Source organism: Carassius carassius, chromosome 15 (genome assembly GCF_963082965.1).
Source record: "Carassius carassius chromosome 15, fCarCar2.1, whole genome shotgun sequence".
Lineage (NCBI taxonomy): Eukaryota > Metazoa > Chordata > Actinopteri > Cypriniformes > Cyprinidae > Carassius > Carassius carassius.
In genome coordinates, this window is record NC_081769.1 from 20,522,599 (window position 1) to 20,759,385 (window position 236,787).

General features: G+C 37.5%; 9 protein-coding genes and 2 non-coding genes across 12 annotated transcripts; 5 read left to right on the top strand and 6 right to left on the bottom strand.

The window, feature by feature from the left end:
- Window positions 1–260: 260 nt before the first annotated feature.
- Window positions 261–11,305, top strand: LOC132158484 (cadherin-17-like). Its single transcript, XM_059567917.1, has 19 exons — window positions 261–349; window positions 2,502–2,564; window positions 3,144–3,239; window positions 3,397–3,531; window positions 3,988–4,126; window positions 4,222–4,380; window positions 4,510–4,668; window positions 6,545–6,744; window positions 6,871–6,999; window positions 7,152–7,296; window positions 8,006–8,215; window positions 8,319–8,395; window positions 8,503–8,694; window positions 8,792–9,036; window positions 10,027–10,157; window positions 10,256–10,474; window positions 10,581–10,691; window positions 10,782–10,898; window positions 10,988–11,305. Exons 2-19 carry the CDS (start codon window positions 2,520–2,522, stop codon window positions 11,074–11,076), a joined length of 2,598 nt encoding a protein of 865 aa, XP_059423900.1. The 5' UTR covers window positions 261–349; window positions 2,502–2,519; the 3' UTR covers window positions 11,077–11,305.
- A 9,213-nt stretch (window positions 11,306–20,518) lies between these two features.
- On the bottom strand, window positions 20,519–22,232 carry LOC132158485 (pyruvate dehydrogenase [acetyl-transferring]-phosphatase 1, mitochondrial-like). Its single transcript, XM_059567918.1, has one exon. The coding sequence runs from the start codon at window positions 22,191–22,193 to the stop codon at window positions 20,634–20,636; it is 1,560 nt and encodes a 519-aa protein (XP_059423901.1). The 5' UTR covers window positions 22,194–22,232; the 3' UTR covers window positions 20,519–20,633.
- Window positions 22,233–28,440: 6,208 nt separating this feature from the next.
- On the top strand, window positions 28,441–28,513 carry trnat-ugu (transfer RNA threonine (anticodon UGU)). The gene has a single exon. It is a non-coding gene; the product is annotated as a tRNA-Thr (tRNA).
- A 2,347-nt stretch (window positions 28,514–30,860) lies between these two features.
- trnat-ugu (transfer RNA threonine (anticodon UGU)) lies at window positions 30,861–30,933 on the top strand. The gene has a single exon. It is a non-coding gene; the product is annotated as a tRNA-Thr (tRNA).
- Window positions 30,934–45,591: 14,658 nt separating this feature from the next.
- Window positions 45,592–52,070, bottom strand: LOC132158487 (uncharacterized). Its single transcript, XM_059567920.1, has 11 exons — window positions 51,728–52,070; window positions 51,112–51,229; window positions 50,644–50,890; window positions 50,264–50,537; window positions 50,007–50,184; window positions 49,798–49,874; window positions 47,897–48,077; window positions 47,509–47,757; window positions 47,227–47,398; window positions 46,107–46,240; window positions 45,592–46,023 (listed from the first exon to the last, which is right to left on the bottom strand). The coding sequence occupies exons 1-11, from the start codon at window positions 52,001–52,003 to the stop codon at window positions 45,731–45,733; spliced, it is 2,199 nt and encodes a 732-aa protein (XP_059423903.1). The 5' UTR covers window positions 52,004–52,070; the 3' UTR covers window positions 45,592–45,730.
- Window positions 52,071–52,291: 221 nt separating this feature from the next.
- LOC132158488 (INO80 complex subunit C-like) lies at window positions 52,292–55,718 on the bottom strand. Its single transcript, XM_059567921.1, has 5 exons — window positions 55,374–55,718; window positions 55,174–55,284; window positions 54,978–55,089; window positions 52,698–52,765; window positions 52,292–52,585 (listed from the first exon to the last, which is right to left on the bottom strand). Exons 1-5 carry the CDS (start codon window positions 55,587–55,589, stop codon window positions 52,454–52,456), a joined length of 639 nt encoding a protein of 212 aa, XP_059423904.1. The 5' UTR covers window positions 55,590–55,718; the 3' UTR covers window positions 52,292–52,453.
- A 9,645-nt stretch (window positions 55,719–65,363) lies between these two features.
- On the top strand, window positions 65,364–157,276 carry LOC132158489 (polypeptide N-acetylgalactosaminyltransferase 1). Its single transcript, XM_059567922.1, has 13 exons — window positions 65,364–65,717; window positions 102,727–102,845; window positions 118,061–118,207; window positions 122,769–122,937; window positions 134,178–134,344; window positions 142,886–143,093; window positions 144,003–144,173; window positions 146,279–146,396; window positions 146,521–146,701; window positions 148,479–148,618; window positions 149,783–149,881; window positions 149,984–150,118; window positions 155,174–157,276. The coding sequence occupies exons 3-13, from the start codon at window positions 118,069–118,071 to the stop codon at window positions 155,318–155,320; spliced, it is 1,674 nt and encodes a 557-aa protein (XP_059423905.1). The 5' UTR covers window positions 65,364–65,717; window positions 102,727–102,845; window positions 118,061–118,068; the 3' UTR covers window positions 155,321–157,276.
- A 1,964-nt stretch (window positions 157,277–159,240) lies between these two features.
- On the bottom strand, window positions 159,241–179,466 carry LOC132158490 (transmembrane protein 245-like). Of its 2 annotated transcripts, XM_059567923.1 has the most exons (18): window positions 178,827–179,466; window positions 177,195–177,312; window positions 176,996–177,091; window positions 176,798–176,920; window positions 174,321–174,512; window positions 174,075–174,244; window positions 172,498–172,521; window positions 168,480–168,584; window positions 168,277–168,359; window positions 168,094–168,184; window positions 166,374–166,472; window positions 166,161–166,292; window positions 165,961–166,083; window positions 165,732–165,877; window positions 162,676–162,776; window positions 161,295–161,469; window positions 160,881–161,075; window positions 159,241–160,782 (listed from the first exon to the last, which is right to left on the bottom strand). In XM_059567923.1, exons 1-18 carry the CDS (start codon window positions 179,418–179,420, stop codon window positions 160,737–160,739), a joined length of 2,613 nt encoding a protein of 870 aa, XP_059423906.1. In that variant the 5' UTR covers window positions 179,421–179,466; the 3' UTR covers window positions 159,241–160,736. The 2 variants fall into 2 exon arrangements, with proteins under 2 accessions (XP_059423906.1, XP_059423907.1); XM_059567924.1 differs by lacking the exon at window positions 172,498–172,521.
- A 572-nt stretch (window positions 179,467–180,038) lies between these two features.
- On the bottom strand, window positions 180,039–187,567 carry LOC132158491 (DOMON domain-containing protein FRRS1L-like). Its single transcript, XM_059567925.1, has 5 exons — window positions 187,191–187,567; window positions 186,003–186,087; window positions 185,614–185,752; window positions 182,738–182,984; window positions 180,039–181,843 (listed from the first exon to the last, which is right to left on the bottom strand). Exons 1-5 carry the CDS (start codon window positions 187,378–187,380, stop codon window positions 181,671–181,673), a joined length of 834 nt encoding a protein of 277 aa, XP_059423908.1. The 5' UTR covers window positions 187,381–187,567; the 3' UTR covers window positions 180,039–181,670.
- A 17,827-nt stretch (window positions 187,568–205,394) lies between these two features.
- Window positions 205,395–209,005, bottom strand: LOC132158492 (alpha-1,3/1,6-mannosyltransferase ALG2-like). The gene is made up of 3 exons (XM_059567926.1): window positions 208,816–209,005; window positions 207,691–208,005; window positions 205,395–206,865 (listed from the first exon to the last, which is right to left on the bottom strand). Exons 2-3 carry the CDS (start codon window positions 207,997–207,999, stop codon window positions 205,966–205,968), a joined length of 1,209 nt encoding a protein of 402 aa, XP_059423909.1. The 5' UTR covers window positions 208,000–208,005; window positions 208,816–209,005; the 3' UTR covers window positions 205,395–205,965.
- Window positions 209,006–209,168: 163 nt separating this feature from the next.
- On the top strand, window positions 209,169–213,499 carry LOC132158494 (protein transport protein Sec61 subunit beta-like). The gene is made up of 4 exons (XM_059567927.1): window positions 209,169–209,312; window positions 209,900–209,997; window positions 210,290–210,394; window positions 213,284–213,499. Exons 1-4 carry the CDS (start codon window positions 209,310–209,312, stop codon window positions 213,369–213,371), a joined length of 294 nt encoding a protein of 97 aa, XP_059423910.1. The 5' UTR covers window positions 209,169–209,309; the 3' UTR covers window positions 213,372–213,499.
- The last annotated feature ends 23,288 nt before the right edge of the window (window positions 213,500–236,787 follow it).

The following is a 236,787-nucleotide window of genomic DNA, read 5'->3' on the forward strand; positions in this document are numbered from 1 at the left end:
TTCTCTTTTTGTCCAAGCTTGTCCTCAGAATTGTGCTTTGTCCTTATCATCTTGCATAGAAATTACTGAAGTATGGCCCTTAAATACAGAGGGAGATTTTTGATGCATTTTTTGTTTTGTGTCCTTTTAATTAAACGCTTAATGTTTATACATGAACACATCCACCAATCCAGAACACTATTCGCCAAACGGTACCATAAAATAGCTTCAATTTGCAGTCCACTCCCCTGAGCGGTGAATCAGTAGATAATGATTAGGCTCAATAAAGCAGAGTTAAACTTTGACTTAAGCAGGAAGCACTTCGAGACTGAAACGCTCAGTCTTTTGAGGAGAGGAGCTCTGCTGACAGGTCTGTCTCTTTTGAAGTTTGCATTTATCGAGTTTCAGCTGATTTTAAAAGTATCTTATTAGTTACTGATATGTCATTTACATTGAAATGTTGCTTTCGAGGCCTGTGTTGAGTTATGATCGTGTTTGCCTTTGGTCAGTGTGTTCAGAAGGGTGTTCACAAGCTTATGTGGAAGGGCATTTAAAGATATCGAAACTTGCTGAAGCATCGTAGGTGCGAACATATTTCTGAGCACATTTGCTAGATGAATGTGTATCTATGATGTTTTTTGATCTTTTACTGTCAGAATGTCATCAGAGGTCACAAGTCTGGGCCTCCTGTCCCTTGATACTAGAAACCTCACAGTAGTTAGAGCCATCTAGACTAATGTTAATGAATTATTGTTGCATTTTTATTTCTTGTTAGAATTTTGATTTAAATCACTTTGAGTATAAAAAGTCAAAAACTTATGAAAGAAATTGTTCACAATTGCTTTATTCTAATTCTTATGACTCCTACTGCTTGAGCTGATATCTATAGCAGAACATGAGTATTGATTTCAGCTTATGCACCAGAACGTCCCGATTTATTAAATATGTTGACACGAGGATATAAAAAAGAAATTATTGTGTAGATCAAAGGTTTTAAGCAAAAGAACTAAAGTAGCTTATCAGAGGTCACATTAACTTCAATGTCACCTTGTGTCACATCTGTCGCAAGGTGTGTCTGTCTTTCACAATAGATCTGACCGATATCACCGAAAAACAAATTCCAGTAACAGTAAACCAGTAAACCATATTCTTATTTCAATACATTATTTCATTAAAACTGCCGACACTGCTTAATTTACTCTTGAACCCAAACTGCGACTTACACAGTCAGATTAATTTAGAGATCTTTATCTCTTTACACACATTATGTGTGTGATCAGTGATACAGTTCTAGATAAATCTGTTTATTGTTTATCTAGATAAATATGTTTATTGAGGGCTGAAGTATGGAACCACACCTGTAAACAACTTCCATTATTGATCCATGGTCTGCAGCTTACTTTCAGTTACTAAGTGTTTAATAATTGTCCCATGTTTACTTGAATGATGTGACTGTTAAACTGAGAAACCAGTATTTTGTTTGCCTTTACCAACAAAGTTAATGTTCAATTTTAATTATAAAATGAATTGATATTGTATTGGTGATCTGAATCCTGAAAAGACCCTGAAAAATCACTGTACTGTTTCACTGAATGTATATCAATTGCTAGGTACAAAATGTCAGACACTTTAAAGGCTATCTATTATCTATCTATCTATCTATCTATCTATCTATCTATCTATCTATCTATCTATCTATCTATCTATCTATCTATCTATCTATCTATAATATATATACTGTATAGATGTATACATATACACATTCATATACACACATTTCTTTCTTGAACATTTATTTGAGTGTTTTGCCCCTTCCTTTTTCCAGATGTGTGGATCTACAATATTTCATATTTAAAAGTCTTGGCTTTGCAATATATCTGTCAATACAGACATTGTAAAATCTGATAAACTGTGATACAGCAGTGACACACAAAAACACACATGCACACATTATCAGCGCTGTCTGGCACAGGAGGCACCGCCCACGCTTGAATGCCAAGTGACCTTTAAATAACCTTTTTATGGACTGGGATACACACACACACACAGCGCCACATGACGAGATTCATGAAGTCACCATCAAATGCCACTCCTGCACTATTTTTATGCATATGATATGATGCACAGAGGGTCTGACAAAATATGCACAGATTAGTCATAACAGAGGAAAAATAACAGACAATTTCTGTGCACACACATAGTAAAGAAAATCATCTTTTATATTGTTGAAATGTTACTCAGGACTGGTTGAATTGTATGTTTTGTTAATAATCATTGACTGAAGTTTAACATTAAAGAAGCAGATGGGTAACTTGTAATTAGGCTTTTGTCACACCATGTGGCTTCACTTCATTGCTCAGTTTGCACAGCAGGGGCCATCATGTCAGGAAATAGTCATCTGTTAAAGTTATTTGGCAAATAAATGTCACTGCTGTAAATTATAATGGCTTTTGCAGTAACCATGATAAAGGTCCTTTTAATTAAAGGCACTGTTTCACATGTTGTCATTCCTTTTCCACCAGGTTTTGTTGCCTGGGACCATGAGAGGTGCACATTTGCTACACTTGACCCTTCTCGTCAGCATTGTGAGTGTGTGTGCGAGTAGGATTTTAACTTGGTGACCTTGTAGTGTCCTCACAAACTTTTATTCAGTCCATAAATGAGTAACTATGCTGAAGTCCATTTCTCTGCCCACACTCCATTAATCAGTCAAAGACACAGAGACACAATCTGGATTCATTCGGAAAGTTAAATGATTTGTTCTACATAAATAATCCACAGACATGGGCAAATATTCAGCAACCTTCAAAGCACAGATAGGTTTAATGGATAATTGACTTGATATTGAATAAATAACTTTATATTGCAGTAAGACAACAAATTAGTAATAAAACATCTTTATACAGTTATATATTAAGAAGCGTGTTCAAATGTTTTTATTAATATGCAGGGAAATCGCATTCTCAGAAAGAATATTGGCCACTAATGTTGTTCATGATCTAGATGTAGATCATGATCTAGATTGATAACAGACAATATAGCAGTTGACAATATGCTTATCTATAATGATGATTTTTGCAAAAAGTCATTTTAAATTCAGTGACTTGGGGTGTTATTTTTCATATGGCTTCATAATTCTCTCTCGCTCTCTCTCCCTCTCTCAGGCTCATGGGATTGGTTTGGAGGACATAAAGGGGCCATTAGAAAATCTAGTTTTAAGTGTGCCAGAGGCTACACCTGTGCCCTATCCCATTTACCAGGTACCATAGGCTCTGTTTTTGTTTCTACGGTTCATTTTCACAGACGGGTTAGTTATGAAGACAGACATAATGCTTACATTTTTATTAGAACATCTGTTGTCAGTAGTATTTAGAATTTATTGTTTGAAAATATACAAGAAATGCGTTCTTTGTTCAGTTTACATCAACAGAGGAAGCGGAGACATACCATGTAAGCGGAGAGACTGAAGGAAAGATCAGTATTTCTTCAGACGGCTGGCTATTCCTGGAGCAACCTCTGGAATGGAGCCATGATAAAAGCCACCGTCTAGATGTAATTTATTATTGTTGTATTATGATATATCACACATAACATGCAAGCACCTGGGTCTTTAAGAAGATACAAAATCCCTACATTGTACTTTTCTAGTATGCACAAAGCACACCGTTGAAGTACGACATGGCCATGGGTTATATTTAGCTACATGGTTTTACATTTAAAATTTTGTATATGGAAAGTCTATATTTTAAATCCTCCTCACTATATATTTTTCACTATTTTAAATCACTGTATTACATTTAGTAGTTCATTGTAAATGGTTCTGTTGTATGAAAATTATTTTGAAATGTACAGATATTCCATTGTAGTCTATTAGTTAACATGATTATATTAATATATTACATTATTTTATATAATTATAATTGTATAAATTAATAAAAACTGACATGTGTTTATATTTAAATGTAAATTCCAGTACAAACATTTTTAAATATGTGTGTTTTTCTTCAGATTGAAGCACGGTCAGCAGATGGTGAAACTGTTGATGGGCCTTACTCAGTTGTATTGCAAGTTGAGGATGTCAACAACAATCACCCTGTCTTTAGTGAGAATCAGTACAGTGGTCATGTTAGAGAGCATTCACCTGCAGGTGAGAGACATAAACAAATGGACATTGAAACTTTAAACTCTTCAAATTAGAATATACACACCTTTAATTCTCTTTTTAATCTTGTGTGCGTGCAGAAGTTCCATTCTTGCAGGTGTTTGCTACCGATGCAGACGATCCCGACACATTAAATGCCGAACTTAGATTCAGCATCGTAAACCAAATCCCAAATCCTGGAAATGGTTTTTACTTTGGCATTAACCCGGATAGTGGAGATATCTTTCTAACAGAGGAAGGTATGTCAACACATTTAGAACAAAAAGATACACAGAAAAACCCATATGTTGTGCATATGTTTTGTTGAGTGCCAAACCAGTATTTCTCTTTAAAAGAAGATGAACGTGTGTATTTCTGTTGTTTTGCAGGAGCACAGTTTCTGAGGGCCAGGCCCGCTGTAACTTACAGCCGCGGAGAGGTCCGTGGCAGTCCTGATGTCCTGAAAAAGAAGTTTGAGGACTACTGTGTTCCAAGGAACAACATACCTCTGGAGAACAATCCCTTTTACACATGCATTGAACGTGCTGGTGAGAACAGAAAAACATGTGATCATGTTTCTAACGTAACTGTATGTAGTTTTGTTTATTTTTGTAACATAGGAAATTGTATTTACAGAGCATTAAGCAATCCACCATTTTCACAGAATTTTTTACCCATTCACCAAACTTACCATCAGAATGATTTTAAAATTGAAATTTAACAACAAACAAGCAAAAACACCCATACAGTTACAGTGCAATTGCAAGTCTGATTTATGGGATAAAAAGCCCCATTTGTTATTCTGTGATAAAAAAAAATAGTAGGTGATGTAAATTTTGAGGAAAAAAAAAAACAGAATTGCATGATGTAAACTTGGAATTCTAAGAAAAACTGTGAGATATTAATTCAAAACTGCAGGACATAAAATCTTTATATATCACAATTCAGAAATTTTTAATTTGGTAATTTGGATGTGTATATATCTTCCTATTTATATTTATATGAATTTATACATATAAGTAATCCACCATTTTCACAGAATGTTTTACCCATTCACCAAACTTACCATCAGAATGATTTTAAAATGTATATTTAACAACAAACAAATAAGCAAAAAAAAACATACATTTACAGTGCAATTGTGAGTTTGAATTATGGGATAAAAAGCTAAAAAGCCCCATTTGTTATTCTGTGGTAAAAAAAAAAAAAAAAAAAAAAAAAAACAGAATTGCATGATGTAAACTTGTAATTCTAAGAAAAACTGTGAGATATTAATTCATAAACTATTTTTTCTGTGGTGAAAACAAGCTTCCATAGTTTCCGTGGTATTTTGAAAAGCAGTTTATGTTGTATACATAATCATGCCAGACTCAGAGACTTGTTTACTGGCATTTTGCTATGAATAACAGAACTTTGATTAAGAAATGTATAAATGGGCCAAATGAAAGTAGTATATGGCTCTGTCCCCTCTGTTTGTGATCCTCTTTGAGCAAATGAGAGCATGAGGGAGGACAGAACATGTCATTCAGAATGAGGCTGAGATGAACGCTACTGATTACAGTGCTCTCACAGATCATGATCACACCATCTCACATCATCTCACACTCCGATTAAACTGGTGTGTTAATGTCTATGAATGACCACTTCTGTAATTACATTCACTCTGGTGTGTGGAACGTACCACATGCTGTAAATAAAAACACAGTCATTAACTGAGCTCAAGCAGTTCAGCCCTCATCAGTGCAGATTACTGTGGTCTCAGAAACGAGGCTGGATTTAATCCAGATTACTTCACCATTCAGCATCCACATTACCAGCTCAAATCATTGAACATCACGTGACCAACAGAAATGTGCAGGCCTTTCACTTCATTAGATTGCATCAAGCTGTGGAATAATAATTTAATGACTGAACCTCACCACTTAAAGGTGAGCACCACAGTAACCCGTCAAATAAATAAATGGACATGAAATACTCCTGAACTGACATTATTTTATTATGAGAGAATCACAGCTATGTTGATACTCAGATCAAAAATGAAGGGCGCTTTCAAAACAAAGCTTTTACGAATCTTTTATTTTTAATCAGTAGTTCATTTAATAGACAACTATTTCATGCAAACAGTTGCAACTGAAATGTAAAAGGTATACGTTTTTGTTTCATTTACACCTTGCAGCCTACAGGTGATGATGGCCTCTGGTTTTTCAAGATCTCTGAAACTGTGAATCATTTTGAAAGCAATTGGATCAACTGATTCAGAGTTAAAGCACAACTGCGAGTTTGATAAACAGTTCAATAAATAATAGTTTCATATTGATAACTTACATTGAGTAAGTTAAACGGCTCAAAATAATGAATCATTAATCATTGTTTTATTATTTCAGAATCAGTAAAAATGAATGAGTGTTTATTTTGTATGAGCAGAAAGAAGAGGAGCGAATCTTCTTCAAGATCCAGACTATGCGCTGATTGTTCGTGCCGAGGATTTAGGAGGCGGAGCTCCAAACGCTTTGAGCAGCACGACACGGGTCAACATAGCTGTCATTCAAGACCTCTGGGTCAGCCCTGGACCAATCACCATCAGAGAAAATATGGAAGGGGAATACCCTATGTATCTTACCACAGTAAGTCTGGATCTAAAAACAATAATGTTATTTTTTATTCTTTATTCATTATTATGATTTGAATGATGAATTACATTATTTTTATTTATTTTTTATTTAATTATTTATTGTATGTTTGTTTTTTAGGTGCGTGCAAATGATCCCACCGCATTGTACAGGCTGGTACAGAAAGAAAGGCTTTCCTTCCCCTTCACCATCAATGAAGATGGAGAAATTTATGTTACCGCTCCTCTAGATAGAGAAGAGAAAGAAATGGTAAATGCTTGAGAAACTGATCTGAAAGAGAAAAATAATTGATATCAGTCTGTAAACTACATTGGGGCTTCAACATATTTCACTCCTTATTACTTCTTGTATAAAACTGCGTGTTGCATTTTAAACTTGACATGTATGTGTGTGTGTTTTAGTACACTTTAGTGGTCTTGGCAGAAGATGGACAGGGTGTTGAGTTGGAAAAACCCATGGAGATTCATGTGGAGGTGGAGGATGTGAATGATAACCGTCCTGTGTGTGATGAAGCTGTGTTTGAGGTGCAAGAGAATGAGCCCATAGGTAATAATGTGAGACCCTTTATAAACACACATACACACATATGGCGTTGTGTCTTTTTTTATAGGGACTTTGCATAGACGTAATGATTGTTATACTGTATATTCTATCCACTAACCCTACAGAAAACATTCTGCTTTTTGTATAATGTATAAGCTTGTTTCCTCATGGTAAAAAAAAATAAAATATAAAAAGTGGTTGTGGGGACCAAACGTCCCCAACATTTGATCCCCACAACATCGGGTTTACCTGGATCACACACACACTCACATTACATCAATTCAAACCAGGTGCATGTGATAGCACAATTTGACCAAATACATAGAGAGGGGTCAAAAAGTCTGAGGCCTCTGGTGAAAAGGCTACTTTTTATACATTTTTTTGATTAATTATATATATTTTAACAGTAATAAATAAATAAATCTGCATAAGTCAAACAATTAACAAAGATTCTAAATTCTTAACATGGCATTTTTGTTTGTCCTTTTCAAAATGTAAATGAGATTACATTATCACTGTAAAGAGAACAAAAATCTCTAACATGCATGTATTTTATGTGATAATGTTTGTTTAAAATGAATTCTTACAAGATTTGAAATATATTTTGAATCTCAGAATTTTGGATCCCACTTTCTCTTTTAGTATTTTATTAACTGTTTTATCATTGTCCTTCAATATTGATCTTGAAATGTTTAATTATATGATTGTTTAGGTAACCAAATTGGGGTTCTGCCTGCTCATGATAGTGATAAGGAGGACACACTGAACTCATTTTTAGTTTACACACTCCTCAGACAGAAGCCTGCCAAGCCTTTTGACAGAATGTTCACCATCGACAATGGTGAAATCAAGCTGGCAAATAAAAACTTACAAAGGAAAGTGGTGTCTCAGTATGAGCTCACCATTAATGTGACTGATGGAGGTAAACACAGCCTGAACTCAAATGAAATAAAAATTAAGATTTTTATCTTTTTTATTATTTTTTTAAGAAGAATGTGCTCTTTAACTTTTGCACTTGTTTGCAGTTTACACCACGGAATGTAAAGCAATCATCAAGGTCATCGACATTAATAACGAGATCCCTGTCTTCGAGAAAAAAAATGTATATATTTTATTTTACTCCTTACATTAATTACATTCTTTCTCCCTGTTGGTTATTGAATAATTAATCTCTGCTCTGATTCATAACCACCTTCTTCCCTATTGAAGTATGGGACCCACAGTGCTCCTGAACTAGCTGAAGTGGGAACCACTTTGCTCACCATCAAAGCCACAGATGCAGATGACCCAGGAACAGGAAGCTCTAGGGTGGAGTATCACATCACTGCTGGAGACCCACACAACCTCTTAGCCATTGAGGTTGATGAAGATACTGGAGAGGGCAGAGTCTACATTGCTCGGGTAACAAGACGTCACTCGTGTTGAAATGCAAAAACTGTTTACATTTCTGTTTTATGCTTTTTGCATTTCTTTATTTTTTGATATTCTCAATCTGCAGCCACTGGATTACGAGCTCCAGAGCATCTTCAACCTTCAGATCGATGCCCGTAATCCTGAGCCCCTGATCAAAGGAGTGGAGTATAATGAAAATGCCACCACATTTGTTGTCATTCAGCTGGTGGATGTGGACGAGCCTCCACAGTTTGACGTTGAAACTCTTAACGTCAACGTTCCAGAAAACATCACGGTTGGAACCGTAATAATGACAGCTGAAGCCAAGGATCCAGAGGGAAAGACTATCAAGTAACGCTTCGCATTATGTCTCCTACATAATCAGATCATATATGAGATGAAATTGTTTGTTCAAAGGGCTTTGATACATCTACTTCTGAAGTTTAATGAAGATCTCTGTTCCAGCTCTTATATGTTGAAACTGACGAAAGAAACAATATTTCAATTTAATTCTGTATACGCTTGTAACATTTTATACAATCCCACCTTGGTTACTTAGAACTATGAAACAAACATTTTTATTAGGGGTGAATGATATATATCAGCCGATGATTAATGTGCATCTAGTCAGTAAAGCCGGTTATGATGCGCATTAATAATCGGCCGATATATATCGTGCACCCCTATTTTTTATATTGAGCAAAAAAAAAAAATATTTTTTTTGTGCTAAAGAAGCAATTTATGAAATAATTGTTGTCAGGTTTATTGGTGCTTTGACATACAGTGGGGTAAAAATGTTACAGACCGCTACTGAAGCAACTATTTTACAGTAATAATTCAATACATAGATTCCAATTTTATGTGAAAAGTTTAACCTTCAAAATGTACATAGAAATGTTAGAATGTTTTAGGGACAGCAGCACTCGAGCTGCATGAAATCCGAGTTTGTGTAAAATGTGATGTCCTCCAAATTATTTGAGATGATCCAAAGAGCATCTTATGCTTCAATGGAGCATCTGGAACATCTGGACTTTTGATTGAAGTTCAATAGTCAACATAATCAGTGTCACAACTTTGCATATTTAATTATTGACCAATCTTTCTACTTTTTACAGCAGTTTTTGTTTAAATCTTTAATTTTTGGGGGGTATATTTACTTTAAATTCAGGTGTTTAGGTTTAAATGGAACAACAAATACTATTTTTTTTTTCGAAGTGGTCTAAGACATTTTAACTCCACTGTAGGTTATTTAAAATATCTCTGGGAGCCAGTAAAACTTAGCATTTTAATAGCAGTCTTAAATGCCTTTTATGTAATTCCTGCATATGTTCTTTTTGTCAGGTTTAAGATGGAAGGTGATGAACATAACTGGTTGGAGCTGGACGCTGACTCTGGAGAGCTGAAGACTAAAGCTGCTCTGGACAGAGAGAAGGTGGAGCAGATCTCTCTCACACTGATCGCTTATGAGACAGGTGAGAAATCAGGTGATCATCGCTTATGAGACAGGTGAGGAGTCACTCCAGGTGAGTGTCATTTGGTAAATACTACAGTCTTTTTCTGTTCCTCTCAGAGGGGGACAAGCAGGAGGCTGAGATGAAGGTTGATATTCATCTGCTGGATGTGAATGACAACTACCCTATACTGCAGAAGACACAGGGCTTCATCTGCGTCCAGGATATGACCCCTTTGACACTCACTGCTGTAGATAAGGATGCCGACCCCTATGGAGAGCCTTTCACCTTCTCCCTTAACCGCAAGTCACCAAACTTTGAGATCAAACCTCTGGATGGTGAGTGAAATATATATATTTTTTAAATAAACGGCTTAAACACAGTATGACTTGTATTTACTTAATTTACTGCTGCAACTATGTAAACCTGTTTATGCATCTGCAGGAACCTCAGCGCGGCTGATTTTGAAGAAGAAGCCCTCAACTGATATGAATGCCACTGTTCCCATCAACATCAAAGACAACGCTGGGATGGGTATCACTCAAAAGTTTGATGGTAAACTGTTTCTTTCCTCTTTATTTTTTATTTAACATTCTAACATCTAGCATGATGGTCTAACAACTCTGAGGTTTCTTTCTTTTTTAGTGCGTATATGTAACTGCACTAAACTGGGCTACTGTTACATCGAGCCAGCAGCTCACAGCTGGAAGCTGGGCATGAGCGGCACCATCGGCATCCTGGCAGGAACATTCGGCTTCATCGGTAAGACTGATACGTTGCATTTTGCTCTATTCATATTTAAGACTAAAAAGAAGCAAACTGAGAAAATGTTATTGTTTTTTTTCTTCCAGGTCTGTTCCTGATCATTGTCATCTACCGAATAAAGAAGAAGGATCAGCACGGAGCAGCAACTTCTGGAGAGACTAAAGCAATGCTCTAGAGTCAGGATAACATGTCAACTGTAAACATAACTCAGTGCACAACCCAGGCAAACTTACATCCATGACCCTCCACATACACACACCTTTGCTTAGTAAAGTTAAAGCTTGGAATTTAAAACATGTTGTGTACAGTATGTTGTCATATTTCAAATGGATTAAACCTATAAAAATGTAAATCTTATATTTATTCTCCATTGTCCAAGAATCAACTAAAATGTGTAAAAATCTGTCCGTGATGTTTTTTGTTTTTGACTTTACTCCTAGAAAATGTCTCGTGCAGGTCAAAGGTCAGGTTCTATTAAATGCTGCAGTGTAAGAAGGCATAAAAATCACAGAATGACAACAACATTTTTGCCTGTTTGACTTGTAGAAAACCAAAATTATTCATTCTGTAAATAAAGTTCTACTTTGACCCAGATAATGTTTATATATATATATATATATATATATATATATATGTGTGTGTGTGTGTGTGTGTGTGTGTTTATCTATCTATCTATCTATCTATCTATCTATCTATCTATATATATATATATATATATATATATATATATGTATATATAGGAATAAACCCACATTTCCCACAACTTCTCACATTTAAACATGTTAGTACGTAAACTATATTACTATTAACAATATTATATAAAATTATAAATAAACTAGCTTACAAGATAGCACAAGAAATAGCTTTTAAAGCATTATTATATTTTTTCAAAAGAAATAACTTTACTGAGTAAAGACTTGTTTATTGCTTCTTCCATAATTCTTATATAACTGTATGTTTTGTGTTTCTATAAAGTTTTATCATAGATTGCAGATCTTGAAAGAGACAAGAAGAGAATATGAAACACCAGAGACAAATCAAACGAACTAGAGATGGTGAAAACTCACTCTCATAAATTCTCAGTCTGTATCACTAGTCTGTGAGTCTTCATGCTGATCTATTACTTTCATATTCTTCAGTTTCTAAGCAACGTTCCATAACAAACAAGAGGAGAGATGTGGTGGAGCATGTGTAATAGTAAAAAACATGGTTACACCTTTTGGTTGATATTAGCCAGATCTCATCCGATGGGGGTTCTATGTCCATTTTTGGAGTCAGACGCACACACAGTGCTACTTGTTTTCTTGCACACTGATGTCAGGGGTGACAATTAGTTGAAAGAGTAGAGTTGTGCGTTTACATTATCAACTTGGGGAACTGAGAAAACAGTGTGATAAAATGTAAAAATACCTAAAAAAATTTAAGATTTAGGATTAAATAAAAAAGTATAGGTATTTTTAATCTTTAGCATGGCATAATATTTATAAAATGTAGAGCTTCATCTATAAACACATGTCCAGGTATTATACCAGACGGAAGTTGGATTTTGTTGGAAAATGTACATTTTACTGAGACTCTAGAATACTTAAATCTGATTGGTCACTTGCGGCATTTTTTTTCCCCCTTCACGGCATTCAGCAGTATTTGCCATTGTCCATGAAAAATATATTTGAATAATAAATTAAATGTTATCGTTTCAAACAAATGCAACTGCTGCCATGTGTTATCGACTGTAGTGAAAATGACTTTGTGGCACTTGCTGTAATATCACTGCAAACCGTGGTGTTCGGTTTGTTTGCTACAGGTGATTTTAGTACATTCTTCTATTTTCACTTAGTGGATACTTCAAATCAGTATTTAATTCCCACGTACTTATATAATTGAGGAGTAACCCTGTAATGAGCAGGATAATGTAATGTGGTGAACGTGATTTCAAAGAGTGCAATGTTCCTAGATCAACATTCCAATCAACCAATCAGAACTGAGGCATAAGTCAGCAGGAAATGTCAATTTTAGTCAATGTTTCTACACCTTTGTTATTCAATTATCTTTCCTTCTAATTTTAGGGATACATTTTTAGGGATTATTCAGTTTACAACAACAGCACAATTCAGTTTAATAGAACTTTAGCCTACTTTTACATGCTCACAGCACCATTTGGTTTGCTGTTATCAAGCTAGACTATAGACTCAGAAGATCTTTATTCCTTCACTGAATTTTCCACAAGCTAACAGAGAAAAAGTTGATCAGATGGATTGACAGATGAGCATTGCTCCTCTCTTGACCTTGCCCGTGGCTGAAAAATGGACGGATGGATGAAAGAGTGAGTGGTTGTAAGATAGATGTCTGTCTAGTTGCCCTGGTCTTTTTGTCTAACCATCTGATCATTCCTCAACGTCTGACTGTCTCTCCCACACAACATGTGTTGTCATGGTAACAGCCAGAATCCCAGAAACAGGAACATGGGAGTTGATTCCTTTTCTTGTACCACATGAGTGCATCTTTTAGGCAGGTTAGACCTTCTGCCAAAACGTGAACCAAACAAACTGTTATGAGATGCAGAACCAAACTGAGAATAAATTAAAATCCAGGACCATATAATAGCTGTGCCCCAAATTTTCCTACTCCAACTGAACTACAATCCAGGTCACGCTTGGGTTTTATCCATGTTAACATTCGTAGTTTGTTACCTAAATTGGATATGGTCCATATCTGGGCAAGAAACAAAAATGCAGATGTTATAGTACTATCTGAATCTTGGCTCAACAAAACTATTTTAGACAAAGAGATTAGCATCATTGGTTACAATGTTTTTTAGAGCGGACAGACTAAAAAGGATGGGGGGGGGGTTGTAATTTATGTTAAAGAATGCTTTGAGACTATCACGCTATTTTCTGAATCTGTAGCTAAACAGCATGACATCGACAGTTTCAAAGTCATGTCAGCTTACTATAGTAGGTTGTTAAAGACCTCATTTAGCTACCAGTGATACTTTGACCCTATTTGATGAATTCCTTGAAATATAAAGAATTGATATTAATGGGTGATTTTAACTTAAATTGGATGCATCCAGCATCTGATGGTTTTAAAGTTTTTTGTGATACTTATAATATTTTTCAAATGGTAGATTCACCTAAAAGACTGAACTTGAAATTTCCAGAAAAATCCAAATGATTAGATCTTGTTCTCACAAATGCACCTAATAAACATTCTCTAGCTTCTGTATTTGCAAATGATATTAGTGATCATTGTGTTGTTGCGGTACCTAGAGATATAAAATTATCCAAGCAGAAACCACTAATTATCACCAAGCGCTGTATGAAACACTTTAATAAGTAAATTTGACTGGGACAAAATTACATTAATCCCAGCAGTGAAAGTGCTTGGAATTTTTTTTATGACAGTTTTATTCTGATTATCAACAAATATGCACCTTTTAAAAAATAAAAGGTGCATACTTAAGAGTTCAATGTCAAGATAATCCGTGGTTCTCAACTGCATTGTCTGACCTAATTCATGAGCGGGATGCTTCATGGGCTAAGGCCAGACAAACCAACTTAAATCCTGATTGGTTGTATTTTAAACAGCTTCGTAACAAATGTACAGTTATGATTAGAAAAGCAAAAGCAATGTATTTTCTTGATAAAACCAAAAAAATTAAGCAAATGCTAGTAAGTTCTGGAAAAAAGTTTTGCACTGGTAATAGATCTTCTTCAGGTCTTTCCCATTGCTTAACAAAAGATGGTATTAAAACAGTGGATAAATCACAAAAGCTCAATTGTTTTAACAGCCATTTTACTGCATCTGGGTCATTGTTTCAGACTAATAATTATATACCACAGTAACTTCTGAATTTCTTAATGCAGAGTGGCATCTATGGACAACAAAGTTTGTTTTTAGTCTCATTACTACTTTTGATATATGCTCTGCATTACAAGCCCTAGATGTGAATAAATAGTCAGGTCCTGATTTTATTGAACCATTGTTTGTAAAATTAGCGGCTAATATTATTTCACTACCATTGACACATCTGTTTAATCTGATTTATTGCTCCTGTGTTGAAAGGGGGCAACCCTAATTTATTAGATAACTACAGACCTATTTCGAAGCTATGTATCTTGTCAAAACTTTTTAAACATTTTATCAGTGAACAACTGACACAGTATTTACACACTCAAACTTCTGTCTATCAACCAATCAGGATTTCGTAAAAAACACAGCACCATTACAGCTGTTTTAAAAGTGTTGTGGTGTCCCTAGATGGAAAACAGCACTGTGCTTGTCTTTTTATTGATTCAACTAAAGCATTTGATACCATAAGATTTTGTTAAATAGGCTTAGTGTTAGTCTATCAGACAATGTAGTCTCGTGGTTTAATGCTTATTTAAAGGGAAGAATTCAATGTGTGCAAGTGGAAGGAATCAAATCAGACTTAATGGAAGTGGGTACGGGAGTCCCCCAAGGATCTGTATTGGGGCCATTATTATTTACTATATATATATATATATATATATATATATAAATTGTCTAGAAGTTAATATTGAAAATGCAAGGTTCCACTTTTATGCAGACGACACTGTTATCTTTTGTTCTGCTCTGGATGATTTACAGTCAGCATTTGATATTATTCAAGCAAGGTTTTTCACTTTAAAGTTGGTCTTAACTGTTGAAAAAACTACATTTATGTTGTTATCAAATTCTAGAATTTTTTTAGATAGTTCTGTTGTTCTCCAACCTCTGGAAGGGAAACTGATAGCATTAGTGTCAGAGTATAAGTACCTTGTCATCATAATTGATGACAAACTAATTTTAATTCACATATTAATTATTTGAGACAAAAGTTAAAGAATCAGCTAGGATTTAATTTGAGAAATAAGTCTTGCTTTTCATTCAACACAAAGAAGAAGCTTGTGTTTGGAACTTTTTACCGATTCTTGACTACGAGGCTGTAGTACATCAGCATATCTCTTCTTATCTTCTTGCCACCCTGGAAGCTGTGTATCACGGTGCCTTCAGATTTATTATGGATTGTAAATTTTCTACACATCACTGTTCATTATATAATAGAGTTGCCTGGTCTTCACTTGCTGTTCGAAGGAAAATGCATTGGTACTTATCGATTTACAAAACAATTATGTTTTTTGCCATCCTATCTCTGTTGTTTGATTCAACAAAAAGTAGTTGGCAACTATTAATTGCATTATCAGTCTTATTATAATCTTCATGTACCTTCAGCTCAAAGTAATCTAGCTAAAACTGCTTTTGAATATGCTGCACCGTCAGACTGGAACTCTCTTCAAACGAAACTGCGGCTAAATCAGTTTGTGTCTTTTAGTAATTTCGAAACACTTTGTGTGCAGTGGAAAAAGATTTGCAAATGCTTCTAGTGCTGTATTTTATTGATATCTTATTGTTGTGACGTATTGTTGTTTGTTATGTGTATATGGGCCGCCTATCTTGGCCAGGACACTCCTGTAAAAAGAAATGTTTCATCTCATTGAGGTTCTCTCCTGGTTAAATAAAGGCAAATATATGAGAATGTTATTTATTTATTTATTGCACAAGACGAACCTTGTATAATTTACAATATGGAAAAGGCAAGCAGATTGTTGCCAATGTATTTATATGAGCTCCATTTTAATTTATTTAATAAACAGTTTCAGTTTTTACTCTTATAATGATAAAGCAACAAACCAAAACATAACCAAACTATCTTACTTAACTATCTATATCTGCCAAAGGTAATTTTTGATTGACCTAATCCTTTAACTGTCTTGTGTTGTAAAGATAACATCCATCAAATATGCAGTTGCTAAATCCTCCCTAACATTTACTTGGGATCTGTTTTCCAACAGTTGTAGAGATAACATTCATAATTTCAACAGCTATATCACTTTAACCACACATCTTAACTGTTAGATTAATTACAGAGAATTCTAGAGGGAATGATTAGCATATGGATTATGATCATCAGTTGAGTGTTTAGTGTACTAATTATGGTGGAAGCATCTTTGAACTTAAAACTATTACAATAAAGTGATAATCTATCCAAAAGAAGACCAGAGTATGGTGGCCTATTACCACCATGTATATGATCTAAAATGTATACCTTGACTATGTACTTTTAGATTGTCCTATTTAAACTCTATGATGGATGCATAGATGTTTATGTACTTATCTTTCAATACAGTCTACTCCAGTTAACTGATAACTATGGAACAGGAACAGAACTGTGATGTAGAAAATATCACTGCGTTTAAATAGCTAAATGTCCAATTTAAATGACCAGTTCTGATTGACAGGATGAGTCAGTGGAACTGCTGAGTTTTTCTGGCTAGTGAGTGGATGAAGATGTCTGGTGTGGGAATGAATCATCATGCTTACAGTAATATCACTCTCACTCCAGTCAATCTGGCCACTGTCCTGAAAAAAAAAAAGAATAATTTTAAAATAAAATAAAATCTGCTGTTACAGCTCTACTTGCTGCAAAAATTAAGTAACACCCAGGAAAATAAAAAAATCAGAGCCTATTTCTATTTGACCAGAATTAGCATTCTATATGTGAGGACGTGCATAAACCCAGAGCAAGATTGAGATCAAAATGGCATATTGGATATGCCATCATGGCATATTGGAGTTCGTTCAAAGTCCTTTTATACTGTTTCTGGTTTGTTGTGCTGCAGATAAAATCAATATTTATACAGTAAAATAAGCGAGACAGATTTACGTCAACGTCATTATTTACCGTCAATCGGTCAACTTTCCACGTAGATCAGTCAATCATCTCAGGCGCCTCACAGTATGTACAGATAATTAACACACACATTAGGCAACTATACATCACATGCATTATGTTACAGATATAATAAGTTTATGATTGTCTTTCAAGCTGTGGTGTATTTCATGTGTACATTTTAAGTGGGTTCGAAAGGCTACTTTATAGCCGTTTGTTGAAGATTAGCGCCCCCAGGAGGAGAATTGAATTTCATACAAATGGCGCAATTAAAACCTAGTTTCTTTATTTACTTTTGTACTGAATTAATTCCCACGATTTCTAATGTTGTGAGGACTCAGGTTGTGTCTGCAAACTTCTCGGATGACTTCATTAGTTTTGTAAATTAAAACAAACCTTCTCCAGGATCAGATAATCTGTCAGAGTGACAGAATTATTGTTTAGGGGTTTGGGTTTTTTTTTTTTGGGCCATCTTGGTGGATGAAGAATATTGCATATTAAGCCTCATCTAAAATAACGTATATAGTACCATACTAATAATACACTCGTTTTTTATTCATTAAAAGTACTTTCATTAAGGCTGCATTTTACTGGTCAAAAGTTAAAACTGACCTTTCTATTTTTACAAAAGATGTTTCTTTCATTTCATTATTTTAAACTTGAAATTTTCACAAAAATGTTAAGGAGTTTTCAAAATTGTTAATAAGAAATGTTTCTTGAGCAGCACATTAGAATGATTTCTCAAGAAGCACGTGACACTGAAGAATTCTAATTCTTTTCACTAACATCAGTTAAATATCACTTCTATGAACGTACACCAGAGTAATGGCTGCTAAAACTTCAGTAGTCTTGGTGAGCATAAGAGGCTTCTTCCTTCCAGTCCTTCCAGACTTTTAAAAGGTATTGTCAGTCAGAAAACTGAAAAACCTGGCTGTGGGCGTTTGGCAAGAACATTACACGTCTAAGTCAGGGCCATAGGCCACATAACAATCTTTACTTTGAAACTGCAGATATGCATGTCCTGAACCCACTGAACGGAATTGCCATGTCATGATAGAGGCTTCTGATAGACAGTTTGCCAAATCAGAGACTGTCATCTGACACCATGATGATTTGACCCCTGTCCCTGACCCTACTGCTCTGTTTGGGCAGCATTCCAAACACATGAAGTTGTTTTTCTTACAAATAAATGTGCATTCCTAGAATAAAATCCAGCTTCTGGCAACAAGTGTCACCTTGACCTGTTAAGGTCTGCTAGACTGGATTGCTCAGTTTAAAAACCTTTACTCTGCATGCATTCCTTTCAACAATATACAAAAATTGGACAATATTTACTTGGTTACATTTTTATTAAAACATTTAAAATACAAAAGGCAAGAGTATTTGTAGAAGTCATGCCCATGCACCAGCACAGTAATATTGTTAAATATACTAAACATTTCAAATGTAACAAGCTGCAGCATACATTTACTTCAAGTATAAAGCAGTCAGTATTTACACTTCATCAAGCATATAAGTTTATTACAGTTTTACATTAATAACACTGTTTGCTGATTGACTATCATTCGAAACATTTCATGTGGTAATCAGCTGTGTTCTTGTGCAAGAGTTGAGAACATAATGTACAGGCAAGAAAGCACAATCAGAGTTGTTTTTAAACTTGTTCAATAACCCTCGGACCAAAAAAAAAAAAGAAAAGACATTGAACTCAAATTCTAATCTTTACCTTGTGGCCGGTAATCACTTGAAAAATGTTGTGACACCTGGAAAAATACTTACTACCAAATGAATTACAAAAAATGCTCATATGAAAAATATTGCTAAAAATATGCCCCAGTGACTTGAGACTGGTTTTGTGGTCCAGTGTCACAAATGCTCAACTTCTGATTCCACATACAGGTTAAAACAAAAATAACACAGACCTCTTCATCAGGACTTTTACAGTAATGAGAAGATAATTTGGTTGTGCAAACCACGTTTTGATGACCCATGAACTCCAAGACATGCTTCATGAAAAACTGTATCTACTAAGTAATGCTGTACAAAAAGAAGAACTTACCAGTCTAATAAAGATAGAATACAAATGGTACTAAAGTAGAATATGAATTCTGAAAAACACATAAGCAACTTTTTTTTTTGGTTCATATGAACCTAAATAAAACATTAAAGGGATAGTTAACGTAAAAATAAAAATCCTGTCATCAGTTACTCACCTTTATGTCATTCTGAAACCTGCAGGACACAAAAAGGCATTATGAGTAACAGTTTATGTCCATGTAATGAAAGCCAGTGGGGTCCAAAATAAGATGGGGCCCCACTAACTTTTACATTTTCAAATATCTTGTTTTCGAACGTACACAGTCGTACAGGCTTAGAATTACATGAAGGTGACTGAACGACAAAAATGTAGTTTTTGAGTGTACTGTCCCTTTAAGATAACTTCTCATTTGACATATTCCAGTTAAAGAGCACTCCAATTTAAAAGAACATATCTGGACCTATTTTGCTTTCTATTCTCATTCTTTCTCACTCACTTACTCAACTTTTAAAAATGACCTTTGCTTTACTTTCCATTTATTCAAAAATTAAAAGCATATAACATAAAAGAAAATTTTGGAACAACACAAGCACTATATAAACTCCTAATTGCAAAATCTGCTTAACCTACATTAGTACATTTCCAGTCTTGATTTATGGTTTTGTGTTGCATTTTGATGGTTTAATTGTGATAGTAGGTCTGCAGTGAGCTTAGCATATTTTTTTCTGTTTGGCTCAATTCCATATATAACACTAAACACCGCTCACCTACTGAATATCAGAATTCCTTTCCAAGTCAGCTGTCATGAATATGTGAAAAAAAAAAGAACATAAAAATACACTCAAGGGTAATACATTCCACTGTTAGAGATAGGTAACATTTTGCTGTGCTGATATTACTGATAATGCAGTGTGATGAGCTGTATGTAACGGAACATGTGAAAGAAAGAGTGTGTCCGCTTCTACTGTCCGCCAATGACGTGTGGGTTAAACTGCACTATAATGATTGTGATATCATCCCTATACATGCGGGCTAATTCCTCTGGCAAGCTTAACATCTTTGACAACCTCTCATGGTCCACCATTCCAAACTCATTATTCCCCACCGCGTGCCGAATCAGGTGCGTAGCCGCATTCTGGTCTTCGAAGGTGGAGGAGATGCGAGCCTTCCTCTCCTGCAACAATCCCTGCATCTGACCCAGGGTCACTTTATAGCCACCAACACTGACTGGGTGCTGCTGGTGCACTCCAGTGAGATGTTCACCCACAATCCTCACCACCTCCTGCCTGTGTAGTGTTTCCCACAGCCCGTCCGAACCCAGCACCAGGAAACGATCCTGTGGACGAAGGTGGTGTCGCGTCACCTCTGGTTCTGCCGTAAGGTAGGGTGGTGTGTGATAGTTGGGTGGGATGAACTTGGCGTGCTCGTTTTCATGGAGCTGGTCCGGTCCAGACTCAAGAACACGGTGCTGTAGTTCAATGCTCCACTTGAATTTAACATCTCCAAAGGCTCGAAATGGCATGAGTAACCCCAACAGTCGATCCTGCTTCACCACACTCTTGGCCTCAGAAAGTGGATGCTCAGACAGCACACGCTTCATCTCAGATTCATTCTGCGCATTGTGGTCACTGGTGAGCGTGAGGGCAGAAAAAGAGCCATCAGGTTCTTGTACGCCCAGGACTGCACGACAATCTCCAGTGTTGGCAATATGCAGCTCATTACCATCAATGTGGGCGACACATGCAGTAGCACCTGAGAATGCAACACGGAGCACCAAGTAGTGCAAGAATGCATTCGGGTCGCCAACCTGTGCTTCAAGGGACATGTCATTGTCCAACCGTTTAAAGGCACTCACAAGAGCTTCAGCAACATCCGGTTGCTCCCCAGGAGCGCTCAGATCCAGCAGTTCCTGCCAGTACGTGCGCAAACTGGAGAAGTAGAGCTGTGAAGCTTCCTTGCTGAAGTAGTCATTGGGGTGCTTGTGCCACTGCAATATCGGGTGAAGAGGTCTTCCGCTCTCCACTGCATCCTCCAGCTCCATCAATGTCTCATGTGGCAGTAATGAGATAGCAATGTAATAGAAGAGGCGCTCGGTGAGTGCCTGAGCACATGCGCAGCCTGCATGGCCATCAAATACGCCATAAAGCATGCCACGGGTCTGCAAGCATGTTGCTGCACTTCGGCGATCCTCAATGGGTGCATTTGCTGGTAGCTGGTTGCTGTCAAAGCCCATGACCGAACTGAGGTTCTTACCATCAAACTCAGGAACTTTGAAGCTGTACTCGTTAGCTTTTAGAATACTGTTAACCTGAGGTGGGGTCAAGTAGTGGGTGTGCCATACAGGTGAGGTCCTGTATCCCCGCACCTGGTGCTGCCATCTTTGTTCAAAGCCGTGTGGCTGAGTTGCATTGATGCATGGATGAGGAGGACGGCTGGAGTTTTGGCATGTCATGGCTGGCACCAGTATCTGACCAAACCTCCTGCCACGGATGACCCTGAACACCTGGGAGGTTGCAGCCATGATATACCCTCAAAGGACCTGCAGGAAAACCATAGCTCGATTAGAAAGATTAAACAAGACTTTTTTCATAGTTGTCTAGATTTCAAACAGAGCTATACAAGTAAATCAGTAGTCAGGTTTACAGTTTTGACACCTTGATTAACATATTCTTGAGTCTTGATGTAGAAGTAACTTCAAATGACTGTAGGTTATACATTTTAAATCATCAGAAGATTACTACAAGTATTAGGTCAAGACAAGGAAAAGCCATTCCATTCAGGATGGGAGAGTGTCCCGAGGCTATTTAGTCCCATGCTGCCACATTCTTGGCATTCGACACAATGAGTGTCCCACTGGCCTATTACTGTCCCCTGTAACATTTACCCATGACATAAAGCAAAACTGCTGCAACCCAATATAAACTGCAATTATTCCCTCCCCTTCAGGTCAGTGTCATTTTTAAAGGAATTTCTGTCAGTGATTATCTCTGCCCAACCCAAAATCTATTTTGGCATCTGTCGTCATAGGTCATGGAGCTACCACTATAACCACGAAATAACCACTATATCAGTTTTAAGAACGATTTTAAATTATAATTTCAAAATAAAACGACAGTTGCAAAAAAACGGGAAAGGCTCAGTTGAGTACCACGCCCCGTTCACATCATCAGCATGCATACTCGCTACTTAGTTGCCATATTGTTTACATTTGGGCTTGGCAACTTAATTTAGAAGATATCATCGCAGAGAAACGCAATCGGATAAATGTCCCAGTATTTCAAGAGGAAAAAAAGTGATTCGGATAGCACACAATCCAAACCCCTGCTTTACTGCGTGACTGTACCGTGGACAAATATCAAACGCTAATGCATCTAAAATACGCTATTTTATTGCACACTATCGTCGCTCGAACTGCATGCGCAACTCATTACAGCCAAAAACAAAAAACAAAGATGAATATTCTTACCTGAGGTTATTCGTGGGGTAGCGGAGTTCGTGGTCGATGTTTGAGCAGGCTACATTAGTTCATATGCACTCGCTCCGCCCGCATCCTGCGAGCCTAGTTCGCCTCCACTGCCACTGGACAAATTTTTTTTTTTTTTTTTTTTTGCCACTGGACAAAATGATTGGTTCACGTACACAACTGCTACGTCATCAGAGTTGTAGCTCCGCTTAACCTTCTTCTTCTTCTTCTTCTTCTTCTTCTTCCTTGGGTTTTTAAGGCAGTTGGTATCCAATATGTTACATTACTGCCATCTGTTGTCTATTATCATGTCACTTTTTTATTATATTCTTTTTTCCAGTCCAGTCCTCTTTAAAAAATAAAACAAATATTTCTTTCCTTGCTCACTCTTTCCACATCCTAATATACTTTTTAAATTGTACTGTCCTATACCAATTTCTTGTAAGCTATATTTCAACTCTTGTCTTTCTTTTATAAATTTCCTGCATGACATAAAAATGTGACTAACTGTTTCTTCCTCTTGGCATTCATCGCATTGGCCTGTGGGATGTTTTCCTAACATATGAAGAGTTCCACTTAACTTACAATGCCCAATCCTAAGTCTTGCTATTACCACTTGTTCTGTCCTTCTATTTGACATCTCTCTTATACTGCCTACTTTATTTTGAATCATGTATAGTTGTCTTCCTTTACTTTCATGATCCCATTGATGTTGCCATATTTCCATTATCTTTTTCCACACTAGACTCTTCCCTTCTGATTTTGACAATTTAATTTCCATGTCAACATGTTCTTTTTTTGTTGCCTTTTTTGCCAATTTATCAACTTTCTCATTTCCCTGTATGCCCACATGTGCTGGTATCCACATATATGTTATATTTTTCCCTTGTCTACATACCCTTGAATTTAAAAACAAGATTTCATATAATATTTCTTGATGACTACTAGCTTTTCCAGTCTTCATACTCATAAGAGCTGATACTGAGTCACTGCATACTAGAATGTTAATATCCCTGCATTGTTCAATCCATTCTAATGCAACAAGTATAGCACATAATTCAACTGCATAAACATTTATGCTGCCAGATGTTCTTTTGCTAATTCCTATCTCATATTTAGGGATGTATACCGCAGACCCTGTCGCATCTGTTTGTAGGTCCTTTGACCCATCTGTATAAATCTCCGTATTGTCCTTATACTTGTTCTTATATTTAAAATATTCATTGATTCCGCTTAACCTTTCCTTTTCCGGTAGGTATAATTATAATAAATAAATAAATAAATAAATAAATAAATACACGCATACGTAAATAAACACACAATTAATATATTGAAACAAACAAACAAACAAATAAATGCCTAAATAAATCTACGAAGAAATACAAAAATGTTCTACTTATATTTTCCCACGTGTATTTTTTTCACATTTATTTATTTCAACATTGCTTTGAAATGTTAAATTTATTTTAAAAATACATATAAAAAATGTGGGAAAATTACAGTTATACATAAATAAGGAAATATACGTAGAAATACTCGTTATTTACTTATTTATTTATTTATAGTATTTCTTTGTATATTTATTTATGCATCTATATTCTCTATATTTATACATATATATCTAATTTGGCATTCCACAGAGAAGCAACTACCACACAATCTTTTTTCTTTTCTTTTTTTTTATGTATGTGAATATATGTTAAACACATGGAAATTCTAACCACTAAAATGCTTTTTCATTTCAGTGTGATATGCTTGCATTGCACACTTGATATTACCTCTCATAGTATTTAATTGTCCTTCAGGAAATGCTTTAATGCACAAATAAAAAAGAGTGTTTGTAAGAGTCTAATGACAGGTAAAGCTTATCTGCACTCAAAAGCTCAATATTCGAGCACTCCACCCTTTACAAATCCCAAATCCCACCAGTAAGTGTTACAGACAAAATCCATAAGGCATCAAAAAAAAAAAAAGTCTGCTAAAGAGGGTCCTCAAGAGATGAACCTCCGTGTCCGAGGAGTTCTGCAGTCTCCACAATGAGAAACTCAAACTCTTCTGCTTGGATAATGAACAGCCCGTGTGTGTTGTGTGCAGAGATTCAGAAAAAACTTGTCAGTCACATGCAGATTCCACCCCGTCAGTGGAGTTGTTTCATTCAGGTTTTTTATTAATTTCATATTCTTAGAATAGAATCTTTCTATAAACATTTAATAAACAATATACAATAAATATAAGATATGTATGTACATTATATATATATCTATATATCTATATATCTATATATATATATATATATATACGTATAGACTGGTCCTTTGTGACAGACACACACACACACATATGTATTTAAAACTACACACAAACAGGAGACTTTAAATTATCCTGTTAACAGGCATTTTACACATTTCCACATCGCTTATTCTTGGAGAAGCTCAAAACAGCAATAAAGACCTTACAAGAGAAACTGGAATACACAAAAGAAATTAAAGCAGAACATGATAATAAAGTTCACCAGATCAAGTCAGAAGACAATATTAATATTGAATGATTTGCATCATTATTAAAGACAAACGTATGTAATACTTTTACTGTGTACACTTTCAAAAATGTTCCTTTTTTTTTTTTGAACAAACTTTTTTTTGTGTACATAATTGACACAAATTGTGTAACTATAACACATTATCGTGTAGAAATTAGCAGAAATAACACATTGGTTGAGTTAAAATGAACACAAAATGTGTTGTCCTTAACTAGACACAGAGGTACATTAAGAAACAACTCAGGTGATGTTGTTTTTAACAAATCATTTTAATGAGCGAAGATATAGATTTCTCTGTTGTTTGTTTTATGTTCTGACTCAATCTCAGCTCAGTGAGTTGCAGATTAGGAAAGAATTTAATAAGCTTAATCATTTGCTGCAAACTGAAGAAAAAATTACAATCATTGCACTTAGAAAGGAGGAAGAGCAGATGAGTCAGATTATGAACGAGTAGCTTGAGCACATGAGCAGACAGATCTTATATATATACATATTATATGTTTAATTATTTACAACATTTTTCATTAACGACCTCAAACTGTTCTTGACATTTCTGACCGCATATTAAATGATTAGAGTTGGCTGGAACTATTAAACTCTGAAAATAACAAATAAATATGAATCATAAAAATACATCACTAAAGAGGGTCCGACCAAAAACAAAAAAAACATTGACCATGCCTGAAACCATGCCTGAAAGTGTTTATATTGATACACTTGTGTCAAATTAACATCAGTATAATAAAGCAGCTACTTATTTATTTTCCATAGCTTAAACGTCATCATGGAAAGGTACTGTAAGTGAGCCGTGTTGTTTGTTATTGTGAACTCAAACTCATTGCAGTTCTGACTAGTGAATGTTAATTCTAGAGCCCAGAGTTCACAGCAGGATCCACAGATGCTTTCAGGAGCTTTGATTAATGTGGCCGATCACCTGAGAAACCTGACCTTCAGAGTCTGGAAGAAGATGCAGGAACTTGTTCAAAACAGTGAGTGAAAACACTGATCTCAGATCATACAAATAAAGCAGCAATGACACAGAAGAGCAATTTTAGGTTCCCCAACGAACCTTTGAGTGATAATCCTAAGAAACACTATAATGAACCTTCTGTGCATTGGAATCCCATAGATGTTAAAGGTTCTTTGTGGAACCATTGATGCCAATAAAGAATTTTTAAGAGTCTAAGTGAATACACAGTGACCACAAGAGTATACTAAGACACATGGGGCCCTATAGTTCTACAGAGAATGTTCAATGAAGTAACCCTGTTGTTTGTATCTCTTATCAGCTCTTGTGACTCTGGACCCAAACACTGCAAATACACATCTCATTCTGTCTGATGATCTGACCAGTCTGAGACATACCAAGACACAACAACTGGTTCCCAAAAATCTAGAGAGGTTTTACCCATTTGCCTGTTCTGGGTTCAGAGGGCTTTAACTCAGGTACACGCTTCTGGGTTTTGGAAGTTAGAGTCAATCCAAAGGAAGGGAACAGCTTTCTTTGACACCAATGTCTGGTGTGTGTAGTATGAAGATATGATAAATATTTCTCACAATCCACAGAGAAACCCAGCAGCACATTTCCAGTTAAAGAAAAGCTTCAGAGGGTGAGACTGGAGCTGGACTGGGACAGAGCAAAACTGTGATTCTGTGATCCTGTAAAACTAACACAACACTCCACACACTGACAACAACCTTCACAGAGAGAGTCTTCCCATTGTTTTATAGTTTTGTATCAATTCACTCTGGTAAAGATTACCAGCTGAGTTTTATATGCAAAAGGAGGCTACACATTTATGAGACGCTTTTATTCATACCGTCTTACAGTGCATTCAGGGTATACATTTTTTTTTAATTGAGCAGTATGTGTGTTCTTTGGAAATTGAACCCACAACCTTTTTGCATTGCTAACACAATGCTCTACCACTGAGCCAGAGATACAGCTGTTAATTTACATATATGTGTTAATATACACATATATTTACTGAACTAAATGTATTAAATAAAGAATCAAATATATAAATATAAAACAAATAATCAGAATAAAATGCCTAATAGTGGTGCAGAAATAGGTTGATAAATGTTTACTAAAATTATGCTTATTGTTAATTCCTTATTTCTGACTGATGTGTTATTGAAAGCAGATGATGTTTAGACATTTTATTATTAATGTTTTATTAATCTTTAAAATTAAATGTTCAATCTGTAACTATTTTATTCAGTAAAGTTTTTTTTTCTTCATTTTTGCAAACTAACCGAAATGTGGCATGTTTATTCTGCTTTAAGAATAAGGAATGCTGGTGGCGAATCTTCTTTATATGAAACATTTAAGCAGATGCAGTCAATTCTATTTTGTTTGCATCTGACCTTTAGTCTTTAACTCCTAAATGAACTTATTACAGACATATAAATCTGATTCTATTGCACTCTCATGTTTTTTATTCTGACTGTAATATGAAAGTGGCCAGACTGATCAGACCATCACAGCATAAAAGAGTGTTGACTGATATTTGTGTTTTCTGATAAGAATATGCATTAATGTTCAGGGATTCTGTATTACAATTATTAGTAAGTCCATATCAACTTCTCAAACCCTTCCCCAAGAGATCCACACCCTAAGCTTTGCCTTTTCTTTTCAAACAATTGCTGAATCTCTTACGACATCTCAGACTGTCTGCCAAGTCCTATAGGTGTGTCTTTGTTATGCTAGCTAACAGTGAGTTATTATTTATGTCACTTACATGAGTGACGGTCATCAGGTTAGGCTCCATAGCTCAGTGGTTAGAGCACTGGTCTTGTAAACCAGGGGTCGCGAGTTCAATCCTCGCTGGGGCCTGGGTAGAAAACCTTTTGAAAAGTGACCGGTTCTGAAAATGACCCTGAATTTGGGCTACTGAGGACAAAATAGCACATGACATACTGTGGTCATTTGGATGAACATGAACCTTCATAGAAGAGGGAAAACTGGGACACGCAGGTCCTGTTCTTCCATAACGGTACAGTACAGTCATCCATGAAGATACCCAATATCAGACAGATCAACATCATTACAATAAAACCAGAACATTTATTTACAACATTGTGAGCTGTTCCAACCAAGGGCTTTCAGGAGAAAAAAATTATTAACTAATTAATGTAATTTTTATTTCTCTAGAGAGTAAACCCTATTTCTATTTATTACATACTGTCCTGTAACTCCACAATTCTGTTTTTCCTCAATGTGCCACTGTAATACCTTGCTTGATGCTGGTAAATGACAGCAAAATAAAAAGTTTCTATGAATTATAAGCTACGACAATGTGCCAAGTAATGTTTCTGGTTCACATACAGACACAAATACAGGTGACATTTTGTCAATTATACAGCATATGAATAATAGTAGTTCTAATAGGGTTAATGTTAATACTTAATACCAAAGTAGTTGTCCATGAGTCTTTTGTGACATCCTGGATGAGTCAAGAGCTGTGCTCAACCGCTTCTGGAAACAATCTTTACGGTTCCCAGAGTTGTTACACTTTATTTCAGCTACATGTAAACTAACTCTCAATATAGTGTTAGGGTTAGTTGATATGTACTTGCAAAGTTACTTTTAGTAAGTAAATTGAATGTTGAGGGACCATAAACATAAAGTTTTAGCAGATGTTAATCAGACATTTACTACTATGACTGGCAGCTGACAGTTCTTTGGAGTCCCAGCTGTTGAAATAGCTTTGTATGCCTTTCAAGACTAATGCATTTCAGTCACCTTTTTCTCATAATTTCTGGAAATTCTTTCACTTTGGCATCGTGTGCTATTGAGGAAGACCTTTAACCAACTTCATGCTGAAAAAGTTATATTTAAGTGTTGATTTGAACTGAGTATAGGGCTGGCAGGAATCAGGTTTGGTCCCATTAGTTTAGCTGATCCGCATTATTAATGATGTTTCATAGAACTACGGGGACAAGTACATTTTCACAAAGGGTTATTTGATATTGGATCTTTTTTTTTTTTTGCCTCAATAAGTGACATTATCATGTTAGAACTATATTTTGTGTTTACTCAGTTTGTCTTTGCTTCATGTTAAATTTTGCTTTTATTTCTGAAATCAGGCAAATACACCTTCAGAAACTCCTCCCTCTTCATACCAGGAAGTGATTCTTGTTTTTCTCTGTTGTACCATTATCTACACACAAAAAAATAACAATAATTATAAATAAAAAATAAAAAAGTCATTGACGTGAAGAAAACGCTTCTGCTGATTATAATGGCTGTTTGGAAAATGAAAATGAAACGTGCTGTGAAATCTTCAGTTTTTCCTGTTATTCTGTCATGTTTAATTTTGCTCAGACTACTTACAGTGGCCTTGAACATATTTGGACATTCAAGTCACTTTTTCAATTATTTGGATATTAATTCAATTATAAGGATATTCTGTATAATCAGTTCCCCTCAAGTTCATATACAACAGGTGTAAACTATTAACATGAACTTCAAAATTTGACAACCAGAAAGTCTCCTAGTTAGGCATTTTTAATAGTAATATTTTGTCATATTCTGTCAACTAACAAAACCTTATTTTGTTTAATGTTTTTATTGGAAGTACTTTTTAAAAGCACTGTATAGAAACAGATTAATGTCATGTTTAAATTGAACAGATTTTAATCTTACATTTGAGGATCAGCTCAGCAGAGCACTTTAATCTTTAGAAGACAAGATGAACACACAGAAAGAAAGAAAGAAAGAAAGAAAGAAGAGTGTGATGAAGTTCTACACATAAAGGTGAGGATTTATTGATAGTGATCAAATACTCAACAAGTTCAACACATCTGATCTGTTTGATTTGAAACAATCTGACTGGCTCATATAGAGACCTGCACTCAACCCCAACGAACACCTTTGGGATGAACTGGAACAGAGATTGCAATCCAGGCCTTCAAGTTCAACATCAGTGCTTGACTTCACAAATTCTCTATTGGATGAATGGGCAAAATTCCCACGGAAGCTTTCCAAAATCCTATAGAAAGCCTTCACAGAAGATTTGTATTGCTGCATAAGGGGGATCAACTCCAATACACAATGGTCAGGAGTCCCAACACTTTTGTCCATATAGTGTATCTTAGGCTTTCTGCCAAGTCTGATAGGTGTGGCTTTGTCACGCTAATTCAATGTTATATGACTTACATGAGTGACAGCCATCAGGTGAGGCTCCATAGCTCAGTGGTTAGAGCACTGGTCTTGTAAACCAGGGGTCGTGAGTTCAATCCTCACTGGGGCCTGATTGGAAACTTTTTAAAATGTGACCTGAACGTGGGTTAAAAAGCACTGAATACTGCATGACCTACTATGGTCATCTGGATGAACATGAATCTTTACAGAAGGGAAAACATGGACTTCTGAATACCAGGTGCTGTTTGTATTTACAGGTTCCTGTTGGCATGAAAAAAAAGTTCAATAAATAAGTTCATCATATCAAGGTGAGAATCAGGAGTCAAATTCTCAATATTTTCAACATAGAATTTATCATGGAAAATCACAACAATTAATTTGTTATATGGAAATGCAGAGTTGAATCTGATTTTATTCCGTCTCAGCTCACAGAGCAGCGGTTTATTATTCAGCACAGCCAGACTCATACCCTATAATGAGAAGCTTATTTAACACAATTAATTTATGCAAATAATGTTTGAGGAGATATTGAAGTCTTTTGGATCTAATTTGTAAGTGACTTTGGGTAAAAATGTCTGCTAAATAACTAAAAGCTATGGAAATAAATAATATCCGGAAATGTAATGCCACAATAAAAAATGTGGGCCATTGCGTCAATTGTGTTCTGAAAATTACTCTGGGCTAAAACAAATAAATTCAGTCTAAATAAAATGTAGTTTGCACTGTAGATGCATATACTGAAACTGATCAAACAGATTTTCCCAGTTTCACTGTTAAATTCAAGGAGCGGCTCATAACAGGACTGATATCGTTTCAAGAGAAGCTTAAAAACACAGAAACATTAAAAGTGAGTATAATAAAAGAGTTCTGCAAATCAGGGTGACTTAAGTCAAATTCAGTTTTTTAACACCATTTATGAACAAAACATTTAACCTATACAGTATAATAACTCAGAGGTAAACCCCTGTTTTTATATTAAGATTCAGCTCACAGAGCGGCAGATTAAAGAGGAGTTTAAGAAGCTTCTTCAGTTTCTGCGAGATGAAGAAGCTTCAATCACTGAGGAAGAGCAGAAGATGAAGGAGAAGCTTGAGATGAACAGACAGAACACAGCTCTATAGCTGATATATCAGACACAATAAAAGACAGAGAAGATGAAGGCTAGTGACATCTCAATTCTACAAGAACTGAATATTTGTTCTTGTGCTCAAAACAACTTGCTCATTGTCCAGCAGTCAAACTCTCTCCCTGTACTGAGAAGCATCTTTAACACAATTATTTGAAATAATGATTGTTAGGGGAGATAACTATGAAGGACTAAAACTGACAGAAGGAAAAATGAATAAATAAAAGTAGAAATAAATAAACAAATGCAGAAATAATAGTGAAAATAAATACATTTTGGTAATATAAATGGCTATTTCTGTAATTTTACATGTATTTATTTATTTATGCATTTCTATATATATTTATTTATGTATTTATACATTTATTCATATATTTATGTATTAATATATGTATTTATTTCTACATTTATTTATTTCTGTATTTCCACATTTCTACATTTATTTTTCCCTGCGCCTGTATGCTAATTGAGAGGGGGTGCCAACATCCCGATCAGATCTAATGACTCCTATGACTCAGTTTGCCGAGTCGAGTCAGTGGGTAAGATGCAACATCTGGGTGTAAAATGACCACCTGACAAATAAAATAAATAACAATATAACAATATTAATTTAATAATTTCCTCTTATAAACAGTCATATTTCTTTTCATAAAGTTACTTTTAACAACATGAAACCAACCAAATGAGGTTTACATTTCAATATTTATTTTTTGCATTTCTGAAACAATATGCTGAACACCAAAGTTGGAAAAGTTGGAAGGATATATCTGTTTATAATGTGAAAAGCATTTTCTGGTTCTTATCAGAGAATTTGGTGCACTTGTAAACTGTCCCTAATCAAATAAACTACAAATAATATGTATATATGATAAACTAAACCAGTAATATCACATTAAAACATCAGTTTATAATTCAGAGCCTTAACTTAACTACAGTGCCTTATGCTGGGGTAAGTTAAAATGCTGACTCAATTTATCCCACAACATTTGGCTCACTTTTCCCCATATCTGCCATTTTTTGGAAAAGAAAAATTGCTACTGTAGCTTACCAGTTCAGGCTAATATTTATGGAATTACATTTGTTTCAATAATAATGAACGAAACCTTATAAAACTGAACATAACTTTTTCAGAAAATATAAAAAATATGCCATTACAAAAGAAGAAGAAAAACAATGAAAACGAAAAAAAAAATGAACTCAAGTCACACAAATTTCTTCAAATATACTTCATTCTTTGTTAATGTTTTTCAAAGATTCATTTTCTCTAATCGTGGACTCTGAATGCAATGCCACAGATTTCGCTTACGTTTCGCAGTTTTTCGTTTGGTGTTTTGACACAAACCTCTCGTGGGGGCTGGGTTAACAGTGATCTACTCTGATTGGATAGTGAGCTTTTGATGGACAGGTGCTCTCTGATCGTGAAGAACAGACGCCACCCAATGGCGCGCGTATTGGAAAGCTCTCGTGATGATTAAATCTGGTCTCTACCGCAAAAAAAAAACTTTTTCACAGTCAAAGTGAAAGACATTTATTTTAAGCTCATACACAGGTTCTACCCTGTAGAGAACTGTATACAAAGATTTAAATCTGAAAAATTGATCTTACTAACTCTTTTTGTTCGAGTTCTGAAGAAACATACACTTATTTTGGTCATGTCACTACACTCAGAAACTTTGGGATGATATTGGAGTGTTTGTCAAGTGTAAGATTTTGCAAGGCTTCTCAGTACATATGAAAAACATTATATTTGGGTATTATGACTCTGACCCCACAAACAAAAATAACAGTTTTGTAATTAATTTAAAAAAAATCCTAAACAAATTTCACATTCACAAATGCAAATTCTCCAACTATAAACCTGTCTACAGGGGCGTCACTAGGCCCTTTTTAGGGGGGCTTCAGTCCAAAATTTTTTATCGCTTCAGTCCCCTTTAAAAAAACTCATTTGAAAAGGCGGCAAGCTGCGTCAAGTTTCGGCTCCTCCCCTTATCTGAGTCTGCTTGGAGTTAGCGCATTTTTCAATCTTCAGTGGCGCCGAGCAGTAGTGATGGGATTTATGGCTCTTTGAGGGGATCCGGATCTTCGCGATCCGTTCCTTTCAAAGAGCCGTTCAAAAGAACGGCTCTTTTGGCTCTTTAAAATATTTTGTCAGTTTTAAGAAGCCAGCTTGGAGCCATCTCAGTTTATCCTGGAAATAATCACTGGGAAGAATGATGAGGTGAGATTTGTAGTCAAATAATTAAAACTCAGATATCACACACCAATATCTGAGTTTGAATTATTCTGAAATATTGATTATTACCTCATTTGTCATGTGTGGACTATATTCCATAGGGTTGCACAAATCCCTCTGCTTAGACAGTGACATCACTATTTTGGATTTACCTTTAGTACAAAGTGTGTGTGTGTAAAGCTACGTTGACTTATGTTATTCATACAATACCTACTCAAATAAACATCAAAAACAAAGCCGGCTGCAATGAATTTCTGTGCAAAACAGCTTTTACTACAAACACTTCCACACAAGAACATTGTTATCACACAAGAACATTTTGATAGAAAACAAAAAATATTTAAAGTTAGAATAAATAAAATGGAAATGTCTACATACAATTACTACTGTAAACTTTGCAAACATCAGCCCCTTCAAGTCAATGAACAATAACAAAGTGGGCTGCAATAAATGTCTGTGCAAAACAGCTTTTTTTTCAACGCTCCTACCCAATGACAGAGGCACGCAGGATGTGAAGGACGTGAAGGATGCGTGCACAACTAATAACTAATATCATCACGCTATAAAGGGTTGGCCTGCGCTGGGTGCGCCCCTCCCCCTACAACTGTTCTGTCTCGCGGAGGAGCTCATTTGTGTGCATCTGTGTGAAACACGCATAGGATAAAAGAACGACAGAAAGAACGGCTCCCCTCCAGCCGCGACTCGGCTCCCATCGTTCATGTTTATGAGCCGTTCAAAAGAATCGGTTCGTTCGCGAACGTCACAACTCTACCGAGCAGAGCGAACATCAGAGAGTACAAGGTTTGTCGTGAGTGCATTTATTGATAGATTGCTATGATATCACATCTGCATCGGTGCAGTTCTTTGTCATAAATGCATTGCAGTTTACATAATGTAATGTTACTGGAGCATTGGGAGCACACGGGACGGCTCGGTTTCTCATCCAATACCAATACGTTTTGCTGCGTTCACCTTCAGCCCTATCACACAGTGTGATAGTTGTTTTTTATTCCTACAAAAATGAAGCGATTAACACCCATGAAAACATACTTTAGAAAACGATCATGATTTATTTTATTTATTTACTTTTTAAACTTTAAAACATATTATTTTGTATTTTGGCATTACATTATGCTGCCATGCACAGAAATGATTAAAGACACACATCATTATCTGAAAGAACTAGATGGCCCAGAGAGAGAACATCATTATTATTTTGGAGTTTTTTTTTGTTTTGTATTAATAAATATAGTTTTGTATTAAGTAATAATGAATCAGGAGGAGTGTACATACATATATTAGAGTAAGAGTAAAAGGGATTTGTGATTTTCTTTTAAGTACTTGATTTATAGAAGTGGCAAATTGATAATTCATGTTGTTATTTTTAATAAATAGAAATAAATATAGAACAGATTAATCATATTGCCAATAGACAGTTACATTAATACACGTTTAGCTGGTTAGTTAAATGATTTGAAATTAAACAGATTTTCACGGGGTGACTTGGTGAATAACCAACCGTATTGTTGATTACAAAGGCTAAATAGGCTTAAAAAATAAAATAATTAATATTTCATTGTTGATGGACTTAGTTACCTAGCTTTCCTGGTAGCTTTGTCTGAGAAAATGATTCATAAATCAACCTATCAGTTGAACCTATGTTTACTTTCTTCACTGACAGACAAAAATAAAAAGCCTATATCAGTCAAAGCTCAGCTTTACGAGGGAAAAGACAGAGCAAGATAAAAACCAAGAGAAAAAGAGTGTGATGCTGATGAAGTGAGAAAAAAACAGCTGCCCGCACATGGTTTTAAAGCTATTGTCATCCAATTTTTTGGCCTTCAAAACATCTTAAAATGCACATATGTAGATCAGAGAAATCAAAATTTTCTCGGGGGAGCATGCCCCCGAACCCCCATAAATACCTGGCATTCGGTACCTCAGTGATTATAAAACTGTGCCATATGCATGTCACTGGATGAATAATTGAAACAAGTTAATAATTTTTTTTTTTTTTACATCATACCCTCTGTAATAGAATGATTAGTTATGTCTGAGTATGTGACGTGACTGATGACGTGGGGGGAAACGGGAAAAAAAGTAAGTAAAGTGTGTGTATAGCGTGGCTGCTGAATAGTTGTAAACGAGTTCATTAATAGTCTCAGTAAAAGTTCAAAGAACATATTCCAGACTGGACATTGAATTCTTTTGCAACACATCAAGGGATTATTACATGGTGTCAGAGTGCCGATTGTCGGGATGGCGAAGTTTAACCCGCCTGAAAGCTTTTGCTTCGAGAGACCAGCGGAATGGACTGACTGGAAAAAGCGGTTCACGCGTTACAGAACAGCGACTAAACTGGATTTAGAGGACGGCAGTGTACAAGTAAGCACCCTTATCTATGCCCTGGGAGGCGAAGCTGAGAATATTTTCAGTTCATTCACCTTCGAAGAGGAGGGAGATGACGAAGATTACGAATTAGTGCTCGGCAAGTTTGATTCGTATTTCATACCAAAGCGCAACGTAATACACGAAAGAGCATGCTTCTATCAGCGCGTTCAACGTCCTGGAGAGAGAGCGGAATCTTTTATCCGCTCCCTTTACGAACTGTCAGAGCATTGCGAGTTCGGGCCCACTCGTGACGAACACATTAGGGACCGAATCGTGGTTGGAATTCAGGACAAGGAGCTGTCGCGCAAGTTACAGCTAATTTCAAATCTCACACTCGAGATGACGGTGCAAGAAACCCGCCAATTGGAGGAAGTGAAAGCACAAGTTAGCGCGCAAGGAGAAGCTGCTGCGTGTGCTGTACAAGAGGTAGCACATAAACGATACACACATCGGAAGCAACACGCTCCACTGCAAAAATTTAAACAACATGCCAGAGAAAATGGAAGAGAGAAAATATGCGGCAGATGTGGAAAAGGGATGCACACAAAATCTGACTGTCCAACGTTGAAATCCTCATGCAACAGATGCAGGAAAATGGGACACTGGGAAAAGATGTGCAAGAGCAAAGTGGTGAGTGAAGTAAGAGACTGTGAAGAGTATAGTTACCACTTTCTGGGTTCAGTTAATAGCACAACTTCATGCAATGAATGGACTGTACAATTAGAGATTGGCAGTACACCGGTTAACTTTAAAGTAGACACCGGGGCTGATGTGTGCATTATGACTGAAAAAGCATTCAGAATGCTCAAGCCTGAGAAAACACTGCTCACTGCTAAGACTGTACTGAATAGCCCAGGTGGCCGTCTAGACTGCATTGGTCAGTTTACAGCACATACAGAGTTAAAGAATAACCGGTACTCATTTAAAGTGTATGTTATCAGAGGAGAGACCCCTAGTAACCTACTTAGTCGAGCAGTAGCTGAACAGATGGGGCTGGTGAAGAGAATTCTGGAGGTGAACAGTCCTGTAAAGGAGGTTGGCTTACTAAAAACACAGCCAGTGAAGATTGCGTTACAAGAAAATGCACAGCCCTATGCAGTATATGCGGCGCGCAGGATCCCAATCCCCCTCATGACACCTGTAAAGGAGGAACTGAACAGGATGGAAGCCGAAGGTGTCATAGAGAAAGTAACAGAGCCCACAGAGTGGTGTGCACCGATAGTGCCAGCTCCTAAAAAGTCTGGACAGGTGCGTATATGTGTCGACCTCAGGAAGCTAAATAAAGCTGTCAAAAGGGAGAGGTTTGTCTTACCTACAGCAGAGGAGATCACGGCTAAACTGAATGGGGCAAGGGTGTTCTCCACACTGGATGCAGCTGCAGGGTTCTGGCAAATACCACTGGATAAAGATAGCCAGAGACTGACAACCTTTATTACTCCATTCGCCAGGTACTGTTTCAAACGTCTTCTCTTTGGAATTTCCAGCGCTCCGGAAATTTTCCAAAGGAAAATGATGGAAACTCTAGAAGGCCTGGAGGGAGTGGATGTTTACATGGATGACATTATCATCCACGGAAGGGACGTGGCGGAGCATGACCAACGACTACAGTTGGTGATGGAACGACTACAATCAGCTGGCCTGAGGTTAAACATGGGGAAATGTAGGATGAGGCAAGAGAAGCTACACTTCCTGGGCCATGAAATCAGTGCGGAGGGGGTACGGGCGGACCCGGCAAAGGTATCGGCTATTAACAAACTGCCTCCACCTGATAACGCCCAGGGGTTAAAAAGAGTTCTCGGAATGATCAATTACCTTGGAAAGTACATCCCCAACCTAGCAGATGTGGGACGGCCACTCTACGATTTGTTTAAAGTCAAATCAACATGGACATGGGGTCCAGCCCAACAAGCAGCTTTGCAGGAGATTAAAGGACTCCTCATGTCCTCACCTACCTTAGCATTTTATGATGCGAGAAAACCAACCATGGTGTCAGCAGATGCAAGCAGCTATGGAATCGGTGGTGTACTGATGCAGCAACATGACAAGGACTGGAAACCAGTGGCTTATTGCTCCAGACGACTGAGCGAGGCTGAAACCAGATACGCTCAAATAGAAAAAGAGTGTCTGGCCGCTGTCTGGTCGTGCGAAAGATTTGAAAAATACTTGTATGGTCTAAATGAGTTCAAGCTGATCAGTGATTACAAGCCATTGGTGCCACTAATAAATGCCAAAGACTTAGATGTGGTTCCACTTCGTTGCCAGAGGCTGCTGATGCGATTGATGAGATTCAACCCTACTGCAGAATATGCACCCGGGAAAACTCTCATAGTGGCCGATGCTCTGTCCAGGAGCCCTTCAGATGATTTACAGGACTGTAGTGACACCCACTCAGATGTGGAGTGCTATGTGGCGTCCATTATTGACAGCATGCCGGCTTCAAAGCAAAAGATGGACATCATCCGGTCTAGCACTGCCGAAGATGAAAGCCTGAAACAGGTAATCCCATATATTCGGTCAGGTTGGCCTGAACACATAGCCAGGGTGCATCCAGTGGCCAGAGACTTTTTCCCCGTGAGAAATGAACTTTCAACCCTAGAGGGAAACCAGGGGCAACAGAATGATCATACCTGAAAAACTGAGGGCGGAGATCTTAGATCGCATACACGATGGGCACCAAGGTCTGAGCAAATGCCGTGAAAGAGCAAACACATCAGTGTGGTGGCCCGGTATATCGTCCCAAATTAAGCTTAAAGTCTCGTCATGCCAGTCCTGCCAAGAAATGAGAAGAGCTCAGCCCAGAGAACCACTAATTTCCACGCTACTTCCCGAAAGGCCATGGAAGAGGATCGGAATTGATCTGTGTGAACACAACAAACAGAGCTACCTTGTCATTTCAGACTACTACTCACGGTTTCTAGAGGTACTACACATGCCAACAACTACCAGTACACAGGTAGTGAGAAAACTAAAAGCCACCTTTGCCCACTATGGTATAGCTGAAGAGGTGGTCAGTGACAATGGGCCACAATTCACCAGTGCGGAGTTCAGAGAACTGGCTTGTGAGCTAGATTTCAAACACATAACCTCCAGCCCACATCACCCACAAGGAAATAGGCATGCTGAAAGAGCCGTACAAGTAGCCAAAAGAATTCTAAAGCAAAAAGACCCCCTCCTGGCGCTTATGTGTTACAGATCCACTCCATGCAGTAGTACAGGTGCCAGTCCAGCAGAACTCTTGATGGGTCGGAAAATTCGGACCACCTTACCCACTCTTGATAGTAATCTGTTACCCAAATGGCCAAACAAAAAAGTCATTGAGAGAAATGATACAGCCAAGAAAAGGGAACAAGCTTACTACTACAACCGACGTCATGGTGTGAAAACCCTACCTGTCTTATATCCAGGGAATCAGGTCCTTACCAAAGTGGACACCCAAAAATCCTGGCTGACAAAGGCAACTGTGTTGAAGGGGAGTGTCACACCAAGATCATATCTGTTGGAGACAGAGCAAGGCGGTATGTTACGTCGAAACAGGCGCCACCTACAGGAAGTGCCAGTGGGGAAAGCACCAATAACAACATCTGTAAATACCCCACAGCATGAGACCACAATAAAAACATCACTGAGTGCTGTCAAAACACCAAATGTTCCAGAACAATATGGAACAAATCCATCTCCTGACGGACTGATACGAACCAGGTCTAGCCGGATTAGCAGACCACCACAAGTCCTGGACCTATAAGTGAGGAAAGAAAGATAAGACAAAACACATAGCATAGCTATAGCACAAATACTTTGAGAAATGTTATGAGAAAAGGGTTACAGTAAACCCAAGTTAATATGGGTTCATTTGAGACTGTATGTTCTACATATGTTAATATGGGTTCATTTGAGACTGTATGTTCTACATATGGAAAGAAATGTTTTGCCTAATGTTACATGTATGTTTGAAGTAACAATGAAGCATTTGTTTTGTTATAAGGCAAACCATAGACTGAAAGGGGGAGATGTAATAGAATGATTAGTTATGTCTGAGTATGTGACGTGACTGATGACGTGGGGGGAAACGGGAAAAAAAGGAAGTAAAGTGTGTGTATAGCGTGGCTGCTGAATAGTTGTAAACGAGTTCATTAATAGTCTCAGTAAAAGTTCAAAGAACATATTCCAGACTGGACATTGAATTCTTTTGCAACACATCAAGGGATTATTACACCCTCATTGGGGGGCTGAGCCCCCCTAAAATGAAAATCCTAGAATCACCCCTGCCTGTCTTCTCTGTTTTCCTAAAAGAAATGGAAAACTATTTTAATGTAATCTCAGTGTCTAATAAGAAAGCTATAAGGACTGTTAGATTTGCTCTGCCTTTGATCTCCTTGTTTCATTTTGTTTAGATTTTGTCCCTCTTTTTATTCATCGATTCGTTGCTAAATAACTTTTATTTGCCGTAAGCGGCTCATTTCGTGCATATTTCAAATCTGCGGTGACCAAAGTGTGGCAGTAATGAGCCACCGGAGGTTTTACTCAGCCAGTACAACAGGAGAAGTAGCGAATAGCCAATAGCTGGCCTTGTTTTATGTCACGTGCTTCCTGAACAGCGTCTCTGCAGCCAGAGACATGATGTCTGCAGCATTTAGCGGGATGTGGGAGTACTTTACATTGAGCCTTTAAAAAAGAAGAGTAACCTGTAAACTCTGCACTACTGCACTGTTTAAGGGGACGTTCACATATCGCGTCTTTTGCGCGCTCAAGTTCGTTATTTCCAACACCGCACCGCATCGAGTTAAAAACATTTAAACTTTTCCGAATGCCGCAACCGCACCGCGGGTCATGTGACAAGAACTAACCAATCAGCTTCATCGTTTCCCGTAACAACGTTAAAAGCTCAGTCAAGATGAAAGGAACAGCTGATCATAGTTGTATATGGATTTTCATTTTGAAATAAATTTAGTAGCACATTTTAGTAGCACATTTTTTGAGCTGCAAATCCATTTATCCTTTGCTGAAATTTCCGCGTCTTCAAGGAGAGAGCACGTCATGGTTGCTTAGCAAAGGCAGACGCCTCAGGGGCGCTTCTGCCCGAGCGCTTTGGAAAGGAGAAAGCGGTGCGCCTAGCGTTTTCCACGCGTTTTTAGGCGCGATTTGCGATGCAGCCTAATTATGAATGAATGAGAGAGGTAAATGTAGATATTTGAAATGCACTTTTTTTTCTAAGTATTATTCACTGCTCTTTTTCACACAGCAGGTTTTTTGTGTGTGTCCTTTTTTTTTTTTCTGGTTGGATTTTACTTTAAATTGTGAGTTCCATTCAGGTTTCATCCCATTGGCACTTTTTTTGAAGGATTGTTTACAATTTCACAGCAAAAGCTATAAAGCTTTTTCCCAGTAAATAATAAAATACAATGCACTGCAATTGTATTCTGTTTTATCCTTATTCTTCGTGAAAATATGTTCTGAAAGATTCCTTAATAAGCTTTGTTCAGGATGTTAAACTACTTTAGGAGGTCTAAGGACTGCCATGGTGAAAACATTATTTGAAATCTCCTTGTGAAATTTGCTAGAGTATGGGTCAGTGTTCTGATTGCATAAGAGTTCGACAAAGGATTACTAACACAATAAAACAACTCCAGGTATATTTTTGATGAGGATATGACAGTGCAGAATGGTTAAAATCTCTTAAATCTATCTATGATAAAGACCATTTATTAATAATTTACTTGGGGAAAAAATGGAAAAAACTAAAATATAAGTACACAAACCGATTAATCGATTAATCGTAAAAATAATCGACAGATTAATCGATTATCAAAATAATCGTTAGTTGCAGCCCTAATGCGCGCCACTGGGTGGCGTCTCTACTTCCCGTTCAGAGAGCACCTGTCCATCAAAAGCTCACTATCCAATCAGAGTAGATCACTGCATATTTTTGATATTTTCTGAAAAAGTTACGTTCAGTTTTATAAGGTTTCGTTCATTATTATTGAAACAAATGTAATTCCATAAATATTTAGCTAAATGATTGGCATGATTTTATTGCTAAATCACCTATTTTTGCTTTGATGTAACAACCATTACATTTGTTACAACTTTATCACAGTCTTGCAGAAAGGTGGGTTACAAAATAAATGGTCACATGACAGTAAAGTTGTACAGTTGCCAAGAAACTTTTTTCTGATAAATATTCCTGTGCTCTTGGTTCTGAGAGCTTTAACTCAGGAAAACAGATTAGAGGTTGGAGACAGTTCATGGTGGATATTTGGTGTATCCACATTAATTAAACCAAAGGAATGGAGCATATATATATATATATATATATATATATATATATATATATAAAACATAAAAATCCACAAATAACTGAATTTGATCTGATGCAAGTATGTTCTTCATATCCTGCATTCAGTCAGCATGTGCATGTGTGTTTACGGGGGAGTTTTCAGAATGCAGGTGGCTTTACGGAGAGCCAGGTATCCGGTTACTACATCTGTAGGTAACTGATGGAAGGAAAACTACAGTTTAGTCTGCAGTTTGCATAGGACACATATTCAAACATGTGGTTATAGATATCAAATTTAGTGTCACAACTTCAAAATATTCAAATAATATATATTTTTCTACATTATTAACATAACACAATTAGTGGGTTTTTAGCAGGTTTCATATAATACATCTATGCTGAAGAAAAGACAGAAGGGATTTGTACATTGTCAAATTAAATCAACACACTGACACTCTGACATGGCACTTTAGATATAAATATATCCATTTACTTACATGGTCTGGCATTATTCTTCTAATCATGTTAAAAATATTATTTAGACAACACTAGTCTGATTCATATGTTTGTTACTTTTGTAAGTCAGAGACACAGTTAGGATCAGTGATTTTTCCAGGGCGAAATATGACATAATATTTAAATATTAATTAAAGGTGAGGCTCCATATCTGAGTGGTTACATTTCATAATATGTCCTATGAAGTTCTGAAAATGACTGGGAATTTGGCCTAAAAATGACTAAAAATGTCATGACTCTCTGTATTGACTTGGATGAATCTGAACCTTTACAAAGGACAATTGTTACAAGCTCTTGTCACTGTGGAAAAAAAACTATCAACCAGGCCCAGTCAACCAAATCAGTTAAGTCTTTATTTATAGGCAAAAATGTAAAAAATTAATGACTTATTTCAAACTGTATGACAGCATATCTGAGAAGGAATATGAGACTGAACTTTTCAGTTCAATTCAACATGGTCCAATAGAGCAAATCTGTGACTTTGCATTGTGAATTTCAGTGAATCAATAAACTATTACTATAAACTGCATGTCTGTCCACAGAACAGTTTAAGCTAAGCTCATCAAAATTTAGCTTTCTTAAATGGATAGTTCACCCAAAAATGAAAATGTGATGTTTATCTGCTTACCCCCAGGGCATCCAAGATGTAGGTGACTTTGTTTCTTCAGTAGAAGTAAACCAAGATTTTAAGTCAAACCATTGCAGTCTATCTGTTTTCATGTAAGTGGATGGGAATCATGGTTAAAACATACAATAAAAAAAAACCATACACAGACAAAACCAAATAAAACCCTGCTGCTCATTACGATACATTGATGTGTAAAGATCATAATAAAAAATCATGATTGGTTAAAAGAGGCAAGTTAAAGCAGATTTAGGTTTGCTGGTTTATTTTTCCAGCGTATCATTGTAATACCTTAAAATGATGGTAGATGGCAGCAAAATAAAATACATCCAGCAATCAGGGCTGAAGTTTGTATTGCTTGTGCATTATCATTATTGGTTCATTTAGAATTACAAATATAGGTGATATCACTATATTTTTTCAAATAAACAGCATAAGAATGAAAGTAGTTCATGCTAAACAATAAGTTGTCTATGAATGGAAAAAGGAGTCAGTTCACTTTATTTTGGGGTAACATAAAATCACAATGATATTATGATTGATAAACCATTGATATACTCAACAATCAGAACTGATCTGCATAATTTATTCCAGAGAGTCATTAGGAGTAATAAGAACATGTAACAACAAGCAAATGTATGACCTGTTCTGTTACACTTTGTTGAAATCAAGGAGAAGCTCAAAACAGCACTGAATTCTTTAGAAGAGAAGGTTAAACACACAGAAAACTATAAAAGTATCAGGAGGTAAATCATCAATACTTTTAAAACTGCATTTATCATGAAAATATGTAATCTGTTATATGAAAATGCAGAGGTGAATTTCTTTATTTTTTATATTCCCACTGCTCCTGGTGTGTGTTCACGGTGTGTGTGCACTTTCGATGGGTTTAATGCAGAGCACGAATTCTGAGTATGGGTCACCATACTTGGCTGTATGTCACTTTCACTTTCACTTCACTTCACTAATATTAGCATAGAGAAGGCTACATTTTAACAATGAAACAATGGAAAGACTCTCTGTGAAGGTGGTTGTTATTGTGCATAGATGTGTGTTAGTTACAGGATCAAACAATGACAGTTTTGCTCTGTCCCAGTCCAGCTCCAATCTCACCTTCTGAAGCTTCTCTTTGACTGGAAATGGACAGTTGAGTTTCTCTGGGGATTGTGAGAAATATTCATCATCTTTGTGCCAAACACACCAGACACCAGTGTTAAAAATACTTCTCCCTTCCTTTTATTTGACACTGTGGTTATTCCAATAACCAACAATGAATTGTCTCCAACCTCTACATCCCAGAAGTGTGTTCTTGAGTTAAAGCCCTCTGAACCCAGAACACAAGAATTCAAGTGCTGTACGTTAAATCCGGCTGACAGGACTCTGAACATATATTCTTTGCAAAATGCATTGAATGTATACAGAGCTGACCATGGGCGTTTGAGACCCAGAGGGATGGGAAGGTAAGGCCAATCTAACACAGTTGTTACATGTCAAGTAGAATTTGCCTCTGTCATATCCATATTACATGATGAGTTCAGTGCATTGCACAGCCATACTATCTGATCTATGTTAGAAATGAAGAAACATGCACTAATAACAGATACTTATTGAAATAACACTTTTATTGTGCCTCAGCATCATACAAACTTCACCCAATAAAACCTGTTAACAAATTAAATAATAAATCAAAGAATATGTGCTTTCCTCTCCGTCTGTTCCTGCAGGCAGTTCAGACATTTGGCCTACAGGTGGTTTGTCAGCTGGTGCTGGGGTTTCCTTGGAGGAAGTGTTTGTGTCGTCATCCCTACATGTGTGGTGCTGCGCATATGAAGGGAGTTTTCTGATGCTGCAGGGCAATAGTTCGGATTCAGACTGAAACATGACACATGCTCAGCAATGGCTTTCTCTGTGTAAGGTCTGTCATGCTGAGCAGACAGGTAATAAGACACAGGAATCTGCTGTATGGCATCCAGATATGGAAGGGGATCACGGAAAACCTCTTCAAAAACACAGTCCATCAAGTTGATGACATAGCCTGTGAAGTAAGGTAAGCTAATTTTATTTATTTGCACATTTGTAAGTATTGTTTAAAATAAATATTTTTGGGATAAAACTTACAAAATGTTGACTCTGTCTTTACTGGTTTGATGTTTTGTCCTCCCTTTTTGGCCTTTGGAAAGAGAAGCTTGTATACAAGTTTCCCTTGTGGCTGGACAACATTCTCATTGAAGTGCATTGCTGCAAGATACAGCCTAAAGCACAAGACAAACAAATTTTTTTTAATCATATTGCCATTTTCAGTACGTCAACGTTGATATTTAACACCAAGTATGTAAATATTCAAAATACAGTCAAGCTATACCATTATGTAAAATGTAACTGAAAGGCACTTCACGGCTTTTAGTTAGAACAGCCCTGAACTGAATTGTTCTGTTCGCGATTCACAACCAGTCCCCCTAGACAGAAAACATCAGTGTGCTCCCTTTCACACATACTATGTGTTGGGCAATGATTAATTTTATTTTAGCGTGATTAATCACATTAATGTCTGTGATTAATCGCATCGTTATGCACAAAACTAATAATGCATTCAAAAGGAGTGTATTGTGTGTTTGACCCCCCAAAGCCTGGTTTGTTTGACTAGTGTGATCGTTCCATTTAGCAGTTCCTGTCTCAGTTGGAAGAGGTGGGCAAGAGTGCGGTTCAGTTATATATAGATCAGTAAGTGTGAGCGCTAACTGCGCCAGATACGTGCGGCATGATTGCGTGAATATTTCTGTGCAGCAAAAGCGATAAATTTGTAAAGCAATATATTGTGAGAGGGACATGTGTCACCGCATCCCATACGACTCAACATAATAAACCACAAAGTTAGCAAATCGATTCACTCCACTGTGTTGAGCGAGTGTGCTTATCTGCTGTCTTCACGTGTGCTATCGGAAACATCCAATTTCCAACTTATACTTTCAAGATTACGAGCTTGTTGCATTCTTTTCTGTTAAAAATAACAGTGGTTTGTGAATGTTGATGCTTAGCCTAAATAATTTGATCAGGAGCATCTCCTCCTGTGACCCATGATTTGTCTGTATGTGTATTCAGAGCCAGTGAGCAACAGACTTTCATGATAATAAAAAAAAAACTTAACGCACAATAAAATAATTGTCAGCATTAATCAATTAATGCGTTAACGTGAGAATAACGTATGACCTATGTTTAAGTTGGGAGGGAGAAGACATACCTGCATAGCATTCCAATGAAGGGGAAGACAATATTTTTGGGTGCAAAGTGCAAGATGACCTTGTGAAATGACTCCACAATTGATGTCTGGTAATGTGGGCTCAGCTTCTCCACATCTGAAAGGACTCTCTTGTTTATCAAGACCTTATGCAGCCTTTTCAGTGCTCTCGAACCTTGGGGGTAATCAGTGTAATATTATTGTTACAACACATGAAAATTTTAGTATTTACATAACATGCCCCTTATGGTTGTTTTAGGCAAATAACACATTCAGGTTACAAACCTGGTTGAAACCACTTGTTACGGTCCTTAGACAACTTTTGTTCATGTTGACACTTAGGGAACGCTGGGTCAGTATGTGAGTGAATGTCTTGAATGTGGTTTATGATAGAGGTCCATTTGGCTAACTTCTCTGGTCCTGATTCAGAGCTAGTGGCAGACCAGTACAGGTGGTTGATGATGCTCTTATGCCACTTCTTCACCAAACTACAGTCTTTCTCTCTGGAAAGTTTCTCCACCTTCTTTGACAATCCTAATGAAGTAAAATGTACAGGCAAAACATATCACAGATTGAAAAAGGTTGATGCAGTTAGCTTCCTTAGAAGTATGGAGAGGTACTTCAAACCATGAATATCTGAAATGTATTTTGTCAACCAAGATATAAGCACTACCTTTTGCCATGTGCCAGACATCATAAAAGTGGATGATTTTACGATCCTTTAGGAACTTTTGTATCTGGGGGTGACGGTCAGTGACAATGCAGTCCAACTTCACACCGCTTTCCTCCAGGCGATCCAAGCTTCTTCTAAGGCCCTCCTTCTCCATGTGGTAGCTTCCCCCTAGCTCGCTGCTCTGTGTACAATCGTGGCCAAAAGTTTTGAGAATTACATAAATATTGGAAATTGGAAAAGTTGCTGCTTAGGTTTTTATAATAGCAATTTGCATATACTCCAGAATGTTATGAAGAGTGATCAGATGAATTGCATTGTCCTTCTTTGCCATGAAAATTAACTTAATCCCAAAAAAACCCTTCCACTGCATTTCATTGCTGTCATTAAAGGACCTGCTGAGATCATTTCAATCATTGAAATCATTGTTCTTCCATTGTTAACCATGGTGACCTGCAAAGAAACGCGTGCAGCCATCATTGCGTTGCATAAAAATGGCTTCACAGGCAAGGATATTGTGGCTACTAAGATTGCACCTAAATCAACAATTTATAGGATCATCAAGAACTTCAAGGAAAGAGGTTCAATTCTTGTAAAGGTGGCTTCAGTGCGTCCAAGAAAGTCCAGCAAGCGCCAGGATCGTCCTCCTAAAGAGGATTCAGCTGCGGGATCGGAGTGCCACCAGTGCAGAGCTTGCTCAGGAATGACAGCAGGCAGGTGTGAGCGCATCTCCACGCACAGTGAGGCCAAGACTTTTGGAAGATGGCCTGGTGTCAAGAAGGGCAGCAAAGAAGCCACTTCTCTCCAAAAGAAACATCAGGGACAGATTGATCTTCTGCAGAAAGTATAGTGAATGGACTGCTGAGGACTGGGGCAAAGTCATATTCTCCGATGAAGCCCCTTTCCGATTGTTTGGGGCATCTGGAAAAAGGCTTGTCCGGAGAAGAAAAGGTGAGCGCTACCATCAGTCCTGTGTCATGCCAACAGTAAAGCATCCTGACACCATTCATGTGTGGGGTTGCTTCTCATCCAAGGGAGTGGGCTCACTCACAATTCTGCCCAAAAACACAGCCATGAATAAAGAATGGTACCGAAACACCCTCCAACAGCAACTTCTTCCAACAATCCAACAACAGTTTGGTGAAGAACAATGCATTTTCCAGCACGATGGAGCACCGTGCCATAAGGCAAAAGTGATAACTAAGTGGCTCGGGGACCAGAATGTTGAAATTTTGTGTCCATGGCCTGGAAACTCCCCAGATCTTAATCCCATTGAGAACTTGTGGTCAATCCTCAAGAGGCGGGTGGACAAACAAAAACCCACTAATTCTGACAAACTCCAAGAAGTGATTATGAAAGAATGGGTTGCTATCAGTCAGGATTTGGCCCAGAATTGGCCCAGCCGAATGCAGAGGTCTTGAAAAAGAAGGGCCAACACTGCAAATACTGACTCTTTGCATAAATGTCATGTAATTGTCGATAAAAGCCTTTGAAACGTATGAAGTGCTTGTAATTATATTTCAGTACATCACAGAAACATCTGAAACAAAGATCTAAAAGCAGTTTAGCAGCAAACTTTTTGAAAACTAATATTTATGTAATTCTCAAAACCTTTGGCCACGACTGTACAAACACACAAACATAAAATGTAAATGTGATATATCCATGAATTATATATGTGTTATCAATTGTATAAAAAGTAGAATTCTCTTCCACTCCATGTAAAAATTGGTGATAAGGTTATGTATGCGGTATTGTCTATCTGAAATGTGAACAGATTTGTTACAAATTTATACTACTAACAAAGGTGTCAACTGCTGACATGACATTCAATTAGTATACATGCAATTTTTTAGTAGTTGTACATAACAGTCTGCTCTTGAAGTCCACGTATTCTAAAATACCTGCAGCAGCTGTATGTCTACAATGTTGTTGGTCTGCAAGTCCATCATGGTGTAGCACCCATACTTTGCAGAATGTCCTGTAATCAAAAAAACAAACAGAGTTCCTAATCATTTTGAAATACAGCCCAGTTATGTATAACACAGAAACACACAACCATATGTATATTTACACAGACTTGTGCAATGCATAATTAAGTAAAAATGTTCACCTGGCGAGTCTGCTCGCATGCCACCACCAAGAATGAGATTCTTGTTCTGGCTCAGGTAACGCAGTTGCAAATTTTGATCCTCATTCCACTTGTGGATGATAGCAGGTTCAAGGTATGTCCTGGCATGCCTTCTAAAAGCATCATATGTATGCGTTTTCAGGTACATCGCCCTGAACACCTTTTTAAAATAATTGGGGGAAAAAATTAGATGTCTTGTCTAGCTTTGACTAATTAGGTGTTTACAAAGAGCACAATACCTTTTGCATCTTCGGAAAGGAAGCTCCACTGAAATAGATGGCAGCAGACAACTGAAGGTTGCCCACAGGGGTGCTGCCAATGACAGGCTGACTCCTCCACTGTCTAAAGAAGTCACAGTGGGGGCACTTTTGGTCAATGGCCACGAAGGTCCCTCTTCTGCGTGGGTGCACATTACAAGCCCTGGTGCAAACAGGACAACTCTCAAACAGGCTAAGGAGGCATTTTTCAAAAACTATGAACTTAGCATCCTTATGGAATGGCAATGATGTGGCACTGAAAGAAAAAACCCCAAAGAAACAACATTATGCCTGTTAGTGAAAACAAAGTCACAGTTTGTGTAAAAACATTTCTGGATTGTTGGAGACATAATTGTTCTTACGAAACCCATGATGATTCTGTCTCAGTTGTAACAGACTGTGCAGGATCATAAATGGAATCTTGTGGATCAGTGGCTAAAGAGGAAACATTCCCGATTTTCATGTCCTCCTCCAATTCAACACGGGCTCTTTTGGCTGGTCTTCCAGCCTTCACTGGTGTCGATGTAAATGGCTGTATTGTGGGCCATGGCATTGCAGTATTTGTGGTAGCTACCGAAACACTTTGAGACGACACTGTCACCTGCACACCTAACAGTTAAAAAAAGGGAAATGGTAACCCAAACAATATTTCAATAAGTGTGCAAAAGCCATCTTCTCTGTCCATCAGCGCAGACTGATCTTGATGTCTATGAATAGAACTGCAAATTGCAGCTGACTAACCCACTACACAAGCTTTCAATGAATAATGGTATGCAATTAATTAGTCCTTATAACACGTCACAAATGCACTTAATGATAAGTAATATTACCTTTGCTTTGATGGTGGGACCTCATTGTATTCAAGGACAGTTGTGTTGCCTTAGATAAAACAATAGGACCATCTGTTTGGCAACCTACATCTTTTGTATGCAGGAGCAGTGATGTACTCTGAAATACAAAAACAACCGTACTTCAGTTCTCAAACATAAAATGTTTTTAAAAAATTGAGTAGATACCTTGTCAAATGACAATCGTTTCAACTTGGTGGATAAGGTCACGTTAGCTAAAAGGAGCGAGTGAGCTACATGTAAGCAGCCAAAGTAACCTAGTGACCTCCTCAGTTATGTGTTGTTGATGAAATATAGTCTAAATTAATTATGCCCAAGTAAAGTGATTGGCATAGATGTATCTAGTTGTATTTTGTATATGACAACACAGGAAGAAATGAATATTAACCTCCTCATAAATAGGTTATATTATGCTAGTATCTATGCTAGTTATTTGGAGTTAGCTAGTAAGATAAGATTAACGTTACTCTAGTAGCATCTTGCCTCCGTTCTCAACAACAAAGATGGTAAATTATCGTTAATGTTAACTCAATACGAAACTTTCAGTTTAAATAGAAATGGCATCCACAGTTAAGAAGTGGATAAAATAAATACTTACTGCTTGTGGAAGCAGTTGTAAGGGCAATTTAGTTGGAATTGCACCCTTCTTCAGTATCAAACGCTGAGCGAAGCCTGCTTGATATTGTCCCAGGTTTGAAAAAGTGGTGAAATGGGCAGAGCAAACTAACAACTTCGAATTGAATTGCTTCGGTATGCGGTTATAGATAAACATCAACCATGCCTGTTGACAGTTCTCTTCTGTGGGAAGGGTATGGAAAGTGCTCACATCCCCTGAACAGCCTGGAACATAACATTTATATCCATGATCTGCCATTTTCAGTATTATCCTCACTTGTTTCTACAATAGCTGCAGGACTTCTGATGATGCACAGGTCCTGCAGGCCTAGAACTTGGGCGGGTATATGCAAATAATGGGGGCATACATATACAGTAAAATGATCCCGACTGTAACGTCACAGTTGGGGTTATGTTCTGGATTCACCTATTTTTCAGTGGTATTTTACATGCATGAGATTTACATAAAAAGGAAGAAACATTGGTGTTCGAGGATCACGGTGTCATTTTAAAGTACAGACCCTCTTATTATTCAACAATGCATTGGTAAATACAATTTTCCACCTTTAATTGTTTTGTGCTAAAATTGATAAAGGCAGCAACTATAAACATACACAAGGAACAGAACAGGATATAACTATGTTAGTCCTTTATATCCATTGGACAGTCAGCATGTAAAAGTACATTTAGGAAAGATTTATATTCTCTCTCATGGCACAATGTAGGTGGCTTTACGGAGAGCCAGGTATCCAGTCACCACATCTGTGGGCAACTGACGGATGTAAGAAAACTCTTCTGTTGATGCAAAGCGCAGTTTAGTCTGAGGGTCAGTGTAGTTTGCCTGGGAAACAAAGATACAAACATCATTAAGCATAGTTAAATAATACCCCTGCTCTCATAAAATGGTGACTGCTTCCAAATTATTAACAGACAACATTCTCCAAGAGACTCACCAGCAGTCCTGATATGTCAGAGTACTTTTTAGCAGGTTTCATAGAAGGAGGCGCATCTATGCTGCAGTCTGACACACAAAAACAACAAAAGACTTTTAAATGTTGTCAAATTAAATCAACACATACAACAACATTTAAATATATAAATGCATTGGCTAACTGAAATGATTCGACAATTAGATTAGATGTTTGTATAATTTTCTTATATCTTCTAGGCAGTGTTGGGAAGGTTACTTTGGAAATGTAATAGGTTACAGATTACAAGTTACCCTGTTTAAAATGTAATAGTAGTGTAACTTTTTCAATTACTTTATTAAAGTAATGTAACTAATTACTTTTGAGTACTTTTTGATTACTTTTCTAAATTTGTGAAATTAAAGAATAATAAATAAAAGCATATACATCAACTTAAATACAGTTATCTAATAAGCATGTGACGTATTCTGTGTAATAAACTCCTGAAACATTGGTGTTTTTTTGAAACTGCTGTCTCTGTATATGATGATAGTTTTCTCAAAATAAGTAAACTGCACATGAAGTGACACAGAGCAGTTCTAGAAATTATGTTTATGTGCTCGTGTACTCCTATATTGAGGCAGCAGAGGTTGAAAACACTGCGAGCTTCAGTAGGCCTGTGTGTAGTAAATGAAACCATGTCTTTGCCATTAATTTACAGGAGGGGCGGACTGGGAAAAAAAATTCAGACTGAAAAATTCAAACTCATACAAACAAATTCATGGACAAAACTATTTTTTGTATGGACCTGACATAAAAAAGGTTTAAATCTTTAATTTGGGGACATGTAAAATACTTAAAAGTTAGGCAAATTCCTGAACGGCAAATTCACTTCCATTTTTCTCTTCAGTCTCTTTATTTTGCCCTGTTATCCATCTCTCTCATGACTTTAATACTCAATATTGAACAAAACTATACTTTACAATACAATACTCTACAATACTACAATATCTTTATAGAAAAATCCTAATACTGTACACGAGTCATGTTTTTCCCTTACAAAAAATTACCATGCTTTTATTAGCCTATATAAAAGTAAAATAACCTTGTTTTTTTTGCAAATGGATTTGTATTTATTTTTAATTAAATACACTCGTAAAATAATTTTACATTTTTGGTTATCACATTTAAACAATAGTAACCAGTAACCTGGATTTATAGTTAAATATTAAAATGTTAATTTTCATAAGGGTTGTGTTGTTGTCTGTCGTAGCTCCCCCTAAACCTATAAAAAAAATCTGATTTTTTTTCAGCTAAATTACTACTGTAATATTACAACAGATAATAATGATGTCCTTTATATAGTATTTTGAGTGATGACTGATGAGCAACGTGCTGCTGCTTGATTAAATAAATAAAAAAACAAAGACATAAAAGCATCTTTACAGATGAAACTGACCTGAAACCCTGAACAGTAGTTCTGCTTCTCTGCTTCAGCAGTCCACTGTATTCTCTCTCTCTCTCTCTCTCTCTCTCTCTCTCTCTCGCATTGATTACTCTGAGTCTGATCCAAACCGTTTGGCGGAGGCGCGGAGAGCGCGCGAGTCATAACTAAAAATTCATGACTTATTAGAGATTTAATTATCAAATGGCTGATTCGCAAATGATCGCTTTAGTACATTCGGCAGGCAATTATACAATAATGATATTAAATAGTGGGGCAAAATCGGCTGCCAGGCCACCGGGTATTGTCCCGGTTCTCCCGGTGTCCAGTCCGCGCCTGATTTCCACAGACACGCAGAATGTGCAAGTCATATATGTTGCATTTTTGGGGCTTTATATTCACAGACACTAGTCGATGTCATGTTTTGATTCAAGTGTACTGACCTACTTTTGATTTAGTCATCTAAAATGTGGCATATTCCATCCGCGTTAGGCATTTCGTTTTTATGACTGTATTCTACGAACCAGACTGTATTTCCGCATCCCGGAAATTATTAGGGCGGTATGTCTCAGAATAGTCAGTGCAATTTGGGAAAGAAATCAGTTAAATCTGTATGTGGATGTGTGTAAATATTCAAATGTAATCCCCTTTGTAATCGTTAAAAATTTCATAAGTAACTGTAATTTAATTACTCATTTTTTCTTAGTAACTGTAACTAATTACAGTTACAGTAATTTTGTAATTAAATTACGTAACGCCGTTACATGTAACTAGTTACTCCCCAACACTGCTTCTAGGATCTTTATAGTGATCTTCATTGGTGTGAACAGGCATTTTAGTCTGACTTAGAAGTGTTTTTTTATTTTCTAAGTCAGACTCACAGTTAGGATCAGTGATCTTCCAGGGCAGTGCTTTCTCCGCTGCTAAAATTTGCTTCAGATTTTTCCACGTCCGATTTTTCTTCCCTGCTGCTGCTCCACCAATACCTGAGTGCTAGTGAAGGAGGAAGAACTTATGAATGTCTTGAACTAGAACAGAGAACATTTTAGACTTTATTCTAATCTAGAACAATCTTACCACAAAGTTGGGGTTTTTAAAAGGAAGACATTTGGCAGAAGTCTCTACATCAACAGCTCCAACTGGTTTCCCTTCAGAAGTCGACTCCACTGGAGCAGCCAGTGACAAATTCTGCACCATCGATGAGAAACATAATGAAGCAAAAAACACTAAACTAAGCGGTAGATCGGTCATGTATAGGGCTAGAGTTAGTTCTTTACCGGAGCCTGAGTAGTTGAAAACGCAGGTTGTGTTTTCTTCTTTTTGCCGCTGTTGTTATTAGGCTGCGGGGTTGTGTGGGTCACAGCACTGACGAGTCGTTTCTTGCTCCGGGCCTGAGCAACTAACGCCGCCGCTGTCTGAGCTTTACCCGCCGACAGCGTCGCTGGATTTAAATCCCTTGCTTTTGATGCTCCCTGTTCAGCAGAGGCAGACATTGGTCTTCACTGACTTTTAACAACCATAACCTGAAATGTGGTATACACGTTAGCATGCAGCTCGTCACAACATCCCGTTAACCCGGAAGTAACGAGAAAGTGTCAGACGTCTGTATTCCGTTACTACACACCCGATTTCCCCCGAAGGTTCCGCCGGGCTGGTTGGACAACAAACATAAAGCAACATGAAAGATCATTGCCATTTATATATTTACACTAAAATGAATAATCTTCCAGTTTGTTTTATGTGTTCTACTTCTTAGTTAGATACGGCTAAGACTTGTTGATATCTGAACTGAAAACAATACGTGTCCTATAAAGGGACTGAGCCTAATATCTCTTTATATCAAGTTTAATTTGAAATAGGGTTAACACATTGCCTAATCCCTTCTTTTCACAGCAGTTAGTGCTGAAGTTAAGTTTGATTTATGCTCTTTGACAGACTCGTTATAGAATACAAGAGTGTGAAGGCATTTATATTTCAATCACATGTGTTGCTGGGGGAAATAAATGACTAATTAACTTTGTTAAAACAGATGTCAGGTAATTATTTCTCCTCTCTCTGTAGAGTTTGATACAACATCCAACACAGTGGCATTGTCCTTCATGTCTCCCTTCTCATCTGTCTTTCACTGAGAACTGTAATGAAAATTTACACAGCATCAAAAACAGTTATTTCCATTTGAGCCATTATCAGTGTAGTTTTTAATGTGTGATTTTATCTGGTGTACAGAACAAACCACAATAAGACTTCATATGAAAACATTTATATTTCTTCTCGTTAAGGCTGTCTAAGTTGAGTTTATTTTCATATAATATATAGTTATGGATATATTAGAGATATAACTTTCTTCATATTTTACCTATTTTACATCATATCCACAGAGAGGAGGCTTCAAAGGGCTGAGTGTTACCTTTTTGTCATTTCATTCTTTCTGTTCTTGTCCTTTCTTTGAATGCCATTACTTGTCATTTCACCTTTTCTGCCATCTCAAATGTCAACTTCAGAGTTCACTTCGTTCTCTTTCATATGGACCCCTCTGAATGTTTTGAAGTGAAATATTGTTGGAGACATAAAGAGAAAAATGTGAGAGAGGAATCACTCCATGCAGAGCTACATGCTCAGTAGAATATTATGTTGTCCTTGAGTTTATTCAGTGCTTCCAGTACTTTTATCATTCGGGCTTATATTCAAAACTAACATATCTAAACACAAATGGTCCAACATCAACTCATTCTTTCTCTTTTCTACAACAGTAGTTCTTTGCCTTTTTCAGCCAATATTCAAAGATTCCCTCATATTGTCTAAGATATTTCCTCTGGCACTTCTGCTGTTTTACAGTGAATACAACTTTCCCACAGTTTTTCCTGGTATCCTGTTGACATTGCTCGATAATTATCACTATTACCCCCCCCCCCCATCCCCCACCCCCACACACACACACACTCACTCCTCTTCCTTGAAGAAAACAACTAAGATGTTGCAGGCGGCCGCTGATAAGAAGGGACAGAGCTCCTCCTTCCTGCTATAGTGCTGGGTCTGCATCCTCTCTTGGAAGTTGACCTGAATACATCTGTTTGATTCACCTCAGTTTAGTCGTGCTGTAGTGTTTTGGCTGTACTATAGCTGAGTTACTGTTTTTATAAAAGGTTGAGAGAGGAATGAGGCAAAGAACACACTGAAAACACTTGACGTCTCATTTATATTTCATCAAGACGATGCTGCTACAAGTGGCTGCATGCAATACATAAACTATAGATGGAGATTCTGTGTTGAGGTTCAGTTGCAAACAACCATGAATATTTTATGAGTCAAACTTAAAATGCAATAAATGAAAGATTGGGCTTTTTCCTGGGTCATTGTTTGGAAAGTCACTCTATCTCAACAAACCTCAAATACACAACTGAATACTGAGAGATGTCAGCTCTTTCTGTGTGTGTGTGTGTGTGTGTGTGTGTGTACTTGTTTATGCTACATTGTGGAGACCAAATGTCCCCACAAGGATAGTAAAACCTAAAAATTTTGACATTGTGGGGACTGGCCTGCAGTCCCTACTAGGGGGAAAAATATTAAAATAGTAAATGATGTTTATCTGAAAGTGTAACAATGCAAACAGATTTTCTGTAAGGGGTGGGTTTAGGCTCAGGGTTGGGTTAGGGGATAGAAAATATTGTTTGGACAGTATAAAAGTAATAGAAGTCTTTAGAAAGTCCCTCTGAAGTCTCTGAAACAAATGCACAAAAAGCAGAGAAAAGAAAGAAATATAAAAGGAAGAAAAAAAGAGACAAATATAAAGTGTCAGGCAAGTTTTGACAAATAATATTATGCTTTTAATAGAACTTGATATGGCACTGTTATTTTCCACAGATACTTTATTGTATTACTAAAGCATAAGCAAAGTCAAACAAGCGCAATTAAAATATATTCCTTTTAATTTATATTTGTTTATGTTTTAACGACTTAAAAAATAATAATATAATTAACATAAAATAGAGTGAAGAACCTGAATTTTATTGTAGAAAAACATTAACACTAAGAATTATGATGAATCAAATCATTCTGTGGAAGATGTTTACAGCTGCCAAGCACATAGGGCAAGGGTCATGTTGATGTTGCCATTTAGTATTTTTCTCAAACCAGGAAATGAGTGTGTGTTTTTTCCAAGGTACAGAAATAATCTCACTACAGGATGTCAACATTATGGAGCAGTTTATATCTTAGTGAAGCAAAACAAAGTGGTAAAGGGAGGATGATGGGTGACATTATGTAAAGTTATATAAACAATAAAAAGTAAGCTAATCACTTTAACAAAAGGGTAAACATATTGACCAAAATTTTCCAATAGCTGACCCACATCACAACATGAAACTAGCCTTAACTGTAATAATTACCAGTGGTATCAAATGGTTCTTAAATGCACCAAAAAACACAGGTCTAGTCTGATGGGGTACGCAGGAAGGCAATAACAATGCTATAAAAAAATACAATGGTCATATACTTACATAGTTAGGAAAGCAAAATTAAGATTTTAAAATGCTTTTTTAATTGATGTCAAGGGCTGTGCATATGATCAACACAATTTTTTTGCAAATTGACCTATAACTTGATAATATACCGAATACAGTATTCGGACCAGTGTTTGATTGATGTGTTATCACACTTCTGGTGTTGGTAATGCAAAATATAAAACAACACAGTTGACAAGGATTAACACAATTGACAATGTTGGCAATTTAGTGTCAATTTATCCTCCCACGGAGTGTTGTTGATAAAAATAAATAATAAATATAAATAAATAATTGTCATTACAAAGAAATGACATAGGAATTGCCTAAAATCATGGAAAACTATTTATAAACTTAACTGATCTAATCACAGCCACACTTTCTATGAACTTCGTATCCATAATATTATATTCACATTTGTCAAGTGTTAAAAAGCATTCAAAATTCCTCATGATTGACATAAACCTATATAATATTATAAATATATAATATTATAATTTGGCATACATCTATTTCTGTTTAGTCATGACTGGTAAAGTATTATGATGTTATTGTATAAGTCCTTACAACTTGAAGTGTCATGATGCATTATAAAACTTCATTTACTATTATAATAATATAAATATTATTATTAAATATTTTAATGCAAAGCTTCCGTGAACACAGCAGTTGCAAGCGGCACGTTCAAACTAGATGGACATTTAAGGGAAACGGTGCAGTCAAAATACTTATTACACATTTCACCACATAAATAAGTAAAGCAATAAAAGATTTAAGATGAAAATGTTTTAAAATCTTACCAGTTTGTTAGTTATCTTCTAATCCATTACATCATACAAAACAATCATAGCAAAATGGCAACAGCTGTGTTTTTTATGAAACGAGAGCGAGTGACTGACCAATCAGAATCACGTACTCCCATTATAAAGCCCCAAATTCATATTTTCAAATCTGTAACAGATAACCTCAAAAACTAATTTAGCACATTAAGGGGATATATATTAACCACCTAATTTATTTATCAAAAAAAAAGAATACTTCTGACTTCTGACTTTTTGGCTGACATGAAATGTGGCCCTAAATATAGAATGACTCTTATGGAAAACGAAAGTGTTGAGTTTCCTCATTGGCCTAGGGCTAGGTCATTTGAGTCATTTTGCATTTTGTTGGGCCAATGCAGTTCATAAATCAGAATTATATCATGAATATATCATGAATAAAGCTGGATAACCATCATATACAGGTGCATCTCAATGAATTAGAATGCCATGCAAAAGTTCATTTATTTCAGTAATTCAACTCAAATTGTGAAACTCATGTATTAAATAAATTCAATACACACAGACTGAAGTAGTTTAAGTCTTTGGTTCTTTTCATTGTGATGATTTTAGCTCACATTTAACAAAAACCCACCAACAAATTAGAATATGGTGACATGCCAATCAGCTAATCAACTCAAAACAGCTGCAAAGGTTTCCTGAGTCTTCAAAATGGTCTCTCAGTTTGGTTCATTGGGCTACACAATCATGGGGAAGACTGCTGATCTGACAGTTGTCCAGAAGACAATCATTGACACACTTCACAACGAGGGTAAGCCACAAACATTCATTGCCAAAGAAGCTGACTGTTCACAGAGTGCTGTATCCAAGCATGTTAACAGAAAGTTGAGTGGAAGAAAAAAGTGTGGAAGAAAAAGTTGCAGAACCAACCGAGAGAAACGCATCTTTATGAGGACTGTCAAGCAAAATTGATTCAAGAATTTGAGTGAACTTCACAAGGAATGAACTGAGGCTGGGGTCAAGGCATCAAGAGCCACCACACACAGACGTGTCAAGGAATTTGCTGAACCACAGACAATGTCAGAGGCGTCTTATATGGGCTAAGGAGAAGGAGAACTGGACTGTTGCCCAGTGGTCCAAAGTCCTCTTTTCAGATGAGAGCAAGTTTTGTATTTCATTTGGAAACCAAGGTCCCAGAGTCTGGAGGAAGGGTCGAGAAGCTCATAGCACAAGTTGCTTGAAGTCCAGTGTTTCCACAGTCTGTGATGATTTGGGGTGCAATGTCATCTGCTGGTGTTTGTGTTTTTTTTTTTTTTTTAAACCAAAGTCGCTGCACCCATTTAACAAGAAATTTTGGAGCACTTCAGTATCTTCAAAAAGCTGGTCATCAGAAGGAAGCATGATTTAATTTTCCAGCAGGATTTGCCACCTGCCCACACTGCCAAAAGCACCAAAAGTTTGTTAAATGACCATGGTGTTGATGTGCTTGACTGGCCAGCAAACTCACCAGACCTGAATCCCACAGAGAATCTATGGTGTATTGTCAAGAGGAAGATGAGAAACAAGAGACCAAAAAATGCAGATGAGCTGAAGGCCACTGTCAAAGAAACCTGGGCTTCCATACAACCTCTGTCACGATCGGTGTTACAAAGAACCACGGGAGAGGGAACCAATTGCAGGTAAGTCTTTTATTAAAGGGTAATCCAAATAGAGTAAACAGTCCAGGCAGGGGTCGAGACCAAAACATCCATCCAAACATAAACAAGACACGAACACAAGGCAAGGACAAGAGCTGACGGACATGAATTAAACAATCAACAAGGACTCCGTGACACATACACAGACAGACCGGGTATAAATACACAGAAGGTGAATGAGGGAACTGGAGACAGGTGGGGAATAATCAATTAACTCAACAAGGAGGAAGGTGACCAAATAAGGGAACAGACAGTTAATAAGGTGACAGACACCGTGGGAAAGGAGGACATCTAGTGGAAACCCAGGGACACAACCCAGACAATGTGACAGTACCCCCCCTCTACGGAGCGGCTCCCAGACGCTCCACGACAGACACAAAACAGAGACCAGGAGGGAGGCGGACAGGTGGAGGCTCAGGGGGAGGGACGGAGGGCCAGAAAAGAAAAACATGGGGAACAGACACCAGAAGTGTGAACACCAAACAGGGAGACCAGGAGGGAGGAGGACTGGAGGAGGTTCAGGGGGAGGGACGGAGGACCAGACTGACAGAGAGGAACAGGGACAGGAGTGAACACAAAAACAAAAAACAACATGAAGCCCCTCCAGGGCGGGGCAGAAGACCACCACGTCCGTGTGGTGGAGACTGGAGTCCCCCAGGGCGGAGCAGAGGACCACCACAACCGTGTGGTCAGGGCGGAAGCCCCCCAGGGCGGAAGCCCCCCAGGGCGGAGCAGAAGACCACCACAACCATGTGGTCAGGACGGAAGCCCCCCAGGGCGGAGCAGAAGACCACCACATCCTTGTGGAAGAAGCCAGAGTCCTCCAGGGCGGAGCGGAAGACCCCCACAGCCGTGTGGTCAGGGCGGAAGGCCCCCAGGGCGGAGCAGAAGACCACCACAGCCATGTGGTCAGGACCAGAGCCCCCCAAGGCGGAGCATACCTCCGTGCGGCTGGACCAACGGGACGACGAAACTCTGGTAATTCCCTGGTGTCCTTACTGGACTCCAGAAGATTGGTGCTTGCCTGACACTGCTCATGAAGATCATTGGTGACTTGCATTTGCTCATGAAGATCATTGGTGACTTGCATTTGCTCATGAAGATCAGAGGTGACTTGCCTTTGTTCATGAAGATCAGAGGTGACTTGCCTTTGTTCATGAAGATCAGAGGTGACTTGCCTTTGTTCATGAAGATCAGAGGTGACTTGCCTTTGTTCATGAAGATCCGAGGTGACTTGACTCAGTCCCTGAAGATCCGAGGTGACTTGACTCAGTCCCTGAAGATCCGAGGTGACTTGACTCAGTCCCTGAAGATCACCGGTGACTTGACTCAGTCCCTGAAGATCACCGGTGACTTGACTCAGTCCCTGAAGATCACCGGTGACTTGACTCAGTCCCTGAAGATCACCGGTGACTTGACTCAGTCCCTGAAGATCAGCGGTGACTTGACTCAGTCCCTGAGGATCAGCGGTGACTAGCCCTGACTCTGGAGGATCAGCGGTGACTAGCCCTGACTCTGGAGGATCAGCGGTGACTAGCCCTGACTCTGGAGGATCAGCGGTGACTAGCCCTGACTCTGGAGGATCAGCGGTGACTGGCACCTGACTCGACTCTGGAGGATCAGCGGTGACTGGCACCTGACTCGACTCTGGAGGATCAGCGGTGACTGGCACCTGACTCGACTCTGGAGGATCGGCGGTGACTGGCACCTGACTCGACTCTGGAGGATCAGCGGTGACTGGCACCTGACTCGACTCTGGAGGATCAGCGGTGACTGGCACCTGACTCGACTCTGGAGGATCAGCGGTGACTGGCACCTGACTCGACTCTGGAGGATCAGCGGTGACTGGCACCTGACTCGACTCTGGAGGATCAGCGGTGACTGGCACCTGACTCGACTCTGGAGGATCTGCGGTGACTGGCACCTGACTCGACTCTGGAGGATCAGCGGTGACTGGCACCTGACTCGACTCTGGAGGATCAGCGGTGACTGGCACCTGACTCGACTCTGGAGGATCAGCGGTGACTGGCACCTGACTCGACTCTGGAGGATCAGCGGTGACTGGCACCTGACTCGACTCTGGAGGATCAGCGGTGACTGGCACCTGACTCGACTCTGGAGGGTCCACTGGCACCTGACTCGACTCTGGAGGGTCCACTGGCACCTGACTCGACTCTGGAGGGTCCACTGGCACCTGACTCGACTCTGGAGGGTCCACTGGCACCTGACTCGTCTCTGGAGGGTCAGCTGAGACTCTCATCCTGTGCAGCGGCGCTGGGCAAGCAGCCATCTTGGGCCATGACTCTGGACAGGCGGCCATCTTGTACTGTGGTGCTGGGCTGGCGGCCATCTTGTACTGTGGTGCTGGGCTGGCGGCCATCTGGGGTTGTGGTGCTGGACTGGCGGCCATCTTGTACTGTGGCGCTGGACCGGTGGCCAATTTGGGCATTGGCGCTGGGTTAGCGGCCATCTTGTGCTGTGGCGCTAGGCTGACGGCCATCTTGGGCTGTGGCGCTGAACCGGTGGCCAAAGTGGGCATTGGCGCTGGGCTGGCGGCCATCTTGTACTGTGACGCTGGACTGGTGGCCAATTTGGGCATTGGCGCTGGGTTGGCGGCCATCTTGGGCAGTGGCGCTGGAACGGTGGCCAATTTGGGCATTGGCGCTGGGTTAGTGGCCATCTTGTGCTGTGGCGCTTGGCTGGTAGCCATCCTGGGCAGTGATGCTGGAATGGCGGCCATCTTGGGTTGTGGCGCTTGGCTGGTAGCCATCCTGGGCAGTGGTGCTGGACTGGCGGCCATCTTGGGTTGTGGCGCTTGGCTGGTAGCCATCCTGGGCAGTGGTGCTGGACTGGCGGCCATCTTGGGTTGTGGCGCTTGGCTGGTTGCCATCCTGGGCAGTGGTGCTGGGCTGACGACCACCCTGCCGGAAGAGACAGAAGTGGCTGGGGCATCCCACCGAGGCCGATGCTGCAGGTAGCGCACGAATTCCCAGAATTCCAGTGTCTCTAACTGCGCCATCTCCTCCTGAGACACTGGATCATCCAGCCCGCCATTAAAATAGTCTTTAAGGGCTGCGTCATTGTATCCCATGCCCTCGGCCAGGGACCAGAATACCCGTGCCAGGGCACCCACCTCATTGCCCTCTTGGCGGAGGGCGATCAACTTCAGATACTTCGCCCTCCGCTCCGCCATCCTGGCTGGGGAGCGGGAAAAAGACATACCGCTGGTTCCTTGCATGACGGAGTCCTTCTGTCACGATCGGTGTTACAAAGAACCACGGGAGAGGGAACCAATTGCAGGTAAGTCTTTTATTAAAGGGTAATCCAAATAGAGTAAACAGTCCAGGCAGGGGTCGAGACCAAAACATCCATCCAAACATAAACAAGACACGAACACAAGGCAAGGACAAGAGCTGACGGACATGAATTAAACAATCAACAAGGACTCCGTGACACATACACAGACAGACCGGGTATAAATACACAGAAGGTGAATGAGGGAACTGGAGACAGGTGGGGAATAATCAATTAACTCAACAAGGAGGAAGGTGACCAAATAAGGGAACAGACAGTTAATAAGGTGACAGACACCGTGGGAAAGGAGGACATCTAGTGGAAACCCAGGGACACAACCCAGACAATGTGACAACCTCAGCAGTGCCACAAACTGATCACCTCCATACCAAGCCGAATTGAGGCAGTAATTAAAGCAAAAGGAGCCCCTACCAAGTATTGAGTACATGTACAGTGAATGAACATACTTTCCAGAAGGCCAACAATTCACTAAATTTTTCTTCTTCTAAGTATTCTTATTTGTTGAGATTAGTGGGTTTTTGTTAAATGTGAGTCAAAATCATCACAATAAAAAGAACAAAAGACTTAAAATACTTCAGTCTGTGTGCACTGAATTTATTTAATACACAAGTTTCACAATTTTAGTTGAATTACTGAAATAAATAAACTTTTCCACGACATTCTAATTTATTGAGATGCACCTGTATTTAATATAAAAACTGAAAAAAAAAAAAAAAACTAAGAACAACAGCATTTGGAGGTGTGCATTGGTTTGGTTAGCAAATAAATAAAGCTCTCTCACTTTCAGAAGAGAAGATATTTGATATTTATAAATATTTGTTTAATCAGACAGTTAGATGTCTGAGAATAATATTTCCACTGTCCACCCATGGCTCTCCCACTTTTGTGCAACTGAAGCTATTAATGCTATTGCATTGACAGTTCTCTTCCGGGTTCACAGAGTGGGCTGGTCTCTTCAGATGCTCCGTCTCCGTTAGACCGAGTAGCGGCGCTCACTCAGTGCTTTCAGGCGGAGCGCTGCGCTCATCCCGCGGACAGACTGTTCTCGATCTTCGGCCAATTTACCCCAGAATTACCAGCGAAAAGGCCTCCCCGCGCCCACTAAACTAACGGGTTAACATCCCCCTTCTGAGCGAGACAGCAGAATTAGAGAAAAGCGCCATATTTCAGGCCAGCTCTCCGCTCGATCATGTTTGGGATTAATATCTGAGGTACTACGATCTGAAGATCACATAATTTCCAGCGCGTGGAGCCTTAGATCTGCACCGGGACGAAGAGAAAGGACTCAGCGGTTTCTCCTATCGTCCAGTGCGCTGTCGAAACGAGAGAAGGTAAAATCATTTAAATCCTACAGCTAACATATAACCCGCATAATTATCATCGACGCCCGGTTACTTGGGCTCTTCTGTAGCAGACTGCTTTTCTGGTCTCACTGCTAAGCAGAAAGACACACAAGAGGTTAAACATGAGCAATGTTTCAATACAGGAATTTATTTAATGTAACTTAATTAGTAGTGAAATGTCTGCTTTATAGGTACAACAAAATATGACTAACGTTACTAGTTAAAAATGTTACGATAGTTGGACTAACGTTATATATTACTGTCTAATAAACAGGTACTAATATTCAGTTGTCATTAAGAAAACTGGAACTGATATTAGTAACCCTTAAAAACAGTCAGTAGTAACTAAGACATTAGTACTAAACATTTAGAATTTAGAATTCTTGTCAGAAATAAATGGCTTATATCTGAACGTCAAATTCCCATAGAATTCAGTCGCTATGTTTTGTTCCAATTTGTTACAGGAAAGATTGGAATAAGTTACTTTCTTCATTTTGAGATAGTGACTAGTAACAAATTAATAAGTACTGATAAATAATTAACATGCACTAGTAGTGATTTATTCATACTAGTCATCAATGGAATAAGTAGCTGGATCAAGTATGTAATGACTAGCTACTAGTGAAGTAAATAAATATTTGCAATAAAATAAAATAAAAATTCCATTACAATGAAAAATCCAACTTTCACTGTTGGATTTCTTGAAATGGCTTAAATTGCTTTAAGTACTTCACTGTTCAGATTGACATTTCTGTTCAGACATTTGCTCATTTGAGGGCTGCTCCAGTGTGTAGGAAGAGTCAAAGAAGTAGGCTGACTTTAAAAAGAGTTGATCTCGGAGCTGATCCTCAGTGAGCTGCTTCAATGCTACTGCCGTCGATTTCAGTAATGGGAAACTTTGACTCCCAGATCCCTTGTTTTTGTGTTTGAATTATAATTCTGCTGTGCTTATTACTGAATAGCACTTGTCTGGTAAAAGAGCTGTTTTATGGTTCAATGGCTCTGAGGAGCCCATTGATGACATGAAAGGCGAAATCGAGCATGCTTTTGTTAAACGCCCCATGTTGTCATCATCACGTATTGTGTTGCATGCTGCTGAAGCACTACTAAATAAGTTGTCAGTCATGCTTACAGCCAACGACACCCCTCAAACTGCTGGCTGATCGGTCAGCGTCCACTCCTTTAAATCTGATTACATTTGGAGCTCTGTGGTGTGGCCGACGTTATAGATCCAGCAGATGATTGATCATCAAGACAGACGGTGCACTTATGTCTCAGTAATCACTGGAAGGACCATTAGAAGATGAGAGCTTAGAGATGGCAGGCGGCGAGCCCCTAGAGTCAAAAATGAAGCTGTACAAGCAGAGGGTGCAGGAACGGATCTGTCATGTTTTCTCACAGAGGAGAGAATGAGCTATCCATTATTTATCTGCTGCTGCTTTCACTGGCCTTCCTCTTGGCTCTAAACAGCACACGGGCTATGTGGATTTTGGACAGACCCCCGGCTACATGTGTGCTTCAGTTGGGGGAATTGATAGTCCCAGTGTGTGAGGGGGTAAAGCGTAGCCTGAGGGCATCGAATGGTAGCTGAGTTTAGAGAATACGTTAAACTAAAAAGAGTAGAAGCAAAGCGTCGTTTTGAGATTGCAGTATATCTCTAGCTTGTGCAGTATTGTTTTGATATTTCTTTGGTAAATTATTCATAGCATCAACATTTTGTGTGTCAGGCAGATTTTTATTTAAATATATATATATATATATATATATATATATATATATATATATATATATATATATATATATATATATATATATAAATTTTACAGTTACTGTAACACCAAAAGCTCAACTGACAGTAACATTACAAAACAATATTATAGAAAAACATAAAAAAAGTAGCAAAATAAAATGAAAAAAGACCCGAGATGTAAATTTGAAATGGTTGTAGAGTGATATAAACTATAGTGGAAAAGATATAAAAAGAAAATGCAAAAAAGTAATAAAGAACCATTTAAATAAAAATAAAAAACCCAGTTAAAATAATAACACTAGCTTTTACTAAAAGGAGGATATTTTCATGGAGTTGAAAAAAATAATAAAAAAAGCTTTTACAAAAAAATAATAGTAAAAGCTTTTGGAATTACAGTAACTGTAAAATTAATATATAATGAATGGATAACATAATGAGCGATTTTAATGGTGAAAAAAAATTATGATAATAATAGAGGTATTTTCTAATAGGAAACAGAAAATTCATTCAGTTGTTATAAACTGATGAACAGACACCATATTTTGCTAAATTGCGCTAGGCAGTGTTTTGATGCTGCAGTCTTTTTTCATAGCCTCTACAGACGTATTGGTAAATTTAATTAAGTAGTCGATCTAATCAATGATTAATGCTCAGGTTGGCATGATATAAAAATTCACACTATTTAATAAATGTATGTTAAAGATCATATTGTGAATGGTTTATTCATGTTTGTTTCATATTTTTTTTTATTGACATCATAATAATGTCATAACTTGATCTTCCAGTGAAAATGACTCTCTGGTGATGTATACCAGAAATCTCCAATAATTTTGTCTGCTTAAACTCCGCCCCTGTAAAATCACCTACATCTCAAAATCCAATCAACAACCACTACATGAAGCAGACTCCCACCCCACACTTTTTCCCTTTTGGATAATCTGTTACACTCAGATTTACGCATAGCCACGGGAACATATTTTATCTGGGGGGTGGGGCTTGATGTTGCAGGGCATGGTGGGGGATTTTTGACAAAATCCTAATATTTTGCCCAAACTCTAATAGATTGACATACAAATGAAGACAGTTATATGCAAACCAATATATATTTGTGTTTTGTGATTTTAGCTAAATTGTTTTTTCTTTAATATTTCTATTATTTTAGGAGATTTTACTAAATATTATCATCGCCTATACGCAGAAGTTTTGGTCAGTGCGCTTTGGCAAATTCTTTCATCAGAAACATCATAATGCAGATGTATGAGATGTAAATAAGAGATTAATCCATTATACACTGCAGGCAACATCACTGATTATATAGCTTTTTTAGAGTGCTTACACTCACGCTAGACTGAATTCAGTGATATTCTTTTGATAATCTAAATGTTCTTTGCTAGCTACATGGTTTGTTCGTTGTTTGAATAATCATTGACATGTGGCGTTATAATTAAACTTAAAATGTCTCTTTATTAAATGTGATCTGGTTAAATACAAATTCAGACTTATTGAAATATTTTGTTATATTTACTTGTGTAAAACGTTATGATGTTATGATCTTGGGGGTGATCAAGGAAAATCTGCTGCACCCTCGGCACCCCTAGTTCCCACGGCCAGGGATTTACGTCACAGTATGAAAAAAAAAATCCACTGCTGCTTCCATTTCATCATGATTAACTTGAAAATCCAGAAAGTCATTAATAACATAATGGTCATGGCATTAGAAAAAGATAAGGTCTGGCAGATGTGGAAGTAGCTCAGTGCTGAGAAATCTTGGACAGGAGAGGCTGCATTTATAGGAAATGAATCATATTCCACGGGACTTGGCTGTGCAGCGCAGCATGCTGTTTCCCCTCTCAGCAAGACTTCAGCAGAACTGCAGATGTGCATCCTCTAGGCGTACAGTACTCGGCACGCTCGATTGCGCGAGTGAGCCGCATGTTGTTGGACTGACAGTGGGATCGGCTCTGTGTTTGACAGGTTACTGTGTGCTTACCTTTAGTTTCTTGATGTGCGAGTTTATGCTGGTGTGCATTCGTCGATGTTTGTGTTGGAGAAGGGGGGGGGGGGGTGTTTAGTGTGTTCCTCCAAGAGGCTTTGGAACAATAGTCCCATTCTGTGACTCTCCCTAGCTGCTGCCCGAGCCTGGCTGAGTGCTTGCCAGAACAGACAGACAGATGGAAGGGACTGTGTTCCTGCTGGCACCTGGCATCACAGAGCACAGGAATGCCATTGTTCCTCAGTAACCCAGCGTCCGACTCACTTTCCTGGACAGGCAATGTCGAAGAGAGGTTGGAACTGAATTATGAGTTGCATGACGCAATGAATAACTGTTAAAGTGCTGTTGACCATCATTGGCAACATCTGACATGAGAGCTTGGGAGAGCAAAAGCTTATGAAGTAAAGCCTAGGACTGTTGTACAGGATCATCGGTAATGGATTAGATTAAGACCCTTCGTTAGCACTTGTGAAGCGCTTTGATATTGACATTCGGGTTAATGGGGATCTCGAGAGGAATGGCGGCTGCTAGACGAGACGGGACCTTTGAGGCCATATTTTACTACATAGGCCTAACCTTTCGACTGTTCCACTGTTTGCTCAAGTTTCATATCTAACCTCAATCTTTTGGTTTGGTTTAAAGTTTGCCCAGCCTGATATCGTCAAGATTGCAGATCTAAGTTTTTAGAAATAGTGCAAATGTTGTAGATGGTTTAAATGTTTATCCTAAAATATGGTTTGCTCATTGTGAGAGTTCTTGTATGCAAGTCAACACCTGTATTCCATACATCAACATCCGTGAATGCATAGTGGAAACTTATTGGGCCCTATAATAGTGCAAGTGTGTTTGCTAGTTTCAGACCGGCGCCGTTCGCATTTTCCCATCCAGTGCCACGTCGTTTAATTAGCAAATGCATTTTCACTCATTTTTGCGCCCATGGGCGGCGTGCTGGTCTAAAAAAGAGGTGTGTTCAGGCGCATTAAATTATATATTTATATATCAAATATATATATATATATATATATATATATATATATTTATTTAATTAGCTTACAAAAAAGCCTCAGGTTTCTCGATGAAAACATGAGAGAAGTAAGAAAAAAAAACTTTTTTGAACATTATCAGAACATTTTCCTTGATGCGAGTGGCAGGATGTGTGGAGCATGATGATATTTGGTCTCAGTGGGGCTTTTTTTTTTTTTTACCAAAATGGTGTATTTACCAACATTCTTTAAAAATATCTTCAATGTTCTAGAAAAGATGGCATAAAGCTGAATAAATGCTAAGAGAATTTTTACTTTTGGGTGCACAATCTCTTGAAGTTCCAGCCATATGTTTGTCTAACGGAGGCAGCTGGGCTGTCATTAGATTCGCTCCAGACTCTTATTGCTGTGGAGATGCAGATCTCCAGCTCATGGTCCACCAGCTAACAAGATTTTTCATTCGATTAGGGGAAATATCTGTAGGAAATGTTGACAGGCTTTTTTTAGCCAATGTTGCACTGTTCAATGCTGATCTGAAATGAAATAAGGGCTCATTAGGACTGATTTGATCTGTGGCCCATCGGCCGACGTCACATGTTCTTTAAGTTAAGCTGTCTAACAGATAGCGCGACATCATCTTCAAGCTGCCATTTTGAATCCCCACATCTTGAAATGCATTTGGAGCATATTTGGCATCGTTGACATTAACAAGATTATTTCTTCTCCTAGCGGGCTGGAGGACGATTAATCACAGGAGATCCCCTTCTCCACGTATCGGGATCCTACTTTGATTTCCCTTGCTATCATATATTCTCTCTCTTTCTCTTTCCCTCCTCCTCTGTTTCGTTCAGCTCTGAGATTCTTTCTCTTGCCTTAGTCATATTTAGCAATGAATCATTTTGCCTTAGAGGCATATAAGGACCTAAATGCAATATCATAATTTTCTGATCCGTGTCAGTTGAGAGACCATGATCTTAACTGATGTTCTGTGATGACCAAAATATTATAGGCAAGTATTGTGGTAGTAAAACTCATTTGAACCTCCTTCAGTAGCAAAACGAAATATATATCTGTAAATGGTTCAATAAAGCATCTGGCAGAAAATCGGGATTAGACTGGAGTAATGAGTTAGTTATCCACTTGTTTCCGTCTCCTAATGAAGTCAGAGACATTAAACTATATTAAGTGGCGGATGGTATAATGGCTCAGGATGTAAAGTGACTGGCTTTAGATCGGATAACAGAGGCACAAAGGAAACAGGCAGATTACATCGTGATAAAGAGACATGTGCTGAACAGTACTATAGAAACTGGGAGGTTGGTTGAGTTTCAGACGCGTGCAACGAGGAGAAAAGAAACTGGGATGGAGGTTGGGTTACACCGTTGAAGAGAGAGCTGCGTTGTGTGAATGTGAGTGGAGGTAAAGAGGGGATGTAACACTGAGATGGGGGCGATTCTTGGATTTCAGTTTTACAAGAGCTTAGCTTCTCGCTTGAGCTGATGTGAAAAAGTCTGAGAGGTTGCGATTTTGAATCTTACTTGACATTTAAAAAAAGATGAATCCGAAAATACAGTAAAAATGTTAGGGATGCACAACGTATCAGCACCATATTGCTATTTTTAAAACAATGAAATATATTGGTATCGCACCATATTGAATATACATTATGGTTGATCAAAAGTCACTTTTGCTTATAAAGGATGCATTGATTATATTATTTGTTTAAAAAATGCAGTAAATCACTGGATTATTTGGCCTATGACCCAGTCCACTACTGAGGGAAGGATAGTTCTACGTTAAAAACTTGAAAGTTTCACAGGTTTTTATGGTGCTGAGTTTGAGCATGCTGCAGTTATGAAGGGTTAGACAGTGAGATGACAGGTGACCTCATTCTGTGCCTTATGACATCATTGAAATGTCTTCTGGCATGCAGATTTGGAGGAAAAACTGCAAGTGGGTGTGAATGTGCTGGATGCCCTGCTGTTAGCGTGTGGTTTGACACTGCTTGTGGCCTTCTCCAAGTACAGATAGTGTTTTATGGAAATAGGTCATCTTTAGCCAAAAGGGATCAGAGACAGACTTGTCTAAAGGAACAGCGGTGAGTTGAACCTGTTAACATCAATGCAAAACAGTAGCACTAATGGACAGGCCAGCTCAAGTTTGTTATGCTCCAGTATTTAGAAAAAGTCTTTCAGGGCTAATTAAATCTCTCCCATTAGCGGTGCAGAGGTCTTGTCATGACTAGCCGTACCTTTTATGCTAGCAATATGTTTCTCATTTTGCAATAATTGGGTGGTCACAACAGAGTTATTATTGTTAACTAAAACTAAAGCCATAAAAACATTTTTGCTACTTGAAATAAAATAAACATTAACTGAAATATATTAACAAAAAAATGTAACTAATAATAAAAGATGAAAATGCATTTTGCCCCCTATATCCTCAGTAATAGAAACTATTTTGTCAGCCCAGGCCTGCTATATATATATATATATATATATATATATATATATATATATATATATATATATATATATATATATATATATATATATATATATATATATATATTTTTTTTTTTTTTGTATGTTCTAGGGATATGCCAGTATCAAATTTTCCTGTTGCGGTTAATTGATAATGCTTTTTATCACGGTATACGGTATTATCACTGTATTGAAATTTTGTTTTAAAAAAGTGGTCATAATACAGTATAACAGGTTAAATAACTTTTTTCTTATAACAAAAATAACTAAACATTTAAAACAATAAAGCAATACAGAAAAATATATAAAAGTTAAAGTGCAAAAGAACTATAAAGACCAATAGGTATCACTTTACAATAAGACCTCATTAGTTAACCTTAGTTAATGCATTAACATTCAAGGCAAGGCAAGGCAAGTTTATTTATATAGCACATTTCGTACACAATGGTAATTCAAAGTGCTTTACATAAAAGAAAGTAAAAAAAAAAAAGTCATGAAGAAAAATAATCACAAAAATAAAACAATTTAAGAACTTGAAAATGAAAATTATTTAAAATGAACTTAAAATGAATTAAAGACTTTAGATAAAATACAGTGCAATACATAAAATATAGTGTAATCAGTTCGGTCATCGCATAGCGCTCATTCAATAAATGCACAGCTAAACAATGAGCAATAGCTACATTTACTATAGTAGTTATTAATCTTTGTTAAAAAATACAAGTCTTAGTTCATGTTAGCTTATTAAATAACACAGTTGCAACTTTCAATTTTAACAATGTGTTATTAAATATTGGAATACCTAAGATTAATGAATGTTCAGAATAATGTTTTCATTGGCAGTTTATGTTAACTAATGAAGTCATAATGTAAAGTGTGAATGAACAATAAAAGATCAAAACAATTTCAAACAATATCTAGGGCATTTGTAGTCCAGATTAAAAAAAAAGAAAAAGAAAATGAAAATGTTTGAAGATAAATAGTCTATTAAGTCTAAATATTTCAGTAGTTGGCTCTGTAATAAACACCATAGGGAAAACACAAATCTGAATGGTTATTTAAAATTATATAAATATGGTTTAGAAAGTAACAGCTGCTTTATTTACTGTGTTTACAGGGTAAGGGCTGCATTTTAGCGCCATCTGCTGTCAGAGAGTGAATGTGCTTTCATTCAGCGTGTCTCTCACGTGTTCCTCCATGTGCTTCTCATGTGTGCTTGTTTACATCAGAGCGCATGCACTCTTTCAAGCAGCATACAGCGATGTTGTGCATTTTAAGCAGCTGATGGGAATACTATTTTTAAAATGCATTCCAAATTCTGAATAATTTGTAATGTATATTTATTCAAGGTATTTAGAAGTGCCCACGATAACAATATTGTGCATATTAATCACCGCAATATAACGCATTACCGAATACCGGCACAAGTCTAGTATGTTCTGCTTAGGGCTGCCCAGTTAATTGAATAATAGTAAAGTGTCCATTACAGAGGCTTTTCATTCATTAAAAAAAAAAAAACTAGTTCAAAGGTGTGGGGCAGAAACAATAACATTTGTTTGCCGATGCACAATATATTGGTACCATGTCTGTTTTGACCAATATTTTAGGTAATTAAATGTACATTTCATTTTGTCTATTTTTATAGGGATGCACGATCATACCGATTTTTTTACAAGCAAACTGGCCGATTCCAATACCGATTTCCGATTTTTTAAAATCTTTTAAGCAACAAACAAAAAAGAAGGAAAGTATGCATAAACAAGATGTTTATTTGGTATTTAATAGGCCAAACTGGCTTTTGGCTATTGAAAACAATAACTGTAACCATCTGAAATTAACAGCAGTATCTGCACAGTAAGTAGCCTACATTCAATACAAACATAGATGGTACAGACATCAGGCTTTAGCTTTTGTTTTTGAATTGGGTTGAAACTAAATAGAACTGGCCTTAAATTAAAAGATTAACTGTAACCATGTGAAATTAAAGGCAATAACTGCATAGTTCTACAATCCAAACACCACAATCAACACACATTCTATAAGAGGTTTCTTAATCAGCATTCAGTATTTGTTTTAGTTTTTAAATTTGGTTTTAAATAAAAAAACTGGTCTTTACCAGTGAGACTAAATAAAAGTATGCTATATGAATACATTATTCCAAAATGTTAAAATCAAATAATGTTGGTGCGAATAAAACAAAGATGCAAAGTGTTTCATTCATCTAATTAAAAAAAATAAAAATTAGGGTAACGATTCACATCTATATTTTTTTACTTGAGCCAATGAAAAATAAATAACTTATTGTCTCAAGTAAAAAAATATAAATGTGAATCATTACCTTAAAAATTTTTAATTGGATGAATGAAACCTTTTTTCAGTGTGCTACAGCAGGTGATTTTTAAATCAAATTAAGTCTATGTAATTTTAAGGTAAAATAAAAAATAATCATCCTAATGCAGAATTGACGTTTACTTATGGCTTTTCAAATGTGTATGCAAGTTCTAATTTACAAAAAAAAAAAAAGAAAACATTTCAGTTTTGTCACAGTTTAGTCCGTTTCGTTTCTCATCCAACACGTGAGAAGTTGAGCTGAACATCTCTTCACAGTTACCACGAGAAAACAACAAAAGGTGCTAATATACACTCACAATGTGATATAATACTACCAAAAAAAAAATTATAATCCTAACCTTTAACTCCATACCGAAATCCTAGATAGCCAGACAATGAAAATATCAATTTAAATAAATAAATATAAAAAATATTTGAGTTTGGGATGCTGTGAGCATGGAGACTGTAGTGTACACTGTAAGTTTGAAAATGTTTAGCATAAATATTTAATATGAATAAACAGTGCTCATAAAGGGCTGCTGAGTTAGTATTCTCAAGTGAAGCGAATTGAGGCTTGGACCCGGAAATAGTGCTTATTACGTTACCACTTAACACCCAAATAAAATCCCCACTGAAACGTAATCTTTAAAAATATTATTTAATAAAATTTTTAGCGGATCTCGGAATTACTATACATTATTTATACTATACATTATAATGTTGTAATGCCTAAATTAACTTAGTTTTTTATGTTTAATTTAGACAAATAGTAATTTTAATATATGCCTATTATCTGTAATTTTGTATCAAAGTGAAAAGCATAGGTTGGCAATCTATAGTGTTTGCTAGATGTTGCTCTCCTTGCTAATGTAGACATTGTAACAGCCAGTGGGTATTCACTTGAACTCTCACATTGTAAACAACTGAACTCAATGTAAATAAGTGATTCATTCTGTGGACAGAGTCCATAAATCCTGGACCTTCGATGCGCTTATACTGACCTGTGATGCTCAGGGCCATAGTATTTTCAGTTGCCAGTCACCACCAACATTTTTTATCATATTTTGTTACATGAATATGTAAACAATGAATATATAAAAAGAAAGAAGAGGACCTCTGTTGTTTTTTTACATGCTGCTGAATGTTTAGTGATCATATTAGCTTTCTTGTTCATAAGCAACAAACATGAATTACTGGAATAACTTCTCAGTGGAGGATAAACGTAATCAGTGACAGAAAATGTTGTCAGTGGGGAGGAAGGAGTTCTTATTAAAGGTCCCATGACGTGGATTATTTTCTTTTTTAAATGCTTTTTTTAATGTTTCCTGAGGTGTACTTATATTGTTAGTATGATTTTTACAATTAAAATTTAGAAATAAAAGGCATTTTTATATCCTGATTGTAGCTTGAATGCTCTGTTTGAAGGGGCGTGTCTGCTGTGAGACTCAAGAGTAAACGCCAGCTGTTGTGATTGGCTGACATTCGAAATGCGTATTACATGTGGAACCCCTCTCAAATTACTTAAAAATTTTTTTTTTACTATTACAGCTGTCGAGATGAACGAATCGAGGAAGTGTTGATTATAGCATTTTTTTTCGATCTTTTCAAATCAAATGAAAGGCTGCAGTGACGATTATTGAGTAGACAGAGTCTGTTTATTGCGTGAATGCAGTGATTTCGTCATTGCAACGGGTTTTCTCTCACAAAATGCTTTCACCGCAACTAACAGCAAACACAATATCGACATGAATACAGTAAGAGCATAACAGCGTAATTCATTATAACGGCAGTTTGCAGATATACTCGCGGTGTGTGATTGACAGCTCTGAACAATATAAAGGGAGCGTTCTTTGATCGCTCTCTGTAGTTTAATCACAATTTAAATAATAGATTTGTTTAATGCTACTAAGAGAAACAACGTGAAGTTGTTCGTTTAGTCACTGGCTTGATTCATGATGCATAAACAGTATTATACAATTAAGAAAGAAAGTCAGAAATCACTGATCACAGATCAGGCATTAATGAACACTGTTACTCACTGTTTGTGGCGGTGCTGTCGAATCTATATCGTAAAAGTCTGTTTGTAACGTCTGTGCTGACATTGTGACTGAATTAAATGTAAATGTTTGGGAGGGCAAAGTTTTTTTTCTCAAAAGCAGCCACCCAGAGCTTGGTTTACACCTATCGAAATTTCTAGCCAATCGGGGACCATAGGCAGGCTAGGGGAACTCATATTAATGTTAAAAAAAGTGAAAATTGAATGTCATGGGACTTTTAAGGAATTTTGTTAATTGATGTTAATAACTGCGAATGTCGAGAAATAATCAACACTTCTGATTTGTCATAATTAGAGCAGTCTCTCGTAAATTCACCCACATTGTCTCTCCTTCGCTGTTTTTGCTTGGAGCTGGAGTGAAGACATCTTGTACCTTTCTTAGAGAAGATACATTCTCTCGTTTCGCAACACATTTGGTTGCGTGTGTGTGTCTCGCTGCTTTGGTGCTGGCAGACGTGACTTGTCCATAGCGCTCGCATCTGTGGCTGTGCCACCCTGAAGTGTTTACTCACACTGTGCTCTTGATTGATTTTTCTCTCTCTCTCTCTGTCCTCATGCAGTCGCCCTCTGTGTCTCAAAAAGAGAGAGAAGGCCTGTGTAGTGATATCATCAGGGTTTTGCAGGGTGCTTTCTTCAAATGGCTTCAGATAAATCGTTTTTATGTTCCCTCATTTTCTGCTGCTTTGTCTAATGACGACACTGTAATGTAGTTCAGTTCAATCAAGCACATTAAAACTCTCACAGACATTAAACTGTGTTATCTTTGCTTTGTGTATTTTGTTACATTAGTGCACTAGTCTGTTTGAGCAAACTGCCCAGCTAGCAGAGAGCGGGGGGAAATGCGTCACCTCCTAAATCTAGCACACCAAAAGTACAAAGCATTTTTAGACACATGATCATATAGTTTCAGGAATCATCATATATTTTTAGAAAGAATTTTTATGTTTTTGTTTTCTATCGCAACATCTAATTTCTGTGTGGCGTTTATGTCAAAGAAAAATATTTTAAAATAATTAATTTGAAAAATAAATGAGCTATAAAAGGAAGTATTTTGCCTAAAATATTAGCAGCTTAACTTGTAGTGATGCTAAGCTTTGCCTGCAAATGCAGAGAGAATATTATTAAAAATATCATTACTATTTTTAAATGTTGAAAATTGTGACCTTAGATTAAAATATTTTGATTATTAAAAAAAATTCTTGCTGGTTTATGGAAATGTGAATGAGATAATGCTTTGGTAAATCATTAAAAATTTTAATTGCTTCAAATATTCTGCAAAGATTTTGTCTGTGGACTTTTTTCTTATTTCGGTTGGAAGCAGAAACTCCTGAAAATATATTCAGGCATATTAGTTTTACCACTATCTCATTTCTCCTTGCCCAGAGGATAATGTTTAAAGAAGAGGCAAAGCTTACCCACTCCCCGGCTTAATTTATTAGCACAGCTTCTCCTCTCCTGTGTTATCATCATGCTTCAGACTGTGCTGCATGTTTGCACTATGCTCTCACAGTAAACTTTACGCTCCATCCCTCCGTCCAGACCTCAGCCAGCCACAGATGAAGAGCTCCCCACAGACCTGTGATAAAGGGATGGGCCTCAGCGGTGCAGAGCTGTGGGTGTGCTGCTGTTTGTGTGGATCTCTCACTTCAGCTTTTTGTGTCTGCAGTGGAGCAGGTTCATGCGAAATCTCAAGCAGGCAATTCCAACAGCTGAACATGAATAGTGAATGAAAACTGAAAAAAGAGAAGTTTTGCCCCCCAAGTAAATATGTCATCCTTACTTAAGAATTTCTTTCAGACTATTCATCTTGAATGTAAATGTTTCGTCTCATTCCGTTGGCATTTTTTACTTGCCACCATGAAATAAAAATGGACTCTGTTTACTTTCTTCAAGGAAAATCCTTTTTTTTGCAGGATTAATCAGCGCATGTTGTTTAAAAAAATATTCGTCTGCATAATTTTTCATCAAAATGTAATAACATGCTCCACTTCTGAAATGACTTTGGCTGGTGTCCCAAATCCCTCTTACTTTTTCAGTAACTATACACTGACAATTCAGATGCTGATAAGCCAATATTAAAATTCTATTAGGGCACGTTCACACAGCAGCAGAATACGGTTGTCAGTCTTGTATTTGAGTCTTTAATATGGTTCTGTTCACTTACAGTTCATTTATTTTTGAGAGTGACAACCGCATATTGTAACTAAAATCACAGCCGTACGTTTTCAGGACTTGCAACCACTTTCTCAGAAAACGGAACTGGTGTTTATTATATGTTGCAGGTTTTCATGTGTGGTTTTAGTAATTTACAGAGATACAGATGTCATCTGAAGGTTTTAGTTTTCGCCATCGTCGGCTTTGTGTTATATGCATGATTTAGATACTCCGCTCTCTACGCAGATTTAAATCAGCTGTTGATTATTTAAGATTTGATAAGTGAACACATGGCTCGATTTGGACTCTGGTCGTGACTTTTCAGTTTTATGAATGTCGTTATCTTTGATATTACTTTGGTCACTATCACTCTGGTTTCTGGTAAGGAATTCAATCTTGACTCCAGTTGCACGTTAAACAGACACTTTTCGAGATGCTACTAGGAGCTGCTGTGGGAACAGAATATTTTGAAAAACACTTTAGATAAATGCTGTTGTCAATTCCAAAAATTGACAGTGTGAGCATAGCCTTATTTTGTCTAAATTAATGAAATATAAGCTCTAAAAAAACGAAACATCAACTGTTTTGAATGCTGCCTGTCAATTTAGGCATCACAACATTAAGTAAGGAAAATGGATATTTCTTTTTAGAATGTCTAAAGATTACATTATGTTATTAAATTGCTAGTGTTGTTAAATAAAGACAAGAGTAATAACAGGTAAAACAGAATAAATTAGCATGAACAGTCACCTTCTATTAAGCAACTATACTTTCAGATTCTTTTATGGAATTTTAAAAGCCACGTTCCACAATGTAATAATTTCTTTTGATCAAATCAAAATCAAGTCCATTTTTTTGTTAAATATTTTCTTTTCAGAAATACGGAAGTTATTCGGGCTGTTCATGTTGACCTCAAACATAATCTTCGCTAAATGTATTGTTTATATGTATCTTCATATTTTCAAGGAGTTTTTTTGCAATGGCAACATGATTGCATGGTATTGCTTTTAACTGGGTATTAGCAGCGCCCATCAGTCTAACTAGAGCAGGTATAAAGTCATAATGCTTGAGGGCTGATAGAAGAACAATCTTTGAGCAGACACTGCTGTTGCTGTTTGTTGCTTTGACTCATCCCAATGATGGCTGCTCAAATCCCGAGCCCACTTCTGTAACATTGAGTCACATGGTGTCAGGGGTTTAGCAAAACACTTTGAAGTGCATGCTAGATAGAGTCAGGGATAGGTCTGACCTTTGGATCTGTGCAGAGGTAATTTCCCTCCTACTTTGTCTCCATAGCAACTCACCTCCTGATGAGGTCATCTCATGCCCTTATGCACATGCTTGTTCATGTCTCTCCCCTGAGTCTCATCTTACAGTGAGTCGAGAGAATTATTCCAAATGCCAGGCGAGATTTGTTTTGGAGTGCTTGCTTTCTTGTTAACATTTTGCACATGTCTCAGTGCAGAAACACAAACTGGCCATGAAGGCCGAGTGTCTCTGCTGTTGCACAGACAGTGAGTCCGCCTCTTCTCCAAGTACTCTCATCAGTTTGACTCTTTGGTGATATGCCTGTGTTTAGTCAACGGTTTAAAGCACCAAACTAGTCAACGGTCTAAAGTACCTAACTAGTTTTAAGCTCTTTGGAGTGGCTTTTTTTGAGATTTCTCATCTCCCTGTGTTAAAGAGTTAAAGACTAATCCAGTCATCACTGGCAATTCATTCATCCAAATGTGGCTTTGTCAGATATCATTATCAATGTTTCAGCGTTTCCTGCACGCAAAAACAAACACAGTGCATATTATGAACAGGATCTTTTTAATAATTCAGTCAGAAAGATTCCCAAAACATCCTCATACTAGCTTGAGGCTTAAATTCGACAACTTGTTCAGCGATATGACCAAAGTTTTATATCACGATATCAGTCATTTTATTTAAGGGTAACAATATATGTCACAATATAGTTATGAATAAGAAATGCTATATACATTGTATAAAGTAATCAAATGTATAAAAAGATATGCACATTCTTCAATGTGTAAATTAAAATTCATCTTATTAAAGTTACAAAAGTGATTCAGTCAAGAGCAGTTAGGTTTTTGGACCTGGGTACATTGCAGTTGCATTGCTGTCTATGGAGGGTCAGAAAGCTCTCCGATTTTATCAAAAGTATTTTAATTTGTGTTTTGAAGATGAACAATTAGGGTGAGTAATTAATGACAGAATTAAAATTTTTGGGTGAACTATTCCTTTAACCTGTGAGAACAAACTATTGCTTGTTGTGCAAGTTTGAACATGCTTCCATGAGAAGTAAAAACAAGCCTAATTAGTTCTCCTGCGTTAAGCAAACTTCAGTTTTCCATATTCGGTAAACTGTGTGTGTGTTCGGTATGTGTGTTGATTAATGTTTATATGTGAATAAAAGCCAAAATCACTAGTCACTATCTGTTCATTGTATAAAGCAACCTTGATTTAACAGCTCAATTCATACTGATTTTGTTTACATTATCTTTTATTAACTTTCTGATGCTTTAATTTTGGAGAAATTAACTTTGAATGGAGCGAAAGAAACCTCGGTAACACTTTATTTTAAGGTGTCCTTGTTAAATTACATTAAATGTCAGTTAAATATCAGTAAATTATGCATAATTACATGCAAGTAACCCTTAGCCAAACCCTAAGCCTAACCCTAACCATGTAGTTAATTAATATTATCCAGTACCTAAATGTATAAAAAGACTATAACAGGGACACCTTAAAGGTCCAGTTCTTCGTGATCCCATGTTTCAAACTTTATTTAGTTTGTAATGTTATTGTTAGAGTATATTTAGTATTTAGTAGATTATGTTTTTTTTGTTTTTTTTATTCTATCTGTTTTCTTTATATTATATTATTTAAAATCCCATGCTAGGTGTACTGTGTTAACCTAACTGAGACTTGTTATAGCACTTAAATATCATTGCTCTTTTTGTTGTTTTTGATTGCTTCCACTGTCCTCATCTTTAAGTCGCTAAATGAATAAATTTAAATGTAATGTAAATGTATAAATAATATCTGTAAAATTCTAAAGCTCAAAGTTCAATGCCAAGCAAGATATTTTATTTAACAGAATTCGCCTACATTGAACGACCAGTTTGGACTACATCCCTCTACTTTCTGCAGTAATGACGTCACTAGAACCATTTTTTGACTAACCTCCGCCCACATGAATACACAAAAAGGGGGCGTGGTCTTGTTGCGCTCAGACGGAGAAGAGGAAGAGCTGCGTTTGTGTTTGTTGCCATGTCGTCGAAACGCTGGTTTTTTTCATCTCGGAGTCCAATCACCTTTGTTTGGCCTTCCTAGGGACGCTGTACTTGGAGATTATTGGTTACAATTTATGTTTAACTCTGTTCCCGAAAATTATAATCCACATGTAAGACTATGTGCAGCACAATTTGCTGAGGCCAGCTTCCTCAATCTCTATCAGTTTAATGCCGGATTCGCACAAAGATTATTATAGATGGAGCAGTTCCCTCTTTGTCTGGAGAAAGCGTTGTTTATGGACCACAACCGGTAAGTGTTTTTTATTATTTAAGTTGGTGCGTTTAACAGTTTCTGTAACTTATTACACAAAGGGCAACGCTGTTTAGATTTGTTAACTAGATGGTAGCGCTGTGCAAAAAATCGAATGCGATTTTCATGCACAGGAACCGCTGGCACAATCAGAACTCATTACGTATTTCTGAAGCAGGGACTTTATAGAACAAGGAAGTCATCAGCCCATTTTTATGACAGTGAAAACAGCGGTATACAGATAAGTTAATTGTATGAAAAATACTGTGTTTTTTTACACGCGAAACATGAACACATGTTATATTGCACACTGTAAACACAATCAAAGCTTCAAAAAACCACGAAAAATGTGACCTTTAAAATAAAGTGTAACCGAAACATGTCTCAATAAAAATATCTTAATCTGTGTTTTGAAGATGAAAGAAAGTCTTATGGGTTTGGAACAACATAAGGGTAGGCAATTGATGATAGAACTATTATTTTTAAGTATTTTCTATCCATTTAAAAATAAGAAGCTGTGAATGTAGGAGCTTCATTGTAAAAAATGTAAAAAATGTATTAATGTTTTGTTGTAGGAGCCAAATGGCTCCCTAGTAATTTTCTTTTTGCCTGGAGCGCTGGTGTGAGGTTTTTGCTCAGAATTAAGTAATTATGTTTATTAAAAATAAAGTCTCAGCGAGCATTAATTATGAAAGCTCAGCAGCATGCTTTGAAAATGGATTGTATTGTGTGGGATACTTTTGGTCTAAAGAGAAATGAACATGTCTGCTATTAAGGAATCATTAAGAAGCCACTACACTCATCTTCATTTGTGGACGGACATGCCACGGACATACACACATTCTGCATGAGATTATGAAGTTATCTCAGGATCAGTTGAGATGAACTTGCGGTGATGTGAGGCTCAAAGAGGATTAGTGAAAGACACAGACACCTAAAAGAGAGATATTGTGTGTGTATGTGTGTGCTATACACACTCGGCCGATTGGTCGCAGCCTGGTCACAAAAGCCACAGGAGATCCAGCAAGGATTTACGGGAGTCCAGTGGATCAACCCGCAACATCTCTGCAAAATTCCCTCTCTCATCCCGCACTCATCTCTCCATCACTCTCTTCATCCTCCCTCCCATCGATCATCTCATCCAGTGCACAGGCCCACAGGATTAGACTGGATTTAAGAACACACTGTATGAGGAGATGACTCTGAACCGGCCTGGTGTGCCACAGATGGTGGGAGATTGCCACATCTCGTCTCTATGGGTGCTGCTCAGTTCAGTTCTGTTCTGTCAGACTGGTTCTGCTTCCTTGAGCCCATTAGTTTTACAGTTTAAGCTCTAAAGCTAATGGTATTAGCGTGGATCTGCCCGGCAGTCAGTTAGTCGTTCATTTATCACCATATCTGGCAGGTTTGTCTCTTGATGTCTGGAAAATTTGTTTAATTTTTTTATTAAATCATTAAATTAAAGTGAGTTTGAGTTTTTTTTTTTAATTGTGAGTAGCCTCTAAGGTATTAAATTAAAGAAATATATAATATTTTGTTCTGCTGTACAACATAAATTTTAAATATTAAAGGTTGCAATTAAATATAAGTTATATATCGGTAATTGGCTAATCACTTTTTTTATTTTATCGGTATCGTCTGATATTGTATATTTAATAATGCATGCTCATTTCCTTACTTTTTTACTTTTAGATCACCTTTGCCCATTATATAATAATAGCTTAAAGTTAATATTTAAAAACACTAATAATTGAATAACCACTAAATCTTATCTTTAGCAAATCTCAATGAATATTTCTTTTTTATATTTTACATTGTAATGTAAAAATGCTTAAATTTACTGCATGCTTGATGTTTTATTTAGACATTTTACTTTCCATCGATTTTCCAAATATTTTGTTTCATATATTATTACAGAATAGTAAAAACTGATAATTTAGCTGTTAATTATTGACTTAAATATGTTTGTTCAGTTGAATAAAAAATACAATACAACAAGATGAATAACAGTTTTCACCTTTTTAAAAAAATTTTAATAAAAAAAAAAAAAAAATAAATAAAAAATCTTGCTCACTCCCTTCAGAGGTCCAAAACAAACAAAAAAACTGGAGGAAGACCTTTGACAGTTGTTTACTACTGGTCACGATGACATCACATCCTGTGCACCAGCTGTGTTTCCTGGGCAGATAGCAGTAGTATCTGTCAGTCGAGAGTTAGGAATACACATAAGGCATTAAATATGTCTGTTTTGTGCATGTGCCAATAATACCAATTGGTGAGTTGAGAAAGATAAAACCAAAAAGTGTTAAATGTTGTTTACAGAGACATTTCGTCATCTTGTGGATGAATAATTTATAAAGGAGGATGTTTTTACTTGTGCGTGCATGACAATAGACCATATGGGGATTTCCATATCAGACAGGATGCACTGGGACAGTAAGGAAGCTCTCCAAAAAAGCTCATCAAATGCACAGTTGGGGGATATCACCTCAGCAGTCAGCAGACGTAATCACAGCTTAGTGAGATAACTGCAGTGTCAGAAATGCAACGGCATTCTGTATGTGTGTTCAAAGCCTCTGTTTTCTCTCAATGGCTTTATCTTCAGCCTCTTGATAGCCAGTATCAGCTCCTTACAGCTGTATACACACAGTATAAGCATTGTGTTTGAGAGAGACATTGAGCAGAAGAATGGTCTTGTTGGTGTGCGTCTGTGCTCCAATGAGTTTACATATTAACGTTATGAATCATGTCTAATATATCTTTGAGTTCACCACCGCGTCAGCTCATTTTATTGCTGCGGTCACGCATACATTAAGGAGACGGGATATATTTACATGTATTTGCGTGCATGTGTGCGCTTGTGCCAACTTTAAGCCGGTAGAAATCGCTGTCTGCCTTTGGCTTGAGTGGCCTGAGCTCCACAGACTTAATCTGCCAGACGCAGAGAACTAGGTCAGCTGCCGGGCACTGTGTGCACGTCAGTTACCGCACAATAAATAGAATATTGATGAAGCTCTAAATCATAATTGAGAGGCCTTTATAACAAGTGAGCTGGAATGATTGCTAACCGGCTGATTCGATCTGAAGCCAATAGCTTAATTAGTTTCATTCTTATGGCCTGACTGTTCCACTTTCCCCATTAAGGTCATCTGATTTGTCCGGCTCAACTTGGAGAACGTGTGTAGCTGCTGGGTTTTAGCATGTTTTTTTGAATCACAGATGTTAAAACATAAGAGTGTCCACAATGAAGAAAAGGAAAAATCTTTAGCGAAATCTTATTTAAAGCACATTTAGGGTACCTAGACATGCAATGATAGAATGGTTTCATGTTTTTTTTTTAAAAACATTTCCAAGAAAAGATTCCATTTAATGACTTTTAAAATGATGTTGTGTAATCATAAGTTAAAAGTAATTGTATATTTTCCTTAAACCAATAAAGTTAGTGTACACATCTTAATCATTATTTTTAATCTTTTAAATATTATTATTCCTAAATATATTAATAAAATATAATATTTAAAAAACGTGTATTAAATATATTGTGTTTTCCAAGGTAAAAATCACTGCCTATATCATGCATTATTAAATCATATCATTTACATTTCTGAAGAGTCACACCGCATAACATTTTAGAACCTAAACTAAACTTTTCTTGTTATAAAGGTCAAATTATTTGACATTTTAAGTGACTTGTTGACCTTCATGAGTGTTTGTGGTGCTCCCCCTATGATATCAATTTCTGATTTTTCCCCCCTTTTTTTTCTTGATGCGTTTCTGCATGTGCAATGGACAACATGACTTGTTGGTCGCACACATTACTTGATGATTTGGTGGAGGTTTTTTTTTTTTTACTAAAAGTTTGAACCAAACCCTTCTTATAATGATTTTTTCTTCTCTTTATTTTGAATTAAAAAGAATTGTTGCATTACCTTGACATTTTTTACTTAATTCTTGCTTTAAAAAATAGCAGAGGTGTATGCAAGTTACTGTATTCAGTGTGTATTCATTGTATGTATTTTTGAATAAATAAATAGTTTTAGACAAAAAATTAGTGCCAAGTCACTGACCCGTCTCTCTTTGTGTTTAACAGAGAAACATTCTGGTTTGAAATGACATGATGAGAATGCTAATGCACTTTTTAAAACAATCAGACATTTAATGAACACAGTGTTTAATTAGAACTTACATCAGTTTTTGGGGATTTTTTTCTCAACTGATGTCTGCATGTGGAGTGAGAGAATTTGTGTTAATTCTGATCATTCAGTCTCTCTCTCTCTCTCTCTCTCTCTCTCTCTCTCTCTGGGCTCTGATTTGCATGATTGGTTGGTCTTCTCGGCTCAACGGCTTTGCTGCATTCCTTAGTCTGACCCCCTGAGAGCCAGGCTCAGGAAAAAGGGATGTAATTTCTCTGTTGTGTCCCTCTATTTTGCCTAGCTGTCTTTGTTTCCTGTTTTATTTCTACAATAAATGTAGACATTATGGTAATTCATGAGAACAAGTAGTTGTTGGCTGAATGCAGGTTGTCTAAATTCCCATATTACTCTAGTTCTGTTTTTAGTAGGCCAGTTCCTCTCATAGTTGGACTGTGTTTTTGTGCAAGTTTTGTTTATGAGTGAAAGTACTTCTTGAATTGGAAAAATTAGGTGAAGTAGACTAGATGAGGTCATTCACATGTCCTTTATGCTTTAAAGAGAGACTGAAATAAATGTAGCGTTTTGAGACAGCAGAATGCTCAGTAAGCAGCAAAAGTGCATTGTGGACATTAATCTAACTGGCTGTTATAGACTTTACAGCCTTTGGATGACCCCTAGTTTTTAGATATATTTTTTTATGGATGCATACAAGTCTGATTTGGCAGAGTGACTCAGCAAAGCAAATGTTGTCGGTAATTGAAGCCGCAGGGTCGTGTGGTGAAATGGCAGTGGAATTGAGACATGCCCCTCATTCCTGTAATTCTCATTAAGAGTACTGAGGCCAAGAGGAAGTCTGTTAAGCGTGTGCTGGGGACGGAGGGGGGTCTATTGATGTGCTACAGGTGCGCGGCATAAGCTCGGATGCTAATTATAACTGGTGGTGACGTTGGCAGTGAGTTGCTATGAATACAGCAGGGTGTGCCTGTCTTATTCCTCACCAAAGGGATCCGGTGTGTGTACTACAGATGGAGGAACTCTTTAGAGGAAAAGAGCTGTTTGGACTGTAATGAAAGACCTGTTTAACTGCATGAAATGCAGTCATTTAGCAATCATTATTGAGTAGGTTTGAATTAAATTACATTTTGATAGATTAAAAAAGTGAATGTGACCTTTGTTTGATGTGACTTTTTTTTTATATTAGTAAGCAGTGATACAGTTTGTTGTTTTTTTGTGTGGTTATGAATGAATCAAACTAACCACAAATAAATGCATGCATCGATAATTGTTGAGAAAAGCTCCAAAATTTAAAGACAAGCATTCTGGTAAACTGGTAAAAAAGGAATATATATACATATTGTGTTTTCTTTCCATGCCATTGAACTTAATATCATTGACTTACAATAATCCCTTTCGGGTAACACTTTAGAATAGATAACACCTATTAGTTGCTTACTAGCATGCATATACTAGAATATTAGCCATGTATTAGTGTTAATTAAGAACATGTTAATGCCTTATTCTACTTGACCTTATTCTACATCCTTAATCTTACCCAATACCTAAACCTAACAACTACCTTACTAACTATTAATAAGCAGCAAATTAAGCATTTATTAAGAGAAATGTTGTATTAAATAGTTAGCAAGTGTTACCTATTCTAAAGTGTTACCCAATCTTGCAATCAAATTTGATCGGTTGTTCACACTGAATGTGTTTGAGCATTCCTTCTGAGATTTTTTGTAGTTGTTGATCTTCAATACATGTGTCAGTTTAGGCAGTTACATTGTGTCTTGTGTAAGGACTGCCACTTTGACAAATTTGTTCTGTTTTATTATGTTTCGTTCTTTGTGAAAATCCTTGTGTCTGTATTGGTCAGGGAGTACGAATAAATACTTTTTAACACTTTATTTTAGTACATTTTTAAATCATTGAGTGTACTAAATTTAGATGAACATGTTAATCTGACAGCCCTACAGTTTAAATTGTAATGGTTTTATCAGTTTGGGATTACAAGGCAGCAGAAAGTCTGATGTTTTAGAAAGGCTTTATAGTACTTCAGTTTTTTTCCATTGCACTGAGAGCTTTTGGAGCACATCGTTCATCAGTGCTCCGGTTCGGCTTCTGTGCTTTAGGAAGTTCTTTTAGGAGTGCTTCAGTCAAGTGAACGAGTTTATTTTAGGTCACAATTGTCTCTCTCTTCTGTGTCAGTCCCATTCAAAATGCTGTGTTGACATGGCATGAATTAAGCACACTGCCAAAGTATTCAAGTGGAAAAAAAAGAAACTAACATTAAAAATAATAATAATTCTTCCTCAGTGCTGTGGACTAAGAGGAACTGACTGTGGTAGCATACATTATGTTTGTGTTTATGGTGTGAGGTTTAAAATGGAGAAAAACTTTCACAGTGACAAAATTAGATGTGATTATCACTCGCTAATACTTCCACATTCATCCACAGGAAATTGTGTGTGTATGTGCATTTAAACAGGCTTATGTGTTTATCGGAGGGAATGCAGGAACCCTCCAGTTGGTCTTGTGACTGTGTGAATGTCTAGAATCACTGATTTGCTGGTTTCCCGTGCAAACAGATAGATGCAAACATATTCTGTGTTTATTTGAATTACTCGTAAAGTTTGGATCTTGCAGGGTCAGCACTCATTCATATTTGTGTGCGAATCAATGCCTGTGTGTGTGTCACAGATGGAAAGGGACAGAGAAGTCACCTGACCATGAATCTCTTTGATGGCAGGACACCGATCTGTTCATTTATTTGTCTGACATTATAAACAAGTGTGCTGTGTTTCAGCAGTGCGTGCATGAAGCTGGGTCTCTAGTGCGTGACCAGCAATTATAGGCAGGAAATAGCATGCATAGATGACAGTAATTTTAGGGTTTTGATGTGAGTTTGAAGGTGAGAGTATTTCCATGCCAACTCTTATGTAAGAGTAAATCCTAGCTCACCTTGGCACGATCAGGTTGCTTTCGTTCTTAGTCGAGAGCAACTGTCGTGAAAGCTGATTCAGGGAGTCATTTTTAAATATTGATTTATATATAATTGTTGGTTGGTTGGTTATTTTTTTCCCCAAGGTGTTTATTCCTGTGATGGAAAAGCTGAATTTTCCAGCAGTGATTACTCCAGTGTCAAATGATCCTTGTAATATTGTGATTTGGTGCTCAAAAATCATTTCTTATTATTATCAATGTTCAAAGATAATTGTTCTGCTTAATGTTTTGTGTAAACGTGATACATTTTTCAGGAATCTGTGCTGAAAAGAAAGGTCAAAATAACAGCACTTATTTAAAATATAAATCTTTTGGAACGATAAATGTCAATTGTCACTTTTGATCAACTTAATGCATCATTGCTAGATAAAAATATGAATTTCTTAAAAATAAAAAAGCCTTACTGACCACAAGCTTTGAAGGTTAGTGAAAATCAAATATACTATCTGTAATATAATATTAATATAATATAATACAATGCAAAAGCTTCTAAGTGCAGTTTTCTTCTAAAATTCTTCTAAAATTAAAATTCTCAGGCTCCTATGTTTATGTTCAGTTCATTGTAATTGCAATGAAAAGAACCTATTTATTGCCATTAAGAAAAATTTTTCAAACAGCACTTTGAAGCTTTTGCATCTGAACTCTTCAATTCTTAAAATGAAAATACATATTTCACTGATTATTTAGCATGTTTTGTGACATTTTGTGAATCGAAATTTTCTCTGAGCTCTTCCTTAACCACATGTTCTCTCAAAACATTCTTAATGTCTGTGAGTTGGACGTGAAGAGTGTCTTCCTTGTTCCTTGTCTTCCTTGTTCTGCCGCAAAATCCCTAAAAAGAAACCGAGAGACAGACCATAAAGAAGACAGATTGGTTGTTAAAGATATGAAAGCAGTCAGTCGCTTCAATGAACCAAAATAATCCTCTTCTTTTCCTCATATACTGTAGAGTTCTCTGGGCCATTCTGTCGTGGTGTCTGCCTTATGCCCTGTGGCTCTTGTATGAGCTTGTCCGCCCACCCTGGACATGTCTGGAAGCTCTCTTCACTTTCTTTTTCCTCTTTCTCCTGAACTTTATGACTGGAGTAGTGTTAAGATGGAGGAGGGGAGTCCTGCCAGGGAAAAAGCACAGAGAACAGGGAGAGAGAGACTGAAAAAAGTTGAAAGCGAAGAAGCTGTGCATGATGTTGTACAGATTTACGTAAGTCTTTCTCTCACTCTCAGCCTTTTTTTTTTTGTAACATTTTCGTCTTGCCGATCTCATGGTGGAATGTTCTACCAAAAAGAGAAAGAAAGTGGGTCAGAGAGTGTGAGGAAAAAAGAGGGTTGAAGATGAGAGAGTGTGTGTGTGTGTTAGGGTTTGGGTGGGGTGTTGGCTATAATATGGCTGAGATCACTGTGGGCTGCACTGAAGAGAATCACATTTCACTCACCACAACTAAACACATGTACGCCTACACTACAGCATTACATGTGATGGATCAGGTCTGGAGACTGCATGTGGTGTGTTTCCATCATATTTAAAAGAAATACCACAGTTATTACTGTAAAACGTGTTTTTTATATCTCATCTTATGTCATAGCATCTTTGTTTCCATTCATCTTACTTAATAATGTCTGCAGTTATTTTCTAGTTTCAGTTTTCTTCTTCGGTAATCAAATTCAAAGTGGTTGTAAAAGTGCAAGGACTATCACAGCAGGTTGTGACTTTAAAATTTAAGGCAGCAATTACAGGTAAGTTTTATTTTAGTGAATAAAGTCCTGAGTACATCAGTGTGTAACTTATCCTGCACCGCATGTGTCTTAGATCGTGCTGCTTTTAATACTACTTTTCTATGTCTACCTGGTGGGTGATAAAAGGGGCAAAGAACCTCCCATAGATTTAAAAAAGGGACCTTAAACTTTTACATTTGGCAGATGCTTTTATCCAATGTGACTTACAGTGAGTGCATTCAAACCAATTAATTTGCTGATATTATCAATTAGCAGAAATCTTTTTTTCCCCTCAATAAATCAACTTGCTATATTCAGGTTTGTTTTCACCAACTTTACCAGCTCAGTGACACTAGCAAGTAGCCTTGAAAACTCCTGCACTTCTTTTCTTTGCTCTTGACCCTTGTATGTATCTGTCACACAATAGTCTGTACTTGACCCGTGTGCGAGGACACGTTGGTCTCTTTCATTCACTAGGCATTTTGAAAGCCTTTATATGTAGCAGAGCTAAGACTGTGTGATTGAACTAAAACTACTTAAATTTTGTACTTGACTTGTTGGAGTCGTCGAATGACATTGAATTGATTCAACTTCAAGGTAATTCGTATGCTGGATGAATTGGAAAATTAATCTAAATCCAGACCTCCTGCATGTCAGTCATAATCCCAATCTCAATCCCAGTGAATCTCTTTCATGCTTTAATCCTGTTTGTATCTGGCTGTTGTCCCTTAAAGGAGCAGCTCTTTGATTGCATGGCATACTGGCATAGAGGTTGTGAGAATACTTGGCAAGTGACAGACCTTAATGTTAAGAATTAATATTTAATGTAATGTAAATCATATTTAATGCATATAAAGAATTATATATCTATATCATTATGCATTTAACATTCCAATTCCATTTTAATTTCATTCCAGTGTGTTGAGTAGGTTTGTCACAGATGGGTATTTTGGCTGATGTCTGTTCCGGATATGTACACATACTGCATTGCAGTCATTTCCCATAATGTCATTTGTGTGGAAATAAAAGTGTGTAAACATGAACAGATACGGGACACGCTGAAGACAGATGTAATGAGGAAAGAAGAGCTTAGGCACGCAGCAGAGAAAATATTGCACCAAACATAGAAGCTATGTGTTTGCAATGTCAAAAATATAGGAAAAAAATATCAATAATGAATTAGGGGTGGTGTTTATATGAATGTATTTCTAAGCAGGGATGCACGATCATGATTTTTCATGGCCGATACCGATTTTTTACAAGCAAAACTGGCCGATTCCGATACCGATTTCCGTTTTTTTTTTCTTTAAGCAACAAACAAGAAAGAAGGAAAGTATGCATAAACAAAATGTTTATTTGGTATTTAATAGGCCAAACTGGCTTTTGGCTATTGAAAACAATAACTGTAACCATCTGAAATTAACGGCAGTAACTGCACAGTAAGTAGCCTACATTCAATACAAACATAGATGGTACAGACATCAGGCTTTAGCTTTTGTTTTTGAATTGGGTTGAAACTAAATAGAACTGGCCTTAAATTAAAAGATTAACTGTAACCATGTGAAATTAAAGGCAATAACTGCATAGTTCTACAATCCAAACACCACAATCAAAACACATTCTATAAGAGGTTTCTTAATCAGCATTCAGTATTTGTTTTAGTTTTTATTTATTTTATTTTTTTTAAAAAAGGTCTTTACCAGTGAGACTAAATAAAAGTATGCTATATGAATAAATTATTCCAAAATGTTAAAATCAGATAATGTTGGTGCAAATAAAACAAAGATGCAAAGTATTTCATTCATCCAATAAAAAAATAGGGTATTGATTCACATCTATATTTTTTTTTTTACTTGAACCAAAGAAAAATAAATAACTATTGGCTCAAGTAAAAAAAAAAAATATAGATGTGAATCATTACCCTAATTTATTTAATTGGATGAATGAAACACTTCAGTGTGCTACAGCAGGTGATTTTTAAATCAAATTAAGTTGATGTAATTTGAAGGTAAATAAAAATAATCATCCTATAAAGAACTGACTTTTACTTCTGGCTTATCAAGTTCTACTTTACAAAAAAAGTAGAACTTTTTTCTACTTGTGCGCGCAGCTTCAATGAGAACAAGAAAAGGACTCTTATTTTGTGCAGTCGGTCGGCTGTTAGCTTCCTGCTATCTGTGACTGTGACTGTGACATGATGGCGAATGATTACAATGTAGTCTGTGCACGCGGGTGCACTTCCGGTAAAATCGGCCGAAAAAAGACCAAAAACCGGGCGATCGACGATCGCGTATTTTAAGCAAAAACCGTCCGGTTCCGATTTATGGCTGGTCAACTTCATAAAAGTTTCAATTTCATTTTTTATTCTTACCTCTGAATAAAGTAGGGTTGTAATGGTACACAAACAGGATGGTTTGGTACGTACCTCAATTTTAACGTCATGGTTTTGGTATAGCAGGGGGAAAAAACTGAACATAAAATATCTTTTTTTTTTTTTTTTTTTCTCAATTAAACAGTGGTTTACTGAACATTAAATTGCTCTTTCTTTAAATAAATTAAATTATAATTACCAATTTCTTAGGGATAAAAATCTACCTCAGTTTATGCCCTTGGGATTCCTTTTACGTTACTGTAAGGTTACAAAGGTTAACAATAGAGCCCAAACCTCAATTCAAGTACTACTTATTTTTAAATATGATAATCAACACTGAATGTGGTTTTGCATAGTTTGTCAGTGTACTACGGCTAAATAAGTAAGTTCACTAAAAGCTACACAAAACTGCATCCATAATCGCAAACAATATTCTCACGACAATGAAATCAAACATATCATTCTGCAATTATGAAAGCTGTTTGCATAGCTTGTAACTATGGGTCTGTGGGGTAAATGCCTCTCCATCTGAAAGCATGTGAAAATACCATATTTAATAACATGTTTTTACTCCAAACATAACATCAGTCGAGTGTTTTAAATAAATCCTTCAGTTAGATGATTTGCCTTCTTTCACAGAATAAGGCACGCAATATTTCATAGTATTCTAAGCAATGATAAAGGCTGTGTTCATTAGCATTGCATTATTATATAATTTTTTATAATAAAAATTATAACAAGAGGAACTCAGATAAACCATAAATTGTCATAATCCTGTATTTATTAGTCATGTTGAATCAATTAAAGCAGTTAAATCTTCTGTTTAGTAAGCAACCACTTTGGGGATTTCCTGGATTTCTTCTGCGGGATGTATTTGGAGTTTCAGCGCGAGGGCGCCCTCTGGGCTGCAGATGGAGATTTACTATACACATGACAATCGCATCTTCTGCCTAATCAGCATTGCGATTTAATTTGGATTAATTGTGCAGCCCTAACCGCAATCTGTCACACCACATCACAGAGTGCCAAAATGGCATATATTTTTTTAATTTCTTGAAAAAATCGACATAATTTGAAAGAGGAGATTTTGTTTCTTATTAGAAGTACCGGTAATAATAATATATAATACTGGAATTTCATTAAGAAGTTTCACTCGTACAGTGGTTAAAACAATTCTATATTTGTTTGGTACACATGCATCACCATACAAATACAGTGGCATTACCAATATAAGTATCACAATACTACCGAAGTTCTGAAAAACCCTAGTTCTGGGAGGCTCTGAAAGGCTCCATGAAAAAAATATATGGAAAAATACAAATGACATTTTCTTGGCTAGAAGGCATATTTATATATCCGGTAACTTTTTTCAATTTCATTGGCCATTAGCTGGTGTAGCAAAAAGTTAATTTTACACCTTGGCTAGACGGTTCTTGAGGTGAATATAGAGGCTCTTTATCTCATTCAATAATGAATAGATGATGAAACATGTTTTATCTGTTGCCATTTTGTGATGCTTCTGAAATTTGGCCATTTTATAGCAGTAAGAAAGAGGTATGTCGTCGGGTTTATGATGGATTTTGTGTGCAAATTTTATTACAGCGGTTGAGGTTGTGGCTTGCGTGCCTTGCATTTTAATGAGGAGGGACATTTTGTTGGTTTTCTCTCAGTTTTACACACACACACACACACACACACACACACACACACACACACACACACACACAGAGTTTCTCCACCCATGGACACAGATGCATGTTTTAGCAGTCTGTGTTGGGTTGAGTGCCACATGTGTCGTTTGAAGCTGAGCTCTCAGACGTTTCTCATGCTCTCTTAGGCGTGGTGTGGAGCCAGATGGACAGAGTCACTCTTGCTCCCTCATTGCCTCAACTGACGTACCCAATGTTCCAGTGCTGTTTTAAACACACACTCTTCATAGTAGGAAAGGCCCCAGGGGGTGTGTGCGGTTTCACATGCTCAACTGTGAAACGCAGCACACTATGGTCTCTGTAACACTTCTGTAAGCAAACCAAGCAAGCTTCGAAAATAACACTTGGCTGAGTGCCAGTATTTTACACATTACTGGTATTGCACGGCATGTGCGTCCATACGCTCCATAAAACCCTTGTAAATTCCTCAGTCTTGGTCACATTAGAGCCAGCACTTATGATATGCCACATTGTGGGCTGTGATTTCCTTCAAGATCCTGTCATGTTGCCCTTTCTGATGTGCAGTCAGATGAAATACACAAGTTTGAAGATTAAAGGATGTTGCTGTCATTTATTTCCCCTCACGTCGTTCCAAACCAATATGGCTTACTTTATTCTGTGGAACAACGTAACAAATAATGTGATATTTTGAAGACTGTGTTGGTTGCTTTTTTCCATATAATAACATTGAACGGCACTGGACCTTTCAAGCTTAAAAAAGGAGACAAAAGTGCCAAAAAAGTATCATAAAAGTCCATACAATTTACCTAAAGCCATATCATAGTTCTGTGGAACAGACAGACTGAAGCTATTCAGTGAAAATGATTAAATTCTTCAGAGTAGTAGTGATTTCTTATTCATATATAAAGCGTTCTTTTGAGTTGGATGTTTGCTAGGTTATACTGTTCACAAAATAGATCGAAATGATTTGTTCAAGATTCAAACATGGCTGCTCTTCATATGGACCACTCTTATGATCTTTTCATGCTATTTTGCATTATTTTCTAGGCTTGACAGAAAAAGTTTGAATTTTTTTTGGAAATATCCCACACATGACTTGATCTCTCAACATAGGTTTAATAAATGATTTGCCATTTTATTAACGTGTGAGCTAGTGACCCTGACATGTTACCGTGGTAAGCAGTGAGGGTTTCTGTCCTCCTCTGTATGTGTTTTCTGTAGGGTATTGATTGACAGGTGTCATTGTGAATGATTTCCTGTCTGGGTTCATTTCCTTTCTGAAACTTTGGCAGCACTGTGGTTGCTGATATCATAAAGAAAGTATCACTGGGAGTGAGAAAGCACATATTTTCTGGTGTGCGTGTGAAAGAAAAAAAAATTCCTGAATAGCGTGCAATCCATTTCCTTATGGTTTGGGATGATGATGATTGCACCGATGATCGGATCTATTAGCAGGAAGTCCGTAACAGGCTGTGTATTGGAACAGAGGCTGCATCCTGTCACGGTGCCCTGATGCCATAAAAATCTGAACATATGACGATGTGTCAGAGAGACACGGAGTGGAAAAAATATTGCCCAGAAATACTGTGTTTTTGTCGTTTTTTTCTTTTGCATGCATGAAAGGTGTATTGACAGAGCAGAGTAATTTATGTTCCTCCAAGCAGTGATTTATTTGAAAACATCACGTCTCATAATTATCAAAGCTATTGAGTAGATTAATCACTGAATTGCTCTGTTGACATCAGCTCTAGAAAAACAGTGTGAAAATACTATCGCAAACATGACTCAATGTCAATATTAATGTCCTGTTTGTACACTAGACTGAACTGAATAGAAATTGTGGTGTTCATTTTCAAAATAGCTTTTGCAAATATTGATAGTACAGATAGTATATGTACTTTTTTCATGATTATTTGATAAATAAATGAAAGAAACAGCATTTAGTGTTGACATTAAAAACAATGATGTTACTTTTTACTGTCACTTTGATCAATTTAATATGTCCTTGCTGGATAGGATTAATTTTTTATTTTTTATTTTTTATGTATGTATAATTGTAAAATGTTATTTTGTATGCCCAGTGCAAAGGATGCACAGCATACAGGACATATATTCATTGATATTGGATATTTAATTGTGCTTTCTTATTTCACCTGATTTGTATTTCGATTGCCTCTGTTGTCTAATTCAGAAGAGCAGTGCTTCAGACATCTGTGTCAATCACAGGTTTTGCTTCCTGTATGTGATTATGTGTGTTTATAGGACAGCAAGTCAGCTGACCTGAGGGGTGCAGCTCTTTGAGGGTGATATTCAAGAGGGAAGAACAGGATTTTTTTTTGCAGAAATACTAAGACAGAGAGCTAGCATGTTTTAGCATGTCCGTGTGTTGTTTTGTGGCTGTAAGTTTGCCCTCTTCCTTTTATTCCAGGTGTTCTCACAGCGTTTTTTCATAAATACGGTTTTATTTTTTCTAGTAGTTCATTGGAAAGAGAGATTTGCTCATCATTTGGGAGGGAAGAGGATAAGGCCATAGAGAGAGGAGGATTTGTTGTATTAGTGGAGCTGTTAGCCTTATTACTTGTGAATCATATCAGCTCTTTTGAGCTTATGAAATTGTTTTTGTTTAGGAAAGAAATACAGGAGACACTTAAATATATTTTTAGAAGAGACATACCTCTAGAAATCAAATTGTTGTATTTTGGCTGCGTATATCCAGATATAGTAACAGCAGATAATAAATACCTGATGGGTGAGCTTTTGGCAGCCAGTAAGAAAGCAATCACATGTAAATGGTTAAAAGAAGAGGGACTACTTTAGATAATGGGATAGATGTGACCATAGAGATTTATACGATGATCACTTTTTTGGTAAATTTAAAAAAGGATGATTTTCTGGGAAAAAGGAGGAAATGGGTTGAATATATATCAGAAAGAAGGTCTGATATTTCTGTTATTAATTAATAAAAGATGATAATTATATAGATATATGTAAAATAATATATGCTTGTGTGTGTATATGTAGCTGTGACGAGTGGGGCGGGGCCGAGAGCCGTGGGAACAGGAGCGAGGCCGGTGAAGTGATTGGAGATGAGTGACACCTGTTCGACCCACCGGTCTCGAGTCCTAAGGAGGAGATGGAAGGATATAAAACAGGAGCGACGACAGTGAAGGACGAGAGAGAACCAGGCCTGGACTTTATTTTGTATCTGGTTATAATTTGTGCGCGTCAGCCCCTCACGGACGACTGACGCGCACAAATAAAAACCAAATACAAAATAAAGTCCAGGCCTGGTCCTCTCTCGTCCGTTCTGTTTTGTCTTTATTTTGTAATTAAAGTTAGATTTGATTGTCTGCCGGTTCCCGCCTCCTTCTTCCCGATGATTATGAAGTTTGTACATTGTTACAGTAGCCTACATGTTTGCGAATATGCATGCACTCTGTTTAATATCTATATACATAATGAAGGTCATCTGAGGTTATTCTGGATTGAATTGAAGTAGGAAACATGTTCTCTCCCTGGATGTGTAGAACGTAGTTACCCCCCCCCCTCCCTTAATTTTTTTTTTTATACATGTTATTTTAACTTTACCTTTCTTCGTAAAAACGAAAACAGGTTACAGTTATACTTGGAAACAATTTAATGAAGGCTGGGTATAATTTAAAGTTAAAACATTCTAGCCAATTGTACATAATTTGTTTCACTGAGCATCGTATGAATGTTGAAATATACTGCATGATTGTACTCAAATTAATGTTCACAACAAACACAAATAAAATAGAAAATAAAATATTTTTGTTTAAAGCAACATCCTGAAATCATGATTTCTATTGCTTTTGTAAATTAAAATAGTGTCATCTACCAGTGTAGCAGACGTTCACAGAAAAAAACTCCACCCCAATCAACAATTTCTAGACCATTTATGAAAATGATTATGCAAACAAGTCATGGTAGTTATCAGCATATTCAAATATTCTGTATTTGAATATGTCAATTTAGTATTCATCAGCTGGACATGCCAGGACAGATGGGCCATTATGTCAAATCAACCAAATTTTAGAATCATCGCCATCTCAAATGTTTTTTTTTTGTTTGTTTGTTTTTTATTTTAAAAAACATCTTATAATTCAGATAATTAATAAAAAAATTATATATTTTTTGGATTAATTTATTTCATTTTTGATACATTAATTTTCGCCATTATTGTAAAAGAAGATTTTTTTCCTTTTCTTTTTAAGAAATTGTCCAGAAATCATGTTATCATATGTGTTCCTGTAGCTCAAGTGGTAAAGCATTGCAGTATCAAGCGCAAGGTTGGGGGTTCGATTCCCCGGGAACACATGATAGGTAAAAATTGCTAGCCTGAATGCACTGGAAGTCGCTTTGGATAAAAGCATCTACTAAATGCATACATTTAATTTAATCATGTTTACACATGGTCGTGTAAAACAAAATTTTGACAAACAAGTGTACTAAAACCTAAAGTTGTTGCTGAGTTGTTTATACTTATATAAACATGATTCGTATGATACTTATCCCAACACAGAGGCCACAATACTATACGTATCAGAATACAGGAATGCACTGAATTTCACCTCAGAAGAATTTATTAAAACAGCTGACTATAGACAGTTGACCTCTGCATTATGAAGGGCCTCCATAACTCTACCACAGTACAGTAATGGCAAATGATTCATGTTAACATTGTGTACCCCCCACCAGGTACAATATTCTGATTGTTTGCATCTTGTTTTTAAGCCCATAAACAATAATATACTCATTTTAATACATTTATATGGTAATGTACTCATATTAATATATAAAACAAATCATCTTAACATTGCTGGTAGGATATCATTGCACAAATTAATGCACTCTCTACGTAAAAAAAAAAATCTCATAAAAGAACACTGGATGAATTACATTTTTCCGAGATTAGAATATTGAAGTGTAGATGGCTAAACTGCAATCTTACCGGTGTATTCAGAAAGAAAGTGTGTTTATTTTAAACGTTGTTCTTGTATTCATACTGCTGCGCATGTGCCACAATATGGATACAGGGCCAGCTGTATCTGTGCTCGTAGCGTCAAATATCTGTGACGATACATCGGCGTACATTAAGTTCTGAATAATGTTAAGTGACAATCATTTAGTATGATAGCTTGTATTTGCATTTATTGTGGAAAATGGTTATATAAAACTAAAGAAAAATTCAAGAATGTATGAAAAATGTTTGTATGTGTGTATTTGGTGTGTTTGGGTGTCTTGTGAAGGTTAGAAAGGCTGTTTGTTGCTGTAGTGACCTGCCCACAGTAGATGAGAGACTTTAATTGGGCCTTTGTTCACCTAGCAGCCGTTGCCATGGTTCCTGGGAAAGGCTCTAGCACTAGCAATGTCAAACACCTCAGAAACACAATCGGGTTTCTGGAAGTTCGTCTAACATACACAATCATTGCGCTGTGTGTGTGTGTTGTGCGGTGGACTGTGGAAAGGTCTGTACAGTGTGTAAGGGATTAGAAAAGTGCTCTTGATGAAGCGGAGCGACTCAGTGACCAGCACCTCGCTCAAGACCTCGCTGCTGCTGTGTGTGTGTGTGTGTGTGTGTGTGTGTGTGCGCCTGTCACTCTCTGTCTGATAGAGATGTCGTGGTGCATGCTGATCTTATATTCATCTGAGCCGCGTGTAGGAGAGTAACCCGGAATAACTGATTCGGACTCCATCATAGCTACAAACTCGCACGCGATGCATGAACATTAGAGTTGAGATGCAGGAGAGGGAGGTAATGAAGGAAAGGAAGAGAATATATTAGGCTGGAAAGAGGAGGAGGAGAAGCAGGCTGAAATAATCGAATAGTCGTTTTCGATCATGACTTTGCTGTTCATTTGATAGATTTGTGCTGCATGCGGCTGATTCCTTTTCATAGTGATTTCTGATTTCCCACGAGTCTGAACCTTAATCGCCAGTTATAGTGGCCGTTCTGCTGCAGTTCTCCTGAAACCTTTTGAAGGGGAACATGTGGGATGTGTGATAAACAGGGTTTAGAGATTATTTTTTTTTAGATGACAGAAAGACATCAGTTTTTGTTTTTCTCAGACTTTGTCCATTACGTCATTTTGGGATTCACAAGGATGCCATTGATTGTGTGATGGTGGTGGCACAGGGGTGCACATTGAATTGATTTGCCAATAACTGGCTTACTTATAGGTCCTTTCTTGTTTCAAGTCATTGCAACTTCATTTTGATTTGGATGTGACTAAAAGTGACGAGTTTTGAGTGTCCGAGTTGTTTACTTACATTTACGTTTCCATTTCCATTTAGTCATTTAGCAAGCGCTTTTATCCAAAGTTACTTACATTGCTTTGAAAATGGATTAGGGCCTACATCCATTACAACGTACATTACTTTCTGAGTAAAACTGACAAACAAATTTTAGAGTTTATAAATAACAAGTTTATATTAATTTAAACTTCATTTTAATTGACATTTATAATATATTTGAATACAAATTTTATTTATAAATGCCATTAAATTACAAAAATAGCATTTTCACACTTGGATTTAAGATTGCACACTAGGATTTTGAACCCCAGTGTACTTGCATAAATAACAGATAAATTAAGATGAATTATTTTTTTATGATTTTTTCTCAACACTTAAAAATATGCATCATTCACTGACAAAGCTGTAGATTTATGATAATTCACAAGAATTGATGTGATAGCCTATGTATAGTAGCCTGTCATCATTGAATGCTCTTACTGTAGTGTTACTGTCTAATCACTCTAACGCTGGTTTTTGTATGTTACAGGGAGCATGTGTGAGTAACAGGTTTCTGTGGTGGGACCTCAAGCTCCTCCCCTCATCTGGAGCCCCTGCGCTGTAGGATACGCGACCGTCTTCCTTCACACACTCAGCTCAGCTCAACAGGTGTGCACTGACAGCAGACAATTTTGTCATTATGTGATTATGGGTAGTCTCTTTATTATACAACGTGTGAATTATTGTCAGCTTGGTTTTACTCACAATGCATGATTAATTTAGCGTGACAATGAAGGAGTTTGCATACTTGCAGTGCCTGGAAGCGAAGGTGGATTTTGTTTTTTTAGTTTACGATTTACTTAATTGGAAACATTATTTTTCCAGTTTTAAATCATCAAAATTTCCAATGCATTCTCATTTTTATCTCAAGTGATGTTGTGTTTATAGGCTTACTAAGGTTAACTTTTAAACGGCTAAACTTTTATGTATAAAAAATCCACACAATTACAAAATATTTTTTGTTATACATTTTTTTTTTTTTTTTTAAATTTAGCAAATTTTCAGCTTAATTTTAAATAACATGCCATCTTATTTTGTGTTATGGAAGTTATGCCTCAATGTGGGTCAGTCATCTGTAGGAAGTAATTCTTTACACTTTTGAATGGATTTTTATGTTTTTAGATTTAAAGTTGAGCAAGAGCCAAACAACTATAACCCCAAGCCCCAAGAAACCGTGATTTACAGTAAATTTATAACAGCTAAGGGGAGTTATAAATTCAGTGTAAACCACAACTTCTTGGGGCTTTCATTAAACAGTTATTCCATATACGTAGTGAGGTTTCACAAAATAAAATGGCAAATAAAGTCTTACCATATTACTAAAAAAAAACCCATTATTCTTCCACCAAATGTTCTTCTTCAGAAACGGTTGTGGTTTCAACATAGTGGTTGCCGAGCAACACACAAATGAAAACAAAATCTATGTTTGTAGAATAATTTACAACAGCGTCGAGCGCGGCTCGACCAATCAAAATCAAGGACCGAAATATCCGTTTCATAAAATGTATTTGAATAAGGCATTCAAAGTAGCAAAATATAATAATAAGGGAATGATAAAAAAGGTTTCAGGTCTGTTTTAATGTGATCTTTACCTAACAAAAAGAAGCAAATGAAATCAAAAGGTTCCCTGAGTTGAATAAACACCAAAATGAAAAGTGTCTTTTTATTTTCAGCAGTTTGTTTATAATGTGAGTGTGTGTGTATAGCACTCTAAACTTTAAACAGACAGTAATGCATATTGATCTGGGTTACACCACAGAATGGCTGAATGATTGCAAATTGAAGTATTTAATTGTACTTGCTGTTGCTGCCAGGCTTTGCACTGATAATCAATTTGTGTTTGTTTTCTGCATTGGGTGCAGTTTTTGCATCACAGCTCCCTCCATCTCCGTCACCCCGTTTCTCGTTCTTTTGTGAGTCTTTGTGTGTGTAGCTTGTTAGCTGTGCTGGTTTAAAAGAGCCTGTGCTCGAGGCATGTAATCGTCTGTGAGAGGAAGAGGAAGTTGCAAACACAGGCTTGGGGGAAGAGCAGTCGTACCTCTTTCTGATTTCTACACCAAATTTGCCATTACAGTGTGTGGATGTTCTGCATCAAAATGAACCTCCCTCAGTTTCTTTGAGCAGTCATTATTTCCCGTCAATCTTCAATTTTTTCATGAGATTTTTTTTTTTTTTGTAAAGTTTTTTTTTAGCAGTTTTGAGAATAGGACCATGAAGCCTTAAGACATTCCTGTTCATTATATCCCTCAATTTTCAGCCCTTAGAGGCACACACACACACACACCTTCAGCACGTGGCTCAAATGGTGAAATCGCCACTCACTGCCAGTTTCTGAAATTAGACTGGTACGTTATGCACTTTTGTTGCATTTTGGGTAATACTGCAGATCTGTTGACTTATTAAAATATGGGAGCTGTTACAGTGTTATATGGTTGGCCCATCTCTATAAACACACATGAGATTCTTGGGAATCTCTTTAGTTACATCCTTCTCCTTTTTTTACTTTCTCTCTGTCCGTCTTTACTCAAGTGCCGACTTGGGATGTGTGTTTATTTAAGGACATTAGATTTTCATATGTCAGGACAGAGGGGAATTTTTTATACTGCATATATATCACATTTGGTTATGGTTTTACACACACACACACACACACCAGTGGTTGGTTAGCTTGGAGTCTGAAATGAATGTGTAAAGAAACTGTGCTGCTAAAATAACGGCAAGAAACACGTCTTTCTATTGAGCTGCACGCAAATAAACAAAACATACATAGCAACCGGTATCACCCAAACTGTGTTTGGTTAATGAATCATTCAGAAAGTCACACAAACTCATGAGCTATCGATTTGAATCAGTACGACAAGTCCGCCAGAAGACTTACGTAACTGCAAGATATGATCACTGTTCATTTCGAAATCAAACAAGGTTTGTGAGACTTAAATCATCTTGATTCTTTCAAAAAAGTCAAGTAGAAGGTATGTACTTACATTTCATATCTCCAAATGCACCAGTTCTTTACACAGAAAACAGAGTGTTTGATTATTGCCTGAGCTCACTGACACATAGCTACATACTGTAGACAATACAATAAAACACAAGTAGCGCTGTAGTGTTTTGTCGTGCTACAGCACTTGTAAAAGCTACAATATTTTTAAAAGCAGCTGAGCTACTGTCACACATTTATGCCCTGTCATTGTATGCAATAGCTGACCCGCAAAAAGCAAATATGAATAGCCGAGACAGATGCTTCAGACAGAAATGACTCCCACACACGGCTGATAGCAGAAGTTTTACACTGGCTTGAATGTCTCTATAGAGCAGGAGCTGGACGTGCTCTGCAGGAGTCATTAGGACACAGAAGCTCGCCATGATAACTGGTTTGGGTCTGGTTTAAACAGCCGCGATTCTTCTGCTGTCATTCACGGAGAGTTCATTATGCAGGAGCGTATCTCGCTTGTGTGTTAATTATGAAACTAATTCTGGCAGCTCCATCTTGCTAGAAGTTGGATTTTTTTCTTCTATGTTTTATGACACACACACATTGCATTGGGATAAACCTCCAAATCTTAAACATTTTTCAACACCTCTTCTGAATGCATGATGAATTGTCATTACAGGAAACAAACATTTCTCGCTTCTCTCTCACTCTCTCTCACTCTCTCTCTCTCTCTTTCTCTCAAATGTGGAGTCCATATCAGTCTTTTTTTTTGACTGTGAACTCTGTGAACTGTTGATAATTTGGGTTTATGTTAGCCAAAAAATAAAATGTCACCTTTCAAGTGTTTTTGCTGATTCAGATGTTTGGATTCAGTCTCTTATGCTCACCAAGGTTGCATTTATTTGATAAAAAAACAAACAAACAAACAGTAAAACAGTAATATTATAAAATATATTATTACAATTTAAAATAATTGTATATTTTAAAATGTAATTTATTTACATTTAGCAGACACTTTTATCCAAAGCGACTTACAGTGCATTCAGGGTTTACATTTTTTTCCAGTATGTGTGTTCCCTGGGAATCGAACCCACAACCTTTTGCACTGCTAACACAATGCTCTACCACTAAGCCATAGGATCAACGGTTATACTCTTGTTTAGGGCTGAAATGATTCCTCGAGTAACTTGATTACAAAAAATGATCAAGGCAAATTCCTCTGCCTCGGAGCCTCTTTTAATTTATTTTAAATCTCACGTCAGGTTCTTTCTCAATTATTTTTTTTAATGTGACACAACGCGTTTACGTCACCCACAAAGCGGAAGGAGACACAAGCGGTGCTTCCGAAATCGCATACTGCAAGGAGTCAGCAGTGTTTTGATTTGAGGGCGCGGGCCAGTGTTGCCAGACGTACGATAATTATTGTATTTGTACGATAATTTTTACCTCTGTACAATGTACGATCAATAATGAAAAAAATCCCGTAATGTACGGTAATTTCAGAATTTTATGAAAATGTAAATGATGGTAGTTGCAGTCATAGGGCTTCTTTACTCATACAAGAAATCGGCTCATTACAGACACTCTAAATGCGTTCGTGTGCACCTCAGGGTGTTAAGAATGCAGGAGAGTGCCCTGCTTTAAAGCCAACGAGCACTAGTTGCGGTCCATGACCATCAACATCTGGCAACACGCAGGATTCCGATGACAGCGGCTCAAATGTGGAGTTAACTGCACCACGCAGCAACAGCTAAATTCCTTCTTCACTGGAGGCGACAAAGCAAGTGTAAAAATCATTTTAATATGATTTAATATGCGCCGCGACACAGACAGTCACTGAAAATAATATGGGATAGTATTTTGTCTCACTGCTTCCGTCCAACAATACGCCTTGTTATCTATTGTGGTAATTTGCAGGTCGTGTCAAAATGTTGTTGGTTTAGAATAGATAAATAACTCTTTTGACTCGTGTATGATAATTTTCTTCCAAATACGATAATTTTGAACTTCTGGTACGATACTTGGACATTTCCAATCTGGCAACACTGGCGCGGGCAAACGTAAAGAGAATGTCGTGGCGTGTGTTCATTGCAAGACAGAGCTGGCATACCACAACTAGGGCCCTATGATTTCCGTGATGCAGAAAACGCGGAGGGAATCACAGAATCCAGTCATAAAAACGGAATTTACAGTTTAACGCGGAGTGGCACGGAATTTGCCAAATTTTGAATTAATTAATCAAAAATAGGTCATTGCACTTACATCAAATCACGATATGGACTAATATCTGTAAATATTAAGCCGGAACAGACTATTTAAATATGAATCCTGCATGTTCTGCATGTCTGTGTTAATGAATGGAGCAGAAGCGCGACTTCCTTTATTTACACACACCGAAGTGCGCGTGATGCTCGGCGGTGATTTCAGTCTGTCAACTTTCTTGTCATTGTTCACAGTACAAGTACAGACAGAGAAACAATGGGTAATAATTTAATGTTTATTTTTGATGTATGCATTTAAAAAATACAAATATTTTTTTTCTAAAAAAGGAAACTTAGTTGTTCATTTTAAGAGGCCTGTGACGGTTACGGAGGGACCGCACATTCAACATGGACGTTAATACGCACAAACACACACCGAGACTGTTTGGTGATACAAGAGTTTATTGTTATTATTGATCAGAGAGTGAATAAAATACCTGCAACCATCAGGCCACACTCTCCACTGCAGAAACAAACACTGACTACCTTCCATTACAAAGACATTCACATTTATACTGGTGGCCAGCACCATTACCACATGGAGAGGGACAAACTCACAGAAAACACTTTACACATGTTCCCTTAAATATACAGAGTCTGAAAGAAACATATTGGCATGATGTTCTACTTAATAAATCTACTTTGATGTTATTAATTCGTTCACATGGTTTTCATAAAAAAAGCGACTAGATTAAGGAATTGAATTAATTGTGTTTGATTAGATAATCTTGACAACTTTACTTTTTTATCAAGTGTTGAATGAATGCATGAAATTGAATGAATCAGTTGTGTCTTACTTGAGACACATACCAAATGTAATTCCTCAATCTTCAATATTGATGTTTCTAGAAAAAAAAAAACACTGAAATTAGGTGCTGGCAGGGACTCAATTGATCAACACTAGCTTTTCACAATAAGCTTTTGTATTTATTTCAAATCCTGTTAAAGTCAGTTAACCATGTGACACAATCAGCATGTTCTGATGTCCCTGACCTTCCCCTACCAGACTGCCTTTGTTCCTCTGAAAGATACCGAAAAGGAAGTGAAATGCACCAGTTGTGTGTGTCATGTACCCTTTGACAGTCTGCCACTGCACTGCTACAAGCAAACCCACAAACAATGAAGTGTTAGCTGTGAGTTTTTAAACCCTAAATTCGAAAAATCCCCCAGTGCAAACTATGATGTGCGAAGTGCGCACTTTGCAGCAGGAAAGGTCCTTTTGAGTGTTAGCGCTAATTGTATTTAGTGTGTTAAATGCCAAGGTATTTAGTACAGGATTGATACTGAGGGAGTTTCCTGCCAAGGCTGTGTGTATGAATAAGAAAGATAGTTTAATGATTTTCTATCCAGTTAAAAGAACATTTAACATTTCAATAAAACTTGATACACAATTTCAAAAACACATCTGTATGTGAACATCAACGAACATTTATAAAATTGCCAAGACTAAATCCAAGAATACACAGCCCTTCAATAGACAGGCTAAATATGTACACTATTTTCATAGACCTGCAGATTATGCAAAATAGCAGAATCATTGCTCACAGCAGGCGATTCTAACTCACTATTATTGCCTTGGAATTTATTGTTATGATTGACGCAACTTCTCAGAGAGAGTTTACCACACTGGAAGTCTAAACACACTAAAGCACAACACACAGTCGGCATGTTAAAATCCTCTCTGAGAAGAAGCATGTCTGAAGAAATATTAAAGCTAAAGTAACAATTTGGAACAAATCAAGGAACAAACAAACAAACTAGTCCTTCATCTCTACCCTTTTTATTGAAACAGCATTGTAATCATGTGATCTTGTGATATGATCCCTCAGTGTGCATGATGCATATTTAACCTGAACTGACAAGCAAACCAATTGAAAAAGACGTGAATCACATCACACATGGATCATATGCACACTTCAGTCAGACAAAAATAGAGCTGCTTCTAATGTCTGCCCAGAGCGTTTGGCCACTGCATGCACGCTGTTCTTCAGTGCGGCGTGGATGTGCGCTCCTGCGGTTTGCACGCATGTTAGTTGAGCTGAAATCTGATAAAGCACAGCTCGTTCGATTTTTATGACCCATCCGTACTGTAATGCCATCAGCCTTGTAATTCATTTATCTAGCTGCTGTTTGGGATGGACTAATCTAATATGCATAATTCAATGTCATACTGAAGTCAAGACCTGCACGAATGTGCAAATGGACTCTTGACTGTAGTAAGCGTAGATGCCATATTGAATTTTTTTGCAAATGAAAGAATATGTGGTTGTGATGGACAGATGTGCAGTCCATTCAATAGGTTGTCATTTCTGTCAGGACCACTATTGTCAAAGATGACTGACAGTATGGATTGGCGGTATGGTTCCGTTCTTGGCAACAACTCCCTGCACATCCATGCAGCCTGGAGAGCAGCAGTAAACCCCAGGATAAACAGAACAGAACCAACATGAATGTATTGCAGATACCATAAAGGTTACAAATTTTATGTAACATTTAAGAAATTATTCTGATTCGAAGAGCAACAGAAGGCTGAATCCTGACTGACGAGAGGAGGAGTTGGGGATGGAGGTGGCTAATTAGCAACTGAGCAACACAAAAGCTACTGATAATACTGAAGGACCTTATATAGGAGAACTGTGATAGATGTCGCTAGGGCTGTGACGGTTGCCGTGACAACCCCGTCACTGCGGTGGTCGGTTGCTACCGCGGTTGTCTACTGCCACCGGCGGTAGTGCACGTGATGTCACAAACTCTATAGCAAGCATAATACAAAGTTTTTTATATAAGTGTAATAACTGTAATAGTTGCAAATTCTAAGTCTATTGTAATTAACAAATTACCTCAAACACAGCGTTTCCTTTAGATTGGCAGATTTGAGCGCAGGAAAATACAGTTTATGCATTCAGCAAATTAATTTAGTGTTGGGCGATGGATCTTGTTGGGAAAGCAAATACCACCTCACCGATCTGGAGTCATCTGCATTCATGTCACCCATCAGCGTTTGCACAAGTTCTCGTGATCGCAAACGCTGGCTGGTCAGGTTTGGTGAGGCTTTCTCCAAACTGGCCAAATACAAACGAGACAGCGATAAATAAAAGATGGTAACAAGAAATATTGCAACGATTCCTTTTTTCAAAGAGAGCGCGTGCAGATGTGGAGTTATTGAGCTTGCTTGGTGGCGGAAAACCGCGTTGCGACAGGTTTAGTCTGTCTAATGTCTATACAGGACATATGAACTCAGTGTCAGTACCTCACAGACCGGACGGGGATTTATCATGTCGTGTTGTGCTGCATCCAGTGTAGCATCACTGATTATAATGAGTATTTTGTTGTGCTGCGTCGCTCGCGTCCGTTAGACACGGTGTATTTAACTTTCTTATTTAGGCTACTTTCTTGTAGCCTAAATAAGCATTATTTCTTTGATATTTATTTTAGTGTTTTGCAGGCGGCGTTCACTGACAGAAGTGCTCAAATAAACACGAACTGACGAGTTAAATAGGATGTGTTAGATGAGTGAGACAGTGCTGGGCTGATTTCTAGACGTGCATACATATAAATATATCCTGTATATAATATATATAAGATATATTAAATGCATGCACAGTTTAAGTCAGCTTTAATCACCTTTTTTGGTAATTCCATGAATTAACTGACCACGACACTGCTTGCATATAGTTTATTTCGCAGTTTGATATGATATCATCATCTCAATTATCATAATCTCAACTGACATCTTCTCTTCTAATGTGCTAGTTTGTGTCTGAAATAAGATAACTTTACTGAAACATTTTGAATGGGAGATAACGGAGGTGGAGGCGTAGAGAGAAAGATGGAGGGACTGTGAATAGGAAGAAGGAGAGGCTGTAGGGGTTTAATTTGCTTTTCTCTAACAGACGGCAACAGCCAAAGAAAGTTAATTACCCTCCCATCTCACATCTCGACATTTGTGTGTGTGATGCGACCAGGGGTGCATGCGGGTTTCTGCGCCCATCTGTTTTCCTGCCAGCCAGAGCTGTTAAGAGGCTCTCTGCTTTAGCATGTGACTGTTCTTGCTTTTTCACTCGTTCTCTTCCTGTGTCCCTTTCTTTCCCCCACATGTCTGTCTGTTTCTCTCATGTTTCATGTTGTGGATTTGTTTGTGTGACCGTAGGCTAACTCATATTCCTGTTTGTGTGTGGTATGTTGTATGTGTCTCTGTATGTGACACACAGGTGGTGTGCCTGTCCATATGTCTCAGTATCAGATAACAGCATGAATATTACATGACGTGAAAACACAGTAAGAATCCCTTGCAGGAAGTAACACAGGAAGTGAAACTCAGAAACTTAAAAGAACAATCACAGACCCGCTCTGGTATTTGCTGAGTGTGTTGTATGTGTGTATACCTTGCAGGTGCAATACTTGCATTAAACAAGTAATGTTATACTCTTTAGCCCTAATCAAATAATTGCTTTACATAGGGACATACCGTCATGTCAGCAGTAAAAAAGATTTTATTACCGTCTGAATCGATAATGTGATCCTTTGCTGAATTTAATTTTTTTTTAATTTTAGAAAGACCAGTGTCATGTGGTTCTTTTAATTCCTGTCCGAATTGTCATTTGTTAAAGGTGCAGTAAGCGATTTCTGAGAAATTCTGCTGATATTTATAATCACCAAAACAAACACTCCCTTACCCAAAAGAATCACACCCCTATCTTGATAGCTCCGCCCCGCAATTCACAAAAAATGCTATGCAACACAGGCAACTCCCCTATCATGAGTGGACATGCTCCTTACTGGTGATTGGCTGAAAGTGTTTTTGGTGCTCGGTCAGATCCACTTACAACAGTATTTCTCAGAAATCACTTACTGCACCTTAAATTTACATTAAAGGGATAGTTCACCCAAGGTGACCCAACTATCACCACAGGTAATTGCCTGGCAATAAAGCTGATTCTGATTCTGATTCCAAAAATGAACATTCTGTCATTATTTACTCATACTCATGTCTTCCCAAACCCATATGAAATACGAGAGCTATCTGTATAGACAGCGATGGCAACGTAATAAGGACATTGATAAAATAGTCCATGTGACATCAGTGGTTCAGCCATAGTTTATAAAGCTACAAGATAACTTTTTGAGCGCAAAGAAAAGAAATATAATGACTTTATTCAGCAATTTCTTCTCTTCCCAGTCAGTCTCCCAGAACCACTGATGTCACATGGACTATTTTAACAATGTTCTTTACTACCTTTCTGGGATTTTAACGTGTCAGTTGCGTCGTTGTCTTTGCGGATTCAGAAAGCTCTCAGATTTAATAAAAAATATCTTAATTTGTGTTTCGTAAGGTCTTACGGGTTTGGAACGTAGTCATTAGTCATTAGTGACGGAATTTCCCTTTTCGAGTGAGCGATCCCTTTAAGGAATTGGTCTGAAAGTTCATTTAAAAATATGTTTTGACCATTGGTAAGGGGGGATACCAACTTTATTTGGTTTTTGATTTTGATTATTATTACACAATATTAATATTGCATATTTTTTTAATAATAATGCTTTTAATTATTAATGTCAAAATAATAAAAATAATAGGCCTACTAATAATAATAATTACAGAAAAAATGTATATTTGTCTATTTATAATACTAAGTGTTGTATTTTTGGAAACTAATGTCATTTTTGGGAATAAGTATTGAACAGGGTTGTCACTCCCACAAAACAGCCAAACTCTTCTGTGTATGTTACTGGATGAAACACAAACTGACAGTTGTATTTAGCTGCAGTGTGTGTGTTGTGTGATAGAACTGCATTACTATATCCTCACATGACACAGTGTCCAGTCACATAGGCTATGACACAATGCTAAGTCATGCTAAGGTTATTTTTTTTACATGCTTCATGCTGGGAAACAATTAACGTCAATGCTTAAAAGACAATGGTATTTATCCAAGGAAGTGTGTTTTGCACATATGGGGGAACTGGACAACAAGACTGTGCGTAAGAGATGGTGAAGAGAGAGGTTTTATTCAAACTGTTTTGTACAGTTTATAAAGTAGAGTATGTTGTTTGTTTTTTTGTGTGTGCATAGAGTGACATTTTGTAATGCCTGGTATTTTTTTTTTTTATCTAGGCTTTTTGTTTGCTCGCACAATGTGAAAAACATTAGGCATTGCTACCGTGATCCAGGCACACAATTTAATGAACAATTTCCCATGAATTATTCCATTGGAATTACTAATTTCTCTCTCCAAATCCTCATGTGTGTCTTTCCCACAGTCTGTTTTTGTGGGTTGCTTTAAAATTACATTTTCTCCCCTGTTCTTCCTTTATAATCCTTATTAGCATCCTTTGGTGTGTTCGATGTTTCTAAACTGGAGAAACCCCATTAGACCAGTATTTTACTCATTTATTTTATTCTTAATTTTTTTTTTTCGTCTTTTATTTATACATCAGAGAGCAGACAGAAAAGTATGTGTGTGTGTGTGTGTGTGCATGTGAGACAATTATTCTTGTATGTCCTGAACATGTGCACAGCTGCTTCATTTTTTAACCTGTCATAGTGCACTTTGAATTATTAATGTTTATAAAATCTGCAAATGGCAGAAAATTCTCATTTAACGCAGCCTCTTGTTGCTGTAACCTTATGCATTGTTTGACGCATTGGCGAAAAGTCTGAAACACATCACAACTTTTTCTAGCTAAGAACTAACCACTTTCAAAGGAATTATCATATCCATCATATACAGTGCATACGCTGAAAAAAAGGTGTAGGATTTCTCTCAAAAATTGCTTGTAAATTTTACAATTACAAAGAAACTGCAAGTAATATTTTAAAGTAGAAAGACTGAAATAAAATGTCTAGCCAAATGTCCTCTATTAATCTTAACTTAGAAAAAAAAATGACACTCCTTCATTTCCTTTATCGAATACTGTAACCTCATAGGGCTTCTGCTGAGCATTACACACTGCACACACCCATACCTCCACCAAAGGAGAGTGTATATCTGTCATATCTATAATCCAAGTCACTCACATAAACAGCATTCATATTTTCATCCTGTTGTGTAACCCGTCCTGTCCTCTTAGGTTTCTAGATGACATAAACACTCCCATTCAGACTATGTTTGTATTTGTGATGTCAGACTTCTGCCATTTTGAGCCGATGCACAAGGGATATGTGTGTATGTTTTCATCTCTCAGGCTTGTGCTCACTCAGGTGTGTGTGTGTGTGTGTGTGTTGTCACGGCGATGAATGCCTGGCACAGCTGGCGTGGGTAGGGCCTTTAGTGATGCCACTTTGATGGACGAGGGCCACCAGAACAGTGGCATAACCGCTGTGCCAGTCATAACCTTGAGCCCAACACACACACTCTCTGTGACTGCTGGTTAGACCTCCTCAGAGACATCAGATGCCAGAGGTTTTTGGCAAGCTTTTCACTACTTTTGCACCATACTGCGCCGTTCTGTTTGACATTCAGTTTTATGTCATTTAAATATCTCTTAATAATCGCACCTGCATATATTCATCCATCATAAAAAAAAATGTGGATCTTGTAAATTTTTTTCATTTTTTCGCATCCGTAGCAAGCATTTTGAGAGGTGTTTTGACAGTTCAGAGCCACCGTACAAGCGAACGCCAAAATCTAGAATGCCAATTTGTCAAGTTCATCCACTCGCAGCACAAAGCTCTGTAGATCCTTGCACACTGGGTTCACAGAAATTGGTAGTCTTTCTTTTTAATATGTGGCTCTAGTATCGCTAGCAAAAGCATCAAACTGAGCCACTGTCATCCTGAAGTAAACTTTGAATCGCCGGGATAATCCCGCTGCTCCTGAGGGAGAACTCTCTGTCCTCTCTTTAGCTCAGGATTAGATGGACCAAATATTTCCTTTTTTCTTCTTTTAAAAAGCGAGAGACAACTGATTGGAAACATTGTAAAAAATAAGAAATGGTTCTAAAGTGCCATATCAGCATATTAAAATGATTTATGAAGGACGTGCAGTTTTGCCATCACAAGACTAGATTACTTTTACAAACATGTTAAAATAGACAATCATAATTTATATTGTAATGAATGATATTTCACAATAAAAGGCAGCCTTGGTGAGCATAAGAGACACACATATAAAAAATAATATATATATATTTCGCCAGTATTTTTATAGCCTTTTAAATTAGCAATAGTAACTTCTTGTTAAGAAATGTTTGGTTGTATTAAACATTTTTTTATTGTTTATTGCTTATTATAAATGTAATGTTAAAAAAGGAGTGATGCAAATTGAATAATATTCCAATGAAAAAGTAAAAAGTCTTTTAATATATTTATTTATATTATTCATTTTGATGTATTATTCATCTTAAATCTAAAAAACATGAAGTTCACTATGCTGTTAATTATATCATGGTCATAATTAAGTCATGGGGACACACATACTACACAAATGGTGCTGCTTCCTAAAGATGTTTTTGAAATATGGTGAATCATATAAAAGTGTGTTACTCTAGCATTGATGTCTGGGTCGCTCAGAAAGTAAAAAAGAGTGACAGGATGACTGTGGCCTGTGTTTCTTTTCGTCTTTTGATGCTATTCCCTTCCAAAAGGGCTGTTTAAGCAGATTCCCTTCTTTCCCTTATGCTAAGCACAAAGAGACAAACACAAACACACTTCAAAGAACTCTATAGGTACAGTTGAACAGGGACAGTGACAGAAGGCTTTCTAGAAAAAGAGACACAGAGGATAGGCTTCAGGTTTGTTTTTGTCAACTGTAGCGTGCTGGGCAGCCTCCTGCTCAAAGAGCCTGTTATGGACTGGAATACAGAAACTTTTTTCCAAACCTGCAAGACGTTCATTCTCCTGGGGATGACAAAAGAAGATATTTCGAAAATGCCAGTGGTTTTTCTGTCCATTCAATGTTCAGTGTAATTTTAAAGCAAGATGACGTTCATTTTATGGACAAAAACATCTGAAACCTTCTTCAAAGTATACAGATTTGGAATGACATTCATTTTTGGGGGAACTATCCCTTAATGGAACCATAGGATGCCACATAAAGAAATGTTTTCCTGTGTCTGCTTTAATACTTTTGGACTTATAGTTTATATCACCTACTTTACCCAACACATTTACTCTCTGGGCTCTGGGTGAATGAAGTATTTGTAGTGAAGGATTATGTTCTACAAATTGAGTTTGAATTTTTAGGGCTTGTCTGATTTCATAGCGATTCACTGGAGCCTCAGCGTGTGATCCTTGATGCAGTGTAATTACGTTATAATGACCTCTCCTTTATCAAAGCGTATTACGCGCTGCTCACCTCCCATAGGAACATCATCCTTCCTTCCCTTTCATGTCTTCCTCATCTCTCCTCTTTTCTCATTGCATTCCTAGTTGGCTAATAAAAGATTCATTTCCAGTTCATTAATGAAGGCAGATGGCTGGATTAAAGAAAGCCTGTTAAAGAATGGAATTTTCACCCTCCGTTAGGTCAGTGGTCAAATCTGAGGATCTGTTTGAGCAGTTTTTGGAATAATCACTTCAAATCATCTGCTAATGTGGTATAGTGAGACTCCCAGAGTTAAGTGTCCTATTAGTATTCACCTTTCATTGCTTGAGATGTTTGCCCTTAACAGAGGTCAGGGAAAATCACGGAAAATTCGATTTGATATAAAAAAAACGTAATGTACTATGGAGAAATACTCGTTTTCACAATGCAGAGCTTATCAGTCAGTCCGCCAAGACCTTTTATGGAAATTAAACATCGCAAAACTGAAGTTGAGCCACTGATGTCACATGGACTGTTTTACCGATGTATTTACTACGTTTCTGGACCTGGGAACATTATAGTTACGTTACTGTCTATGAAGGTTCAGATAGCTCTCCGATTTCATCAAAAATATCTTAATTTGCGTTCCAAAGATGAATGAAGGTCTTACAGGTTTGGAATGACATGAGGGTGAGTAATTAATGACAGAATTTTCATTTTGGGGTGAACGATCCCTTTAAGCTGCAAGGATAGGTCATTTATGATTATGTTACCATTAATACATTAACATATGTTTATGTGTTATATGTGCTCATGATTACAATGAAGTCTGTTTAGTGTTTAGTAATTTGTCTGTGATGTTGATTCTTGTTTCACGTGCAAAGAGTTTAGCCAATCATAACAGAGAACATTTAAATATGTCATAAAGATATGGTAGCAAAACTGTTTCTTAAAGCTGTTCTGCAAGATTTATTTCCAAGGGGCAGAGAAGCTTTTTTGGTGCAAGAAACCATTACTTTATCTCTGGACTTCAGGGGAAAGGATGTGAGAATATGTCCACTCTAAGGTCTTAGAGAAAAGCTGTAGTACTTTATTTTGGTGTGAAGAAGATAAAGTTTAAGTGTTTATAACTTTTTCAGGTAGTGGGCATGTTTACTGTAAGATATTACTCACAACTTCAAGGCTTTTATAGAATTAATAAAGGAGTTGCTTTAGTATGGTGTTTAAAACTATAACTGGCATACAGTAAGATGTAACTGACTTCTGTATGGTCTAACCCACGGTGTCTGGCTGCTGGTTGTAGGTGTACAATATTTTTGGCAGCTTCTGAAGTGTTTGCTTGTACCTGTGTGTGTAACACCCTGCATGTGTTTGTGTGTGTTTCAGGAGTGAAGATGCGGAAGTTTGCCTACTGTAAGGTGGTGCTGGCCACCTCTCTGGTGTGGGTGATGCTAGACATGTTCATCCTCCTCTACTTCAGCGAATGCAACAAATGTGATGACAAAAAAGAGAGAGGATTGCCCGGGAGAGACAGTGAGTACACGCATGCACACAGTTTTGTCGTATGACATAGTTATCCTGTAGTTTTTAATAATAAAAATGTCCTAGCACTTCTATTTCTATTTTAAACACATTTTGTGATTTTTACTTTCAAAATGTTTTCCTGATTAAATATTGTCCACAGTTAATAAATCCCATAATAAATAATGAATAAATCTCTTTCTAAAAAATTAAGATAAAATATATCTGTTATTTTTGTTATTTCTTATAGTTTTAACTAAAGCTGGGCAATTTAGCAAAACATTTGAATCTCGATTTTTAACTAGTCAACTTGAAAATGTAGCTACAACGATTCTTTATTAACCCTCTAGTTAAAGAAAATTGTATTCCAAGTGCAGCACACATGAAGTTGTTGACATGATGTAAATGTTAAACAAATTACTTGTTAAATATCTTTGCAGAAAAGATGCAAAAACTACAACTACATATTGTACAAACTTGTATTATACATATTATGTGTTCAGGAATTATAAGAGGAAGATTATTTTAGAAAATCTCAAGTCGAAACATGAAGAAGTTAATGTTCTTTAAAAACAACAGCAGCTTTCAGCCTGACGCTTAACGCTTAATTTATGCTCGTTCACAGAGCGTGTCACACTCAAGCGGTTAATCACGTGCGCCGAAATGTGGTTGGATCGTCCTTTCCTCTTTACTCTTATCACCGGCATATTGTCAAAGTGTCTAATTCTAACATTTGGCAATGTTTCTATTCAAAATCTGATTCGATAAAATCTGGAAAATCACCCAGCCCCTACTTGTAACAATAATTATAATAATTTTACAAAAGTCAAGAGTGACCATGGTCAATAATTTTTTTACTTACTATAAAAAAGTTTTTGTATATGTTACTACTTCTAAAGTAATGTTTTCGAATTGCTAGTTGAAGCTTGATCTCAGCTGATAAACTGTCAACTTGAGATTTGAATCTGTGGTGGAAGTAAGTAGTTCGCACAAAAAAAAAAAAGGCTTTTAAAGACACTCCATTGTTGTTTCTTATGTATTTATACACCCATGGGGTCAAACTGTTATATAAATAAATATATATATATATATATATATATATATATATATTTATATATATATATATATATATTAGGGGTTAGGGGTGTAATGATACACGTATTCATATTGAACCATTCGGTATGCATTACAAACTGAATGTGTCGTTGGACTAATCCTATTACATTTTTTAAATAATTGACTGAGATGAATACATTTACCAGCATAAGCAAAGTCTGGGTGCTTCTTGTGTGATATCCATTGGCTTAAAACAGAAATATTTCCAACATTGTGACATAGCGACCCCTCCCTCCATCGAAAACGTACTGAACCGTGATACCATTGTGTCGCATTAAACCGAAACATGAATTTTGCCAACCGCTACACCCCTAATATATGTATATATGCCGCTGTATTGCTATTTTTCATACTACTCTTTAAAGTATAATTTTTTTATATAAAATTATGTGCTTAATGTGTATCTTTAACTACTCATTACATTGTGTTACACATTATGAGTCACTAATTATACCAATTCAAGTAGCATGAAGCCTTAGTAGCTGCATCATAACACAGTAACAGATCCTTATCTTTATTTTAAGGCAATATGAGCAGTATTCTTCTCTGGTTATTGTGGAAAAAATGAAAATGTCTCTAAAGCGGTTTCTTGATTCCCAGCCCTATTATTTACTGTATGTACTGAGAAAGTTTTTTCCAATTTGAAGACATCCCTGGGTGCACCCAAAAGAGGTTTTGTCAGATTTATCTTACCTCTGGGGAGAGTTTTGTCCCCTAAGTATACTGTAGCTAAATAACTCCAAACACACATACGGCTAAAACAGGAAGCACTCACGAACACACACACATGTGAGAAGACTATTTCCTTTGGATGTGTGTCTGATGGTGTTATATTGTGAAATATGGGCAGGTATTGAACTGTGTGTATTTCTGTGAGAGAAGAAAAGAGTACCGAAATATAATCTCTCATAGTTTTAGAGCTGTATCGACTGAAGGATGCAACCACATTCCACCTGTGCAGCTTATTTTATAGGAAGCAAAATAAAATTTTAAGGACATTTTTTGTTTCCCTTTATATGTTAAACAGTTTTAAGACTGTGAGTAGGCTCAATATAAAGGTAAAATATGAATTTAAAAGCAAAAGAAGAAGATCTTGGATTTCAAGGGAACAGTCACAGAGAAAAAAGTATGTGGATGGTGATGCAGTGTGAAAGCATACTGTTTCACAAAGCTTTCTTTGTCACTAACTGACCTTTCTACTCCCCTGATCAGGTCACTTTGGTTAGGTCACTGGAGAGCTGCTTTACTTTGGCCATCCTCTCATAGAACAATAACCCTAAAATAATCTGCTCACCATATTAATAAAGCACATTTTCTGCTGCTTGTGTCCTTAGTGATGATTATACCATTTTTACCCCCAGAATCCCTGAGGAAAGTCATTGGATTTTGCTGAGCAGGGAAACAGGACAAAGTTGCCTTGTAATGCGCTCAGTCCGAACAGCTAAATCCTGCCCACTTGACAAGCATGCGGGTCAGCCGTACATACACACAGCGTGCACAAGGCTTAAAAACAGGCAGTTTGCCTCTTAGAGCAGATGTAATCTCTCACACTTTTGCAAATCTGACCTTAATCTCACCAAAGCATGCTTTTTGAGTTATTAATGATCAAAGCTCAGTGCTTATCTACCCACACAAAATCCACAAAAACACACTTCACACACACATGGCACAATGAACAAATGTGCATAGACATCTAGGCCACACATTTTTTTTTGTGGGCAGAATGTACAGTGCCTTGTGGAAGTATTCATACCCCTTCTTTTTTTTACATTTTGTTATGAAGCAAACTTATTTTAAACTGCTTTAAATTACTTTTTTTAAATATTTAGCTGAAGAACCTCAACAGCCTCAAGTCTTTTTGGGAATGATGTGACAAGCATTGCACATCAGCATTTGGCAGTTATCTGTCATTCTTCTCCTCGCCTCTTCTCCTTTCCTGCTCTGTCAGGTTGGATAGGAGCCGATGCACATTTTCAGGTTTCTCCAGAAATATTTGACTGGGTTCATGCCCAGGCTCTGGTCGGGCCAATCAAGGACTTTCACAGAGTTGTCTATAAGCTACTCTTGGGTCATTGTCCTGTTGGAAGATGAACCTTCTTCTCAGTCTGAGCTTCTGAATGCTCTGGACTGGGTTTTCATTAAGGCTATCTCTATATTTTGCTGCACTGAGTGTTCCTTCTACCCTGACGAGTACCTCAGTCCCTGTTGCTGAAAAACAGCCCCACAGCATGAGACTACTACCAGCACACTTTACTTATGGGATGCTACTTTGCAGGTGATGAGCAGAGCTGGTTTCCTTCAAAAATGATGCTTAGAATTGAGATTCATCAGACCAGATAATCTTGTTTCTCAGAGTCTGTGGGTACGTTTTTGTAAATTCCAAGTGTGTTTTCATGTGTCTTAACGAAAGAGAGGATTGAGTCTTGCCACACCGCCATAAAGCCCAGATTGGTGGAGTGTTGCAGAGATTTCGTCCTTCTGTAGATTTCTCCTATCTCCAAATATGATCATGGAGTTCAACTAGAGTGACCACCAGGTTCTTGGTCACCACACTAACCATAACCAAAGCCCTTCTCCATCAGTTGCTCAGTTTGGCCAGAAGGCCAGTTCTAGGAAGAGTCCTGGTTGTTTCAGACTTCTTCCATTAAGGGTAACAGAGACTACATGCTTCTGTGACCCTTCAGTGAAGCAGACTTTTTTCCGAAACTCTTCCGCCGATGTGTGGCTTGACACCAACCTGTTTCTGAGCTGTACAGGCAGTTCTTTTGACCTCAAGGGTTGAGTTTTGCTCTGATATGCATTATCAGCTGTTAGACCTTATATTAAGGCATGTGTGCCTTTCCACATAATGCCCATTCAATTGTATTTGCAACATGTTAACTTCACTTGAAGTGTGGTAACTTCTATAAGCAAATGGTCTCATGAATCATTTTTAATTTTTATTTTTAATAAATTTGCAAAGATGTTAAAAAACTTTTTTTTTTGCTTTACCATTATGGTGTATGGAGTTCAGATTGATGTGGGGAAAAAAGTCATTTAAAGCAGTTTAACATAAGGTAGAAACATAACAAAATGTGAAAAAAATGAAGGGGTATGAATACTTTCGCAAGGCACTGTATATAAAGGTTTTTATGGTATTTCACACATTTGTGTTGCATAAAATGTTAGTTGTGTAAATTAGCCTTAGAAAGAATTCATTCTCATCACAGAATACATCATTTGAGATGTGATGGAAATGCTACTGTGGTGTTGTTTTTTCATTTAAAAATGCCAAATGTAACAGAATTCAGATGTGTGTATCCACTTTTGGACAGATTAAATAAACTAGTGAGAGCATGATGGGTTTATTTTCTAAACGTCCAAAGAGCCCAAAGTGGCCATAGTTGGAGAAACGCCCATATGTACTCAATCAAAAGGCAAGGGAACAATCTTGACTCCATGTGTGTTTGTGTTCCAGCTGTGGTTCAAAGGCCTCATGACGGCCCAGGGGAGATGGGAAAACCAGTGGTCATCGCTAAAGACCAACAGGAGAGGATGAAGGAGATGTTCAAGATTAACCAGTTTAACCTGATGGCCAGCGAGATGATTGCACTCAACCGATCTTTACCGGATGTGCGTCTCGAGGGGTGAGTGTCTGAGTTTATTTTTTAAATAAAACAGATAGTTCTGGTACTTGATTCTGATTGGTTGAGTTGTGTTCGAAGCAGTTGTAAATTACACATATTTTTTATTTATATCATTAAACATTATTTGCTCTGTTATTCGGTGAAACCTTACTACGTATATGGAATAACTGTTTTATAAAAGCAATAAGCTCTGCGAAGCCATGGTTTACAATGAATATATAACAGCTAAGGGGGTGTTATACTGTAAATTTACGGTAAACCATGGCTTCTTGGGACTTATTGCTATATGCCTGTAACTGTCCAATTGAACATTTTGGAATGGAGGTTATGTTATGAACTGTGAGGTTTGGTGTTTGGCTGTTTGACTTTAGAGTAACTGACAGTCCTATCGTGACATGTGTGCGTGCTTTTGTGAAATGTAAACATTGATCTGTGAAATGTGTTTATTTTCTGCCCCTCATATTAATTACCGAAGAGGTCTTTTTTCTTAACTATGTTTGAAGCAAACCAATAGAATCAACATTTTCAATTAAAAGATAAGAGTGTGTCAATTACAGAATAACAGTCATGACCTAACTTCACACACACACACACACACATACACACATCGTCAGACTCACAACTATCACCTACACAAGAATGCGATCTAACTCATAACTGAGAACATATGTTACTACATATGTATGGGGGAAGTCGTGGCCTAATGGTTAGAGAGTCGGACTCCCAATCGAAAGGTCGTGAGTTCGAGTCCCGGGCCGGCAGGAATTGTGGGTGGGGGGAGTGCATGTACAGTTCTCTCTCCACCTTCAATACCACGACTTAGGTGCCCTTGAGCAAGGCATCGAACCCCCAACTGCTCCCCGGGCGCCGCAGCATAAATGGCTGCCCACTGCTCCGGGTGTGTGCTCACAGTGTGTGTGTGTGTGTTCACTGCTCTGTGTGTGTGCATTTCGGATGGGTTAAATGCAGAGCACAAATTCTGAGTATGGGTCACCATACTTGGCTGAATGTCACGCCACTTTGTAAATGCACAAACTTGTTAAACTGAAGAGTTGAGGGGAAACTGGTTGAAATATGAGTCAGAATGAAAGAGCTGAACTCTTCTTCTTAAAGCAGGATGTGGTCTGCTCTCTTTTTAGCTGTTTTCCTTCTTTGGTTTTGTAAATGTGAAGATTAAACAGCGTTTGGTCACACTGTACTAACGTACACTAGCAGTCAAATGTTTGGACACACCTATTCGTTCTGTTTTTCACATTGTAGCACAATCTATCTATCTATCTCTATGAGTGTGTGTGTGTGTGTGTTTATATTTTAGTTTTGTTGAGAAATACATGCATAGGCTGACATAACTTACAGTATATTAGTCTAAAAACTATTTTCAATAAAACGCTTTTAGATCAAAAAGTAATTAAGAAACACATTTAGGCAGTCAGGTATATCATTCTGACAACACTCAAACAGGAAGTGACCATCTGTTCGACACATAAGCAACATTATTTTTTACAACAGTTTGTCCTTTTTTCTTTCTTTCTTTTTTTTTTGTAAAACACCAGAGTTTGTATTGTTTGTTGTTTTGCAGACTTATGTGATAAGAATTTCTGCCCATCCAAATGTGATTAAATACACATAATTGTGCTAACGTGTTCAAAAGTTTGGGGTCAGTATGATTCTATATTACATAAAATATGTATTTTTTTTTTTATTCAACAAGGATGCAATAAATGGATCAAAAGAGAGAGATAACTCCATTTATAATGTTACAAAATATTTATATTTCAAATAACTTTCTATGAAAAAGTTAACTAAATATAAACTACTTTTTAAATCTATTAAAACAAAAAGTGTAATTTTTAATTGTAATTAATTATATGTTAAAATTGTACTATATTTTTTGCATTTTTGATCAAATTAATGGAGCCTTGGTGAGCATAAGAGACTTTCAGAAACATAAAAAAAATCGTACTGACCCATAACCTTTGAATGGTAGTGTACAATATATAATTAATTATAGTAATATGTGCAACAAGATCACTGAAATTAAAAAAGTATTACAGAACATTTCAGTAAAATTTACATGTTCTTCCAGGCTTTTTCGCAAAAACGTGTCCAAACTCATAGTTCCATTTACATAAGACACTGGACTGTAAATTACGTAGTGTGTGATGAATTGTTTGATATGTCGCAATCATCCACCCTAAGTGTTATTTAAACACCTTTTATCCTGTAAAGGAATAATACATATTAACTGCTATTATTTGTGTTGTAGAGGTCAGATTACTGTGTGTGGATTGTGGTTGTGGGTGTGTGTGTATTTTCACACTACGTAATATATCTTCTATTTCTGTTACACTCTGCAGTAGTAAGTTCACTGAGGTGCGACAGAGAAAAGAGAAAATGTCACATTCGTCCTTGAGAAAGCAAAGAAAAAGACGTTTGTGTCCGTGTGTATTTGTGACGCTTCTTTTGTTCTGTTTGATATCGCTCCAAACAGTTCCCCCTCTGTGGAGTTTGTTCTTCTGCAATGGACACACGCTTTCAAAAGGCCTTGCTTTAAATATTTACGGTTTTAATAAGTCCCTGGATGTTCTCTCTTTCAAGGCGCGACCATGGAAACTATTCCACCATGACAGTAATGTCACCCGAGGTCTCGGAGCCAAGTAAAGCAGAAGCACGTCTGTGAGGCGGACGCAATATTCACACACTCGCATACAGCTGCACGTCAAGCATTACGTCAAGTGTGTTTAATGAACTAAATCGTTTGCATATGCATCCTGGCATTGCCTGGCAGGGTGATAAATCACTGGGTCACTGGAGGGAACTGCAGGTCTGATAAAATGCCAGGATAATTGTTGTTTAATGAGTTTTGTAATTATGTAGTACCATCTCTTTCCATCTGTGTGTGTGTATACAGTACTGTGTGTGTATGTATATATATATATATATAGAGAGAGAGAGAGAGAGAGAGAGATTTTGGTGCAACAATACAGTTAGCCAATGTTTCAATTCATACCTCAGTTTTTTAACCACAGAATATGGTTGGTTCTGTTGGCTTGGCAATATTTTTTGCGATTTGTGATTTATAATGCAGTATTTAAAACAATAGATATATGTAATAAACACCATGTTTGTTGTGCAAATTTGTAGGGCCGCATGATTTGGCTCGAAATTCCAGTTTGCATTCCAGTATTTGTTTTAAACTATCTGATATTTTCAGATGCATCGTCAAACTGTGACTCTCTCTTTGTGTGTTTGTGTGTGTGTGTGTGTGTGTGTGGGCTTGGCGGTGTCTGTAGTTTCTCTTCCTGACAGAAAGTATTTAATAACAGTGTGTATTTTAGAGTGTATTTAAAGTTAGATGTTAAAATGTAATTTGTTCCTGTGATGGCAAGCTGAATATTAAGCATCCATTTCTCTAGTCTTCAGTGTCACATGATCCTTCAGAAATGATTCTTATTCTAATATGCTGATTAGCCTGATTAATCTTTGAAGAATAAATAGGTCAGATGAACAGCGTTCATTTTAAGAGATCGAAATCAAAGGTTTTGAAAAATATAAAAAGAAACATTAGGATTTAAAATGAATAAACATGTTACCAATCTACTGTTTACATTTTCACTAAAATGGTTTTACACAGTTTTACAACATCTTACAAAAAAAAAAATGCAGATTGTTTTTTAACCCTATTATTTTTTTATTTTTTTTTAAATAATATTATTTTTTAACCATATCATTTTATTCCATTTGTGTTTGATTCCACCATGCAAACGGGTCAAATAACAGTTTGCCCATGGTTTTCCATGTTGATGTGACAGAATTTAAGCGATTGGGGATGCGCAGTGTGGGGTGTGTATGCTGCAGCTGGAAAAGAGTGAGTAAGTGAGCCCGTGAGAGTCTGCCTCTGATTTTCTCTGCAAATATGACCTCATATTTGCTGAGAGCACATGGTCTGATGTGTTTTGTTGACTCCACAGCTCAAAAACATGTATGGGAAGAAGAAGGATCCATCATCTCATCTCTCTCTCTCTCTCTCCCCCTCGTTCATTCTCCTCACACACAAACTGATAAATCTGCAGTAAATCTGCTTGATGCGATCATGTCAACATGCACCAAGAAGGTTCCCGGCATCTTGTGAAATCCATGTCATGAAGGGTCTGGGCTGTTCTGGGGTCCACTGAGTGTGTATAGAAAATCCATGTACTCAAAATCAGCTTGTCATAAGTATAGTCTACTGAATACATAATTTCTATCAAAATATGAAGCAGACTTCCCAGAAAAAGTAATCTGAACCTTAAAAAAAGCATCTTTCTACATTGCCAGACATTGAAAATTAGCTGTGTATTCTGATAAAATGATTCACAAGCGAGATTGGTGATTTATTCTTGTTGTCTCTGCATATATAAGCTGGGGAAGGAAAACTGAAGCACTTCAGCTTTAAGGATCGTTTTTCGTCTGGTTCGAGGATCAGATTCTGATTGGACTGATTTGACAGTATCTTAGCAACGCTCTTCAAACACGTCATATTATGCTTTACTGTGCATCAGCAGATAAACCTTTTCCCAGTTACCTCTCTGTTTTCCCTGACCTCCTGCTCTTTTCCTTGTCTTGCACACACACACACACACACAAACACACTCTTATCGCCTAAGTGCTGTGTGTGATGTGTACTAAATTACTGGTTTGCTGCTCTGAATGGAGTAAAATGGAATACATTAATCTGTTTCTCTAAATTACATATCAAAGGAGGACGAGTGAGAGCTAGAGAGAGAGATCTGATATCAAAGATGTAAGATATCTCAATCTTTACAGAAGGAAGGAAGTGGAATAACTAGTCAAGAAAAAAAGGAAAGTGGAGATGAAAGCTACTGAAAATGTATCTGCCAAAGGGGAAAGTAAGTGTGTGTGTGTGTGTGTGTGTGTGTGTGGGCAAGCATCTTCATGTATTGGTGCCTGTTTCTTCCCAAACACACCCCTGCATGAACTGTGCCAATACTGTGTCATCTAGATGATCCTTGAAACCTTGGCAAAACAGGAAACTGAAAATGAGTAATTGAATGCAATAAATGAGTTTCGTGTTTGTGCTTTTTCACATTTTGTCAGTGAAACTGTGGCATTCTGAAATCAGACATGGAAAACATCTGATGTGATGAGTGGATATAATTTGGTTACACTTTTTGTATATGGAAAAAATATAATACATTTAGGTACTGGGTAATATTAATTACCTACATGTACTTAATATTGTTACATATCTGGACTTTTTTAGTGTGTCTTTGCCCCTGTGACCCAGTTTCTGTCTTCCGTGTTTAGTTTGATTAGTTCCCAGGTGTGTTCATTCTATTCCCCATGTGTTCCATGTCCCTGTTGATTTAGTGATTCCATCCACCTGTGTTTCCCCATCATCCCATGTATTTAAACCGTGTCCTTTGAGTTCAGTGTTATCGGGTCTACTTACTACTTACTAACCAGTGACTACCAACTTACGTGTGTCTACCTCTGTGCTCCATGTGTTGGATTTAATAAAAACCTTATTTCGTGTATCTTCGGCTCCGTGTTCCTTCCGGCAGCGTAAACGGTAACAAATATATGGTTAGAGTTAAGATTAGGGTTTGGGTTAGGGTTACTTGCATGCAATTATGCATAATTATTGTTGTTACAATAGTAAGTAAACGTAACGTGTAACAAGGACACCTTAAAATAAGGTGTTACCTAATTTAAACCAGGGTTTAAAAACAGTTCAGCAAATAAAAACAAACAATTTTTGTAAAATTATAAAGTTTATTGTAGCTAACTAAAACTGAATTGAAAACATATATTCATTCCATATCAACTGAAAAAAGCAAACTTATTTTATTTCAGTTAGATGCCAAGGCAACATTTCTTATTTTCATTTAGTTTGACTTGATGTACTAATGAGGACAACTAAAACTATTAATAAGTAAACTATGACTGAAATAGAATAACTATATAAAAATAAAAAATAAATAAAAATGACAGACACCACTAAAACTTCAACTAAAAGGAAAATGGAAAATATATCAATAAAAATAAAAAGCAAATTCACAGTGTGAATAAAGACTTGAATGAAACTAAATATTAGACCAGTTTGATCTGGTCTGGTTCAAGTTGCGCGAGACAACAGTTAATTAAAACATAAGTGACATTAAACAATATGTCAAAATGACAGAGCTCACTGAAAAAAAAAATGATTCACTGAATTTACTAAAACAAATTTAACGTAAGTGGTTGCAATCAATTTATTTTAGCTACATTTAAATAAATTTAGTTGACTAACTTTCAACATTTATATATATTTTTAATTAAATGTAGCTAAAATAAATTGTTTGCAACCACTTACCTTAAAAAAAAATGTATCATTTTATCATAGTATCATTTTTCTTTTCAGTGTTGTACACATCACAAGTGCTCAGTGTTGTTTGTGGTAATGAAGGCTGCTGTCTCTTCTAATATTTTTAGCTCTATTTTTAACTCTTTCCGCTACATTCGCATTATTTCTCTCCCCGCTGAAGACGTAAAGCACCCTGTTGCTGATTTAAAAGAGCTTCAGTCAGATAAACAACAGTAGCGCAGAAATGGCAATGAGAGATTGATACTTTTGTTAGAACGCCACTGAAAATGAGAATGCAGCAAGGGGATTCGAAAACAATAGACATCTGATTAAACAACTGATCCTAACTTAATATTTATATCCACTTTGCATGAACTGATGAAATATTTTAATATGATTTTGTAGAAATATTCTCAGACGCCGTTTTTTGGCCACATTTTGACAAGTACTTTTACTTTTGCAAAGTTCTACTGTTGTCCACAAGGAACTTAATAACTGTTTGAGGACCTTCGTTGGGAAGGCTGGACCTTTTTGATCATTAATTGAACATCTCTGCTGTAGAATATGATCCCCTTTACAAGATTTGTTGTTGTTTTGACCTTCATAACATGATTAGCTGTTCAAAGGTGTGCTTGATGGCCTGATTGGATGTTCGGCGTACTGTTTAACGATTTCATTAACATAATCACTGGGCGATTCGTCAGCTAAATGATGCATTGCTTGATTTCTCCTTTTGCCTTTTTCATTCTTGGTTTTGGTTTGCCTCCACAGTGTGGCGAGCAAAACGTTTTTGGCTTGTATTTTTGTAATTAGCAAGTTGTGCAGAACCATTAAAAGCATATGGTCAAGACTGTAAACTCGCAGTCAGCTTGGATTCACACAACCACACCAAAACACACGCTGTTTTTACAGTTGTGTGTCGTGTAGAGAGAACAGCTCACAGCTGGGAACAATACTGACCTTTTCTCCTTCACTACATTCCTGCTGTCTGGGAGGGAACTGTGTGTGTGTGTGTGTGTGTGTGTGTTTGATGCTGAGAACTGTACTGTGGTAAGGTAACACAATATTTCCTTTACAGTTTGACAGTCTTTTGTGTTTATATGTCTTTTTTACTTTCTCTTAGATTTGGGAAGCTTTTATTGGCATTGTTTTTCCGAGAAGAAAAAAAAGAGTTTCTGAGGAGTTGAGAGAGGCATGTCTACAAAAAACATGAGAAAATAATTCCACAGATTGAATAAATAAATTAATGTATATATATATTTTTAAATGATTAGTGTTTAAATGATTTTCACTAAGATACTAAAGTTTTGGAGTCAATGAGGGGATGTGAGAAGAGGCAGTGTTTCCACATTGTAATCAATATCAATTATTTAAAAATAATTCATAGACTAAATCATTCAAAAGTTTGTTGTTGGAAAAAGAAAATTATATTTTGAAAGAAGACTCTTATGCTCACTGTAGGCTGTATTTAATCCATCCAGTAAAAACTACTATATTGTAAAATATTATTTAAATTTTTAAATAGCTTTCTTTTTTATTTTAGTAATTTAATATTTCAAAAGCTGAATTTTCAACATCATTAATCGAACATTTCAGTGTCACATCATCCTTCAGAAATCATGCTTCTGTAATATGCTGATTTGATGCTAAAGTAAAATGTATTAATATTATTATCAATGTTGAAAACTGCTCAAATTTTTATTCGAAAATTATTTGTGTATTAATTTTTTCCGGGATTCTTTGGTAAATAAAAAGTTAAAAAGAACAACATATATTTAAATACATTTATATCCATACCTGTATACATTTATTTCAATGTTAACAGAAAGGAGATGTCTGAGTGGGTATAAGAGTGGCTTGACAACCAGTTGAAAGTTTATTTCAACTGCTTTACACATGTACACAAAGGTTTGACCAAATAAAAACTTTAAAATTAGTCAAATGTGGCCTTCAGTCCACAGTTGCCATTTGTAGTCTGTGTTTTGGACTATGAAGCCAGCCTTGGCACCAGCTGGTTGTTTTTGTATTTTCATTTTCTGTTTTGATTCTGTTCTTTGATATGGTGAAAGCACTGGTCAGAGAGATTTGGATTTATAATGTGTGTGTTTGAGATTACGGTGACTTTGAGAACTGATGACTAACCGATCCTCTGTGTCCTCTGGCTGTTATCTCTGATTTAGAGGGAGAGCAAAAGTAAAAAAGAAAGGCTGTCCTCAATTACTCCTCCCAAACACACACACACACACAGTGTAAAATGTGTGTAAAATCACAGTGAGCTGCATCATTGGACTAACTCAATCAAGAAGGATGTCCTGTAAATGACTGAATAACTACAGCTCACATTCTTCTTCCACTGCATCTCTCTTTCTCTCTCTCTTTCTCTGTGCTGAAGTTAAGCAAGATTTGGCCTGGGGAGTGTGTTAAAAAAAATCCTGTATAATATTATGCGTATGTGTGTGTGTGTGTGTGTGTGTGTGAGAGAGAGAGAGAGAGAGTAATGGAAGAGTTCTACAGACCTACGGCTGTTTTGGTCTCTCTCTGATTGCACCAAATATATCCAATTATTCCCAGGGCCTGAGAAATGTGATTGAGCATGTGTGTGTTTCATCTTTGATTCCTTCCATCTTTTGATCAGCCATTCATTTCCACGTTGTCGCAGCTATTTTAGGCTGATTTAGCCTTTGCTCTTAGACACACACACACACACACATGCGCAAATATAATTCATGTCCAGACATATGCTACCTCACCCACTCAACTCACTCACACTTTAATGGTGGTGTCTGTGCTGAATGGAGGGAAGGGATGCATGATCTCCCTGCTTTACAAAATGGATTTTTATAGAGAGACAGAAAATCTAGGAGAACGGACACCAAGGAATGAGAGCTAAATCTGTACTCCATTTTAATCAAGCAGGTGGAAGGGCTGACCAATGAGATGCCTCGGCTGCAAATTAAACCATTGTCTGGGGTCCTGAGATTCAACATCAGGTTAATGAATCTAAAAAGATCAGCCTGTGTGTTTCCAGATGATGAGTTTAAGAAAGATGGGGCCAAGAGGGTTTGTGTTACCGCAGTGATGGGACATGATGGGTTACAACCCATCACCTTCATTTAATTAATTCTGTGTGTGATGGCAAGTAGGTTGGAAGGTGTTTTTTCTCTTTTGTCTCTCTTTAAATGTTTTAGTGTTGTTGTTTTTCGTGTAAGTTATTAATCATTTGGATCATTGTAGGAATGTTTACTGCTGAATGTGGGTGATCACAGGCCAAAATCCCCCAGCTGTGCTAGGGCAAACAGGAAATGGGGCAGGAAGTGGAAGTGTGTGTCCCACTTTAGCTCTCCAGATACAACAAACACTGGCTTTCCTCTTCCTACAACAGCATAGACTGGCACAGTGACCTGCAGTTACATAATCGACAAACAATCAACACATTCTCTGAACCTGCCCACAGACCCTTAAACGACCAATCAGAGCCTATGCTCTGGATGACTGGTTGATATTTAGACCAACGAGGAAGTTGAGGAATGGAATGTTTATGGAAACATTTATTGGAATTTTTAGACCATATTCTGGAATCCGAGAAAGATTGGAATCTCACTTTCTCCCTCTTCAAATAAATTCATTGTGTGTTAAAGAACGTTCTTATTGCCAGAACATTCTCATTTCCAGAATAACTGGCTACAATGAGAATTGATGTAAAATAAAAGTAACAATAAACATTACTGTAGAAATTTTATTTGTACAAGGAAATTACCAAAATTGGCAAATTAAGTAACCTTAATTTAACAGAACTTAAAGTAATAGTTCTATGGTCCTCTTAAAGGGACATAGTGATGATAAAAAAATGATATATTTTTTGTTCCCCAGAAAAACTTTGCCTGAAATTTTTGTGAGCGAATACAACGTTTCCTGGTAGGAACTCAGAGGTTTTTCATGCAAACGCAAATTTTTTATGAGAGGATGCAAAGTTTCTTGAAGCACAAATGCAGTTTCATGGGGAAATGCAAAACTTTTGTGGGTGAATGTAAAACCGGTCTATGCTTTTATACTAATATACAATAAGAAATGAGGCGGGAATGCTAATATGCATTTTATGCTAATATACAAAAACATATTATTATTTTCTCCCCTCTCGTATTTTTTTCTATCACCATGTCCCTTTAGGGGCTCCATATACCCCAAAACCAACTGAAATTTGAAGTCCTAAATCATTAACTGACTATGTCATCTTTTTTATTTGTGAAACTTAAAAATGCTCATATTCAAATTTGATGTGTCATGATAGTTTATAATACAGAAGAACCAATCACATAGCCATCACTGACATCATATGGCCCATTTATTTTCATTGTATGAAAGCGTCAGCATTTCTCTAAACTTCTATTGTTTTTACACAGATATTTTTAGATGAACTGTGCCTTTAAGAAGCTTGAGCTAAAGATACAGACTAGATGAAAGTGCTAATAACAGTAATAATAAATCTCTTAATTGTTTCTGCTGGTTAATGCTGATTGTTAACTCATTTTACACTGAATATTACACCTTACCGTAAGGTGTGACCAAACCTGCCAAAGTTACAAGCATTCATTCATACTCTCTGTCATCATTTATTCCAGTGTCATCTGTTTTTAGAGCTCCTCACACTAAATGAGATGTATTCACAGTCTCTCCAGCGGCTCTCCACTCACCGTTTCTCCATAACGGCCTGTGTGTTTCTGATAAATGCTAATCTCAACTCATCTCAAACAGAACTCTCCAGACCCTGTGCAGTCTGTTCATTTCTGTGCTCAGGAGGGAAGGGAGTTGAGGAGAATTTAGCTTCTTTCAATATCTTGAACTCGATTGTCTGCAAGTTTTGTCCGTTCTCATTACCAAGTTTTATATTTTGCAGGTGTAAAACGAAGGTGTATCCAGACGATCTCCCACGCACCAGTGTGGTGATTGTGTTCCATAATGAAGCATGGACCACTCTGCTCCGAACGGTCCAGAGCGTCATCGACAGGTCACCGAGACCCCTGCTGGAGGAAATCGTGCTGGTGGATGACGCCAGTGAGAGAGGTGAGTTTGCGCACACTAGATTTTGCCAATGTTTTGGAGACCAGATGTTTCCACAAGGATAATAAAACCTGAAATCTCCTACATTGTGGAGATCCAAGGGTCATAAGTTTAACAACTATGAAAACATGTCTTAAAGAGTCATCTTCTGGAATGCCACTCTCTTGTGTATGTGCCTACAACATTTAGTGGAAACTAGAGATTGCGCTTTATAAAGTTTTAAATATGGATATTTTTCAAAAATCATGGGGTAATTGACATTTTTGTGCAAACTATCCCTTTATTTTATGGTTAGTTCCCATCATTTAAGGAAAACAAACGTGCCTAAGTATGTGTGTGTTTGATAAAGCGTTTTCTTGTTTGTTAAAGTGACAGTTCACCCCAAAATTCTGTCATCATTTACTCATGTAACATTACTCATGTTACTCATGTAACAACCTGTTGGATGGAGGCAGATCTGAATGAGATACTGAAGAAAGGGGCTTGGTTTAAGCAGACTACTGGAAGATCAAGTTATGACATTTTGATTATGAATCTTGGATGAATTGTCTAGTTAGATCAGTAACATACCCGTCATTTTGACAGATGTATGTGGTGCTAAATGCTAAGAGGAAGAATGATAGCACAGAAATCTCTTGCATACACAAATTAATGCTCTCACATGGATCTCTAAATTGAGATCAGGACATTGTACTGCAGCACTCCAGAAGTAATGACATGGTTTTGTTTCCACTCTTTGGAAATGCCTGTATCATGTCAGCTCTGCTTTCACTGTGTGTATTTTGTGTGCAGTGAAAGGGAACAGAACACAGGAGGAAAAAGATGGCCGGTGACCTTGTTGCGTATTAACGTCAATGATAAAATGTGATTTACGCACTGGAAATCGAGCGTGTTTGTTAAGACAGATTTATACAGATAGAGAGTGTGTGTGTGTGTTCAGCCTGACGTCTCTGGCTAGCTCTATTGTGTGTCTGCTGTTGTGTGGGTTTGCAGCTCTAGTGTCTTTGTCGTTATCTGATGCACTAACCTGTAATTTGGCTAGATTATGGGATAAGTGGATTAGTAGGTGTAATGAATACATACCTGGAATTATATTATCATTAGCCCACACACACTCTCACATATACAGTACAGTCATGATAAAAGTGGGGGTCCTGTGAAAACCACCAGTATTTTTAGCATAGAGACCCACTATACATATCCCATATTGATTATCAGCCAAAATAAGGTTTTCTTTTCTTTCTTTTTTTTCAATTGATTTTGGATACATATTGGCTGATATTGGAAATTAAATTGTACATGCTCTTCTTCTTTGTTTTTACATTTATGTTACCTTTGATATAATCTAATGCTCACTTATACTGTACATTATAGTTTAGTATTTAAATTTGTATGTTTTTTTAAGTTTTTTAGACTTTTATGTTATATTATACAAAATAGAATTTATTATCTGCGATTTATCAGTTTTTGGCCACAATATGAATCTGAAGATTTATTGCCTTGCTTGTATTGGCCAGAGCTTTTAGAACCTGTCGAGAGTTAACAATTAATAAATAATTGTGATAACAAAGATTTTTTTATTTTTCTAGCTCTCTTATATACTACGCATCTCATTCGCTGTGGTTTAATTTGATTAACGTTTAAATGATATATACATTAGTCTATTGAGTCTAACACCTTACTCTAAAACTCATTAAAATGTCAAAATGACTCATTTTAAATTATAAATCAAATTATCGTATGCATTTCTCCTGCTCTGCAGTGAATCCTGGGAAATCTGATTTAGCTGGTGTTGTACTTATTAGTGTAATTATTCAATCCAGATGTTGACAGACCTATGCTTGATTCTACAGGCGTTTTTTTCCTTAGTCCTGAATCATTTTCTCCATCACTGCACTGCCGAAGCCTCTCCCCTCGTATTGATGTGAGTGCTGAGTGTCGAGGCAGTGATACGACCAAAAACACTGAACTTTTATCATAATATATTGAAACAAACACAGTGAGTGATAATGCTGACATCCAGCATTGTTTCATATTTAGTGGTAGAATGCCATGAAGCAACAGTGAAGCTTTGGGATGTATCGGGTTCACATTTTTAAACACTTACAGAGGGCTTGGGGATGAGGTAAGAAGGTAAAAAAAGAAACAGACAATAAATTGCAAATTAATCTGTCTACATGATTACATGGTACAATTAATTTGTTTATCCTAAATCTAATTGTTTTTAGCAAAGCATGTTTTTAAGAATACACAAACTGAATTAATATAATTATTGTATACAATTTCTGGAGGGGCATCCAAAACAAAACAGTTGTGAAAAGGCTAAAGTTCACCCAAAAAGTACTCAACCTCGTGTTGTTTTAAATCTGAATTACTTCCTTTCTTCTGTGAACCACAAAAGAAGGTATTTTAAAGAATGCATCGAGTTAAAGTCAGTGAGGACGAAAGCAATATTGGACCTTCACTGTACAGTATGTGACATTTTTCAAAATAACTACTCATGTTTCATTAATTTTTTAATGACCCTGTTGATAAGTAGGTGATTATTGAATTATATAATCTTAAAACGTGAAAATATATCTTTAGATTTACATAATATTGCTGCAGTGTAGACAAATTTGATCTTTTAAAGGGACACTTCACTCAAATTCTTGTAGGCTGTGTTGAGGGAGCCACCAAGTTTTACGCTACTGAATCTGAGTGTCACGAGAGGTCAGGAGTGTTTCAGCTGACTGTAGAAATGTGTCCGGTGGGTGTTTCACTGGCATTGGTCTCTTGGAGTGCTCTGACCTCTACGTGACTCTGTTGCCCTCCGGCGTCATTGGAATGGCTGCTGAAAGCCCTGCACGAGTGCTCCATGTGACCCGGCTTGGGGCGTACAGCTCCAAGGTGAAAATTCACTCACAAACAAAAACAGCAGCCAACGAAATGGCTGACAGCACTATGATGTGATGACGCAAACACACATGCAAAAACTAAAACGACCGCATACATCAAACTCTGTTAGGACACTTGCTGTTACTGTTTAAATAGGATGAAAAGAGGAGGATGAAACAAGATTGTCAGTGTTGCAAGACAGATTTGAACCCACGTTGTCTCTTTTAGTACTGCAGCTAAATTTGTCAAGAGTGCACGAATCCAGAACTGCAAGGGGTTTGCAAGTTGATGAAAAGCTTAGTAATGAAATAATGACAAAATATTAAATGTGAAATAAAATGTAAAACCTCTGGGAGACTTTAAAAAAATATTTAGGTCTAAGGGGTTTAGCTGACAAAAATCTTTGGGAATCCCTGCTCTAGTCTATTATAATATGAATAGCTTATTTAACATGTTCATAAAACTGACTTGTTCTGTTTTATATCAGTGAATATCTGCTCACTTCAAACCTTCATTCATTGGAAACGCTGACCTTACAGTTTCAGAGGAGCACTATTTATCTGAAGGACACACTAGAGAAAAAACTTTATCACCCTTTGTGTGTTTTTTCCCTAATCTATTGATTCTTTTTCTCTCAAGGTTTCTCTTTGTATTTCGTATATCCTCTGTTATTAGCTATTGTAATGGAAGGTAAATAGTGAATGTAACTGCTAGATCTATCTTTTCCTCATTATAGATTTCATAGGTGCGTGTCTGCCTTGTATTATTTCTTGTACTATTTTTGTAAGCGAGTTCATATTGCATCTGTGTTGTTGACTACAGGAAGTTGAGTACACTACTATTGGTTCTTGTCTACGCAGCAGTGTGGTTTTGACAATGTGATTTTGTTACTGTGCTGTAAGGCTTTCCCGATTTAATGGATTATTTAAAATGTATTCTTTTGCCACGATTAAATTTTTTAGAAATCGAGGAATCGTGATTTTGAATAAAAAATATTACAAAATGTTAGAATTAGACACTTTAACAATATGCTGGTGATAACAGTAAAGAGAAAAGAATGATACAACCATATGTCGGCACACGTGACGCACTCTATGAAGGACAATACATTTAGCACTAGGCGTCACTCACACAGCACTTTTGACAAAAATGCGACACGGGCAGTGGAATTGGTAAAACATGCAAGAAGATGGAAATGAACTTCTTTTAACTTGAGTGCCATGTCTTTAGAAAGCCGTTTCATGCATAAGATGTTGCAAGAGATGCGAGCACAACAGTCACAACAAATCCATGTTTACACAGAAAAAACAATGGAAAAACAGCGCGATCGAATAAAAAACATGTAAAGAACTTCTGCTGTATGTCTGATATTTTATGTTTGCATCATGGTGACAGGCTGAAAGCTGCTGTTTTTAAATAACTTTTTTAGTTAATAACTATAAAACTTCAGTCATTTTGAATTTGAATTACCTTGACTTTTCAGGGGTTTTTTTTTTTCTTGTATTATTTCTAAACTAATAATATGCATAAGACAAGTTTGTTCAATATGTAGCTGTAGTGTTTGCATCTTTTCTGCAAAGATATTTAACAAGTGATTTCTTTACATTTACATTCATTTACATTTACACCATGTCGACAACTTCATGTGTGCTGCACTTGGAATAGAATTTTCTTTAACTAGACGGTTAATAAAGAAACTTTTTACTTGAATCAGGTTGTAGTTACATCTTCAAGTTGACTAGTTAAAAATCGTAAAAAATCTAGCAAACATTCTGGAAAAATCGCCCAGCCCTACCAGTGTGCTGTATGAGTGTTGGTATTCTCAGTAGGGTATGTGTTAGTGTTGGGCGATATGGTCATTTTTTCAAATCGTCATATCGTCAGCCCGTGAGATTGACGATACACCATATTATCATGCATGGGTGGAGCAAGAGAGAGACTCTTTGTTCTTGAAAAAAATACTTAAAAACATACTGATAAACTAATGTTAAATATAAAAATAAATATATATAGTTGGACGCAACTGTCATATCGCGCGTCCTGTGACAAATTTGCCACATCTACGCACGGAAGTGATCAGTCTAAATGTTCTGCAAAATCAGTCATCGGTGAAAATCAATAGTAGATTTAATTCCAACAGTTTAACACTAATATTGGGCTTATAAATATAAAGTATTCAAAACAGGTAAGTTCATATATTTGGAGTAAAGTAGAATTGAATCTGATGCATCAGTCATACATCGCTCTGGACCGCGCGCCTCATGACGAGTCTGACGCACCGTCACAGAAACAAGAATGAGATGCATCCTAACATAACTGTGGCATTAAACTCAGTTAGTGAGGGCTCGTTTAATATATTGCACATATATAGGCCGTTCAGATTACTTGTTAAAGTGCAATGAAATACCTTATATCTGCATACGATGTATGTCTATTTGTGGATGGAGACTTTCTAACGGCCAAAACTATGTATTTTGCATGCATCACATTATAGTGCGATGTGCATGAAAATAATAACAAGGCGGCAGAGCGAACTTATCATCCATGGTGGTTCTCACGTAGTCCTTCTACGTCATCACCACACAGTGTGCGTTATAAGTGATCAATCTTTAAGAGGACTACGTGAGAACCACTATGGATGATAAGTTCACTCTGCCGCCTTGTTATTATTTTGCCTTTACTTTATTTGTAACGCCAAGAAAGAATTAATCTCTCATGTTTGAGAAGAGCACGTTGCCGTGTACCAGCCATTAAATGTGTGGGACACCAACTCCTCATTTTCTATCTCTTTCATTTCATGGATTTAACGAGATATCCGAGTCAAAGCGGACAACTTCAGCGACTACAGGCTCTAATCCTCCTGCGCCTCGTGCATGGTGTGTGTGTGTGTGAGTGTGAAATGCGGTGCTGAAGTGAAATAGCTGGGCAGTTTGATAGCCAAATTATAATGAGCCGCCTAATAGAAAAAAATTAAAATAGTTATTATAATCTAATACATTAATAGGAAAATTAGCCTAATATCATCTTGATTATCGACAGAGAAATCTGCTTATGTCGATATCTCTGACCTTCGTCGATACACGATACTATCGTCTAACGACACAACCCTAGTACTGTATGTGTATGTTTAGTGTGCTAGTGTGTGCGGGTCAAGTTTTGCCTACACTGTGTGGACCAAATGTCCATACAATGAAGATAAAACTCGAAATCACCTAATCTGTGGGAACCACACAAACATCCTCACAAGGAAAACAGCTTAATAAAAAATACAAAAAAGTCTAGCATTATTTACTCACCCTGATGTCATTCCAAACCAAAGATATTTTTGAAGAACTGTTCAACTGTTTTGGTCCAACCAAGGGGAAAGTCAGTGGGATAAATAGTTTCTGGACCTCAAGAAGTCCCATTTATCATTGTTCATCAAATTGTTCATGGTCAGAATCAAGCAATTTCAGTTGTATCCTGTTCAGTCTGAAATTTTGATTTAGCATCAGCTTCAAGTCAAATTTGTAGTGTTTACCAACAGAAAGCAGTGCGGTTTGAAATTGACTCCATAATATATTGCTGCACTATTATTTTGTGTTTCACAAAAGAAAGAAATCCAAACAGGTTTGAGGCGACAGGACAAAGAATAAATAATGACAGATTTTTGGATGAACTGTGCCTTTAAGATCAGAGGTAGGGGATTAAAAGCATTATTACCTCAGTATAAAACCTATATATGTCCCGCCATGACAGAAAAAGCGCCGCTGGAGTAACTGTAGCCACATCAGAATTTAGTCTGTAGGTGAGAGACTGCAGAGACTTTGCCAGAGTGTTCATCCAAGAGTGCTTTGAAGCTTCATTGAAGCCTGTGGTGTGCACACACACACACAAACACACACTCCTGTCTAACCACTGCAACATTTTGACAGATGCAAAAAAGACACACGGATGTCTTCTTTTCTCACTCTGTCAGGCACACGCACACATGCACCAGTTGGGTCGGTAATAGATTGACTGCGCAGGTCATGTCCTGCATAAGAATAGCTGCCAGCCCCCCTCCTCCCTCATCTGTGCTAATCTGTTTCTCCTGTGGAGAGATAAAGACCCAAATTCTTCCTCTCATCTTCTTGCCGCTCAATTTTGTCCTCTAATGATGTCCTCTCTCATTCTCCTTCTCTCTCTTTCCACCCACTCTCTCTTTCTCCTCTTTATTTCCACTTAAACGACTAGAGGAACAAGGCAGGATATTGATTTACGTGTGCATAGATTTACTCACGTGGATGCAGAGAGCGATGAGTGTTCATTTGAGTGGAGCATCCATTTGACTTGTTTGATACAACATGTAATGTAGTTTGCAATGCATTTAATTTACATAATGTGACATATTTGCACCTTAAAGTGGGAAATATTGCAGGATGGAACTTAGATGTTGTCAGGTTGTCTGCATGTGTGAAGCAGTTAAAGAGACGGATCACCAGGTAATGACATGGAAACAGAAAATAAACGTTTTCTTTCTCGGCTGAATGGGAAACGGTTTCTGTTTCTGGAGAATTTTAGGGGGGTCGCTGCCATGAGAAATCCCTGCTGCTCCTGCTGTCTTTGTAGTTCAGAGCGTTCTGTTCTGTTCCACATATCACACCTCGAATAAAGCATGAGAGAGCACTGTATTGCACAGACGTGTGCTCCTGTCAGGTCTCTTAAAGGCTTGTGATTGGATCTGTGGATGTGTGTTTGCCATACATAGATTTCTTTGGACAGATTTGGACCAGTTTACAGATTTTATTTGGTGCTTTTGTTAAAATAATCTCTAAAACTAACATGAAATTTCTATCATTCTACTCAGCAGATTTGATTATTGTGTTGGACAACAGAAGGCCTTTGAGTCGAAAAGGTTAAGAACCAGTGAAAATACATGTTCCATCTTAACCATAAATTTAACTGTAAATGAATGTTGACTTATCACAGGTCTTCTTCTTTATTGTTTCACAGTTTCAGTCTGTCCTTCAGTCTGTTCCCGAGCACAGTTTGAATAATCTTGTCAGGCCATTCAGTGGCTTTGAACTGGCTTATTTGATCAAAACAGACAGCGTTGGTATCCCACGGCAGTCACTTTAGATCCCTATTTAACGATGGCTGCTGTAGCTGAAGATGTTGTAACACATGATCTGTGTTAAAGCGTTGGAGTCATTGGCAGCGTGAACCAAACCGCCCACAGCAGATGTTGATGTAGAGCAGTACTTGATCAAAATTATTAAAGAAAGGTTTCCTGTACATCGGCAAGACAAAGAACATGCCCTCTTACACACCTTTTTGGGTAATACTCATTATATTTCAAAAGCCTCACTTGAGCTCCACGGTGTGAAAAAAATTGTTGTTGGCAGCCACATAAAAAATAAAATTTTAACGGCAAAATAAACCATCAGCTGGTTGGAGGCATTGATAGACTATTGAATAAATGATCATGCAGTTGGCCAGAGGTAATAAGCAAAACAGTAATAAATGTTCATATGCTCCACCCAGCTTTTCAGAATGTGCCTTGGCTAAAATATGCATTGTGGTTTTTCTTTGCATCTAGAGAGGTTTATCCTATGATGGATATTGAGCGAAGATATGATTTTGATCTATGCGATCTCTATATGTGAAGCAAGTGTATAATTGTTTGTTACCTTTGTGTGCATGTAGACTTCTTGAAGAGGCAGTTGGAGCAGTATGTGCGGAAGCTGGAGGTTCCTGTCAGGGTGGTACGGATGGAGCAGCGCTCGGGTCTGATTCGTGCTCGTTTGAAGGGGGCGTCTATCTCCACAGGTCAGGTGATAACCTTCCTGGACGCCCACTGTGAATGCACCACTGGCTGGCTAGAGCCTCTGCTTGCTCGCATCAAACTTGACAAGTAAGTACTACTACTTTTAAGTTACAACACTTTGAAAATTTAAACATTGTAACCCTACAATCCAAAGCTGACTTTTCTCCCCTAGTAAGCGCTAATGGATATGTGATGGAATAGTATGTGGGATCTATTTCTGTTTTATTCTATTTTTTCAGATTTAGTGTTAGTAGTTGGGAAATAGCGTTCCACTCGTGGTTTGATAGCTCACACATACATGTGGTCACAAACCCCAAAAAATTTTTACCCAGCACATGCCTTTCATTTCATTTCTGCAATTTGTGGTGGAATATAAAAACAAACTAGTCATTTTCGCCCTTTTGGCATGTTGGTTTGCAGAGAGCAGAGCGATCAATAGCTTTTAGAGGTTTTTTTCCCAGGCCTTTATTACATTTTTGTAGTTGGGTTTCACCTTAGGCTGCATTTGTGTCTGAAATGGAGACCTTGTAGGGTATAGAAACATGAACTCACTTTTATCTGATTTTGATTCTTTGAAGATATATGCGGAGTATTTCTTCCCTCTTCTAAACATGCGCACATGTCCACATGCACATGCTGATTCTCTGTGTTGTCTTGCCTCGGGCGGCCTGTTGGGGCATCATTAGCAGATGAAGCTTCAGTCTGCTGAATTTAGGAAAGGAAAGTGTGCCTGCAGTGCCACGATCAATCCTCATCACCTGGGTTAGCATCACAGTGGGCTGCTTGGCGCTGATTGATGACACAAGTTTAGCGAGACGTCCCCTCTGATTTGTGTCTGCATCTGTTTGAGTAAAGAGAGGTGTGTCTGAGCGTATGCCAGCTGAATTCAGAATAAAAAAGGGACATTCTGTGGCGGACAAAACTCATTCTTTCAGGTAGATGAGGTCAAAGCAGTAAAAGTGTATTGCTAATATCACTTGTGTGTATATTTCACAGGAAAACTGTAGTGTGCCCCATTATTGACGTGATCAGCGATGACACGTTTGAGTACATGGCAGGCTCTGATATGACATATGGTGGCTTCAACTGGAAGCTGAACTTCCGCTGGTATCCGGTACCACAGAGAGAGATGGATCGCAGAAAAGGAGACAGAACGCTCCCTGTCAGGTAACAAACTGAAATGCTTATCATGCAGTTAGACAAGTGAATCAGGATTAAATAGCTGTGATAAACCTTACCATGTCCAATCAAAGTCCAAGGTCCGTAGTAGAATCAACTACTGTACTAGTCTTAAAGGGTAGTTCACCTAAAAATGTTGTATAAGTTACGTTTACTCACCCTGGTGTCATTCCAAACATTGGTGCTTTTATGTTTTCCATGAAACGAAAAGGAAAATAAGGACAAGTACTCAAAAAAGCACCATAAAAGTAGTCTACAAAACTTGTGTTAAATGATGACAAAGCCATGTATATTGTAACAATAAAATGCTATTTCAAATAAATGCTGTTATTTTTTATTTTATTTTGTTATTTATTTGTTTGGTTTCGACAAAAACATTAAAGGGATAGTTCACCCAAAAATGAAAATTCTGTCATTAGTTACTCACCCTCATGTTGTTCCAAACTTGTACGACCTTCGTTCTTCCTTTGAACACAAATTAAGATATTTTTGATGAAATCTGAGAGCTTTCTGGCCCTGCATAGATAGCAATGAAACTACCACGTTCAAAGCCCAGAAAGGTAGTAAGGACATCGTTGTAATAGTCCATGTGACATCAGTGGTTCAACCTTAATTGTACGAAGCTACAAGAATACTTTTTGTGCACAAAGAAAATAAAACATTTCTTCTCTTCCATGTCAGCCTTCGACACGGGTTCACAAAAGTACCACAATGCAGTTGCATTGTCTATGAAGGGTCAGAAAGTTCTCGCATTTCATCAAAAATATGGTTTGGAACGACATGAGGGTGAGAAATTGAAATTTTCATTTTTGGGTGAAGTCCCTTTAAGCAGCACAGCTGTTTTCAAAGTTGATATCACACACATAGTCACAGGAATAAATTACAGTTTAAAATACATTAAAATAGAAAATGTATATTTTAAGCTAATACTATTTCACAATATTATCGTTCAAATAATCAAATAAATGCAGCCTTGCTGAGCATAAGAGACTATTGCATTGAAAATATAATCTCCTTTTTCAGACTGTGTCAGCAATGTTCTACTGCTGTTATAAATGTATCGTTGTCCTGCATTTAGTATTACTGTTGTATATCTTTATTGTCACATATGTTCAGTTTCCACATTTTTGAACAATGTAGTGTAATAGCCACTGAGTGTACAGTACATTCGTATTCCGTTTCGACTACAACTTTTTTTCAGATGACTTATTTTTCTACCTTTTTGAGGCCTTTTAATGTAAGAGATAGGAATGTAAACAGTAAGTGAATAGAGGTAGAAATGTCACAAGCCAAAATTGCCAGCATGAGTGCCACGACACAATGAATCACAGAGTATGTGTTAAACAATAGGCAATGACTCCAATTTGTAAGGGGCTTTTAAATGTAAATTCAACACTGTTTTTTTTCCCCTTTCTAAAAGGTATTTTACATGCAACTTAAAGCGGCGAAATATATAAAAGTGTTTCTCCAGCCCTGCAGCTAAACACTGCAGTTAACACAAAGACGAGGGGAGATTTAATCCACACCAGCACTTTGCCGAGAGGAGAGTATGTTTACCTGCTCACCTCATAACCACAGGAACAGAGTAACTCTTAGCCTTCTACTGCTTGATTTCTTCACACGTTGTTTTTATCAGAACACTCTTGACGCCACTCCGCTCTCTAATTTTGTATTTTTTCCCCTCACGACCCATCGTTTTCGTCGTCTCCTTTTTTACTTCAGAGCCTGGTTCTCTGCATGAAAACAGCTTCAGAGCATAACAACAACAGGTTGTTACTTGACGAAAACATGACTGTGAATGAGACGTGCTGCAGGGGATGGATGGAAGGAAAACAGGAAAGAACAGAGAGCGCCCGCTGAGGGAAATGGACGAACACAAGTGAAAGATATTTAAAGAAGGATATGTTGTTGCCAAAATAGGCGCATGTAAACATGTCATTTCTACGGAAGATCTCATTCCCTAACGGCCTTGTTTGTAATAGAGTGAACAGGAGAAGAAGAGCTGTTTTAATAAGATATGATCATTCCCCTGAAGGGCCTGTTTTGCACTAAGCTCTGTTTTTATTTTTATTTTTTTTTGCATCATCTCTCAGGACCCCCACTATGGCAGGTGGTCTTTTCTCCATAGACAGAGACTATTTCCAGGAGATTGGCACATATGATGCAGGCATGGACATTTGGGGAGGAGAGAACCTGGAGATCTCCTTCAGGGTCAGTCTCACTGCTGATATTATAATATTCAACCACCACAAGTCCACTTGTGCATATATAATGCATATAAAGTTATTGATGAATTGTCATAGTCTGAGAACTAATATTTGTCCTTGTTTGTCAGATTTGGCAATGCGGGGGGACGCTTGAGATCGTCACGTGTTCTCACGTCGGTCACGTGTTCCGTAAGGCAACGCCGTACACGTTCCCGGGTGGAACTGGGCAGATCATCAACAAAAACAACAGGCGACTGGCAGAGGTCTGGATGGATGAGTTCAAGAACTTCTTCTATATCATCTCACCTGGTCAGTCATGTTTACATTCTACACCTCATGCACCATGAACAGATACACAGTTGGAAAATACAGAAACACAAACACAATTTCAAGTACACAACTCAAATAGTGAAATGGTTAAACAATATAGACATATGGGCATAATATACATTATATAATATATAACATAATACAATATATAATTTACAATATTTGTCATATGAAGAATAGTGTACATGTACAATATATAATACACAACCTGTCAAAATGTTTTGAACAGTAAGGATTTTAACGTTTATATTATAATGTTTATATTATTAATTCTAAAAGTGTCTTCTGCTCACCAAGCCTGAAATAATTTGATCCAAAGTACAGCAAAAAAGTTATATTTTGAAATATTTTTACTATTTGAAAAACTGCTTTCTATTTGAATGTATTTTCAAATGTAATTTATTCCTGTGATTTCAAAGTTGAATTCAAAGTTAAATTAAAGTATAAATTGCTATAACCCATTTTAAGTTTTAAGCCAAAAAAATAAAAATAAAATTTTTGCCCTTTTTATTAAGAATGTAACATACTTGTTTTATGTTATGAATTGCACTGACTCATTTCACCCATACAACACATGCTATCAATGTTTTGGGAGTCACACATAGTTCAAGAATATAGTAGGACACAATACTGCCAAATTTTGAAATGACATTTTCTTTATCTTGTGTCTCAGTTGCGTCTCTTTGCCTTTCTCTGTCTTGGTGTCTTTCTGTGACTGTCTGTCTCTTTAATGGGGTGTGTGTATTATCAGCGCTCTTGGGCACTCGAGCCGTATTGACTCAGAAGGAGATGTTGGATAATAGATATTAATGTCACTGTCAATAGTGTCCAATGCTGCTCAGAGCTATCTGTGTGACTGTGTGTATTGTGTTATTCTTTCCCTCCTCTACACAAATGCCTTTGTATACTCTCTCTTTATTGTTAGGGCTGAAAGGCAAGCATCTGGACAAAAAAACCCTAACCTTCAGTATCAAACTGCTGCCTGTAACTTGTCCTTTAGTATTTGTGCTACAAACATGAATGATACCACAAGTCATGACGCTTGTGGAGGAGAAGTGTTTTATTACATTTGTAAGCGATCGGGCTTGCAGTGTTTTGTTTGGGGAACAATAAAACAGTTACACTGAAGTAGAGCTCTAAAACATATACAGCACAGTACACAGTTGTTTCAAAATAGTTATTGTTTTAATCTCACTATTTTAACATTGATGAAGTTCAAATACAAACCAAATCTTTAAAGATTTGATAAATACTATGTTGCATGTCTTTCTCCCTGTTTTATTGTGTTATTTATATACTATTACAGCATTTATAAATCTGATTTATAATATTTAAATGATTTTTGTGCATTGACATATTTTAAGTATTAAAGTTTTAGTAATTTTAGTATTTCATATTAAACTAATTTAATACTTAAAATTTCACATTTTCACTGACGTTCTTTGGTTTAAATTCTCATGTAATATTTGCATCTTATTTCAGCTTTAATTTAACAAAAGTGATTTTATTTTATTTTATTTTAATAGTTTGTTTTAGTTAACAATAGCAATACTGTTTTACCTTTAATTTATTATCATTGACAAAATCAAAAAAGCCTTCATTGAAAAATATAATTAGCAGTTATTTTGTTGACAAGATTAATAGTGCCACTTATCAATCAGCCCAAACGTCCCTACAAATGCACTTTAACCCCCCACAGCATCCTAGAAAATTGAAATGTTTATTAACCATTTTGCATTCTCATTGTTTGTTTCAGGTGTGACGAAAGTGGATTATGGAGACATCTCATCCAGAACATCCCTGAGACAGAGACTGCAGTGTAAGCCGTTTTCCTGGTACCTAGAAAATGTCTACCCAGACTCCCAGATACCACGCCACTACTACTCGCTGGGAGAGGTCTGTATCTCTCTCTATCTCTCTCTCTCACTCACACACACACGCATGCTGATAGCAAAAGGGAAATCACTGCATAGTGTGATGAACACATTACTGTGTGTGTGTGTGTGTGTGTGTGAGTGTGTGTGTGTTAAAGAAGCGCAGGTGTGAATTAGCAAGGGATGCTTCTTTTCGTGGGGTTGACTGTGTCACAGGAGTTGATTGGGTTTATTTTTTTCATTCCAGTCACTGTGTTCAGTAAATGAGAGACATTTATTCTCTCCGAGTCTGCTCTCCCTCTGTCATCGTCTTGTTTCCTGTTCCGTCTCTCACCCTTTCGTTCCATCTGTCCATCGATGCCTCTCTCTTTTTCAGACGTTCTTATGAATAAAACATGCGTGTCATCTCTGATGTCTGAAACTCGCTCAGAACGGAGTCTGTCTGCTCTTCTGACTGGTTAAGGCTCTGTCTTACTTGTGCTGTCTATGGTTCATTCCCTTTCGGTCATCGTCGCCTGTCCTCGCCACTGATGGTGACATTGTAAGGCGTAAGGCAGGACACAGACAGAATAATACATGGAGCATATGATGTAAAAATCCCAAAATGTGGACCCTTATGTTTATTTTTTATTTAATATTTTAGCTGAAGAGTTACTTGTGTGAAGAAGCGTTAGCAGAGAGAGAATTGACATTATAAGTGAAAATAACCTACTGAATCAGAATCAAATCAGATTGAATCAGAATCGGAATCTTAACCATTTAAGAGCTGGTGAATCTGAATTGCACTCATTTTGAATCTACCCTTTGAGGGGCTGTGCATTACAACGATTATAACAGAACTTTTAAAACAGCCAAGTATTAAATTAGCATTTGCATGAAACATTGGCTAAATATAATAGCAGTGGAGCTGTTAAATGTGTAACTCAGTGTTATGGATGAAAGCATCTAGCTGTCTTTCCCTTCATCTTCTGTCTTTCATCAAGTACACATTTACGTGTGTATGTGTGTGTTTGTGTGTTTGATTGGCACAGTTGTCTCTTAGTTCGTCGATACTCCCCCCTGGTGTGCGATAAGCTTTGGGTAATTAACCATGTTGGACACTCAGACAGAGACGTGACTGTGTTTATTCATGCAGGAGAGCTGCTTGAGTGTGTCTAATCTATTTGTGTGATCTGTCCGATTGCAGATCCGTAATGTGGAGACTAACCAATGTCTGGATAATATGGCCAGGAAAGAGAATGAAAAAGTGGGCATTTTCAACTGCCATGGCATGGGCGGAAACCAGGTCTTCTTTCTCACTTTTAAAACACAAACTTGGTTAGAGTAATCATGTTGATGCTTGACATACGTACGACACTGATGTATTGTGATCTTTTTGCCCACTCAGGTTTTCTCGTACACAGCCAATAAAGAGATCCGAACTGATGACCTCTGTTTGGATGTGTCCAAACTCAACGGTCCGGTTATGATGCTCAAGTGCCATCACTTGAAAGGCAACCAGCTCTGGGAATATGACCCTGTGGTAAGTGTATAAATGTGAAACAGATCACAAAATCTCATTTACAGTAATGCTTTCACTGTTCTATTGGGGAAGGGCATTACACCAGAATAAATGTTCAAATAGACATGTTAAAAGACCAGAAATGCAAGCTAATATTTTCTGTGTAAAGTTACATCCAAAGTTACATGCTTCTGGAGGACTACCTTCCTGCAGATTTCAATTTCAACCCTGCTCCAACATTCTTGCCAAGTAATCCTGAAGATCTTAATTGGTTGGTTGGCTCGTCCAGGTTCATCTGATTAGGATTTGAGCTAAATTCTGCAGGATAGTGGTCCTCCTGCAGCAGGTTTGGCTACCTAATTGAAAAGCCATGCTTGATGAGCATAAAGAAACCTAAAATAGTTGTTAAATGGGCTGATTTTGACAACTTTACTGTTGAGATACACATTTTTGTATAGATTGTACAGATACATTAATGTGTTTTAACTAAATTACAAGCTTATCCTTTTAATCTGACTTCCATTGCAAATCAAATATTGTAAATATTTGTTTTTACAAACTGACAATTGTTGCTTGTGGTAATTAAGAACATGCCCTAGATGTTGTTGTTAGAGCTAAATTTGTTTTGAATCCAGAATACTCCCTGAACATGTTGTTTTATCCAGGACAAGGCCCGAATTCAATTCTGTCCAGTCCTGATCCTGGAGGGGTCACCTTCCTGCAGAGTTTAGCTCCAGCCTGCTTCAGCACACCCCCCTAGATGTTTCTAGTAATCCTGAAGACCTTGATTAGCTGGTTCAGGTTCAATTGATTAGGATTTGAGCTAAATTCTGCAGGATAGTGGTCCCCGAAGAGTAGGGTTGGTGACCCCTGGTTTAGCGACCCCTGGCCTTTTGCTTGATACGCATAAAGATACCTAAAAGGACTGATTTTGACAACGTTACAGTTGATATACACATTTTGTATAGATTGTACAGAAGAAATAATGTGTTTTAGGGAAAATACATGCTTATGCTTTTAATCTGCTCTTTAATGCCTTCCCCCTCGACCTCCGCTGCAAGTCAGATATTGTAAATATTTGTTTTTAGAAACTGACAAGTAAACATTGTTGCTTGTGGTAATTAAGAACATGCCCCAGATGTTGTTGATGGAACGTAATTTGTTTTGAATCCAAATTACTCCCTGAACATGTTTTATCCCGGACGAGCCCCCAATCCAATTCTGTCCAATCCTGCTCCTGGAAGGTTTCCTTCTCCAGCTCTGCTCCTGCACACCTGCCTAGATGTTTCTAGTAATCCTGAATACCTTGATTAGATGCTTAAGAATATCTATAAAGTTTATGATCGGAGTGTCCAATCCTACTCCTGGAGGATCACTTTCCTACCGAGTTTAGCCCCAACACACCTGTCTGATAGTTTCCTTGATTACCTGGCTCAAGTGTGATTGTTTTCGGGATAGAGCTGATCTCTTGTATTACAATTACAATTATGAATGAAAATGATCACTTAACGACATCTATGTGATGGCAAAAGTGGTGAAACGTGTAAAACTATGTGCGAAACAATAATTTTGCACATTTTGCACCGTTCTCTCATGCATGCATGCATGTACGCAAATGTGCTTTTGACTCTTGATTTTCACCTCAAGGGTCTCAGTGGCCTCATATATGTCATATTACATCAAAAACAGCCAGCTAACCCTTTAAAGCTGTCTGTCTGCAGGGTGCACACTAATCCTTCTCTTGTAATGTATGTGCATGCACATACACCCCATGGCTTCCCTTATAAACACTGTTGAAGGGATGCTAGTTTAGTAAGATTAAATCACCTCTCTGTCAATCTTAAAAGTACATCACAACGCACCTTCAGGCCTGGGGAGAGTGAATTAGCCAAGGGGAGAAAAGAGGAAGATTGCTTTTTGCAATCCTCTGCTGTTGGCTTAAAGAGATGCCTGTTACTCCAAAGCCTCCTCCTCCTCCCCCTTCTCGCCCCAGATTCAAAGCCCCCACCAAGCTGGCCCGGTGCCCCAAGAGACGGAAGGCTGCACAGAATAGAGAACTCGAGCAGAGACTTTCCACTGTCAGATAAAGGTTCTGTTTTTCTCGTGGGGAAAGAGAGAGACAGACAGAGTGGAAGGAAAGGAGATTCATAGTGAGTGCGATCAGGAAATCTCTTGCCAACGAGAGCACCTCTCCTGCATGCATTACCATACATTACCTTTGCAAGCTCATGGACGTGTGCGTGCGGCCTCACACCTTACACTGTATGTCTTATAGGTTCTACCGCTATCCTAATTGTATCCGTGCGGCTTAATGCTTCTCTCTAGACTGAAACTCTAGAGCACTCAGCTCACCTAAGGCCCATTACACACACTCACACACATGCTCCACTGTAAAGCAATCCCTGTGCATCGACAATTTGTCTCTTCCCTGAAGCGCACAGGTTGTCCAGTTATGCATGTATAGTGTGGAGTGGCATACTGCTTACTATCAGTAATATTATATTACGCTATGAATTCTGAGCACATGAATACCTGGATGACCTACTACATTTGCCTGAATGAGTAGAATAAATCTAGCTCACAGCATGGGATCCCACAATGCATTGTGCTCAACTTGAACTTGCTGTTCTATTGTGACAAATTAAGCGTTATATCTGACATGATCTTTAACTCTCCCTTTACGCATTTGAATGGTCACCCAAACATTGAGACATTTAAAGAAATTTGGTCTAAAATGCAAAGTAATAGCAATTATAGATCAGATTTTTACCTGCCCTGCCATTTACATTATATTTTTTTAATGAAGTGTAATTTTTTTTATTTCACAAAATGTTAGATTTTCCTTTTCATACAATTTGTAGATTTTTAAAATTCAGTTTTTTAATTATTATGTAGATTAAATAAGTCGTTATTCTATAGAGAATCCCTATACATATGAATGCTTTTATTGTCAATCCTCAGTCTCTCATTCTGAAAAGTGCACACACAAACACACATACATACAATTGTATATATATATATTAGGGGTGGCACGGTTCAACTTTTTCACGGTTCGGTTTGTTTCACAGTTTTAGAGTCACGGTTTTCGGTACAGTTCGGTATGTGCTATGTTTATGGAAAAACTATACTTTCTAATAAAAAAAAAGAAGAAGAATATTCTATCCAACTACAAGCAGCAGCACACATAAGTACAATAGAGTAAAGATACAAACAATAAGCAGTGATTTTCATTGTTCTTTTTTGTTGTTTTTTTGGCAGGTCTAACATAAGTTTTTAGGTACAGAAATTGAATAAAGTAATCAAATGTTCAGATAATTCTTTATTAAAGTTATAAAAGCTTTTTAATCAAGAGCAGTGAGTGATTTCTTTGTTGTTGCTGTCTCTATTAATATAAAGACAGTCACTTTAAGAGAATACACTGATACAGCAGGCCTACGTTCAGCCAGCTGTCTGCTGTAGGATACTTACCAAGACGGGCATTTTGACATAATTTTTGTCTGAATTTGTCCATTTAAACACAATACTTCAGAGAGATCTTATATTTGCGCGCGTTCTGAGTGCGCACGTTTGCGCGCTTCGGATGAGCGCATGCACAAATCCATCAACAGAAACATATATTAACTGCTATTTATAGCAAACCATATTACAGATGCTTTGGATTTAAGTTGAACCACGGTCCCAGCGCGTACCGAACCATGTGTGGTGAACCGAACGGTACAGGTTTTTTCAGTGAACCGTGCCACCCCTAATATATATTTATTAGCAAGGTTTACCTAATAAATGGCCAGTGAGTGTATATGTATATATATATATATATACACATACACTCACTGGCCATTTATTAGGTACACCTTGCTAGTATCGGGTTGGGCTTCCTTTTGCCTTCAGAACTGCTTTCTTTGTGGCGTAAATTCAACAAGGTGTTGGAAACATACCTCAGACATTTTGGTCCATATTGACATGATGGCATCACACAGTTGCTGCAGATTTGTCGGCTGCACATCCATGATGCGAATCTCCCGTTCCACCACATCCCAAAGCTGCTCTATTGGATTGAGATCTGGTGACTGTGGAGGCCATTTGAGTAAAGTGAACTCATTGTCATGTTCAAGAAACCAATCTGAGATGATTTGAGCTTTGTGACATGGTGCATTATTCTGCTGGAAGTAACATTCAGAAGATGGGTACACTGTAGTCATAAAGGGATGGACATGGTCAGCAACAATACTTAGGTAGGCTGTGGTGTTTAAAAGATGCTCAAATGGTACTAAGGGGCCCAAAGTGAGCCAAGAAAATATCCCCCACACCATTACACCAGCAGCCTTAACCATTGAGACAAGGCAGGATGGATCCATGCTTTCATGTTCTTTACGCCAAATTCGGACCCTACCATCTGAATGTCGCAGCAGAAATCGAGACTCAACGTCTAATTTTGGTGAGCCTGTGTGAATTATAGCCTCCATTTTCTGTTCTTAGCTGACAGGAGTGGCACCCAGTGTGGTCTTCTGCTGCTGTAGCCCATCTGCTTCAGGGTTCGACATGTTGTGCATTCAGAGATGGTATTCTGCATACCTTTGTTGTAATGAGTGGTTATTTGAGTTACTGTTGCTTTTCTATCATCTCTAACCAGTCTGCCCATTCTCCTCTGACCTCTGACATCAACAAGGCATTTTCGTCCACACAACTGCCGCTCACTGGAATTTTTCTCTTTTTCAGGCCATTCTCTGTAAACCCTAGAGATGGTTGTGTGTAAAAATCCCAGTAGATCAGCAGTTTCTGAAATACTCAGACCAGCCCGTCTAGCACCAACAACCATTCCATGTTCAAAGTCACTTAAATCCCCTTTCTTAGTTCTCAGTAATTATACAGTAGAGTACGTAATTCAACAAATGTGACATTTTGACAACTACTGGGTGATGATAATTGGATGCCATTTGTGGAACTTGACATACAGCATAGTGAGATCAGTGTGCATTATATATAGCAATATATAGCAACAATTCTGTTCTAAACATAACTGGTGTTTTTGTTCTGACGTCTCACCCACAACGCATGTCTGTCTCTCTCTTCCTGCAGAAGCTGAGCCTGGTACACGTGAACAGTAATCAGTGTTTGGATAAGGCGTCTGAAGATGACAGTCAGGTGCCCAGCGTCAAGGACTGCACCGGGAGCCGCTCGCAGCAGTGGCTGCTCCGCAACGTCACACTGCCCGAGATATTCTGAGCTCGCACACGGACGGACAGATGGACAGACTCTCAACACGTCCCTGATGGAGAGAACGTGAGAGATAGGACTGCTTTCCTCTCAATCCCGGGGGTCTGCCTTCAAATGATCTCAAAGAACAGAACCGCATACAGTATGTATATGAATCTCCCCATCACTCCACCTTGCAGAGGAACCGAATGAACGATGGAGAGAAAGACTCATGGAGAAAGAAACTCGAGTTTGATGCCGTTATCCTCCTCGTTCGAAGGGCAGCGGGCATTTTGGTTATGTTTACGAGAACGCCTCCCTTTTAGAGTATCAGTGTGTGTGTTTATGTGTGTGTGCGTGACGGGAATGCTTGAATCACAGTGTTTTCCACAGGAGTTTCGCCCTTTTTTAAGTTACATTTTTTTCATGCCGTGTAGAAATGAAGGGTGTCTAGCACATGAAGGAAAGGCTGAGTGCATGTGTGTGCATGTGAGATTTCAAGAGAGTCACATATCAGGATGGGTCTCCTGTCTGTGGACATTACGGTGGTCTGCGATTCGTTTGAGGCAGGGGCTCCCCCTACTGGCCACTGACACACACACTGACCTGTCTATCCATCTTCATCTCTGCCAGTGGACTACCTACAATCAATCACCTTATCGAGCTATAATCAATGACCAGGATGTTGTTCATATCATCTGTGTTCATGTAACCTTTTTTTACACCGAAGGTTGATACTTTTTTGGTTTCTGCATTTCTGAGTGCCACGTACAAGCTCTTTTCACTTGTTTGTTGTTGTTTTTTATGTCAGGTCTGTCTCTTAAAGATATTATTGGAATTTAACACACAATTTCAGGACAGTCCTGAACTCACCCTGAATTGTTGCCTTCCTTTGGGTTCCAGCCCTTCAGCTGACATAGTTTACCCATAAGAATGTGGGTTGATCGGGAAGAGATGGATCATCTTCTGTCATATCATCTAACTGTACAAGGGCTCGGTCTCACTGTGTACATGCACAAGAAATAACTCTTTAGTCTGATATCTTTCTTTGTTTACGTTCACTTTAAATTGTTACTGACTTTTGTGTAGAATTTCTTTTAATTCATAGCCTCATTTGGCGTCTGAAAGTGAAAGAAGGCTGCCTGCTGCATTTCAACTGATGTCCGATAGCCTAAAGAGATTGTCCTGCATTTCAGATTCATGAATTTCATTCTTCTGATTTTATTTTCAAATGGTCTGAGATTTCATTTGAGCTGTGATGGTTGAAGATGGTTGGAAAATGAAATTGAACCCCTCTGTTTTGAGGTTTGTCATGTAGAATCAGGATTTTTTTTTCTCTCTCTCCTTGAAAACTCTTGACCCTGTCTAAATACTTTAAATGATCTGTACTCTTTGTGTCCTGGTCATTAGTCCAGAAAGTATGTCACTGTGTACCAAAAAAAAATCATTCTAAATTGTAAGATTCTAGATTCTAAAACAAAAGATTCAAAATAAAGATAAGAAAAGGTCAAATGTGAGTCTCTAAATTGTAAGATTGTAAATGCACGGGAGATTCTTAAAAAGATAACTAAACATTCTACATTTTAAATATCTAAATATTGATTATAGATTCTAAAAAAGATTCTAAATATAGACTACATTCTGAAAAAACTATTCTAAGTAATGACTGTAAATTTCTGAATTGTAAGACTGTAAATATAGATTCTAGATTCTAAAAAAGATGATTCTAGATTGTAAATAAAAGGGCCATTTCATCGCAGAGGGTGAGTAAGGATCTTGCAAGTATTTGGACAGGGCCTCAAGATCATCTGTAGAGATGCGTGAGTGTCAAGTGTGTGTGTTTATATTTGTCAAAGGGATGTCTTTTGTTTTTGTCTTTTTTGTTGAATTGATGAGGGTCTGGCCTGCTGATTGGTGGGTTAGAGAGCCCTGTGTTGAGATGATCCACAGGCTGGAGAAATAAACCACAGAAAGTTTACAGTCCAACTTCTATGTTAGCCTGTATGATCTTTGTTCATGTGCACACATGCAGTTTCATGTTAAAAAAGTTGTTGAAAATAAATTCACACATTTTTAGTTTAGCAAATGAATGATAAATGCTGAGTATAATAGGAAACCTTGCTTTTTATAAACCGTATACCCCATATCGGAGCGTGAACATCTGGTTTCCCAGAATCATTTCATCTATTAAAACTCACCAGCGCTTCACTTGTGTTTCGAGGAAGAATATAAAAGACTAATTGGCTGACGTAGAATAATGAGTGGTATAAGGTTTGGAATGAAAGGTCATGTGGGAACATTTTCTTATATTGGTGATGCAAGCATGATCACATGCTAATATAGCAGGTTTCAAAATGAGTAAGCAGTATGTTATTTATATAATTGCTATTATTTAATGAACAAAATGCTTTGATGCGTTAAATTTAAGCATGAAGGAACTTGACTGATCTATGTTACGAATTTAGAAAAGCATTGGGCTATATAATTTTTAAACACATTTCATTAAAATTATTTTTTTCTTTTGATGTAATAAAAAAATAGGGGGAAAATGGAACACTGGAACCTTACAAACAAAAATATAAGCCTCACAAACCAAAGCTGCACGTCTGCTGCTCATTTAACAGATGACAGACTCTGCGATCAGGCCTTCTCACATTCACTCACAGCGCACACGAGAAAGAGAGATAGTCAATAGCACAGTTCAGTGTAATTGAGCAAGAGTGAATGGCAATCGATTTCAATCCCACCTCAATCCTTTCTGAGGTGGCTCAATTTATAGCTCTCTGATATGACAGTGTGAAGAATGGCCAAGAAAGTGTGAACTCATCAGAGGGCATCTGAGGCCAAAGGTAACATTGAGCTCAATAACAGTTGCAATAACTAAAAAAAAAAAAACACTAACAGTTCATTTTGGTCCTTAAATTTCACTATTTAAAGGTGTCATGAACTGAGAAATGAAAATTCCCTTATACTTTTGACTGAAGAGGTTATTGTTATAATTTTTTATTTGTTTATTTTTGCAAGTTTCAGAGCTCTAAACTTTCTTGTTGGTCTAAAAACAGCTGGAACTACTCTATGATGTGATAGCATGAAGAAGATCAACGCCTGCTTCTACATCACTGCCTGTTTTTAGCCACGCCCATTGATTCGCACGTGTAGTAGGTAATGACAACAGCGACAAATGCAGGTCTACGCAGAAACCAAACGATACATTTTAAGGAACTTTATATTTAAGTTACAGACCACATAAGTAAGGGTTCGTCCTTTGTTCACTCCACTTTACCGCAAATTCGTTTACAAACTGAAAGATGATGCAGTGCCGACTAAATTGGATTCGACAGTAATGTTGCAACACAAGTGCAATTGTTTTTATTATGTGATCAATAATAGCTTTATCTGTTATTACTGATCGCTTGATATGTCCTGAGTATTTATGTGTTTTTAACCTAAATCACAGCAGTATTCAAACATACACAACATATCTCAATCATAGTACTGGCCGTTTACTTCCGAGTCTACAATCCTTCACACCTATTCAAACAGAGCTTTCTGATGAGGGGGTCAAAAACAGGACAAAAAATTGCTTGTTACTTCTAAATTGTTTTCTGACGTAAAAATATTGATAATGTTATAAGTGGACCTCAGAGAACAGTACAAAATAATAATAAAAGGGCCATTCATGATCCCTTTAACAGCTCTGGGACTTTTTATATCACTCTGCTTGTTTTGAGATATGTCCAGCTGCAGACCCACAGCGTTATACTAAAAGAAAAGTTACTTATTGATGGACGTATAATGTGCGCTTTGAACGTCGATCATTTCAACATGACTGTGATAATGGTTTAAAATCAGCTCAGGAATTGCAGTGGGTTGCAACATCCAATTCCCCAAATGAGTCTGATAAAACACAATTAAATTTCACACAACCAGAAAGACAGCGAATACAGATGTACCCAATTAAAAATGTAATCAGTTTTATTAAAACAATTTAATAGTGTTGCGTATGAACAAAACAAACACTCAGTCTTTTTTTGTATTTCACATAATAAAAAATAAAACCATGCTTCTTTTTTTTCTTTAACATATAGCTATTACATCAATTAACTATAAATCATATTTCTCTTATTTGGCATGAACTCAAAAAAGTGCATACACTTTCAGTCTTCAGTGACGTCTTTAACAGAATATTTGAAGACTTTTTGAATAACCTAGCCTAAATAAAGGGGAAACAGCAGAGTGAGTACATTATCTATTCAGTGCAATGTATTGAAGCTTGACACACAGGTTCTCTTATTAACAAGCTGATATCATTTCTGCCAGCAGCATTTGGTCATTTAGCTCTACCTAAACTGTATCTCGTCTAAATGGTTAAAAGATGATTGTTTATAATGTTTGAGCACTGAACAACAGTACTGCATTTACAAAAAGGAATAACCACATACATTATTACAAAACAGGGATTTTAACATCCTTCCTAAACAGGAAGCTTTGCACGAGACGTGAAATAAAATCCAAGCAGATATAGAAATGCATATGTAAGAAAGAGTAGTACATAAACATCTCTATGTACTTTACACAAATTCAGTCTATAGCCAACAGAAACAAAAAAATAACTGTTAAGACGCTTGAGGTAATATGAACGTAAACTGGTAAAAAAAAAACACAAACATGACAAATACAGAACTGCGGAGATGCAAAAACTAGTTTAAGTTAGTGTCATTGTTATTTCTGAGATAGAATTTGTTCATAAACAAATCAAATCTTCAGCTTGAATGAGATTATTTGTATTGGTCAGCGCTGCTCAGTCCTGACTCTGCAGGAAGGTACAGTAGATCTCCAGGAACAAAGACAAAGATAAAACACTTTAAACAGGTGTTTAAATAGTCAAATCTGAGAGTAAATTCCTTTCATTAACACAAACTTAACCATTTACATGACAATGACAACAGTACCACACAAAACCACAATATGGGATAAATAATCAGTACTGCCAGATAAACAAAAAATAATCAGTGATCTAATAGGCTGAAAACATGCTCCACAGAGTGGGACCCTGGTGGATTGTTACAGTAAAGCACGATGTAAACGTAGTATTGTTAGTGTGCTAACTTATACTAGCATCGTGGCACTGGCATAATTCACAAGTACAGTGCTAGACAACGCACAGGCGTGCTAACTAAACTTTGCACTGGAGTGTGCAAGCTGCATAGCTTTTTTTGAGCCCGGTATCCCAGCATTACCCAAATTTAGCATCACAGTGCTAAATGCTAAATGAACTGTAAGCACAGAGGTCGACATCAAGGGGCATCAATATTCTAAGTGTTATGAGAACCACAGATCTCTTAGGGTGAAGATATTAAAAAAGTACCCTCTTTTATAGTGTATGGGATACACAAGAGAAGGGGGGGCTGTTAACAAGTGTAACAGGCTGCTGCTCAAACGCCTTTCATTCATCTCTTTTCCTCAGCTGCATTGGGGTTTCTGAGAATGACCTGAGAATTGAACAGAAAGAGAGTTTGAAAGGTAATTACAATGATTAAGTAGTTAATTTAGGCTGAAAGCAAATCAAAAGATAATAGACTGTAATCACCTGCCATGATGTAGAGGGAAGTGGCTCTGCACTGGCGTTGTCTGACTGCTGCTAGGGCTCATTAGCATTGCGCTGTAGATGTTGGATGCCACCACCAGTATGCAAAGCAGGATGGGACCAAAGATGGCACCCTCCAAACCTAAATAGTACGCTCCACCTGCTACCGCAAGGCCGGTCAGATACGGGTGTCCACCTCTGCATATACACATAATATTAATGCAAATTATGGGAGGGTGTGGTATACAAATATATACAAACGAACTGAGAACAAATGTTGTTGATAGAGACTGAAAAATAAAACCAAACTCCCAACAAAATTCAAAGAGGAATATTCTGGGTTAGTGAATAAAGACGAAATGGTAAACTGTCCGTTTGGCTGACATTTGGACTTCAAGTAAAAAAAGTCAAACACACCCTGATATATCAGAGTATATGGCCGTGTCCACAAAGTATGTTGGCAGCAGATGGCAGAAGAGCAGCAGCAGAGCTTTAACTCCCTCTGCCTGTGCCAGCCACAAATCCAACACCGCTGGCAGTGCCGCCCAGTACGTCCCCAAAAACGGCACCGCACCTAAGATTGCTGCCATTGCTGCAGAGAGACAAAGACAGACAAAAATGAGAACATAACCTTGGGGTCAGCAAGATTTTATTTTAAGTCATTTAAGCTCACCAAGGCTATAATATAATATACTATAATATTGGTAAATATTATTACAATTTAAAATAACAGTATTCTATTTTAATGTAATTTAGAATGTCATTTATTTTTGGGGGGATGGCAAAGCTGAATTTTCTGCAGTCATTACTCCAGTATTTAATGTCTCATTATTCTTCAGAAATTATTCTAATATGCTGATTTGCTCAAGAAAAATACTTATTATAAACTATAAAAAGATGAAAACCGACAAGTAATTTTTGTGGAAAAAGAATTCTTGGATGAATAAAAAAAAAAAAAAACAACTTTGAAATAGACATTATAATTTTCCTCACAAAATGAACAAAAAGGACCGTTTTACACCACATGCAAATAAATGTAAAAAATTATAATTTGTCACCTATATTTACAGGATACAGCTTTCACACAGTGTGCATAAGCAGCTGCTGACAGTTTTAAAGGTGCAGTAGGGAATGCTAACTTTACCCTTATAGCACTGAACTTGAACGTCCATTCAAATCCACACACCCCTTTTTTTTTTTTTTTTTTTTTTTGCAGAAGTATGCAAATACACATGCTGACAGGCAGGTAGGAAAGTCAATTTGATTGGACAAACATTTCTTAGTCCTACTCCTTTCACAGAATATATAAATTAGTGCAGTCAAACGATTAATCGCAAAAGTTTTTGTTTACATAAAATATGTATGCATACTGTTTATTTATTATGTATATATAAATACATAAGTATATATTTTGAAACTATTTACATGTATATACATTTTATATATTTACATTATTATATTCTATTCTAACATTTTTCTTAAATACATTCATGTATGTGTTTGTATTTATAAATTCATAATAATTATACACAGTACACACTCATATATCATGTAAAAAATCACCTATTGCACCTTTAACAGCCATTTTTTCATTTAAATTAGATTTGCAACAGACCATATTTATAATGACTTTTTAAAATATAATAGAAATACTCCAAGACGACATCCAGATACCTGATATTTTCTATTCAGAGCTGCAACACAAACACTGTCAGTGTGAACATGCAGAACATGTGGTGGGAAACATGCCTAAGACAGGAAGACGAGAGTCTTTTATGTCTGTTTATTTTAATCTCACCTGAGGGGATGAAGACGATGTTGATGCCAAATATTGTGTGAGTAAGCCAAGTATAAAGGCCATAGAATCCAGCCATCTTCAGAGAAGCATCAAACACACCCCTGTACAGAAAACAGAGTTAGACAGAGGGCTGTTCTCCCCTCAGTTAGCCTAAAACTGACTGGAGTCAGAGTCAATCAGTTTCTCTGTGATCGCGCTCATGAAAACAGGTCTAATGGAACATCTCTGTGCATTCTGGGTGACGGCAGCATCAGCAAACACACTGAGCTGAGACAGAAAACTGTGAATTCCTCTCCTCGTTTCACTTTCACAGCTTCTGGCATTGTCTATGAAGGGAAATGTGCTTGTGAATGTAACTTTTTTTATCCAAGCCAATTACATTATGCAAATTTCTACTGGAGAAACCTGAAGTTAAGCATCATGCTCAAAGACACCACAGTGCTACCTACAGCAGATCTGTGACCCCATTCATTCTCCATTTTCTGGGTCACCCTTACCTGCAGATGACTGAACCCTCCAAATTTTTAACCAGCATATTATTCCCAGTCAATTTCACGCCCATTTCAGTTCCGATCATGATTGCTGTTAAATGATCTGTTCAAATGGGGAAATGGCAGAAAAAGCAGAACAGTCTTGCCCTCTTGTGGTGATCACGAAGTACAGTATATATTACTGGTGTTAATGGCATAGTTCAGCCAATAGTCATTTACTCACCCTAGTGTCATTCCAATCCTCTACAAATGTCTTCTACAGAACACACAAAAAAAGATATTTCGACACACACAAAAAAAACACATTCGACCCAACTGACTTTTACTCTATCAAAAAAAAAAAATCTAAATATCTTCTTTTGTGTTCCACAGAAGAAAGAAAATTATACACATCTGGAATGACATGAGGTTGAGTAAATGATGACAAGATTTTCATTTTTTTGGTTAAATCTCTATATCATCTCATGTCTGCTTCCCTCATGTTTATATATATATATATATATATATATATACTTCCACTGCAAGTGCATTACAAAATATTGCCTTTACTTTTACAAACTGATTGACAATTCAGAGTTATTGCTAGCGAGGATATTGTTGTTTTACTTTTAATATGCCTTTCCAACTTCCAAGGTGGTCGCGGGATGATTTAGGGGTGGGCGATATGGAAGAAAATATAATATCACAAATTTATTTTTATTTTATTTTTTTAGAAATATCACGATCCACGGTTTATCACAATTATTTGTCATTTTTGCAAGTTGTCTGAGCAGCCAAAACTAATTTCCCTATTATAAGTCTTTCAAGGTATCAAAAAAAAGGCAGATATTTAGCTCAAAGTGGGCAAAGATAGAAAAATCTGTGTCATTATTTTATCTTTGTTATTAAATATAAGAACAAATATACAGTCGTGGCCAAAAGTTTTGAGAATTACATAAATATTAGTTTTCAAAAGGTTTGTTGCTAAACTGCTTTTAGATCTTTGTTTCAGTTGTTTCTGTGATGTACTGAAATATAATTACAAGCACTTCATACGTTTCAAAGGCTTTTATCGACAATTACATGACATTTATGCAAAGAGTCAGTATTTGCAGTGTTGGCCCTTCTTTTTCAGGACCTCTGCAATTCGACTGGGCCAATTCTGGGCCAAATCCTGACTGATAGCAACCCATTCTTTCATAATCACTTCTTGGAGTTTGTCAGTATTAGTGGGTTTTTGTTTGTCCACCCGCCTCTTGAGGATTGACCACAAGTTCTCAATGGGATTAAGATCTGGGGAGTTTCCAGGCCATGGACCCAAAATTTCAACATTCTGGTCCCCGAGCCACTTAGTTATCACTTTTGCCTTATGGCACGGTGCTCCATTGTGGTGGAAAATGCATTGTTCTTCACCAAACTGTTGTTGGATTGTTGGAAGAAGTTGCTGTTGGAGGGTGTTTCGGTACCATTCTTTATTCATGGCTGTGTTTTTGGGCAGAATTGTGAGTGAGCCCACTCCCTTGGATGAGAAGCAACCCCACACATGAATGGTGTCAGGATGCTTTACTGTTGGCATGACACAGGACTGATGGTAGCGCTCACCTTTTCTTCTCCAGACAAGCCTTTTTCCAGATGACCCAAACAATCAGAAAGGGGCTTCATCGGAGAATATGACTTTGCCCCAGTCCTCAGCAGTCCATTCACTGATGGCTGCACGCGTTTCTTTGCAGGTCACCATGGTTAACAATGGAAGAACAATGATTTGAAGCATCACCCTCCTTTTAACATGTCAAGTCTGCCATTCTAACACAATCAGCCTGACATAATGATCTCCAGCCTTGTGCTCGTCAACATTCTCACCTGAGTTAACAAGATGATTACTGAAATGATCTCAGCAGGTCCTTTAATGACAGCAATGAAATGCAGTGGAAAGGTTTTTTTGGGATTAAGTTAATTTTCATGGCAAAGAAGGACTATGCAATTCATCTGATCACTCTTCATAACATTCTGGAGTATATGCAAATTGCTATTATAAAAACTTAAGCAGCAACTTTTCCAATTTCCAATATTTATGTAATTCTCAAAACTTTTGGCCATGACTGTACACATTACAACTACACATAATATAGAAATAAAACAAACAGTGCTTTATTTTCAGGTACAAAAGGTGTATTTAGCAGGAGCATTCAAGAAACGGAATCAACAAATATCAAAATAAAACACTTTATAAACCGATTCCTAAAGCAACTGTATTAAAGTTCTTCAGTCAAGAGCTGTAAGTGATTTTTCTTGTTTTGTTGTTTTATTAATGTTAAAGGAATAGTTCTGTCTGTCAATTCTGTCATAGTGTTTTATTTTTATACCATCATTTAATCACTCAAAAGTAGTTTTAAACTTGAATTAGTTTCTTTTTCTGCCGAACATACTGTAAATGCTATTTTGAAGAATGTGGAAAACCAAACAGTTGATGGTCCACAGCGACTTCAATACAATTTTTCAGCGTGGACCAGCAACTGTTTGGATACGCAGATTCTTCAAAATATGAAGGATCTTGGTAAACCACAGATCCATATGGACATGGTGTACCTGATAGCCTCTTCCACAGACTGTCCTACAATGTTTGAAGAGGGTCCAGGTTGGGAGAGGGGTGTGAGGCTGATAACCCATTTCACAGGTTTATAGTATTCGCCACTGGAGCTCAGCAGGTAAAAAAGCGTGGTCAGAAAAATCACCTATGCATCCAGAACAACTATTAGTATTTAAAACCACCACTAATATCCAGTCCCATCAATCAGATTGTGTATGTGTGTATTACCAGAGACAGGGCGAAGTTGAGCAGTGCGGAGCCGCTATGGAACAGTACGGTGACTAGCGTGGTTGTTGTGGATATCAGCAAGCCAACATTTCGACTCATCACCACCCACAGAGACTCCAATATCTAGCGCAGAAGACAACATATTCATCAGTCTGTCAAACAAAGACACTCCCCACCACACACACACACTGGAGCCTAACCGAGAGCAGCGTCTCGATATTCTCCTGAACGAATGAGGCGATGTCCTGCCAGTCCAGTATGTCCCCCAGCCAGCTGTTCTGCCTGTGCATATGTAGCTTGAGTCCACGGGGTCGTCCAGACTGAGTCATGTTCTACAACACAGAAACACAGGCTGGAATACAACCAACAACATGTCAGTGAGTGTGTGTAACTGAGTAAGGTTTTGTTATTACCTTCACAATCCAGGACTGATAGAGACGGTCCCACAGTTCCAGAACTTGTTTCTCAATCACAGCTGTGTTGTTTACTTTATCACCCAACATCTTATGAAGCTACAACACACACACACACTAAAAATCACTCACATAATAAATGATTCATTCAGCTTTACAGAGACATACTGTAAAACATAAACGGTTAAAGGCATGCCCATAAAATTTTATTTAAAGATTTAATTTAATAATTAAATTACTTAAATGTTATTTCAGAAAAGAAAAGAAAAAAAATTCATGTTTAATGAAAATGCAATAACTTTACCTCTGAAACAACTTTTTAAACCCTACTGTCAATATCTTTATGATTTTTTTCCTCATAACTAACCAAAACTGGTCACGTGAATATGCACATGCTTGTGAAAAAGAAGTGCACTGAATTATTGCACACTTGTAGCATACTTAAAATCTTAAAAGCATTTTTTTTAAATGCACTTGCAGCTAATATAATTGAAATAAATGAAATAAAAGGCCACTTAAGTTTACTTGAAAAGAGGACATTTGTAATAATGTCAAATTAAAATATTTGCTGTAACGTACATTCTAAATCATTTTTAATAATCTGTAGTGTGTTATTCAGTATTGCATTTAAAGTGAATATATTTTTAATGTCCTTAATTGCAGCTTCATCATTACAAATATATTTAAATACATGACAAATAGGTTTCAAGAGATTCAAATATATTTTAGTACAATATAGTGTCAGTACATTCAGTAGTACACTTTAACAATATTTCAAGGACAAAATTAGTAATTATAAAATTACATACAGTATAAAGAAAGAAGTTACGTGGATAAAGCACCCTAAAGTTTGGAAAATTGCATTAAAGGAGCATTGCGTAGGTTCTGAAATTTCTAACCGTTACTGACACCAGTGGCCGTTAGAGGAACTGCAGCCAGTCTCATGCTCGTTCTCAGTGCGCACGCTCTTTTTTTTTTTTTTACTTACGAGGAGTGTCCGTGGGTGTCTGAATTGTGCTCGAGGCTGGTCGCTTCTTTCCATCCGCAGAGTCCATTTGAAAACACTATTGCCGCTGCTTACTATAATGGCTGGCGAGCCGTACGGTTGTAAGCCCAAGTAGACGAGAACATGCATGACGTCACATTTTGTGAATTTCCACGCCAATTCGGGCCCGACTCCTCCACACACATTTGAGCCTACAGGCTGATAGAGGCAACCGTGGTGGACAGTCGAGGTGTCATTCTTTTTTTTACATCATGGTTGGCTCATACATGTACAAATGAAAACTCTATCTTAAAGATTTTTTTTAAGTAAAAACCTCCACATAGCTCCTTTAAATATATATATTAACTTGCAATTAAGAATATATTATTTCCATAATTAGTCATCTTTTTTTTATAGCAGCCTATGCTAAAGTGCTCTTCTTTTCCACAAGGGCCTATTCAAAATAATGCAAACAACGTTTTGAGGACAATGGCACATGAGAACATTTTCAGTGAATAACTTGCAGTTGGTTTCCCTCCCAAAGCAATCATATTACTACAGAAGTCTTGGAATATATCCCAAGATTCATATTAATTACTTTTATGGTTTTCGTAATGGTGCTTTTTTGTCATTTCACAGCCCTTGGTCAGCATTCAATTTAATTTTATCTGTCTTTTCAAATGTTATGAATGTTGTTCCATATAGCTTCAACAGCACTCATCTCTTAACTCCGACCTTATGTGTGATCCATTCTCTCCCATGTTGGTAAACATTTGTGGCAGCAGAGTTTAGAGCTTTCTGGACAACTTGGGCCTCTGGGAGCCAACTACACCACACACAAACACACACAGTCAGTTTCGCAACATTTCGAGAAGATTCCTAACTTCCAGTGAGAGACAAGTATGTGTTTCAGCTTACTTGGCCCACTCTGGGTGGTTGGACACAGTCTCATTGATCAAGTTACTGGTGACCTCTATGATATGAACACTCTCTTGGTGCACCTGTGAACAAAAATACAATTGGTGAGAGATCATGCGTACAGAGCATGGGATAAGTCACGGATCACGTCCGTCACGCAGTGGAATAATCGTCCCAAGGACAGTGGCTTGGAAACACGGTACCATAGCTGTGAGCAGCAAGGCCATGAGCAGTGTGCCAGTTACCAGCAGGAAGATAATGAAAATACTGATCAGCTTATCCAAAGAGCGCTCCAGCCACACTATCATCTGCAAAGAAGGAGAGAAAAAGAGTTCAGTAAGTTTCCACAAACAAATCTGATCATACATGCAAGTGTGTGACAACACAGAAACCTTCTTCCCTCTGCCAAACCTGAGGAACAATGTTGTGTTCTTTGGTTATGAATACTTAAAAGTAAAATGCTCACCTCTTTCAGTGAAACAATAAAGTTCACCCAACAAGGAGAAATATTATCCTTGTGTTTTTCCCACAGTATTTCAAGTACTCTTGCACAATTGCATTGTGTGAAGAAGAGACAGAAATTAAGATTAAAGGGGTGGTTGACTACTTTTTCTAGGCTTGATTGTGTTTATGGGGTGCAGTCTAATATGTATTACTTTTCCCATAATTTACCTTTATTTTACACCGCTCTGTCCCTTCTCCTATGAATGCTCCGATGAATTCCTGGTTTTTATGAAGCCCCTCCCTCAGATATACGCAATGGGCTCAGATTGGTTAGCTGGCCCAGTATATTGTGATTTGCTAAACGCCTAGTGTAATCCAGAAAGGCCACGCCCCTCACCTCACAGCCTCGCTCCCTTTGTTGCATGTTCCCAGGGGAGGGGTTTATGTCAATTTCAGGGTTTGTGATGTCACCAATCCAGGAAGTAACTCGTTGTAGTCACTACATTAAACTGCCACAATTTTAAAAGACAATATACACATTACCTAAGGTTAAAAAAGTAAAAATCACAATCAACCACCCCTTAAAAATAAAGTTTCCCTTTAAAATATTAACAGAAGGTCCAGAAGTTCAGTTATGCAGCCTAAATTGCGTTTTTAGATAGAACCCTGTGAAAATATTAATAGTAAACATCATGATGAAAACCAAAATCATGCTGACCTTTTTTTTAAACCGCTCTGACATCTGCTAACTTGTTGGATGACTAAGCAAGACTATCTGCTGAGTGAATGGGCTAACAGCAATGCTGATGATCATCTTGTCAGGAAACAGTGAGGGGTTGCAAACAGGAGGAGGTGGGCATATTTTTGTTTTTGGCAGGTGGACTCGGTTTCTCTGCTCACCCAGCTTCTGTCGGCCCTGCGGGCGGCACTTGCATATTTAATCATGTTCTCTGGTTCCGTTAGTGCTATAAATGTTAACATCACACACAAACCTGGTAATGTTGATGAAGGATTAGTTTATTCTGTTAATAAAATTGAAAAAAAAAGTCTAAAAGAAAATAATTACTCCTCTAAGACTAATATGCAGTTTAAAAGCAATGCTGGCAAATGCAGCAGGATTCCTGAGGGGAGGGACATACTATCAGACCTGAAAATAACTTCACCATCTGCTCCTGACAAGCCACAGTCAGACTCATCTTAATCTGACGCAACCCATGAGATGCTACTGTACATGGAACATTTACAACGGCATAAATCAGATAATAATACAAAGAACAAAAACAATAAAGCTATTTGGAACTTTGTAATATTTGTAATATTTGTATTTGAACTTTGTAATATTTGTAATATTTGTGAAATCTAATTTATTCCTTTGATGGCAAAGCTGAATTTTCAGCATCCATTAATCCAGTCTTCAGCACCACAAGATCCTTCAGAAATCTGTCTAATACGTTGATTTGGTACTCAAGAAACATTTACTATTAACATTAGGGGTGCACGATATATATCGGCCGATTATTAATGCGCATCTCGTCAGTAAAGCGATTTCACATAAACCAGCTTTTACTACATGGCGCCGTTGTTAACTGACAAGCTGCGCAAATCCACGTTCATTATCAGCTTGGATTTGCGCATCTTGTCAGTTAACAACGGCTCCGTGTAGTAACAGCTGCTCTATGTGAAATCACGAACCTGATGATATTTACCGCTGATTAGATAACCGGTGTTCTGTCAATTTATCCTACGCTGTCAGATTTTCCTACCTCCCACTAAAACAGTGGGTAGTACAATTCGACAACAAAAAATGCTACTGTAAAGTTATGGTTTATTAACTACACCTACCACAACCCTAAACCTACCCTTATTAAAGTACTGCAAATACAGTGATTATGTGTAATATTCGTAGTTGTGGCTAGAAGGGATACAGCTACAGGAAACCAACAATAACTATTATTTTCTACCAATTAGATTGCGTTTTTATTAAAGTCTACACCATACCCCAACCCTAAACCTAGCCTTACAGTAATGCAGATACATTAAATATCATTGTTTAGCATGAGAAAAAAGGACGCGATATTGATGTGCGCATGCGCAGTAAACCCGGATAGGAAAATCTGACGGGTAGGATAAAAGTTCAGGATATCGGCTTTACTGACTAGATGCGCATCATTAATCACTGGCCGATATATATCGTGCACCCCTAATTAACATTGTTCCACACACTCTCAAAAATCAAAACATCACAAGCGAGATGGAAACCGTGTAAGCAATTTACTGAAAAAAAGTAAACCAAAAAAAAAAAAACAAGGCATCAAGGCTAGGGCTGCTCCGATCACGATCGGCCGATCGTTATGCGCATCTCGTCAGTAAAGCCGGTTCTCTAATCAGCGGTAAATTCCCTCAGGTGCGTGATTTCACATAGAGCAGCTGTTACTACACGGAGCCATTGTAAACTGAGAAGATGCGCAAATAAACGCTGGAAATGAACGTGGATTTGCGCAGCTTCTCAATGCCAAGCTCCAATTTGATGTATACTATTCATTGCTTTAAATGTAGATGTTGTGGTCATTTTTTCTTTATTACTTTATATTGTTATATCTTGTCAAGCCGGATATTGATATTGTGCTCCCATTAGTGACACTCACGCGGTGTTTGCATCCTTTTATTACAGATGAAGTGAATTAAATGCAATATTTGTCAAATACACAGATGTTTCAGAAACATTTTCATGAGCAACAGAAACTCTTTTTATATACTGCTTGACATGTGGTGAATCTGGCCAATCGTGAAACAGCTGTGTCGTCCTCAGCACATCTGCAGTCGCTCTGGAGAAACAGGTGACAGTCATGTGGAGTCTCAAGTTGGACAAAATTTCTAACCAAAGTCGAACGCACCTTTCGTTAGCTTGGCATTGAAAATGGTCAGCATGTGACCAAAAAGTTTGCCTTGTTTGTTTTCAGTAAATTGCTTGCACTGCTTTCATCTCGCTTGAGACTTTTAGATTTTTGAGTGTGTGCGGCATTTTTTCAGGTATTGTACTTTTTTCTGGAAACTTTTTTTTTCTATGCACCTCGGTTGGATTGTTCTGAAGGTGCGGTGATTCTCTGGATGTTTTTCTATTTTTATTGTTGAAACCATGAAACATTTTTTAAGGATTCTTCAATACATAGAAAGTTCAAAAGATTTACAACTTTGTAATTTTTCATCAATTGAATTAGGCCTGTGTAGTGTGCATGTAGAGCACTGCAAAACATTCACTTCTACCTTTACAGGTAGGCAGCTCACTAGTTCTTGGGGCAAAGCTTGTGTGTCTACTTAAAACCAAACCGAAGAAAACCCCTTTACCAAACCCACCCACACCTGAAATACTCCACAACGCCACCAGCCTTGGTCTCACAGACCAAAGCATCCCCTCTCTCAAACCTCCATTCCCAGTATCGGTTCTCTTCCTGCATGCATCTCACACACTCTGAAGGCAACCAACCCAACACATCTAGAGCTGTGGAACAGACCGTGGACTTCCTCAGGGTTTTGTTCTGCATGTTTTCTGACAGTTAGTATGTCAGCATTTCAGTCACATCCAGAGTCACACGCTCCTTTCCACAGCACAAACAGCCATAAGCCAGTGAGCGAAGCAGAGCTCAAAGATGGAGGGGTGAAGTGGAGAGGGGGAAAGCATCACTCCAAAGCTTTTAATGGGAGCGCACACTGTCATTCTTTCATTCTCTTCCCCTTTTTTTTCTTTCTCTTGTATACCTGCCAGCAAAAATAATTTACCTGCTTGTTAAGCCAATGCCAGAGCTTTGTGGAGGGAGACAGAGAGACACACGGTTATTAGAAACAACCAATCAGTATCCAGGAAAGCAGCAAACATCGACGTGGTTTCAAGGCAAAAAACAGAACAAGATCGGACATTGACGTTACAAGCAGAGATTCTTATTGAACAATAAAGACAAGGTGTGATGTGGTGGCCTTTATTAAGGACAAAATAAATAACTGCTATGATTATCCTCTTTTGAGTGTCCTCATCTTTTTTTTACCTCATTTTATTCATGTGCAAATCGGTGGGCGAGGCTAAACATGCAGTGATGTAGGAGACAGCGTTGACCTTCTTCTGTGGAGGCGGTGCTTAGCCACACTATTATGTCATAAAGTGGCACATTCCACATCTTGTCTTTTTGGCAGATTGGCTCCAATGTAAGCTTCTTTTAGCCTTTACGAGAAAGTTTTGAGTTCTGAAACTTACAGATTTTTTTATATATGTCAAAAGATCAAGGGAATTATGATTTCAAGTTCATGACACCTTTAAATGGACTTCTGATATTTGAATTTTCCTCTGAGATCAAACTCACAACTCACAGCAAATGTATGTCTTGGATTGCTTGTGTAATTTATTTCATTGAAGGTCAGATTATAATTCTTACAATGTAATTGAAGTCATGTATTATTTTGTAGTTCCTTGTTTAGTCAGCAGTTACTAGCTAGTATTGTTCTCAAGCTAATATTACTCTCATTTGCTTCTTGGTGAGTGGTAATTTTGGAGCCTGCATGTTTTTAGTACATTTGCACATAAGAGCATGTGGGACTCAGCATGCTAAAGAATGAGAGAAGGCACAACTAAGTTAATCTACTGGATTTCTATGGGGTCAGGAAGGAGTGGGCAAATGCTTTCTAAGTGGTGTAGGATTTCATCTAGACTGACTGCAACATTGGGCTTTCATTCTCTTTAGACCGTCCAAAGATCAAACCCACTAAAATGAAAGTGACATTGGCATGAGTTGGGTCTTGAGATGACTTCCTCATGTCACAAACAATAGACAACAAAAAAAATGTAAAACTACCAAATCACTGTGCACGGACTTAAAATAGTTACTCTTGATTTGAACTGAGTACATGAGCAGATTTGAGAGACAGGAAATATGTACCAACTATTAGGTTAATAACATTTCCTTACAGAATTACTCTTTCACATTGAAAACCAATTCTGTTAAACATTCATTTAGTTCCCAAATGCCTCTACAAGTAATGATATAAACAGAAACATCCACATCTGCCCTTCATAGCTTTTATTCTGTCAGTTATGAATACTTCTTGTCTTAGTCATGTGAATAAAAGGGAATTAGCAAGCCACAACCACATTCAGTTCCTCTTTATAATCATAGATCTGTGTCACCTAAATGTGTGCATGTGGCGACAACTACCAGCAAGCAAGTGTTGTGAAGGATAGTGGGTCAGCAGACAGGTGAGTGCTTGTGTGTGTGTGTGTGTGTGTGTGTGTGTGTGTGTGTGTGTGTGTGTGTGTGTGTGTGTGTGTGTGTGTGTGTGTGTGTGTGTGTAACTATACAAGATATTACCTTAGTGTCGACCCGAAGCAAGAACTGAGCTAGGCCTTTGATTGGTCCAGGCAGCAGAGCATCCTGTCTGTCTTTTACAAATGTCTCAGAAGCGGCCCACCATTTCACTAGAGACCGCCAGATGAAGTCTTTCATCCCAAAATGGACAACCATCTTCTTCAGGGCCCAAACTGGAAAATATAACACCCATCCATGAAAACATGCATACTATCCTTGTGACCTGAGAACCATGAACACAAAATTTACCAGCAACAGGGATGGGAAGTAACTGTAAGATCCAGAGGTTGAGCCAGATCTGCACCAGCACTATAGCCCACGCAAGCAGCACAAAGTAAATATCACTGGCCTTCTCTTTGTGCTGGATTCCCCTGAAGTCTAGTCTGCTATGCCGCCGGGATGAGGGAATGCTAAAGAGTCTCTTCGGGGGGTCCATTGCTTCTGTTAGGGGCAGAAGAAATCTTTACTAATGATGATAGAATTGTCGTTACCATACAGGAATTTCTAACCTCAGTACCTTAAAAATATACTGACATTTGATAAAAATTTTGATGCCACAAGAAAAAAAATAAATTTTCTTTAAAAATTTACTTTGAACTATGAAGTATTTTTTATCAACTGAAACTGTCAGAAATTCCTTAGAGTGGATTTTTATAAAATAAGAAAAAAAGAATAGTATATTAATTATTTTACTTTACGCTGCTGTAGATTTACAATAAAGAGCTGGTGGAAAACTGCAAGGAAGGCTATTACTATGAAAACAGGCTGACAAAGGCTTCTCAGTACAAATCTAGTGAAATGCTAGTGATCGACCGATATTGATTTGTTTTATAACTGATACCAATACCAATTATTTGCATGTTTATGTGCCCGATAACTGATATGAAGAACCAATATTTATTAACTGCTATAAAGTAAATAAATGACTAAGTGAAGAAAGAACACACTTCACTTTGGTTTCTCCTCTTTTCATTCATCTTTTTTTTAAAGTGTTTAAAATTAGTCTTTCATGTTAAATTAAATTTTATATTACAACAATAAAAAACATTTTATTCATAAAAAGCATCAACAGCAACAACACTAATATTAACAATAAGCAAAATAAATGTAGATTGTCTAATGTTTTCAAATGGAGAAAATATATAAACTAACGTTTTAGTAGTTTTATAAGCTGTTTAATAGCTACAGAGTCAAGAATAATTCACTGGATAATGTAAATTCACTGAATAATATTCTCTGGAATATTGGAATATAACAAACAAAACATTGTATTTTATTGCATTTCTCAACTGGAATGTTATATCAAAATTATTAATAAATGTTTTGTCCTTCTAGATTATGAAATGCCTGCTGATAGCGCAGTTTATCTATGCAGTTACACAGAACTATACTCAAACTGTGATCACTCGCGGCGATAATAAATAATTTCCATTAAAAACAATTTATGTAGATGTTTATTAGCAAAATAATGGTTATATAGTAACCGTTAATACAAAATAAGCTTGTTTTAAACAAGTTTGTTAAAAGTTACATGCGATGGCCATGCTGGAGCATTTCCTGAGCATCAAACACATCAAACCAGTGAGTGAACAGCAATATGAAAGCGACTTCAAGAGACTAATGATGGAGCAAATTTACAACAGAGAGAGAATTAAATTCAGTCCTTTTTTCCAACATGCGCTCATTGATGGTTGTATTATTTAACTCATGCAAAGTTACGTCTTTATTGTCGTATTATCTGCGTGACTTTGACTTCACAGACAACAGAGAGAATTAAATTCAGCGCTTTTTTTTCCAACATGCGCTCATTCATGGCTGCATTTAAATTCAGGAAAAGTTACGTCTTTATTGGGACAGGATTTGATGTACAGTATTATTTAACATGACTCCGTGAGTTGGTCTCTATTTCTTAGAGCCAAGCAGGATAAACTACATATCAGGCATTAATTTAATGCATCTAATTTGTAAATAACTGGCTGTTACGTTAAATAAAGTTTACTAACTACAGCAAATCAAGTACCTGCACGCTGTTGTTGTTGTGGTCTCATCTCCCCTAAGATGCGCTACAATGGCGATCCAGCGCGCAATTCTCAAAACACCCACAAGATTGCTGGTTTTATCGGGAATCCAATATTACAAAACTGATATCCGATTATGATAAAATGCTTAAATATCGGGGGAAATATCGGTAAATCGATATATCAGATCGATATATGAAGAATGCTGGTAATCAAAAAAGTTGATGGCCCCCATTACCTTCCATAGTATTGCTTTCCCTACTATGGAAGTAATTTGTGCACAACAAGTGTTTGGTTCTACAAAATCCTTTAAAATATCTTTAATTTTTTTTTTTTGCGTTCAGCATAAGGTTTGGAACAGCATGAGGGCAAATAAATGATGACAAAGAAAAACGATTTCTTTAACTCATGGCAAATGAGACACTATAAACACAGGATCATGAGCTTCAAACATGTAAAAGAAAACAGTGCCCCACTTCACTCACATGCATGCAGCAAAATAGACTATATGCTTATTAAATAAAAATGCACACACTTCTGAAAGTCAGTCATAACCTGACCCACACAAAATCTTGCACATTTAAATCATTTCTGCAGAATCCCACAGATTATCCCTCAAAGTGGGAAAGAGCTCTGCAAATAACTTCAAACATCTACATGACTTTGAATTAACTCAGCATAAGTGGTCTGTTATCTTTTTTGTGTCACCTTTGGATGGTTCTTTGGTGCTCTTCTCTTCCTGGATCTTTTCAGCATGGCTGACATTACTGCAGGAGATTGCCATGAAGATTGTATTAGCAGCAAAGGAGAGCACCTGACCAGAGAGCTCACCTACACATAGAGAATAGAGGAGTAAGAGTCAGAGGACATCAAGAACAGAGGTAAATCAAGTGAGAGCCTCTTCACCTTTCCCTGGAACCGCTGGCTTCTCCTGAGAACCCACTATTAGCAGTAACACCACCACCACAAACACAGGCACACGCCAAGACCCTGTCAGAGAAACTGGGAAAGAGAGGATTTTTAGCATTCCTTCATTGACAGGACTGTAGGTCAATACTAAATCCCAAACAGAGCCATTCACCAGTTCAAAACAGAAAGGTCTTACCCATGTAGAAAATAAGTGCTGCCCATACAGGCACAGACAGTGTACGCAAGTAACCTTCCATTCCAGGCTTCCACTTAAATGCCACAGCCAACACATAGCCCACAACTAAAGTGCCAACCTGAGAAAAAGAAAGATAGAGAACACATGGGCATCTCTGGTAACCACTGTGCCTGCACCAAATATTTCCCACCAATCTATTTATAAATCACAAAAACCCTCAGTATGTTCACAGCCCTCACAGGCACTCAGAGGGTGTTATCAGCACACACTTCAATTAAGTGGGTCAAAGGAATTGTTTTACCAAATAAGAAAATCTGTCATATTTGTGTTATAATTATCACCAAAAAAAAGTATATAGTTTATCATTTCCTGGTTCCAGTTCTTTCAAAATAGAGCCAGTGTCCCCGCCAGCTTGAATATTTTTTTCTTATTATTAGGTGATCACAAGGTACTGCTGGATGGGGATTTTTGGGCCAAAGAACAATTTAGACTAATAATAAACCACATGACATGTAAGAATTAAATTAAGCACTAGAGAGAACTTAAAACTAAAAATCAAATACTGAGGTAATTAAATTGAAAGTCGGGGTGAAATTTAGACCTTTAGAGTTCTTGTAACCTTTAGAAGAACTTAAAATATGTCTTATGATCTATCATCTGGCCTGTGTGTAGCCTAAAAGACATATTTTTAGCATCTTGGGATGCCATGATCCAATTCCCATTCATATACTAAACATCAGTTCTAGATAAACTGACACCTCACATGGTCAGTTATGTTCATGAATACATTTCTATACAAACATATTTGCACATGGTTAGGTTGTCCAAAGCCAGATGTGGCAATACAGAGGTTGACAGATTTGCAATGCAGGTTAAATATATGTTTTTCTAATGGATGAAAGAAAGACAATGTGACACCCCATGATAGTGCTCAACACTAACAGAGAATAATTTAGCTTTAAACACAATATGTGACCCTGGACCACAAAACCAGTCATAATGGTAAAAAATTGATATTGCAATGTATTCATCATCTGATAGCTGAACGAATAATCTGATGTATGGTTTGTTAGGATAAGACAATATTTGGCCAACATACAACTATTTGAAAATCTAGAATCTGAGGGTGAAAAAAAATCTAAATATAGAAAATCGCCTTTAAAGTAGTCCAAATTAAGTTCTTCACAATGCATATGACTACTCAGAAATTAAATTGTGATATATTTTATGCTAGGAAATTTACAAAATATCTTCATGGAACATGATCTTTACTTAATATCCTAATGAATCTTTGCATAAAGTAAAAATAGATAATTTTGACCCATACACTGTATTTTTAACTATTGCTACAAATATACACGTGCTACTTAAGGCTGGTTTTGTGGTCCAGGGGGTCACATACAATATATAAGGCACTAATTATTATAATACCAAACTTTGTTGCAAAATGTAAGTTTCAAATAATTCTGAATGTTATAATATTATCATTAACAAATGTACATAAATTCATTAATTATTCTGTTATCTAAGTAGGAATGAAGTTGAAGTCCCTGTCCCACAAGTTACCACTCATCCACCTGTGCATTGTCTGACAGGAGGCGTGTCTCTGTCCCATTCAAAGACAGAACTCACCCACGCCGCGCTGAAACAATCCAGGCCGAGACAGATGACCGTACAGACGTGACTGAGGATCACCTGCATGCCAATGACGCTCCAGAACAGATAGAGGAAATAAAGTAGGGGAACACCGGCCCCAACAGCCAGCAGTACATTGAGCCGATCTATGACCAGTCCTCCCAGAGTTTCCACCCCGTAGTTCACGCACCACACCGGCACCAATAGAGTCCCAACCACTATCGGTGTGCCGCTGTCCTGCAGGCTGCTGAGCCAGGAGCGGCCGAGGCGGGCGAGCGAGTATTTGAAGGGGTGCAGGAAAGTGCCGCACAGCACCGCCCAAAGCAGCGGCCGCAGAAAAGCCTCCAGGATGAAGTAGACCAACACCGCTGCTCCGCAACAGATCGCCACGAAGATCATCGCTCCCGTGTTGTAGAAGGCCTGTTTGATGTTTTTGTCGAACTTCAGGGACGTCTGCTGGCTCAGTAGATGGCTCACCATCCCGACAGCTGGCTGAACGGTCTCGCTGAACGAGACGTAGTGTGGCCGGCTGGTGCGCGGGGTGTCCGGCTCGGTGGCCTCGCCTGGACCAGGGTCCTCTGTGTCTGCCATGCTCGCTGGCGTCGCTCCGTTTCAGTCCGGAGGATCCACTGGAACTGCGGGCTGGGCAAAGAGTGACGTAGCGTGTATGATGAAGTCTGGGAAATGTAGTCAAGTTACGGTGGTTTGCAGCCTACCACCCTTGTGTGTGTGTGTTGTTGTTGTTTTTGTTAATTTAGGCGCTGGTGGTTCGTTATCTTTTAAAGTGATAGTTCACCCAAAATGAGAATTGTCCATATTTACTCGCCATTATACGGTTCCCTTTAATGCTGTAGAAGTCTTAGGTTACCAAAGGATTTACTATAATACAATGGTTAACAGCGCTGCTCAAAAAATAAAAAACTTTAAAAAATTGTGTTATGGAGTAAGTCAAACAGGTTTGGAACTACATTTAAACTATGTTAATAGAATCAGTTTGTAGTTTGAAAAGTCACAAAATGGAGGGAATCTATTCTGTGATAATCTGATTATAAAGGATATTATGTATCCAAAATAATATACTACAATACAACTATTTATTTAATGAATCGTTTGAGTGAATGAGTGAGTGACTCGCTCGTAGCACAACAAAAATACTTATCGCCATCTACTGGCGTGACAGCCTAACTACAGAAAAGGTGACTGGATGAATTAGTGAACAAATTGATTTTATTTACTACTATTCTTCAAGGTGCTGTCATGACAAGTACATCAAGTTCAGACCCCGGCAAAACGTTCTCAGTTAATCCAGTCAAATATGACAATTTCTTACACATTTTCAACTGTCTTTCATAGCTTTATTAAAAAGTGCAGTACGTGTCGTGGTCAGGATCATCAAACAGGTATCTTTTTCTCTTTCTTTTTTTTCAATTAAAGCAAGAAGTCACAGTAAACTTGTCAGAATGTATGTAATCTGCTAATGATGTAAGAGATTTTATGACAAATGTTTAAAATCCCAATGGTTCACAGTCTTTCACTATGCACACTCGTTGCATATTCTCTAAATTTCAAAAGTATATTAAAATATAACAAACATTGTTCTTTGACTACTGGCATATAATGTCTCTATTCATGCTACATAACATAATTACCTCTGGCTGGCACACATCAAAAACAAATCGCATCACTCCTCCAAGTAGATTTCCTCATACATCCTTAAGGTGAATATAACAACGTATTTAAAACTAAATTCTAAACATCTTTACGTGTTGCTCTTCAGTTTGCTATACAAATGTTATTACAGAACATTTTCAAAGAATGCCAAATAATTAGCAGAAAACAATCACACACTAACTGGTGTGATCCAAATCTTTCTGCACAGGCAGTAGTCAGTTCTTGGACTATTTCTAAGATTTACAATGGCATGAAGTCCTTGAAGTATAGATTAGAAAGTCTTCAATTCACTAAAATGGAAACCAGATGACTCTCTCCTGGACTGGTTCTGTTCCTAATCTAAATGGCTCAGACGAGGCTGGTTTGCTGGCATGCATCATCAAATACTGAGCTGGCAATGCTGGCTAACTGGAAGGCAGAGATGTTTTATGAATACTTTGCATGTGTGTGCAGAGCACCTCTACTGAGATTTGGCAAAACATATTCCATTCAACAGAACGAGGCATTTCATTTCTCCGTAGAGTCCTGTAGTGGGACATTGTGTGTCATGATATGTGCCACTGTAGAGATACGGTCACACTTATCAATGTTCAGCAAGTTTTTGTTGGTGAAATCAAGTTATTTCAATAGGAGTCATTGATTTGGAATTGGAATTTGGAAAGGGCGAAAGATTTCCCCACACCGATTTCGCAACAAGATTAAGTTTGGATTCACAGCTTTGACCAACAGAAAGCTGCTTGGTTTGACAGTGATATACAATGGACTTTCTTGAATGCAAATGTTTTACTGAAAGTTCACTAATGTGACTGCACTTTAAGTATACTGAATATTAACATTAATTTGGCTCAGACTGTTTCAACTACTGTAGGCTATACCTACCTTAACATACCCTTTGAGGTTTTTCTACTCTTTCATTAAAATAAAATATATTGTAATACATAATAAGTGTATGGTTGACCCTCTCTCCTCTAAATGAGAATCATTGCTTGTATATGAATGAATATTAATCCACAGTCCAAATACCTTTCTAGTGTACGTAGATTGAGGATATTATAACTGCAATTTATGTGCTACCTGTTTCTCATATTGTTAAGTTGGCACACAGTCATGCTATAGTGGCTCCATAGTTTGTTTTATTAATTTCTTCTCTCAGTGACACGGCTTTCCTAGTTATGGTGTGCCCATCAGCAGGTAGAAGGTAAGAGCAACGATGAGGAGGAGGCAAAAGGGAGAGGAGAATGTCTGATAGGCTGTGGCAGGCATGAAAATGTCCTCATATTTATAGATGCTAATCATGCGATCTGACACCGGTGGGGAGTCGATGTCATGCCTTGTGATGGAACCTGAGAAGAAAAACGGAACAAGAGCCCCATAAATTGGGCAATATAAAATTTTTAGCCCTAATTGAATAGTTCAAAATGAAAATTTGCTGCCACTTCATTCAATCCAAGATGTAGATTTGGAGAGATTCTTTTTATTACATAATCTCTTACAGCATTACATTAGCTTGGTCATAAGTGAATACTTTGCAGTGAATGGGCGCCATCAGTTCAAACAGCTGACAAAAGCATCACAATAACCCACATGATTCCAGTCCATCAATTAATGTCTTAAAATGCACGATTCCAGTCCATCAATTAATGTCTTAAAATGCATGATTCCAGTCCATCAATTAATGTCATAAACTGCATGTTTATAAGCAACAAATCCATCAAGGAATTTATCTTTTAACCATCACTTCTGGCCAAAATAGCCAATTAATACTAATAATAAGTCTGTCCTCTGTTGTCCTCTCACATCAAAATCCACTGAATATTTGTTTAAACAGTTTTTTTTTGCTTGTAAAATATGTGTATATTTCTCTCATGATTCAGACCTTTTCACTGGAGTAAGCAATATTGTGGATAGATGACTCTTATTTTAGCCAGAAGCAATGGTTTAAAGGTAAAAACATCTTGATGGATTTGTTTATCAGAAAAACACAACGCTTCTGCTTGACAAGACATTATTTGATGGAGTAAAGTCATGTTACGCTATTGTGATGTTTTTATCAGCTGCTTAGACTCGAATTCTGTAAACACCTATCACCTATCAATGCAATGCAATTTATCCAAATCTTGTATGATGAAGAAATAAACTCATCTAAATCTTGGATGGCCTGAGGGTGAGTACATTTTAGTTTTGAATGTTTTTTTTTGTATGAACTACTCTTTTGAAGCCAGGCTGTATGTGTTCACCTTGTATGGCAGGTCCCCAAGCGAAGAGATAGTACCAGCTGAGGTGCAGGTCCACCAGCGTCTCCTCCCGTGGCACGTGAAGAGGCCGTTTGAAGCGGCACGTGACACGATTGTTTTCAAAGATGCCCTCCTCATCCCGCGCTGGGTTGCGCTTGATCTCTTTGGCCCACTGGCCCACATTGTAGAAATGATGTATCCGTACACGTCCGTTATCGTCATGAACACAGCCCATGACATCATCACCTCCCTACAACAACAATATCATTGTGTATTTCTTAGCATTCATTGACACCAAATATATATACAAGTCCTTCTCAAAAAATTAGCATATTGTGATAAAGTTCATTATTTTCCATAATGTAATGATAAAAATTTAACTTTCTTATATTTTAGATTCATTGCACACCAACTTAAATATTTCAGGTCTTTTATTGTTTTAATACTGATGATTTTGGCATACAGCTCATGAAAACCCAAAATTCCTGTCTCAAAAAATTTGCATATCATGAAAAGGTTCTCTAAACAAGCTATTAACCTAATCATCTGAATCAACTAATTAACCCTAAACACCTGCAAAAGATTCCTGAGGCTTTTAAATACTCCCAGCCTGGTTCATTACTCAAAACCGCAATCATGGGTAAGACTGCTGACCAGAAGGCCATCATTGACACCCTCAAGCGAGAGGGTAAGACACAGAAAGAAATTTCTGAACGAACAGGCTGTTCCCAGAGTGCTGTATCAAGGCACCTCATTGGGAAGTCTGTGGGAAGGAAAAAGTGTGGCAAAAAACGCTGCACAACGAGAAGAGGTGACCAGACCCTGAGGAAGATTGTGGAGAAGGACCGATTCCAGACCTTGGGTCTGGAGTAGAAACATCCAGAGCCACCGTGCACAGGCGTGTGCAGGAAATGGGCTACAGAGAAGCAGCACTGGACTGTTGCTCAGTGGTCCAAAGTACTTTTTTCGGATGAAAGCAAATTTTGCATGTCATTCGGAAATCAAGGTGCCAGAGTCTGGAGGAAGACTGGGGAGAAGGAAATGCCAAAATGCCTGAAGTCCAGTGTCAAGTACCCACAGTCAGTGATGGTTTGGGCTGCCATGTCAGCTGCTGGTGTTGGTCCACTGTGTTTTATCAAGGGCAGGGTCAATGCAGCTAGTTATCAGGAGATTTTGGAGCACTTCATGCTTCCATCTGCTGAATAGCTTTATGGAGATGAAGATTTCGTTTTTCAGCACGACCTGGCACCTGCTCACAGTGCCAAAACCACTGGTAAATGGTTTACTGACCATGGTATTACTGTGCTCAATTGGCCTGCCAACTCTCCTGACCTGAACCCCATAGAGAATCTGTGGGATATTGTGAAGAGAAAGTTGAGAGACACAAGACCCAACACTCTGGATGAGCTTAAGGCCGCTATCGAAGCATCCTGGGCCTCCACAACACCTCAGCAGTGCCACAGGCTGATTGCCTCCATGCCACACCGCATTGAAGCAGTCATTTCTGCAAAAGGATTCCCGACCAAGTATTGAGTGCATAACTGAACATAATTATTTGAAGGTTGACTTTTTTTGTATTAAAAACACTTTTCTTTTATTGGTCGGATGAAATATGCTAATTTTTTGAGATTCAGTATTAAAACAATAAAAGACCTAAAATATTTCAGTTGGTGTGCAATGAATCTAAAATATATGAAAGTTTAATTTGTATCATTACATTATGGAAAATAATGAATTATCACAATATGCTAATTTTTTTGAGAAGGACCTGTGTATATATATATATATATATATTAGTGGTGGGCCGTTATCGGCGTTAAAGTGCTGCGTTAACAGGAGACTCTTCTCGGGCGATAAAAAAATATCGCCGTTTATCTATTCTCAAAGTTGGGTTGTAATTGTAATTGTAAAAACTTTATTGTCCCCGTAGGGGCAATTTGTTCTGCAGCATGATAACACCACATACAAGACAAACACATACAGAACATTAATAGCACATTGGGAAGTTATAAAAAAAATAATAATAAAAAAAAGAGAGCTGGGTCTATACTAGGCGAGCTATGATGACTTTCACCTTGATATTTTAGCGCTGATGTATACCTAGCCGAATTGCACTGTAGGGGGCGTGAACGAGTCTTCGAACCTGTGTGTATGCCTACTGTGAAATTACCACATCAAACGTGACGTGCTAACATGGATACAGCTGAAGCCGCCGGGTTTGCTTCAGGGAATTTTTTTTTTTTTTAAGAAGCTTCCCAATGGAAACCTCGACAAGACGCACGCCTGTTTCACACATACTCCGTCTGCAGTGCGTATACAGTCCGTGTGCGTTACGTATGTGGTGCAGAAGCAGCACGGACTCATACTCATTGTGCTTTCATACAGGACGCGTTTGCAGTCCGCTACTCGGTACGTGAACGATCGCTGCACTGCTGCAGATGCACCGCTCCAGGAAACGCACTGACGGACCGCAACCGCATGAATGCTGGAATCCGTTAACATGGGTAAAAAAATACGAAATGCATACGCACTGCAGACGGATTATGTGTGAAACAGGCGTAAGGTTGTTTGCACCTTGTGCAATGTGGAATTAGTTTACAGCTTTCTCAAGCACTTTGTGATGCATTTTGGAAACAGGAGATGAGCCACTGGTCTAATGCACCACCTGGCTTGAGAAACCCGTTCTCAAAGACTTTTAGTCATTATTTTATTTTGGTAGCACACATATTCTGAATGCCTTTCGGCAGAATTCAAATGAGCCATTTGAATTTAGATTAATTCCAAGATTACAGTGATATTAATCTAGATTTAAAAAATTAATCTATGCCCACCACTAATATATATATATATATATATATATATAATCCCTCTCTCCTTACCATTTTTTTGTCAGAGGAGAAACCGACAGCAACCCATCCATCAGTGTCTGCACTCATCTCGAATTCCACATCTGTGCCAATGCGTCTGAAACTCAGGAAGTAGTCACAGGTCTCTGCGTCACAGCCTGGTTTGCCATATCTACAGTAACAGAAGAGAGACAAAGTGATGACTTTTTATTTTTGAGTGAACTTAACCCTGTATGAACAATCAGCAACACAGACCTACAAAGATCCATGATGTGCATGTCTATTTTTTGTATATATTATGAGTGTACTGGACAGCATGGCAGACTGCAGCTTGATTCTGCATTACTGCATGCAATGCACAGTCTGATGCCACAATAACCCATTGTTTTTTATTCAATTGAACCTTTATTCCATGCACTCACCTGATGCATCCTTTGGTTATTCCACAGTCACTAACTTTGATGCGGGCAAATGGGTCTACAGGAGGTGCAGCTGGGAAGGGGTAACCTATTTGAAACATTAGACAACAACACATTAATCAACTATTTTCAGCTAGTCCTGCTACTAAAATATTAATTAATTATGTCATATATTTGTATGTTACATTTTAATTTTACTTAATACACTGTAATGCGGGAGGGGCAACTTAGCTTTAGCCTAAGCTTTGGGTAATATAGTTTAAAATAGTTAAAAGTTATATAGTTATAATTAAAGTTTTCATAATATAGTATGTTGTGTAATACTATTTTCAGAAACAAACACACACAATAGTAATAAACAATAATTTACACTGTCTTGCATTTTATATTATTATAGGACATGACATACACTACTGTCCAAAGGTTTGGGATATCAATAAAGACATTTTTAAGTGTTACAATCTATTTCAATTTCAATAAATGCTGTTCTTTTGACATGTCTATTCATCAAATAATCCAAAATTAAATGTTCACGGTTTCCATGAAAATACAGAGCTATGTTTCTTGAGCACCAAACCAGTGTATTTGAATTATTTCTGAAGGATCATGTGACACTAAAGACTGGACAAAAACATTACAATCTTACCAACCCCAAACCTTTGAATGGTAGTGTATTTTCTATTGTTTTGTACATTATACATGACACTGTAAAATTCACACATTTGTGCTTTTAAGAACTATCCAAAACATGTGTTACACAGCTGTACCTACAACTCTAGGCCAGTCATGGGGCAATAAGAGTTTCTATTCTATTCGATGTGTTGCAACTTCATTAATCACTGTCTGAGTATCTGCAGTTTATTAAAAAAGTGGATTACAAAATAGGAGAGTTGGGAAAGCCTGTGGGTAACTGGTCTGGATGTGAGTTTCACAGGCTTTTGGGTGCTGACCAAGGTGCTGATGTTGAACCATATGAATGCAAATGATTATATTAGTGAATCAAAACCAGTCTCTTATAAAAGTATTGCTAATAATGATCACTAACAGACAACACTAGTAACCTAATTAATAGGCCTGTGTTCGAGGGAGGGCAACAGACATGGATCATTCAGTGCGCCTAAGAACTGAGAAACAACACAAAACCAGCATTCGTGACTTCAGATTAAGCGCAGTCGTTTTATCCCATCATACCTTCGTCTGAGAGGTATCTGGACTCGAGGAACTCGGAGGCGAATGTGCTGTAGGAATCCTTATGGTGTTCTTCATGCCCCGGCTCTCCGTGTTCTCCATGACCGGCCCGCAGCACATTATCATCGGTAGGGCTGGCAGAAACCGCATCCAGCAGAACGGAGATCTGCAGCAGCGGATGCAGGAGAAACATGATTGGAAATGATACGCTAATTGTTATTGTACGAGCGAAGAGACTCTGGTCTGACTTAGTAGTCGTCGCATTCCAGAAGGCTACTGATGATTGATAACGAATAATAAAATGTAGCCTAGCTAATTAAATCGCTTTCATGATAAAACGTTTCGGTTGGTCTGCGGGGGATGGGGTGCTGAGAGGAGAGCGACTCGGGTGCCGTAAATGAATAGGGCCAAACCAATCCGCTTATGGTGGGATTTGTAACCGATAGGGATGTTGCTTGATAATGACACGGCGCACAGTGATATTATCAGTTGTATACACTATTTAGCAATAGTATTTCTTTCCTTATTTTTACATGACTGTACATTTTCTGAATCATTAGGACCGCCGCACACTGTTTTGACACATTATGTCTCCCCTCTCGGGTCGTGTTTTCTTCGCCTTGCACGTCAATCGATAGAGATTGCCAGCATTGCGTTCCAATAGCATCGCACTACGTGTGGAAATCAATTGCAGTCTCACACACACTGTATAAAATGCAAAAGTGTTTAAAAGGGAAAGAATGTAAAAACAGTAAAACATTCGAATTGGTTAAATTTAGGTTCTAAACGTTTTAATATATGTTAGATTTTTAAAGACATAAACTGGCCTAATTCTACTGTAAAATATCATAAATGGTTTTCTAATAAAATATATGAATAAACGTATCATTCACAGTTTAAAAAGGTAGTTTTAACTAGGCAAGAATTATATTTATACGATAAAATATCGTTGCAGTGTGGTTTTATGAAGTAAGAACTACCTTATAATTTATGTCAAATTAAAGGTTATTTCCAGAATTATATATATATATATATATATATATATATATATATATATATATATATATATATATATATATATATATATATATATATATATATATACAGTATATATATATACAGTATATATAAAGTAAAATCTTATTTTAGTTCTCAGTCATGATGCATTATATGTTATATAGTTGTTTAGATAATGTTTATATGATTTTTAGCGTATTTATTTATTTTGTTTATTTATTGTGGGTAGCAGTTTTTAACAATTTTGGTAAAGTTTTTTATTTTGTTATTGGTCAGTTTCTGTGGAGCCCATTTAAATTAATTAAACGCCATCATGTGACTTTTCTTTGCACCACCAGATATAGTATTTTACATTTTACAGTAACAAATAGATTGTAGTAGGCTTGTATATAATATTATAAAAATGACATAGACATAGGCCTATACTAACATATAGCCCTTTAAACTTATTGGAACATTGTGATTCAATTTATTTTATGGAAAAGTTATGGGAATCCATTCTTAGATTTAAGTGTTTAAATCTAAAATGACATTTTTACATCTTTTTAAACCAAAAGCTTTTGTGCTTTTCACAGTGACAGCGGGAGAAAATGTAAACCTCCCGTCAACCACAAGATGCCAGTGTTTCATTTCTAAGCAGAAAAGATATGGCGAAGGATTCATATGATGTGATTAATATACTGCACCATGAATCTACAACTTTTGAAGTTTGCAGAAATATAGGGAATTAAGATGCTTATGCAATATTGAAACTATTTACTATAGTGTACATTTAAATCGTCCTTTTAATTTTGGTCACACTTCAACAAGCCCCTGTCACATCATTTCACTATATATTTTTTCTAGCCATTATCTGAGTAATATGGTGGAATGTGATTCAAGATTATCATTAAAGACACCAAAGTCACTAGCAATTTGCCACCAAGTACAACTGCAACAACCAGACTAACAGAAAACAATACGGTAAATCCTTCACGGTAAATCAACAAGCTATCTGTTCTCGGAAGGAGAATGTCTAAAATGAAGACCACATGGAGTGAGATCACAAGGCTTGTTGAGCTACAAAACAAAGATTAAAGATCAAGGATAGAGCCATGGATTAAAAAAAGAAAGGAAAAATGGAATGGAACACCCAAAACAGAACCTCTGGAAACAGTTAAACAAAAGCTAATACTAGCCACAGACTCAGCTCAGACTAACTACATCTCTCTTCTCTAAAGAGCCATCGAGAAGGTACTCACAGCTGCAGTTCATAAGAGACCATAAACAGATACATAAAGAGCTAAAAATGTATCATACTGGAAAAATTAATGGGGGAGAAACTAAAAACAGAAGAGCAGTTCTCACTACCAAAAGACCTTACAAAAATAAGTGATATTTCAGAAAACAAATACATCCAAAAAGCAGTCAGGTTACATCAACAAAGGTCAATTTTATGGGTTAGAACAAGTAACAGATCCATAGGTTAACAATTGCTCTGACTGTGTGTCTAAAAATATAATATAATATAATATAATATAATATAATATAATATAATATAATATAATATAATATAATATAATATAATATAATATAATATAATATAATATAATATAATATAAAGACTATTAACAATAACAAAGCCAGTATTATTAGAGGTATTTACGGTATACTCATATATCCATTTCTTACATTCACATTGTGCAGTTACAGATGCCAAGTGGCACAAGCCACAATTTACAGCTTAAAATTCACCCCTGCAAGGTGTCCACTTAAATTCAGGCACCTCTAAATCAATCTCTATGATTTTTTCAGGATACGGCCAATTACCCGCTGCTTAGCAGGACTATTAAAGTGTACCTAAACCGACATCAGCTTTAATAGCCCTATCCCATCAGCACGCATACACACCGATAGACGTGCTCTCATACACATGTCATATAGTTATAAGATTCCATCCTCCCCCATTGGCCATGCCACCATCCCCCCTCCTGCCATCACACAGGCATGATCACTCTGTGTCTAATAGCCTTACCCAATTACAGCCACAGTGCTAGAGGAGAAAGGATGATGAGATCCCCTAACATGTTAATGAAGAACCTACGGCATACCTGCCTTATCTTAATAACCTAAAACACACACATACACTCTCACACACACAGAGCAATCTGCCAAATGTCAATTGTGTGTCTCCTGGGTATGTATGTGAGAGTGTGTGATTGACACAGAGACAATGGCCGCAGGTCCCATTCATAAACGCAGAGGGGAGACGAACTGATGGAAGGAAAGGAAGAGAAAAAGAAGACGGAGGTAGAGAGACAAGTATTCTAATGTTACAATGGAACCTGCTTGACCACTGAGTTTTAAAACCAAAACAGTATCTGCAAACTAACATTAATTTGAAATGTTCAAGAAAGACTCTTTTAAGGCATGTTGTGCATTTTAACATACACAAACTAAATTTCAACATGCAGTGCTGATAGCAAATGGACTGCATTTATATATTTATATAGTGCTTTCAACAGACCACATGGCCATCCAAAGCACTTTACAATTTGCCTCACATTCACCCATTCACACACTCATTCACACACCGACTGCGGTGTCAGCCATTCAAGGCGCCATCCAGCTCGTCGGGAGCAGCTGGGGTTAGGTGTCTTGCTCAAGGACACCTCGACACTTGGTCAGGTGCAGCCAGGGATTGAACCACCAACCTTCGGGTTTGTAGACAACCTACATGAACCACTGAGCCACTGCCGTAGCAAATGCTGTCTGATTTTCACTTGTTTATTAAGATTTAAAAAAATATTAACATTAACAGTGAAAAAATAGGTGTTTGTCTACTTTAAAAAAGTGATGGCAAAAAATGTGCATGTTTTTTTTATTTTATTTAATTTGAATTCATTTACATATTTATTCAGTGTAAATGTCACTAAAATGTCAAGCTGCTAACATAAAATAATTCATGCCATCATTCAAGATAAAGTATTTAAGGTATCAAAACGAATTCTATGCAGAAAGTTCCCTTTATTTGAACGGTTTTAACGTCTATATTACATATGTACATCAGAATACATGTCAAGGAGAGCGAAATGCTTGCAATTAAGTTGAGATGCAATGAAAGTATCTTTTCTTCTCTTTTGCGATGCACATCCAGTTGAACAGTATTATCATAAAGGACAAAACTTGACGTGGTTGACTTGGACTTATTTCAGAGGCAGATCTGAATGGAAGCTTGCACTTGATAATAAGAAAAGGGCATGATTTAATAAATGTAAAAAATTTTGTAAATGACTAGAGAAGTCTGGCCGGCATACGTGATCAAAGAGAAGACAATTCTAATCAATTTAGAAAATAGTGAATTTTCATTTCTTGTCAACTTTAAACTACTGACGTCATATATCATTACATGTTCAACCCCTAATGTCCCCCGTATTCAAGGAAACATGCAAATTTGACATAAACCAGATTCAAATCCCACCATGTGTGAACGCCTGCTGGACTTTGTTAAACCAGGCCACAGTTTGACCTCCAGGGCTTTCTTTTATTCCCACATTACGTATATTTTACAGATACTATTTGAGTGCGAACACACACCCTGAAACCCTTCATGGTTATTGACAGAAAGAAAAAGGGCCCTATTATTCCTGAGAGCGCTTGTGTGTGAGGCTTCATCTTAACTTGTCAACAGTCCTTACGTACTGTCAGCAGAGCAAGCACTGGTGACATACCCATCACTCTCTCCCTCGCTTTGAGTCTAGTACACTGAACAGACACGCACACATCCGGAAGGATCGATAGGTGTCTGTGTTGGCCACTGAAGACGGGACTGTCTGTCGAGGCCTGATCTCCGTGTCCCCAGGAGCACATTATGGGCACGTGCCGGGTGTTAACCCATTAATCTGGCAATGGTCGGATGCGTTATGTTCCTTCTCCCACGGGACTGTGTTGTGCTGATAGATTGAGCTCTATGTGTGTGCGCCCACAGCAAAGAGTGATCTTCTATTGTTAGTTTGAGCAAATAGAGATCGAGGGCGAGCACTTGTGAGCTTTCCGTTTCTCTCTTTGTCTCTCTGGCACTCATTTGGAGTCTGGTCACAGATATTTCTGCTTTGTCTGACTGCAGCTTGATTGCTATTTGATCCTCGAGCGAACACGGCGTTTCTCTTGCAAGCTTGTCCGTCAATCGTCAATCTGTTTGCTTTGTGCTATTTGTTTCCACCGTTATACAGGTGTACTCAGCTAATCTGATTGGTTTGACAGAGGCTGTTAGAACACAAACAGCAGCGCGTTCCAATCAATAGCATCATTAAACGTGAATTAGAGCTAACTCAATTAAACTACCCAGTTTAGCACCAATCTCGGTCGTTTACCTTGGTTATATGGGGAGGCCATAACTGACCTGCGGTTCTTTGTGAATCGCTAGGAGCTGCCATTCACTCTGGCTGCCCACAGGATAGATGACAAGGGATGATGGAAGGAGACTCCACAGTCTAACATATGCTATAGTGAATTTTTGCAGAACACTTCAGATTTTTTTCAAATCCAGGGTATGTTTGCTGACTGGCGCTTGTCGATGTGTTGTTTGACAAAATGCTGTGTTTGGTTGATTAGTCTGTCTACGGGTACACACTGATCAATCACATCTCCATGCCATGTGTGTCAAGATGCATTACATGTCAAATACATACTATATTACGTTTCCATCCAGCTGGTGCAACAATAGGCCTTCGGGAAAAGAAAACGGTTTTATAAAATCAGAAAGATATATATATGAACATAGAAAAGCTGTCTAAAAAACGCAAGTGTTGTTAAATCTAGATTCCTCTCTCTCCATCAGGAAACAACTGTTTTCGTCTGATACTTAAAGAGGCACGTAAACTGCAGGAGAAAACAGTAAGAAATGAACACAGTTAATGGATAAGTTCACCCAAAAATAAAAAAATTCTGTAATTACTTACTTAATTTATCTCATTCTAAACTCGTAAGACCATCATTCGTCTTCGGAACACAAATTAAGATATTTAGATGAAATCCGAGAGCTCTCTGAACTGACACATCAAGGCCCAGAAAGGTAGTAAGGACATCGGTAAAACAGACCATGTGAGATCAGTGGTTCAACTGTACTTTATGAAGCTATGAGAATACTTTGTGTGTGCAAAGAAAACAGAAATAACGACTTTATTCAACAAATCTTCTTCAACTAACAAGAAACTGATTTTTAAAAAGGGAACTTCTTAACAGTTGCCTATGTCCTTGAAGACTATGAATGGAAATGACCCCTTATTATGCAGAAATGAACATTATTACTTGCATAATTATTACTTTTTATTATAATATTATTACTTGCAATGCATAATAAGAATCAATATAATTGAACAGCAACGAGAAACATGTTAAAAAAGTGCAAAATTTACTTTAAAAAAAGCTTTTAAGAAACTTTTAAGTAACAAAGTGCTACAAAGCATGACAATACCATAATAACTTTTTTATTTTACTGTTGATGTGACAGGATACAACATGGTCACCTTTTCATGTGTCCACCTACTTTTAGCCTTTGTGTTTGTGTGTGTCTGTGTGTGTGTGTAAAGTACGCAGCCAACACATGCACTTAATTCAGCAAGCATAAACTGCATTCTGTGCATATGGATTTGATATATTAGGTTTTAGACACAAGACCCCCTGCTCTGCCTCGTGGACAGATTCTCCTAATGAGAGACCAGTGCATTTGTGTACTAACATCATTACTGTAATCACAGACACTGATGAGGTTATCATTATCATGATGTTTATGGTCGCACACACAAACAGTCGCACACGCACACATAAATAATCTACTGTCGGAGTGTTTGTTAATGTAATTAATGTAGATATGAAAATAACCTGCAGTTCCTGCTGTAATTGGTACATATAAAATGTGATGAATTCATAACACACTACATAATAACTCTTAATTAATACATGCACACAGTAGAAAGCTCCACTGCGGATATATATGCATCTTGTACTACAAAACATTTCTTTATATAGATTTATACTGCTGTATCTCACATTAAATCTAATTATTGCAGTAAAGAAAAACAGTCTTACAAACAACAAGTATCCTGCTCATATATTAAAAAAATGAAACTGGAATAACAAAGGTGAAATATACAACATAACTCATTTTCTAAATTTTTAAATGGTAACAGATAAAAAATTAAAAAAATACTCAAATCAAATACTACCAGAAACTCTTGCAGAAATGTGTCATGTTGCAACGTGATCTCATGAGAATACGTGTGTATTTTTACGTTAAATGTGGTTCTACCACACGTACATTTACTTACGTTTTCATGCACATAAAAACGTACAACTTAGACGTATTTATAGCAGTAAAACGTACAAATACGTACGTGTTAGCAGCTAAAAAAACGTAAATAATCTAACGTAAAGTGTGAATTTATATGAATTCCCATGTATTAATATTAAAATCGTGGCTTTAATGATTTAAATCTGTTGTATTTAATTGTCATATCAATAAATGTTTTTATTGAATTTATTGAAAGCAGTTTACTCATCTACTTAATAGGAAATAACATTTCTGTGCATGCTGCAAACCATAGATACACAAAAGCACAGCATACAATTACAAATCACATCCATTTTATTTGTTTGCTGTACTCCATATCTTTAGAATCCAGATGTTTGCAAGGAACATATCCATATCAATCGATCTTCATCTTCATTCTCAGCAACAGCGTCCGTCACAGTCAAAGCCCGCGCTCGTTATGATTCGAATTTGAAATAGAGTTGTGACGTTCGCGAACGAACCGATTCTTTTGAACGGCTCATAAACATGAACGATGGGAGCCGAGTCGCGGCTGGAGGGGAGCCGTTCTTTCTGTCGTTCTTTTTTCCTATGCGTATTTCACACAGATGCACACAAATGAGCTCCTCCGCGAGACAGAACAATTATAGGGGGAGGGGCGCACCCAGCGCAGGCAAACCCTTTATAGCGTGATGATATTAGTTGTGCATGTTCATTGCAGCCCACTTTGTTATTGTTCATTGACTTGAAGGGGCTGATGTCCTATTTGCAAAGTTTACAGTAGTAATAGTATGTAGTATGTAGACATTTCCATTTTATTTATTCTAATTTTATCTACTTTAAATATTTTTTGTTTTCTATCAAAATGTTCTTGTGTGATAACAATGTTCTTGTGTGAAAGTGTTTGTAGTAAAAGCTGTTTTGCACAGAAATTCATTGCAGCCGGCTTTGTTTTTGATGTTTGAGTAGGTATTGTATGAATAACATAAGTCAACGTAGCTTTACACACACACACACACACACACACACACACACTTTGTACTAAAGGTAAATCCAAAATAGTGATGTCACTGTCTAAGCAGAGGGATTTGTGCAACCCTATGGAATATAGTCCACACATGACAAATGAGGTAATAATCAATATTTCAGAATAATTCAAACTCAGATATTGGTGTGTGATATCTGAGTTTTAATTATTTGGCTACAAATCTCACCTCATCATTCCTCCCAGTGATTATTTCCAGGATAAACTGAGATGCCCCCAAGCTGGCTTCTTAAAACTGACTAAATATTTAAAAGAGCCAAAAGAGCCGTTCTTTTGAACGGCTCTTTGAAAGGAACGGATCGCGAAGATCCGGATCCCCTCAAAGAGCCATAAATCCCATCACTAATTTGAAAATAGCGCCAGTGCGCCACAGGAACGTTACGACATGGTTTACGGCACTAATATCGAACTCTCATTGGTTCTCACATGATTCGTCACAGATTGCGACATGTCGTGTTTCAGTTGATAGACATTTGAAATCAGTACTGCTACTGCGCCAGTGCGCCTTTACGGAGAGAAGACCGATTCATAATTTCACGGATTAATAAATTAAATTCTGCTCTGTACCCTATAAAAACTATTACCTCCAGAGAGGACTGCGACTGGAACTCATTATCATTTGAACTACTTTTGGTACCACTTTTGATATTTTTTCGCAAAAAATAAATGATTAACATTATGTTTGTTTGTCTGTTATTTTGTTTATTTATAACAGTAACGTTATGTAGTTTTAAGAAATGGTTATGGGTAGGTTTAGGGGTAGGTGTAAGATTAACGTTAGTGGCTCAAAATGACGTTTTAATGTTATATTTTTACTAAAATTGTGTTTTATTATGTTTTATTCTTTTAACATTCTGTATAAAATGGGTAGGTTTAGGTTCGGGTGAGGTATAGGGATCTACATTTATCAAAAAAAAAGTATAAAAAGGGAAAATATACATAAATATTTAAAAAAGTAATCTGATACGCATTGAAAAGCAGCTTCATGAGCAAATTTCTATGGATAACTGACTGGTCAGAGAACACGTTCTATCTGTACGTATTTGAGGTTGTTTTTACGTAAATTTCGATACGTATCGAACCTGTAATTACGTCCAGATAATACGTAAATGACACTGTAAATACGTAAAGGCACATACGTATTGGACAGTTTTAATTTACGTCTAAATATGTACGTTTTGATTGTGAGATCAGGCTGCATGTTTGCAGGGAGGCGCATGATATGTGTTCTAAAATTGACTCAAAATATAAAAAATTGGATGGATTCATATTTTGAAGCCAAAAAAATCAAAGTCTATGCCCATCATACACTACACAATGTCTGCAGACCAACTCTTATTCTTGGCAACTAGCCTCAACTTCTCTAGATTGTATACCAAGGAAAAGAATCTGGGCAAACGTTGTGATGTATTCTAGCCTTAAAGGAATAATTTGCTGAAAATATACTCACCATCAGACCATCCAAGATGTAGATGAGTTTGTGTCTTCGCGGGAACCGATTTGAAACAATGCAGCATTACTTAACTTGCTCACCTGTGCTCGGCAGTGAATGGGTGCCGTCAGAATGAAAGTCCAAACACTGACAAAAACATCACAATGATCCACAAGTAATCCACACAGCACATCAATGAACTTTTGCTTCCAGGTAAATTGCTAGTTTTTATCCATAATTTTACTTTTTTACATGGAAAAAGTCATCTCATCTGAATCAGGAGAGAAATGCACGGATCAAGAATAGTCCAAAACTAATATGTTGGTGGATTTTAATGTGAGAGGACAACAGGGATGGATATTTTTTTTCACTGGAGAAAGCATTATGATGATTAAAGTGCCTATTATGGATTTGTTTCTTACAAACACACAGCTTTCTTTTTCACAGGATGTTAATTGATGTACTGGAGTGAAGTTTTATCAGCTGTCTTATTTTGACGGCACCCATTCACTGCAGAGGATCCATTGATTAGGTGGTGATGCAGTGCTAAATATCTCCAAATCTGTTCCAGTGAAGAAGCAAACTCATCTACATCTTGGATGGTGTGTGTGTAAGTAAAGTTTAAACAAATTCACATTTTTGGGTGAACTATTCCTTTAAGGCTAAAACTTTTGCTAAGAATTTCGGCCCGATTCACAGTCTGTAAACAATTCCTTTAACAAATTCAGTATTAAAAAGAAATAATTCGATTTTTTTTTAAATAAATAGAAATGGAAAAATGGGAGGAAATGACATATCCAAGTGTCTTTATCCTGTTTGACCCCTCTCTATTGACCTTCAGTATCTCAGCAGCTCCTTTGTGGAGCACGGTACAGATGTTTACCGTGCCACAGCATGCAGTGATTTCCCATGTGTTCTCCCCTCCCTCCACCTTCCTTTCTCTCCTCTCCTCTCCTCCATCTGATATAGATTGCTGGCTGGGGTTCAGTTGCTAATTGAATATGCTATGCGTCTGTTCGAATGACAGGAAATGGGGAAATGATGATTAAGAGATGAAGTCAATTCAGCTCAACAGCTGCTGTTTGCTGTCAATTTCATTACAGGCAATCAGAAAAAAAAGAAAAAAGATTGAGATACTTACATTTGTTAGCACATTAGCAGCCAACTTTCATAGTTAAAAGCAGCCGTAACATCTGTTTAGCTTCCTGGATGTAAAGAGGATGCTTGTAGAACAACAAAATTAAAATGTCAAATCTCGCTAGGTGGGGCTATTCACTTCCATGAATCCATCGATGCTGCTTTCCTAGCATTTCTACATTCACACACACATACAGTTTACCCTGACAGGGCCCTAAGCTGTGATTATCTGCACAGGCAGCACAGGGATCTCTCATAAGCATCCCAACCCCTGCCTGCCAATAATTAGCCCCAGTTAATTACAGCCCTACTGCAGGTTAAGCTAGTGAAAATCACCCAGGAGATACCCTCACACCTTCAGGTACACACACACACACACACGCTCGCACCTCCTGAGACCAGTTTTATGAGCTCAGTGTCCAGAGCTAAGCCTGATCAGCGTCAATATTGTAACTGACAGCTGACAACATCGGCCCTCAACACTTGCATACACACAGCAGGCACGCGAGGAACAGGGGGGAGCGTGGGACGGAAAGATTAAGAAATGGCTTCAGGTTCTGATGTACTGGGGGGACTGACTCACTCTTGTTTCCTTTGGCTGCCTGCCTTTACCTCCCTCAGATTTCTTCCTATCTTCTTTTTTCTTTCTTTCTCAACCCCCTCCTTTTAAGATATCATCCTTTACCTTCTGCAATAAAACAATTCCGACATGTGATTGGTTTCACGTTGAGTTGCAAAAACTCAAATTAGATTTTTGGAAATATGCTGTGAAAGCTATGATTTAGCATTACATTTTTTCTTAATGGTAGTTGCTTGGCAGAAGTTGTGACTCAGCAGCCAGGTTGATTTGAGCTGTGATGTTAAAGATGAAAAGACTACATAAAATATATGTTTAACAGCAGTGCTGAAAACATACATCTGAAAGTTTTGCTATAATGCTACTCTGTGCGGTCATCACCGCTCTATTAAAATGCACAACATATTAAAGCGTCTTTAGTGTGTCCAAGTTTTCTACAAAACAAAACCGGAAATCGAAGGGTTATGATGTCATTGGCTAGCGACAGAATGACACTATGGACACGGTCCGTGCCACTAGTTAAAATTGCTTATTTTTCTGGATTTAAACATTCTTTGAATGTTCTAGTGTTTTTTGGGTATTTAAATAAAAAAATATATATATATCTTACGTATTTTGCCTGTAAATGTTTATTAGTCATTTTAGTAGTTACAATTTAGTAGCTTAAACAAGGCAACACTTCTCATTTTTCTACCCTTTTTTTTTTTAAATCTAATATTTGTATTTTGTTTTATTTCAGTTTTATTTAAATTAACAAAAAATAGTTTTAGTTGTTATAACAACAACAACATCACTGTTTCAAACTTCATTAAAACAGGAACCTGGTTGTAATTTAATAAAATGTGTGCAATTTTGTTACTTACACTTTTTAAAGACCGCCAGTGGATATAAATGCTTTTTGGGCTTAGATGGTAAAGTTACCACTTCTAATAGGGCTAATGTTATACTAATACGTGTCAAATCTCACTTTGATTGATGAGGCATGGCAAAAATGGGGTCATATTGGAACAATACAAAAGTGGATGTGAGAACGTGTTGGGCGAGTCTACCAAATGGCGCAGCACTGATTTAGTTTAAAATAAATTATTTTTGGTCAATAATCAGCACAGGGTCATCAAATCTTTTCATAAAAACTTTGTGCTCTTAATTAGTCTCTTACTTTCAGAATACCATATGTGTTTTCATCATGGGCTTGACAGCATTATTTCATCAAGCGCACACAATCACATTCACAATAGCTGTAAACTCCGTGAGTCATTAAAATCATATAACCTTCATCACTCTCATGGGAATCTGAGTGATAGCTGGCCATTTGCAACAACACAATTAACCATTAGAGATCAGTAATGAGCCAATTAGCAATTACACACTCTCTAAGAGTCATCGGTGTGTGCTTAATTCACACCTCTGGAACTTGTTAAAGTTGTGTTTTTCATTCAGCTGGCCCATAATTCCTCTTTTCCATTCTCCACACAGTCAAATGGACTTTGGTATTCTGTTACTTTCAACAATCATATATTCATAACCTTATCAAATATCAAAATGGGTAAAAGGCTTAAAATACTGGGCATGTTCAATAATGTAATTTGTAAGATCACTCTATTGCTTAGACCGTGTTACTAAAGTGTTATGCCAGTGTAACCCTTCGCTGCTTGAATAGTCCCCAATGACCTTATTATCCTGAAATATGCTTCCAATGAAACGCTTTAACTCATTCACGAAACACACACTCAGTTAACAGCATCACCCTGAAGCTCTGGGGATGGCCAAGTCACCCTTTTACAAAGTGTTAAGAGAAAGAAATCAACAAAGATGCATATGTACAGCTTGATGACGGCAAAAAAAATATTTTCTTAACCAGATTTTTGGCCTGATTTCTGAGTAAAAAATAAAATAATAATAATAACATTTTAATAACCACATGTATTTGAGAAGCTTAATTTCTTAACACTTCTTCAAAATTAATAACAAAGTTTTTTATTTGGCACTTTGTTCTTATTTTAAGCATTAAAACAAACAAACAAAAAATTTTATATTTGCCAATGCTGTACTGGACATCATTTACCATTGGCAAATTATTTTCAATGATTTTAAGCATAAATCTCAATGTATTTAGATACACAGACATGGTTTACGGTGACTCTCCATAGGCGTAATGGTTTTTATACTGTACAAACTATATTTACTATGGCCGTACACCAACCTTACAGGAAACTTTGTGCATGTTTTGATAAAAAAAGAAAAAACCTAAGTACAAATTATTTTTAAGCCTCTTTGATTAACAGGAACACTGAAAGTGTCCCAAATCACCTTCACGTTGTAATACCTATGTCATACCCATGCCATTATACACACACACACACACACACACACACAAATGTATTATTAAATTTCCAGAAAACAAGCCTAAATTTGCAGCTCAGTTTACATATACATACATACATATATATATATACATATATATAGTATATATATATATATATATATAGTACTGAGGAACACGACAAAAATACAAAAAAAGCTACATCCATCTCCAAAACCTCAGTCATGGGAGAGCCTAAAAATACAGAGCAAGAAAATTATTTTGTTGTAAAGGCTTATAGAAGTTATCTCTCTTGGAGTTCCTATAAACAGATGTCCGACTACTAGTAAACATCAGTGGTCCACAATGTCATTATCTCCGCAGCTGAGTTTCTCCCTCCCCACCCAACAGCTCAGCTCACCCTGGTGACTCTTAATTAAATCCTTGGCACGCATATTCCTTTACCTCTCCATTTTCTCACGCACGCACGCACACACACACACACACACACACAATGAAGTGTTGTCTTACTCGCGAGCTGGTGGCTTTTAAGGGTGGGTGCTTTTATTGAGGGACCGCGCTGTGGGTTTATCAGAGTGGTCTGTGAATAAATGGCTAACCCTCGTGCCCTCTCTCTTGGCCGTCTCTGTAATTCCGCCGCTTCCATTAGCTGCTGTATTGATAACGGTCATTAGCATATTTATGGTGATGGCGGTACGTTATTGTTTGTGTTGGTTATTAATCTTCCCTCTGAGCAATTGCTCTGACAGCTCAATCTATTCTGCCATCGCGACACACACCCGCTCACGCGCAGCGCTTTCAAGTTGAACGCCGCTTTTGTTTGAGGGTAAATAGGCGGCGTCGGGGGGCGCGCGGGACGCAGGACGGGATGGGTGATTGACGCGACCCCTCCTCAGGTGAGCGCTGATCTCCAGCTGGGCATCACTGTCACTCTGCCAACCGCTGCCAGCGTCACGCGATCGGTCCTCCGGATTACAACTGGATCTAAATGAACAAATTAAAATGCGTTTACTGTAAACACACACCTGCAATACAGCTAAACGCTTTATGGAGTCGGACAGTTGAAGTCGATGGGCATCAGCAATGCTTGGTTTGCTAAGTGTGTGTGTGTGTCTTGGTTTGCTAAGTGTGTGTGTGTGTGTTTACTCTGAGGGGAGTTGTTTTTGTGCCCGAGGAGGGCGGATGGGGGTAGCTGCGCATCTAATCGGGGGTCCCAGATGACTGATGAATATGCGCGGTGTCACTCCTTCTGTTTGAATGACAGCTCGCTGATTAAGGGCCAACTGAGGGCTGGAAAGTAGCCAGGATCACTGAGGGCAATGAGCATCTCAGCCACACACACCCTCACACACACCATCTCCATAAACACATGGCACTCCTACATAAGAGCAAAACACCTGGACAGGGAGGCAAAAACTGAAGGGGCTGTTCAAAGGTCTTGCGTTCTTGTTTGGGTCAACGTTTATAGTTCAAATGATATCCAATGGTTCACAAAAACACTTTTATCTGAATAAAAATGATCCCGTCACAGCACTAGATACGAAGTATCAAGTTTTTAACATAGAAACCACATTTTCGAAGCTTCCTGCATAGGGTCATTGGGGTCAAACAAGATGAATGTGCTTTTCTGAAGACTTGTTTTCAGAATTAGGATTTGTTTTTATTTATTTGTCCTTTTTTTCTTGTTTTAGGCATTAAAACTAAAAAAAGGTTGTTGTTTAAAATGATTAAAAATGTATTAAAAATCTATTGAAAATTATTTTCACTGTTGTAGTTTTTTTTTATCTCAATACATTTAAAGATTGCATTTAATGACTTAACTAAAGGTATATTATCTGGATTGGAGTAATATGTTTCTTAAATATATATTTTTCTTGTTTCAGTAATATTTATTATAGATTTTACGTTTATTTCTTACCTAATTGGAAAAACAGTTTTCTTGCTTTAAGCATAAACTTCTAAACAGCAGCCAGTGCACAACATGGGTTAGGAAAAATAAACTTTCAATATATAATACAAAACTCTTAAAACAAGGAGGCCAAAACTGATGATACCCAAAGCTTCTGTGTTCCACAAAGCCACTTTTATCTGAATAACACTGGTCCCTTGTGTATTTGATATAACATTTATACTCTTTAACACTAGTTATGAAATACCAATAGCCTTTAACTGCATAGAAATGACATTTTCTAAGCGTCCAGCATGGGGCTGTTGTCTATTATAAATTTGACATGTAACATCTCTTTATCTTTAGCGATAAATAATTGGTTTTACTGAGGCTATCATTTTGCTCATAACTTGCCACTGAGGGACGTTATTGATTGCCATTTTAAAAACGGAGTAAGATTTTTATTTGCTTTACACCACAGATGTAAATCAAAACCCACCCCTCACAGCACACCAATAATCCCCACCAGATATATGCTAATGTGCAGGAATATTTTATCGAAGCTGTAAAATCTGAAATCATAATTTGCAAGCGTTTTATATAAGAAAACGCTAAAAGACAGGCTATGAATACAAATGGTTGTAAACTAATATGTCACACAAAACAGTCAAGAGATATTCCTGTCTGTGTGTTTCCATCAGGGGCAAGATATTATTCCTGTTTCCTCTTTCAACACATTCTCTACCAAACAACTGCTCATTTACCTCTGGTCAGCAAATACGAACTCAACTGGAAATTAGTGTCATGCGTCTCAAGCAAATATCTCAGTCAATATTAATGAAGGAAATCTGCATATCTTTCTGCTCCATTTCAGAGCCAGTTTAGAGAAAATGTATTGCCAATAGTTTAATTCATGTGTCTGCAGCAAACAATATGAAGCTCAATATGTCTTGCTCATTGTATTCTCAAGTGCAGGCTTGATGAAAACAATTAATTACAGGTCATGTCCATCATATCTGCACTACGAAAGCTAGGACTTTCCTCCATTTACCTATTCAACAATCATCTCCACATATCTTTAGCTCTAACACAGTGAGAATGTGTAAGGTTGTGCATTCTGACCTTGTTATTGTGCCCACTTGATTTACATGTTCGCTGGCCCCATAACCCCTCTTTTTATGTTATGATTAAAACCCAATCAGTGCACGGCTAAAAATAAGGTCCTCATCTTTAACGCATAGCGTGTTAATGAGGAAAAGCAACAAAAACTGCTCCCAAACTGCCAACAAAACAGATGTGACACTAGAGAGGTAATACATCTGACCGTCTGCGATACAGAATTAAAACCTATTTAAACCCCCCCACCACCTTATTAATTTAGCATGCGAGCCCAAGTGCACTGAGGTTATCGCAGATATTGATAAATTCATGTGTGGACAGGCTGTTTAAAGCAGAGCAGTGGTTCCCAAGTAGGAGGCCTTAGCAAACATCCAAGGGGGGCTCAAAATGATTTAAAATAAGAAAAACATTTGTTTTAACATAAGCTAAAACAACTAAAAATCTATATATTTCTTACTTTATTATGTCTCCTCAATAATCTATTGTTTCATTTTAAAGAATTTGATTTCTAAACATGGAAAAGTGTTGGAAATCATTAAAATGGCATTTTATTTTTATAACAACTATAAATCCCTATCACGTATAAATTGGGATTTTCCCCAAAGCCTTATTCTTGATGTAGATCCAGTAAACTTTAAGAGTTTACTGGATATGGATTAAGAGTTTACCAGTAGATTTTAAGAGTCATGTAAATGCATTACAAAAAAAAATTAAAAATTAAAAATAAAAAAAGAAAGTGGGGTGCTTGAAGAACATTCAGTGTTTACAACTTCCAAAATCCTGAAATGCAATTACTTTGATCATATTAAAATGATTTATGGACATCTATGGATGCAGAGCGTTTTGAAAACAAATCTTTGGCATTATAGAACACATTCTTGTTATGAACAATGCGGTCACACAGGTAAAAAAAAACACAGCAATTTAAATGTTAAATTCACACAGCATCATTATCCATTTCAATAATATCATTCCAAACCTGAATGATTTTCTTTCTTCTGTGGAACACAAAATAAAATATATTTTGTAAAAAGTCCAAAACATGTATTTCACTGTATGTACAGAAAAATTTTTAAAAAGATATTTGTGTTTTGTAGATGAAAGAAAGTCATGCAGGATTAGGAATGACATGAGGTTGAGTAAACGATTCCAGGATGTCATTTTTGAGTGAACTATCCATTTATTTGGTTTATAACTGGTGTTTTGGGATACTCTGCTCAAAGTATAAAACGGTTTGTCAAATGAAATTACAATAGAAATGTTAACACAACAGTGATCTGTTCTTAATTCTGGAAATGTAAACAGGCCACTGTTTTCTCAGGTCTTATATCCAATATATACAAAAATAAAAGTTCCAAGAGACAAAGACAAACAACACAGTCACAAAGCAGCATCTCATTTAATCAGGGCTTTGGTCTCGTATCAATAGCACGAGGAGATACAGAGTCCGTAACAACCCTTTAAACCCAATACAGCATATGACCTTCAGTGTCCTAGGAAAACTTTTTTTCTTTTTCTACTCAAACAAACATCTTTAGTTTGAGACTTTAATAACTCTTAACACCTTCCATTGTTATCACTACACAAAAGCAGAGACACTGGCAAACAGAGCAGGGCACAGAAAACTTCTCGATCGATTTCTACCCGAGAAACTCTCTAATAGGCCTATGGCATAAAAAAAAAAAATACACATATACGGTCCTCAGGTCTCGCTGTGACATGCTTGATCAATGTGGCTGGCACGCAATAATTCATTAACCTCTCGGTCAGATGGGTGCACCACATTCTTCAAGGCTTGCATTGAACTCTTAAGCCATGTTAACTCCCACTGCTCTTTTCTATCATTAGAGATGACATACTTTCATTAGTCCCACCATGGCAACCGGACTGGCTGAATGCATCCGATGTGTGCTGATCCAAAGCAGAATGGCCTTTATGATGTCATATTTGGTTATTGGGTAAGGTTTATGATGTGACTGTAGAGCTGTTCGGTGAAGGCCTGCAACGAGAAGCGCTTCTGTACTCGCTCTCTTCCAGCCTGTCCCATACACTGCTTGAGTTTAGGGTCCATAACAAACTTCTGCATGGCTTCGGAGAAGCACTCAGGGGTGGGTTTGCAAAGGAAGCCTGTTTCGCCATGGGCCACAGACTCTAGCGGTCCACCAGAGTTGACCGCAATAACTGGGCAACGTGAGTACATGGCCTCAATGGGGACGATGCCAAAATGTTCATTGCTTGGAGTGTACAGTACACAAGTGCTGCTGTACAGCAAAGACAGTTTTTGTTTGTCTGAGAAGGAGCGCAGGAAGGTGACGTGGTCCTCCAGGCCTAGAGAGGACGCTAGTGAGCGCAACTCTTCATAGTGCTCTACATTCTCAACCACTCGCTCGTCATAACCCCCCGCCATCACGAGGTGCACGTGCTCCCATTCCCCTGGAGACAGACGCTCTTTCAGGGCCGCTAACGCTTGTAGCGCCAATGGCAGGTTCTTTTTGCGTTCATAACGGTTGATTGACAGAAAGGTGAGGCTCCGCCCCTCAGGGAGCAGTCCACTGAGGCCCTCTACTTCAACATCAAAAGCTGACGAGTTCAGAGAGGGATAAAGGACGTCGGTTTGAATCTCAGCCAGTTTGGGGAACGTCTGTTTGAAGACTCCTGCAGTGAACTGGCTGTTGACCAAAATGCGATCAGCCATGCCTGTGGTCAGTTCCTCGAACCAGTCGATGGGGCCTCGATATATGTGCTTCAGAGCCGAGCGACGCTGTGTCAGTAGTTGGTCAGGGAAATGACAGTAGAATAGGACTTTCTTTCTGTGGCGTGCCAAACGCAAAAAGGGTATACATGCTGAAACCTGAAAGAAGGGAGAGATGAGCAGACAAAATGAACCCTTGTGGTTGTGAGGAGAACGATTCTGTTGATTCTGACTGCTCAATCAAAGCAGTCTGTGGTCTGATAAACTGTTGATTTGACCAATGTCTACGGCATCTTTTATAGTCTGGTCATATATTATGTCTCTTGATGGCTTTTCTGTAGCTCAAACTGTACAGCATGGTGCTAGCAACACCAAGGTCATGGGTTTGATTCCCAGTGAATGCATAAACCGAAAAAAAAAGTGTTGCACAAATGCACAAATGTAAATTTAAAATGCATTACTTAGCTCGTTCTTCTCACATAATAAAATAATTTCAAGTTTGTAAACCTATACAAACAGTTCATCCAAAAAAAAAAAAAAAAAAAAATGATTCTTTCATACATAAAAAAAATCACTGCAATGCTTTAGAGTAGGTCTAGATATCTTCAGTTCAAATTAACGAGGAACATTTGAGGAGTAAAAGTTAGATAATATGTTTGGAAATGTTTCTCAGTACTTTATTAAAGTCCACCACTAAAAAAAAAGAGAAGTGCTGTTAGGCTGAAATAAAATAAAATGTTGGATGAAATGTTGCTGTGGCAACTACCTAAAATAAATAAGTTTTAATACCGAAAATGACTAAAAGTGCAATAAACAATAAAGCTAAATAGAAAAAAAAAATAAAAAATCATGTACAAAAAAAAACATTTACATTTTTTACTGAAAATATTAAAATGATAGATGATACAAAATATGAATAAATACTTTAATACCAAAAAATAACACTGATAATTAGTAGTTAGTGCTAGTAGCATTAGTAGTTACCTGATCACAGAAGACAACATCGAACTCCTCCCCACTAAAGAGCACAAGGACGAGAGTTACATAGATCATGCGCAGGTATGCACAGAGAGCGTGGAAATAACCGAACACGCTGGTGGGCAGCCAGTCGCCCACACACACCACAGGCAGGTCAGGTGAGAGCGTCTCAGAGAAGCAGTGCTGGGGGTCATAGTGTGCAGTCCAGATCTGAACGCTGCATCCACGAGAGCGCAGAGCTACAGCTGCATCCACCACCAGACGCTCAGCTCCACCTATACCCAGATCAGGGTGCAGGAACACCACACGAACCATCCTGTCCTGAGTCAAAAGGAGGTCAAATGAACAATACACCTTATTTTTAAGCTTGAGACAAAGAAACTAGACTTTCCAGTTGCTGCTGTATAGAAATCCTAGTGATCTAGATGAAGACATTTCTTTTTTTTTATACCAATCATTATAAATAAGCTCTTAAAAGAAAACTTTATGATTTTTTTAAATTACTTAAAAACAGATAAAAGTTAACAATGATTTCATCAGATGATTAACCAAGTATTTCATGCCACTGTGTTGTTACAACAGGCCAGAACACACGTCTCTGTTCATGTCACTGGGTCACAATCTATCATAAGCTCCATTACATTCATATATATATATATATATATATATATATATATATATATATATATGTGTGTATGTATATATGTATGTATGTATGTATATATGTATGTATGTATGTGACCCTGGACCACAAAACCAGTCATAAGGGTGTAATATTTGTAATATTTTGACCCACACAATGTATTGTTGGCTATTGCTACAAATATACCCTTGCTACTTAAGAGGTTTTGTGCTCCAGGGTCACAAATGTTATAACAGTCCTGCAACGTTAAATGTCTGCAGGTATCTATAAACAAGTGGGACACGTCAGTTCAGAGCTGAAAAACATCAATATTCATTCTCAATGTCATGTTATATTAGTAAAATATAAATCTAGACTCAGTAACGTATATAACGTTACCCTGCTACACACCAAGTAGTAACACTGTAACATCATATTTAATGTTAATCAAATTGTGCTTACAGTGTTAGTTAACAACCAGACAATATGTTTAAAAATATCGTGATGACAACGCACTCACCTGTACTCTTACAATTACTGACACTAATACTCAGCAGCCTCAAAGTTCGCAATTTCGTGAAACCGGCTTCCTGATTGAGCCAAAATGTCTACCCTACTCTGTACACATCATCCATCGCACATAACACGTCACTGAATTCCATTGAACCGCCTTTGAGTTTTCCCAAATGAAATTCTGAAGCTAGGCTACTTTTACTGAAAATATTCTGTTTTTTTATTACCTGTTTTGACTTTGTATGTCAAATCTAGGTTCAGAAACCATCCCAAAAGTGTTAAAAAGTAACGTGAGGGATCACAGTTCCAGTCAGGCACATAACTGGCACCTATATGGGTCCTTTCTGTAGCTGTCGTGGCCTTTTCAGTGAAACGTCATCAACAGGCTGTCTCTTGTTAGTGGTCAGGATCGGCTGGAGTTCAGCAAGAGGCTGTCAGCTAGATTCACTCTTTTCTCCACAGACTCCTGAAATATATACTATTGAACAAAATGGTAAGTAATTAATAACAAATAGTAACAAATAATAAGTAGTTTGCGCGTACTTAACGTTACAGTTATATCTGGATTGCTATGTGATACGTTAGCTCAGTAGTAACATAACGTTACCGTTACTGGCACACGTTAACTGTACTTAACTTAGTTCTGCCAATTTACTTGCTTTGCAGCTACTTAGATTTGAGTTTCAACTACTGGAATTGCAGTTTTGAATAGTATTTAGTTATATGCTAGTAGATGTATTAAGTTTGTAGGCTTCATTCGCTCGCTAGCTGCAGTTGTATGAGAGACGTGGCTCTTTTAAGTTCGACCCCCACACCAGCTCTACAGTCTAAATCTGACTCGCGGTCTCAGTCTGAATACCAGCTTATAATATAGAACCTATGTGCATTATTTTGCCGTTTGAACATCTGTTGATCTATATCTTTTCTAGAAGCTTTTAATGAAAATGTATTGTGCTTGCGTTAAAGTTTATTTATATATACTTAATAAATGGTATATTGGTGAAACATATTAGCTAAGGTGTTTGTTTTGACAATAAATGCACTTGATTTACTACATCCTCTGTTTGTCCCTCTATTCAGCCTGGACCCGCATCTAGTGCAACAAATGTTGGGGCCTCCAGCCGGTCCCCGAGTAAGACCGTGGCCCCCCGCACCGCCGGCACCTCAGCCCGACAGAGGTAAGAAAGGACCTCGCAAGAGTTTGGTTTGGGCCTTAATACACCATCAGGCTGGATCAAAGAGCTTTTCTTTGTGTTTTTGTGATTTGATCAGCAGACCTGAAAGATATTGTTTTAGACAAGTCAGAAGTTGAGGCCCTAATCAGTGTTTTGTCCTGCAAATTCGACATCATCAGGGGTTGATTTCATTGATTTAGCTGCACTGATTAGTGAGTGTTTGGTAATCTCTGACACTTTGATTTGTCCTGTATATTTAAGCAGAGATTTTTTTTATTGTTGTTGATTTCATCAGGAAGGCCCCTAGCAGTGCTGCACGCAGTGGAGGCCGATCCACAGCATCGGCGGGCACAGGAGGGATGTGGCGCTTTTATACTGAGGACTCACCAGGACTTAAAGTGTGAGGATTCATATTCACACACAATTAGGGATGTCCCGATCAGGTTTTTTTGTCCTCGAGTCAGAGTCATTTGATTTTGAGTATCTGCCGATACCGAGTCCCGATCCGATACTTCTATAATACATAAAAAAAGAATAAAGAAGAGCGAAAAAACAGATCCAGGATCTTCAATAAATTACATTTTGAAATATATTCAAATATAAAACAGCTATTTTAAATAGGCTAGTAAAAATATTTCAATCTTACTGTTTTGCTGTACTTTGGATCAAATAAATGCAGGCTTGGTAAATAGAAGGGACTTCTTAAAAAAAAAAAAAAAAATAAATAAAAAAAAAAACCTTAACAAGCTTACTGTTCAAAAACTTCTGACTGGTATTATAGGCAACTTTATTTTTTCTCTAATTTCTATTTTTTAATTGGCTTAGAAATCTATAAATGCTGGACAATAACAAATAATAATGATTTGTTTATATACTACAAACACTGTTTATCACATAATAATGCAGAATAGTTTCTATACTGTAATACTATGTCAATCAGCACTGCATTGTTCATACTTTATTTATCACCTGCCGGAGATGACTTGAAGAACAATTTATTGTCGTAATCGTATATTAACGTCTTCGTGTTTGCATAAGTTTCTGTTTTCCTGTGAGCAGCACAGCATAGCTGGACGCTTTTGTCCATATTAGGAATATCCTGATATCAGCGCGAGAGCGCGCTCCGGCTTCGAGTATGAATGAAACACACACTGCATGAGAGTTTAGCGCTCTGTGATGTTCATCTCGCTGTATCCTGGGTCCGAATGAAATATCAGGTCATGCGCAAACTATCATGTCTCTTTGAGTTTGAATCTATATTTATTCACACCAGCTCTTGAAAACAAAGTGATGTCATGTCGCACGCGTCGCTGTTTCTGTGAGGAGTCAAAAGGGTCTAACTCTGTGCCACCGCATAACAAACGATCCTCCTGATCGGGAGGTAACGTCCGATTCCGATCGAGTCTGAAACCACGCGATCGGGCCCGATTTCCGATCACGTGATCGGATCTGGACATCCCTACACACAATACAGAATGATTAAAATACTGTCCACTCAGAGATACAACAACATATTCTAAAAATCGAAGAAAAAAATTTACACTACAGTTTCAAAGATTGAGAGGTTTTTTGTTTCTAAAAAAGAAAAATCCTTTTTTTTTTTTTTTTTTTTTTTTTTTTTAAACCAAACATGCTTTAAACTTGAAATCCTATGGAAAACAAATGTATCTTGTTACCACAAAAATATTAAGCAACAACAAATCAGTGTATTTCAGTGACTTCTGAAACATCGTTCACCTTTGCCATCAGAGGAATAAATTCCATTCTAAAATTTGACTGTAGAAAGTTATTTTTAATCCAATTAAATGGAAATGTATTATTTTACTTGGTATAATGTTTCACAATATTATTATTACTTTTAAATGCAGACTTTGTGAGCATAAGACATTTAAAACATAAAAAAAAAACTTTTGAATAGTTTATGTACTTGAATAAGAGTTATTATTATTATTATTATTATTAAATGTAGGTTTTCCTAATTAATTTACTTCTGAGGCACCATTATTATTCAGTTCTTCATTTGCATGTATTTGAAAATAGATTGCAGAAATAAAAAAAAAATTCAGGTACAACCAGCCAATTCAGATAAAAATTGTTAATTACAAAGTCATTTCTTTAGATGTTGGACAGTTTTCTTTTTCAGATTTTTATTCAGTGCTTTTTTTGTAATAAAATCGTATTTTGATATGTAATGCTCTCATACAGTATTTTTCCCCCCTTTTTATTGCTAGCAATTATGGTTTTATTTTTTTTTAACAAACAGCTGTGTGTGGGAAAACATCTACTAGCAATGAAATCATATCAGACATATTTTTATTGCTTAAAGACAAAATAAGCAAAGGTTACAATTTGAGATACTTAATGTGCAAAGAACCAACACAGATGCTCATTTTTAATTCATCCCCTCAGCTCAACAGGAAGTGACACGGAAGGGAGGGGCAGAGGGTTCTGAGAGGTTTAGCATTTATAAGGATAAACATGAAATTTTAACGACAGGAAATTGGCCTCATGGGCTCAACTTCCGTCTTTATTTGATGTCTCCCCTGCCGTTTCCCTCCTACAGCTGTGTTCATGTGTGTGTGCTGTAATTAGAGCCATTCTCTCAATGCAACCAACTTCTATAATAGTGTCTTCCTTTGCTGCCATTTGTGCTTGTTTTTAAGGTTGCTGTTCTAGATCGGTAACGTTACATCTGTTCATTGCGTACAAACAAATAAGCCAACCATATCATAATAGATTTGAGGGAGTCGACTGTGACCGTATTTACAGTCAAGAGTCTCTTAGAGTAGGAGAGTCTGTGTGGAGTTGTGTGTGAAGTATTTTTCACTTTTAAGGTTTTGTGTGTGGGTCTGTGTTTTGAGCTTAATTAAAGTTCCCTCAGTAAAGGTCACATCAATTAAAGCCTGAGGGGTGGCCCTTCAGTCGGCATGGTTACACGGCTGCCTAGTGACCCAAGGGATGGTCAGTTCCTGCTTTAATAAAGCCCCACATTTTCCAACTAGCTCGTTAACAGTATCCAACTCACCAGCGTTTAGAATCCTAATTAACTCATCTTCTATCACATGATCAAGACGAGCAGTCCTGATTGGCCCACTGGGAGGACATTTGTGCCAGTCTTTTTTTATTTATTTTATTACATATTGTAAATGAAATGTGAGAAATAGATACTGAATTTAGTCTCTATGTCCTCCACTAGGGATCCCTCTGTCTTACTGCTGTTTTTTTTTTTAATGTTCATAAGAATGATTTGGCAGTGGTTCCATCTATTCCTGGTTCTGTCTTGTTGCAGTGGTCCGGTTCCAGTTTTGGTGATGAGTCTGCTCTTTATCGCATCTGTATTCATGCTGCACATCTGGGGCAAATACACCCGCTCCTAAACCTGCATGACCTCTGGACTCCGACCCTGAAGCCTGTCACCGAATCTTAAGCCATTGGATATGGACCAAACTCTGACCATCAACACCCAATCCCTTTTTTCTTTATTAAAACTACCATTTCAAGGTTATATATATATATATATATATATATATAATTATTATTATATTATTATTATTTTTTTTTTTACAATACAAGTACAAGTTAATGCAGCCACTACAACCATTTGGTAATTTAAAAAACATCAGTTTTTGCTTGCCGTTTTCTTAATTTTTTCCAGCTCACCAGATCAGGACATCCTTTTTTTTTATACATGTAAATTGTACAATAAAATGCAATACAACGTCACCATTGTTTTTCTTTAATCTATGGCGGGGGAAAAAAATCTGAGGGTGTGATTTGCGTCACAGGGCATAATTTGCATATCTTCAGTTTGCGGCAGAAGAAGGGGTTGCATGCAAATGTGCATTCCAGATGTGCTGTTAGTGCACGTATGAGATCAGATACACCCGTCTCTGAACATGATGTAATATGTTATTACCCCTAGTTCACTGAGCCTGCAGCCATGTCCCATCAACACACCTGTGCACACCCTAAACCTTTCTCTGCAACACCATTGTATACAAAGGGAATAAAAAAAAAAAAAAGAATTTCTTTAAATCGGAGCTATTCATATTTTAAAACTGTACAATTGGTGGTTTTGCTTTTAAATTGCCTGTGTAAATGTCTCGTTATATATTCTGATGATCTGTTTTCATTTCAGTCTTAGAAAATTACAGGTTTTTCAGTACTCCAGAAACCAGAAAATCTGTAACTGTAATTATTATATGACTTTGGGCATGTTTAAGGTGCAGTCTGTAATGCAGGGGACTGAGTTTGATACGAGCTCAAAGTTCATTGAACATAAAACAGGAGATGTGGTTGATGCTAGAAGAACTGTTCGAATTAAAGGCAAATGGCATTTAAAATATCTAGTGATTGGTAGAATTGTAATATGCATGCTAAATGAATTCACGAGGGAGGTACTCGTTTTTCTTTTGACTGAAAAACACTTGTACAGTAACCTTAGCCATAGTTTAACAGAAATCAGAAAAAAATTATGTGGATTCTTACACTTGCAACACTTAGCAAACTTACATAAAATGACCTATTTTTGTATATTTCATCACCTACAGGACATAACCTGTTGCACATAATTTAGTCATGTTCAAAATCAAAACAGGCCAGCTAAGTTCGTCATTTACCTCAGGGTATGTCATACAAATTTTGCTAAAGACATAGATCCCCCAAAAAGTAGTACCCTTCACAAATTTTATTTTGGGTTGTAATATATATATATATATATATTTTTTTTTTTTTTGCCGATAATATTCACAAACACACTTGAAACTGAAGGCGCAGCTGTGATTTAATTGTTAGCGTGTATTCATAGAACCGAACGTCAATGATGGAGATTGGACTGTAGGAGGCGCTGTGACCCACTCTTAGTTAAACAGCCTCTCGGTGTGTGTGTTTGAGAGAGAGAGAGAGAGAGAGAGAGAGTGTGTGTGTGTGTGTGTGTGTGTGTTTGAGTCCGAGTCTGTGTTCTTCATTATTCATGTCCTAACTGAGAGTAAGGTTTCCCTCTGGTTCACTCTAATCCCAACAGCTAACAACGCAGTCAGAATTATTCAGTATCATCTCAAAAATGGATCCATATGGACAAGGACTTGTGCATTTGAGTGTGTGTGAGAGATTTCATGAAGTGTGTTTTAATTGTTGTCCACTGGGCTCTATGTGCTACTTTAGGCCGAGATCCAGAGTTTATGACTAATTAATGCATTAACATAAAATAATTTCAGATTATTTGCTTCGGATACAAAAAAAGTGTGATCAAGAATGTTTCAAAGAGTGTGCCTATATATTAAAAGCACAGTCTGCAACACATTCAAATAACAAAGTGTCAAGTAACAACTGTTTAAAATACTTTCTCTAGGCCTATATTTTCATTTGTGTTTTCCCCCCTGATATATTGCCCACTAACATATTAATGGACAAGGTGTTATCACATTGAAAGGTTTTCAGAATTCTATGAAATTTGACAACGTGATGAGTGTGTTGACACCTCAAGATTCAGTTTTTTTTTTTCTGTTCGTATATTTGTCTTTTTTTTTTTTCTAACCATTTCCTGAGCTCTAACCACTGCGTAGAGGGACAGCCCCAGAGAAACACGCTCACAGATATCACCAACAAGAGCAGCATGCACAAGTCTCATATACACAGTTTCAAAAGGCCACATGGCTCATTGTCAATGCAGACACACTTCTTTCTTTCTCCTTCTCTCTCACTCACATGCACATATATACAGACTTCCTTCCTCATTTCCTCGGAGGACACACGCGGTCAGGCGTTCACTGCTGTCCCTTAGTGATATCAGTTTCAACACATTTCCTGTATCAGTTCAGTCACATAACTTCAGCTATAATGAAAATTTGAATAAAACTATTTCAAGTCAAAAGGTGGTGATGTGGAGGAAACCATAAGTGGAGCGGCTCTGTTTGGAAACCCCAGGCTGGCAGTGGCAAGTCAAGGTGGAAATGCAGGTTTAGCTCATTTTGAGAGGATGTGGTTCAGGAAAGAGCGCAGTTTGTCTCCACCCCCAAAAGTTGGTAAGATGGACCCTTCCACTTGGGGAAATTCTGTGTAATACTGGAACAAGAAAGAGGGGGGAGTGGTCAGGTCTAAACTGGGTCCAAAATGCTTTGTGATCTGATGACTCAAACCATGTTTGGAGGTAGGCAGAAACGTATGTTACAACATTGCATTTGTAGTGTAAATGTAAATGTGTTGTTGATTAAAAGTTTGTCTACACAAGTGTCAGACATCCATTGTGCTAAAACAAGAGTATTAAACATTGTCGGTAATATATGATTGATATATAAAAACATTTTCCCGTAATGGAACACTTGAGATGGATGATAATACCAGGTGCAAACAGGCCTGAGCATGATCGTGCTGAGCTTTAATCTGCCCACTTTTTTTTTTTAACAAAACATGCTTCATACATACCTTTGATTAGTTCAGTAGTTATTTGAAACACCGTAGAATCACATTCGCATGCAGAGTAAACCAGGTGTGACACATTACAGTTTTTGCTGACAGGCACTGTGACATGTGCCTGTCAAACTGTGGTACAAAGTGAAATCAAATCTGACAAGTGCAGTTTGTCTTCTTGAAAGAGACATATAGTGTGAAGACGAGTTTGTAATGGCCTGGAGGTGATGATATGGTGACATTGGTATAAAATAGATCAAGACACAGAACAGTAACAAGCCACTCCTCGTCTGTGGGAAGTGGGCCTCCTGCATTCTTTCATTTTTGGACTTACATAACATAAAAAGTGTATTGTGATCTGTGCCAAGGCGATTCACTGTTCTTAGGAAATAGATAATAATCTCAGAACTGTTAGCCTAAATGTTCATGCGTCTGCTCACATTAAATATCAAAGTGAATAATTTGTCATGACCCAGTGCATACACAGATATGGGTGATTTTTTTATGACTTCTTCAAACCATGTTTTATTTATGTTAAAATTGTGTAACAAGGATATTGGAATAGGTACATCATAAAGAGGTATGCATTTTGCTAAAATATTTCTGTAATATAACATTTCTGATCTTCCAACATGCCATATTATCGCACTTATATTATTAACTAAATAAGTTAAAATGTAAATATAAAATGTTTTTTTTTATATATATAAAAATTATTCTGCAGAATGTTTGATGTGATAGTAATGACAGCAAAATTGGGGACATTGTAGACAAAACATTTTTTTTTAACATTTTGTAAAAGTTTACAATTTTTCTTTTTTGAAAAAATCACTTGTAAATGTAATGTTTCTTTGTAAAAAGTGAAAATTAGAACACACACACACACACACACACACACACACACACACACACACACACACACACTCACACACACACACACACACACACACACACACACACACATATACATACATATATATAGATATATATATGCAATACCAAAAGCATTGTAATATATTTAAACATACATTATATATATATATATATGTTTAATTAATTTGTATGTTTAAATATATTACAATGCTTTTGGAATTGCATCCTTTTAAAGAGTTTTTTTCTTCTCTAATTGAATAATCACCCATATACCACACACCCTTTGTGGTTATGACACCTTCACCCATTTATGGTTCAGAATGAAGTGTTTAAAGTCAAAAAGAAAGCTGATTGCTGTCCTCCTTTATTAATCTGTGTCTTTGATCTGGGAGTCTCTGATGTTTGGGTGTATTTCTGTTTCAGTCTCTGTCCATTCGTGCCTCATGTGCACGGTGTGTGTTTGTCCGGCAGTGTAGCTGGGGCGTATGGCTCAATGAGTTTGAGCCGTATTGGAATTGCCTGCTCTCCTCAGGGAGCCAGAGCGGACAACTGGTGTGGAATGGCGGGAGAAGAGCAGCAACTTCATGATGGCAGTGTGTGTGTGTGTGTGTGTGTGTGTGTGTGTGTGCGGAAGCATTCTAGGAGAGTGCCTGGCTTTAATGGATCATATGGTTGATAAAGCGTGGAATGGAGAGACAGCCGCTATCGATCCTACACAAAGTCCAATGCTACTGAGGTCCTTTGAGGCGCACACACACACACACACACACACACACACACATAAGAAGACCATCAAGTATGTATGTATGTATCTTTGCTGACAATGCTTATATATAATGACAGAAATCTTTCTTCATTTTTGACATTTTGATTTGGATGTAAGTGAATATTCAGTTCAGTGAGTAAGATGTTAATTCAGTAATGTTCCTTCAGGATTCGTCATACTGATTCAAACTGATAACTTCTGGGCTTTTTGAACTAACTGTTTGAGCTATATTCTTTATTCGGATTCACTAAAAACAGGCTCAAAAGAGACATTTCCTCATCAATCAGACTACATACCACTGTATTTGAGTCACTAAAACAAACAGATTCATAAGAGTAATTAGTTTGGTTATCAGACTGCACTGTTTTCTTTTTTGAATTGACTAAAAAGAAGAGGCTCATAGGAGTCATTTGTTTGGTGATAGGTCTATAGTGCACTTTACATTTTGATTCATTAAAAAACTGTCTCAAAAGAGTCATTTGTTCATCAATCTGATTACATGCCATTGTATTTGATTCACTGAAAAGAACAGTATTATAAGAGTCATTTGTTTGGTTATCAGACTACATTGTTTTATTTTTTGATTCACTAAAAAGAACAGGTTCATAAGAGTCAGTTACTAAAAATATTGACATTTTCGGCTCATAAGAATAGTTTGTTTGAGAATCATTCTGCACTGGACAAATTATATGTTGTTTCTGCATGAAGCCCATGATGACATTAGAATACATTTCACACTACACTGTGTTTTTATTGCATCACATTCAATAGATTCAGCAGCTAGAGAACACAGCTACCAAAAATCGTTGCAGGAAATACAGCATTATGCAAAGGTATTATATTAAATATATTTCTAAATAATAACTTAAGTGCAACTAACCAGCCTACACAATAATAATTCCTTACAGACATTGCAATGCCGAACAGAGAAGATGACAAGATACACATGCCTAGAAGAGGCCAGCTCCATATCCTAATCAAACAAAAAAAGCAGTTTAATAAATTCCAATATCGTTAATGAGGAAGAGCCGGTGGCCATGTAGACAAGAGAGCAGATCTACTGACAGAAGACAAGCAAACGATCGCAAGCCAATGAGCTCAATATCATCATCTGATTTAAAGTGATAATGGTGTCATCACGTCTTCATTTTGAACAGTGGCACGTGGCCAAACGTCAGCTGGCACGGTGGCGGTTTAAACCAAACCCAGCCGATCATCTGGAACTGTTGTAACTCTGGATGCCTGACAGACAGTAAGTTGGCCTAATGTGATCCCGTTGGCAGCGAGGCTCGAATACCCCCCACCTTTCTCTCCCTTCCTCTTGAATTCTCCACCACTGTCTTTTTCCAGGTCCAGACAGACAGAAATAACAGGGAACAGAGTGCCGAGGAGGCAGCAGCGCCAGCAGTCATGATACAGCGCGTGTGACTGCCGCTGGAATGCAGAGTGTGTGTGTGTGTGTGTGTGTGTGTGTGAGCGCTTGAACGTGTGACCTGCCGAAGAATGCGCTACGTTCGTGTGACGTTGGGGGGCACGAGGAGATCCCAAGTAACAGATTAAAATGGTGCAGGCAAAGCAGCCGGTGTCCCCTCTTCATATTACTGTATGTGCTTTCTAATATTAACCCCACCTCTCAACCGCACACATGTTCTGTCCCATCCCTGAAGTGGGTGAGTGTGTGAGAGTTATTTTTAGGGCCTGCTTTTTTCCACTACTGCATCAGTGCACTCAAGGAGGCCAGTCAGGTGGTGAGATGTGAGAGGGGCTCGCCTAAAGAGATAGGGCCAAAGGCAAGACTATGTGACAAACACTCAGCACTATTACACAAACACACATGCTTTAAATCACTAAAGACTTCAGCAATTGTAACGCATGCTTCTGCAGGGACTGGATTAGCTCTCACAAGACAACACACACACACACACACACACACGCAGTGTACGTGTTTAGAGTGTACGAGCCGGATATAGCGTGTGTAAGCGTGTCATTTGCTTTCTGAGTTTGTTCCATGGGTCAGGTGCAGCTGTCACTAGCCCAGGATATAATTCAATCGGTTGAGTTTTGCTGATCTAATTTTATTAAAAGCTGCTTCGTCATTTACTCACCCTTGTGTACTTTACAAACCTATATAAACTTTCTTTAGCAGGACACAAATTGAGATATTTCTAATGTTCACTGAAGGGTAGGCTGTCATGCTTCAAAATGAACCGCCAAAAAATGAGAGCAAAAAAAAAAGTGTTGCTGTTTTCTCAGTCAATTCCATGGGTCTAAAGTTAATCAATTTTATAATTATAGTATAGTTTTTATTTTTTAATTACATGTTTTATGCATGTAAAGTATTTTTCTTGTGTGTTTGCAGTGTAATTAATGTTAATCAAAATGGAAATGAAAAAAATACAAATAATTTTTGATAATTGAAATAGGGTGGAAATTAAATAAAATATAAATATTAGATGAAAAAAAGTTTTAACTTAAATGAAAATTAGAAATGTGTCTTGGCTTAAATAGTCTTGGCCTAAGTTAAGTTAAATAAGTAAAAGTGCTAAAATAATTAAAAACTAACATAAAACTGAAATAAAAAATAAAGCTATATAGAAATAAAAACGAAACCAATGATGAATGCACATAACAATAGATTTGAATTCAAATGAAAACTGAAAATATAAAATGAATGCGGCTCATTCAAAATTGGCTTATTCAATTACTAAATGGTATATTATAAATAATAACAAAATAAACTAACAAAATATTTTAATACAGTTTATTTTCATGCTTTTGTAAAACTTTAAAAAGTTCAGAAAAGTAAATAACAAACAAAAACAGCATCATATCGATGGTATTTGCAGTCTACTTCTGTTTATAAAGCATGAGGGTGTGCAAATTATGACAAAAGTTAAATTTCTGGATGAAATATCACTTAAAAATGAAGTGAACTGCAGTAAACATCTAAAGAATTCTTATTATAACTGAGGAAAGGACTACCAAGTTTCAACAGACCAAATTGTTCTCTCTCTCTCTCTCTCTCTGAGTTTTCACACGTCTAAACAGACGTGACTGTTGTGATGCTTAGCCTCGAGACAAGGCTTATGAAAGCATGAGTGTGCATGTGTGTTTCCTTGCTGTCCCAGCCAGCATCAGCCTGTGTTGTCACAGGACAGGAGAGGGGCGCAGGAGCAGGGTGTCACTGTCACGTCTCACACACTCTGTCCTTCCTCTGTCATTGTCCACTGCAGTACAGTACATCTATCGCTCTTCTCATTCATACCTCATCTGTTTTCTTTGCACATTCTGGAAAGCTTACCCCTTATAAAGAGGGGGCTACATTTTAAATAAATCTGTCGACCGTTCCCCTTTATAAAAATAACACCAACAGTTATTTTTGACAACATGAGTGAGGTGTGTGCGCTATGCATTCTCAAATGAACAAGATTCATCTAGTCTTCAGTTGCTTACAATAGCAGATGAAAGGACACTCTTGATTTTATGCCTTATGCAAAATCAGTTCAATTCATCTACAGTCAGCAGTCAAAGTGTAGCTGAGGATTTTAGTCACATGGTCTCGTCTGAATACTTTTAAGATGAACATTTCAATGATTTAATTAGTCTAGAAAGTTCTGAAAGTTCTGACCAAGGATTTGTATATAACTACAGTTCAAAAGGTTTTTGAAGGAACTTAATATTTTGAGTCAGCAAGGATGCATTAAATTAATCAAAAGTGACCGTAAAGACATGTATGTCACAAAAGAGTGTACTGTGTTTTTTAATTGTATTATTTTGTATCATGGTTTTCACAAAAATATTAAGCAGCATAACTGTTTTCAACATTTATAATGTACTTTGCTCTATACATTTTGCATTATATATAGCAACTTGATAGTTTGTCTAAGGTTTGAAGTCTATTACACTTTTCAAAGTGTAATAGACCACAGCAGTTTTCACAAAATATCTTCAACTTGAACTTCAAATCACTATTCTATAAACCCTTTGTCAGTAAACTGCTCTGAAGATGCAGGCCTGAGTGTTTCATGATGGGTGGACAGGTACGTGTGAGCCATGCCTAAGGTAGTTCCAGCCTTCCCACACATGTTCTGAATTATTCAATCTGCACAATTTAATATATTGTGGAAATGGTTTGGCAGAGTTTGCTTCTGGCCCATTATTCTGGGCAGACCTTCTCCAGGTTGTTCAGACTAGTTAAACTGTGCTTGTGAGCCACACTGTTGGACTGAGATCAGAGCTTTGACTGGAATTGCAGTGCTTTCAAGTGTTTGAAGACTTTCTCCTAAGCTTCAGGTTTTCCTGCAATGAAAGATTTGCACCACATATATTGCTGTGATTTCTGTCTAAAAGGCTATTGGCTATCACGTCTCACCACAAAATCTTTTCCCACATTACAATTGGGTCACTATTACGCCTTCTGGCCAACTCCAGACAAGCTTTCCATGGTTCTTTTGGAGTATCTGGTCCTTTCATTCAACCCTCCCATACAATCCACTCCAGAGCTCTTGACATGGTTGACTAGTATTTGTTCTTGAACTGCAGCACCTTCAAGGTGAATGTTGGTCTCTTTATAGCTTTTCTTAAAAATCAGTTGAGGAATGTCCTATTCTAGGCAGTGTCCAGGTGGGTTGCTTCCAGGCAAAAGAAGCAACAGTCCTCCTCTGGGACATCCCAACATCACACTAATTTACATGTAATGCTTTGAGTAACAAATGAGGAACATGACAACAAACAAGATATAACTCAACAAAAAGTTTTTTTTAATATTTATTTTGATAAATAATTTCCCTTTGTGGAGTTTTCATAAAAAAAGAGAGAAATCTTTATAGTATTTTATCTTGATTTCTGTCACTTGTATTGATAGGCAGAGAGAACAGAAAACTAATGAGAACAGAGAAGGAAATAGGGTCTACCTTATGCGATAATGAAGCACAGTGACTAAATTCAATTCATTTTTTTAGTTTAAGAAAATCTTCATTCCAAAAATAGCATTTGTTGAAATTTTTTTTTTTTTTGTGCAACAAATTTTTACTAACATTATATGTGAATCTCAAGGAACAGTTTAATAATAAAACATCATGTCATGATCCCTTTAAATACATATTCTCACATACTAATGTGACATTAAAATATTTTAAACATTTAATTCATTAATTATTAATTTTATTTAGAATTTTAATATATGAATTCAATTATTTAAAATTGTTAAATGAAATGCAATTTTAGAATTCAATTATAAATGAAATTTAATATTTAATTAGTATCTGTGTAAGGAAAAACATGTAAAAAAATAGCTAAAATAAACTATACATTCAATAATAACAGTTACATAATTTGAAAATTAGATATCTAAAGTTTTATAAACACTAGAATAATGATGAAGTCTTATTAGTAGAATGCACTGATAATTCATCATCACAATCATATTCACTGATTTCTATGTCTATTTTTAGATCAGAAGCGTTCTTGTTTTATGGATCAGAAGCGTTCTTGTTTTATGGAATAGACTTTGATATTAACTTTTCAAATAATAAACTTTGTTCAGTTTTAATGTCTAAAGTAGGCAGATCCTTGCTATTCAAAGGATATGTAATTTGCCGCAATTAACCTTGATCACTGAATTAGCCCCATTATAAGTCAAGTACAGAATGTTGTTTTCAATGCTATAATAAAATGGTGCTGGTCTTCAGCCGAGAGGTGTGGCCGGTCAGGTGAGGTTGATTACTTTGATGTCTTGGCTATAGGCAGCGGTGGAGGCTCTGGGGCGAGGAAAGGGAGGGGTACACGGATCGCCCATCCAGTCCCGGCTGCACACAGCGCTCCTGAATGATTCATGCACACCAGAAAAATGCAAACTCGCAGATTTAGCGCACATATAGTTGTTCTTTTAAAAGATTGATGGCCTTGAGCAGACAAAGAATGGGGTGAATAACTAATGTATGTTTTTGTTTCTTCTGAATGTGCACATTAGAGAGGCAGCTGATAATACTGTTTTTGGAATATGCTAGTGAGCGTTTAACTGGCTAAGGAGTTGTGTGCCAGTGTGTGTGTCGACCCTTGATGCATAATTGAACTTTTCAGAAAACAGGCTGCAGTGGAGATTATTATATATTAATATAATTTTAGGTTAGAGATGTTTCGTGATTTGTTTCTCTGTGGAAAAAAGAGGCCTCAAATAAAGCAGAATAATCAGTGTCTCTTTGCCTACAATGTAAAAGAAAAGTTGAAAATGACAATTACTGACATACATTTTACAAGGACATGCTATTTTAGTCTTTTCTCTTCAAATGGCCTATTTACACATGGCCACTTTATGCATTTTCTTTGACTGGATAGCAATCTATTGCATTTGAGACAAATTGCAACTTCAGCACAACATTACTGGATGAAACTGGACAAATGTACATGAAAAAAGCCAGATAACCACAGCGCTATTGTAATACACATCACAGATATGGCCCTTCGGAGATGAGCATCTCTCTTCAGCAAACAAGCAAATGAAAAACAGTCTGCATCATCTTTGCATGTTCAATAAACACTCATCTTCATTCAAAGTGGTGAATGCTGAATGCTGATGACGCTTTCTCAGCTGTTGTGGTTATTGATCTTGAAATCAGCTGATGAAAAATGCAACTCACCTGTTGATTTCTGTGACATGAAGATCAGTTTTATTTTCACTTTGCAGAGACGCATTTATGTGGCCAAGTATAAATGGAACAGAAATTAACCAATCGAACAGCTGCATGAAACGACAAGTGTAAATAGTCCCAAAAGTTCATGTTTAATTCAGTGTGTTGCAAAAGTGAAAATAATATCGATACCATTTCCTTTTTTTTGTGTACATTTATTCTCACAGTGCCATTAAATTCTTAAATGCCTTAATCAGCAGATAAAAAACTAGTGCAGCCAGATTCTCAGTTCTTTTGAACTAAATAGTTTTTTTATGAATCCTGTGTGTCTGGTTGTTTTATGACAATATATTATTTAGTAGTGTTCCGTAAGCAAAAACTGTAAAAAAAAAAAAAAAATTCTTCAGAATAGATTCTTTTGTGTTCCATACAATCAAACAGGTTTGGAATGACATGAGGGTGACTAAATGATGACAGACTTTTCATTTTTAAGAGAACTATGCCTTTAACATGTCAGTGCAGCATGTCAGACATCTGTAGGTGCACTCACCTGAAGCTGCACTCTCCAAACCCTTGTTCCACGACAGAAGAGATTTTTATAATGGCTTGGGAAGGCTTAATTGAATCACTTCTAATCAAACTTAATTATGTTCAGGCCTGCAGAGGGACTATATCAAGAGTACACAGTCCTGAATATCACAGAGACCCCCTTAAGCTCACACATAAGCTTTTGTGTGTAAAGGGACTTGGCTGGGAACATTAAGAGACAGAGATGACATGTTAGACCTGTCTGACTGCTGCTACATATTCTCTCACCCTTTGGAACTCACAAACAACACTCGCACGCTACTACGGATGTGCAGTAGCAAATATTTTTTTATTGACTATTGTGCAAACAGCCATACGGAGCAAAAGCTCCAAACTTACTGGGTCTGTGTAGAGTGTGTGATTCTGCGTTGATGCCTGTGTGGAAAGCTGGCGGTTGTCCTGGGTTTATCAGTGCATGCGTCCGGAACGTGTCACCTCACGCTGGGGTCTCCCTGCCTATAAAATATGCATCGCATACAGGATAACATGGAAAGAGCGAGGCAGCACACCAAACAGACTAAGACTGGGATAACAATTGGGCTTTGCACCATTGAGCATGAGCCCTGGAAACACACACACTACACACATGCACAGCGGCGAGATGATCTAAAGGGTTGGTGAGAGGGTATATCCTCACTATCTTGATTTTTCGGTATCTGTTACATTTTAGTAAACAAATATGGGGGATCATACAGTGGCGGTAACGTAAGACACAACAGCACTTTATTAAACAAAAAGCTTTGTCCTCATCGGGTTTCAACAGGGTTCCACAAATATGTGTGTGGCCAAGATTACAAAGGCAATTGGCAGTAAAATTAAATTACATTGATCATTTTTTTGTGATCAATTTTCACAGGCGAGATCCAGTCGTACCAAAAGGAATCCATGCTGGAATCTGGATTTTTGTTTGAGGGTGAAAGATTTCCCCATGCTGTTTGGTTTGAAAGTGTCTTCTGTGTAAGCTGTGCTTTATACATTGCTTTTTGCTACTATTGACAACAGACAATGCACAGAAATGTTCTTGATTTTATAGAAAATAATCCTTTGAAAACATTTCTCCACACTATGTAAAAAAAAGTTTTAACCTACTAATACTGCAAAGTGATGTTGAACTCCAGCTTTAAAGTAAAAAGAGGAACAGTATACAATTGTACAGTTATACAATTGTTTATCATTAATTTCTGTTTTTGCATAATAAATAAACTAATATTAATTTAACTGCATCTTCTGCTGCTAATTTTAAGTCAATTTTAAGAAGTTAAAAGATTGGAAACAATAATGTTTATATAAAAAAAATCAAAAGATATACAGTATACAGAACAAACTTGGCAGGTTTATTTTTATTTTTTTTGCTAATAGCAATATTTTATTGTAGTAAGTCATTAGTTCTTAAAGTTGCGATGAAACAATTAGCAACATCTATTGTCTTTCAACAAACTATCAAAGATGTAGAGAAAAAAAAAACATGGATAAATTGTTAATCTATAACATGCATTAATATAATAGATTCTAGAATACATTTTCATTTCATGCAAATTTTTAAAGCAAAGCATATTCATATTAAAACATCTCTCAACAAGAACATTCTCATCATACAGTTCTCGGAAAATAACTGTGTGGCTTTCTAGTTGTGGGAGAGAAAAAAAATGATGTGAAATATGATGTGCGTTACATAATCTTCATATTTACATAGCATCCCATAACGCACCAATTCTGAGAGTTGCGTTGGTCTGCAGCGCAGGTTGTACACGTCATTATGTCATCCATGCTACACGGTCCAGCCTGAATGACATCAGAGCAGCGTTCAAGGCTGACCACACCTCCACAGACACATGACCCTTAACCCAGACGAATCTTGACCACTGCACATCAGGGACAGATGGAATGCAGTAACTCGCCGCCAGAAACTCCACAGTGTGAGTATGTGTATGTCTGTTTGCATCTTTGTCAGAGAGATGACGCTGAGCTGGGAGGTCACAGCTGTGGTGGTCAACAAGCTCCGCCTACAGCAGCTGTTTCAGCCCCCATGAGACAAATGGGAAAAATCAGATTGTCCCAGAGTCAAACAGACATGTACGCACAACATACACAAATGCTTACCACAGCACGTAGACTGTGCTGAGAAGGCAGCTAAATAATAACGTTTTCTGACGTGCATCTGCCTTCAGCTCTCTCTTCTGACTTCATTTTATCCCATCAACACCCTCCTTCAGACCAGAAGGGAGCACGTCATCACAACATCACAGTAACAGGATCAAATACAGCACACGTTCACTAGGCTGCTGCAGTGACGCCCTGTAGACCACAGTCTGGGCGGCTGTCCATCTGACAACAGGAAGTCTCCTTGGCCCAAGAGTTTTCTCATTGTTATTTTTTTGGCTTTCTGCATTTCTCTTGACAGCTATTACAAATGATCTCAGTCTGCATGAAAGCCATAAAACCTTCCAAACCCCAAAAACACCTCAAATTTACATGGGCTGCCTGCATTTGACCAAAGGATTTTAAGAAATGTGTATGTGATTCTGTATGCCTGAATATAAATGTGCACTGACTTCAAAACGTATTAAAAAAAGGGTGTAATTTTTGCACCACCATCACAAATTGGTCAGGATGCTGAAAGATAGGGTTAGACACTGCTTTTACATTTTTGGGGAAATCAATTTAGCATTAGTTATTTTTGACCCTGCATAGCTAGCTACACTGTAAAAAAAAAAGACCAAATGGTCCAGCTGAGTCTTTGGCCATTTTCAAAAAACAGCCATATACAAATTTTTTCGTCATCACCTGACTAATTAACACTAGCACTGACCTATTCTATTCTATTCTATTCTATTCTATTCTATTCTATTCGGTCTAGTTTATTTATAAATAAAAAAAACACCTTGCTATGTGCACTGTGCTAGACTAACTGAGACTTGTCACAGCACATCTATATTGTTGCTCTCTCGTTGGACTGATTGCTTCTACTTTGTAAGTCCCTTTGGATTAAAGCGTTTGCTAAATGAGTTAATGTAAATGTAAACTCGGGACGCCCGCAGGGAAACAATGTGATATGTCGGCACACTGCTCACAGGGCTATGGCGCTGACAGATAGATCCTTAGGCCTATGTGAACATAACATATACTATCCTAAGCATTTTTTATCAGTGTTGGGAAGGTTACTTTGGAAATGTAATAGGTTACAGATTACAAGTTACCCTGTTTAAAATGTAATAGTAGTGTAACTTTTTCAATTACTTTATTAAAGTAATGTAACTAATTACTTTTGAGTACTTTTTGATTACTTTTCTAAATTTGTGAAATTAAAGAATAATAAATAAAAGCATATACATCAACTTAAATGCAGTTATCTAATAAGCATGTGACGTATTCTGTGTAATAAACTCCTGAAACATTGGTGTTTTTTTGAAACTGCTGTCTCTGTATATGATGATAGTTTTCTCAAAATAAGTAAACTGCACATGAAGTGACACAGAGCAGTTCTAGAAATTATGTTTATGTGCTCGTGTACTCCTATATTGAGGCAGCAGAAGTTGAAAACACTGCGAGCTTCAGTAGGCCAATGTGTAGTAAATGAAACCATGTCTTTGCCATCAATTTACAGGAGGGGCGGACTGGGAAAAAAAATTCAGACTGAAAAATTCAAACTCATACAAACAAATTCATGGACAAAACTATTTTTTGTATGGACCTGACATAAAAAAGGTTTAAATCTTTAATTTGGGGACATGCAAAATAATTAAAAGTTAGGCAAATTCCTGAACGGCAAATTCACTTCCATTTTTCTCTTCAGTCTCTTTATTTTGCCCTGTTATCCATCTCTCTCATGACTTTAATACTCAATATTGAACAAAACTATACTTTACAATACAATACTCTACAATACTACAATATCTTTATAGAAAAATCCTAATACTGTACACGAGTCATGTTTTTCCCTTACAAAAAATTACCATGCTTTTATTAGCCTATATAAAAGTAAAATAACCTTGTTTTTTTTGCAAATGGATTTGTATTTATTTTTAATTAAATACACTCGTAAAATAATTTTACATTTTTGGTTATCACAGTTAAACAATAGTAACCAGTAACCTGGATTTATAGTTAAATATTAAAATGTTAATTTTCGTAAGGGTTGTGTTGTTGTCTGTCGTAGCTCCCCCTAAACCTATAAAAAAAATCAGATTTTTTTTCAGCTAAATTACTACTGTAATATTACAACAGATAATAATGATGTCCTTTATATAGTATTTTGAGTGATGACTGATGAGCAACGTGCTGCTGCTTGATTAAATAAATAAAAAAACAAAGACATAAAAGCATCTTTACAGATGAAACTGACCTGAAACCCTGAACAGTAGTTCTGCTTCTCTGCTTCAGCAGTCCACTGTATTCTCTCTCTCTCTCTCTCTCTCTCTCTCTCTCTCTCTCTCTCGCATTGATTACTCGGAGTCTGATCCAAACCGTTTGGCGGAGGCGCGGAGAGCGCGCGAGTCATAACTAAAAATTCATGACTTATTAGAGATTTAATTATCAAATGGCGGATTCGCAAATGATCGCTTTAGTACATTCGGCAGGCAATTATACAATAATGATATTAAATAGTGGGGCAAAATCGGCTGCCAGGCCACCGGGTATTGTCCCGGTTCTCCCGGTGTCCAGTCCACGCCTGATTTCCACAGACACGCAGAATGTGCAAGTCATATATGTTGCATTTTTGGGGCTTTATATTCACAGACACTAGTCGATGTCATGTTTTGATTCAAGTGTACTGACCTACTTTTGATTTAGTCATCTAAAATGTGGCATATTCCATCCGCGTTAGGCATTTCGTTTTTATGACTGTATTCTACGAACCAGACTGTATTTCCGCATCCCGGAAATTATTAGGGCGGTATGTCTCAGAATAGTCAGTGCAATTTGGGAAAGAAATCAGTTAAATCTGTATGTGGATGTGTGTAAATATTCAAATGTAATCCCCTTTGTAATCGTTAAAAATTTCATAAGTAACTGTAATTTAATTACTCATTTTTTCTTAGTAACTGTAACTAATTACAGTTACAGTAATTTTGTAATTAAATTACGTAACGCCGTTACATGTAACTAGTTACTCCCCAACACTGTTTTTTATGAATGCTTGTGAATGACTCTGTATTAAAAAAATATTTTCATACATTCAATCATTCATTCATTCAATGAACAGTGGACACCAGAAACAATTTAGATTTTGGCCTGAAACAGACATTACACTGGTCTGCAAATGCCAATTTTAAGATGATTTGCATTTGCAGAGCAGTGTAATGTCTGTTTCTGGCCAAAATCTGAATTGTTTCTAAATTGTTCTAGTCTGTCTTGTTTTATGTCTGTGACCATAAACAGGATGTGTAATTAACCAAGTCAAAGCTAGCTATCAATAGCTTAACTAACTTGTTCAGCAAGATTCTTCTCAAACTGTTGCTCCACCGTGACAGTTGTTGGTCTGAAAGAAAGAAGTGACAGTAGATAAAGTCCTTGTCTAGTACAGTAAAGAAGGGTGCTAGCAACGGCAATGTCATGGGTTTGAGTCCTAGTGAACACTTGAACTAATTAAATGCATACCTTAAAAACAATGTATTTTGCATCGGCCAAAGCTTAAAATATAAAACACATTTGTGCTGTATTATGAATTACTGTTTAGCATTTCGAAATACGATGCATGAAATTCAGCTTGGCTGAAAGTGTATGTTTTCATATTTGAGTACAATATGTTTTGGGCCTTAGATTTAGATATCAAAAGGCCCATCCCAAAGTTATAATATTTTTTTATAGCAGCATGAGTGTGATTGAAGCAGGAAGCATTAGTTCCAATCCTCAAAATCTACACATTGTGCTACAGCTGTGCTTCCCTGTAGGCATTAACAGTACTTATAACTGTGTGTGTGTGTGTGTGTGTGTGAGAGAGAGAGAGAGAGAGAGAGAGAGAGAGAGAGAGAGAGAGAGAGAAAGAGAAAAATGAGGTGATAGTCTTAGAGAGTTGTATGGTTTTGGATATTGCTCTGGTAATGTCCTCATCTATAATAGATCAGAATCTAAGATTCTCTGTCTGAACAAATCCTCTCAAATGTACTTTTCATGTTTGGCTGTCTCCTGTAACACGTGACCACTGTAATACAGACGTATCCTGTTACATGATACACACAGACCCAGACACACACAGACTTTTACACATTTAGGAGTAGTTTGCAAGCCCCAGTTCTTCAGTATCACAAACAGGGGTTTTACCCGTTTTCATTGCCATAGTAACATACACTACATAAATAATAATTATCTGCTTCAAGACCAGTTTTGTTCTGGGTTAAAACATAAAATAAAACACTGGAGTAAATTCATTTTTATATATGTAATACATATGCATTTATTAAAAATTTAATTTGCTTTGGATAAAGTCATCTACAAAATGAATAAATATAAATGTATAAAACAAATGAATTATTAATTAATTACAATCATTATAATATATGTATTATATAATTCATTTTATATATAATAATGGTAATATATAATATATATAGTTTTTTTATTAATTATGAATTTTTTACTTATGATTGTATAAACTACAATATAGCAATTTTAAGCGATACTTCCTAATTTATGACCTTCAAGCTCAAGTGTCCAAGGCAAAGGAGGGAAGAGATACTGTGTAGAAATTAAAGAAATAATAAGAGTAGAACAATCACAGATTAGACTGTTGTGAAAAAAAGATGTTCATATTAAATCATCCAATCTTTATCCACCTTATTTCAAATGTAGGAGCAAACAGTTTATTAAACATATTTAATGTGTTAGGCCTCTGGTGTTGTCACGTTTATGAACTTGCTTCCTTATTTGGTCATCTTCCTTTTCTTGTTTTAGTTAATTGATTGATCCTCACCTGTCTCCAGTTCCCTCATTACCATCTGTGTGTCTAAATACCCGGTCTGTTCAGTTCTCCCTTGTCCGTGATTGTTTATCGTTATGTGAATGTGTCTAAGCTGAATGTATACTGAATGTCAAAGTTGTATCGTATTGTGTATCCTAACCTTAATGTTAATTCTGTTATTTGTTAATATAGTCTGTATTCTCCTTCGTCATCAGTAAACTCCTCATTTATTCCAGATCCTCCTCTTGCACTTTGTTTTACGTTTAGCACTACCATAATTTATTACAGAATTACGGACTGTAACAGTTTAGTTAATTTTGGCGTTTTTCTTCCTTTTTGTTTTTTTTATATATTTTTTTTCCCTCTCCCGGAATGGCCATCCCAGCAGTCCGTCTCCTATGCCTGGAGCAACTGGACCGTTCGCTGGAGGACCATACCAGGGACTTTTTAGATCTGGCGTGCCTTACCCACTTCCCCGACCGCTCGCTCTCTAACTTTTTCTATACCGGCCTGAGCGAGCGAAGTAAGGCACGCCTACCAGCGAACGGTCCCCGAGAGGATTTCGCCGCTTTTGTGGAGTGGGTGCTGGAGAAAAATGGCTCTTCATTTACCATCAGCAACGCCGAAGAGGATATCTCCAGCCCCACTCCCGACCCAGAGACCAGCCAGCCACCATCCCGACACACGGAGCCAGAGCCCACCGCAGCCACAGAGCCCAAACCATTCACTGACAGGAAGCAGGATCTCGAGAGCGCGACTGACCAGGTGTGTGAGCCGGCAACACTGTGCATCGTGGGAGTCTTTGTGGAGATCGAGGGCATGGAGGAAAGCCCTGCCCACACTCCCGCGACTGAGGGTGAGCTGTATCCGGTCTCGGAAAATATGGAGCAACTTCTGGATCTTATGGACTGGTCTATGGAGGTAATCCCTAATTTTCCTGTTTCTCCGCTGGTTCCGTCCAGCCCTGATCCCCCTGTATACCCTCTCAGTCTCCCACTCCTACCTCCTTCAGTCAGTTCCTATGCTCCATTTCCACTGGTTCTGCCCAGCCATGAATTTTCTGTTTCTCCGCTGGTTCCGCCCAGTCCTGAATTTTCTGTTTCTCCGCTGGTCGTCCGCCCAGCCCTGAATTTTCTGTTTCTCCGCTGGTTCTGCCCAGCCCTGTGTTTTCTGTTTCTCCGCTGGTTCCGCCCAGCTATGAATTTTCTGTTTCTCCGCTGGTTCCGCCCAGCTATGAATTTTCTGTTTCTCCGCTGGTTCCGCCCAGCTATGAATTTTCTGTTTCTCCGCTGGTTCCGCCCAGCTCTGAAGTTTCTGTGTCTCCTGTATTCCCTCCCGGCCTCCCTCTCCCACCTCTTCCTAAACCTGCCAGTCCCTCTGCTCCACTTCCGCTGGTTCCGTCCAGCCCTGATCCTCCTGTGTTCCCTCCCATCCTTCCTCTCTCTCCTCCTAGACCAGCCAGTTCCTCGTCATCCCTGCTGGTGCCAGTCAGTCCCGCAGCTCACCCTCAGTCCGCGCCATCGGGGCACGATGGTTCGCCGCTGGACTGCCAGTCTCCAGCTCCGCCTTGGCGCGTTAAGGCCCTGTCTCCGCCTCCAGCCTCCGAGCCCTGGACTCCTCCTCGGTCCTTCGACCCAGCGGCTCCGCCTTGGCTCTTAGCTCCCTCGTCTCCACCGTGGCCTGTCATCCCACCTGCTCCACCGGGCTCCCTCGTCCCTCCGGCTCCACCTTGGTCAGTCGTCGACCATCCGCCGCCGACTCCTCTGGTTCCACCTCGTCACTCCATCCCTCCGGCTCTGTCAGGCTCCTCCTTCCCTCTGGTTCCACCTCCATCCTAGGTTGCTCCGGCTCCACAGCGGTCTCCCAGGACCCCGCCTCCGCCTTGGTCGCCTGAGCCTTCTGCTCCACCTAGGCCCTCCGGATCCTCGACGTCACCCTGGCTCTGCGGCTGTGCTGCTCCATCTTGGGCTCCTCACCCACCGGTGCAGTCTCCGCCTGTTGGCCCCCTGGTGTCGTCGGCCCCTTCACCATGGCTCCTCCCGCCGTCGACTCCACCATGGTCCCTACCTCCCATGCTCACTCTTCACCTGCTCCTCGCCCGCCTCCAGAACCCCCACCCTCCCTCCGCTGGTATTCCTCTTGCGGTGCGAGGATGCACCGTTCCTGGAGGGGGCGAACTGTCACGTTTATGAACTTGTTTCCTTATTTGGTCATCTTCCTTTTCTTGTTTTAGTTAATTGATTGATCCTCACCTGTCTCCAGTTCCCTCATTACCATCTGTGTGTCTAAATACCCGGTCTGTTCAGTTCTCCCTTGTCCGTGATTGTTTATCGTTATGTGAATGTGTCTAAGCTGAATGTATACTGAATGTCAAAGTTGTATCGTATTGTGTATCCTAACCTTAATGTCAATTCTGTTATTTGTTAAGGTGAGACACTGCAGGCAAAAACACTTTTTTTCAAGCACCTGTCAATTTTGGGCTTTTTGGTTTTTCATAAAGTGCTTTTTCAAACTAGTGGAAGGAAAACATCCAAAAGACACTGTTAAGTGTTTCTTTTATAGCACTTTATCTGTTTGTGTCAATAGATTTCAATTACAATACATTTTTAAAGGCCGTTTTCTCAAAATGAGTTTTTTCTTCAACACTGAGCCATAAATCTCCACTTCAGTAGCACTTACACACACCAAACTTGACATTTTTATTCCTGTCTATATCCTGAATGTTTTTACAGAGGGATTTGTTCATATATATTTACCTTGATTATATACAACATTTTATTCCCCCCAAAATTGTGAAAATATATTGTTTTCTGGCTGTTCAAAGTATTTTCTGAATTATGGAGTGACAAAAAAAGATAACCAGAATTCCCTCTGTAAAAACATTTGACTCTAATATGTCAAAAAAAAAAAATAAAAAAAAATTGAAACTGACTTCATTTAGTGTTGATTTTTGTACTAGACATTTATGCAAATTAGCACATATTTCATTAAATAATGCCTCATTTGCATATTTAAACATAACATTTTTGAAAACTTGTAATACAAAAAATGTATTTGCCCTATTCACCTGCAGTGTCTCTCCTTAATATAGTCTGTATTCTCCTTCGTCGTCAGTAAACTCCTCATTTATTCCAGATCCTCCTCTTGCACTTTGTTTTACGTTTAGCACTACCATAATTTGTAACAGGTGTCATACACTTCTAGTTTTGTTTACCTGAAAACAGTCCATTATATATTGAAAACTGGTATTTATTTACTGCACATTGTTATTTACTTATAGCAGCTGATGAATCAAAAGTCTTGCACATTCACACAAAACAGCTTATTTCCACGTAAGCGGGGAAGACATGGGTCACACTCCCCCCTCTCCAGCTCAGGTGCCGATGTACTTGTTGGTTTGCACATGCATGTTCATATCTAAGCCCGAACATGAGTTTTGGAGTTTGCGAGTGTGCTAAAGTGTTCTCTCCCAGTGTAAAAATACTGCCCATCTGATGGCAAGCGCGTGGCATGGTGCTGATGACACAAGTAGCGCCTCCAAATAGCTCCACCAAGCCTAAAAATAGCCTTCCTCTGAATGCAGCCAGCCACAAACACAGAGCAACATCGTTTTACTCACCCTGAAAGAGAGAGAGTCTGTCCCTTGTTTAACAGTTTCATTATGTGAGGAGTGCGTCACTATGAGGTGGAAAAAAAGTGAAAAAGAGGGAAAAAATTAAAGAAAGGAAAGAAAGAGCGAGGGCGTAGTTGGCAGGGGGAATTGGCTACCAGAGGGGATTATGGGTCTCGGCAAACAAGAGGCCTGTATGTATGTGTGTTTTGGATCTTCGTGTTGGGTAATGTAATGAAATGTATGCAAGTTTCTTTAAAGGACACTGAAAGGGTGGTGTTCCGCCCTAAACTTGAAATGGTGGCAAAAAATATAATTGTGCATTTGTGCAATGTTGCATAGTCTTCTGTTTGTGTTTGGCAAGCACTTCCCCCCTCTTATATCACACAACTCAAACCACTTCCTCCTCTTATGACATCATCGCGATGGCCCACTGCCCCTGATGCTCTCACCACAGCGATGACTCCACGCCAGGCCTCTTTCCACTCCTCCGCTCTGGCCCGTTTGCGCGGGACACACACTCACACGCACACACACCGGGAGTGTGTGACGCAGCCAGACTTGGTCGGGCTCCTGTGGCCTGGTTCTCAGAGGCAGTACTGACTGGACTCTTTGTCTCAATGGTGGAGTTAAAAATAAAACCCAGGAAAGAGTTTGGCTAGCGTTATACCAGTGTTAGTGATACGTTTCACCAACGTCTGGGGAATAGAGAGCCCTCTTACAAACTCAGACGCATACAGACACACTCACACACCTCTCTTGGGAGCTGAACTCACCATGAACTTGGATATGAAAAACATCCACAAGCAATGGCCCGGGCAGGAGCAAGCGTCCACAAAAACAAGCACCTCATGACGTAACACTTGTGTCATATTGTGTAACTCAGACACCCATGCAAATTCAATATACGTCCATGTAAACATGCAGCTCTCATACATACATAGGAGGGCATTTTATAATGGAGATTTTGGGGAAGATTATAAAATGTAAAACTAGCAGATAACTTTTAACCCAACACTAC

Bases quoted from the DNA above. Each gene is read 5' to 3' on its own strand.
- LOC132158484 (XM_059567917.1), top strand. From the start codon at position 2,520: ATGAGAGGTGCACATTTGCTACACTTGACCCTTCTCGTCAGCATT. The intron at 4,381-4,509 runs GTATGTCAACAC...GTTGTTTTGCAG, and splicing joins TATCTTTCTAACAGAGGAAG to GAGCACAGTTTCTGAGGGCC. The intron at 8,695-8,791 runs GTAACAAGACGT...CTCAATCTGCAG, and splicing joins GCAGAGTCTACATTGCTCGG to CCACTGGATTACGAGCTCCA.
- LOC132158485 (XM_059567918.1), bottom strand. From the start codon at position 22,193: ATGGCTGCAACCTCCCAGGTGTTCAGGGTCATCCGTGGCAGGAGGTTT.
- LOC132158487 (XM_059567920.1), bottom strand. From the start codon at position 52,003: ATGGCAGATCATGGATATAAATGTTATGTTCCAGGCTGTTCAGGGGAT. The intron at 47,758-47,896 runs GTAGTGCTTATA...TTACTTCATTAG, and splicing joins TGTCTGGCACATGGCAAAAG to GATTGTCAAAGAAGGTGGAG. The intron at 46,241-47,226 runs GTATGTCTTCTC...CTTGTGCTTTAG, and splicing joins TTCATTGGAATGCTATGCAG to GCTGTATCTTGCAGCAATGC.
- LOC132158488 (XM_059567921.1), bottom strand. From the start codon at position 55,589: ATGTCTGCCTCTGCTGAACAGGGAGCATCAAAAGCAAGGGATTTAAAT. The intron at 55,285-55,373 runs GTAAAGAACTAA...TCGATGGTGCAG, and splicing joins TTTCAACTACTCAGGCTCCG to AATTTGTCACTGGCTGCTCC. The intron at 55,090-55,173 runs GTAAGATTGTTC...CTCCTTCACTAG, and splicing joins TTAAAAACCCCAACTTTGTG to CACTCAGGTATTGGTGGAGC.
- LOC132158489 (XM_059567922.1), top strand. From the start codon at position 118,069: ATGCGGAAGTTTGCCTACTGTAAGGTGGTGCTGGCCACCTCTCTGGTG. The intron at 146,702-148,478 runs GTCAGTCATGTT...TGTTTGTTTCAG, and splicing joins CTTCTATATCATCTCACCTG to GTGTGACGAAAGTGGATTAT. The intron at 149,882-149,983 runs GTCTTCTTTCTC...TTGCCCACTCAG, and splicing joins ATGGCATGGGCGGAAACCAG to GTTTTCTCGTACACAGCCAA.
- LOC132158490 (XM_059567923.1), bottom strand. From the start codon at position 179,420: ATGGCAGACACAGAGGACCCTGGTCCAGGCGAGGCCACCGAGCCGGAC. The intron at 174,245-174,320 runs GTAAATTTTGTG...TATATTTTCCAG, and splicing joins ACTTCCCATCCCTGTTGCTG to TTTGGGCCCTGAAGAAGATG. The intron at 161,076-161,294 runs GTGTGTTTGACT...GTGTATATGCAG, and splicing joins ATATACTCTGATATATCAGG to AGGTGGACACCCGTATCTGA.
- LOC132158491 (XM_059567925.1), bottom strand. From the start codon at position 187,380: ATGTTTCTCCTGCATCCGCTGCTGCAGATCTCCGTTCTGCTGGATGCG. The intron at 186,088-187,190 runs GTATGATGGGAT...TGTTTCAAATAG, and splicing joins CAGATACCTCTCAGACGAAG to GTTACCCCTTCCCAGCTGCA. The intron at 182,985-185,613 runs GTAAGGAGAGAG...TTGTTGTTGTAG, and splicing joins TCTCCTCTGACAAAAAAATG to GGAGGTGATGATGTCATGGG.
- LOC132158492 (XM_059567926.1), bottom strand. From the start codon at position 207,999: ATGGTTCGTGTGGTGTTCCTGCACCCTGATCTGGGTATAGGTGGAGCT. The intron at 206,866-207,690 runs GTAACTACTAAT...CCCTTCTTTCAG, and splicing joins ATGTTGTCTTCTGTGATCAG to GTTTCAGCATGTATACCCTT.
- LOC132158494 (XM_059567927.1), top strand. The intron at 209,998-210,289 runs GTAAGAAAGGAC...TGATTTCATCAG, and splicing joins GGCACCTCAGCCCGACAGAG to GAAGGCCCCTAGCAGTGCTG. The intron at 210,395-213,283 runs GTGAGGATTCAT...GTCTTGTTGCAG, and splicing joins GACTCACCAGGACTTAAAGT to TGGTCCGGTTCCAGTTTTGG.